This window comes from Bufo gargarizans, chromosome 5 (genome assembly GCF_014858855.1).
Source record: "Bufo gargarizans isolate SCDJY-AF-19 chromosome 5, ASM1485885v1, whole genome shotgun sequence".
Taxonomy (NCBI): Eukaryota; Metazoa; Chordata; class Amphibia; order Anura; family Bufonidae; genus Bufo; species Bufo gargarizans.
The window spans coordinates 281659885-281948242 of record NC_058084.1 but is presented as its reverse complement, the minus strand read 5'-3'; the positions used below and the strand labels follow the sequence as shown (position 1 = coordinate 281948242).

The window sequence follows — 288358 nt, the reverse complement described above, 5'->3', positions numbered from 1 at the left end:
GCAACCACAGTTCTAGCCACAAACACCCCTGCAGTGCCAGAAGCACCAAACAGTTCCAGCCACAAAGAACCCTGCAGTTCCAGAAGCACCACACAGTTCCAGCCACAAACACCCCCGCAGTGCCAGCAGTAACCACAGTTCCAGCCGCAAACACCCCCGCAGTGCCAGCAGCAACCACAGTTCCAGCCACACACGCCCCCCCCCCAGTGCCAGAAGCCCCCCATAAAGGCAGCCCACACCACCAGTGCCAGCGTCTCCCACTGTTCCAGACACACACACCCCTTCCCAAGTGCCAGCAGCCCCCCATTCTAGAAATAGAGAGATAGATAGATAGATAGATAGATAGATAGATGGATAGATAGTAAAAAAAGAAAGATAGACAAACAGACAAAACTTTATATACTTACCAGTCTCACCAAGTCGATGATCCAAAATGGCCGACGATGAGGGGGAGGGACAGGTAGTTACTGGGCATGCGCAGAAACATGAACGTTTTCTAACGGATCCGTGTCAAAGCGGAGCCAGGACAGACGGATCCGTCCCCATTGACTTCCATTGTAAGTATGAACGGATCCGCACACCTCCGCACGGCCAGGCGGACACCAAAACGCTGCAAGCTGCGTTCGGGTGTCCGCCTGCTGAGCGGAACGGAGGCCAAACGCTGCCAGACTGATGCATTCTGAGCGGATCCTTATCCATTCAGAATGCATTGGGGCAGTACGGATCCGTTCGGGGCCGCTTGTGAGAGCCTTTGAACGGAGCTCACAAGCGGAGCCCCGAACGCAAGTGTGAAAGTAGCCTTATTAAGCCTTGAATCTCCTTCACTGTGGACTTGGACCTACGAAAAATTAGCACAAATGCTTCAATTACTCTTTCAATTTTCCCGAAAGCAACCTGAATTCACTAGCTACAGTATCTATTACTATTCCCAAATACTCCAAACTAGTATATGGGAGAACCGTCTTATCCTACACTAGAGGAATACCAAATTCTTCACAAACAGACATAAAACACTAAAGCACTAGAGCCAATAAATAAGACGTCATCAAGGCAATGAGTAACTGATCCTCTAGGCCAGGGCTGGCCAACCTGCGGCTCTCCAGCTGTAATAAAACTACAACTCCCACCATGCCCTGCTGTAGGCTGATACCTGTAGGGAGACTGGGCATGCTGGGAGTTGTAGTTTTACAACAGCTGGAGAGCCGCAGGTTGGCCATCCCTGCTCTAGGCATATGTACCGCCACTATCCGCTCTAAGAAGGAAGAAGAGGCCTCAAAATAAAAGCACGATAGAGAACAACCCATAGGTAAGCATTTACCAAGTGGACTGGTAATAAATGAAATGTTAACTTAATATCTGCCTTGGCCAACATGGCTCCCAAACCAAAATCCTTCACTAAGCTGATGGCATAATCAAATAAAGCATGAAGATGGCATAATCAAATGAAGCAAATGAAGAAACTGACGCTAAATCCTTATCAATCTCATCATTCAAGGAAGCACCCAGAGGGAAAGATAAATGGTGAATAAGCCTAAACGAGTTGGGTTATTTTTTGGAGACAATGTGGCAGGCGCAGAACTATGAAGTGCCTTTTGCGCTGTGGCATTAGAAGAATTCTGACTTTTTAGTCTAACCAGACTGTTTACTCTGTAATTCCTCTAACGCCATTCTATGGAAACAGTAGGTTTAAAGAGCACACCAAATGCTTCAAATAACTTCTTTATTAACTTCAACTTTTCTTCATATATAACACTGCTGCCTACGCAGCAGATAGTCCATGTACATAACGCGTTGAAAAAAAATCACAAAATGGCAGTATGCATAAGATGGCGATTCAACTGTTCAATCTTGTTATTCAAGATAAAATGGTGGATATATTTCTCTCTTCAGTATCTGTACTCTCACTTTAAGTTATTTAAGCACTTTATGATCTCTCTGAGAGGTATATCTGAGGTCTAACTAATAGTTCACTTGCTGAATTTGGTCGCAATTTGCAGTATGTAGTTAGCAGTAACTATTTGCAGATTGGCTGAGTATGATCTGGTATGGTTGTATGCAATTTGGATTGCAATATGGAATTTGGATTTGGATTGTGAACATTGTACTTTGCAATTGGTGGAACTGTAAGTAAACATATAACTGGTTCAGTATACAGTTCTAATCACTACATTAACAGTAGGAACATTATATAACTGTTTTAAATACCTATTTCTGCCTCTCTGCTTCCATAAAAGCACACAGCTTTTAGTGAAGTGAATGTCTGTTCAGCTTCTCTCCTCTGGTGTAATGATTCTAGCAGCTCCTGCTAGGGGAATTTCCCACACAGGCTCTATCTGAGGCTGGCTGTGATTGGTCAAAACTCTTGCTATGTGTGAGGCTGGCTGTGATTGGTCAAGACTCCTGCCCAGCAACAACAGTTTAACTCTGTGCTTTCTGTTGTTTCTGCTGTGTCATTGAGCTTACCTAACATTATATAATCAATCCTAAAGGCATATTTTCTTTTCTGCTTCTGTGAACACAATATATAACAGTTTTATGACATCCAAACATGAAGTCACTGTAAATAACTCTGCTTTTGTCTTTAACACACAAACATAGGAACTGTATTAAGGTTATTGGCAGGTTTAGGCTACTTTCACACCTGCGTTTAGCTGCGGACCCGTCTGGTATGTGCACAGACGGATTCGCACCTATAATGCAAACGCTTGTATCCATTCAGAACGGATCCGTTTGCATTACCATGAAAAAATAAAATAAAAAATGTATTTATTTATTTTTTGTTCATGATAATGCAAACGGATCAGTTTTGATTTACATTGAAAGTCAATAGGAGGCGGATCCATTTTCAATTGCACCATATTGTGTCAGTAAAAATGGATCCATCCCCATTGACTGGCTACTTTCACACTTGCATTAGGTGTGGATCCGTCTGGTATCTGCACAGACGGATCTGCACCTATAAATGAAAACGATGGTATCCGTTCAGTGCGGATCCGTCTGCATAACAGCTTTTTCAGATCTGAGTTTTCACGATCGTGAAAAATCAGATCCGACAGTATATTCTAACATAGAGGCATTCCCATGGTGATGGGGACGCTTCAAGTTAGAATATACTAAGAACTGTGTACATAACTGCCCCCTGCTGCCTGGCAGCACCCGATCTGTTACAGGGGGCTGTGATCCGCACAATTAACCCCTCAGGTGCCGCACCTGAGGGGTTAATTGTGCGGATCTCAGCCCCCTGATCGGGTGCTCCCAGGCAGCAGGGGCCAGACCCCCCTCCTTCCCCAGCATTAAAAGCATTGGTGGCCAGTGTGGCCCCCCCCCCTCCCTCCCCAGTATTAAAAGCATTGGTGGCCAGTTTTGGTGTCCTCCTCCAGAGCAGAATGGAGGCGGAACAGAGCCAAACTGATGCATTCTGAACGGATCCTTATCCATTCAGAATGCATTGGGGATGAACGGATCCGTTCGGGGACGCTTGTGAGAGCCCTCAAACGGATCTCACAAGCAGAACCCCAAACGCAAGTGTGAAAATAGCCTTACACTGTAAGTCAGGACGGATCTGTTTGGCTCAGTTTTGTCAGATGGACATCAAAACGCTGCAAGTAGCGTTTTGGTGTCCGCCTCCAGAGCGGAATGGAGGCTGAACGGAGGCAAACTGATGCATTCTGAACGGATCCTTATCCATTCAGAATTCATTGGGGCTGAACTGATCCGTTTGGGGCCACTTGTGAGAGCCCTGAAACGGATCTCACAGACGGACCCAGAAACAGCAGTGTGAAAGTGGCCTTTGCAGTATAAACATATAAGCTATATTAGCAACCTAGCAGAGATCTTAGCTGGCCAGCTACACTCTCACCCAGGGACAGACTGACAATTTATGGGGCCCCGGGCAATAGGAGATTATGGCGCCCCTGTGTCCCTGCCCACCCTCAAGCCACACCCACATATCCCACCGGCCACATCACCTATATCGATATGTAATTCTGAGAGAACCCTTTTACCTTATGTTATCTGTAGTGTTAAATGGGACTGCAACAATACCCAGGAGCCAAATTAAATTTTTAGTTGCCAAATTTAAAATACATAAATTAGGCTAATTTTACACTAACATTTTTGCTGGATCCGGCAGGGTTCACTAAAAACACTTCCGTTACTGATAATACAACCATCTGTATCCATTATGAACAGATCCGGTTGTATTATCTGTAACATAGCCAAGACGGATCCGTCATGAACTGCATTGAAAGTTAATGGGGGACGGAACCGTTTTCTATTGTGTCAGATCCGTCTTGCTCCACATCCCAGGACGGAAAGCAAAATACAACATGTTGTGGTTTGCTCTCCGGTATGGGAATGCAACTAAATGGAACGGAATGCATTTTGGAGGATTCCGTTCTGTTCGGTTCAGTTTTGTCCCCATTGACAATAAATGGGGAAAAAACTGAAGCGTTTTTTTCTGGTATTGAAACCGTATGACAGATCTCAATACCGGAAAACTAAAACGCTAGAGTAGCCTTATAATAAAAAAAAACACTTGGAGGAGAAGATAAGACGCAGGTCACAGTAGTGAGCCAGCTCTATATATAGGAGAATCAGCACCACATACCTCTTACATCCAGTGACATCTCCTGTCATGTAGATCTTCTCTTTCCTCTTCTCTCTTTGACCCAGACCGCCATGACAAATTATTTCAGCCGCATCTCATCTCTACAGAGTTTGTTACACAGACATGTTAGATTTCTCATAATTGGGGTCATTTATCAAACTGGTGTATAGTACAATTGGCTTAGTTGCCCATAGCAACCAATCAGATTTCACATTTCGTTCTCAAAAGGAGCTGTCTAAAATTAAAAGTGGAATCTGGTTGCAACTAAGCCAGTTCTACTTTACACCAGTTTGATAAATGACCCCCAAATTTCCCTATGGTGTCTACAACAATTATAATGTCCCCTAGAGTACCCCCCAGTAATAATAACATCCTATATTGTGCTCCAGGTAATAATACCTGTATAGTGTCCCTGAAAAATAATGTCCCCTAATATGTCCTTGTAATAGAAATGCCTCTATAGTTCCTACCCAATAGAGACATCCCCCACACTGCCATCACAGTAGTAATTGTCCCCCACACTGCCCCCACAGTAGTAATTGTCCCCACACTGCCCCCACAGTAGTAATTGTCCCCCATACTGCCCCCACAGTAGTAATTGTCCCCCACACTTCCCCCACAGTAGTAATTGTCCCTCACACTGGCCCCCACAGTAGTAATTTTCCCCCACACTGCCCCCACAGTACCAATTGTTCCCCACACTTCCCCCAGAGTACCAATTGTCCCCCACAGTACAAATTGTCCCCCACACTGCCCCCACAGTACCAATTGTCCCCCACACTGCCCCCACAGTAGCAATTGTCCCCCACACTAATCCCACAGTAGCAATTGTCCCCCACACTGCCCCCACAGTAGCAATTTCCACCACAGTATTGATTTCCCCTTAGACTGCCCCCATAGTAGTAATTTTTCCCCTACACTGCCCCCACAGTATTAATTGTCTACCACACTGCCCCCACAGTACCAATTGTCCCCCACACTAATCCCACAGTAGCAATTGTCCCCCACACTGCCCCCACAGTAGCAATTTCCACCACAGTATTGATTTCCCCTTAGACTGCCCCCATAGTAGTAATTTTTCCCCTACACTGCCCCCACAGTATTAATTGTCTACCACACTGCCCCCACAGTATTAATTGTCCCCCACACTGCCCCCACAGTAGTAATTTTTCCCTCTCACTGCCGCATAGTATTAATTTCACCTCACACTGCTCCCCACAGTATTAATTTCCCCCCACACTGCCCCCATGTAGTAGTTTGCTCCCCATGTACTAATTCCCCCCCCCCCATTGTCCCTTCAGTAATATGTAGCCTCACCTCCTGTGCCCCCAAGTAATGTCCCCCAAAGTTGGCTTGGCACACAAAAAAATAAAATAAAAGCCAATACTTACCTGTGTCCTAGACTCCTGGCTCTCATTCATAGATAGGCAGGTGCACCCCGCACGTTAATGTGCTGCATCCCGGTGCGTGATTACATTATCGCGACCGCCTGCGCCTCGAACACTATAGGTAATATCACGGTTCGCGACGCTGTGCCAGCCGCCGGGCCCCGATAGCCGGGCCCAGGTGAATAACTTTGCAGTCCGTGCACATTATATTATGTGCACGGCTGCGGTGGGCCCCCATTCCGGCCGGGTCCTTGGACCAAGTCCGAAGTGCCCGACCGGTCAGTCCGCCCCTGATCCCACCAAAATTACCTAAAATTCTAAGTTCTTAGTGGTAGGACTTGAACATGAATTTGAGGAATTTTCCATCAGGCTCTCAACTTCCAAGTGTCTTTTATCACTCTCAAGTAGAACAACTAACTTCTGTATAGGACGTTCCAACCAGAGTGGAGTAGTGAGACGTTTTCCTTTTTTGTCAAGTTTTGAGCCTCCTATTTGTAACAACACTCTTCTTACTAGTCTATCTTCATTCTATTGAACTTCTAGAAGTTTGGCCAATTTCCATTGACTTCTATGTAAATCTTCTTCTTTCAATAACACTATGGTACCAACTTGGACATTTCTTATGGGTGTTTGCCATTTACTTCTTAACATAAGATTGGCTAAGTACTCTTTCCTCCATCTATTCTAAAACTGATCTGATAGATATTGAACTCTTTGCCATCTCCTTTTAGCATATAAATCCTCTTTGGTGAACTTGCCAGGTGATGGCTGTATGTAATGAGACTTAAGGTGAAGTAGACAGTTGGGAGTTAAAGGGTCCAAACTTGTTGGATCGTTGATATTATTAACTGTAAGTGGATGACTGTTAACAATAGACATTACTTCATAGAATAGGGTCCTAAGTGAAGCATCATCTATTCTTCCAGCGTTCTTTTTCAACACTGAACTTAACACATTTGTCACAGTTCTGATTTGTCTTTCACAAACCCCTCCTGTATGGCTTGCATGTGGAGCATGAATATGAAAATCACACTGTTTCTCTAACAAATAGTCAGTTACTTTTTCTTTATCAATCTCTTTTAGAGCTTTCGTCAATTCATTCTTTGCTCTGACAAAATTAGATCCTTGGTCAGATATAAGCTCTCTGACAGTACCTCTAATGGCTTTGAAACATCTCAAGGCGTTGATGAATGCGTCAGTTGACATATCTTCTAACATTTCCAGGTGAATTGCTCTGAAGCTCAGACATGTAAATATTAGTCCATATCTTTTGTACTCCTTGCAGTTCTGTTTGGTGATGAATGGGCCAAAACAATACATTCCGCTATTAAGAAATGCCAGTAAATCTGCCATTATTTGTTCTTCGGTAGGTCTACGTGCCTTTCTGCAGACTACACATTTACTATAACTTTGCTTCCTTTCACTATCCAGTAACCACCTTCTCTTAAACAGCTTTAGGTAAAGCTTCTTCCTTGATACAAGGATTTGTTGTGGTAGTGATCAATAATCAATCTTGTGAAGGTAGAATTTTTGGGTAGAATTGCTGGATGCTTCACTCTGCTAGGTAACAATGAATTTTCCAGTCTCCCTCCCACCTTCAGTATATCATCCTGCAAAACAAGATTAAGCTTGTACAATGGGTGGTTGTTTGGAAGCCTTTTAGGTTTTTGACTAAGTCTCCAACTCTTTACTGTAGAATCTATGTTGAATGAGTCTTAAGCTTTCATTCTTTCTTCTACATTCAACAATTCATTCTTTCTGATTCCCTTTGCCAATTGTTGAATTCGAGCTACTACATTTATGACTGTATTCCATTTTGAACATCTGGATAGTCTTTCAAGTATGTCATCTTGACGCTTGGCAGCAGTGCTCAATGTTTGTACAACTTTTACTTCTGGATCACCCATAGACAATTCTGTGTAACCTTTACTGGGCATGATTTCCTTTTCCCAAAGGAACTCTGGGCCTGTGAACCAATTAGAATTTTTCAATTCTGTTACATTCAGGCTTCTTGAAGCCTGATCTGCTGGGTTACGCTTTGTGTCAATGTGATGCCAATGTTGCTAATTTGTTATTTCCTGAATTTTCTCAACTCTGTTGGTGACAAAGATACAGAATCTTCGAGCTTCATTGTTTATGTATCTTTGACAACTTGTGAGTCTGTCCAAAAATATTCTTTATTTATTTCCAATTCCAATTCTTCTCTCAGAAACTTGCTTACTGATGCTGAAACTATGGCTGATGTCAGTTCAAGTCTTGGTATTGTCTGAATACTGGTAGGTGCAACTCTGGCCCTTCCTCATAACCAGGGAACAGTGTATCTTTTCTGGCATCTGAAAAGTGATGAAGTTCTATTTTCTTGTACTTTCCGAAACCATGAATAGTGTTGAGCATGAATATTCGAAAAGCACATTTTTATTGCGGATATTGGCACTTCGAGAATTTGCGAATACTTAGAATATAGTGCTATATATTCGCAATGAAGAATATTTGTTTTAGTTTTTCTTTAACACAGGACACATCAGGTGATCATCCCTCCCTTCTTCTAGCTTGTGGGCCAATGAATAGGCTTTTTCACAGGTTAGCAACACCCCTAGCAACCAATAGAAAAGATGCCTACCCCACGCCGGTATTTCGCACGCATTACGCGAATAATACATTGCCGAATTTCGCAATCAAGAATATAATCTCAAATTTGCGAATATATGACTAATATTCTACAAAATATTTGCGAAAAATCGCCGATTTGAATATTGCCCCTGCCGCTCATCACTAATCATGAGGTACAAAACATCTGGGTATTCGAACCTCTCAAGTTTTGCAGGTCTCTTATCCAACTCTCCCACCTTGGCCTCAAATATTCAGGTATGGGCTCATCCCATCCCAACTTCTGTCTGCATAATTCTTGTAGTATTTCTTTTGCTCTGAGGATTACTGGGGCCAAGAATCCCAATGAATCGAATATAGAAGCCACTGCGGAAAGAATGGTACGTCTAGATGCAATTTTCTCTTCAATAGATACTTCAAAGAAGAACTTGTCATTCTCTACATTCCATCCCAATCCAAGTACATTCTGGACTGGAAGATGATCATAATTGAGATCTACATTCTTCATTGATGATGCATGTTCAGAGTCACTGATGGATTCCAGTACCTCTCTGTTGTTTGAGATGAATTTATGAAGGCACAGGTTTCCTCTTGCGCATAACTCTTGGCTTTTGTTTCACTAGTTTGATTGCATATTCTGTTGACTCTAGACTTATGAAACCATCATTTAAAAAAAAGTGTTTCTTCAGAAAATGTACTGCTGATGGGCAATCCTTTTCATTCTGATTGGCCAGGTACTTAATACCATAATTGGCACAACCTGGAGATGATGCTGCTCAAACAAGTGTACTTTCATTCTGTATTCTGCTGGCTCTGTATCTGTATCTCCATCCTCCCACCATAGAAATCTCAGGAAGTCTCTATCTTCATTCTTCACATGAAACTGGCGGAAAAAATTTTCAATGTCACACATGACCGCTACAGAATACTTTCTGAATCTAAAGAGTATTCCAGGCAGAGTGTTTGTAAGATCTAGTCCTTTTAGTAGATGATCATTCAATGCAACACCATTGCTGAGCAATCAAATACTACTCTAATTTTATCTGGTTTCTTTGAGTGGTAAAAACCTTGATGTGGGATGTACCACACTTCTTCTTTAGGTTGGTTATTAACTTTCTCTGCATGTCCTTCTTCGAGGATGCCTTCCATGAATTTCAAATAATAATTTTTGAGTTTGGGATCTCTTCCCATCCTTTTCTTCTAACATTTCAATCTTGCTAGGGCAAGATTTCTGTTATTTGGCAGACTAAGTCGTTCTCTAAAAGGTAAGGGAATTTCAAGATGATCTTATTGATTCTGCTGAATACTTTCTTCTAGAGTGTGTACGAACTTTACATCTTCTTGGGATACACTCGTCTTTTTAGAACTTATGTCTGCAAATTCGGATTCAAGGATCTTACAGTTGGTAACTCTTGGACAGATATTCGATGATACAATCCTGTCACCTGTCTTGAGTTTGCGATCTGCTGTTTTCCTCCAACAACACCCCATCCTAGATCAGTTTGAACAGCGTAGGGTTCACCCTCTCCTCCTGTGATTACTTTTGGTGGTACCAAGGTTTTGGGACAATCGTAACCTATCAACAGTCCAACACTAGAGTTGAGCGGACACCTGGATGTTTGGGTTCGACAGGCTCAGCCGAACTTCACAAAAAAGTTTGAGTTCGGGACCCGACCTTGACCATGAACCTGAACCCCATTGAAGTCAATGGGGAATCGAACTTTGGAGTACTAAAATGCCTCTAAAAAAGTAATGGAAAGGCAAAAGGCAGCAAAATGTGGTTAAGAGCATGGCAAGTGCTCTGCAAACAAATGTGGATCGGGAAATGACTTAAAATAACATAAAATACATTAAAAAAAATAATCTTGATCTAGGAGAAGGAGGTCCATATGGAGTAGGAGGTTGAGGAGGCATAGGATGTGGTGGTGTACGTGGAAGCGGCAGTGGAGAAGGAGGAGGTAGCCCCCACTGTTTGTTTTTTTTTGTTCAAATTTGGGTAGACCCCAAAACATTGGGAAATATAAAAAATAAAACAAAGAGAAAGTGCGCTGGAGTACAACAATGCCTGGGTGAGGCCAGTATACATGTTTATTCTGCACAAGGTACGGACAAGTCCTGTGGGATTCCTGCCTGGTTCATTTTAATGAACATGAGCTTGTCCACATTGGCTGTGGACAGATGGCTGCGCTTCTCTTTGATAAACCCCCTCCTGCCGTGCTAAACAAACATTCAGACAATGCACAGGCTGCAGTGCAGGCCAGCACCTGCAAGGCGTAAAGGGCAAGCTCAGGCCATGTGCCCAATTTGGAGACTGAGAAGTTAAAGGGGGCTGACCCATCAGTCAGTACGTGTAGGTGTGTGCACACATACTGCTCCACCATGTTGCTGAAATGCTGCCTCCTGCTAAGACGTTCCAAAACAGCTGGTGATGCTGGTTGTTGTGGCCTGCTGACAAAGCTTTTTCACATTTTGGCCATGCTAACCCTGCCTTCTGAGGTGCTGGCGGTGCTCCAGCTGCGTTGGCGACCTCTTCCTCCTCCTCTGCCTTATGCTTCCACTGTCAGTTGGGAATACCATCAGCAGCGCATCTACCAGCGTGCGCTTCGACTTACACATCTTACAATCATGCTCCAGTGACAGTATTAAGGATGGTACGTTGTCCTTGTAACGGGGATCCAGCAGCGCGGCCACCCAGTAATCAGCACAAGTTAGAATGTGGCCAACTCGGCTGTCGTTGCGGAGACACTGCAGCATGTAATTGCTCATATGTGCCAGGCTGCCCAGAGGCAATGAAAAGCTGTCCTCTGTGGGAGGTGTATCGTCTGTATCCCCCCAGCCACGCACCAGTGACGAGCATGAGCTGGTTTGGGTGCCAGCCTGCTGTGAACACGGTTCCTCCTCCTCCATCTCCTTCTTATCATCCCCCACCTCGTCATTCTCCAGAACTGAACGAGAAGGCCAAAGTTACGCTGCAGCGCTGACAGGCAAGCAGCAGCAGGGTGAGAACGCCGAAAGTGCGCACAGATGGTCTGCAATTTATGCAGCAGATCTGACATATTGGGGTCATTTTTAAGGAATTTCTGCACCACCAAATTCAGCACATGCACCAGGCAAAGGATGTGCGTCAGACCACCTAGGCCCAGAGCTGCTACGAGATATCGCGCACACCATTAGGCCGGGCTTGAGGCTCACTGGCACCAACCACTCATCGGTCTGTTGTTCAAGGCCCGTCCACAGCTCCTGAGCGGTGTGGGGTTTGTCCCCCAAACAGATAAGTTTTAAAACTGCCTGCTCTCGTTTACCCCGGCTGTGCTGAAGTTGGTGGTGAAGGTGTTAAGCTGACCGGATGAGGAGGCGGTAGAGGATGAGGAAGCGGAATAGGAGGAGGAAGCAACAGGAGGCAAAGAGAAGCGCCCTGCAATCTCCGGTGGTGGAAGGACATGTGCCAAACTGCTATCCTCTTCGGGCCCAGCCACCACTGCATTTACCCAGTGTGCAGTTAGGGAGATATAATGTCCCTGACCGTGCTTACTGGTCCACGTATCTGTAGTTAGGTGAACCTTGCCACAGATGCCGTTGCACAGTGCACACCTGATTTTGTCCCCCACTTGATTGTGCAGGGAAGGGATGGCTCACCTGGAAAAGTAGTGGCGGCTGGGAACGACATACTATGGGACAGCCACCACCATAAGGCTTTTAAAACTCTCCGTCTCCACCAGACAGAACGACAGCATTTCAAAGGCCAGGAATTTTCTGGGTCGCGGGTGGGTAGGGGGGTATATACAACAATGGCCTGCAATAGACCTTGAATCCCTGTAGGGGTCCCTAACCAATTTTATAAAAATTTTTATACTTTATTATTATTTGACAATACACACTACAAAAAAAAGAAATGAATAATTAAAATTTTCAGTGTCACAGTGTTGCATGGGATTTTGTCGGAGTAGTTTGATTGGCAGTTCTCAAGATGTAATTACGTGCACAGTAGTTTGATAGGAACCCTTAATAGGGTACACCTCATCCCACCATTAAATGTGGGATGATATTGACGCTGGCAGTTATTAGGCAGATTCCTTGGCAGTGGGTGACTACGGAACGCTGATGTGAATATCACTCCTGCCAAACTTTCTTTACTGAGTGGTCCCTATGTACAAGGTTACCAACCAGCTAACAATGTTGCTAATCTCGTGTTTGTAGCTGTTTGTATGCACCACGGAGCTTTCAAGGATTCAACAGTTTTCCTAACCACTATCTGTCCTCCTCTCTAAACTCTGCTGACACTGCACTGCGTCCTCTATTACTGACTTAGTGAGTAGCCGCTACAATCTACATTACTTTAGCCTCACACTTTCCCCTTATCTATTCAGCTGCTAACTGCAGCATATTGTTGGCAGTTTCCCTAACACTGTTCACTGTGTTAAAAGTCGCCCTATACCACCCCTCCCTGGGTAGGGGGGTACTTCCTCTTTCGCTCCAGTGTTTGGGAGATAGACAGCTGAACGCTTCCATGGGACATTGTAGAGATGCTTGGTGACCCAGGTGGTGGAATTGCTGGCACATCCTCTGTTTGTGAGGTGGCAGGTGCCACTGTCACTCCAGAGGGGGATGAAGAGACTGCAGCAGAAGAGGAAGCAGGAGGAGCCAGAGACCTTTCTTGGTTTTTGAAGTGTCTGCTACACTGCAGATCATGCTTTGCACTTAGATGCCTGGTCATGCAGGTTGTGCTCAGGTTCAGAATGTTTATGCCTTGCTTCAGGCTCTGATTGCACAGCGTGCAAACCACTCGTGTCTTGTCATCAGCACATTGTCTGAAAAACTGCCATGCCAGGGAACTCCTTGGAGCTGGCTTTGGTGTGCTCGGTCCCTTGGTGCGGTGGGCAGTAGCAGGCATATTGTCTAGGGGATGGCCACTCCGCTTTTGCACCCTGCTTCCTCTTTGGCTGTACTGGTGGCTCTGTGCGACCACCGCCTCTTCCTCCGAACTAGACAGGTCACTCGCATGACCTTGATTCCATGTGGGGTCGAGGACCTCATCGTCCTCCACATCATCTTCCACCCAGTCTTTACCCCTTGCCCTCCTTGTCATTCTGCACACTGCACAAAGCCACAGCAGTTGGCACCTGTGTTTCGTCATCATCCGAGACGTGCTGCAGTGGTCCTCCCATGTACTCCTGAAACATAAGTTGTTAGACATCAGTGCACTCAATCTCTTCCACTTCTGGGACAGGGCTATGTGGATGGCCCTGGGAAACCCTGCTAGCAGAATGATCAAAATGCAGAAGAGACTGTTGCATTACTTGGGGCTCAGACTGCTTAGCTGATTTGCAAGAGGGTGAGGTGAAATTTTGATGGCCATGTGCTGCAGGTGCGTACTCTGATCTTTCAGCAAGGGACTGGGTGGGGGACAATGTGAAGGATTTGGAGGCACTGTCAGCCACCCAATCTACTATTGCCTGTACTTGTTCTGGCCTCACCATTCGTTGAGCTGTATTCGGCACTACCAAATAACGCTGAAGGTTCTGTCGCCTACTTGCACCTGAGGAAGGTGTTTCACTTGCACGTGTAGCTGGCACAGATCGACCACGTCCTCTCCCTGCAACAGGAGCTCCACCAACACCAGCAGCACCACGACCGGGGCCACGTCCCTTATTTGACGCTCTCCTCATTCTTTGCGTTCACCCACCAAACTAACAGATGGTTTATGTCAGGCGACAATGTAACCGCTAATAGTCAACAATTAGGTTCAGTGACAGTAAGGCAGTGTCGTGGTCATAAAGAGGAAAAATTTCTTGAGGTCACACAACAGTGTGACAGGCGAATTTTATACAATTACTTCACGGTCACAACATTTTTTAATTTGTCAATCAACAATGTAACAGCAGTATTGACTGGCTTTATTGAACTTTCACAAATGCAGTATCTAGGACAAAATGGGTGTTTTAAAAAAAAAACAGAATATAACAGCAGTATTTAACGCTTGTATTGGACTGTCACAAATGCAGCAAAGGTTGCAAATATAGTATCTTGCACAAAATGGGTGTCTTTTTAAAACCACAATATAACAGCAGTATTTAACGCTTGTATTGGATTGTCACAAAAGTAGCAAAGGCCCAAATGTAGTGTCTTGCACAAATTGGGTGTTTGTTTTTTTAAACCAGAATATAACAGCAGTATTTAAAGCTTGTATTGGACCGCCAGAAATGCAGCAAAGGCTCCAAATGTAGTGTTATGCACAAATTTGTTTTTGTGGTTTTTTTTTAAAGCAGAATATAACAACAGTATTTTACCGTAACTGCAGTATTTAAAGCTTGTATTGGACTGTCACAAATGCAGCAAAGGCCCCAAATGTAGTATCTAGGACAAAATGGGTGTTTTTTTCAAACCAGAATATAAACAGCAGTATTTAACGCTTGCATTCGACTGTCACAAATGCAGAAAAGGCCCCAAATATAGTATCTAGGACAAAATGGGTGTTTTTTTTTAAACCAGAATATAACTGCAGTATTTAACGTTTGTATTGGACTGTCAGAAATGCAGCAACGGACCAAAAATTTAGTATCCAGGACAAAATGGGTGTTTTAAAAAAAACAAAAAAACAGAATATAACAACAGAATTTATTGCATGTTGTGGACTGTCACAAATGCAGCAAAGGCCCCAAACAGCGGTCCTAGATACATTTGCGGCCTTTGCTGCATTTCTGACAGTCCAATACAAGCTTTAAATACTGCAGTTACGGTATATTCTGGTTTTAAAAAAAACACCCATTTTGTGCAAGACAATTCATTTGAGGCCTCTGCTGCATTTTTGACAGTCCAATACAAGCTTAATACTGCAGTTATATTCTGGTTTAAAAAAAAACACCCATTTTGTGCAAGACAATTCATTTGAGGCCTTTGCTGCATTTGTGACAGTCCAATACAAGCTTTAAATACTGCAGTTAGATTCTGGTTTTAAAAAAACTACCATTTTGTCCTAGATACTACATTTGGGGCCTTTTCTGCATTTCTCACAGTCCAATTCAAGCGTTAAATACTGCTGTTATATTCTGGTTTTAAAAAAACACCCATTTTGTGCAATTATGTAGTATCTAGGACAAAATTTGAGTTTTTTTAAAACCAGAATATAAATGCAGTATTTAAAGCTTGTATTGGACTGTCAGAAATTGTCACGGGTGATGTTGCAGATAGCTGAAACTTATGAATAAACGTCCGAATGGCTTGATCCCAAATTAAGGAGCATATAGGTGAGCCCTATAAAACCCTAAGCGCTTTCCCTGACTGCTATTCTCATGCAAGGGTCTCAATGTTAGACGATTGCATGCCCATGTACCTAAGACTGTGTGACACCGGAAAACCCTATAATAGTGAGGGGACACGACCACCAGCTCCCTGCACTTAATACGGACAGAGTCAGGGTCACCTAGAAGCACTCCAGCAAGGAAACACAATACATGAAAAGACTTATCTGAGTAAACAGCAGCAGCCTCCAGCAGTGAACACTTCATCCAGGAAGTAGTATAAACCGCAAAGTGAGGCAGTATGGGAGGGAATATAAAGGGAGACGATTAGTCTAAATGGGTGACACCTGGGAGAAGGAAAGGAGATTACAAAATGAAAACAAAACAAAGAACATCATGCAAGAGGTAGAGAAGGACGTCTGCCAGACCTTCTGACAGAACTGGCGGTGACAGAAATGCAGCAAAGGCCCAAAATGTCTTGCACAAAATGGGTGTTTTTTTAAACCAGAATATAACAGCAGTATTTTATGCTTGTATTGGACTGCCACAAATGCAGCAAAGGCCCCAAATGTAGTATCTAGGTCAAAATGGGTGTTTTTTTTTTAAACCAGAATATAACAGCAGTATTTATCGCTTGTATTGGACTGTCAGAAATGCAGCAAAGGCATATAGCGATTCCATCTAGAAGCCACTTCTTCAGGTAGCTTGGTTAGCATCCTGAGGTTTTCTAGATAGCCGTTCAGTACTTCTAGACCTTAAAAATGTGGGATGGCATTGCTGCATGCTCTTGGAGTCTGAAGTGTTCTTTAGGACCTATTCTAGGCCAGTTATTCAATTTCTCTCTAAAAGCTCTTTGTACTAAGAAAGGATGACCATATCTTGCATTTAATTTTTCCCAAGCTTGCTTGTAGGCTTCTTCGTCTTTTCTATAGAAGTTACCTTCAAGTACTTTCTTTGCTTCCCCACCAACATATCTCTGAAGGTACAATAACTTGTCGACTGGACTGAAGCAATGATGCTCAATGATCATTTCAAAACTTGCCTTCCACTCTATGAACTTCAGTACTTCTCCTGAAAATACAGTAGGTTCCAGAATGGGAAGTCTAGCTAGGACTGTTCTCTGTGGTCTTGCTGGGACAATGGTTGTAACATTCTCCTGAGTATTGCCGTGGCATCCAGGAATAGTATCGTCTGGTTCTATTTTCTCACTTAGTTCTAAATAAGGTGAGTCCCTTTCTTCTTCTTTTCCGGTAGAGATAGAGGGTAAATCCACACACCTTTTTCCTAACACTGGACTAGGCCTCTCTTTGTCTTTCTGAACAGGGGTGGAAGGATAATAACTTATTTTCCCACGAAGTGCTTGATATTTCCTACCATTCTCCTTGGAGTATGTAGGAAAGTAGGAGTCTTCATTTAGTGCAGATTTGAACCTATGACTATTCTGATTCATATCCTCTTCGTGTACTCTGAGTGTGGCTTCTTTGATCTTAACTTCCTTTTGCCTTTCCAGACTTTTCAATTCAGTTTCCATTTGATGGTGCCGTGCCTTCATTTCAGCTTCCATTTGATGGCCCTGCACTTCCATTTGACACTGCTGTGTCTCGATGGCAGCTTCCATTTCAATTTCTGTTCTCTTGACAGCAAGTTGTTCAGCTAATTATTTTCTTTTGGCTGAAGTATTTAAGGACTCTGACTTGAGATTGTGGTCCCCCCTAAGGACCTAGCATAATCTCTCATAAAAAGCTCATTCATTCTACTTCTTGTTTTAACTTCATCATAATTAACTGCAGATGAAAGTTCTCTCATGAGCTTTACTAAATCTCTAGTGACTGCAGTACATGTGTCCATGTTCCTTTCAATATCCTGGGAAGGTTTCGTAAACGACCGCAGGTTGACATATGCTTCCATATGCTCTGATTCAGATTCTCCTATCGTCTCTACCATATCACTCAAGTTCCCTTTTATACTTTCTTGCTTTAGCTTTTTACGAATGTCTTTAATGTATAATTTTCACTTATCATATATTCTGCCAAACTTTTTCTCTTTTAATGCTGCTTCTTGCTCCAAATTTTCTAGCAGGTCAGTTTTCTGGCACATGACGAACGTCTTAGTTCATCTACTTGGGCTATATTTGTTTGAGGCAAGACTAATGCTGCATCATACTCTTCTACCTCAGACAGGTTCCCTTGCTCTTCAACTTCTACTCTATCTATCTTTGTATCCTCTAACAGTGGCATGGTAATATTAGGCTCAGACATTTTACTTTCAATGCTATCACAATCAATTAAAATAATAAGATGCCTTTCACTTTAAATACAATACTTACAAATGCAGAAATAAATGACTTTCACTTTAAATGCAATACTGACAAAATGCAGAAATAATTTACTTTAAATACTTTAGAGTCCATATACTACAAAGTGCACTTTGTTTTTACTTTCAAGTCTCTTATTTCTGAACACAAAAAATGTCTCTTTATGATAAAGTCTATTTGCAATGATAAGTAATAAAAGGAAAGCTCTGACCTTATTCTGAAGAGCAGACACAAATGTTAGTCTTAACTCCTTAAGGACACAGCCTTATTTCACCTTAATGACCAGGCCATTTTTTGCAAATCTGACCAGTGTCACTTTAAGTGGTGATAACTTTAAAATGCTTTGACATATCCAGGCCATTCTGAGATAGTTTTTTCGCCACATATTGTATTTCATGACACTGGCAAAATGAAGGAAAAAAAAATATTGTACAAACAATTTTGGAAAAATTGCTAATTTCCAAGTTTCAATTTCTCTACTTCTATAATACATAGTAATACCTCCAAAAATAGTTATAACTTTACATTCACCATATGTCTACTTCATGTTTGGATCATTTTGGGAATATTTAATTTTTTGGAGATGTTACAAGGCTTAGAAGTTTAGAAGCAAATCTTGAAATATTTCAGAAATTTTCAAAAACCCAATTTTTAGGTACCAGTGTGTCACCACCAGACATCTGAGAAGCTCTGACAGATGTTCTTCAGAACCTCCTGCTTGAGGTTCCTTTTGTTTTGCTTTCGTTTTCTCATCTCGTTAGCCTTATTTAACCAATCATTAGTAACAGGAGTCGTCCCGGAAGATTGGAAATTGGCAAATGTCGTGCCCATTCACAAGAAAGGTAGTAGGGAGGAATCGAGCAACTATAGACCAGTGAGTCTGACATCAATAGTAGGCAAATTAATGCAAACCCTATTAAAGGATAGGATTGTGGAACATCTAAAATCCCATGGATTGCAAGATGAAAAACAGCATGGGTTTACTTCAGGGAGATCATGTCAAACAAATCTTATAGATTTTTTTGACTGGGTGACTAAAATAATAGACAGTGGAGGTGCAGTAGACATCGCATATCTAGATTTTAGTAAGGCTTTTGACACTGTCCCACATAGAAGACTTATCAATAAACTGCAGTCATTGAGCATGGACTCCCATATTGTTGAGTGGATTAGGCAGTGGCTGAGTGACAGACAACAGAGGGTTGTAGTCAATGGAGAACATTCAAAACAAGGTCATGTTACCAGTGGGATTCCACAGGGATCTGTACTGGGACCAATTTTGTTTAATATCTTCATAAGTGACATTGCAAAAGGCCTCGATGGTAAGGTTTGTCTTTTTGCTGATGACACAAAGATATGTAACAGGGTTGATGTTCCTGGAGGGAAACACCAAATGGAAAAGGACTTAGGAAAACTAGAAGAATGGTCAGAACTCTGGCAACTGAAATTTAATGTGGATAAGTGCAAGATAATGCACCTGGGGCGTAAAAACCCAAGGGCAGAATATAGAATATTTGACACAGTCCTGACCTCAGTATCTGAGGAAAGGGATTTAGGAGTAATTATTTCAGAAAACTTAAAAGTGGGAAGACAATGTAATAAAGCAGCATGAAATGCAAGCAGAATGCTTGGATGTATAGGGAGAGGTATAAGCAGTAGAAAGAGTGAAGTGCTTATGCCGCTGTACAGATCACTAGTGAGACCTCACTTGGAGTATTGTGCGCAGTACTGGAGGCCATATCTCCAGAAGGATATAGATACTCTAGAGAGAGTTCAGAGAAGAGCTACTAAACTAGTACATGGATTGCAGGATAAAACTTACCAGGAAAGGTTAAAAGACCTTAATATGTATAGCTTGGAAGAAAGAAGAGACCGAGGGGATATGATAGAAACTTTTAAATACATAAAGGGAATCAACTCGGTAAAGGAGGAGAGCATATTTAAAAGAAGAAAAACTACCACAAGAGGACACAGTTTTAAATTAGAGGGGCAAAGGTTTAAAAGTAATATAAGGAAGTATTACTTTACTGAGAGGGTAGTGGATGCATGGAATAGCCTTCCTGCAGAAGTGGTAGCTGCAAATACAGTGAAGGAGTTTAAGGATGCATGGGATAGGCATAAGGCCATCCTTCATATAAGATAGGGCCGGGGCTATTCATAGGATTCAGATATATTGGGCAGACTAGATGGGCCAAATGGTTCTTATCTGCCGACACATTCTATGTTTCTCTCTCAGCTGTCATGTAGTTGCACTGATTGCATCCCTTTAAATCCCTTCCCATATTGCATCACTTTGCGGTTTATACAACTTCCTGGAGTGTGCTGATGCTAGAAGCTAGAAAAAACGAAGAAGGTCACGGCACTCCAAAGGCTATTCAGTGTTTTTATTACACCACAAAATCAGCAGCAACGTTTCGACAATAGTCTTTTTCAAGCTACAAGCATGTTCACAAATGACTCACAATATATAAGGGTACTAATTCATACCAATTATCCAGTAAATGTGCCTTAACACAAATCCCACCCCTTCTCAGGTACATACAATCATATAATTAATTAATCAACCATCGTGCATATTAATATGAGGCTTACCAAGCGTTCACATGTGTGGCTGTCACTATGTATTGCATCCATGGCGAGCGGCGTCTTCCGCATACAGATGCGGCTGCGCGAACATTTAAACGAGGTTCACATGTATCTCAACGTCATCTAGGCAGTCACATGACCCTCGACGCTGTTCTCGGTCATCTGACTGGTGACGTATCTAAGCGTCTGATCGCTGTCATAGTAACCACAGGTCCTACAAGGGAAAACTATCCTATCATGTAGACTCTTTCTTTTGATATTATTTCTGATACACACTGGGAATTATAAAGACGCCGATCACCATGGGCGCAACATCAGAGAGACAGCCTCATTTAACAACAATAGAGAATAAACAAAAACAGCGACGAGAGAACCGATCTCAGCAGGCCATCTATAAGACCTCAGTCATAGCTAAATTGTGTTTCAATACACCAACTGTGTATATGTCAGGCGGAGATACATGATCTCACACATAGATACGATCACATCAAAAAGGATCCAAAAAAGATCAACAAAAGATCCCACTGGAGAAATTTCAGAAAAGATCCTACTGAGAAAACTCAAGGCTGTGCAAACAGTGCGGTCCTCTTAATGTCCATTTGAATGGAAAAATATTATTCGGGAATGGCAAGTGTAACATATAGGTTGAAATCCCATGTTATACACGGTACAAAGTGATCAGACCCACCCGAGGGCTTATAGCCAAGGGTGTAGCGGTACAATATGCTCAAAATCATACTGTCCACTATTATTGGACAAGGAGTACTGGGGCCACAACCATCGTCCCCCTCTGTCAAAAGAGAGACCACCGATGTGTACCCCCGCCTGGTCTGGGCCCCACCGTCAGGTGGACCCCTACCATGCTTACCCCCAAGGTCTCCTATATAGATCTAAAAACTCCAATAAGAAACAACCTCTGTCACCAGCCATCCAAATTAATCTGCCTGCATAAATCAGCCCCCGAGATAGATAGTATAGGATCTAGTCAAATTGTCAGTTTAATGAATGATGTACTTCCGCCACACATAACCAGTTAGTGGAACCTGATGCACAAACCGTGCAATAATATAATAACCTGCTGGACGGCTCCCAGGTCACTGCTCCCATCTCTCGCCCACATCCCGCATGGATGCCTTATCTATTAGTGAAAAACACAAAAATACAACAAGAAGAATAAAATTTATAATCTCGATTATATATCGGGTACTGTTACTTATTACATATAAAAACCCTTACTTTTCACATCCTGTTAGACGACTCAGAAAAGGGAACCCACCTTGAACTCCCGATTGAGTCCCTTAGGCTCAATGGTGTCCAACTCAAAGATCCATCTGAGTTCCAGACGTTTTAATAGTCGTTCCCGATCACCTCCTCTCTGAGGTGCGGGAACGCCATCAATGACCCTAAACCTCAACTGTGCAACGGTGTGCTTGAATCTGTAAAAATGTTCCGGGACCGGGAGTTCACTCTCCAGATTTCCAGACGTGTTCTCCATTTTCGTAAACAGTTTCCGAATGGAATACCTTTGTTGGTTAATTCTCAATTTGCAGGCCTGTGTGGTCTCACCCACATAGATGAGACCACACGGGCACTGCAATGTATAAATCACAAATTCAGAAGAACACGTGTAGAAACCCTTTATATCATACCTCTTCCCACTATGTGGATGGAAAAAGGTTTGTCCCTTCTGTACATTGTTGCAATTGCAACAGTTGAGGCAGGGATAGCATCCCTTTCTGGAGATGCGTGACTTGTCAGGCCTCTGCAGAAAGGAATGCACCAACTGATCTCCAAGATTTTTAGACCTTCTGTAGGACATAAGCGGTGGTGTCTGAAACTCAGCAATGTCTGGGAAAGAACGTGTCAGGATCGACCAATTTCGTCTGAGCGAATCCGTTATTTGTTTGCTCAAAACCGAATGTGTGGACACAAAGGGTAATCTCTTATTCTCAGTTTTAATTCTAGTCGAGGTCAACAAATGCGTCCTTGTGTGTTGTCTGACTTTGTCAAGATGTCTCTGAACCAACTTTTTGGGATACCTTCTGGCTATGAACTTAGAGCTCATTGCCTGCAATCCCTCATCCACTTTTTTATCATCTGAGATGATACGCCTCACCCTTAGAAGTTGACTATATGGGAGAGAACTCAGCATGTTCTTAGGGTGGGCGCTGTCGAAGCGTAACATACTATTTCGATCCGTTGGTTTGACAAAAATGTCTGTTTGAAGACCACTTTCAGCCACATAGACTAATGTGTCTAGAAATTGTATAGAGTGCAACGAGTCCACCCTAGTAAACTTCAGTTGTATATGGACACTGTTGATGAAGTCATGAAACTCCCCTAACTCCACATCAGTCCCTGACCATATGAGGAAGATGTCGTCTATATACCTCATCCACCCGGACACACATTGGAACAGGGTGGATGGGTATATAAACGACTCCTCCACATATGTCATATAGATGTTGGCATATGTCGGGGCCATATTAGACCCCATGGCGGTCCCACGATTTTGGATGTAAAACCTCTCGTCAAAGCTGAAATAGTTACACGTCAACAGGATCTCCAACAGTGAGCTAACAAATTCGCATACTTCAGCGGGATGGTCAGTTTGTTGCAATGCCCACTGCACCGCTTCCAAGCCTTTTTCATGTTCAATGCAGGTGTATAGACTGGTGACGTCAAAGGACACCAGTCTATCACCCGCACCGAACGTCAACTGTTGGATCCTGTTGAGGAATTCGGTCGTGTCCCTCACATATGACTTCGCCCCCGTAGCCGCAGACCTCAACATTTTGTCGATGAACACAGCCGCAGGGGCAAAGACGGAATCTATGCCCGCCACAATGGGACGTCCTGGCGGGTTGTATAAGTCTTTGTGTATCTTTGGTAAGACATACAGGGTGGGCGTCACTGGATGTTTCTCTATCAGATAGCTATGGAGTTTTACATCTATGATGTTATTAGCATAAGCATTATCTACCAGTATTTTTATTTTTTTCATCACACCGAATTTAGGATCTTCATTGACCTGTCTGTACACTTCTATGTCTTGCAGTTGTTTTTCAATTTCAGTGACATATTGTGTAGTATTCATAACCACAATTGCCCCTCCCTTGTCGGCTGCCTTAATCGTAAGCTCTTTACGCCGACCAAGGGAGGTCAATGCAACTTTTTCATCCTTGGTCAGGTTAGAACCGGAGACACCATCACTCTGTTGTCTCAATCTAGTGACATCCGACCGGACCAAGGATATAAAAGTGTCTATTGCTTTGTGGTATATCGGGGGTTGGAAATCACTCTTAATGTGCAGCCCCAAATCAGTCAATGTTAAAATACTGTGTTCAGTGTCATCAGAGGCCCCGGGAGGTAATCCTTCCCTGGGTCTCTGAGTCTGACCATTGAAAAAAACCTTTAGCTTAATCCGCCTAAAGAAATGTAACAAATCAATTTCATTTTGAAACCAGTCAACCGTGGATGTAGGGCAAAAAGACAATCCCTTATTCAATACTCTTAGTTCCACATCAGTGAGGTCATAAGAGGAAATATTTACCACCAATTGAGTCCCATTCATTGTGCCGACTTCTGTGCACCTCTTCTCCCCTGTTGTGACACAGGTGTTTTGGTTCCCACTGGTGGTTTGGCTGACCGTGTTGAGCGGACATTCCTGGTTGTTCCTTCTATGTTGGTGATGTTTGCGTCCTCCCCTGCGTCCTCCCCTGTGTCCCTTAAAAGTCCCGATCCTAAAAAATCAGTCCCATTGCCACCTTCAGTGGAGGAGTCCGTATCCGTGAAGTCTGTACGCCGTCCCCTTGGTCTCTGGAATCTGCGCTTTTTCTGTGACCTGAATTTATTGACCTCAGGTTGTATTCTTTTATAGATGTTCCCCTTGGTGTAATCCTCCTCATCTCTAGACCACTTCTGCCTTTTAGTTTCCTCAATATTAAGGCGGTATTTATACAGATCTCCTTTGATTTGGTCAAGGAATTTGTCATATTCCTGTGCGCTGGTAATTAATTTTAGTCGCTCCTCGTGCTCCTGGACCCTTGTATTAATCTTTATTGTGTCCTTCTGTAGGAACTCCATGTTCAATAACATAATGTCCATGGAGAACCGATTCGCTATTTCCATAAATTTATTAAGGAATTCTTGATTCTCAGGAAACAAAATTGGTCTGAGGTGAGTCCTCAGACCCCGAGGTATGCGACTCACCCTGTAATATTCTCTTAGGGTTAGGAGATGTAGTTCCGAATTGATGAGTTGTTTTCTCTCATTCACCAACCTGCGCTTGATGGAATCAGCAGTCGGTTTGTTCAGGAAGGCTCAATTTAGCTATGACTGAGGTCTTATAGATGGCCTGCTGAGATCGGTTCTCTCGTCGCTGTTTTTGTTTATTCTCTATTGTTGTTAAATGAGGCTGTCTCTCTGATGTTGCGCCCATGGTGATCGGCGTCTTTATAATTCCCAGTGTGTATCAGAAATAATATCAAAAGAAAGAGTCTACATGATAGGATAGTTTTCCCTTGTAGGACCTGTGGTTACTATGACAGCGATCAGACGCTTAGATACGTCACCAGTCAGATGACCGAGAACAGCGTCGAGGGTCATGTGACTGCCTAGATGACGTTGAGATACATGTGAACCTCGTTTGAATGTTCGCGCAGCCGCATCTGTATGCGGAAGACGCCGCTCGCCATGGATGCAATACATAGTGACAGCCACACATGTGAACGCTTGGTAAGCCTCATATTAATATGCACGATGGTTGATTAATTAATTATATGATTGTATGTACCTGAGAAGGGGTGGGATTTGTGTTAAGGCACATTCACTGGATAATTGGTATGAATTAGTACCCTTATATATTGTGAGTCATTTGTGAACATGCTTGTAGCTTGAAAAAGACTATTGTCGAAACGTTGCTGCTGATTTTGTGGTGTAATAAAAACACTGAATAGCCTTTGGAGTGCCGTGACCTTCTTCGTTTTTTCTGGTATCTGTGGGGTCTATGAGGCCGGGACCTGACGTCACGAGCACCGCCGCAAAGCCTTTTGAATGAATTCAAGTAAGTGGTGCTGTCCTACCACTCTTTTTTGTTTGATCCGTTTGGGCCTGAGGACTTGCACACTGTCCATGGATTGAAAACAACTAGTTTTGTTGTGTTTTTTCATGGATTTAAGCGGCATAAGCACAATGGCTACACCACACAGCTCTGTTTATTCAAGTGATCAAATCAATCACATCCTGAGCGGCGACGAGGGGGAGGGAGCCTTCCTGAACAAACCGACTGCTGATTCCATCAAGCGCAGGTTGGTGAATGAGAGAAAACAACTCATCAATTCGGAACTACATCTCCTAACCCTAAGAGAATATTACAGGGTGAGTCGCATACCTCGGGGTCTGAGGACTCACCTCAGACCAATTTTGTTTCCTGAGAATCAAGAATTCCTTAATAAATTTATGGAAATAGCGAATCGGTTCTCCATGGACATTATGTTATTGAACATGGAGTTCCTACAGAAGGACACAATAAAGATTAATACAAGGGTCCAGGAGCACGAGGAGCGACTAAAATTAATTACCAGCGCACAGGAATATGACAAATTCCTTGACCAAATCAAAGGAGATCTGTATAAATACCGCCTTAATATTGAGGAAACTAAAAGGCAGAAGTGGTCTAGAGATGAGGAGGATTACACCAAGGGGAACATCTATAAAAGAATACAACCTGAGGTCAATAAATTCAGGTCACAGAAAAAGCGCAGATTCCAGAGACCAAGGGGACGGCGTACAGACTTCACGGATACGGACTCCTCCACTGAAGGTGGCAATGGGACTGATTTTTTAGGATCGGGACTTTTAAGGGACACAGGGGAGGACGCAGGGGAGGACGCAAACATCACCAACATAGAAGGAACAACCAGGAATGTCCGCTCAACACGGTCAGCCAAACCACCAGTGGGAACCAAAACACCTGTGTCACAACAGGGGAGAAGAGGTGCACAGAAGTCGGCACAATGAATGGGACTCAATTGGTGGTAAATATTTCCTCTTATGACCTCACTGATGTGGAACTAAGAGTATTGAATAAGGGATTGTCTTTTTGCCCTACATCCACGGTTGACTGGTTTCAAAATGAAATTGATTTGTTACATTTCTTTAGGCGGATTAAGCTAAAGGTTTTTTTCAATGGTCAGACTCAGAGACCCAGGGAAGGATTACCTCCCGGGGCCTCTGATGAAACTGAACACAGTATTTTAACATTGACTGATTTGGGGTTGCACATTAAGAGTGATTTCCAACCCCCGATATACCACAAAGCAATAGACACTTTTATATCCTTGGTCCGGTCGGATGTCACTAGATTGAGACAACAGAGTGATGGTGTCTCCGGTTCTAACCTGACCAAGGATGAAAAAGTTGCATTGACCTCCCTTGGTCGGCGTAAAGAGCTTACGATTAAGGCAGCCGACAAGAGAGGGGCAATTGTGGTTATGAATACTACACAATATGTCACTGAAATTGAAAAACAACTGCAAGACATAGAAGTGTACAGACAGGTCAATGAAGATCCTAAATAAGGTGTGATGAAAAAAATGAAAAAAAAAAAAATACTGGTAGATAATGCTTATGCTAATAACATCATAGATGTAAAACTCCATAGCTATCTGATAGAGAAACATCCAGTGACGCCCACCCTGTATGTCTTACCAAAGATACACAAAGACTTATACAACCCGCCAGGACGTCCCATTGTGGCGGGCATAGATTCCGTCTTTGCCCCTGCGGCTGTGTTCATCGACAAAATGTTGAGGTCTGCGGCTACGGGGGCGAAGTCATATGTGAGGGACACGACCGAATTCCTCAACAGGATCCAACAGTTGACGTTCGGTGCGGGTGATAGACTGGTGTCCTTTGACGTCACCAGTCTATACACCTGCATTGAACATGAAAAAGGCTTGGAAGCGGTGCAGTGGGCATTGCAACAAACTGACCATCCCGCTGAAGTATGCAAATTTGTTAGCTCACTGTTGGAGATCCTGTTGACGTGTAACTATTTCAGCTTTGACGAGAGGTTTTACATCCAAAATCGTGGGACCGCCATGGGGTCTAATATGGCCCCGACATATGCCAACATCTATATGACATATGTGGAGGAGTCGTTTATATACCCATCCACCCTGTTCCAGTGTGTGTCCGGGTGGATGAGGTATATAGACGACATCTTCCTCATATGGTCAGGGACTGATGTGGAGTTAGGGGAGTTTCATGACTTCATCAACAGTGTCCATATACAACTGAAGTTTACTAGGGTGGACTCGTTGCACTCTATACAATTTCTAGACACATTAGTCTATGTGGCTGAAAGTGGTCTTCAAACAGACATTTTTGTCAAACCAACGGATCGAAATAGTATGTTACGCTTCGACAGCGCCCACCCTAAGAACATGCTGAGTTCTCTCCCATATAGTCAACTTCTAAGGGTGAGGCGTATCATCTCAGATGATAAAAAAGTGGATGAGGGATTGCAGGCAATGAGCTCTAAGTTCATAGCCAGAAGGTATCCCAAAAAGTTGGTTCAGAGACATCTTGACAAAGTCAGACAACACACAAGGACGCATTTGTTGACCTCGACTAGAATTAAAACTGAGAATAAGAGATTACCCTTTGTGTCCACACATTCGGTTTTGAGCAAACAAATAACGGATTCGCTCAGACGAAATTGGTCGATCCTGACACGTTCTTTCCCAGACATTGCTGAGTTTCAGACACCACCGCTTATGTCCTACAGAAGGTCTAAAAATCTTGGAGATCAGTTGGTGCATTCCTTTCTGCAGAGGCCTGACAAGTCACGCATCTCCAGAAAGGGATGCTATCCCTGCCTCAACTGTTGCAATTGCAACAATGTACAGAAGGGACAAACCTTTTTCCATCCACATAGTGGGAAGAGGTATGATATAAAGGGTTTCTACACGTGTTCTTCTGAATTTGTGATTTATACATTGCAGTGCCCGTGTGGTCTCATCTATGTGGGTGAGACCACACAGGCCTGCAAATTGAGAATTAACCAACACAGGTATTCCATTCGGAAACTGTTTACGAAAATGGAGAACACGTCTGGAAATCTGGAGAGTGAACTCCCGGTCCCGGAACATTTTTACAGATTCAAGCACACCGTTGCACAGTTGAGGTTTAGGGTCATTGATGGCGTTCCCGCACCTCAGAGAGGAGGTGATCGGGAACGACTATTAAAACGTCTGGAACTCAGATGGATCTTTGAGTTGGACACCATTGAGCCTAAGGGACTCAATCGGGAGTTCAAGGTGGGTTCCCTTTTCTGAGTCGTCTAACAGGATGTGAAAAGTAAGGGTTTTTATATGTAATAAGTAACAGTACCCGATATATAATCGAGATTATAAATTTTATTCTTCTTGTTGTATTTTTGTGTTTTTCACTAATAGATAAGGCATCCATGCGGGATGTGGGCGAGAGATGGGAGCAGTGACCTGGGAGCCGTCCAGCAGGTTATTATATTATTGCACGGTTTGTGCATCAGGTTCCACTAACTGGTTATGTGTGGCGGAAGTACATCATTCATTAAACTGACAATTTGACTAGATCCTATACTATCTATCTCGGGGGCTGATTTATGCAGGCAGATTAATTTGGATGGCTGGTGACAGAGGTTGTTTCTTATTGGAGTTTTTAGATCTATATAGGAGACCTTGGGGGTAAGCATGGTAGGGGTCCACCTGACGGTGGGGCCCAGACCAGGCGGGGGTACACATCGGTGGTCTCTCTTTTGACAGAGGGGGACGATGGTTGTGGCCCCAGTACTCCTTGTCCAATAATAGTGGACAGTATGATTTTGAGCATATTGTACCGCTACACCCTTGGCTATAAGCCCTCGGGTGGGTCTGATCACTTTGTACCGTGTATAACACGGGATTTCAACCTATATGTTACACTTGCCATTCCCGAATAATATTTTTCCATTCAAATGGACATTAAGAGGACCGCACTGTTTGCACAGCCTTGAGTTTTCTCAGTAGGATCTTTTCTGAAATTTCTCCAGTGGGATCTTTTGTTAATCTTTTTTGGATCCTTTTTGATGTGATCGTATCTATGTGTGAGATCATGTATCTCCGCCTGACATATACACAGTTGGTGTATTGAAACACAATTTAGCTATGACTGAGGTCTTATAGATGGCCTGCTGAGATCGGTTCTCTCGTCGCTGTTTTTGTTTATTCTCTATTGTTGTTAAATGAGGCTGTCTCTCTGATGTTGCGCCCATGGTGATCGGCGTCTTTATAATTCCCAGTGTGTATCAGAAATAATATCAAAAGAAAGAGTCTACATGATAGGATAGTTTTCCCTTGTAGGACCTGTGGTTACTATGACAGCGATCAGACGCTTAGATACGTCACCAGTCAGATGACCGAGAACAGCGTCGAGGGTCATGTGACTGCCTAGATGACGTTGAGATACATGTGAACCTCGTTTGAATGTTCGCGCAGCCGCATCTGTATGCGGAAGACGCCGCTCGCCATGGATGCAATACATAGTGACAGCCACACATGTGAACGCTTGGTAAGCCTCATATTAATATGCACGATGGTTGATTAATTAATTATATGATTGTATGTACCTGAGAAGGGGTGGGATTTGTGTTAAGGCACATTCACTGGATAATTGGTATGAATTAGTACCCTTATATATTGTGAGTCATTTGTGAACATGCTTGTAGCTTGAAAAAGACTATTGTCGAAACGTTGCTGCTGATTTTGTGGTGTAATAAAAACACTGAATAGCCTTTGGAGTGCCGTGACCTTCTTCGTTTTTTCTGGTATCTGTGGGGTCTATGAGGCCGGGACCTGACGTCACGAGCACCGCCGCAAAGCCTTTTGAATGAATTCAAGTAAGTGGTGCTGTCCTACCACTCTTTTTTGTTTGATGCTAGAAGCTGTTACTACTGCATCCACAAGATAAGTCTGTTTTCTTTATTTCTTTTTGCCTGTGGGCTTGATCCTAGGTGACCCTGACTCCCTCCGTATTAAGTGTAGGGAGCCGGTGATCGTGTCCTCTCACTATTATAGGGTGTTCAGGTGCATACAGTCGAGGAACGAGGATATGCAATTTTCTACCATTGAGATTTTTGCATAGGCTGAGCAGTAAGGGAGAGAGCTAGGGCTCTTACAGGGCTTACCCTCCTGTTCCTTAGTTTTGGATCAAGTCAGTCGGATCTTCATTTGTGTCTTCTAGTTTTCTGTACACCTTCCGTGACATTATAAACCGCCCAAAACCGTCTCAAGCATGGATCTGGTTTCACTTTTGACTGAACACATGCAGGGTCTTTCATTGGAGGTAGCAGATCTCCGTAAAACTGTTTCTCAGTTTCAGGTGACCGGTTCAGCTTGCGTTCATGGAGTTTGTTCTGAGCCTAAGATCTCGCTCCCGTATACGTTTTCCGGGGGTAGTGAGGATTTTGTTCGTTTTAGAGAGGCTTGCAAACTCCATTTTTGCCTACTTCCCCATACCTCTGGTGATGAGGAGCAGAGGGGGGGGGATCATCATCTCGCTGCTCAGGGATAATGCTCAGTCCTGGGCCTTTTCACTGCCGGTGGGGGCACGGCCCCTCCATTCAGTGGATGAATTTATTTAGCCCTGGGTCAGATATATAATGATCCGGGTCATATTGCTCTGGCTGAGTCTAGACTACGTCTTTTATGCCAGGGTAAACAGTCCACAGAGATATACTGTTCAGAATTTTGGAGATGGGCAGCTGATACTGGTTGGAATGATGCTGCACTCCGAACTCAATTTTGCCATGGTCTTTCAGATGGATTGAAAGATGCATTTGCCTTTCATGAAAGACCTACCTCCTTGGACTCTGCCATGTCTCGGGCCGTTCGTATTGACAGGCATCTTAGAGAGAGAGGAGAGATCACTCCTTCCTGTCATACTCAGTCCAAGGACAGTGAGGCGATCTCATTCAGTGCACAGGGGTCTCAGTCGCTCTCAATTCCCTCTGAGCAGGATCCCATGCAGCTGGGTTTGCTTGCCTCTGACAATAGAGGATTCAGCTCTCATAGGAAGGTTTGTTTCTGTTGTGGAGGTAAAAATCATTTGGCAAGTGTTTGTCCCTCTAGGAGATTCAGGCAGTTTTTTTAGAGTAAAAAGAAACAAAAAGAAAAAAAATCCTCTAAAAACATTCTATCTGTTACAATTGGCAAGGTTGATGCGGAAATTGAAGCTTTTCCGCTTGCTTGTAGTTCCAGTTTTGTCCTACCTGCCAGGGTGGCGCTAGAGAGCAAGAACTTTTTTTGTGAGATTTTTGTAGATAGTGGAGAAGCTGTCAATCTCATTGATAATCAATTTGCTATAACTCATGGTTTCCAGGTATGCACTTTGGGAAAGAATATACCTGTTTTTGCTATTGATTCCATTCCACTTTCTCAGAAATCGTTAAAGGGCATAGTTCACAATATCCGTTTGATTGTGAGTGATACTCATTTTGAGGATGTCTCATGTTTCGTCCTAAGCGGGTTGCCTACTCCTCTAGTGTTGGGGCTACCCTGGCTCACTAAACATAACCCCACCATTGATTGGCAAGCGAGGCAAATAAATGGTTGGAGTGACTTTTGCAGAGAGAATTGCCTCACGACATCTGTTTCTGAGGTTTCTACTAAGACTGTACCATCTTTTCTCTCTGAATTTTTGGATGTGTTTTCTGAGAGTGGTGTTAAGGACTTGCCCCCTCAGAGGGAGTGCGATTGCCCTATTAATCTCACCCCAGGCGCCAAGCTGCCTAAATCTCATTTATACAATCTCTCCCAACCTGAAAGGGTCGCTATTAGGGATGAGCGAACTCGAACTGTATAGTTCGGGTTCGTACCGAATTTTGGGGTGTCCGTGACACGGACCCGAACCCGGACATTTTCGTAAAAGTCCGGGTTCGGGTTCGGTGTTCGTCGCTTTCTTGGCGCTTTTGTGACGCTTTCTTGGCGCTTTTTGAAAGGCTGCAAAGCAGCCAATCAACAAGCGTCATACTACTTGCCCCAAGAGGCCGTCACAGCCATGCCTACTATTGGCATGGCTGTGATTGGCCAGAGCACCATGTGACCCAGCCTCTATTTAAGCTGGAGTCACATAGCGCCGCCCGTCACTCTGCTCTGATTAGCGTAGGGAGAGGTTGCGGATGCGACAGTAGGGCGAGATTAGGCAGATTAACTCCTCCAAAGGACTTCACTTGATTAATCGATCGATCTGCAGCTGTGCATCATTGAGCTGCTGAAATTCAAATGCTCACTCACTGTTTTTAGGCTGCCCAGACCGTTTGTCAGTCACTTTTTTCTGGGGTGATCGGCGGCCATTTTGTGTCTTGTGCGGTGCTGCGACCAAGTGCATCCAAGCTGCGACCAAGTGCATTTAACCCTCAATGGTGTGGTTGTTTTTTGGCTAAAGCCTACATCAGGGTGAAGCTGTCACACCAAGTGCATTTAACCAGCAATAGTCTGTTCATTTTTTGGCCATATACTAAATCAGGGGCAAGCTGCGCCTGTCACCAAGTGCATTTAACCCTCAATGGTGTGGTTGTTTTTTGGCCATATACTACATCAGGGGCAAGCTGTGCCTGTCACCAAGTGCATTTAACCCTCAATGGTGTGGTTGTTTTTTGGCTAAAGCCTACATCAGGGTGAAGCTGTCACACCAAGTGCATTTAACCAGCAATAGTCTGTTTATTTTTTGGCCATATACTACATCAGGGGCAAGCTGCGCCCGTCACCAAGTGCATTTAACCCTCAGTAGTGTGGTTGGTCAAGCTATCACACCAAGTGCATTTAACCAGCAATAGTCTGTTCATTTTTTGGCCATATACTAAATCAGGGGCAAGCTGCGCCCGTCACCAAGTGCATTTAACCAGCAATAGTCTGTTCATTTTTTGGCCATATACTACATCAGGGGCAAGCTGCGCCCGTCACCAAGTGCATTTAACCAGCAATAGTGTAGTTATTTTTTGGCCATATCCCAGTCTAATTCTGTCACTAAATCCATACCGGTCACCCAGCGCCTAAATACTAGGCCTCAAATTTATATCCCGCTAAATCTGTCGTTACCGCTGTACTGTTGTGGCTGGGCAAGTTATTTAGTGTCCGTCAAAGCACATTTTTTGTTCAGGGTTGAAATACAATTCCCAATTTAGCAATTTCATAATTTAGTGGTTTCTGCTATATCAGAGCTATTTGAAATCTATCCCTAAAAGGGTATATAATATTCAAGGTGCACATAGGGTCATTCAGAATAACTTCACACACACGCTACTGTGCATTTCCAAGTCCAATTCTGTTAGTAAATCCATACCAGTCACCCAGCGCCTAAATACTAGGCCTCAAATTTATATCCCGCTAAATCTCTCGTTACCGCTGTCCTGTTGTGGCTGGGAAAGTTATTTAGTGTCCGTCAAAGCACATTTTTTGTTCTGGGTTGAAATACAATTCCCAATTTAGCAATTTCATAATTTAGTGGTTTCTGCTATATCAGAGCTATTTGAAATCTATCCCTAAAAGGGTATATAATATTCAAGGTGCACATTGGGTCATTCAGAATAACTTCACACACACCCGCTACTGTGTATTTCCAAGTCTAATTCTGTCACTAAACCCATACCTGTCACCCAGCGCCTAAATACTAGGCCTCAAATTTATATCCTGCTAAATCTCTCGTTAACGCTGTCCTGTTGTGGCTGGGAAAGTTATTTAGTGTCCGTCAAAGCACATTTTTTGTTCTGGGTTGAAATACAATTCCCAATTTAGCAATTTCATAATTTAGTGGTTTCTGCTATATCAGAGCTATTTGAAATCTATCCCTAAAAGGGTATATAATATTCAAGGTGCACATTGGGTCATTCAGAATAACTTCACACACACCCGCTACTGTGTATTTCTAAGTCTAATTCTGTCACTAAACCCATACCTGTCACCCAGCGCCTAAATACTAGGCCTCAAATTTATATCCTGCTAAATCTCTCGTTAACGCTGTCCTGTTGTGGCTGGGAAAGTTATTTAGTGTCCGTCAAAGCACATTTTTTGTTCTGGGTTGAAATACAATTCCCTATTTAGCAATTTCATAATTTAGTGGTTTCTGCTATATCAGAGCTATTTGAAATCTATCCCTAAAAGGGTATATAATATTCAAGGTGCACATTGGGTCATTCAGAATAACTTCACACACACCCGCTACTGTGTATTTCTAAGTCTAATTCTGTCACTAAACCCATACCTGTCACCCAGCGCCTAAATACTAGGCCTCAAATTTATATCCTGCTAAATCTCTCGTTAACGCTGTCCTGTTGTGGCTGGGAAAGTTATTTAGTGTCCGTCAAAGCACATTTTTTGTTCTGGGTTTAAATACAATTCCCAATTTAACAATTTCATAATTTAGTGGTTTCTGCTATATCAGAGCTATTTGAAATCTATCCCTAAAAGGGTATATAATATTCAAGGTGCACATTGGGTCATTCAGAATAACTTCACACACACACGCTTCTGTGCATTTCCAAGTCTAATTCTGTCACTAAATCCATACCGGTCACCCAGCGCCTAAATACTAGGCCTCAAATTTATATCCCGCTGAATTTGAATACAATACATTGGGCCAAATAATATATTTGTTGTTGTGGTGAACCATAACAATGAGAAAAACATCTAGTAAGGGACGCGGACGTGGACATGGTCGTGGACATGGTCGGACATGGTGGGTGACGTGAAGCCTCATTCTCTGCTATGACATGCAGACTGATTCTCTGCTGTCATGAAGCCAGATTGTCTGTTACGGGACCTCTCTGCTCTGCCTGTGTGCTAGGCCTAAATATATGCCAATGGACTGTTGCAGTGGTGGGTGACGTGAAGCCTCATTCTCTGCTATGACATGCAGACTGATTCTCTGCTGACATGAAGCCAGATCGTCTGTTACGGGACCTCTCTGCTCTGCCTGTGTGCTAGGCCTAAATATATGCCAATGGACTGTTGCAGTGGTGGGTGACGTGAAGCCTCATTCTCTGCTATGACATGCAGACTGATTCTCTGCTGACATGAAGCCAGATTGTCTGTTACGGGACCTCTCTGCTCTGCCTGTGTGCTAGGCCTAAATATATGCCAATGGACTGTTGCAGTGGTGGGTGACGTGAAGCCTCATTCTCTGCTATGACATGCAGACTGATTCTCTGCTGACATGAAGCCAGATTGTCTGTTACGGGACCTCTCTGCTCTGCCTGTGTGCTAGGCCTAAATATATGCCAATGGACTGTTGCAGTGGTGGGTGACGTGAAGCCTCATTCTCTGCTATGACATGCAGACTGATTCTCTGCTGTCATGAAGCCAGATTGTCTGTTACGGGACCTCTCTGCTCTGCCTGTGTGCTAGGCCTAAATATATGCCAATGGACTGTTGCAGTGGTGGGTGACGTGAAGCCTCATTCTCTGCTATGACATGCAGACTGATTCTCTGCTGACATGAAGCCAGATTGTCTGTTACGGGACCTCTCTCCTCTGCCTGTGTGCTAGGCCTAAATATATGCCAATGGACTGTTGCAGTGGTGGCTGACGTGAAGCCTCATTCTCTGCTATGACATGCAGACTAATTCTCTGCTGACATGAAGCCAGATTGTCTGTTACGGGACCTCTCTCCTCTGCCTGGGTGCTGGGCCTAAATTTATGACAATGGACTGTTGCAGTGGTGGCTGACGTGAAGCCTGATTCTCTGCTATGACATGCAGACTGATTCTCTGCTGACATGAAGCCAGATCCTCTGTTACGGGACCTCTCTCCTCTGCCTGGGTGCTGGGCCTAAATTTATGAAAATGGACTCTTACAGTGGTGGGTGACGTGAAGCCTGATTCTCTGCTATGACATGAAGACTGATTCTCTGCTGACATGAAGCCAGATTGTCTGTTACGGGACCTCTCTCCTCTGCCTGGGTGCCGGGGCCTAAATATCTGAGAATGGACTGTTCCAGTGGTGGGTGACGGGAAGCCAGATTCTCTGCTATGGAACCTCTCTCCAATTGATTTTGGTTAATTTTTATTTATTTAATTTTTATTTTAATTAATTTCCCTATCCACATTTGTTTGCAGGGGATTTACCTACATGTTGCTGCCTTTTGCAGCCCTCTAGCCCTTTCCTGGGCTGTTTTACAGCCGTTTTAGTGCCGAAAAGTTCGGGTCCCCATTGACTTCAATGGGGTTCGGGTTCGGGACGAAGTTCGGATCGGGTTCGGATCCCGAACCCGAACATTTCCGGGATGTTCGGCCGAACTTCTCGAACCCGAACATCCAGGTGTTCGCTCAACTCTAGTCGCTATGCATGCTTATATCTCTGAGAGTCTGAGAAAGGGACACATACGACCCTCGAAGTCACCTGTCGCCGCTGTTTTTGTCTTTGTTAAGAAAAAAGATGGTTCTTTAAGACCATGTCTGGATTTCAGGGAGCTGAACAGTATCACAATTCGTGACCCTTATCCGCTTCCTCTGATCCCAGACCTGTTTAACCACATTGTTGGGGCTAAAGTTTTTTCCAAGTTGGATCTAAGAGGGGCATACAACCTGGTCAGGGTCAGAGAAGGAGACGAATGGAAGACGGCCTTCAATAGCATTTTTTATCATTTAATGGGGAAATTTGTATTAGTGTATCTAGATGACATTTTGATTTTTTCTCCTGATTTCAAAACTCATAAGGACCACCTACGTCAGGTCTTGCTCATCCTGCGGGAGAATAAATTGTACGCTAAACTGGAAAAATGTGTGTTTGCGGTTCCAGAAATTCAATTTCTGGGGTTTCTTCTCTCCGCTTCTGGTTTTCGCATGGACCCCGAGAAGGTCCGCGCTGTGCTTGAGTGGGAGCTTCCTGAGAATCAGAAGGCGCTGATGCGTTTTTTGGGTTTTGCCAATTATTACAGGAAGTTTATTTTGAATTATTCCTCTGTTGTTAAACCACTCACTGATATGACTAGAAAGGGGGTAGATTTTTCCTCCTGGTCGGTAAGGCCTTTTCTAGTATCAAGGAGAGTTTTGCTTCCGCTCCCATTTTGGTACAACCTGATATCTCTCTGCCTTTCATAGTTGAGGTGGACGCTTCTGAGGTGGGTGTGGGTGCGGTCTTGTCTCAGGGTCCCTCTCCTGCCAAATGGCGACCGTGTGCCTTTATCTCGAAGAAACTCTCCTCCGCAGAGAGAAATTATGATGTGGGAGATAGGGAGTTGTTGGCCATCAAGTTAGCTTTTGAGGAATGGCACCATTGGCTAGAGGGAGCCAGACACCCTATTACCGTGTTTATTGTCCATAAGAATCTGGCCTACTTGGAGTCAGCCAAGCGTCTGAACCCGAGACAGGCCAGATGGTCTTTGTTCTTTTCAAGATTTAATTTTGTTGTCACGTTCCGCCCTGGGGTTAAGAATGTGAAGGCGGATGCCCTGTCACGTTGTTTTCCAGGGTGTTCTTTTTTGTCCCTTGTTGAGTTTGCTTTAAATAACCGTCGTCAGGAGTCCTCTGATAAGTCACCATTTTTTGGTGCATATGGGTTTCATCCGCAGTTTGGGACATTGTCTGGAGAGGGGTCTTCTGGTTTACCTGATGAGGACAGATTCTCCTCGTCGTTGTCATCTATTTGGTAAGAGATTCAGGATAATCTAAAGAGCATGAGTGAGAGATATAAGCGTGTGGCGGATAAGAGACGTGTGCCTGGTCCGGACCTGAATGTTGGTGATCTGGTGTGGTTGTCTACTAAGAATATCAAATTGAAGGTTCCCTCCTGGAAGTTGGGTCCTAAGTTTATTGGGCCTTACAAAATCTTGTCCGTCATCAATCCTGTTGCCTACCGTCTTGATCTTCCTCAGACTTCATAATGTTTTTCATAAGTCCTTATTAAAACCTTATGTCCAGCCCATTGTACCCTCGTCTTTGCCTCGTCCTCCGATTGTGGTTGATGGTAATCTTGAATTTCAGGTCTCTAGGATTGTGGATTCTCGTGTTGTCCGCGGTTCTCTCTAGTACCTCGTTCATTGGGAGGGTTATGGTCCTGAGGAGAGGATGTGGGTCCCAGTGACGGACATTAAGGCCACTCGTCTCATCAGGGCTTTCCATAGGTCCCATCCTGAGAAGGTGGGCTCTGAGTGTCCGGAGTCCACTCGTAGAAGGAGGGGTACTGTCACCACCAGACATCTGAGAAGCTCTGACAGATGTTCTTCAGAACCTCCTGCTTGAGGTTCCTTTTGTTTTGCTTTCGTTTTCTCATCTCGTTAGCCTCTCTCAGCTGTCATGTAGTTGCACTGATTGCATCCCTTTAAATCCCTTCCCATACTGCATCACTTTGCAGTTTATACAACTTCCTAGAGTGTGCTGATGCTAGAAGCTGTTACTACTGCATCCACAAGATAAGTCTGTTTTCTTTATTTCTGTTTGCCTGTGGGCTTGATCCTAGGTGACCCTGACTCCCTCCGTATTAAGTGTAGGGAGCCGGTGGTCGTGTCCCCTCACTATTATAGGGTGTTCAGGTGCATAAAGTCGAGGAACGAGGATATGCAATTTTCTACCATTGAGATTTTTGCATATGCTGAGCAGTAAGGGAGAGAAGTCAGTAAGTCAGTCGGATCTTCATTTGTGTCTTCTAGTTTTCTGTACACCTTCCGTGACACAGTGTAGGTCTGGAGTCACTTTGTGAGGCTTACATAATAGAAACTGTGACGAACTGCAACCGCCACGGCCACAATACATCACAAAACTGTCACAGCGCCCCTAGTGGTCAATCCGCAAACAGGCTGAAAGCGCAGGGATTGGACCACCAATTGACCGCAAGTAAGCGTGTGAGCGACCAGACCGGAACCACACACAGGGTAGTTTAACTGCCACCACCTTGCAATTTATGGGAGCAAGGAACCCACTACCTGGATAACAGAACCGAGTAGCTTTCTCTTCGGAGAGGCTAGGGTAAGTTTTTGTAGTGTTTGAAAACAGGCATATGGCTAGAGAAATGACTTGGAGGTCATTTATTATATATATACAATACAAATTATCAAGATGTACAGTAATTATTAAAACAATAATCAAGGAAAGATAGTCCAATAAACAAAAAAGGGAGAAAAGAAAGAAAATACTTATTTTCCGCAGAAGAGATGTCTGTTGGTGAAATAGTCTGTTGCAGGGATAAAGTCCAAGAAAGCCTTTGTCCAGTGTAATAATCCAAATATGCCTACAGCCCACAGGTTCTCTGGCTGAGGCCCTCTTCAGGTGTTGTTAAAAGTGGAGAACTCGGGGGGCGGAGCCTAGCAGCAGAGCCGGATGCAGGCGCTTTAGAGAGCTCTGCCGCTAACCGGGTGGAACCGAGCCTTAAACAGCGTCTTTTTCGCTTCAAAATGGGGAAAACTGTACGAGAAAAGTCCAAGGAGACCCCAGGGAAGTCGAAACAAGCCCTAAGTCAGGGAGATTTGGACAAATTTATAAAGAAAGCCGGAGTTCGTTATGATCCCAAGATGGCCACCGCTCGGCAAGCTTCTCTCCCGGCCGGAACAGATGGAGAATCAGAAGCAGAGGAGGACAGTGAAAGATAAGATTTCATGGCACAAGCGGACTTACCTTTGTCCAGAGGCTTTATGAAGTCCCTGCTAGCTGAAGCACTGGAACCTATACGCAGCGATCTAGCGGATATCAAGAGAGACATTTGGAAACCTCGCAACAGGCCTCACTGGACTTCCATGGCCGGGTTGCAGGTAACCTAGATAATGCCCAAGCGCATGTAATTTATCTCTACTCACTGGTGGAAGACCAGGATAATAGAGCGCTGCGCAACAACATCCGCATGAAAGGGATCCCAGAAGCGGTCACGGCTGAATCGCTGGAACAAGAGGTACTACGGTTTTTCATGTTTTTACTCCCTGATTTGCCAGCCGAAAGGTTCGAAATGGACAGGGTCCACAGAGCGCTCAGACCGCTTCCAAAACCGCAAGAACCCCCTAGGGACGTTATATGCCGTCTTGCGAATTTTCAAGTGAAGGAACAGCTAATGATCGCGGCGTGAGCAAATCGATCGGCGGAGATAGAAGGTTCCCCTGTAGCCTTATTCCAGGATCTATCACCAATGACATTGGGAAAGCGGAGGCAACTAAAGCCCCTTTTGGAAGTCTTGAACCAGAAGAAAATTACATACCGGTGGTTGCACCCTTTCGGTCTTCTAATTAATATGCCCAACCGAAAGCAAGTGATCAGATCCCATGCAGACTTACCTAGGGTCTGTGAAGTCCTTGGAACACCTAAGTTGGACATTCCGGATTGGTGCACCGCTCAGAACATCGCAACGCTGTCGTCCATTCCAACGTATGACTCGTGACAAACGAGTTCTTCTAAGCGCCACAAGAGCAAGAGGCATCAATCGAATACGGCGGCCAGACCTGAGATGTCGGCTAACGGAGTACCAGACCACTGAAAGATACAAGATAGTAGAATTTGCAGTGCCTTATCGTTATCGTGTGGACTGACAGGTTTTCTTTCATATTTGTCCACCTTTCTTTAATTGTTAGCAATGTTTACTATTGCACACTGGTTCTCATCTATACCAGGAAGGGTTAAGTATGTCTGTTCATGCCGACTTTTCCCTTGTATTGACATCCTCTGGTATTATGGCGACACCTAGTGGTGATATTAGGTTATTACTTTATGTGAGATAAATGCTCATTAGGCTGATTACCCATACTTGCTGGCTCGGGTGACCACCCCCTCTTTCCTTGCTCTTCCCTCCCCCCTCCCTTTAAACATACTCAGTCTAAGATACTTGACTGGATATAAGGAAGGTAGTACGATTTACAGGAATTATGGCTAGTCTTCATGTCTGCTCGTACAATGTGAAAGGTCTTAATGTTCCCCAAAAAAGGAGCCAAATATGCAATTTCTTACATAAAAACAAGGTGCAAGTAGCATGTCTACAGCAAACACATTTTCGGGCAAACCATGTCCCTAGGCTATCACATCTGTTATACAACCAATGGTATCATAGCACTACACCTGGTGCAGCAACTAGAGGTGTGAGTATAGCTTTTCATAAAAATATACCCTTCGTCCATAAATCCACACTGACTGACACGGAAGGTAGATATATTTTTGTGAATGGAACGATTGGTCCACAAATGTATACTTTTAGTAATGTTTATGCTCCAAATGTGTCACAGGTCTCATGGCTTGTTACAGCTTTGACTGATTTGAACAGCTTTGAAGAGGGCATTGTAATCCTGACTGGAGATTTAAATCTCACATTAATCCCTAGACTAGACTCCTCCATCATCTGCTCTTTCCAGAGAATTAATGCTGCATTGTCACAAGATGGTTATGTAGATGTATGGCGCAGTATGCACCCGGATGATAAGGATTATTCCTTTTACTCGACGGCCCACAAGACTTATCAGAGGTTAGATCATATATTCCTGAAAGTCCAATATCTCCAGTTTTGCGTCTCTTCAAATATTGGATCTATTTTATTATCTGACCACGCTCCGATTTTTCTGTCATTAGTGATACCTAATATGCCAAAGTCAGAATTCTGTTGGCGACTAAATGAAACACTACTTAGTAGCTCTAATATCCCGAAACTATCTCAGATTCTGCAGGAATATTTTCAGATAAATAATACTGGTGATATTTCATTTATGTCTCTGTGGGGGGCCCATAAACCGGTTATAAGGGGTCACTTAATAGCTTTAGGTGCGTTCACAAAAAAGCAAAAACAAAAGAAAATTTAAGACTTAAATGAGAAGATTGAGCTTTTAGAGAGACGCCATAGGCAATCCCAACAAGAGAGTGTACTAGCACAGTTAAATATTCTCCGCTCAGAAATGAAAAACCTACTAAACGCCAATACGGCAAAGTTATTCCTTTCCACGAGATATACATTTTACGCCCACGGTAATAAAGCCACCAAAGTGCTGTTGTCCCAGATAAAGAAAAGGAAAGTATCCTCATATATATCTAAGATTAAATCGCCCAATTCTGAGGTTGTGCGCAAGACCGATCTGATTGCTCAACAGTTTTGTGACTTTAATAGCCAGCTATATAACCTTAGGGGCACACTTTCCCCCTCTAGGGACGAACACTTAAAATTAGCAACAAAACGATGGTTAGATAACCTAAACTTACCCGTTTTAACTAAAGAACAGTCAGCTTCTTTGGAAATCCCATTTTCATTAAAAGAACTGCAGATAGCACTGAAGGAGTCTCCTGTGCATAAAAGCCCAGGGCCAGATGGCCTACCAGTCTCATATTACTCCTCCTTCAGAGAGATTCTACACTACGAATCTGGGAACCTTGGTGCCGGCCTGTCTGAATCAAGCTAGCTTACAAGCCCCTTATGACAGCGACACCAAATGGCTCCCCCCAGGTGTAGTCTTCACACCTAGCTGTGATATCTCTGCAGAAAGGGAAGTTCTTTTGTCAACCTAAGGCCTCATGCACACGACAGTATTTTTTCACGGTCCGCAAAAGGGGGTTCCGCTGTTCAGTGATCCGTTTCCATTTTTGTTTCCGTGTGTCTTCCTTGATTTTTGGAGGATCACCAGACATGAAGGAAAGTGAAAAAAAATCTAAGTCAAGTTTGCCTTGCAAATGATAGGAAAAAAACGGACACGGATCACGGACGCGGATGACAATCTTGTGTGCATCTGTGTTTTTTCACGGACCCATTGACTTAAATGGGTCCGCGAACCGTTGTCCGTGAAAAAAATAGGACAGGTTATATTTTTCTGACGGACTGAAAACACGGATCACGGACGCGGATGACAAACGGTGCATTATCTGAGTTTTCAACGGACCCATTGAAAGTCAATCAATGGGTCCGCAGAAAATCACGGAAAACGGAACAATGGACACGGAACACAACAACGGTCGTGTGCATGAGGCCTAAGAAAACCAGCTGTAATTGCGTTATCTGCTGGGCATCTATTGACTGACTTGACAAAAGGACCATTTTGTTCTCTGGGTACACAGGAGGAGACGCTCTGAGTAATCAGATGGTAGGTTCTCGGGTCCAGGGAAATAAATACTGTTTAATAGACCTACTGATCAATAAGGGAGAGTAATATTGACAATATTGGGAGGACGGTTCAATATTCTCGCGGATCATCCGTGACACCTCCCCCCCGCGTCTGCGGTTAGACATCCGTCCACAAGACGGGTGGCGTCGCCGCTAACCTGCGCTGATCGGTCTGGATCGCCGTTGCACCAGGATAAGCCATCCGCATTTTGATGTCTGCTGCCTGCCCTGTGCTGGATGGTAAAATCGTACTGGTTCCTTGCTCCCATAAATTGCAAGGTGGTGGCAGTTAAACTACCCTGTGTGTGGTTCCGGTCTGGTCGCTCACACGCTTACTTGCAGTCAATCGGCGGTCCAATCCCTGCGCTTTCAGCCTATCGACTGTACGGACTCAAGTTAGACTGTCGGAGCTTCCCGTTGGACCCTGCAGTACAGTTCAGCCAACTGAGAGGATTATGGTCCGTAATGATTGTGAAGGAGCGGCCGTACAGATAGGATTGAAGCTTCTGTAGGGCCCACACAATCGCCAGACACTCCTTTTCTGTAGTTGAGTAGGAGACTTCTCGGGGAAGAAGTTTCCGGCTCAGGTACAGAATAGGATGCTCGTCCCCTTTTCCATCCACCTGGCTTAAGACAGCGCCGAGACCGTAATCTGATGCGTCGGTTTGCACTATGAACCGACGGCTGAAATTTGGGGCTTGAAGCACAGGGGCGCTAGGTAACGCCTGCTTCAAGGCCCGGAAGCCGTTCTCACACTCAGGGGTCCACGTAACCACTTTCGGGTGCTTCTTGCCAGTGGCATCCGTCAGGGGCTTCGCGATGGCGCAATAGGCCGGTACAAACTTCCTATAGTAGCCCGCGGTCCCCAGGAATGCCTGAACCTGTCGCTTGGTGATAGGCCGAGGCCACGCTAAGATGGCGTCAACCTTTCCCGTGTCCGGTTTCAGGGTGTTCCCTCCCACTCGGTGCCCTAAATACTGGACTTCCGTCATGCCGATCTGTCACTTACTTGGCATAACTGTCAAATTGGCTGCAGCCAGCCGTTACAGTACCCGGGACAGATGTTTGAGGTGTTCTTCCCAGGTGGGGCTAAACACCGCAATATCGTCCAAATATGCTGCAGCAAACGGTTGCATTTCCTCCAGCAGGTTGTTTATAGCCCACTGGAACGTGGCAGGCGCGTTTTTCATTCCAAAGGGCATCGTCGTAAATTCGAAGAGCCCGAAGGGAGTGATAAAGGCCGACTTCTGCCGCGCGTCCGGGGCAAGAGGGATCTGCCAGTATCCCCGGCTCAGATCCATGATTGATAGATAGCTGGCAGCCGCCAGCTTATCTAGCATCTCATCGATGCGAGGCATGGGGTAGGCGTCTGTAGTGGTTACAGCGTTCAACTTCCGGTAGTCCACGCAGAACCGCGTTGTCTTGTCTTTCTTGGGTACCAAGACGACGGGTGCCGCCCATGGACTACAGGACCGCTGAATGACCCACAGTTCTAGCATTTCCCCCACCTCTCGCTGCATGTCCACCTGCACCTCCGGAGAGACCCGATAGGCGGATTGCTTGATGGAGGGATGTGTTCCGGTATCTACCTGGTGAGCGACCAGATTGGTCCGTCCCTGGATACCTGAGAAGGTCCGGTGTTACCGACCTAACACCTCCTGTAACTGCTCTCTCTGGGACGGGGAGAGCTGCGGGTTGACATTTATGTCCCCGTCCGTCTCCCGGTTGTCAGCCAGCAAATCTACCAGAGGGTCTGTCTCGCCCTGTTCTAACCGGCTGCACACTGGGAGTACATACTGGGTTCTATCGTGTTGAGCCTTCAGCATGCTAATGTGAAAGGCCTTCTGTTTTCTACCCCCTATGTTCACCAAGTATGGCAGGGGGTTCAAACGCTTCTCTATGGTGTATGGCCCCTCCCATGCCGCCTGTAACTTATTGTGCCTTATGGGAAGAAGGGCATAGACCTTGTCTCCTGTTTCAAATGCCCGGTCTCCTGCGGTGCGGTCGTACCATAGTTTCTGTTTGGCCTGGGCCTGGGCCAGATTTTCCGTTACCATGGCAGAGAGTGACTCCATTTTGTCTCTGAACTTCAGGACGCAATCCACTACAGAGACATCCTTTGCCTTCCCACGTCTCTCGCATCAGCTGTAGTGGCCCTCGGACATTCCTGCCATACAGGAGTTCAAACGGGGAGAACCCGTAGGACTCCTGTGGTACTTCCCTGTAGGCAAACAGCAGATGAGGCAGGTACCATTCCCAGTCCCCACCCTGCGACTCAATGAACGTGGCCAGCATCTGCTTTAATGACGCGTTAAAGCGCTCGCAGAGGCCATTGGTTCGCGGGTGGTATGGACTGGAGACGAGGTGCATCATCTGGATCCTTGCCGCCAGGGCGTCCATCAGTTCAGACATAAACTGGGGTCCCTTATCTGTGAGAATCTCCGCAGGGAACCCTACACGTGAAAATATGGTAATTAGTGCATCTTCAACCTTGTCTGCCCTCAGGGAGGAGAGGGCGACCGCATCCGGGTAGCGAGTCGCGTAATCCAACAGGGTCAAGATGTATCTCTTGCCACTGCGGCTGGGAATGGGCAGAGGTCCAATTATGTCAACTGCCACTCGGCGAAATGGCTAACTTATGATTGGCAGTGGACACAAGGGAGCCTTGCATGGATTCCCAGCTCGTTTTACCTTCTGACAAACCGTACAGGAGCGACAATAATTGATGACATCTATCCTCATTCTAGGCCAGTAGAAATGCCCCTGAATTCGGTCAAGTGTCCTGCGAATTCCTAAGTATCCTGCCAAGGGGATGTCATGTGCGGATTTCAGCACATGCCCCCGGATGGCACTAGGTACCACAAGCGACTTGGTACTCACGGTCATTTCGCCTTCGGTGGGTTGTATCGCCTCACTATACAACTTCCCACCTTCCCAGTACACTTTGAACCCGGCCCCGTCCGCGAGGGGCTCAGCAGCCTGTCTTCTGAGACCCTCGAGGCTAGGATCGGTTTGAAGTTCGTGCTTGAAGGCCGCCTGATCCATTTCAGCCAGCTGGGCCGTGGCATACGAGGCCTGCGGCTGAAAGTCACCCTCCCTGGGGTCAGAGGAGTGGGAGCAGACCGGAGCCTCTTCGCCCTATTCTGAGTTCAAGTTTTGGGCGGCCCGACTCCGAGTCACAGCTAGGACAGGTATGACTTTGGAGCATTTTCAATATCACATGTAGAAATCACATTAGCAGGTACGTCATGCATATCATCAACATTAACACTGGATACATTCAACCCCCCTCCCCCAGACTTTTGCCCCCGGGTGCCAAGCACCTGGGTGGGGGCAGAGGGCGGACCCCCTTCCTGGGATCCCGAGGGGTTCGTGGCGAGTTCATAATAGGATACCAGCTTATCAGACCCCAACAAAACAGGAACTAGTAGCTGGTCTAGGATACCAACTACCTTTTCTTGAACACCCACCCCCCAGTCGATGGAAACCTGGGCTTGGGGAATGTGAGAAAGAGTGCCCCCCCACCCCAGTGAGGGTGAGATACTTGTCTGGGATGATGTCCTTTGTGGGCACAAGGTGCGGACGCACCAGGGTGACATCGGCTCCCGTGTCCCGGAAACCGGTGACTAGCTGGTCATTTACCGTAACAAGCTGGTGATTGCTGGTGATGGGGTGAATCTCCTCCCCACCGGCGAACAAAACAGTTGAAGATGATGGTTCACGCTGGGATGCGCTGGCTGGCTGTGTGTCGTGGGCGAGGTACAGGTGGTTCAGATGCTGGCTGTGGCTGTCTCCGCTCAGGACAGTTGAATTTCATATGTCCAGGCTTGTGGCAGTAGTGATAGGTGATTCCATTAGGTGCCCAAGGTCTGGAAGCAGTAGCTGCACTTGGTGGTCTCTCTGGTGGACGGCCCACAGAGGCAGGGGGGTCTGCCCTGACATTGGGCGGACCTCCTCTCCAGTTAGATGGTGCAGATTTACGCAGATCGGGCACTCGGGTTGTTACAAAAGTCTCAGCTAACTCTGCAGCAGCGGTTGCTGACGTAGGCTTCCGTTATAGCACGAATTGTCTAACATCCGCAGGGCAAATACAAAGAAGCTGGTCTAGCACCATCAAGTCCTCTAGGATGTCATAAGACCCTTTTGTTAGGCCTAAAGTCCACTGGCGGAATGTAGTGCGTAAGCTGCTGACCACATTTGGATAAGAGTCCGTACGATCCTTTTGTAAGGACCTAAACCTTTTCCGATAGACTTCAGGGGTCAGCTGGTATTTAGCAATGATAGCGTCTTTTATAGCGGAATAATCTTCATCCTGCTCCATGGATAACTCCGCAAACGCGTCCAGCGCTTTGTAGCGCAACAGGGGTGTCAGGTGTCTGGCCCATTGCTCTTGGAGCAAACGATACTGACGGCAGGCTTTCTCAAAGGATCGCAAAAACAAGTCTATGTCAGTGTCCTTTTCAATGGGAGCAAATTTAAATTTTGCACTCACGTGTGATGCTGCTCCTTCCGCAGGGAAGTTGGGTGATGAGCTTCGGCTGGGTTCATGTATTCTGGCCATGCTCAGTTAATGCCGACGTTGGTTTTCTTCACGCTCAGCCATGTACTGTAGGTACTTTACCGGGTCAGTGTCCATTAGTTTTTGGAGGGCCTGCTGCTTCATAGGGTCAGTACAATTAGATAGTCCGGTACTGTCCGGTTCTGGGCGAGTACTTAAAGAAAAATTAGGATCCGTACTGAAATACTGCGCTGGGGGGCCAACAGGGCCCGCAGGATGTTCCCCCTCTAAGTAGTCAGGATTCTCAGTCTCCGGTTCCTCAGGACCTGAGTCAGATCGGCCGGTGTCTTCCGCAGTAGACACATCCAACAGCCGCAGTTGTTGGGTATCCCATCGGAACAAGTCTTTTATCAGGTCGGTCTTCGTCTTGTGACCGACTTCAATGCTCCGTTCTTGGCACAGATTTTCTAGATCTGCCAAAGCCATTTTCTTGTATTCCCCAGACATTTTCACGCCAAAGATAGATAAAGAAAACAAGATTTCGGGGAGGGTACTGGACTACACAATCTCTCTGTACACACAAATAAATGTATTGCAGAGGTATTGGTTTGGTTCTGACAGAGGTAAATTAGTTCATCTCTGTTCAGATGTTCCAAACACAGGCAAAATGAATCCCAGTAGCTGCCTACCAATACAGTACAGACCAAAAGTTTGGACACACCTTCTCATTCAAAGAGTTTTCTTTATTTTTATGACTATAAAAATTGTAGATTCACACTGAAGGCATCAAAACTATGAATTAACACATGTGGAATTATATACATAACAAAAAAGTGTGAAACAACTGACAATATGTCATATTCTAGGTTCTTCAAAGTAGCCACCTTTTGCTTTGATTACTGCTTTGCACACTCTTGGCATTCTCTTGATGAGCTTCAAGAGGTAGTCACCTGAAATGGTCTTCCAACAGTCTTGAAGGAGTTCCCAGAGATGCTTAGCACTTGTTGGCCCTTTTGCCTTCACTCTGCGGTCCAGCTCACCCCAAACCATCTCCATTGGGTTCAGGTCCGGTGACTGTGGAGGCCAGCACCCCATCACTCTCCTTCATGGTCAAATAGCCCTTACACAGCCTGGAGGTGTGTTTGGGGTCATTGTCCTGTTGAAAAATAAATGATGGTCCAACTAAACGCAAACCGGATGGAATAGCATGCCGCTGCAAGATGCTGTGGTAGCCATGCTGGTTCAGTATGCCTTCAATTTTGAATAAATCATCAACAGTGTCACCAGCAAAGCACCCCCACACCATCACACCTCCTCCTCCATTCTTCTCAGTGGGAACCAGGCATGTAGAGTCCATCCGTTCATCTTTTCTGCGTCGTACAAAGACACGGTGGTTGGAACCAAAGATCTCAAATTTGGACTCATCAGACCAAAGCACAGATTTCCACTGGTCTAATGTCCATTCCTTGTGTTCTTTATCCCAAACAAGTCTCTTCTGCTTGTAGCCTGTCCTTAGCAGTGGTTTCCTAGCAGATATTCTGCCATGAAGGCCTGAGTCTCCTCTTAACAGTTGTTCTAGAGATGTGTCTGCTGCTAGAACTCTGTGTGGCATTGACCTGGTCTCTAATCTGAGCTGCTATTAACCTGCGATTTCTGAGGCTGGTGACTCGGATGAACTTATCCTCCGCAGCAGAGGTGACTCTTGGTCTTCCTTTCCTGGGGCGGTCCACATGTGAGCCAGTTTCTTTGTAGCGCTTGATGGTTTTTGTGACTGCACTTGGGGACACTTTCAACGTTTTCCCAATTTTTTGGACTAATTGACCTTCATTTCTTAAAGTAATGATGGCCACTTGTTTTTCTTTACTTAGCTGTTTTTTTCTTGCCATAATACAAATTCTAACAGTCTATTCAGTAGGAGTATCAGCTGTGTATCCACCTGACTTCTCCACAACGCAACTGATGGTCCCAACCCCATTTATAAGGCGAGAAATCCCACTTATTAAACCTGACAGGGCACACCTGTGAAGTGAAAACCATTTCAGGTGACTACCTCTTGAAGCTCATCAAGAGAATGCCAAGAGTGTGCAAAGCAGTAATCAAAACAAAAGGTGGCTACTTTGAAGAACCTAGAATATTACATATTTTCAGTTGTTTCACACTTTTTTGTTATGTATATAATTCCATATGTGTTAATTCATAGTTTTGATGCCTTCAGTGTGAATCTACAATTTTCATAGTCATGAAAATAATGAAAACTCTTTGAATGAGAAGGTGTGTCCAAACTTTTGGTCTGTACTGTATGTGACGAACTGCGACCGCCGCAGCCACAATACATCACGAAACCGTCACAGCGCCCCTAGTGGTCAATCCGCAAACAGGCCTCTCAGCCACTTTCAGCACACCGACAGTCTAACTTGAGTCCGTACAGTCGATAGGCTGAAAGCGCAGGGATTGGACCGCCGATTGACCGCAAGTAAGCGTGTGAGCGACAGGACCGGAACCACACACAGGGTAGTTTAACTGCCACCACCTTGCAATTTATGGGAGCAAGGAACCCACTATCTGGATAACAGAACCGAGTAGCTTTCTTTTCGGAGAGGCTAGGGTAAGTTTTTGCAGTGTTTGAAAACAGGAATATGGCTAGAGAAATGACTTGGAGGTCATGTATTTTATATATATATATATATATATATATATATATACAATACAAATTATCAAGATGTACAGTAATTATTAAAACAATAATCAAGGAAAGTATAGTCCAATAAACAAAAAAGGGAGAAAAGAAAGAAAATACTTATTTTCCGCAGAAGAGATGTCTGTGAAATAGTCCGTTGCAGGGATAAAGTCCAAGAAAGCCTTTGTCCAGTGTAATAATCCGAATATGCCTACAGACCACAGGTTCTCTGGCTGAGGCCCTCTTCAGGTGTTGTTAAAAGTGGAGAACTCTTTTAGCAGATTCTAGGTCTTTGTTATAAAGGGTCCCAGAATCAAGGCGGGGAATTGAGAGTCCGCCTGCTGGGGCCGGCTGTATTTCTGAGATGAATGCCAGTTCTGAAATATGGTATGTGCCATATCTCGGGATGTCTCCACTGTACATAAGTAATGAGCACAGATTCACATTCCCCACAAAATATGGAGTCCAGGGATACCAAATATGTCTATTATACCTGGTTCTATGATGGGGTAACACCATAACTTTACCTGGGCACCTCCTAGAGTTATGTTTGTCATATGTAAATGTCCAGTGAATTCTGAGTGACACGATGATGCAATTTTTGCGTCCGTAAGATGCATGGTCTCTCTTAAAAAGGAAAAAATCATATCTCAGATTCATGTTTCAATCTGGGAACCTTGGTGCCGGCCTGTCTGAATCAAGCTAGCTTACAAGCCCCTTATGGCAGCGACACCAAATGGCTCTCCCAGGTGTAGTCTTCACACCTAGCTGTGATATTTCTGCAGAAAGGGAAGTTCTTTTGTCAACCTAAGAAAACCAGCTGTAATTGCGTTATCTGCTGGGCATCTATTGACTGACTTGAACAAAAGGACCATTTTGTTCTCTGGGTACACAGGAGGAGACGCTCTGAGTAATCAGATGGTAGGTTCTCGGGCCTAGGGAAATAAATACTGTTTAATAGACCTACTGATCAATAAGGGAGAGTAATATTGATAATATTGGGAGGACGGTTCAATATTCTCGCGGATCATCCGTGACAAAAACCACCCAAAAATGACCCCATTCTAGAAACTACACCCCTCAAGGTATTCAAAACTGATTTCACAAACATTGCTAACCCTTTATGTGTTCCACAAGAGTTAATGGCAAATTTAATTTAGTTTTTAGCCGATTATCTTAGGTAGGGGCTCATTTTTTGCGGAATGAGAAGACGGTTTTATTGACACTAATTTGGGGGGCATAGGACTTTTTGATAGCTTGCTATTACCATTTTTGTGATGTAAGGTGACAAAAAAAACTTTCTTTGCACTTTTTTTATTTTTTTACTGTGTTCATCTGAGGGGTTAGGGGGGAGGTATTTTTATAGAGCAGATTCTTACAGACACGGTGATACCTAATATGGCAACTTTTTATTTATTTATGTTTTACACTATATTATCTTTTTATAAACAAAAAAACAAAACATTTTAGTATCTCCATAGTGTAAGAGTCATATATTTTTTTTGCTTTTAGCCGATTATCTTGGGTAGGGGCTAATTTTTTGCGGAATGAGAAGACGGTTTTATTGGCACTATTTTGGGGGGCATATGACTTTTTGATCGCTTGCTATTACAATTTTTGTGATGTAAGGTGACAAAAAAAAGGTTTTTTGCACCTTTTTTTTGTTTATTTTACGGTGTTCATCTGAGGGGTTGGGGGGGTATTTTTATAGAGCAGATTCTTACGGATGCGACAATACCTAATATGTCAACTTTTTTATTTATTTTAGTTTTTACTAAATATTTAACACATTTTTTTTTGTTTCGTTTTAGTGTCTCAAGTCTGAGAACCAGTTTTTTATCCAATTGTCAGTGGCTACATTAGGATATAAATGTAGTACTCCATTGAAGTGTGGTACTCCCTGAAGCAACCAATAATGCAGAGGCCCGAATGATCGGGCACGTGTCACACTGAGTAGTGGTGTCCTTCCATACCCCCCTCCTGTGACACACTCTGCATCTTTTTTGGGTCCGTCCCTTCTTTCCAGTATGGGGGACCACACCTGGAAAGTGTTGGCCAGGGACGATCCGGGCGCCTCCAGTTCCTGAGGTACTCAGGCCTGCTCTTTCCCGGTCAGAAAAGATCAGGTCCTTGAGGACTGCCTCATAGAACTGAAGGAATGTCCCTGTGTTGCCAGCACTCCGGGACAGCACAAAAGAGTTGTACAAGGCAACCTGCACCAAGTAGACCGCAACTTTTTTGTACCATGCCCGGGTTTTGCGCATGGCGTTATATGGCTTGAGGACTTGATTAGATAGATCAACTCCTCCCATTTACCGATTGTAGTCGACGATACAATCGGGCTTGAGGACCGTTGCCGCAGTACCTCGCACAGGGACAGGAGTGATGCTGTTACCATGAATTATGGACAGTACAAGGACATACCTCTTGTCCTTATATCTGACCAGCAACAGATTGTAAGTGCACGGGTCTCACCCCTGGGGATAGATACCTGGAGGGGGTGGGTAGGGAGGCCGCGTAGAGTTTTCCGCACGGTCCCAGAAGCAGACGTGGATCTGGCGGCGAGGGACTGGAGCAAGGGGATACTAGTATAAAAGTTATCCACGTACACGTGGTAACCCTTTTCTAGCAGTGGGTGCATAAGGTCCAACACAAGTTTCCCGCTAACACCCAGAGTGGGGGGACATTCTGGGGGTTGAATACAGGAATCTCGCCCCTCGAACACACAAAACTTGTAAGTGTACCCTGAGGTAGTCTCACGAAGTTTGTAAAGCTTCACGCCATACCTCGCCTGCTTAGAGGGAACATACTGGCGGAAAAGGAGTCTCCCCTTGAACGCAATAAGAGACTCATCAACCGCGACCTCCAAGCTGCAGCACCCCTGGGGGTTCTAGGGTCACACAGCTGTGCTGTGGACCTCAGACACCCGATTTAGGGTAATGCAATCAGTAATGTTTTTTTTTTTCTTCTCACTAACTTTCCCTAAAATATCCCTGCTAATCTAACTTGTCCCTTTCATTTCCCTAATTACCTGGGTACTGGGGCACAGATGGGGGTGCTGGGGTGTTGGCTGATGATCCTTGTGGCGATCCGACGTGCAGCTCCTCTCTCCTCGGCTCCTGGACACAAAAGGAGGCGGAGAGGAGCGCTGCTGTATTTTGAACCTCCCGCCCCTGCAGCAGGCCAATGAAAGCAATCCTGAGAGGTGATGTCACTGCAATGAGCAGGACCGTGGTACGGTTAGGCGGACGCCAAAATATGCAGTGGGTCCGGATATGAGTATAGAAGTCTATAGTTTTTGTTTGTGACGCCAATTGCAGCGTGCGCAGGGTACAGTCTCAGGGCCCTTTAAGGTGTTGCAACTCACGTACCAGGTGAGGAATGCCAGAGTGGTATAATGTCTCTGTGTAGTGGTAGGTATAGTGTCTCCTACCTGGGTATGGCTGGACTCCTGGATCCTGGCTCACTTGCAATAAAATGAGTGTTGTTAGTAGGAGTAATTGAGGGATTTGGTAGCAATGAATGAGATCCAGACTTGGAATATAATTCAACTTGTCTTTACTGGAGGCAGCATTAATCCACATGAGAAACAGAAATAGTCTTGGGTCCCAGCAGGTATTGGCAATATGTGGCAGGGATCAATATCTCTTCTGCTTCTATCATGTGCCTGGAGAATATGGTAGGAATCTGTATCTTCTACTTTGTCTATCTTCTGCTGTGTATGGGACTGACTAGCTGAGGAGGAATATGGCTTCTCCTGGTCTCTGGATGTTACTCACAGTTATGCTCACAGGGAATGGTTTGTCCTGGAGTTCTGGAAATGGCTGCTTGCTTGTCACCAGTTGAGGCTGAAGGGCTCAGACTGGGAATGAAGATCTTTGGTCTCAACAGAGACAAGATCCTGGTTTGGGATCCCTAGAACTGGGATCTCCTACCAGCACAGCCTTCCCCTTGCCAGGGTTGCTGGCACACTGACATTAACTTCCTTTCCTCCCCCTGAGGCAGGACATGGGGCCAGCCCACTTCTGCTCATAGAGGGGGAGCTAAACTGGAATTAACTATTCCAGTCTAGATAAAGTGGGATGCAAAAGTTTGGGCAACCTTATTAACCACTTCAACCCCCCTAGCTGAAACACCCTTAATGACCAGGCCACTTTTTACACTTCTGCACTACACTACTTTCACCGTTTATTGCTCGGTCATGCAACTCACCACCCAAATGAATTTTACCTCCTTTTCTTCTCACTAATAGAGCTTTCATTTGGTGGTACTTCATTGCTGCTGACACCTTTATTTTTTTTGTTATTAATCGAAATTTAATGAAATTTTAGCAAAAAAAATGTCATTTTTCACTTTCAGTTGTAATTTTTTTTTTTTAAATGACATATATATACATTTTTCCCTAAATTTATTGTTTTACATGTCTTTGATAAAAAAAATGTTTGGGTAAAAAAAAATGGTTTGGGTAAAAGTTATAGCGTTTACAAACTATGGTACAAAAATGTGAATTTCCACTTTTTGAAGCAGCTCTCAATTTCTGAGCACCTGTCATGTTTCCTGAGGTTCTACAATGCCCAGACAGTAGAAAAACCCCACAAATGACCCCATTTCGGAAAGTAGACACCCTAAGCTGATGGGCCTAGTGAGTTCATAGAACTTTTTATTTTTTGTCACAAGTTAGCGGAAAATGATGATTTTTTTTTTCCTTACAAAGTCTCATATTCCACTAACTTGTGACAAAAAATAAAAAATTCCATGAACTCACTATGCCCATCACGAAATACCCTGGGGTGTCTTCTTTCCAAAAGGGGGTCACTTGAGAGAAATATCTCGGTCAAATGCCAACTTTTATATTAAAAAAAATGGCAAAGTTGTCTTTTGCTGAGATATTTCTCTCACCCAGCATGGGTATATGTAAAATGACACCCCAAAACACATTACCCAACTTCTCCTGAGTACGGCGATACCACATGTGTAACACTTTTTTGCAGCCTAGGTGGGCAAAGGGTCCCACATTCCAAAGAGCACCTTTCGGATTTCACAGGCCATTTTTTACAGATTTTGATTTCAAACTACTTTGCACGCATTTGGGCCCCTAAAATGCCAGGGCAATATAACTACCCCACAAGTGACCCCATTTTGGAAACAAAACACCCCAAGGTATTTCATGATGGGCATAGTGAGTTCATGGAAGTTTTTATTTTTTGTCACAAGTTAGTGGAATATGAGACTTTTGTAAGAAAAAAAAATCATCATTTTCCGCTAACTTGTGACAAAAAAATAAAAAATTCTAGGAACTCTCCATGCCCCTCACGGATTACCTTGGGGTGTCTTCTTTCCAAAATGGGGTCACTTGTGGGGTAGTTATACTGCCCTGGCATTTTAGGGGCCCAAATGCGTGAGAAGTAGTTTGAAATCAAAATCTGTAAAAAATGCCCTGTGAAATCCGAAAGGTGCTCTTTGGAATGTGGGCCGCTTTACCCACCTAGGCTGCAAAAAAGTGTCACACATTTGGTATCGCCGTACTCAGGAGAAGTTGGGAAATGTGTTTTGGGGTGTATTTTTACATATACCCATGTTGGGTGAGAGAAATATCTCGGCAAAAGACAACTTTTCCCATTTTTTTATACAAAGTTGGCATTTGACCAAGATATTTATCTCACCCAGCATGGGTATATGTAAAATGACACCCCAAAACACATTCCCCAACTTCTCCTGAGTACGGCAATACCACATGTGTGACACTTTTTTGCAGCCTAGATGCGCAAAGGGGCCCAAATTCCTTTTAGGAGGGCATTTTTAGACATTTGGATCCCAGACTTCTTCTCACGCTTTCGGGCCCCTAAAATGCCAGGGTAGTATAAATACCCCACATGTGACCCCATTTTGGAAAGAAGACACCCCAAAGTATTCAATGAGGGGCATGGCGAGTTCATAGAAATTATTTTTTTGGGCACAAGTTAGCGGAAATGTTTTTTTTTTTTTTTTTTTTTTCTCACAGTCTCCCTTTCCGCTAACTTGGGACAAAAATTTCAATCTTTCATGGACTCAATATGCCCCTCATGGAATACCTTGGGGTGTCTTCTTTCCGAAATGGGGTCACATGTGGGGTATTTATACTGCCCTGGCATTTTAGGGGCCCTAAAGCATGAGAAGAAGTCTGGAATATAAATGTCTAAAAAAATGTACGCATTTGGATTAAGTGAGGGGTATGGTGAGTTCATGTGAGATTTTATTTTTTGACACAAGTTAGTGGAATATGAGACTTTGTAAGAAAAAATAATAATAATTTCCGCTAACTTGTGCAAAAAAAATGTCTGAATGGAGCCTTACAGGGGGGTGATCAATGACATGGGGGTGATCAGGGCGTCTATATGGGGTAATCACCCCCCTGTCATTGATCACACCCCTGTAAGGCTCAATTCAGACGTCCGTATAAGTTTTGCGGATCCACGGTGTCGTGTTTTGCGGATCCACGGATCCGCAAAACACATACGGACGTCTGAATGGAGCCTTACAGGTGGGTGATCAATGACAGGGGAGTGATCAGGGAGTGTATATGGGGTGATCACCCCCCTGTAAGGCTCTATTCAGACGTCCGTATGTGTTTTGCGGATCCGATCCATGGATGCGTGGATCCGTAAAACACATACGGGCATCTGAATGGAGCCTTACAGGGGGGTGATCAATGACAGGGGGGTGATAAATGACAGGGGGTGATCAGGGAGTGTATATGGGGAGATCACCCCCCTGTCATTGATCACCCCCTGTAAGGGGGGTGATCAGGGAGTCTATATGGGGTGATCAGGGGTTCATAAGGGGTTAATAAGTGACGGGGGTGTAGTGTAGTGGTTTTGATGTTGGTGTGCTGTCCTGTGCCTCTTTTTCTCCACACATAGTGTTGTGTGTTTCTTCCAAACAACTCAACTTTGGTTTCATCTGTCCACAGAATATTTTGACAGTACTGCTGTGGAACATCCAGGTGTTCTTGTGCAGCAATGTTTTTTTTGGACAGCAGTGGCTTCCTTTGTGGTATACTCCAATGAAATCCATTCTTGTTTAGTGTTTTACGTATCGTAGACTTGCTAACAGGGATGTTAGCATATGCCAGAGACTTTTGTAAGTCTTTAGCTGACACTCTAGGATTCTTCTTCACCTCATTGAGCAGTCTGCGCTGTGCTCTTGCAGTCATCTTTGCAGGACGGCCACTCCTAGGAAGAGTAGCAGCAGTGCTGAACTTTCTCCATTTATAGACAATTTGTCTTACTGTGGACTGATGATCGGCAAGGCAACAATTCTTAATCGTAGGTCTTCTGAGAGCTCTTTTGTGCGAGGCATCATTCACATCAGGCAATGCTTCTTGTGAAGAGCAAACGCAGAACTGGTGTGTGTTTTTTTTATAGGGCAGCTGTAACCAACACCTTCAATCTCATCTCATTGACTGAACTCCAGTTGGCTGACACCTCACTCCAATTAGCTCTTGGAGATGTCATTCGTCTAGGGTTTCACATACTTTTTCCACCTGCACTGTGAATGTTTACATGGTGTATTCAATAAAAACATGGTAACATTTAATTATTTGTGTGTTATTAGTTTAAGCAGACTGTGATTGTCTATTGTTGTGACTTAGATGAAGATCAGATCACATTTTATGACCAATTTGTGCAGAAATCCGTATAATTCCAAAGGGTTCACATACTATTTCTTGCAACTGTATAACACTACCGCCTCCGCAACAGATAGTCTATGTACATAACACGTGTTGAAAAGATATCACAAAATGGCGGTATGCATAAGATGGTGGTTCAACTGTTCAATCTTGTCATTCAACATAAAATGGTGGATATATTTCTCTCTTCAGTATCTGTACTCTCACTTTAAGTTATTTAAGCACTTTATGATCTATCTGAGAGGTATATCTGAGGTCTAACTAAGAGTTCACTTGCTGAATTTGGTCACAATTTGCAGTATGCAGTTAGCAGTAACTATTTGCATTTTGTATGATCTGGAATGGTTGTATGCAATTTGGATTGCAATATGGAATTTGAATTTGGATTGTGAAATTTGTAGTTTGCAATTGGTGGAACTGTAAGTAAACACACATATAACTGGTTCAGTATACAGTTCTAATCACTACATTAACAGTAGGAACATTATATAGCTGTTTTAAATGCCTAGTTTTGCCTCTCTGCTGCCATAAAACACAGCTCTTAGTGGAGTGAATGTCTGTTCATCTTTTCTCCTCTGGTGTAATGATTCTAACAGCTCCTGCTAGGGGAATTTCCCACACAGGCTGTGTGAGGCTGGATGTGATTGGTCAAAACTCTTGCTATGTGTGAGACTGACTGTGATTGGTCACTCCTGCCTAGCAACAACAGTTTAACTCTGTGCTTTCTGTTGTTTCTGCTGTGTCATTGAGCTTACCTTACATTATATAATGAATCTTAAAGGCATATTATCTTTCCTGCTTCTGTGAACACAATATATAACAGTTTTATGACATCCAAACATGAAGTCACTGTAAATAACTCTGCTTTTGTCTTTAACACACAAACATAGGAACTGTATTAAGGTTATTAGCAGGTTTAGCTGTTGTTGTGCATTTTCATATGTATACAATATTATCTAATGGCATTATAGACAAAATTAATGCTCATCTCATTGCCTTTAAGAATAAAATCAGCCTGAACCAAAGTTATATTATGTGGCTGAAGAAGCCAAGATGAGTTCATGGCAAGTTCAGTTTATATAAAAATAATTGTGAACATAAAGGGATATTGCATTTAAAAGTTATTACTAAAGATATGGAATCATCTATGGGGAGTAAACTAACTTCATGAGACATGTCTGTCTGAAGGGAACAAGGTTGTTTAATGGATAAGCCATGACATGATAAGGGTTCATATCTTTGAGGCACACGTGCTGTATGAGGTTCAATTTATATATTCATAAATATATATATATATATATATATATATCTGTATGGTATATTTAGTTTACAACATATGTTAATCAATAATTCATATAATGTGTTATCTATGTGGAACAATGTATCGATTTATATATGTTATACCATGTATTTATCATTTAGAAGGTATTGTAGGTACAGAAACATTGAAGTAAGTTTATGTTAATTGGATTTCTGAGAAGAGCAAATGTTATTTCAAAACAATAGTTATTCATGAGTGTAGATAAGTGAAATGTACAAATTCCGATGCCAAGCATCAAAGCCGTTATATAAAATTTTCATCAAGTCAAACTATATTTCAAAAAGATAGAAGACAGCCAACTCCAACAAGTCCAGGATATAGGTAATTAAAAGTGTCAGGAAAAGACCTTCCTCAATTATGTATATTAAAAAGGTCAAGGAAGTCATGTGAACATATTATTAGATATTTAGTTTTAATGCTTAAAGGTTGTGATGTTCATCTGCAGTACCACAGTGCCATCTGGAGGCAGATGGACAATATTATATTATTTCATTATTTGTTCTATGCCATATTAGGAGTTAATATAACATCATGATGTTATTAGCATGCGAATACCCCCTCCTTACCTGATTGGGAATCCCTAATCTAAAGGGGATGATTCTTAGATAAGGGGGGAATAATTACTCGTGTGCGGAGCAGCAAGGAAGATCCAGAAATCCATATAGATCCATATTGAGCCATAAATCCATCCATTCATTCAATCAAAAAGAAAACTTTACCAGAAGAAACTTGGATTATTTTTTGATTTACTAGGAAAGTTCTTCAGAACTGGTCCCATCTGAACTCTGTCTACCTTTGACCCGGTAACGTAAATTTGTGTTTACTGCTCGTGATATTAATAAGATATTTCTCTCGGTATATAGCCAAGAGTTCCCATACTGTGGGAATATATAGTGTTAGGCGCCTCCATAATGCTGATTATTCTCTTAGCAAAGATGCATATTGTTAATGGAAGATCTGACATTATTTGAAAAGAGGAATAAAACGCTTGGAAAATTATTTTCCATAGTCTGATTGCTGAGCTGAATATTTTATCATATTAATATCATATATTTTTGATTGGTCATAGGAAAACAGAGTCAAGGGATAACAGTTATTTTCCTGTATATCCGTGTTTGATTGTTATAGCCTGTTTGATAAACAGAAGATCCTAAGTTTCTCTTGGTATATGAGTCTATTTCTTAAAAGTATGACACTGGCTGTCATAAATCACTAAATCATACTGTGCTGGTGAGATAGGGGTGTGTTAACACCACCGTGTGGTACATTTTGGGTATTATCTTGTAACTTCATCATTTGTTTTGCAGTTGTATTGATTTTATATTCTTTGTTTTTATAATAAACGATTATATATTTTTGCATATACAATTGTCCCTTTGTTTCACTGCTTGCACAAATCAAATTAAGATACATGATAAAAGAACTTAGAGGCGTGTTTATGTCCGCCTGAAGGATAATATAATTATGGTCGTGGCTACGGATACTGGCGCTATAGTGGTGGACAAGGAACCTGAACGTGTCATATGTTACCTAGGCCTGGATTGTGCCCGTGACCGTGAAACGAGGGTAGCCTATAAGGGGGCATACCCTGAGGAAGCCCTTGAAAAAGGGGAGGGAGGGTGGGGCACGAGATGACGCCAGCGTCGGATGACCGTGGGAGGGGGGCTTATAAAGCCTACGCCCCTCCCACAATCACAGGCTGCAACAGCCTTGACAATTATGGTCGTGGCTACGGATACTGGCGCTATAGTGGTGGACAAGGAACCTGAACGTGTCATATGTTACCTAGGCCCCCCGTCCGGAATTGCGAGGAAGCCGAGCTGTGTGAAGGAGGGCAGAGAGAAGGGGCGTGGATGAGGAGGAGCCGGCCCCGCCCCCCCCCCCGGGACTGTGAGGAAGCCGGACTGTAGAGAGGCCGACCGCGCCGTCTGCCGGGCGGCCCCTGGAGCGCTCCGGTTGAGGTGAGAGCTGTGGAGGGGGGCCGGTGTGGAGGGGGCCGGTGGGCTTAGGACAGGAGGCGCTGGGTGAAGGAGGGTGGGAGGAGGGTGGAAACAGGGGTCGGTGCTGGACCGTTCTCCCCTGGAGACCGTGGAGCGAAATGGCAGCGAGAATGAGGGTGGAAGTAGCCGGCAGGAGGTGGCAGAAGCAGCCGGTAATGTTGTGAGGAGCGTGGGTGGCGCGAGTACGGACGGCCTACGGAATTAGCCGTGATTGCGAGTGGAGCGTGGGGGGACCAAACATACTTACCTGGCCGGAGCAGCGATCGTACAGGACTGGCAAAACCAAAGTGGGATGCAGGAGATGACGCCAGCGTCGGATGACCATGGGAGGGGGGCTTATAAAGCCTACGCCCCTCCCACAATCACAGGCTGCAACAGCCTTGACAATTGTTATGTTTTTTTGTATCCTCTCTTTTATTTGAAGATTTTCTTTTCATATAGAAGATATATGACACTGTATAAACATATAAGCTATATTAGCAACCTAGGATAGGTCTTAGCTGGCAAGCTACAGACAATACATAACGGTGAAATGCTAAAATTTACAAACGAGGGAGACAACACATTTTTAATTATTGAACAACTGTAACCTGAAAAACCCGGAATAAAAAAACTTTCTTGAAAACCATTAGACAATAATTCAGCCATCTTCTGATTTGGGTTAGGCCTTAATTAAGGCAGCATGTTCTGCAGCTTTACCAGAGTTGATGCTTTTTGCCAACAAATCTTTTGCAGATTGGGGCCCAGGGATGTTAGCTTTCTTAAAGCAGCGTGACATTGGGTGTCCCCTGCCGCAAAATGAACTGCTTATATTTACATGTAGCATGCCCACGACACTGCTGTGTCATCATAGGCAAAACAGGTACCTTTCCTCAATAAACCCACATTCTGGTTACCCAATGGTCTATACGCTGGAGGGGTACGCTGTGGCAACATTAAATTAAGCCAGAGACCCACATCTTTAATTCCGCAGTTCATAGATGGATACACCGCTAGTTCTTGTCTAAAACCCTCATCATAATAAAACCATCCTAAACCCGAAAAATTCTTATAGGTCTCTAGCACAATTTCAAGATGCTGAAATAAACCAGAACAGCATTCAGGCTTACACTCACCCAGAACACTTGAAAAAATTTCAAAATGCCTGAAACCAATTACTGAATGATCTTATGACAGGACGCCTACGATCATCCAACTGTGATTTCTCTACTTTTTTGTCAAGCTTCAAAATTAAATCTTTTGAAGCCTGCAAAAGAGACAAAATATCAATAAACTCATTTTTATAGATTATTACCTCTCTGGTGGCCCAGACCGTAGGAACTCATGTAGGCTGGTGCTTTTTCTATAATGTGCAAGTACTGCTCGTTTTCCATGGTCGTAACCATGGAAACGAGCAGTGTATAATTTGATGGAAAAATGATTAAGGGTACGTTCACACTAGTGTTTAAGTTTTCCAGTATTGAGTTCCGTCATAGGGTCTCAATACCGGAAAAAAACGCTTCAGTTTTGTCCCCATTCATTGTCAATGGGGACAAAACTGAACTGAACAGAACGGAATGCTCCAAAATCCATTCCTTTCCGTTTAGTTGCGTTCCCAGACCGGAGAGCTAACCGCAACATGTTGTATTTTGATTTCCGTCCTGGGAAACTGATCAAGACGGATAATGACCCCCAATGCAAGTTAATGGGAACGGATCAGTTTTATCTGCCACAATAGAAAATGGATCCATCCCCCGTTAACTTTCAATGGAGTTAATGACGGATCTGTCTTGGCAATCTTAAAAATATCTTAAAGATAATAAAACCAGATCTGTTCATAACGGATGCAGATGGTTTTATTATCAGTAACAGAAGCATTTTTTCTGGACCCTGCCGGATCCAGTAAAAATGCTAGTGTGAAAGTACCCTGAAGCCAGCAAAAGAAGCAATATGGACAATCACAATACATTAGTAAGTGCCTTGTATTAACCTTCTCTCTCCAAACCCACATATTTATTCCTCTGGTCACCCACAGACCACCAATGAGAATTTTTTTTACCGGGGGTAAAATCTGCCTATTCTATAAATAACTATTGGGCCATAAACTGCCCTATCAAATACTTGTCGCCATGCTGGGTCAAAACTGACCCTGGCAGTGGCCATCCAATAAGATCCCTGTTGCTGACCCACTAACATCTGCCTAGAGATGACAATTCGGCCCAAAAGCAAGAGACCAACATGGGATGACCGTAATGCCATGTGGATCCCTCACTAATGTCCGGGATCCTTCCATTTCTGTCACAATCAATTAAGTATTGATTGACTCACAATCTCTTCCTTTTCTTAGTTTATTTCTCTGGACCACATTTACTAATGTATTGTTATTGTCCATATTGCCTCCTTTGCTGGCTGGATTCATTTTTCCTTCACATTATACACTGCTTGTTTCCATGGTTACGACCACCCTGCAATCCATCAGTGGTGGCTGTGCTGGCACCGTGGCCTTCTCTAAGCTTTTCCTAGGGTAAATGATGACATGTTCATGGCCTAGAAACATCTAAGCCCCATTCAAGTGAATCACAGGAGAGCTGCTGAATTCTCAAAACACCTGATCGGTGGGAGTCCTGGGTATTGGTAGTAATCAGTAGTAAAATCCTCAAACACTTTCCCTACCATATGCTGGAATAATGGTGTCTATCCATGACAGCCCCACTGAAATGTTTACCTTAGGTTTTGGGATATCCTCATCTCTGGGGCATGAAGCTCCAGCAGATGACCTCACAAATGAGGTCTGATTATTTAATTTTAAATATTCCAGCAGAAAAGACTTCAGAAAGTAGTGCTTTACAGCCACAACCAGTATACTTGTAGGGCAGGCATCTGTGTTGGCACAAGGTACATTCACTGAAAGGCCTGCAAAGTTTTGCATTTACCTGTATCCTCGATCCTTCGCTCTCCTCATCTTCATCTCCTGAAATTAGTATTTGCCCCTTGACCCCAAGTTTACAGTGAGTGTGACATTATTAGACCTGTCTGCCACCTTTTCTAGACTCTACAACTGTGAAAACTGTGGAAACTGCAACATGTGTATGATTTGCTGGTTCATGTGTGATAAAGACATTCAAGAACAGAAATAAGCCACTTTTGTGGTTTGTATCTGGGACAGACTCTGTCACAAGCCATGTTGCGGCAGAATCTGTGATTTCTTCCCTGTTCACGCCAGGGCTAAAAAAGGGGACGTGGAGTGGGCGAGGAAGGGGACAGGCCACTACGCCCATCTCATTAATCATTAGGCGTATAAAATGGCGCCTCTACATAACTTCAGTGATCCACCACCAGCACAGGGCCTTACTAAGATGCCAGCACAGGGGTTACTAAAATGCCAGTCTTAATAAATGTGCCCCTATGCCTGCTGTATTTGAACATTGCCAGTAAAGTACTGTTATTTGTACTGTTATTTGTACCATCATTACATGCACCAACATCCGTATTGCCACAGCACTAATTTACCTTCTTCTGATCTGACAGGGACCCTGTCTTGCACTCCCAACACCCACTGACATCAATGGAACCATGTACAATACCAGGCAAAAGAACCCCAAATCAAGGGTGTCCCGCAAAGGTTGTGTCCTCTCCACTCATGTGAACGATCCAGGGAGCACCGAAGGAGGATCATCACCATGAGTACTACCAAATCCATCCCGGCCAACACTCCCACTACTCCCACCCTCTCCGCCTCAAGCCTCCTGCGTACGCTACACACTGACACTGACAGCAAGCCATTATATGTTAGTAGTGAGAAATGTCCTTAGAAGAAAACTCTATTTGTTATTTGTAAAAGTATGATTTTCATAATAACTTACTCCTGTGACCAGTTATCAACAACAGCATTTGTAGATCCATTGACAGCACTCCTTTCAGCTTGCCTTATTTTACTGCAGCACTTGCAAAACCATTAACCAAATGAGAACAGATGCCCACTGAAACCATTCAGATTTCATCTTTAGTTTTTACAATACTGGTTATAAAGTGAATACACAGATCTGATTCTAGTTGCTACAAGTATTTATCTGCAACCTACCTCTGTAAGAAGCATTTTAAGGTCCTGGAGTGGCCTAGCCAGTCTCCAGACCTGAACGCAATCGAAAATCTTTGGAGGGAGCTGAAACTCAATGTAGCCCAGCGACAGCCTGAAACCTAAAAGATCTGGAGAAAATCTGTATGGAGGAGTGGGCCAAAATCCCTGCTGCAGTATGTGCAAACTTGGTCAAGAACTACAGGAAACATTTGGCCTCTGTAATTGCAAACAAAGGTTCCTGTACCAAATATTAAGTTCTGTTTTTCTATTGTATCAAATACTTATTTCATGCAATAAAATGCTAATTAATTGGTTAAAAAACATATAACGTAATTTTCAGGATTTTTATTTTCAGATTCTATCTCTCAAAGTTGAAGTGTACCTACGATAAAAATTACAGACCTCTCCATTCTTTGTAAGTGGGAAAACCTGTAAAATTGCCAGTGTATCAAATACTTATTTCCCCCACTGTAGAGTATTTCAATGGACCCTTATAAAAAAAATTATGCACTGAGCTCCCGCTAGTGGCTGCTATTAGAGATGAGTTGCGGCCAGGGCACCATCAGTGACATCGTACCTTATGCCTTCTTTATGGAGCTCACATTGCGTCATGTCATTGATCAAGCCGTCGAGGAGGAGGAGCAGGAAGATAAGGAAGTCTCAATTCTGAATGAATTCTCAGGGGGGGGAAGCTAATCCATCTGAGACAAGTCAGCAGGAGTCTGAAGAGAAATCAAAGGAGGATGGTGGCTGGAGGGAGGAGGAGGAGCAAGAAGTGCAGGCTTTGAGGGGGACTTTAAACTTTTTGGGGATCCCTGGTGTTGTCCGTGGATGGGGAGAGGAGACCAATGACGACATTCTCCTAGGCTACAAGCAGGACTGGCCTGCAGTAAAAATTGATATCCAATGACCGTCTAATATACCTCCAGCTACCTCCAGCTGGCTTGATTTTTTCTGTCCGGTGAATGAATAATTATTCCGGCCTGTAGTCCACTGGCCTGCAGTAAAATTGACATCTATTGACCGTCTAATATACCTCCAGCCACATAATCACTTGATCTTTTATGTACGGTGAATGCCTAATTGTTGGGACCTCGGAGGAATTCAACACCTGCGACGACCACGTGTTATCGAATTTCATCTATTATCATTTAGGATTTATTCAAGAGGAGGGATTTCGCCATTTTTTTAATCCAATTTTATATATTTTGTTCTTTTAAACATATGTATTTGACATGTATTGGTACTGGCCTGCAGTAAAATTTATATCCAATGACCGTCTAATATACCTCCAGCCACATATTCACTTGTTCTTTTCTGTACGTTGAATGAATAATTTTTGAGGCCTGTAGTCCACTGGCCTGCAGTAAAATTGATATCCATTGACTGTCCAATATACCTCCAGCCACATAATCACTTGATGTTTTCTGTACGGTGAATGCATAATGTTTGGGGTCTGTAATCCATTGGCCTGCATTAAAATTGATATCCAATGACCGACTAATATACCTACAGCCACATAATCACTTGATCTTTTATGTACGGTGAATGCCTAATTGTTGGGGCCTTGGAGGAATTCAACACCTGCGACGACCACGTGTTATCGAATTTCATCTATTATCATTTAGGATTTAATCAAGAGGAGGGATTTTGCCATTTTTTAAATCCAATTTTATATATTTTGTTCTTTTAAACATATGTATTTGACATGTATTGGTACTGGCCTGCAGTAAAATTTATATCCAATGACCGTCTAATATACCTCCAGCCACATATTCACTTGTTCTTTTCTGTACGTTGAATGAATAATTTTTGAGGCCTGTAGTCCACTGGCCTGCAGTAAAATTTATATCCATTGACCGTCTAATATACCTCCAGCCACATAATCACTTGATCTTTTCTGTACGGTGAATGCATATTTTTTGGGGCCTTTAATCTAACTGTCCAACTGTAAAATTGTTATACGGTGACCACCTAATGTACCTCCAGCCAAATTATCAATAGTTCTTTTCTGTATGGTGAATGAATAGTTTTTGGGGCCTGTAGTCCACTGGCCTACAGTAAAATTGATATCCATCGACCGTCTAATATACCTCCGGCCACATAAACACTTGATGTTTTCTGTCTGGTGAATGCCTAATGTTTGGGGCCTATACTCCCATGGTCTAAAATAAAATTTTACTAGGCTCCAAGCAGGGCACATTTTTGACAGTTTCTCATTAAGACGCATAAAAATGGCCCCTGATTAAAATACATATTTGTTGTGGGAATTTTTGCCATTGATCCCCCTCTGGTATGTCACTGTCCATGTTGTGGGATGATTTGTGCACTTCTAGGAAGTATTTGGTGGCTGCAAATATGACCTGAAGTTTTTTCAGGTTCGCCTGCCATTAAAGTGAATGGGGCCCCCCGCGAACTTGCGGTTTGCGAACATTTGATTGTGTTCGCGTTTAGCTTTTATAGCGCCTACTTGGCACTACCTTTAAACCCTACGCCAGCTCTGATAACCCGGTAAATTGTGTTATATCGTATAGTTGGTTTTCTTTGTATTTATCAATGTTATCAAACTTATTGTTTTCTATAAATGACTTTTTATCACCCTATGTCCCTCTTACCTACTCCCCCCTTCCCTTTGCCTACCCTCTCTCTCCCCTTACAGCCCCTCATCCTTCTCGCCCTTAGTTCCCCACCACACCTAAAGCAATAATTTTTACCTCTTGAAGCCTTTCATTAGTCTTTAGGCTAATTTTTTGTATGCTATCACTATTAATATACTGCCTGTAATTGGGTTATATTGTGGCCTCTTTCTTGTCATTTTCTGTATTATCTTTCTTGATAAATAAAGATTTTACAAAAAAGAATGTTATGTATTTATTTCTTTATTTGGCATTAATGGCAGCCAAGCTCATCCCTGGGGGGTCCATAGAGGGGTTCACCAAGCTTTCACGCTCCCTGTCTCTTCCTTTGCAACTGTCCCTGCATCTCTCCCTTTCTCAGCCTCAGATCTCCCCCCCCCCCCACCAGCCTATCAGACCCCCAGTCTACATCAGCCTTAGATCAGACTTCCATCAGACCTTTCAGCCTCAGATCAGATGCCCATCAGAACCTCTCTAGCCTCAGATCAGTCCCCATAAGACCCCCCCAGCCTCACATCACCCCCCCCCTTTAGACCCTACAGCCACAGTTCAGACCCCCCAGACACAGATCAGACCCCACAGCTTCTCCCATCCTCAGATCAGACCCCCAGCCTCAGATCAGACCCCCATCAAAACCCTCCCCACCCTCCATTAACCTCAGAGAAGCCCTTATCAGACCCCCCCCCCCCCCAGCATCCTATCAGACCTCAGATCAGATGTTTAAAATAAAAATAAACTCCTAGTCTTTTTCCCGCCATGCTGTACTGTGATCTGATAATGCACAGCGTCAGGTCGTAGTACGCTTCTACATGCAGTACGCCTGACGTTGTACGTGTCAGGACACAGAGCGGAGCCGGAAGAAGACCAGGGAAAATGAGTACAACCAATGCTGTGCTATTCTCATCTTCCTGTGCCTCCAGCATGCTAATGACTCCTCTCCAAATATTTAGTGCGCACTCATAATACAATAAAACAATTCCCACTAAGTATACAAATATTCCTACCCTTCTTCAAGGTACTGAAGCTGAGAGAGTTTTCTACAGAACAATGTTTGTGCAGTAGACCGTGCAACTTTTTGCACGGTCAAAGAGGGACATATGGTTTATTGTGTGAAAAGACCCGTTTTTCCTGCATCTTTATACACTTTAAGGTCTCTTTCACACAAGTGGATCCCGTGCTTGGAATCCGCTGTGTGAAAGAGTGCCAAGCCGCGCTCTGGACAGCAGAGACACAGAGCATTAACATGATTAATAATGCTCTATGCCTCTCTATGATCTTTTTACTACAAAATCACAGTGAGATAAAGTTGTCACCGTGATTTTGTAGTTAAAAGATCACAGAGAGGCACGGAGCATTATCAATCATGTTAATGCTCCGTGTCTCTGCTGTCTAGAGCGGGGCTTGGCTCCGGTGGCAACTCTAGGAACAATATATAGGGGGGGGGGGGGGTACATAAGATACCACAGTAAAAAATGGGGGGCACTAATAATTTTCACCACTTAATCATACTATTGAAAAAAAATGAAATAAGTATATATAGGACATTACAGGGAGTGCAGAATTATTAGGCAAGTTGTATTTTTGAGGATTAATTTTATTATTGAACAACAACCATGTTCTCAATGAACCCCAAAAACTCATTAATATCAAAGCTGAATATTTTTGGAAGTAGTTTTTAGTTTGTTTTTAGTTTTAGCTATTTTCGGGGATATCTGTGTGTGCAGGTGACTATTACTGTACATAATTATTAGGCAACTTAACAAAAAACAAATATATACCCATTTCAATTATTTATTTTTACCAGTGAAACCAATATAACATCTCAACATTCACAAATATACATTTCTGACATTCAAAAACAAAACAAAAACAAATCAGTGACCAATATAGCCACCTTTCTTTGCAAGGACACTCAAAAGCCTGCCATCCATGGATTCTGTCAGTGTTTTGATCTGTTCACCATCAACATTGTGTGCAGCAGCAACCACAGCCTCCCAGACACTGTTCAAAGAGGTGTACTGTTTTCCCTCCTTGTAAATCTCACATTTGATGATGGACCACAGGTTCTCAATGGGGTTCAGATCAGGTGAACAAGGAGGCCATGTCATTAGATTTTCTTCTTTTATACCCTTTCTTGCCAGCCACGTTGTGGAGTACTTGGACGCGTGTGATGGAGCATTGTCCTGCATGAAAATCATGTTTTTCTTACCTTGCAGACTTCTTCCTGTACCACTGCTTGAAGAAGGTGTCTTCCAGAAACTGGCAGTAGGACTGGGAGTTGAGCTTGACTCCATCCTCAACCCAAAAAGGCCCCACAAGCTCATCTTTGATGATACCAGCCCAAACCAGTACTCCACCTCCACCTTGCTGGCGTCTGAGTCGGACTGGAGCTCTCTGCCCTTTACCAATCCAGCCATCTGGCCCATCAAGACTCACTCTCATTTCATCAGTCCATAAAACCTTAGAAAAATCAGTCTTGAGATATTTCTTGGCCCAGTCTTGACGTTTCAGCTTGTGTGTCTTGTTCAGTGGTGGTCGTCTTTCAGCCTTTCTTACCTTGGCCATGTCTCTGATTATTGCACACCTTGTGCTTTTGGGCACTCCAGTGATGTTGCAGCTCTGAAATATGGCCAAACTGGTGGCAAGTGGCATCTTGGCAGCTGCACGCTTGACTTTTCTCAGTTCATGGGCAGTTATTTTGCGCCTTGGTTTTTCCACACACTTCTTGCGACCCTGTTGACTATTTTGACAGATTTAATCATGTGCTATTTTTATAGAGCAGGTTTTTGCTGGATGAGGAGATGGTTTGATTGGTACTATTTTGGGGGGCATAAGCCTTTTTGATCGCTTGGTGTTGCAATTTTTGTTATGTAAAGTGATAAAAAAATGGCTTTTTTGGCACTGTTTTTGTATTATTTTTTTAAGGTGCTCAGTTGAGGGGTTAGATCATGTGACATTTGATCATGTGACATTTTTATAGAGCAGGTTGTTACGGATGTGGCAATACCTAATATGTCTACTTTTTATTTATTTATTTCACTTTAGCACAATAATAGCAGTTGGAAGCAAAAAAATATATTTTAGTGTCTCCATTGTCTGAGAGTGATAGCTTTTTTTTTTTCTGACCGACTGTCTTAGTTATAATCTCATTTTTTGCGGGATGAGGTTACGGTTTGATTGGTACTTTTTTGGAGGGCATATTTGATCGCTTGTCAGGAGACAAAAATGGCTTTTATACAGTTTTCAATTTTTTTTTTACGGTGTTCACCTGAGGGGTTAGGTCATGTGATATTTTTATAGAGATGGTTGTTACGGACGCGGCGATACCTAATATGTATACTTTATTTATTTATTTCACTTTAACACAAGAATAGCATATTTGACACAAAAAAATAATGTTTAGTGTCTCATGTACTGAGAGCTATAGTTTTTATATTTTTTTAGCGATTTTCTTAAATAGGGGCTAATTTTTTGCAAGATGAGGTGACGGTTTTATTGGTATAATTTTGTGGGACATACGCCTTTTTGATCGCTTGGTGTTGCACTTTTTGTGATGTAAGGTGACAAAAATAGCTTTTTTTGACACAGTTTTTATTTTATTTTTTTATGGTCTTTATCGGACGGAGTGGATAATGTGATATATTTATAGAGCCAGTCGTTACGGACGCGGCAATACCTAATATATGTGCTTGGTTTTTTTATTATTATAAAATCAGGGGAAAAGGGGCGTTTTTCTTTTTTCACTTAAAACTTTTTTTATTAAAATGTTTTGTACTTTTTTTTTAACTTTATTTCTGACTTTAACTTTTTGGGGGTCTAATCCCCTCTGCAATGCATTACAATACATCTGTATTGTAATGCATTGCATGTTAGTGGATTACACTGAGTAATACACTAACAGCCTGAGGCGGAATCTCCTGGGCACCCATAGAAGGCAGGTCCCGATGCCGTGCAAGGCCACAGCAGTGCGGGGACCCTATGGGCTCCCTCACCCGCAGCAAACCCCTTCTATGTCGCGATCAGCAGGGGTCCGGCTTAGGGGGACAGCTCCGATGAGCGCGCCGTAATAGTAAAAGTAAAAATTTAAGAAAGCACAACTTCTGACACAAATATATAGTAATTTGCAGATTTATTTTTACAATGTGCAGATAGTACTCTTACTACTAACCCCTCCATCCACCCCTACATAAAGGGTAAGGGCTGTTTCACACGAGCGGATGCCGTGCGTGACATCCGCTCCGTGAATGACAGCCAAGACCCGATGCAGACTGCAGAGGCACGGAGCATTAACATGATTGATGATGCTCCGTGCCTCTCTGTGACCTCTTTACTACGAAATCACAGTGAGATAAAGTGATGTCTCTTTGATGTAGATGTTCTCTTTCCTCATCTTCTCCTTTCAGCCCTTCAGTCCAGACCACCATTTTTCAGCCATTTCTCGTCTCTGCAGTTTGACAAACAAAATCATAGTTTACCACTTTTCCATCATCCTCCCATCTTCTGGACAAATCATCCTACAACCCCCAATACTGTGCCGCTTAATAGTGTAAACATTAAGTCCCCCAAAAATAATTTTGGTAAGCTGATACTGTGCCAAGGTGCCCCCACAGTAATAGTACTCCCAAAAGTCTCACTAATAGGAATAATTCTCTGCTAGAGCACACATGGTAGTAATAGTGCTCCTACAGTGCCCCCAACATGTCCCCATTGTGCCCCAGAAGTAATAATGCTCCCATACTGCCCATACTAGTAATCATGTTCCCCATAGACCCCCAGTAGTTATAAAGCCCATCATAATGCCCCCAGTAGTAATAATTCTCCTTACAATGTGCCAGTGAAAAAAATACCCCCTTTTAATGCCCCCAATTGTGCTGCTGTCCCCATAGTGCCCCATAATGTGCCAGTATGAAATACCCCTATATAGTGCCCCCAAAAGTGCCACCAATAATTTGCCAGTAAGAAGTGCTCCCATAGATGCCCCCACAGTGCCCCCAATCATGTGCCAGTAGCAAGTACCCCTATAGATGCCCCCAATCATGTGCCAGTAACAAGTGCCCCCATAGATGCCCCCTAATCATGTGCCAGTAACAAGTGCCCCCATAGATGCCCCCCCCAACTATGTGCCAGTAACAAGTGCCCCATAGATGCCCCCTAATCATTTTCCAGTAACAAGTGCCCCCATAGATGCCTCTAATCATGTGCCAGTAACAAGTACCCCATAGAGTCCCCCAATTATGTGCTAGTAAAAAGTACCCCCATAGATGGCCCCAATGATGTGCCAGTAACAGGTGCACCCATAGATGCCCCCCAATCATGTGCCAGTAACAGGTGCCCCCATAGATGCCCCCCAATCATGTGCCAGTAGTAGTACCATATAAAAAAAATAATAAACACTTATACTTACCTCCATCAGGCCAACAGCGATGCAGGCCTCTTCTGACCTGTGTCCCGCGCTGTGCGGATCAGGCGGCGCAATGACGCCTGCAGCCTATCAGAGGAACAGGAAGGGAGACGTCTCTCCCTCCCCTGCCCCGCCACAGCACATCTATCTGTTTTGCTGTCCTGAGGATGGCAATACGGATGATTATGGAGATGAGCGCTTCCTGTGCCCTGCCGCCGCCCCCCACATCACCAGTGGCCAGCGGGGCTCAAGAGACAGCTGCCTTGGGCCCCCAGGAGCAACCGGGCCTGGGGCAGCTGCCCCTTTTGCCTCGCGTTAAAGACGGCCCTGGCTGTACTAGCGGCGGCGGCCAGCATTTTAAAGGGGAATTAGCGGAGGGGGGGTACGTGAGGGGGCAAGGAATAACCTAGGAGGGGCAATTGCCCCCTCCTGCCTCCTGTAGGCACGCATATGCTTGGCTCTCTTTCACGCAGCGGATTCCACGCACGGGATCCCCTCGTGTGAAAGAGCCCTAACAGTTTTCTTTTACACAATCGCGCAAAAATTATCGGAATATAGAAATTTCTAAAATCAAAACAGCATCAAATAATGAAATAATATACAAGACAGGCTTAAATATACAGAGAGGAATCAGACAAATACTTTCTGGATCAATATTGCAAATGTAATGATGCGAATCTGTACCTCAGATCAAAATGAGGGGCATTTAAGGAGCAAAGAGGGACAGAGGGACTTGGGTCAATAAGAGGGACTGTCCCTCCAAAAGAGGGACACTTGGGAGGTCTGCAGTTGTCCCCTTGTACACATACAGGTGAAACTCGAAAAATTTGAATATCTTGCAAAAGTCCATTTATTTCAGTAATTCAAAGTAAAAGGAATTGCATTAATGCAGCTTAAAATTAGAATTTTGTGAAAAGGTTTAATATTCTAGGCTCAGTGTCACACTCTAGTCAGCTAATTAATCCATATCCCCTGAGAAAAGGGTACCTGAGATCGTGACTTTGGGGTTTCATGAGCTGTAAACCATAATCATCCAAATTATAACAAATAAAGGCTTGAAATATCTTGCTTTACATGTAATGAGTCTCTCATATTAGTTTCACCTTTTAAGTTGCATCACTGAAATAAATGAACTTTGCACGATATTCTAATTTTTCGAGTTTCACCTGTATATGCAGATCTCTCCAGAATAACAGTAAAATTCCTTGTCCTGTAAATGGCTATGTTCTAGCACAAGGCTTCTCTCCACATACCAGAGTACATAGCCAGTAATAGTCATGATTTTACAAGCCCTGTGATCTTTGCCAGGAACATGAACGTGCAGTTCCTAATCAGCAGAGCTTCCTGCCAGACAACTTGTTCTTTACCATATCACAAGTAAAAAGTGGACTTAATTGAGGGTGTTGCACACACAGAGGCCGCCCATAACCCTGTCATTGGCTTTCAAAACAAAACAAAAGAGGTAATGAGTGAAGAGAAAATACAAGTAGGAAGTTCGCTCCCTGCCCCCTTTATGCAGCATGTACAGTGTGCGAGAAAGCTGAGAACACAATTTCAGAACTTGGCTACTAAAATAAGTACTTCAGCCTGACTTGCTGAGAGCATTAGTGTCTACTTAGCAATCACTATCACCAGGACGTGGCGATGTCTAGTGAAGTGGACAATCATCACAGAGAGATGTCCTATCATCGCCATCACACTGCACCAGGCTCTGCAGCCCAGCACCAGTGGACACGAGAACAGCACGACCTCCACGCCCATCTGTCAAGAACATCAGCAGGTGAGCAGCTACAAATCATCTCTAGCAAATCCTTCCTTCTTAATATTTCATAGAGTTAAGTGACTTATTGTAAACCCTACAGGGTTCGTGTATACAATGTGATAAAACTGTGGTTGTTGACATATGCACATCCAGGCACCATGTTCCACACTTACAGGCACTCTACGATGTATAAAAAAGGCAAACATAGGGGATAAAATATTACGTGTTCAGACATTATAATGAACAGAAAGACTATGGCAATAAGCTGTGTGTCTAAATCTCCGTTGTCCTCTTCATAAGACTTTCCACAGGAGGAATACGACCTGTATACGCTCTGCCCAGAGCATTTATGGCTGTTTTTGCTACTGCATATTGAGTTATTGTATAAGTCATTGTTCCAAAAATGTAAGGCTACTTTCACATTAGCGTTTTTTGTGGATCCGTTATGGATCTGCAAAAACGCTTCCGTTACAATAATACAACTGCATGCATCCGTCATGAACTGATCCGGTTGTATTATGTCTTCTATAGCCATGACTCATGAACAGCATTGAAAGTCAATGGGGGACGGATCAGTTTTCTATTGTCAGATTGTGTCGGAGAAAACGGGTCTTGCTCCGCATCACATGGCGGACAGAAGAACGCTGCAGGCAGCGTTTTGGTGTCCGCCTCCAGAGCAGAATGGTTACTGATCAGAGGCAAACTGATGCATCTCGAGAAGATCATTTTCTATTCAGAATGCATTAGGGCAAAAGTGATCCGTTTTGGACCGCTTCTAAGAGCCCATGATGGATCTCAGAAACGGAAAGCCAAAACGCGAGCCTAAGTAAGGTAGCCTAAGAATGGGATTCTAATTCTTTACATTAGGAAATGGTATTTTATTTACAGAATACACTTTATAACCAGAGTAATCCAGTACTACAACAGACCACTCTATTACGACAGCATATATATGTTGCAGAAATACAACATATTAAATATTTGGTGTAAATATGATTAAGCAATATTCAATGTAGAAGGTAAACCTGAAATGTAATTTGCAAACATTTACATTTTCCTATTTCTGCACATTGCAGTGACCCAGTGGATCACTGCTAAAGGTTAGTAGTTTGCAATATGTTGACTGTTGTGATTTAATGCTAAAAAACACGTATCCGTCTATGCACTTTGTATTCCAAATAGTTGTGTATGGACATAAAACAGTCAACACTGGCAGTCTTGTTTTGCTTGATGTGGAAACCAGCTGGTATGGCCTCGTCTGGTTAGTTAAAGAGTCTTAGCTAAGCGGAGCTAGAGTCAAGATCTACATGTGTGAGCTCCTGAGAAATAGACCCAAAGTGAACAGTAATCCAGGAAAAACCATTCCTGAGACTGAAAAGCTGCCAGAAAACAACTTATCTGAGAGACTATCCCTGAGTGAAAGAGAATAGACATTGACAGAACCATCAAGGCTGTACAATGGATGCAGAAAATAAGATACTGTACGTTTAAGGCATTAACACTTTTCTCCTTGTGGAAAGGGTTAAAGGGTTTTCCAAGACTTTTTAACTGATGACCTATCCTTTGGATAGATCACCAGTATTGGATCAATGGGGGTTTGACACCTGGGACCCCTACTGATCGGCTGTTTGAGAAGGCACCAGTGCTCCTGTAAGCACCGAGGACTTCTCGCAGCTTTTCCTAGGCCAGTGATGTCACATTCATCGGTCACATGGCCTAAGTGCAGCTCAGCCCCATTCAAGTTAATGGGGCTGAGATGTGATACCAAGCACAGCCACTATACAATGTATGGCACTGTGCTTGGTAAAAGATGGAGAAGGCTGTAGCTCTTACAGGACTGCCGGAGCCTTCTCAAACACTGGATCAGTTGCGGTTCTCAGTATCAGACCCCCACCAACCAGATACTGATGATCTATCCAGAAGATAGGCCCTCAGTTAAAGAGCTTCTGTCACCCCCCTAAAGTAATTTTTCATTTTTGGGCAACTTAAAATCCTTATACTGCGATTTATCAATATATAGTGCTCATACCCTTTTTCGTTCAGTAGTTTCATCAAAAACGGCACTTTTATAATATGTAAATTACCTCTCTACCAGCAAGTAAGGCGGCTACTTGCTGGTAGCAGCCGCATCCTCCTTTCAAATAAATGCCCCCTCCTCCTGTTGATTGACAGGGCCAGCGAGCGTTCTCGTCCTCTGGCTGGCCCTGACCGGTCTTCAGTCGGCGCAGGCGCACTGAGAGGAGGACGCTCGCTCGGCTGCTCCTTCCTCGTGTGCCTGCGCCGGGTGTAGATGTGATGTCACCGGCAGCCACCATACTTTGAGAAGGACAGATCATCGGAATCTAAGATCTGCACCCCTCAGCCTGGGGAAAATTGCATGCCTATGGTTATTTGGGAAGGTTGAAAAGTGTGTTTCGTGCGAAACTCAGGGAGAGCGACTACTACTACTATAATTATTACTGCAATATACAACCATTAGGAGAACCCTACTCTGTAACGTACCTTAGAATTGTGCCTCTTGCCATCACAAAAACTACTATTCTCATTATCTACTCAGTAAAGAAAGACTTTATTTATTGCAACCAAATTGGCCTGGTCATTGACTCCACTGTTCATCATCTGCCAGTCCCTACATCTGCCCTCCTGCCTTGCACCTATCTACCTATGATCAAGGGCACCCCACCCAATCCCGGACAGGGGTCTTAAGAAAGTCCAGGGTGTGCCTTGAGGTAAAAAAGGGCGCCCTCAATTCACTGCAAGAGCTAGGGAGAGCCACAGTGAGGGCTACCACAGTGAACTGTGAGTACTACTACCACCATAGTAACATAGTATGTAAGGCCAAAAAAAGACATTTGTCCATCCTGTTCGGCCTGTTATCCTGCAAGTTGATCCAGAGGAAGGCAAAAAAAAAACCTGTGAGGTAGAAGCCAATTTTCCCCACTTTAGGTGAATAAAAAATTCCTTCCCAACTCCAATCAGGCAATCAGACTAACTCCCTGGATCAACGACCCCTCTCTAGTAGCTATAGCCTGTAATATTATTACACTCCAGAAATACAGCCAGGCCCCTCTTGGATTCCTTTATTGTACTCACCATCACCACCTCCTCAGGCAGAGAGTTCCATAGTCTCACTGCTCTTACCGTAAAGAATCCTCTTCTATGTTTGTGTACAAACCTTCTTTCCTCCAGACGCAGAGGATGTCCCCTCGTCACAGTTACACCATCATAGCCAGTATCACTTATCTCATCCTTGCCTCCCCTCTGGGTCACTGCAATACTGAGGGAGATATATCAAAACTAAGGTTCACATATGCCAGTATTGTTCCCTTGTGTACTGGAGTGAGCTGTACCTTATACATTAACAGGCAGATGCCTCTTAATAAATGAGGCACACATCTGGCCCTCCGTGCATCAGAAACTGAAACCTACGCTGGCCAGGAGCTCAGGTAGATTTCAACCATAACAGGAGCCCTAATTTGCTACTTTTTTAAGACACTTGTGTAGAGTAAAATACTTAATAATTCTCCCCCACTATGTTTTTCCTTTGTAGTCTTAAGGTGTACTTCTATAGATGTGGCTGATTCTATATTTACTGTATGTATGGAATCCCGATGGTGATGATAAAGACGTAAAGTATGTAAACACTTCCTACATAGATAGATAAAGATAAACCAGCAGGCCGATAACCATTCCCTTAGACTGAAGCACAGATCTACATTAGGAGCCTTTAACATGGGATGATTATCGGAAATCAACAAACACTTGGTTTTCAGATCATTGAATCATCATTTGCCACCAGCACATTGCCCTGTGGGAATAGGGGATGTGCTGCTGATAAATGAAAACCCTATGGTCGTTTCTCTCCATACAGTACAATGATTGCTGCATGTAATGTGTGCCGATTGACATGCTGTGCCATTGATCAGCCCTGCCTCTGTTAAAAGACCATTACTCACATGTCCACTGCAAGCATAGTGCATATTCCTGCTAATTCCCACAGTGTAATATTTACATCACTTACTTTGCCCCGACATATGCTTCCACACTGTCCACATTGTATTCAAACACATTAGTCATTTTTCTCAATCCGGTCTTCCTATCTTAGCACATAAACACATATGATCATTCGATTACTATCAGACAGTAAGGGAGGTGGAAGGACATCAAAGTACCTAGAGGAAAACCTAGTTTAGGACAGGGAGAACATAAAAGCTATACGTTGTCTGGGTAAGATTTCAATCCATCACCTGATAGATGAAAAACAACAATGCTAATCACTCATATACCATATACTAAAACTTCAATGTATGTAGATACACAAAGTAACCATACTGTTCTTTAATGCTTATTGTCCATGTTTGTTTCTGGTGTTTTGTTCATGCAATAGACCTGGCAGTTTCCTTTTTTGCAAATTCTTTTATTCTATCATCTTTTTTGGAAGGACTCACTTTAATAATTAGCTTTTGAATGGCTGTAGCCTCCTGTCTTCCAGCCATTAGTGACACTATGCACTCATGGCAACATGATCTCCAAATGAGGTTGCAGCTAACTTCCTTGTCATACAAAATACTATCTATATTTCCCACCATACGAAAGTGCCTGCCACATGTCCTCTTAAGCGTAGAATGCTCACCTCTCCATCCAACCCTTTCTCTGTCTCTTTGTGGCTGGGACTGGACCCTGAATCTGAACCAGTTCTGCTGAACCTAGGACACTTTGTGAGTGCCTGCTGCTACATGGTTATATCTATATGACATAAACTCACTACGACTTCCGGTGCCTCTAGAATATATATTATATATTGTGAAGGTCTAAGGCCCCTTTCACACGGGCCAGTATTCCGCGAGGGGGCAATGCGTGATGTGAACGCATTGCACCCGCACTGAATCCTGACCCATTCATTTCTATGGGGCTGTGCACATAAGCTGCGATTTTCACGCATCACTTGTGTGTTGCGTGAAAATCACAGAATGCTCTATATTCTGCGTTTTTCACGCAACGCAGGCCCCATAGAAGTGAATGGGGCCGCGTGAAAATCGCAAGCATCCGCAAGCAAGTGCGGATGCAGTGTGATTTTCACGCATGGTTGCTAGGAGATGATCGGGATGGGGACACGATCTGTATTATTTTCCCTTATAACATTGTTATAAGGGAAAATAATAGCATTCTGAATACATAATGCAAAGTAAAATAGTGATGGAGGGGTTAAAAATAAAAAAACATTAACTCACCGAGTCCACTTGATCGCGTAGTTGCGGATCTCTGTCTTCTTCTGTAATGTTGAGCTGCCGGCTAAGGACCTGTGGTGACATCATATCACATGATCCAATCACATGGTCCCTCACCATGGTGATGAACCATGTGATTGGACCATGTGATGAGCACAGTGACGTCATCAAAGGTCCTATTCCTGTGCACAGCAAAGAAGAAGACAGAAGAGAAGCCAGGCTGCGCGATCAAGTGGATTAAGGTGAGTTAAATAATTATTATTATTTTTTAACCCCTCCAGCCTTATTGTACTATGCATTCTGTATTAAGAATGCTATTATTAATCTACAGAACACCTAACCCAAACCCGAACTTCTGTGAAGAAGTTCGGGTTTGGGTAGCAAACATGCCGATTTTTCTCACTCGCGTGCAAAACGCACTATGATGTTTTGCACTCATGCGGAAAAATCGCGCATTTTCCCGCAACGCACCCGCATCTTATCCGGGTGAAAGAGGCCTAACTAGCAGGACCTCTACCAGTCCTGAGAATGAAGGAGCACCAGAACTGGTTAAACACTGCTGCTCCTTCACAGATTTTATTTGCACAGTGATGTGCCCATGTCCCAACCATCCATTTTGAAGGTAGTTATAAAACAGTCCTATTCGCTTGAGTAAGGCTGTTCTGCAGTTCCCTTCAAAGTAGGTTTCGGAGAACAGCAATTTCTAGGAAAAAAGCCAAGAGAGACCTTGAGACTTCTTTCTCCTAATTGGTGCCAGAGCAGAGGGGGAACCTCCATTGCTAGTAATATGGCATAACATCATTAAATGGAAAGCCCCTTTAAGTGTATACATCTTTAGCACACAGAAAATCCTAATGCAAAGGTCAATTCATTATTTTTGCCTTCTACTCTGGATCTGAGATATAAGGCTCATCGCTACTTTCTATCTGACTTGCAAATGTATGGACTGATCTGCTTTTAATTCTGTATCAACCCAGGCTGTTTACTGACCAGGCTGCTAGTTGCTACTCATGTCTCCCTACCTGCATTACTCTACCACCTGTCTTGCCACATCCATTCCTGCTGATTCTGTACGACCAACCATTGTTGTTATGGAAGGCTACAGAGGTATGCCTTAGATATTCTCTATAGGAATAACTTCTTGTAGCAGTAGCAGTGTGTACTAGCGGCATTCTATGTGGATAGCACACTGGGCCTCTACTTTCCATGGGCCATGCACACATCTGTGTTTTTTCCTGACATAAAAGATATCTGTGCATCCAGTTTAGCTTGTTATTCTGTAAAGTTGATCCAGAGAAAGGAAAAAAAAAAACGCATAAGACAGAAACCAATTTTAATCATTTTAGTGGGAAAATATTCCTTCCTGACTCAGGCATCAGAATAACTCCCTGGATCAATAATTCTATAGAAATCTAATAACTATAACCTGTACTAATATTACACTCCAGAAATACATACAGACCCCCTTTGAATTTGTTCAGTGAACTCGCCATCACCACCTCCTCAGGCAGAGAGTTCCATAGTCTCACTGCTCTTACTGTAAAGAATCATCTTCTATGTTTGTGTGTACAAATCTTCTTTCCTCTAGACCAGGGATCAGTAACCTTCGGCACTCCAGCTGTGGCGAAACTACAACTCCCAGCATGCACACTTCCTTGGCTGTTCTCAGAACTCCCAGAGAAGTGAATGGAGCATGCTGGGAGTCGTAGTTTCACCACAGCTGGAGCGCCGGAGGTTGCTGATCCCTGCTCTAGACGTAGCTGCGTGGCCTTTCCACAAGTTATTGAACATGTCTTGCTCTGTAAAGATGGCCTTGCGGTCGTTTCGTGGCGAACTTTGCTCGTTCGCTGTACGCCAAACGGGCGAACATATGGCGATATTCGCGCCCGCCATATTATTTTACATTGTGAAGAACATTGACCCATGACACATCCATCAGGTGGTACAGGACAGCCAATTGAGACGTTTCAGTACATGGACATACCCCCACCTTATAAATAAACCTGATCTGTAATATACTTATAATATACTTTCTAACATAGAAAGTATATTATAGTGCAATTGTATTGTACAGCAGTTGTGTGCGGTTCTGCTGCGATACCGCAACTATATAGAGTGCCAAATAATTTTTACTGGTGTGATTTACCAGTTGCCCCCCAAAAAACTGATTGAGGCAGAGGTGTTATATACCAATAATATACTTTTTATATTGTGCATTTAGGTAGTGCAGCATTTGTCTGCGATTTTGCTGCGTTACCGCACCTACACAGAGTGAAAAACACTATATGAAGAAATAATTTCAACTGGTGTGATTTACCAGTTGCCCTCCCAAAAAACTGATTGATGCAGGGGTGTGATATACCAATAATATACTTTCTATATAGTGCTTTTGGGTAGTACAGCATTTGTTTGCAGTCATGCTGCATTACCTCAGCTACACAGAGTGACGAACGGCATTGGAACAAATAATTTCTACTGGTGTGATATACCAGTTGCCCATTCAAAAAATTGGTTGAAGCAGGGGTGTTATTTACGCTAAAATCATTTGCAGTTATTTCTTGTGAAAGAGCATAGGCGGTATTTCAGTAATATACAAAAAATTTAAACGCACTGCACGGTTGCATTCATTTTTGGTGAAAGAGTATAGGGGCTTATTTCATAAAAAAATTTAAATACATACGCACTGCTGGTGAAAGCGCATTGTGGACAATTTCAGTCCAACAGGAAAAATACATTTTCAGTACACTTGTGCAGTTATTTCTGTTGAAAGCGTATAGGGGCGCATTTCAGTACTACAAGAAAAATATATTCTCAGTTCACTATTGCAGTGATATCTGGTAAAGCCTTTACTGGCGTATAGCAGTAGAAAAAGAAATATACATTTGCCATGCGCTGCTGCACTTATATCTTGAAAAACATTTATTGACATATATCAGTAGAAAAATAAAAATATATTCAGCTTTCACTGTTGCAGTTATATGAGGTAAAGCCTTTAGTGGCGTATTTCTGTACAAAAATCAAGATATATTCAGCGTTCAGTGCTGCAGTTATATGTGGGAAAATCCTTTTTGCGGTATGGACTGAATTACGTTGTGTTAAAATTTTGTATTTACGTTTCAAACACTGCGCACTTAAGAGCTGCGCACCAATACAGGTGAATACACTATGCACTAACCCTGCACAAAAATGCGAAATAATTCACGCCAGCACGCATCTATCTACGGTATTGCTTACTGGTCACTACTTGGACTTTTCTGTAGCACAGAAACCGCACAAGGTCCGCGTCTCGCTCTTCTAGCGTAGACATACTTCCTCTGCTACATCCCGTTTACTTTCCAAAAAATCTTGTATTCTGCGTTAAGCGCTGCACTGATATGCGCTAAAATCTTTTTTGAAATATTTTGGTTAAAAAAAAACTTGTATTCGGCGTTAAGCACTTCACTTATATGCGGTAAAATCTTTTGTTAATTATTTCGGTGGAAATAAAAAATTTCCACCTTCCTCATCTCTTCATTAACATCGGACACACTAACTTTACCCCCCCCCAGCTATATATCTAAGTGGTTCCAGCACCACCTAGGAGCGAATAAAGGTAAATGATACTGCCAGCCTGTTAAAGGGAACTACAGCATGATACCACAATACATTTCATATGACAAGAGTTTAAAGTGCCCACATATAGCACATAGTGGGACACTGCATCAAGATGAATCAGGCGTGGATCAGCCAGGATTTCAACACACCAATGCCTGATGTATCAGACTAGATCATCCATGGTGCCACACCAACATTTTGACAAAAGAGACCGTTTTCTTCTGGCTACCTGCCTCAGCTACTAATCTGATGCTATTACCCGCCTGATGCCAAACACTCTGTGGCCTCCTGGTGCTGCCATATCTACACTATGTCACCGTGCCACTCTGTTGTATCATGCTGCTGCCATGTCCACACTATGTCACATTGCCACTCTGTTGTATCATGCTACTGATGCTGCCATCTCCACACTAACTGTGATTGTGCCACTCGGTGGCCTCCTCATACTGCTGCCACCTCCACACTGTCATTGTGCCACTCTGTGGCCTTCTGATACTGCCGTCACCTCCAGACTTTGTCATTGGGCCACTGTGTAGTCTCCTCATGCTGCTTCCACCTCACCACTCTGTCATCGGGACACTCTGTGGACTTCATGCTGTTCACACCCTCCCCACTTCATGACTGGGCCACTATTTTGGCTTTCGGCCTGACTGACATTATCATTTATTTGACCTTTCTTCTGATCTGTCAGAAGGAAGGAAAAATTAGATGCACAATGGATCCTGTCTGGGTAGCAGCTGTAAGGCCTGTATGGTCCCATCAGAATTGGCTTATGATTTGGTAGACAAAAGCAGGAGTGGGTACAAAACACAGAAGACATGCAAATATTCCATTCACGTGTCATCACGTTTTAGATCCACTCCTGTTTTTATTGGCATTAGCAATACTGAGCATTTGAGCAAATGCTGACCGGGTGAAGGCGTATATGCTCCAAAGACAGGATCCATTTTTGTGGGTTATTGTTCTGACGGATCAGAGAATGGGGGAAATTAATCAGTGACGTCAACATAAACTTACTGCTGACATCCTCTCCACTCTGTCAGGGGGACTCTAATTGTATAAGTGTGTAATAGAACATGTTCTGTAAAGATCTACGTCAGGCATGTCCAAACTGCGGCCCTCCAGCTGTTGCAAAACTACAACTCCCAGCATGCCCTAATAGCTGTAAGCTATCCAGGCATGCTGGGAGTTGTAGTTTTGCAACAGCTGGAGGGCCGCAGTTTGGACATGCCTGATCTACGTGGAATCAGCTGACAAGGGTGTAAAAGGAGTGCGCTTCTTCTTAACACTAACATCGACCTATAAGGCAGAGTTCATACTTGAGTTATTAGGCCAGTTTTGGCAAATTTTGAGTATACCTTCTTATAATCTTAATCAAGTTTTGGTTTAATAAAATTAATGTTAAAATATTTTATAAATGTAATAATAAAAATTTAATGTTGCGTAAGACAGGAGAGAATCGGCCAGTCTTCTGTTTATTCAACGACGTAGTGTTGCGATGGAGAAAGCATTCCAAAAAAAAAATTACTCTCCACCTGGAGACGTATCCTGTCAAGATTGATGCAAGTGCGGTATTGGCTGCTCATCCAGCAAGATACTTCTGGGGGAACCTGCCTGCCAGGCTTAGGCCTCTACTAGCAACAGACAATGAGAAGTAGACAAAGCTTCAAGATTGCTTGGAGCCCGGAAGAGTTGCGAATTTTAACAAGATTGAAACCAACCAGGGCTCAGTCTCTTCGTCAGGGGTTCCCAGTCATCATGGAATCGAAAGGAGGGCATCCTTATTACATTTAATAAATTTAATAATAAAATGTTTAATACATTTTATAATAAAAATTACATTTTTCCTAACACAGGAGGAGGAGGACATGCTGTGGTGCACGGAGATGGAGATGGTCTTCAGATTCCCACACAGACATCTCAGAAATGAACCGCAGCTCCCAAAAGCAGCCCCTGGGAAGATCATGGAGCGGGATCATCCGTCATCTATTCGCCCCACTTTATTTTGGAAGTGTGTAGAACCCGTGTGGGAAGCCCACGCTGCAGATATATGGAATAAATTTCATAATAAAATGTTAATTTTTTTTTATAATAACTTAATTTTCTTCTTAGGAGAGAATCAGCCAGTCTTCAGTTTATTCAACGACGTGGAGGGTGTTAAGATCTATGAAAACTATTGCTCTACACCTGAAACCAAGATTGATGCAAGTGCGGTATTGGCTTCTCATCCAGCAAGATACTTCTGGGGGAACCTGCCTGCCATGCTTAGGCCTCTACTAGCAACAGACAAAGAGAAGAAGACAAAGCTTGTTCTTTTCTGTACATTGAATGAATTATTTCTGGGGCCTGTACTCCACTGGCCTGCAGTAAAATGACCGTCTAATATACCTCCAGCCACATAATCACTTGATGTTTTCTGTCTGGTGAATGCCTAATGTTTGGGGCCTGTACTCCCATGACCTAAGATAAAAAAACTTTAAGGCTCCAGCATGGCACACTTTTTAGAGTTTCAATTTAAGGCTACTTTCACACTAGCGTTCGGCTGTCCGCTTGTGAGCTCCGTTTGAAGGGGCTCACAAGCGAACCCAAGCGCTTCCGTCCAGCCCTAATGCATTCTGAGTGGACGCGGATCCGCTCAGAATGCATCAGTCTGGCGGCGTTCAGCCTCCGCTCTGCTCAGCAGGCGGACACCTGAACGCTGCTTGCAGCATTCGGGTGTCCGCCTGGCCGGGCGGAGGCGTGCGGATCCGTCCAGACTTACAATGTAAGTCAATGGGGACGGATCCGCTTGAAGATGACACACTATGGCTCAATCTTCAAACGGATCCGTCCCCCATTGACTTTCAATGTAAAAGTCTGGACGGATCCGCTCAGGCTACTTTCACACTTAGAAAATTTTATACAATATAATGCAGACGGATCCGTTCTGAATGGAGCCACCGTCTGCATTATATGAGCGGATCCGTTCAGAACGGATCCGCTCTGAATGCTAGTGTGAAAGTAGCCTAAGACACATAAAAATGGCCCCTAATTAAAATACATATTTTTTGTGGGAATTTTTGCCATTGATCCCCCTCTAGTATGTCACATGTCCATGTTGTGGGACGATTTGTGCACTTCTTGTAATTATTTGGTGGCTGCAAATATGAGCTGAAGGTTTTTTCAGGTTCGCCTGCCATTAAAGTGAATAGGGCCCGCCGCAAACTTGCGGTTCGCGAACATTGAACCGTCCCGGCCGATGTTCATCCATTACTATTGCTCTGGTCTGCTTTGTTGGCAAGAATAGTCTATTCTATTGATGGGAGTGAGAAAAATGTGGAAAGCACATGGAAGGTATCTGTATATTGTGCATTCGTTGTTTGCAGACCAGTATGTAAGCGGCTGTAGGTATGAAGCCTAAGGGTGAAAAATGTACAATCCCTTAGTTTCTACCCCTCTGACTAAAGGCTCATTGACACAACCGTTTTGCGTACCAATATTTGCGGGCTGCAACACAGGCACAGGCTGTGTAAACTCTGTGCTGCGGTTTGGACCCATTGACTTAAATGTGTCAGAGATTCACAAGATACAGCAAAAAATACATGTCCTATCCTTTGCAGTGCGGAAGCCCAAGAAAGGGCTTCTGAATGTTTCTGTTGGCTTCGGATCTGTGCCTCCACATCGCAAAAGATAGGACATGTCCTATCTTTTGTTGTATCTTGCGGATTGTGGACCCATTTAAGTCAATGGGTCTGCACTGCAGCATGGAGTTCACATGGCCGGTGCTCGTGTATTGCAGACCTGCTGTTTGTGTTCCGCAACACGAGCACGGGGACAATATGGCCGTGTGAATGTACCCTAAGACAAAATCAAATTATGTGGGTCCACACCCTGGGGCATAATCTTTACTGATAATGATATCTGTGCAAGGTATCTTGCACACGGCCGTTGCATACGGCGGGTCCGCAATACATGGGTCATCAGGCCGTGTGCATTCTGCATCATGGATGCATACTCATTCACTTGAATGGGTCCGCAAATCTGGAGTTGCGGTACGGAACGGATGCACGGAATGGCTGAAGCACTACAATGCTTCCGTGGGGTTCCGTTCCGTGCTTCCATTCCGTGAAAAAATAGAATTTGTTCTATCTTTTTGCGGAACGGACAGATTGCGGACCAATTTAAGTGAATGGGTCGCGATCTGCATGCAGCTGGCCCACGGTCGGTGCCCGTGCATTGCGGACCGCAAATTGCGGTCTGCAGCACGGGCCTGGCCAGCATGTGGTCGTTTGCAAGAGGCCTAAGGCTGTGATAAAGTATGATTCATATCAAATTTTAATTTAAGAATATATACCGGTCAGTACTAGTTTGTTGTTGCTGCCATTACGTGTCTGGCTCGCACATTTTATGTGCCTTACTCCCTCCTGGAAAACACAATTCATTTTTTATGATATTTTTACATGTGTTTACTTTCTGTGTCACTCCACTGAGATTATGCGTAGTAATGCTAATGTTTCCTGCTTTCAGACTCCGACTTGTCTTGTAAATGTTGTTTTCTAATAAAAAGAGATTTTGAAAGCAACATTGTTATCATATACACAGGAAAAATTCTGTACTAAAGTTCTGTTGCTTCTGAGGAGGGGGGTATGATAAGAGATATTTATGTCATGTGTGCATGACAATACAATCTGTATTGTTATATCTTGATACATGCATGGAAATTTAAAGAAATACATAAATTGCAATCCTGCAGAGTTTTTATTTTATTTTATTTTTTATTTGAATTTTTTAGCATTTTACTATTTAAGATAACCTACTTATTTGTTTGTTGTGTCCTTAGGATTGTTAAAAACTTAAATCTGCAATTTATTTTTTAGATATGACGTAGGTGTACAGTAAAAGGATTGACTTGTGTTCTGTAATGTTTTCATGGTTTACAGAAATATTCAGCAAGATGGTTGTGTGTTCAGTAATATGCACTGGATTCAGTATCTTCTTCTCATGTTCACATAGGGTTCCTCAAAACAAACCGGTTTAATGTGTCAATGTAAAAAAAAAAACATCCAGGGATTAATTAATTAAAATTAAAATTTGGAAAGTACATGTATTTGAAATAGGGATAATGGATTGGGGTCTATACTATTAAGAACCAGGATGAGAGCATTCAATGTGCATTGGTTTGACATACAGAATGTTGTATATACAGACGTGGACAAAATTGTTGGTACCCTTTGGTCAATGAAAGAAAAAGTCACAATGGTCACAGAAATAACTTTAATCTGACAAAAGTAATAATAAATTAAAATTCTATAAATGTTAACCAATGAAAGTCAGACATTGTTTTTCAACCATGCTTCAACAGAATTATGTAAAAAAATAAACTCATGAAACAGGCATGGACAAAAATGATGGTACCCCTAGAAAACACAGAACATAATGTGACCAAAGGGACATGTTAATTCAAGGTGTGTCCACTAATTAGCATCACAGGTGTCTACAACCTTGTAATCAGCCATTGGGCCTATATATATGGCTCCAGGTAATCACTGTGTTGTTTGGTGATATGGTGTGTACCACACTCGACATGGACCAGAGGAAGCAAAGGAAAGAGCTGTCTCAAGAGATCAGAAAGAAAATTATAGACAAGCATGTTAAAGGTAAAGGCTATAAGACCATCTCCAAGCAACTAGATGTTCCTGTGAGTACAGTTGCACATATTATTCATAAGTTTAAGATCCATGGGACTGTAGCCAACCTCCCTGGACGTGGCCGCAGGAGGAAAATTGATGACAAATCTAAGAGACGGATAATCCGAATGGTAACAAAAGAGCCTAGAAAGACTTCTAAAGAGATTCAAGGTGAACTTCATGCTCAAGGAACATCAGTGTCAGATCGCACCATCCGTCGTTGTTTGAGCCAAAGTGGACTACATGGGAGACGACCAAGGAGGACACCATTGTTGAAAACGAATCATAAAAAAGCAAGACTGGAATATGCCAAACTACATGTTGACAAGCCACAAAGCTTCTGGGAGAATGTCCTGTGGACAGATGAGACAAAAATCGAAGTTTTTGCCAAGGCACATCAGCTGTATGTTCACAGACGAAAAAATGAAGCATATCAAGAAAAGAACACTGTCCCTACTGTGAAACATGGAGGAGGCTCTGTTATGTTCTGGGGCTGCTTTGCTGTGTCTGGCACAGGGTGTCTTGAATCTGTGCAGGGTACAATGAAATCTCAAGACTATCAAGGAATTCTAGAGAGAAATGTACTAGCCAGTGTCAGAAAGCTTGGTCTCAGTCGCAGGTCATGGGTCTTGCAACAGGACAATGACCCAAAACACACCGCTAAAAACACCCAAGAATGGCTAAGAGGAAAAAATTGGACTATTCTAAAGTGGCCTTCTATGAGCCCTGACCTCAATCCTATTGAGCATCTTTGGAAGGAGCTGAAACATGCAGTCTGGAAAAGGCACCCTTCAAACCGGACACAACTGGAGCAGTTTGCTCATGAGGAGTGGGCCAAAATACCTGCTGAGAGGTGCAGATGTCTCATTGACAGTTACAGGAAGCGTTTGATTGCAGTGATTGCCTCAAAAGGTTGCGCAACAAAATATTAAGTTAGGGGTACCATCATTTTTGTCCATGCCTGTTTCATGAGTTTATTTTTTTACATAATTCTGTTGAAGCATGGTTGAAAAACAATGTCTGACTTTCATTGGTTAACATTTATAGAATTTTAATTTATTATTACTTTTGTCAGATTAAAGTTATTTCTGTGACCATTGTGACTTTTTCTTTCATTGACCAAAGGGTACCAACAATTTTGTCCACGTCTGTATAAACACGACATTTTATATGAATTTGTAATTTCCATATTTTACCATTGGCAAACTTCTATAGCTACTTGATAAATAGCTTGTTCGTGTTCGCCGCGGCGGGCGAACATATGCGATGTTCGATCCGCCCCCTATACATCATCATTGAGTAAACTTTGACCCTGTACCTCACAGTCAGCAGACACATTCCAGCCAATCAGCAGCAGACCCCCCTCCCAGACCCTCCCACCTCCTGGACAGCATCCATTTCCGATTCATTCGGAAGCTGCAGTCTTAGTGAGAGGAGGGACAGTGTAGCTGCTGCTGATTCAATAGGGAAATCGATAGCTAGGCTAGTGTATTCAGTGTCCACTACACTCCTGAAGGACTCATCTGATCTCTGCTGTAAGGACAGCACCCCAAAAAGCCCTTTTTAGGGCTAGAACATCAGTCTGCTTTTTCCTGTGTTATCTAATCGCAGTTGCCTGCCAGCGTGTGTGTCAGGCTCACAGCATATACTGTGCCCACTTGCCCAGTGCCACCACTCATATCTGGTGTCACAGTAGCTTGCATTAAAAAAAATAATAATTTTTGGACTGTAATTTAATAGCAGTCAGTTGCTGGCACGCACGTGTGTTTCATGCCCTGCAAGTGCATAGTGTCACCAGCGCAACTCATATCTGGTGTCACATTCTATTACATTTAAAGAAAAACAACAATTTTGACTGAATAACTAGCAGTCAGTTGTACACACGTGTTTGTGTGTTTAAGGCCCAGTGCCAGTGCATAGTGTCACTTCAGCGCCATTCATATCTGGTGTCACATTCGATTATATTTAAAGAAAAAGAACAATTTTGACTGTGAATAAATAGCAGTCAGTTGCACACGTGTTTGTGTGTTTAAGGCCCAGTGCTAGTGCATAGTGTCACTTCAGCGCCACTCATATCTGGTGTCAGAGGAGGAAGGTGGCTTTGAGGAGGTGGAAGACCAAACACAGCAGGCGTCCCAGGGGGCTTGTTGTCACCTTTCGGGGACCCTTGGTGTTGTACGTGGCTGGGTGGAGGAAGAGACCTTCAATGACATCAGTGAGGACAAGGAACGGGACATGGCTAACTTGGTATCCAACCTTGTGTAAATGGGGAGTTTGCGGTTGTGCAAATGGACTGTTTGCGGTTGTTTGCGGTGCGTTAAACAGGGAGTTTGATCTGTCATAGTTTTGTCTGTCACTGTGAAGCGGGCGTAGCCGTTACACTACCTGATCGATACAACATCATACCTGATGTTTTAAAGCACGTTATTCCAAACAATCTAGGAATGCTAGGAGATTTATGCCCTTTATGGATTAAAACCCGACTCTGCGTCAACTACGTAATTTTCCATGGGAGTTTTGCCATGGATCCCCCTCCGGCATGCCACAGTCCAGGTGTTAGTCCCCTTGAAACAACCTTTCCATCACTATTGTGGCCAGAAAGAGTCCCTGTGGGTTTTAAAATTCGCTTACCTATTGAAGTCTATGGCGGTTCGCCCATTCGCGAACATTTGCGGAAATTTGTGTTCGCCGTTCGCGAACAGAAAATGTTATGTTCGCGACATCTCTACTGGAGACCCAGTAATCAGAAGCCAGGGTACCCTGGTTGGGAATCTTTGATGTAGATATATAATATTTAGTATAGTAGTATAGTAATATTTAGATATATAATATTTTTTGCTAAAGCAATACTGTTAGCCTATACCTGTGTGGGTGTGCAGGTGTGGAAGCTATCACCTAACATTTTAGTTTTGCAAAGTACTATTTTTCATAAATGCACTTAGTTCTGTAAGATAATACCTGTGGTTAAATTTCAGGTGCTTTTCATAATTCATAAAAAAAAATGTATGATAGACAAGACGTGAAATGAATAATTGTCCCCACATGCTGAACAACACAGTAACACATGAGAAAGGTAACTCCTTTCTGGATGTTTTGTCTATATGGAAAGTAATGTAATCTTTTACAATAGCGAATTGGAATAACATTAGGCAATTGAAAATAGTTACGAAAACCATGAATTGAAAAAACTTGTACTGGAACAGTACACCACACCTGATTCCATTCATGTCTTACCAAAGGAGTCTGTGTAATCAATTAGCATAAGGTCCATTTACTAAAACATTTACCTCCCCATTATCCATTATCTCAGAATCCTAATAGTAGAGCAGCTGAACAAACATCAATGCTAAACCTGAACATACACTATAACTAACATGTTTATTTCATTGGAGGCGGCAGAGAATAAGCTGGTGCCAGACCTAGCAGTGGCCTATGTATTATGCGAGACAAAGGATTGGGCATGTTGAAATCCACCATGACCAATCCTTTGAGTCACTATCTTCCATAAGGAGAAAGTTGGGAGATTTCTATATACATTAGTTGGCCAATCTGACCCAACTTGATTCTGTCAATTGTTATTAAATTGCAGGTTTAGCATAAGAGCAACTTTAAAGGGGTAGCTCTTTTATAGTGATGGCATACACACAGGATAAGCCAGCTGATTGGCGGGGTCCGATATCTTGCACCCCTGCCCGTCAGCTGTTCTGCAGTGGTTTCAAAACTAGGTGCTGGAACTACACATCTCCATCCATTGTATAGGCCATCAATATAAAAGGAGTGGACAACCCCTTTAAGACTAAACTTTAGGGTAGATATCCCACAACTATTTACTAGAACACAATGTAATCATTCACCAGTAAACTATCACATAGCAGTAAGAAAACATGCCAAAAGTAGAAGACTCAGTAGACGTATGCAGGGCATAATGACCCATTTGGACAGATTATACTATAAGCCCTTTATGAACTACATATATAAGGACTGCCCTTAACATTTTCAGCCAAGAAGCCTTGACTAGTTACAACTTCAGCACTGACCAGTGACTGTTGGAGAAAGTTCTGATGTGGTTTTATGACTTCATTTTCTCCAAGTGAATGAGGTATGTCTACAAGCACTGTAACATCAAGGCAGAATTTTACAAATTAAAGCTGTACTGACTGGTCCCATTGAATTCTTATTTAGTTACATGTTTAAAAGTTGTGGTAATGAAAGCAGTGGAGGACTTTATCACCATTAAAACCAAGAAAATGCTTGGGTTCCTAGAGATTAGGGTCTGGTCACAGTTGTACGTATGAAAAAACAAACAAAAACTAAACACTGGACAAACTTACCTCCTCTGCAGCCAGCTCAGCTGAACAGGGTCCCGGCAGGGGAATTTCCAGTTGTAGGAGATGTGCCCAGGCTGCACTGCTAACATGAGTGAGGCTTAGCAGGCCAATGAGGACAGGGTTTATTGGGCTGACGGAAGAAGAGTTTAGAGGTGTGATGGAGGTCTCCAAACATAACTTTGCTTTGGGCCTCAGAAATGCCAAATCTATCCCTGGGTAGAAGGCAGTGGTATATTTATCCTTACACTTGCAGAAGGCAGTACCAAAGTGCCCCTATTTTAGCCATGGTGTCCTTGTACCAGTACCAGCAACCAGCGCCATGTCAATACAATACTGCCAGCTGCAGCAAAGAAAAGAACCTATGACGGCTGTCAGCTGTTTGCAGTAAACATTACAGTGATTACACCTGTAATCCCTACTTGTACCCATGTTTTCCTGCAGATCATATAAACTGTATGCTGTTGGATAAATAAGTGTATATCAACAATTTATATATGAGCTCTTTGAGCTTGTAGCTTTGTAATATTCTGTAATAGTTTGTAGTATTGCTGTAGTATTGCTGTACAGTTCAGAACTCAGATGTCGAAAACACATATTGGTGAGTCGCATTGCCCTACAGTACATAAAGACATCAAAATAACTCTGGGTGATGTTCCTATAGAAGTCTTTTTTTTCCCCACTAGATTTGAGTACAAATTAGTTTTTCTCAGGCAGTGTTCCTTGAAAACAATATGGCTAGGGTCTATGGCAGCTGCGGGCTTTGGGTTCATAGAGTGTCTCATGGCCCTGCTAAACCTTCTGAGAATTAGCATTACTTTATTGGGTATGCATATAAATCAAATATATCTAGGAATGTTGAGAAACCAGTTTATTGACTACCCAATTTGTTCAGCCAGTTTTATTTTCCAATATCTTTGGTCATTTTGAGGGAATTTCCAATTTAAATATGTTCAGTGGCATGCAAAAGTTTGGACACCCCTTGTCAAAATTACTTTTACAGTGAACAGTTAAGCAGGCTGAAGATGAAATAATCTCCAAAAAACATAAAGTTAAAGATGAAACACATTTTTCAACATTTTAAGCAATATCAGCGTATTATTTTGATTTGATTTTAGAGTGAAAAAGGAAAGTGATATCTTGCAAAAGTATAGGAACCCAAGGAGATTTGAGTGCTCAGATAACTTTGACCACAGTATCAGACCTTAAATAAACTGTTAGAAGTAAGACTTGTTCACAACAATCATTAGGAAAGGCCTAGACTCCTCTAACCTTGTCCCAAAAAAGGCAGCTAAGGGTTCTTCTAATCAGCTGCATGAGAAGGCTATGAGAAATTAACTTTTTTGCTACAATGAACAAAGGTATGTTTGGAGAAAAAAAGGGCACAGAATTTCATGAAAAGAACACCTCTCCAACCATTAAACATGGGTTTCACTTAAATCAATCGTGATTTGGAGTTGTGTTGCAGCCAATGACACAGGGAACATTTCACAGGTAGAGGGAAGAATGTATTCAATGAAACTCCAGCAAATTGTGGAAGCAAACATAACACCGACTGTAAAGAGCTGAAGTTAAAAAGAGGATGGCTTCTACAAATGGATAATGAGCCTAAACACACCTCAAAATCCTCAATAGACTACCTCAAAAGGCGTAAGCTGAAGGTTTTACCATGGCCCTCTCAGTCTCCTGATCTGAACATCATTGAAAATCTGCAGATATTCCTCAAAAGATCAGTGCATGCAAGACGGTCCAGGAATTTCACAGAACTGGAAGACTTTTACAAGGAACAATGGATAAAAATCCCTCAAACAATTGAAAGACTCTTGGCTGGCTACAAAAAGCATTTGCAAGCTGTGATACTTGCCAAAGGGGGAGCTACTAGGTATTAACTTTGCAAGGTGCCCAAAGTTTGGCTTGGGCACTTCTTCTTTTTTGTTATAAAAAATTGCTTTTTTTTTGCATTTTTGTTTTGCGCTCCCTGCCTTCCCAGAGCATCAATTTTTTATTTGTCTGTTCACATAGCCATATGAGGGCTTGATTTCTGCTGTGCAAGTTGTACTTTCCAACGTCACCATTTAATATTGCATATGATGTAGTGGAAAGCGGTAAAAAAATTCAAAATGGGGTGAAATAAAAAAAAGCTATTCCACCACAGTTTTACGGATTTTTTATTTACGAAGTTAGATGTACGATAAAACTGACCAGTTACTTTTATTCTACAGGTCAGTACGAATCTTGATAGTAAATAAAAACTTTAAAACGTGGGAAAAACTCACTTTTATCTTTTTGTTGCCATATTTTGACCCCTATAACTTTTTTGTAATTATGTGTACAGAGATGTATGGGGGGCAATTTTTTTTGCAGGGCAATCTGAACTTTTCATTGATACCATTCTGGTGTGTATATGACTTTTTGATCGCTTTTTACTTATTTTTTGTAAAATATTAAGCAACCAAAAAACAGCGATTTGGATGCTTTTTTTCATTTTGCTGTTTGCTGTATGGGGAATATATTATACTATGGGTGTTTTCACACATCGCGACACCCATGATGTGTATTTTTTTTTAGTTCATTTTTTATTTTGGGAAAAAGAGGGTGATTTGAATTTTTATGTTTTTAAATTTTTTTATTTTAAAAACTTTTTTTTTTTACAGTTTTTTTTTATAGTTCCCATAGGGAACTATAGCATGCAATCATTAGATTGCTATTCTCATAGACTCCAATGCAATAGCAGTGGAGTTTATGAGAAAATTGCTTGTTTCCTATGAAGCCCTATTACAGGCTAGGGCTTCATAGGAAATACTATGCAGCAGCCTCCTGTCATTCACAAAGACAGGGGCTGCTCCACACAAGCTCTGGCTCCTCTAATCGCCGCACGGGGGAGCCGGAGCACCACCAGAAGCACGCTTTCGGTTTTCGGCGAGCTCAGATGTCGTCGTCAGGATTGACCACATCATCTGAGGGGTTAAATGTCAGCGATCAGCATTACTGCCAGTTGCGCACATGAGTCGCGGGTGTTTGCTATAAGGAGCAGACGGCCACCCGCGGCTATGGAGCCCGCAGAAGCGGGCGCCATGTTTAAGGACCCAGCCAGCGCTGTACTATTACGGTAATGGTAGGGAATGGGTTAAAATACAAGGAGAATGTGTTATCTTTAGCTTTGTGCCTTTTAGAGAGAGTTTCATCTTTAACTTTTTCAACTGTTCACAGTAACAGTAATGTTGATCAAGGGTGCCCAAAATTTGGCATGCCACTGTATGGCATATCCTGTTTGCAATGTACACTGGAGGTATACATAAGGAAGTATTACCAAAGCATTCCTCCAGTGAAAGCCGCCAACAAATGTACTGTATAGCTATGCAGTAGCTTATGTAGAACATCGATAACTGTTATGAAAAAAATACATATTTTTTGCAGGATGCATTGGTTAGAAACATCAACTATGATATCCATCAGTTAAAAAAAGGGTTTTCGAGGACACTGTTTTGGCATACATCAAGTCAAGGGGCGCTTATGGATACAATAAGCCTACAATTAGGGATGAGCGAACTTCATATTTTAAAGTTCGAGTTCGGGTTGGGGTTTTTGCTGAATTTCGTTATGGATTCCGTTACCACGGACCATAACTAGAGTTGAGCGAACACCTGGATGTTCGGGTTCGAGAAGTTCGGCCGAACATCCCGGAAATGTTCGGGTTCGGGATCCGAACCCGATCCGAACTTCGTCCCGAACCCGAACCCCATTGAAGTCAATGGGGACCCGAACTTTTCGGCACTAAAACGGCTGTAAAACAGCCCAGGAAAGGGCTAGAGGGCTGCAAAAGGCAGCAACATGTAGGTAAATCCCCTGCAAACAAATGTGGATAGGGAAATTAATTAAAATAAAAATTAAATAAATAAAAATTAACCAAAATCAATTGGAGAGAGGTTCCATAGCAGAGAATCTGGCTTCCCGTCACCCACCACTGGAACAGTCCATTCTCAGATATTTAGGCCCCGGCACCCAGGCAGAGGAGAGAGGTCCCGTAACAGACAATCTGGCTTCATGTCAGCAGAGAATCAGTCTTCATGTCATAGCAGAGAATCAGGCTTCACGTCACCCACCACTGTAAGAGTCCATTTTCATTAATTTAGGCCCAGCACCCAGGCAGAGGAGAGAGGTCCCGTAACAGAGGATCTGGCTTCATGTCAGCAGAGAATCAGTCTGCATGTCATAGCAGAGAATCAGGCTTCACGTCAGCCACCACTGCAACAGTCCATTGTCATAAATTTAGGCCCAGCACCCAGGCAGAGGAGAGAGGTCCCGTAACAGAGGATCTGGCTTCATGTCAGCAGAGAATCAGTCTGCATGTCATAGCAGAGAATCAGGCTTCACGTCAGCCACCACTGCAACAGTCCATTGTCATATATTTAGGCCCAGCACACAGTCAGAGGAGAGAGGTCCCGTAACAGACAATCTGGCTTCATGTCAGCAGAGAATTAGTCTGCATGTCATAGCAGAGAATGAGGCTTCACGTCAGCCACCACTGCAACAGTCCATTGGCATATATTTAGGCCTAGCACACAGGCAGAGGAGAGAGGTCCCGTAACAGACAATCTGGCTTCATGTCAGCAGAGAATCAGTCTGCATGTCATAGCAGAGAATGAGGCTTCACGTCACCCACCACTGCAACAGTCCATTGGCATATATTTAGGCCTAGCACACAGGCAGAGCAGAGAGGTCCCGTAACAGACAATCTGGCTTCATGACAGCAGAGAATCAGTCTGCATGTCATAGCAGAGAATGAGGCTTCACGTCACCCACCACTGCAACAGTCCATTGGCATATATTTAGGCCTAGCACACAGGCAGAGCAGAGAGGTCCCGTAACAGACGATCTGGCTTCATGTCAGCAGAGAATCAGTCTGCATGTCATAGCAGAGAATGAGGCTTCACGTCAGCCACCACTGCAACAGTCCATTGGCATATATTTAGGCCTAGCACACAGGCAGAGGAGAGAGGTCCCGTAACAGACAATCTGGCTTCATGTCAGCAGAGAATCAGTCTGCATGTCATAGCAGAGAATCAGGCTTCACGTCAGCCACCACTGCAACAGTCCATTGTCATAAATTTAGGCCCAGCACCCAGGCAGAGGAGAGAGGTCCCGTAACAGACAATCTGGCTTCATGTCAGCAGAGAATTAGTCTGCATGTCATAGCAGAGAATCAGGCTTCATGTCAGCCACCACTGCAACAGTCCATTGGCATATATTTAGGCCTAGCACACAGGCAGAGGAGAGGTTCATTCAACTTTGGGTAGCCTCGCAATATAATGGTAAAATGAAAATAAAAATAGGATTGAATGAGGAAGTGCCCTGGAGTCCAATAATATATGGTTATGGGGAGGTAGTTAATGTCTAATCTGGACAAGGGACGGACAGGTCCTGTGGGATCCATGCCTGGTTCATTTTTATGAACGTCAGCTTGTCCACATTGGCTGTAGACAGGCGGCTGCGTTTGTCTGTAATGACGCCCCCTGCCGTGCTGAATACACGTTCAGACAAAACGCTGGCTGCCGGGCAGGCCAGCACCTCCAAGGCATAAAAGGCTAGCTCTGGCCACGTGGACAATTTAGAGACCCAGAAGTTGAATGGGGCCGAACCATCAGTCAGTACGTGGAGGGGTGTGCACACGTACTGTTCCACCATGTTAGTGAAATGTTGCCTCCTGCTAACACGTTGCGTATCAGGTGGTGGTGCAGTTAGCTGTGGCGTGTTGACAAAAGTTTTCCACATCTCTGCCATGCTAACCCTGCCCTCAGAGGAGCTGGCCGTGACACAGCTGCCTTGGCGACCTCTTGCTCCTCCTCTGCCTTGGCCTTGGGCTTCCACTTGTTCCCCTGTGACATTTGGGAATGCTCTCAGTAGCGCGTCTACCAACGTGCGCTTGTACTCGCGCATCTTCCTATCACGCTCCAGTGCAGGAAGTAAGGTGGGCACATTGTCTTTGTAGCGTGGATCCAGCAGGGTGGCAACCCAGTAGTCCGCACAGGTTAAAATGTGGGCAACTCTGCTGTCGTTGCGCAGGCACTGCAGCATGTAGTCGCTCATGTGTGCCAGGCTGCCCAGGGGTAAGGACAAGCTGTCCTCTGTGGGAGGCGTATCGTCATCGTCCTGCCTTTCCCCCCAGCCACGCACCAGTGATGGACCCGAGCTGCGTTGGGTGCCACCCCGCTGTGACCATGCTTCATCCTCATCCTCCTCCACCTCCTCCTCATCCTCGTCCTCCTCGTCCTCCAGTAGTGGGCCCTGGCTGGCCACATTTGTACCTGGCCTCTGCTGTTGCCAAAAACCTCCCTCTGAGTCACTTCGAAGAGACTGGCCTGAAAGTGCTAAAAATGACCCCTCTTCCTCCTCCTCCTCCTCCTCCTGGGCCACCTCCTCTTGCATCATCGCCCTAAGTGTTTTCTCAAGGAGACATAGAAGTGGTATTGTAACGCTGATAACGGCGTCATCGCCACTGGCCATGTTGGTGGAGTACTCGAAACAGCGCAACAGGGCACACAGGTCTCGCATGGAGGCCCAGTCATTGGTGGTGAAGTGGTGCTGTTCTGTAGTGCGACTGACCCGTGCGTGCTGCAGCTGAAACTCCACTATGGCCTGCTGCTGCTCGCACAGTCTGTCCAGCATGTGCAAGGTGGAGTTCCACCTGGTGGGCACGTCGCATATGAGGCGGTGAGCGGGAAGGCCGAAGTTACGCTGTAGCGCAGACAGGCGAGCAGCAGCAGGATGTGAACGCCGGAAGCGCGAACAGACGGCCCGCACTTTATGCAGCAGCTCTGACATGTCGGGGTAGTTGTGAATGAACTTCTGCACCACCAAATTCAGCACATGCGCCAAGCAAGGGATGTGCGTCAAATTGGCTAGTCCCAGAGCTGCAACGAGATTTCGCCCATTATCACACACCACCAGGCCGGGCTTGAGGCTCACCGGCAGCAACCACTCGTCGGTCTGTTGTTCAATACCCCGCCACAACTCCTGTGCGGTGTGGGGCCTGTCCCCCACACATATGAGTTTCAGAATGGCCTGCTGACGTTTACCCCGGGCTGTGCTGAAGTTGGTGGTGAAGGTGTGTGGCTGACTGGATGAGCAGGTGGAAGAAGAGGAGGAGGAAGCCGAGAAGGAGGAGGTGGCAACAGGAGGCAAAGAATGTTGCCCTGCGATCCTTGGCGGCGGAAGGACGTGCGCCAAACAGCTCTCCGCCTGGGGCCCAGCTGCCACTACATTTACCCAGTGTGCAGTTAGGGAGATATAGCGTCCCTGGCCGTGCTTACTGGTCCACGTATCTGTGGTTAGGTGGACCTTGCTACAGATGGCGTTGCGCAGTGCACACTTGATTTTATCGGATACTTGGTTGTGCAGGGAAGGCACGGCTCTCTTGGAGAAGTAGTGCCGGCTGGGAACAACATACTGTGGGACAGCAAGCGACATGAGCTGTTTGAAGCTGTCTGTGTCCACCAGCCTAAATGACAGCATTTCATAGGCCAGTAGTTTAGAAATGCTGGCATTCAGGGCCAGGGATCGAGGGTGGCTAGGTGGGAATTTACGCTTTCTATCAAATGTTTGTGAGATGGAGAGCTGAACGCTGGCGTGTGACATGGTTGAGACGCTTGGTGACGGAGGTGGTGGTGGTGGTGTTGGTGGTACATCCCCTGTTTGCTGGGCGGCAGGTGCCAACGTTCCTCCAGAGGCGGAGGAAGAGGCCGAGGCGGCAGCAGCAGAATAGGCCGAGGCGGCAGCAGCAGAAGAGGTAGCAGGGGGAGCCTGAGTGACTTCCTTGGTTTTAAGGTGTTTACTCCACTGCAGTTCATGCTTTGCATGCAGGTGCCTGGTCATGCAGGTTGTGCTCAGGTTCAGAACGTTAATGCCTCGCTTCAGGCTCTGATGGCACAGCGTGCAAACCACTCGGGTCTTGTCGTCAGCACATTGTTTGAAGAAGTGCCATGCCAGGGAACTCCTTGAAGCTGCCTTTGGGGTGCTCGGTCCCAGATGGCGGCGGTCAGTAGCAGGCGGAGTCTCTTGGCGGCGGGTGTTCTGCTTTTGCCCACTGCTCCCTCTTTTGCTACGCTGTTGGCTCGGTCTCACCACTGCCTCTTCCTCCAAACTGTGAAAGTCAGTGGCACGACCTTCATTCCATGTGGGGTCTAGGACCTCATCGTCCCCTGCATCGTCTTCCACCCAGTCTTGATCCCTGACCTCCTGTTCAGTCTGCACACTGCAGAAAGACGCAGCAGTTGGCACCTGTGTTTCGTCATCATCAGAGACATGCTGAGGTGGTATTCCCATGTCCTCATCATCAGGAAACATAAGTGGTTGTGCGTCAGTGCATTCTATGTCTTTCACCGCTGGGGAAGGGCTAGGTGGATGCCCTTGGGAAACCCTGCCAGCGGAGTCTTCAAACAGCATAAGAGACTGCTGCATAACTTGAGGCTGAGACAGTTTCCCTGGTATGCATGGGGGTGATGTGACAGACTGATGGGGTTGGTTTTCAGGCGCCATCTGTGCACTTTCTGCAGAAGACTGGGTGGGAGATAATGTGAACGTGCTGGATCCACTGTCGGCCACCCAATTGACTAATGCCTGTACCTGCTCAGGCCTTACCATCCTTAGAACGGCATTGGGCCCCACCATATATCGCTGTAAATTCTGGCGGCTACTGGGACCTAAGGTAGTTGGTACACTAGGACGTGTGGATGTGGCAGAACGGCCACGTCCTCTCCCAGCACCAGAGGGTCCACTAACACCACCACGACCATGTCCACGTCCGCGTCCCTTACTAGATGTTTTTCTTATTGTTATGGTTCACCACAACAACAAATATATTATTTGGCCCAATGTATTGTATTCAAATTCAGCGGGATATAAATTTGAGGCCTAGTATTTAGGCGCTGGGTGACCGGTATGGATTTAGTGACAGAATTAGACTTGGAAATGCACAGAAGCGTGTGTGTGTGAAGTTATTCTGAATGACCCAATGTGCACCTTGAATATTATATACCCTTTTAGGGATAGATTTCAAATAGCTCTGATATAGCAGAAACCACTAAATTATGAAATTGTTAAATTGGGAATTGTATTTAAACCCAGAACAAAAAATGTGCTTTGACGGACACTAAATAACTTTCCCAGCCACAACAGGACAGCGTTAACGAGAGATTTAGCAGGATATAAATTTGAGGCCTAGTATTTAGGCGCTGGGTGACAGGTATGGGTTTAGTGACAGAATTAGACTTGGAAATACACAGTAGCGGGTGTGTGTGAAGTTATTCTGAATGACCCAATGTGCACCTTGAATATTATATACCCTTTTAGGGATAGATTTCAAATAGCTCTGATATAGCAGAAACCACTAAATTATGAAATTGCTAAATTGGGAATTGTATTTCAACCCAGAACAAAAAATGTGCTTTGACGGACACTAAATAACTTTCCCAGCCACAACAGGACAGCGTTAACGAGAGATTTAGCAGGATATAAATTTGAGGCCTAGTATTTAGGCGCTGGGTGACAGGTATGGGTTTAGTGACAGAATTAGACTTGGAAATACACAGTAGCGGGTGTGTGTGAAGTTATTCTGAATGACCCAATGTGCACCTTGAATATTATATACCCTTTTAGGGATAGATTTCAAATAGCTCTGATATAGCAGAAACCACTAAATTATGAAATTGCTAAATTGGGAATTGTATTTCAACCCAGAACAAAAAATGTGCTTTGACGGACACTAAATAACTTTCCCAGCCACAACAGGACAGCGTTAACGAGAGATTTAGCAGGATATAAATTTGAGGCCTAGTATTTAGGCGCTGGGTGACAGGTATGGGTTTAGTGACAGAATTAGACTTGGAAATACACAGTAGCGGGTGTGTGTGAAGTTATTCTGAATGACCCAATGTGCACCTTGAATATTATATACCCTTTTAGGGATAGATTTCAAATAGCTCTGATATAGCAGAAACCACTAAATTATGAAATTGTTAAATTGGGAATTGTATTTAAACCCAGAACAAAAAATGTGCTTTGACGGACACTAAATAACTTTCCCAGCCACAACAGGACAGCGTTAACGAGAGATTTAGCAGGATATAAATTTGAGGCCTAGTATTTAGGCGCTGGGTGACAGGTATGGGTTTAGTGACAGAATTAGACTTAGAAATACACAGTAGCGGGTGTGTGTGAAGTTATTCTGAATGACCCAATGTGCACCTTGAATATTATATACCCTTTTAGGGATAGATTTCAAATAGCTCTGATATAGCAGAAACCACTAAATTATGAAATTGTTAAATTGGGAATTGTATTTAAACCCAGAACAAAAAATGTGCTTTGACGGACACTAAATAACTTTCCCAGCCACAACAGGACAGCGTTAACGAGAGATTTAGCAGGATATAAATTTGAGGCCTAGTATTTAGGCGCTGGGTGACAGGTATGGGTTTAGTGACAGAATTAGACTTAGAAATACACAGTAGCGGGTGTGTGTGAAGTTATTCTGAATGACCCAATGTGCACCTTGAATATTATATACCCTTTTAGGGATAGATTTCAAATAGCTCTGATATAGCAGAAACCACTAAATTATGAAATTGTTAAATTGGGAATTGTATTTAAACCCAGAACAAAAAATGTGCTTTGACGGACACTAAATAACTTTCCCAGCCACAACAGGACAGCGTTAACGAGAGATTTAGCAGGATATAAATTTGAGGCCTAGTATTTAGGCGCTGGGTGACAGGTATGGGTTTAGTGACAGAATTAGACTTAGAAATACACAGTAGCGGGTGTGTGTGAAGTTATTCTGAATGACCCAATGTGCACCTTGAATATTATATACCCTTTTAGGGATAGATTTCAAATAGCTCTGATATAGCAGAAACCACTAAATTATGAAATTGTTAAATTGGGAATTGTATTTAAACCCAGAACAAAAAATGTGCTTTGACGGACACTAAATAACTTTCCCAGCCACAACAGGACAGCGTTAACGAGAGATTTAGCAGGATATAAATTTGAGGCCTAGTATTTAGGCGCTGGGTGACAGGTATGGGTTTAGTGACAGAATTAGACTTAGAAATACACAGTAGCGGGTGTGTGTGAAGTTATTCTGAATGACCCAATGTGCACCTTGAATATTATATACCCTTTTAGGGATAGATTTCAAATAGCTCTGATATAGCAGAAACCACTAAATTATGAAATTGCTAAATTGGGAATTGTATTTCAACCCAGAACAAAAAATGTGCTTTGACGGACACTAAATAACTTTCCCAGCCACAACAGGACAGCGGTAACGAGAGATTTAGCAGGATATAAATTTGAGGCCTAGTATTTAGGCGCTGGGTGACAGGTATGGGTTTAGTGACAGAATTAGACTTGGAAATACACAGTAGCGGGTGTGTGTGAAGTTATTCTGAATGACCCAATGTGCACCTTGAATATTATATACCCTTTTAGGGATAGATTTCAAATAGCTCTGATATAGCAGGAACCACTAAATTATGAAATTGCTAAATTGGGAATTGTATTTCAACCCAGAACAAAAAATGTGCTTTGACGGACACTAAATAACTTTCCCAGCCACAACAGGACAGCGGTAACGAGAGATTTAGCAGGATATAAATTTGAGGCCTAGTATTTAGGCGCTGGGTGACAGGTATGGGTTTAGTGACAGAATTAGACTTGGAAATACACAGTAGCGGGTGTGTGTGAAGTTATTCTGAATGACCCAATGTGCACCTTGAATATTATATACCCTTTTAGGGATAGATTTCAAATAGCTCTGATATAGCAGGAACCACTAAATTATGAAATTGCTAAATTGGGAATTGTACTTCAACCCAGAACAAAAAATGTGCTTTGACGGACACTAAATAACTTTCCCAGCCACAACAGGACAGCGGTAACGAGAGATTTAGCGGGATATAAATTTGAGGCCTAGTATTTAGGCGCTGGGTGACCGGTATGGATTTAGTGACAGAATTAGACTGGGATATGGCCAAAAAATAACCACACTATTGCTGGTTAAATGCACTTGGTGACGGGCGCAGCTTGCCCCTGATTTAGTATATGGCCAAAAAATGAACAGACTATTGCTGGTTAAATGCACTTGGTGTCACAGCTTGACGCACCACACTACTGAGGGTTAAATGCACTTGGTGACGGGCGCAGCTTGCCCCTGATGTAGTATATGGCCAAAAAATGAACAGACTATTGCTGGTTAAATGCACTTGGTGTGACAGCTTCACCCTGATGTAGGCTTTAGCCAAAAAACAACCACACCATTGAGGGTTAAATGCACTTGGTGACAGGCGCAGCTTGCCCCTGATTTAGTATATGGCCAAAAAAATGAACAGACTATTGCTGGTTAAATGCACTTGGTGTGACAGCTTCACCCTGATGTAGGCTTTAGCCAAAAAACAACCACACCATTGAGGGTTAAATGCACTTGGTCGCAGCTTGGATGCACTTGGTCGCAGCACCGCACAAGACACAAAATGGCCGCCGATCACCCCAGAAAAAAGTGACTGACAAACGGTCTGGGCAGCCTAAAAACAGTGAGTGAGCATTTGAATTTCAGCAGCTCAATGATGCACAGCTGCAGATCGATCGATTAATCAAGTGAAGTCCTTTGGAGGAGTTAATCTGCCTAATCTCGCCCTACTGTCGCATCCGCAACCTCTCCCTACGCTAATCAGAGCAGAGTGACGGGCGGCGCTATGTGACTCCAGCTTAAATAGAGGCTGGGTCACATGGTGCTCTGGCCAATCACAGCCATGCCAATAGTAGGCATGGCTGTGACGGCCTCTTGGGGCAAGTAGTATGACGCTTGTTGATTGGCTGCTTTGCAGCCTTTCAAAAAGCGCCAAGAAAGCGTCACAAAAGCGCCAAGAAAGCGACGAACACCGAACCCGAACCCGGACTTTTACGAAAATGTCCGGGTTCGGGTCCGTGTCACGGACACCCCAAAATTCGGTACGAACCCGAACTATACAGTTCGAGTTCGCTCATCCCTAATTATATACCCTTTTAGGGATAGATTTCAAATAGCTCTGATATAGCAGAAACCACTAAATTATGAAATTGTTAAATTGGGAATTGTATTTAAACCCAGAACAAAAAATGTGCTTTGACGGACACTAAATAACTTTCCCAGCCACAACAGGACAGCGTTAACGAGAGATTTAGCAGGATATAAATTTGAGGCCTAGTATTTAGGCGCTGGGTGACAGGTATGGGTTTAGTGACAGAATTAGACTTAGAAATACACAGTAGCGGGTGTGTGTGAAGTTATTCTGAATGACCCAATGTGCACCTTGAATATTATATACCCTTTTAGGGATAGATTTCAAATAGCTCTGATATAGCAGAAACCACTAAATTATGAAATTGTTAAATTGGGAATTGTATTTAAACCCAGAACAAAAAATGTGCTTTGACGGACACTAAATAACTTTCCCAGCCACAACAGGACAGCGTTAACGAGAGATTTAGCAGGATATAAATTTGAGGCCTAGTATTTAGGCGCTGGGTGACAGGTATGGGTTTAGTGACAGAATTAGACTTGGAAATACACAGTAGCGGGTGTGTGTGAAGTTATTCTGAATGACCCAATGTGCACCTTGAATATTATATACCCTTTTAGGGATAGATTTCAAATAGCTCTGATATAGCAGGAACCACTAAATTATGAAATTGCTAAATTGGGAATTGTATTTCAACCCAGAACAAAAAATGTGCTTTGACGGACACTAAATAACTTTCCCAGCCACAACAGGACAGCGGTAACGAGAGATTTAGCAGGATATAAATTTGAGGCCTAGTATTTAGGCGCTGGGTGACAGGTATGGGTTTAGTGACAGAATTAGACTTGGAAATACACAGTAGCGGGTGTGTGTGAAGTTATTCTGAATGACCCAATGTGCACCTTGAATATTATATACCCTTTTAGGGATAGATTTCAAATAGCTCTGATATAGCAGGAACCACTAAATTATGAAATTGCTAAATTGGGAATTGTACCTCAACCCAGAACAAAAAATGTGCTTTGACGGACACTAAATAACTTTCCCAGCCACAACAGGACAGCGGTAACGAGAGATTTAGCGGGATATAAATTTGAGGCCTAGTATTTAGGCGCTGGGTGACCGGTATGGATTTAGTGACAGAATTAGACTGGGATATGGCCAAAAAATAACCACACTATTGCTGGTTAAATGCACTTGGTGACGGGCGCAGCTTGCCCCTGATTTAGTATATGGCCAAAAAATGAACAGACTATTGCTGGTTAAATGCACTTGGTGTCACAGCTTGACGCACCACACTACTGAGGGTTAAATGCACTTGGTGACGGGCGCAGCTTGCCCCTGATGTAGTATATGGCCAAAAAATGAACAGACTATTGCTGGTTAAATGCACTTGGTGTGACAGCTTCACCCTGATGTAGGCTTTAGCCAAAAAACAACCACACCATTGAGGGTTAAATGCACTTGGTGACAGGCGCAGCTTGCCCCTGATTTAGTATATGGCCAAAAAAATGAACAGACTATTGCTGGTTAAATGCACTTGGTGTGACAGCTTCACCCTGATGTAGGCTTTAGCCAAAAAACAACCACACCATTGAGGGTTAAATGCACTTGGTCGCAGCTTGGATGCACTTGGTCGCAGCACCGCACAAGACACAAAATGGCCGCCGATCACCCCAGAAAAAAGTGACTGACAAACGGTCTGGGCAGCCTAAAAACAGTGAGTGAGCATTTGAATTTCAGCAGCTCAATGATGCACAGCTGCAGATCGATCGATTAATCAAGTGAAGTCCTTTGGAGGAGTTAATCTGCCTAATCTCGCCCTACTGTCGCATCCGCAACCTCTCCCTACGCTAATCAGAGCAGAGTGACGGGCGGCGCTATGTGACTCCAGCTTAAATAGAGGCTGGGTCACATGGTGCTCTGGCCAATCACAGCCATGCCAATAGTAGGCATGGCTGTGACGGCCTCTTGGGGCAAGTAGTATGACGCTTGTTGATTGGCTGCTTTGCAGCCTTTCAAAAAGCGCCAAGAAAGCGTCACAAAAGCGCCAAGAAAGCGACGAACACCGAACCCGAACCCGGACTTTTACGAAAATGTCCGGGTTCGGGTCCGTGTCACGGACACCCCAAAATTCGGTACGAACCCGAACTATACAGTTCGAGTTCGCTCATCCCTAATTATATACCCTTTTAGGGATAGATTTCAAATAGCTCTGATATAGCAGAAACCACTAAATTATGAAATTGTTAAATTGGGAATTGTATTTAAACCCAGAACAAAAAATGTGCTTTGACGGACACTAAATAACTTTCCCAGCCACAACAGGACAGCGTTAACGAGAGATTTAGCAGGATATAAATTTGAGGCCTAGTATTTAGGCGCTGGGTGACAGGTATGGGTTTAGTGACAGAATTAGACTTAGAAATACACAGTAGCGGGTGTGTGTGAAGTTATTCTGAATGACCCAATGTGCACCTTGAATATTATATACCCTTTTAGGGATAGATTTCAAATAGCTCTGATATAGCAGAAACCACTAAATTATGAAATTGTTAAATTGGGAATTGTATTTAAACCCAGAACAAAAAATGTGCTTTGACGGACACTAAATAACTTTCCCAGCCACAACAGGACAGCGTTAACGAGAGATTTAGCAGGATATAAATTTGAGGCCTAGTATTTAGGCGCTGGGTGACAGGTATGGGTTTAGTGACAGAATTAGACTTGGAAATACACAGTAGCGGGTGTGTGTGAAGTTATTCTGAATGACCCAATGTGCACCTTGAATATTATATACCCTTTTAGGGATAGATTTCAAATAGCTCTGATATAGCAGGAACCACTAAATTATGAAATTGCTAAATTGGGAATTGTATTTCAACCCAGAACAAAAAATGTGCTTTGACGGACACTAAATAACTTTCCCAGCCACAACAGGACAGCGGTAACGAGAGATTTAGCAGGATATAAATTTGAGGCCTAGTATTTAGGCGCTGGGTGACAGGTATGGGTTTAGTGACAGAATTAGACTTGGAAATACACAGTAGCGGGTGTGTGTGAAGTTATTCTGAATGACCCAATGTGCACCTTGAATATTATATACCCTTTTAGGGATAGATTTCAAATAGCTCTGATATAGCAGGAACCACTAAATTATGAAATTGCTAAATTGGGAATTGTACCTCAACCCAGAACAAAAAATGTGCTTTGACGGACACTAAATAACTTTCCCAGCCACAACAGGACAGCGGTAACGAGAGATTTAGCGGGATATAAATTTGAGGCCTAGTATTTAGGCGCTGGGTGACCGGTATGGATTTAGTGACAGAATTAGACTGGGATATGGCCAAAAAATAACCACACTATTGCTGGTTAAATGCACTTGGTGACGGGCGCAGCTTGCCCCTGATTTAGTATATGGCCAAAAAATGAACAGACTATTGCTGGTTAAATGCACTTGGTGTCACAGCTTGACGCACCACACTACTGAGGGTTAAATGCACTTGGTGACGGGCGCAGCTTGCCCCTGATGTAGTATATGGCCAAAAAATGAACAGACTATTGCTGGTTAAATGCACTTGGTGTGACAGCTTCACCCTGATGTAGGCTTTAGCCAAAAAACAACCACACCATTGAGGGTTAAATGCACTTGGTGACAGGCGCAGCTTGCCCCTGATTTAGTATATGGCCAAAAAAATGAACAGACTATTGCTGGTTAAATGCACTTGGTGTGACAGCTTCACCCTGATGTAGGCTTTAGCCAAAAAACAACCACACCATTGAGGGTTAAATGCACTTGGTCGCAGCTTGGATGCACTTGGTCGCAGCACCGCACAAGACACAAAATGGCCGCCGATCACCCCAGAAAAAAGTGACTGACAAACGGTCTGGGCAGCCTAAAAACAGTGAGTGAGCATTTGAATTTCAGCAGCTCAATGATGCACAGCTGCAGATCGATCGATTAATCAAGTGAAGTCCTTTGGAGGAGTTAATCTGCCTAATCTCGCCCTACTGTCGCATCCGCAACCTCTCCCTACGCTAATCAGAGCAGAGTGACGGGCGGCGCTATGTGACTCCAGCTTAAATAGAGGCTGGGTCACATGGTGCTCTGGCCAATCACAGCCATGCCAATAGTAGGCATGGCTGTGACGGCCTCTTGGGGCAAGTAGTATGACGCTTGTTGATTGGCTGCTTTGCAGCCTTTCAAAAAGCGCCAAGAAAGCGTCACAAAAGCGCCAAGAAAGCGACGAACACCGAACCCGAACCCAGACTTTTACGAAAATGTCCGGGTTCGGGTCCGTGTCACGGACACCCCAAAATTCGGTACGAACCCGAACTATACAGTTCGAGTTCGCTCATCCCTAACCATAACGCAATCCATGATGGAATGTATAATGGAATGCCTCTCCTGCATAACGTAAACCGGACGGATCCGTTATGCTGGCCATAGACTTCTATTATGACGGACTGAATAGCGGAAAGCTTCGAAAGGCATTCTGTTATGCATTCCGTGATGGAATTGTGTTATGGTTCATGGTAACGGAATACATAACACAATTCAGCATATACCCCAACCAGAACACGAACTCGAACTTCAAAATATGAAGTTCGCTCATCCCTACTTACAACCATTGTTGCATATAATTCAATTAAATAAAATTAAGTGCTTATTACTTTACCAAAATACTTGTATTCCTCATTTCACTGGGAGAAAAAAAGGAAAATTACTAGGTTATGGAAACTGTTTTTCTTGCCTGTTTTCCTTACCAAATTATGATCTGTATTCAAATGGTACGAGCTGATACCATATACCTCTGATCAGTTTACTTTGTGATTAGGTTGAATATCGTGTGTATTTGTATAATGCAGTAGTTATTAACATGCTGATATTTGCATGCTAGAGTTTTTCAGGTTTGCATGTGGTTCTTCACTATCCATTGGGATATAAATTTGCATTGAAAAACAGGTATGCTAAAACATTATGATACAATGCTCATTTCACCTCTAGGCAATTTTTTTTTCTTTGATAGTGGTAATAAATTTGTAGTGTCAAGGATTTTGCGTTATACTTTTCAGAACTGCTGCAAGGGCTGATTTATGATACCAAAATTTTGATTCAGTTTCGATACCATAAAAAAGTATTGCGATACTCGATACCATTCGATACAAAGCAAAAAAAATAAAACACCAAAAAAGCCACATAAAAAAATGGCGAATCGTGCAGTTTTTATGTATTTATTTTTTTATGTTCCGGCGTTCACCGCAAAGGAGATTTTTTATATATTTTAATAGTTTGGACTTTTTGGACATGGCAATATGTGATGTTTATTTATTTATTGCTTATATATTTTATATGTAAAATTGGGAAACTGATCGGAGCCCCATAATTACACTGCTGGGGCTCCGATCAGAACCTGCCACTGCCACCAATGTTTTTAATACCGGAGGTGTTGGGGGGGGGCACACTGCGCCACCAATGATTTTAATACTGGGGAAGGGGGGCGGGCGCACTGCGCCACAAATGATAATTAACCTTTAATACAGGACGCAGTTGGCAGCAGCAGATCAGCGGCAGTTAACCCCTCAGGTGCGGCACCTGAGGGGTTAACTGCCTCTAATCGCAGCTCCCTGTTAGAGGCAGGGTGCTGGCTATGTGATTCTGCTGCCGGCACCAGCGTCCTGTTAAAGTTATGGTTAAAAATATGTAGAGCTGCGCCCAGGGATCTCACTGCGCTTACTATTATTCCTGAGCACCGATCCATTCGCCTGCTGTGGCCCCCGGTATATTCTCCCGCTCTGTATGCTGATTGCAGAGCGTTACAGCCAGGGAGAGAAAAAACGTACCTTCTCCCTGGCTGTGAGCTCAGCGCTTTGATTGGACACCGCTACTGCCATTGAGAAAAAGGGCAGTCTCCTTCCCTTTGCTCAGATGCTAGCAATTAGCATACAGAGAGGGAGAATATACCGGGGGCCACAGCGGGGGAACGGAGCGGCACCCAGGAATAATAGTAAGTGCAGTGAGATCCCTGGGCGCCACGCTACATACCCTGATAGTTAGTTTACAATGTTTGGACCCATGAAAGGTCGTCTACTATCATTGGTGGCGCAGTGCGCCCCCGTCTCTCTTCTTATTGGCAGCAGCTGCAGCACAGGGGGGATGGAGAGAGTGACTTCTTCTTCACTGTGCTGCTGAGGGAACATGAGTGCGCTGACAGCAGTGCGCTCCTTTTTTTCTGATGCTAGGCTGTGCAATAGGGCAGCCAATTTATCGATAAATGTCAAATCCCTGTATCGTATCGATAGCGGGACAAAAGTATCAATTGGGTATCGATATTTCAATACCCCCAACAACCCTAGATGCATAAGGTCACATTCAAGGGTGTAAGGACCAGAGAGAGTGCTATAAGCCCCTGGAGACAGGTGGTCAGTTCTATGTTGGTCTTGTCCACATTTTAAAGGGTGGTAAGGACCTGTACAGGGGTGTAGTCTCCATAGCTTCTGCAATATTAACCAATGATGTAAAAAAAATAACTCAGGTCGTAAACCCTGGATAGGTTTATCAGGGTTACCTGTTGTTGGTAGTTGGTAAAATTACCCCCTTATGCTTCACATTTTTGTGTCTGTTTGACGTCTGTGAAAAAAACTAGTATGTACAGGTGAAACTCGAAAAATTAGAATATCGTGCAAAAGTCCATTTAGTTCAGTAATTCAAATTAAAAGGAATTGCATTAATGCAGCTTAAAATTAGAATTTTGTAAAAAGGTTCAATATTCTAGGCTCAGTGTCACACTCTAGTCAGCTAATTAATCCCTATCCCCTGAGCAAAGGGGACCTCAAGACTTTGGGGTTTTATAAGCTGTAAGCCATAATCATCCAAATTATAACAAAGGCTTGAAATATCTCGCTTTGCATGTAATGAGTCTATCTTATATGTTAGTTTCACCTTTTAGGTTGCATTACGGAAATAAATGAACTTTGCACGATATTCAAATTTTTCGAGTTTCACCTGTATTTCATCTCATGGACACTGCTCAGCTGAACGTTAGTTTCCAGAGCATCTCCTATTAGTGGTCAGTAAAAACCGGGTGGCATCCATGCTGCATCAGTGTTTTTTCACAGACCCATAGACAGGGCCGGCTCCAGGTTCATGTGGGCCTTTGGGCGATAAAGCCTCAGTGGGAAAATTGCATGTATTATATATGGTGCCAAATACAATAGACAGAAAACACTCTACAGCGTGGATATATGTGAATCAATCCTTATGTCCCAACTTTTTTTTTATCTACCCAGTGTTTTAATCCCTCACAGTATTCCGTTTTTACTGTACACACTCTAAAGAGAAACAGACAAAGATTGAATATGAAAATATTTTATTTGGACATACTATAAAGACATAAAACATTTGAAAATACATGGTCTGGGGGTCTGAATTTAGAAGACTGGGGTAAGAATTAATTTAGGGGTTCTGGTCTAAGTTCTGAATTTAGGAGTCTAGTCTGGGGCTCTGATTTTATTTAGGATCTAGTCTGGGGCATAAACTCATTTAGGGGTCTAATCTGGGGTCGGAATATAAGGGTCTGAATTTAGGGGTCTAATTTGGTGTTTCCATTTATTAAGGTAGTCTGCAGGCAGAAATTATTTTCTGTAGAGGGTGGGTGCAACTACAGAATATAGATACATTATTAGGACCCTAGATCAGACTCATACAGGAGTTTACATGGCGTGTGTGTGCTACCAAATGCCACGTACTAATGCTACATGGTGTGGTGTTTTTGGGGATGGATCCCCGAGCCTCAACTAATAGGAGAATAATGATCAACAAGCCTCTTTGTGGGGGAATTCCTTAGACCCCCACCTCCCCACAGTATACCTCAGGCTACCACATACTATGTACATACATGTATATAGATGAGAAAAAGAAATGCACAGCAAGCAGTAAAGCAAATATTCCTAAAGGCTGTCAGCAGCATTTTGTCCAGCCTCAGTCAGCAGTGAGTGATAAGTTATCAGTAATGACAGACTCACTCACTGCTGACTGAGGCTGGACATGATGCTGAGTCTTTAGGAATATTTGCTTTACTGCTTGCTGTGCATTTCTCATCCATATAAACATTATATTGTATGTGGTGCCCTGAGGTATGGAGGGTCTAAGGAATTCCCCCACAAAGAGGTTTGTTGCTGAGATCCCTTCTCAAAAACACCACACCATGCTGCATTAGCCCCGCGTCCGCCCCCTCATGTTACTGGTCACACGTCACAGACTCACATCTCACACTGTCCTACAACTCGTATCTGTCATGGTCTTACCTTCTCACTGTTCTCCTTCGTTTGACATGTGCTGGCGGCCATCTTGGTTTCTGGGTTTCTTGTAGCCTCCCACCCTGCGGCTCCTCCTTCCCACTGGGAGGAGCTGGATGCCTAGCTCATATATATAGAAGGTCTGTGGCTTCAGTTCCTTGCTTGGTCCTCCTGTGTGCACATGCTTCAAAGACTGCTGCTGCTTCTGGTTCCTGATCCTGGCCTCGTCTGACTACCCCGTTGGTTCCCGATCCTGGCCTCGTCTGACTACCCCGTTGGTTCCCGATCCTGGCTTCGTCTGACTACCCCGTTGGTTCCTGATCCTGGCTACGTCTGACTACCCTCCTGGTTCCTGACCTCCGTCTACGCAAGACCCTGCTTCAGTTTAGCCATCCGTTTGGACTTTAGCTACGGCTTGATTTTCAATAAAGCCTTCTTATTCCACCTATCTCTGTTGTACGTCTGGTTCATGGTTCCATGACATTAGGACCAAGCCATGAATTCTGACGGTACAGGGCCATCCTCGCTACCTACGCTGGTTGCCAGACTTGATCAGCAGGATCACCTGTTGGGTCGGTTCGCTGTGGCGTTACAAACCCTGCTTGAACGCACGGCTCATTTAGCTTCCGTTGCCGATGGGTCGGTTGTCGCTCCTGGGCCCGCTCCTACTGCCGCTCCGGTTGTTGCGCCAGAGTCTACCCCGACACCTGTTGCTGCACCTGCGGTGTTTCGGGGTATGACCGGTTCTGCCCCCCTTCCACAGCGCTTTGGGGGAGAGCCAACTCAGTGCCGAGGTTTCCTTAACCAGGTGGCCATTTATTTCGAGTTGCTGCCACATGCCTTTCCTACTGAGAGATCAAAGGTGGGCTTCTTGATCTCGCTGCTCTCGGACAAGGCCTTGGCCTGGGCCAGCCCTTTATGGGAGAACAACAATCCGGTGGTTGCCGAGTTTTCCGGTTTTGTTGCTTCTCTTCGGAAGGTATTCGATGTGCCGGCTCGTGCTGCCTCTGCTGCGAAGCTCCTTATGTCCATCAGACAGGGTTCACGATCCGTAGCTGAATACGCCATTGAGTTTCGTACCCTGGCAGCAGAGGTGGGCTGGAATAATGAGGCTCTGGTCGCTGCTTTCTCTCATGGTCTCTCGGATGCCTTGAAGGATGAGATTGCAGCCAAGGACCTACCAGTGGAGCTCGAGTCCCTTATTTCTTTCCTGATTTTGATTGACACCAGACTCAGGGAGAGACCTTCCTTTAAGGAGAGCCTGCGGAGGCCTTCTAACAGATTGGCGCCTACGTTTGCTGTCCCACCCGTGCCTCCCTCTCCTCCCACGCCTCCTGGGGATGACTGGTCTGGGGGTCAACCCATGCAGCTGGGGGTTGCTCGCCTGTCCGAGGGGGAGAGGGTACTCCGGAGACGCGAGGGCCGATGCATGTACTGTGGTCTCGGTGGGCATTTTCGGTTGGCATGCCCGAACCGTCCGGGAAACGCTCGCACCTGAGATCCTGTCGGGGGCAGATCTTGGGTGGAGTCTCCTCGTCCCCGGTTTCCCGTGTTGACAAACCACTGATTACTGTTGTCCTCTCCTGGGTCGGGGGCTCGGTGACGACCCAGGCGTTGGTGGACTCTGGTGCTGGTGGCTTGTTCATTGATAGTGTGTTCGCCGCCGCCAATTCCATTCCTCTGCAGCCTCGAGGTTCCCCACTGGCTCTTGAGGCGATAGACGGCAGACCCCTTCTGCCGCCACACGTGACTCATGAGACCCTTCCAGTGGGGATGGCCATTGGTGCCGTTCACAGAGAGTCGGTCTGTCTCCAGGTTATTTCGTCTCCACACTACTCGGTGGTCTTGGGGTACCCCTGGCTCCAGAAGCATAATCCGACTTTCGATTGGAGATCGGCCGAGATCCTCTCGTGGTCACCGCAGTGTGGGGCTAGTTGCATCCATGGGCCTGTCAAGTTGCTGTGTACTTCCTCGGACTCTCTGTTGCCTCCTGAATACGAGGAGTACCGGGATGTATTCGATAAGGTGCGTGCGGTTGCCCTACCTCCGCACCGCCCATACGATTGTGCCATAGAGTTACAATCTGGTGCCGTTCCTCCTCGTGGCAAAGTCTATCCACTGTCGGTAGCGGAGAATGAGGCCATGGAGGAGTACGTGAGGGAGGCGCTTTCACGCGGACACATTCGCAAATCCTCGTCCCCGGCAGGGGCTGGATTTTTCTTTGTGAAAAAGAAGGGCGGTGAGTTGAGGCCTTGCATCGACTACAGGGGTCTCAATCGCATCACGATCAAGAACGCTTACCCGATACCCTTGATTTCCGAGCTGTTCGATCGCCTCAAAGGGGCCACGGTCTTTACCAAACTCGACCTGAGGGCGGCATATAACCTGGTAAGGATCAAGGCGGGCGATGAGTGGAAGACCGCGTTTAACACCAGGACCGGTCATTATGAATCCTTGGTTATGCCCTTTGGGTTGTGCAATGCGCCCGCAGTCTTCCAGGAATTCATCAACGATGTTTTCCGTGACCTGTTGCAGCAGTGTGTGGTGGTCTATTTGGATGACATCTTGGTATATTCTGCATCCATGGAGGCCCACATTCTGGATGTCAGACGAGTGTTGCAACGCTTACGAGAGAACAAGCTGTTCGGTAAGCTTGAGAAATGCGAATTTCACCGATCCCAGGTAACCTTCTTAGGTTACATCATTTCCGCTGAGGGGTTCTCCATGGATCCTGAGAAGGTTTCGGCTGTCTTACAGTGGCCCCAGCCCAGTGGGCTTCGTGCCCTGCAGCGCTTTTTGGGCTTCGCCAATTATTATCGGAGGTTCATCAGGGACTTTTCCATGCTAGCCAAGCCTCTCACGGATCTGACCAGGAAGGGCAGTAATCCTCAGGTCTGGCCGCTCGAGGCCATCCGAGCTTTTGAGGCTCTAAAGTCCGCCTTTGTGTCGGCTCCGATTCTGTCGCATCCCAACCCTGGGTTGCCTTTTGTCCTCGAGGTGGACGCGTCTGAGACGGGAGTAGGCGCCCTCCTGTCTCAGCGTAGAACACCAGAGGGTCCTCTGCTTCCTTGTGGGTTTTACTCCCGGAAACTGTCTTCCGCGGAGTGCAACTATCAGATTGGTGACAGGGAGTTATTGGCCATCGTGCAGGCCCTTAAAGAATGGAGGCACTTGCTCGAGGGCTCGGTGGTTCCGGTTCTCATCCTGACGGACCACAAGAATCTGACCTACCTCTCTGAGGCCAAGAGATTGACACCACGTCAGGCCAGATGGGCTCTGTTCTTGTCACGTTTTAATTACGTGGTCTCCTACCTACCCGGCTCCAAGAACATCAGAGCGGATGCCTTATCACGGCAGTACTCCGAGCTGTCCGGGGAGGAGTCGATTCCGACTACGGTCATACCCCCGAATCAGATCCTGGCTGCTATTCGCACCAGCCTGACCTCTCCTCTGGGTGAGCAGATTTTGGCGGCTCAATCTGGTGCTCCCTCTGGGAGACCCAACGGCAGATGTTTTGTGCCTGAGGAGTTGCGCACTCGGTTGTTGCGAACCTACCATAACTCCAAGGCCGCGGGGCACCCTGGAAAGAATCAGCTGTCCTGGGCGGTTTCACGTCTGTTCTGGTGGCCTTCTCTACGTTCCGACATCGCCGCATATGTAGCGGCATGCTCCGTTTGTGCCCAGAGTAAGTCCCCTCGGCACCTTCCGTTGGGCCTTTTGCAACCCATAGCCACCGGGGAGCGTCCATGGTCACACCTGGGGATGGATTTCATTGTGGACCTTCCTGCATCCCGAGGCCATACGGTCATTCTCATGATTGTGGATCGGTTTTCCAAAATGTGCCACTGTGTTCCTCTCAAGAAGTTACCCTCTGCACAAGAGTTGGCCTCGATTTTTGCCAGGGAGGTCTTCCGGTTGCACGGTTTGCCCAAGGAGATTGTGTCGGATCGGGGGAGTCAGTTTGTGTCCAGGTTCTGGCGCGCCTTTTGCTCCCAGTTGGGGATTCATCTCTCTTTCTCCTCGGCCTACCACCCTCAGTCCAATGGGGCCGCAGAACGATCCAATCAGGCCTTGGAGCAATTCCTTCGTTGCTATGTCTCCGATCACCAAGACAATTGGGTTGACCTCCTGCCTTGGGCTGAGTTTGCCAGGAACACGGCGGTGAACTCTTCCTCTGGGACGTCTCCCTTCATGGCCAATTATGGGTTCCAACCTGCCGTGTTACCGGAGGTATTCTCTCCCCAGGATACTCCGGCTGTGGAGGATCACCTTTCCGTCCTACGTACTTCTTGGGTACAGATCCAGAGGTCCCTTGAGGTCTCTGCGCAACGCCAGAGACTCCAGGCTAATCGCAGACGAGCGCCCGCTCCTTCCTACCAGGTCGGAGACCGTGTATGGTTGTCCACCCGCAACCTCAACCTTCGAGTGCCCACTCCCAAGCTGGCGCCTCGCTTTGTTGGTCCCTTCCGAGTGCTTCACAGGGTAAACCCGGTAGCCTATGCCCTTGCGCTTCCTCCTGGCATGCGGATCTCCAACGTGTTTCATGTCTCCCTGTTGAAGCCATTGGTGTGTAATCGTTTCACTTCCTCGGTTCCTCGGCCCCGTCCGGTCCAAGTGGGCAATCGTGAGGAATATGAGGTGAGCAATATCCTGGACTCACGCCTGGTCCGCGGTCGGTTGCAGTTTTTGGTCCATTGGCGTGGTTATGGTCCAGAGGAGCGTTCCTGGGTTCCCTCCACAGATGTCCATGCTCCTGCGTTGCTCCGAGCCTTCCACGCACGCTTCCCTCTGAAACCGTTCCTTACTCCGCGGAGGAGGGGCCCTTGAGGGGGAGGTACTGTCATGGTCTTACCTTCTCACTGTTCTCCTTCGTTTGACATGTGCTGGCGGCCATCTTGGTTTCTGGGTTTCTTGTAGCCTCCCACCCTGCGGCTCCTCCTTCCCACTGGGAGGAGCTGGATGCCTAGCTCATATATATAGAAGGTCTGTGGCTTCAGTTCCTTGCTTGGTCCTCCTGTGTGCACATGCTTCAAAGACTGCTGCTGCTTCTGGTTCCTGATCCTGGCCTCGTCTGACTACCCCGTTGGTTCCCGATCCTGGCCTCGTCTGACTACCCCGTTGGTTCCCGATCCTGGCTTCGTCTGACTACCCCGTTGGTTCCTGATCCTGGCTACGTCTGACTACCCTCCTGGTTCCTGACCTCCGTCTACGCAAGACCCTGCTTCAGTTTAGCCATCCGTTTGGACTTTAGCTACGGCTTGATTTTCAATAAAGCCTTCTTATTCCACCTATCTCTGTTGTACGTCTGGTTCATGGTTCCATGACAGTATCCTGCTCCTGGTTACTTCAGCGCTCGGCTGCTATGCTGTCTTCAGCTGCGCTGCCGCTGCTGATCAGCTCTGCCTCTGTTCCTTTAAACATTGTTGACTAATACATGACATCTTCTCATTGGACTATTTAACTTTTCCCGTCTTTTCCATCTGGTCGAGACTATCTTGGCTTCTTGTTCCAGCCACCACTCACCTCTGAAGAGTTTTGTGCCTGAGCATCTTTGGCGTTTAATTATCATTGCAAGTATCAAGTGTCACGGCTGTAAGTGAGCAACAAGAGCCTACACAGTGAAAAGCAACTGACCGAACCCAAACTAGGGAGGATAAAGGGTGACCCCTGTCAGACCCTAAAAGCTCTCCCTAAGCTGCTCAGCCTATGCGAACACCCCAATGGTGGATGATCGCATATCCTCGTACCTCGACTATATAACACCTGCACACCCTACAATAGTGAGGGGACACGACCACCGGCTCCCTACACTAGACACGGAGGGAGTCAGGGTCACCTGGGATCCAGCAAACAGAAAATCACAAATGAATGTACACTTAACTGAAGGAGCTGCGGCTGCGGTGAAAACAGATCCAAAGTCAGCAGACAATATCCGAAGTACTTGCTTCAGCAGAACACAGATCCAGTGAAAAGATATCACACAGGTGAAGATACTCAAGCGAGAGATACAGCTCAAATGAAAAGTATAATCCGCACCTCTACAAAGGAGGAGGGATGATTTAAAGGCAATGAAATCAAACACAGGAGGGACAGCTGGGAGGAAGGAAACAGAAAGTAAAGACCTCATCACAGGGGCGGAGAAACAGGGCAGAGGGAACTCCTCCAAGCTCTAGTAGTGACATCATCACAGGGGTGGAGAAACAGAGCTGTGAGAACGTCTCAAAGCTCTGGTAGTGACATCAAGTCCCATTTAGGGACGACAAATCTTATTATCCCTGAGGGGACCACATACAAGGGGCTTTCTGACTTCTGCAAATGGCATTTATCATGTATACAAAGTTAATACAAGGCATTTACTAATGTTTTGTGACTGTCCATATTACTTCCTTTGCTGGAACGTCCGTAGGCACATATGTGCAATACACCAGATAGGGTATGTATAATTATTATAAATTGTAATGGTATATTATGTTTTCGATATCTGCCTTATGCTTCAGCAATGTTAAGGTATGGTTGGAATTAGGAATGTAACTTACCATTCCACTGTTCCCATCTTGGTGGGAGTGGGCAGGTCCTACATTTTGCCAGGAGGGGGAGTTATAGAGAGTTCCAGAGTTAGCTTGGCAAGTGTGGACTGAAGAAGCACGACCACTTGCTTCCCCTCCAAGGGCCTTGGGACTCAGGATACTGCTTGTTTGTGACGACCACTACTCCAGGGGGACTGCAGGGTCCCAGCGTACCAGAAGATCTGCAAGCTACATTATACCAAGACATCAGAGTGATGAGCACTACAGAAATACAGATTCTGTTGCAGGTCAGTGGATAACAAATTAAGACACCCATCATTATTGTTCAGGACAGGCACATAAAAAACCTGCATTTTACAAGTGGACATCTATAGCCGACTTATTGCTGTTAGCGAAGGGAGATCAGGAGGGAGAGAAGGACTACCCTAGAGTGCTACTGTCTGCCATCTTGACTGCCACCATACCTATTCATCTGGGGATAAAGGCATTGCACCTTGTACAGACGACAGTTAGATGCACTGTAACTCACTCAAAAAAAGTTTGTTGTACCTCTACATCTGCTTGATCCTTTCACACCACCTTTTCAATCCAGGAAGTAAAAGCCTGAGGGAGTACACCGTGACACATCTCATCAGGGCCACTACCACTCCTATCCTCTGCACCAGCTCCTTAGGGGCTCACTGCACATGCGCAGCAGCTACCATCCTGGTCACCTCGTATCTGCTCTGGAGTGGTGGATGTAACCACTGGAAACGAGCTGTGTATAATACAATGGAAAAATGAATCAAGCCACCAAAGGAAACAATATGGACAATCATAATACATTAAAGTACATTGTATTAACTGTGTCTACATGATAAATGCCATTTCCTGAAGTGAGACAACCCATTTAACTTTTCTATGTACGTAGAGTATACCTCAGGGACACCACACCTATCATACTGTAGGATATCTCAGGGGTCACAGTCTGTGCATATATATACTGCAGGGGCCACAGCAACAGTCATACTAGGCCACAGCAACAGTCATATTAGAGTCACCGCAAGGACTAAAGCTTTGGGATATTCACACCTCAAGACCACAACTGTTATCATAATGGAGACTACATACTGTACTGTACATATCCAGTCATAATATGAATACATCAGGGGCCACACATACTCCATCATACTGTAGTCAAGGACCACAGAGTGAGGGGTCAACACCTTAATGGGCACCACTTTCACTGCCCTCTTACTATGCCAATCTAGCTCCACCAGTACCAGACAAACTTAGTACTTAGAAGTAGCTTGGGGCTTATTTCCCCAGAATCAGGGGCGGACTGGCCATGGACCCAACAGAGAAATTTCCAAGAGGGCCGCCCAAGCCCCCTTACTGTTGCTGGCCAAGTATGTAATAAGCTGATGTGATCAGCGGTAAGTAATTCTGGGAGCATCAGGTACTCTTGCACCTGGCCAGCAGCTACAGATTCCCTCCTGAATTCAATTGTATGTCTGTCCTCAGGACGGTGATACCATGGAATACTGCAGCAGGGCATGGGAGCCAAACAGAACTTTCAGCTATTGATGGCCAGAACACAGGGACAGCTTCTGGGGCCAGATCTAGCGCTCCACTGTAGTATTTAGTTCTGTTGGGGCAGTATTTTTTGCTGCACTATGGTATTGCTGACCCCACTTACTTGTGTTGGCCCCATCTACTTGTGTTGTCCCGGCCTCAATCAATCTGGACCCACCCACCACATGGGGGCCCCTTTTAGTTTTTTTTTCCAGGGCTGCTTTAAATTCCCAATCCTCCCCTGCCCACAATGATGGCAGAATTTATGCTCATGCATTGTTTTCTCTTGTTTATCTGCTCTGGCTTCTCCAATAAGGAGTTGCTCCTTGGTAGAACTAGTCACTCCCAATGTAGCCACACAGGTTCACACAAGGGATTTATTAACATAATCAGGAGTAGTGTTGATCACGAATATTCGAATTTCAAATTTTTATCGCAAATATAGGTACTTTGAAAATTCGCGAATATTTCGAATATAGTTATATATATTCGAAATGTCGAATATTAAAAAATTTTTCCCTTTTTTTTTTTTAAATCAGTACACATGATCCCTTCCTGCTTCTAGCTTGTGGGCCAATAAGAAGGCTGCAATATACTTGACTTTAGGCGTAGTAGTGTTTGCGAATTTTGCTCTATATTTGTTTTTTCGAATATTCCCTATATTTATATATATTCTTGTTTTAGAATATTACGAATATTCGAAAAAACGAAGTTAAAGCAATATAGCGAATATTAAAAAAAAAACTAATATAGAGCAATTTAGCTAATATAGTGCTATAATCTTTTTTTTTTTATAGTTGTAATTTTTTTCCAATCTGAACTTCAGATGACAAAAAAATTACAACTATTAGAGAAAGAAGATTACAGCACTATATTAGCTAAATTGCTCTATATTCGTTTTTTTTCGAATATTCGCTATATTGCTATATATTCTTGTTTTAGAGTATTACAAATATTAGAAAAAACTAAGTTATAGCAATATAGCGAATATTCGAAAAAAAACTAATATAGAGCAATTTAGCTAATATAGTGCTATAATCTTCTTTGTCTAATAGTTGTAAATTTTTTCTCATCTGAAGTTCAATTTGGAAAAAAATTACAACTATAAAAAAAAAGATTATAGCACTATATTAGCTAAATTGCTCTATATTAGTTTTTTTCGAATATTCGCTATATTGCTATATATTCTTGTTTTAGAATATTACGAATATTCAAAAAAACAAAGTTATAGCAATATAGCGAATATTCCCCAAAAAATCGAATATTGAGCAATTTAGCTAATATAGTGCTATAATCTTCTTTGTCTAATAGTTGTAAGTTGAAAAATTCGAATTACGAAAATTTGCATATTACACAATCATCACCTGGCCGATTTTTCGAGTTAAAAAAATCGCGAATTTTCGAATATTCGACGAATATTCTAAAAAATATTCGCAAAATATTGCGAATTTGAATATGACCACTGCCGCTCATCACTAATCAGGAGCTGCCAGTGGTTGCATGCTTGCAGGTCAGTGCCAGAGTTTAAAGTACAGTGATCTTCAACTCTAGGGGGCCCCTCCCTCAGGGATGGGCAATTGCTAAGTTTGTCCCTGCCAATGCTGACTTTGCCCTTGTTGTGGAATCTCCATGGAGAAGTTACCACTGTGGATTTTGCTGCATTTCCATATCAAAATCTACAGTAGAATCCACATTTATTACCTTTTTATTATTTAATGACTCTGTAATAGCAGAGTCTGTTCCACTGATTGGCGCTTAGTAAATATGGTGGCAATAATAAATAAAGGGTCAAAAAGAGCCCAGAAAATATTTACCAGTAAGTCTATCATCTATTGTGGGTCACAGATTTATAAAAGGATTAGTCCTGTAAAACTAATCTAATTAGTTTCTATGAGGAGATAAGTTGTAGACTGGATCAGGGTGAGCCATTGGATGTCATATACGTTATATTGACTTCTCGAAAGCATTTGAGCCACATAAAAGGTTAGTATATAAAATGAGAATGCTCGGACTGGGGGAAAATGTCTGTAAGTGGGTAAGTAACTGGCTCAGTGATAGAAAACAGAGGGTGGTTATTAATGGCACATACTCAGATTGGGTCACTGTCACTAGTGGAGTACCTCAGGGGTCAGTATTGGGCCCTATTCTCTTCAATATATTTATTAATGATCTTGTAGAATAGCAAAATATACATTTTTGTGGACAATACAAAACTGTGTAATTAACAGGTCAGATTAAAAATATGATAACGTGGAGTAAGTCACACAGCTGTAAGAGTATGATAGTGGGGGTTAACAAAAACTTGGAAAATTGTAGTATTTTTCAACTACTAGAAGCAGGTATTTTTTCACAGCAACAAGTTAATAAATTACCCTTATTGGAGCTGTGGAGTAGATCCTGGAATAGGGTAAAGGAATTGTGGTCCCAGAAGGGCCTATATTCAGATATGCTGCTATGGTATAATATTCATCTAAGGGAATTTAAGTCAATAGAACAAAAAGTCTGGTGGAAAAATTGCATTTTTAAATTGGGCCAGATATGGAAAGATGGAGATATAATTACCTATCAAGATCTAAAAAATTAATATTTACCTGGAAACAAAGACTTGAGTTTCTTTTATAATCAACTAAAACAAGCGGCACGAGCAGAGATAGGAAAGGGAATGCAAATCGCCCACCTCCCAATAACCTTAGCAAACATCACTAAGTTAGTTGCAGGGAAGAAATTGATTTTTAGGATATACGGATGCCTACTTCATCAGAAGACAAAAAAAATGAGCCGTTATTACTTTAAAGCATAGATGGCAAGAGGTACTTAACCTACAACAGGAAGAATTTTGGGGAAAATGCTATATGGTCAAAAAACTGTGTGTCAGGCAACTTCTCTTATGGAATTATGCAATTTAATATACTATATCGCCTATACAACTCCCCTGAGATATTAATGAAATGTTGCAAAACTAAACAATTTTATTGTAAAAAATGTGGAGAAGAGGGAGTAGATGATGTCCATATACTTTGGACATGTATAAAAATCCATCAATTTTGGAGGGTGGTGAATGAAAAAATAGAAAGGTACCACGCATTTAAAATCCCGAAATTGTTTTGAGGTTTGTGTTCTGGGAGTGTCGGATAAATTAGACGTCGCTCAAGATCGAGAAGTAGCAGCCAGACTCTTATTTTTTGCAAGAAAAACCATTGTAGCACACTGGGGAGCCAGGACAACACCAACAGTTAATGAATGGGAGAATCTGACTAGACTCTCGTTGGCTAGAGAGGAATTTCACCTAGTATCAATAAAAAAATAATATATATTTGCCCAAAGATGGAAGAAATGGCTGGGACAGTAGGTTAATAGGTGGTGGGCTTGGGGGTGGGAGGAAAGGGGAAGAATACCCTTTTTTTTGTTTTTGTTTTTTTTGTTTTGCTTTTGCCCCCACCACTACAAGACAAAGCAACAGGAAGGTACAAGGGGTCACGCAAATATATATGGCTGTTTATTACTATATTGTTAACGTATATGAATACATGGGAAAGTTTTTTATTCTTGATATACTTGTATCTATTAAAAATGTAATAAAGATTTATATAAATAAAAAATAAAAAAAAGTTATTAACATGGAAGAGGACAGTATAGTGCTACAGAGGGATCTGGATAGATTGGAGGCAGAGAAGTAGATGATGAGGTTTAACACTGACAAATGTAAGGTTATGCACATGGTAAGAAAAATTACATATCACCACCTCATACTAAATGGTAAACACTGGGTAACACTGACATGCAAAAGGACTTAAGGACAATAACATTATAGGTTACATCTAAAGGAGCATAGATGCATGAGCAGAGAACATATTCCTGTCACATTACAAATCAATAGTCAGACCACACATAGAGTATTGGGTACAAGACAGACATAGCAGAGCTGGAGCTCCCTAGAGTTTAGGAGTGGCCTGGGTGTATTTCTGGAGTGTAATAATATTACATGTTATAGTTACTAGAATTCTGAAGAAAGGTCAATCCAGGGAGTTATTTTGATTGCCTGATTAGAGCCATGAAGGAAATTTTTCCTCTAAAATGAGGTAAATAGGCTTCAATCTCATGAACCTTTTTTTCCTTTCTCTGGATCAACTTTGCAGGATAAACTATTGGTGTAATTTATTAAGAGCAGCTTCTAAAACGTAATAACCCTGTGCGGGCGCTTGATGTGCCTAAATTATGTAAAAGAGCATAAATTAATAGAGATTTCAAATCTCCACCACGGGATAATTAAGGCTACATATTTTATTTTGCAGTTTGAAGATGAAGTTTGTTAAACTGCGCTGAGATGGTACTGTAAAAAACTGCTGTACTGGTACTGTAAATTGTCTCATAAAAAAGGGTGCTGGCAAATCTGCAGCTTCAGTTTTGTGTGGACACATCAATCACATAATTTTACATCTGGTGGCATTAGCGGCAGAGCTTGTTAAGAGCTCATTTGCATCCCTGTCTTCCCAAAATTCCAGAGGAGCATGTATCGCCTACAAGTCTCCTCGCTCTGATTAAGGCGCTGTCTCCCCAAGGAGAGATAGCACCCCCCAAATCCTGACTTTGGCCTCTCACCCAGTTAAGCCAATACTCTCTGCTCTGCACTTATGAGGGGCAATCACCCTGAAACAGCTGTCTGCAGATGAGGTGCTGGCTTATTTAATATCCGAGTCATGTCTCGAGGCTTATTTAAAGAGCTGAAAATTGACTTATAGGATAGCTGCCTTACATCTGGTGGCATTAGAGGCAGAGCTTGTTAAGAGCTCAATTGCATCCCTTTCTTCCCAGAATTCCAGATGAGTATGAGTGGGCTATAAGACTCGTCATGCTGATTAAGACATTCTCTCCTAAAGGAGAGATAGCACCCCCTAAATCCTGACTTTGGCTTCTTACCCAGTTAAGCCAGTACTCTCTGCTCTGTACTGATGAGGTGCAATCACCCCGAAACAGCTGTCTGCAGATGAGGTGCTGGCTTATTTAATATCCGAGTCATATAGCTGACTTATATGATAGCTGCCTTACATCTGGTGGCATTAGAGGCAGAGCTTGTTAAGAGCTCATTTGCATCCCTTTCTTCACATAATTTACAACATTATCAGAAAAATCTGTGAAGGTTCTGCTCATATTTTTACCTGTAAAAAGTTAATGTTTAGTACTTCCCAACTATTCACTCAAAACAGTTTTTACACTCATTATTAGGCTACAAGCACACAACCGTATGTGTTTTGCGGTCCGCAAAATCCGTATGCCATCCATATTATCTGTGTGGATCCATTGTTACAATGCCTAAAACGGACAAGAATAGGACATGTTCAATTTTTTTTTGCGGGGCTACGGAACGGACATACTTATGCGGAAGGCACATGGTGTGCTGTCTGCATTTTTTGCGGACACATTGAAATGAATGGGTCTGTTACGATCCTCTCGGCAGGAGAGAGTGAAACCGCCGTTTAGAAGAACTTCCCCCCCCCAAAAAAAATGAGACCAAGCTCTGTGTTGAGAGTAAATCAGATTCACCTTTACTGAAGGCTATCCGCTCGTATTTATGCAGGTCCCCATCTGGTGGACACTCCCCTAGGGGACCAGATGGAAGACTGTGACACAGGACAGATATGCAGCATTTCAGGATACACAGACACAATACATCCCCACAATGCATCATGGTTTCCTCCTCTCTGCCCTGGAGACAACCTATGAGCAATTCAATTATCTCTAAGGACAAAGGGAAATCGCCAATACACACGTGGGGACAACAGGACAGAAATCACCATTTAAACATACAATGTCACAACCTTCACACATTTAACATATCCTCAGATAGCTCAAGTCTGAGTGCATATTATTAGGTGAATGGCACTCAGACTACACGAATACAATAAAATTGACATGGAGCCAAAGTCTTTAATTTCACGAACAGGCTCCATGGCATAGCTATCTGGGTACCCTCACATAACATATAATACAATTCCAAAGAAATATGGTTCTGTCACATGGCTCCCTCCTTGTGGGACACTCCGGTAGACCCGGCTTGACCCTTTTCGGGTCAACTTGGGGATAACCGGAACTAAGAAGCCGGAGTGAGGTCTGTTTGTCGGGACAACCCATCGGCATTGCCATTGTACTTACCGGGTCTGTAACTGATGGTAAAGTTGTATGGTTGCAGGGCTAAGCTCCAGCGTAGCAACCTGCCATTATCCCCAGAGACCCGGTTAAGCCAGACCAATGGGTTGTGGTCAGTTACAAGGGAAAATTTGTGCCCGTACAGATAGGGACTCAACTTCTTTAGGGCCCAGACCAGGGCCAAGCATTCTTTCTCCACTGCCGCATAGCTCACTTCCCGAGGTATGCGACAGGGTGCTCTCCTCCATCCTCCCCGACTTGGCTCAGCACAGCCCCCAGTCCATACATGAAAGCATCTGTATGAACAAGAAAGCGTTTGTTAGGGATGGGGGCAGCCAAGACAGGAGCATTCACAAGAGCTTGCTTTAGTGCCTGAAACGCGGCTTCACACGCCTGAGACCACAGGACCTGCTTAGGAAGATTCTTTTTAGTCAGGTCAGTCAGTGGCTTAGCGATAGCGCTGTAGTCAGGGACAAAGCGTCGGTAGTACCCTGCTGTCCCCAAGAACGCTAACACCTGAGTCTTAGTGGTAGGTGTGGGCCAGTTAGCCACTGCCTCTACCATGGCTGGCTCTGGTCTCTGGTTCGCACACCCCACTCTGCGACCCAGGTATTGCACTTCTGCCATACCTAGATGGCACTTCTCTGGCTTTAATGTCAGACCAGTGGCCCAAAATGTATCCACCACCACCCCTACATGGACCAGGTGTTCCTCCCAGGACTCACTGTAGATCGCAATGTCGTCCAGGTATGCACATGCAAATTCCTGGAAGCCATCGAGGCGTCTATCCACCATATGCTGGAAGGTAGCCGGGGAATTTTTCATCCCGAATGGCATGACCTTAACCACTTCAACCCCGCTAGCTGAAACCCCCTTAATGACCAGGCCACTTTTTACACTTCTGCACTACACTACTTTCACCGTTTATTGCTCGGTCATGCAACTTACCACCCAAATGAATTTTACCTCCTTTTCTTCTCACTAATAGAGATTTCATTTGGTGGTATTTCATTGCTGCTGACATTTTTACTTTTTTTGTTATTAATCGAAATTTAAAGATTTTTGCAAAAAAATGACATTTTTCACTTTCAGCTGTAAAATTTAGCAAAAAAAACGACATCCATATATACATTTTTCGCTAAATTTATTGTTCTACATGTCTTTGATAAAAAAAAATGTTTGGGAAAAAAAAAAAATGGTTTGGGTAAAAGTTATAGCGTTTACAAACTATGGTACAAAAATGTGAATTTCAGCTTTTTGAAGCAGCTCTGACTTTCTGAGCACCTGTCATGTTTCCTGAGGTTCTACAATGCTCAGACAATAGAAAACCCCCACAAATGACCCCATTTCGGAAAGTAGACACCCTAAGGTATTCGCTGATGGGCATAGTGAGTTCATAGAACTTTTTATTTTTTGTCACAAGTTAGCGGAAAATGATGATTCTTTTTTTTTTTTTTCTTACAAAGTCTCATATTCCACTAACTTGCGACAAAAAATAAAAAATTCTAGGAACTCGCCATGCCCCTCACGGAATACCTTGGGGTGTCTTCTTTCCAAAATGGGGTCACTTGTGGCATAGTTATACTGCCCTGGCAATTTAGGGGCCCATATGTGTGAGAAGTAGTTTGCAATCAAAATCAGTAAAAAATGACCAGTGAAATCCAAAAGGTGCACTTTGGAATGTGGGTCCCTTTGCCCACATAGGCTGCAAAAAAGTGTCACACATCTGGTATCGCCGTACTCGGGAGAAGTTGGGGAATGTGTTTTGGGGTGTCATTTTACATATACCCATGCTGGGTGAGAGAAATATCTTGGCAAAAGACAACTTTTCTCATTTTTTTATACAAAGTTGGCATTTGACCAAGATATTTATCTCACCCAGCATGGGTATATGTAAAATGACACCCCAAAACACATTCCCCAACTTCTCCTGAGTACGGCGATACCACATGTGTGACACTTTTTTGCAGCCTAGATGCGCAAAGGTGCCCAAATTCCTTTTAGATGGGCATTTTTAGACATTTGGATCCCAGACTTCTTCTCACGCTTTAGGGCCCCTAAAAAGCCAGGGCAGTATAAATACCCCACATCTGACCCCACTTTGGAAAGAAGACACCCCAAGGTATTCAATGAGGGGCCTGGCGAGTTCATCGAAATACTTTTTTTTGGGCATAAGTTAGCGGAAATTGATTTTTATTTTTGTTTTTTCTTACAAAGTCTCACTTTCCGCTAACTTGGGACAAAAATTTAAATCTTTCATGGACTCAATATGCCCCTCAGCGAATACCTTGGGGTGTCTTCTTTCCAAAATGGGGTCAGTTGTGGGGTGTTTGTACTGCCCTGGCATTTGAGGGTCTCCGCAATCATTACATGTATGGCCAGCATTAGGAGTTTCTGCTATTCTCCTTATATTGAGCATACAGGTAATGAGATTTTTTTTTCCGTTCAGCCTCTGGGCTGAAAGAAAAAAATGAACGGCACAGATTTCTTCATTCGCATCGATCAATGTGGATGAAAAAATCTCTGCCCAAAAAAAAAAAGGAGGGGAAAGGCGTCTGCCAGGACATAGGAGCTCCTCCGCCCAACATCCATACCCACTTAGCTCGTATGCCCTGGCAAACCAGATTTCTCCATTCACATTAATCGATGTGGATGAATAAATCATTGCCTGGATTTATTTATTTTTTCTTTTTTATATACAAAGTGTTTGCCAAAGCATAGGAACACCGCCTCCTCCTCAGCTCGTATGCCTTGGCAAACATATCTTTTACTGCAGAGGAGAAATCTCGTCTTGCAGCGCCGCATACAACGACTTGCGTGTAATCTGACAGCAGCGCAATGCTTCTGTCAGAATGCACATCAGTGCTGCAGCTAGTTGATCGGTTGGTCCACCTGGAAGGTAAAAAAAAAAAAAGAAAAAACCAGGCCGCAACGCAATAATTTTATTAACTTTGGAACAGAACATGGAACTTTAACTTTTTGAACTGAACATTAACCTTTTTGCTTACTGGTGTTTTTTTTTTTTTTTACCTTTATAGAACAAACCTCTCCTTCCCCATGGGTCAATGTGCAAAGCGCAAATCGCCCAAAGATGTGGCGAAGTGCGTTATGCACTTTGTCCCAGGTGAAAGGAGACGTATGCAGCAGCTGTATGTGAATGGGCCCTAATAGCCCTGTGTGCTTGTCCTGGTGAGATGTGATCCCTATGCTAGGTGTACCTGTGTGTGGTACTTCCGGAAACACTCCCCTAAGCATAGGGCAGGGTGGTCAGAGCAGTCAGGACAGAAATAGCGGGTGTCACACCTTATTCCACTCCTGCTACAGACACGACATCTTTTTCGGGGTGACGGTTGGGTTGAGGTACCGGCAACGACATTGGGGAAATGTCGCTCGTGTAGACGACTAACTACACTGGTGGATGGGGCCACGGAACCTCCTGGGTACAGGAAGTTCTCGATGATCTCTTCCTGAAATTTGAGGAAGGATCGTGTTCTCCCAGCCTTACTGTAGAGAACAAAACTATTATACAGAGCCAATTGAATTAAATATACAGACACCTTCTTATACCAGCGTCTGGTTCTGCGGGAAACTAAATACGGAGACAACATCTCGTCATTGAAGTCCACCCCTCCCATGTGAAGGTTATAGTCGTGGACTGTGAGGGGCTTTTCAATGATACGGGTTGCTCGCTCAATTGGTATTGTCGTGTCTGCGTGAATGGAGGAGAGCATGTAAACGTCACGCTTGTCTCTCCATTTCACCGCGAGCAGTTCTTCGTTACACAAGGCAGCCCTCTCCCCCCTTGCAAGACGGGTGGTAACGAGCCGTTGGGGAAAGCCCGCGCGACTAGTTCGCGCGGTGCCACAGGCGCCAATCTGTTCTAGAAACAAATGCCTAAAGAGGGCCACACTTGTGTAGAAATTGTCCACATAAAGATGTTACCCCTTGCCGAATAAGGGTGACACCAAGTCCCAGACTGTCTTCCCACTGCTCCCCAGGTAGTCAGGGCAACCGACCGACTCCAGGGTCTGATCTTTTCCCTCATAGATCCGAAATTTGTGGACATAGCCTGTGGCCCTTTCACAGAGCTTATACAATTTGACCCCATACCGGGCGCGCTTGCTTGGGATGTATTGTTTGAAGCCAAGGCGCCCGGTAAAATGTATTAGGGACTCGTCTACGCAGATGAGGGGCCGAATTTTGTGGAGCCGGTCAAAAGCTGGGTGGCCTCTGGGACGGGAGGCGGTGTTGTCGCTAAAGTGCAGGAAACGCAGGATGGCCTCAAAACGTGCCCTGGACATAGCAGCAGAGAACATGGGCATGTGATGAATTGGGTTCGTGGACCAATATGACCGCAATTCATGCTTTTTAGTTAGACCCATGTTAAGGAGAAGGCCCAGAAAAATTTTAATTTCGGAAACTTGGACTGGTTTCCACCGGAAAGGCTGGGCATAATAGCTTCCTGGGTTGGCGGTTATAAATTGTGTGGCATACCTGTTTGTTTCGGCCACGACTATGTCTAAGAGCTCCGCAGTCAAGAACAGCTCAAAGAATCCCAGGGCTGAACCGATCTGAGCTGTCTCAACCCGAACTCCAGACTGGGCGGTGAAAGGGGGAACTACAGGTGCGGCTGAAGTTGGGGACTGCCAATCAGGGTTTGCCAGCACCTCAGGGATTCTAGGGGGTCTACGGGCCCGTCTTTGCGGTGGCTGCGACGGGGTAACTACTGCTCGTGCCACCGTACCAGCTTCAACTGCCCTCCTGGTGCTCGCCACTTCACCAGGTTGTACGGCAGTGCTGGTACTAGGTCCAGGGAGGGCTGCGCTGCTGGTGTATGCCTCACCACGTAATCCGACAGCGCCAGCCCCACTCTGCTGCCCTTGAAGCGGATCCTGCGAAACCTGTGGTCTAGCGACACGGGGCCGGGTACGCCTGGTGCTATCAGGGACCTCAGCCTCCTCGTCCGAACTTTGGGTCAGAGTGCCACTGCTTTCTACAGGTTCATATTCTGACCCGCTAGATTCGTCAGATGAGGGTTCCCATTCCTCATCCGACTGGGTCAGAAGCCTGTAGGCCTCTTCAGAAGAATACCCCCTGTTTGACATTTGGGCAACTAAATTTAGGGGTATTCCCTGAGACTACCCAAGAAAAAAAGCAAGCCTGTCTTACAAATGGGAGGCTAGCGAAGTACCGGAGGCCGCTGCGGTTGCTAAAAAATATCAAAACTGATTTTTTTTTATCGCCGCAGCGCGTGTAAAGTGAATGTGCAGTGATCAAAAAATATATATTTTTTGTCACTGCGGTGGGGCGCGTGTGGGCGAACGCACGTGTGGGCGACCGATCAGGCCTGATCGAGCAAACACTGCGTTTTGGGTGGAGGGCGAACTAAGGTGACACTAATACTATTATAGATCTGACCGTGATCAGTTTTGATCACTTCCAGATACTATAAAAGTACAAATGCTGATTAGCGATACGCTAATCAGCGAATCAGTGACCGCGGTGCGGTGGGCTGGGCGCTAACTGATCCCTAAACTACCTAACCAAGGGGCCTAAACTATCCCTAAAACCTAACAGTCAATACCAGTGGAAAAAAAAAGTGACAGTTTACACTGATCACTTTTTTCCTTTCACTAGTGATTGACAGAGGCGATCAAAGGGTTAATTGGGGTGCAGGGGGTGATCTGGGGCTAAAGTGTGGTGTTGGTGCTACTCACTGTGAAGCCTGCTCCTCTGCTGGATCCAACCGACCAAAAGGACCAGCAGAGGAGCAGGGCAGCCATATAACACATCATATTTACTAATACAGGTCCTTCTAAAAAAAAATTGCATATTGTGATAAAGTTCATTATTTTCTGTAATGTACTGATAAACATTAGACTTTCACATATTTTAGATTCATTACACACAACTGAAGTAGTTCAAGCCCTTTATTGTTTTAATATTGATGATTTGGGCATACAGCTCATGAAAACCCAAAATTCCTATCTCAAAAAATTTGCATATTTCATCCGACCAATAAAAGACAAGTGTTTTTAATACAAAAAAAGTCAACCTTCAAATAATTATGTTAAGTTATGCACTCAATACTTGGTCGGGAATCCTTTTGCAGAAATGACTGCTTCAATGCGGCGTGGCATGGAGGCAATCAGCCTGTGGCACTGCTGAGGTGTTATGGAGGCCCAGGATGCTTCGATAGCGTCCTTAAGCTCATCCAGAGTGTTGGGTCTTGCGTCTCTCAACTTTCTCTTCCCAATATCCCACAGATTCTCTATGGGGTTCAGGTCAGGAGAGTTGGCAGGCCAATTGAGCACAGTAATACCATGGTCAGTAAACCATTTACCAGTGGTTTTGGCACTGTGAGCAGGTGCCAGATTGTGCTGAAAAATGAAATCTTCATCTCCATAAAGCTTTTCAGCAGATGGAAGCATGAAGTGTTCCAAAATAGCTAGCTGCATTGACCCTGCCCTTGATAAAACACAGTGGACCAACACCAGCAGCTGACATGGCACCCCAGACCATCACAGACTGTGGGTACTTGACACTGGACTTCAGGCATTTTGGCATTTCCCTCTCCCCAGTCTTCCTCCAGACTCTGGCACCTTGATTTCCGAATGACATGCAAAATTTGCTTTCATCCGAAAAAAGTACTTTGGACCACTGAGCAACAGTCCAGTGCTGCTTCTCTGTAGCCCAGGTCAGGCGCTTCTGTCGCTGTTTCTGGTTCAAAAGTGGCTTAACCTGGGGAATGCGGCACCTGTAGCCCATTTCCTGCACACGCCTGTACACGGTGGCTCTGGATGTTTCTACTCCAGACTCAGTCCACTGCTTCCGCAGGTCCCCCAAGGTCTGGAATCGGTCCTTTTCCACAATCTTCCTCAGGGTCCGGTCACCTCTTCTCGTTGTGCAGCGTTTTCTGCCACACTTTTTCCTTCCCACAGACTTCCCACTGAGGTGCCTTGATACAGCACTCTGGGAACAGCCTATTCGTTCAGAAATTTCTTTCTGTGTCTTACCCTCTTGCTTGAGGGTGTCAATGATGGCCTTCTGGACAGCAATCAGGTCGGCAGTCTTACCCATGATTGCGGTTTTGAGTAATGAACCAGGCTGGGAGTTTTTAAAAGCCTCAGGAATCTTTTGCAGGTGTTTAGAGTTAATTACTTGATTCAGATGATTAGGTTAATAGCTCGTTTAGAGAACCTTTTCATGATATGCTAATTTTTGTAGATAGGAATTTTGGGTTTTCATGAGCTGTATGCCAAAATCATCAATATTAAAACAATAAAAGGCTTGAACTACTTCAGTTGTGTGTAATGAATCTAAAATATATGAAAGTCTAATGTTTATCAGTACATTACAGAAAATAATGAACTTTATCACAATATGCAAATTTTTTTAGAAGGACCTGTATGATGTGTTATCTGGCACTTGATTGTTTTTTTTAAAAATCATCAGCTTGCCAGCCGCGATCATTGGCTGGCAAGCTGATGACGTGACCCCCCTTGACGAAATGCCGGCCCGCATTGCGCATGCGCGGGCCAGCTAAGCGCGTCATCTCGCGTCTCGCGAGATGCCGCGTATATGCGTCAGTCTGCGCAGCGATGCCGCCTCCGGACCGCGAATCTGCGTTAGGCGGTCCGGAGGCGGTTAAACTGGTACAGACCAAACGGGGTGACAAATGGCGACTTGGGGATAGCATCCTCGGCCAGGGGAATCTGCCAATAGCCCTTACACAGGTCTATGGTGGTGAGATAACGTGGTGAGATAATAGGCATAGACATAAGCCTAGCTTTTGGATGGTCCCCCCGCTTTCCTACCCGTTGACATGTGTCACAAGTACTACAATACATCCGCACAGCCTGATTAAAATTCGGCCAAAAGAAATTCTGAGTGATCCTATGGGCTGTGCGGCGGGACCCTAGATGTCCAGCTAATGGCACATCATGCTCTATCCGCAGAATCTCCTGCCGGTACAACCAGTTGGCGATTCTGTGGAGAAGCCACATTTTTCTGTGAAGGTTTAGGGGTTCTATATAACCTGTCCCCCACCCACTCATACCGTTCCCCATCTACTCCTTCCTCCCTAGTATCTGCCTTAGCCCTATATTTCTGAAGGGTCGGATCCGCCCGGGTCTCCCTCCCAAACTCCTCTGGGGTATCCGAACCTACGGGGGCCTGGTCTAGGGTACAAGTCGGGGAAGAAGGTCTTACCTGGGTCTCAGCAGCAAGTGGGCCAGTTCCGGCAGCACGAGTCTGGGCACGCGTAGTCACAAGGTTAACTTCTGTGGGACCCATCGGCGCGTAGGCAGAAACAAGGGGGGCCAAGTCCTTCCCAAGGAGGACATCAGCGGGTAAATCCTTCATGACCCCCACATCAACGTATCTAGCCCCCACTCCCCAATCCAAGTGTACCCGAGAAACAGGCAGGCGGAACACAGTACCCCCTGCTACCCTTATGGCCACAGTGTCTACGGTGTGTTGCTGCTCAGACACCAAGTTCTTTTGGAGCAAATTCATAGTGGCACCCGTATCTTGCATACTGCTGACTTCTCTCCCATTCAGTTTAACTGTTTGTCGGTGCTGCTGACGATTGTCCTGGTGGGCAGCTTGAATGGGGTCTGCCTCGTGTAGGATGCCCCAAAATTCCTCCTGCTCAATACAGTGAGCAGCAGGCTGAGGGCTGCGTTGATTTCCGCCGGCTGGTCTTCTCCATGACTGTGCCTGGTTAGCGGTGTTCAGCGGGCACTCCGGTCTCTTGTGCCCCAGCTGCTTACACCCAAAGCACCGGATAGGTTGCGAATAATCCCGGGACTTGAACCGGGATTGCTGGGGATAATTATTTGCTGCAGGCAGAGCTGGAGTGCGGTGCGCCGGAGCTTGGTAGGCGGTAGTGGCTGTGGGTGCTGCTGGTCTGTACTCCATTCTGGCAGGGGCTCTAGACATAGTATTGTCCAGTTTACGAGCATCCGTATACTCGTCTGCCAGGCGAGCAGCTTCTGGCAGGGTTGAGGGTTGACGGTCCCGGACCCATTCTCTGACTCCTGCAGGCAACTTGTCAAAGCAGTGTTCTAGCAAGAACACCTGTAATATCTCCTCCCCAGATATGGCGTGGCACCCTGCCATCCAGTGGGCTGCTGTGCGGTGCACCCGGCATGCCCACTCCATATAGGAGTCACCTGCTTGCTTGGTGGTTTCCCTGAACCTCCGCTGGTATACTTCTGGGGTCACCGCATACCTGGCCAAAAGGGCATCCTTTACTGCCTGGTAACTAGTAATTTCCTCTTCTGGGATGGCACAAAAGGCTTCACTGGCCCGGCCGGATAGTTTCCCAAAGAGGATGGTGACCCATTCGTCCATGGGCACCCTGTGCAAGGCACACTGCCTTTCAAAATCAGCCAGGAACCCATCAATCTCTCCCTCGGCTTCAATAAAAAATTTAAATGCAGCGAAGGGTACCTTCTTCCTTCCAATATTGTTATTGGGTACCCCCGCTGCTGCAGCTCCTCTTCCTTGGAGTGCCTAGTGTGCTTGCACACGTTCCACAATGTCTGCTGTAGGGTTGGGGCCAAAATGTGCCAGCCTTATCTGGACTGCCCGATTGAATTGTATTTCCTCAGGTGTTAAGTCCAGGATGCTGGGTACATTAGCTCTCTCCATTCCTTGCGCTGCATCCATTTCCACTAGTTGAGCAATAATCTCCCTTTTCTTGAGATTACCTGTTGGCCGTCCTCGGGGTTGTAATATTTTTTTTAAGGGTAATCCGATTTAGTTCCTAATATTTCATTTGTAGCTGTCCTTCTGGGCGGTGGGACTCATCCCGTCGCTCGCCACCAATTGTTACGATCCTCTCAGCAGGAGCGGGTGAAACCGCCATTTAGAAGAACTCCCCCCCCCCCCCCCCCCCCCCAAAAAAAAACGAGACCCAGCTCTGTGTTGAGGGTAAATCAGAATCACCTTTACTGAGGGCTACCCGCCCGTATTTATGCAGGTCCCCATCTGGTGGACACTCCCCTAGGGGACCAGATGGAAGACTGTGACACAGGACAGATATGCAGCAATTCAGGATACACAGAGACAATACATCCCCACAATGCATCATGATTTCCTCCTCTCTGCCCTGGAGACAACCGAGGGGCAATTCAATTATCTCTCAAAACAAAGGGAAATCGCCAATACACACGTGGGGACAACAGAACAGAAATCACCATTTAAACATACAATGTCACAACCTTTACAGTAAACACATTTAACATATCCCCAGATAGCTCAAGTATGAGTGCATATTATTAGGTGAATGGCACTCAGACTACACAAATACAATAAAATCGACATGGAGCCAAAGTCTTTAATTTCACAAACAGGCTCCATGGCATAGCTATCTGGGTACCCTCACATAACATACAATACAACTCCAAAGACAGATGGTTCTGTCACAGGGTCCGCATCCTATCCGCAAAAAAAAAAAAAACAGAATGGACACGGAAACAAACAATGTTCATGTGCATGTAGCCAAGCAGACAACCACATTTGGAGTAGTTTAGAACCCACCACTTGCCACTAGAGTCTATGTCTGATGATTCATATTAGCCTATAATATTAAAAGTAGATGTTCATATGTTCTGTATACATGGAAATGGGTTATAAGAACCATGTCCTTTGGTGGGCTCACAGAAACCCCATCTGACACTTCGTCCAGCTATGCACCAAGCAGTTTCCTCTCTCATGGATCAGCGTCTTACATCATGTGTTTTCCTGACTGTTTGAGAAGCACTGTACAGCAATATGATGTTATTTTTTGGTAACATGTTTAAAGTTCACAGGATCTGATTCAGCTTTTTCCATCATGATGGGTGAGTCAAGCAATGTTGTGTTCTGTAGCTGTAAACTGCCTTGAATTTATATTTGTGGATATGAACTTCTTTTCATGTTTAAAGCACCTGGGGTGGTGCTGGGTTGTGCTGCACTAATGTATTGCTGGTTCTACCTACTTTTGTTGTCCCCACTTACTTGTGTTACCCACTTTCTGTCAATTTCAAACTTCCTACAACATGAGGACTCTTCTAGTTTTTTTTCCATGGACACTTTAAACTCCCAGTCTGCCCCTGTTCAGGGCTCTATTTATAGCTTGTGCCACACCAGGCACCAAATCGGAATACTTTCCTATCAGGGCCAAATTGACAGAAGGTGGGGCAAACACGAGTAGGTGGGGTTACCTCAATAAAGTGGGGCTAACACCTAGATGGTGACAGAAATATATATATATATATATATATATATATATATATTTATATAAAATATAGTATATTGTACCACACTTTAGTATTTTATTCTGCAGCAGAACCGAAATACTAAAGTGCAGCACAATCCAGCCTCAGCTGCTCTACCAGTATCCCTGAATGTAAACTTTGGTTTGATGCCACATCAGCCAATTGATAGCCACAATGGTGGTGACCTGCTCCCCTTGTGTCATATGACCATTTGATATGATGCAAGGGGAGCAGGTGACCGCTGTGGCCAGAGATTGGATGCAGCAGCATCAGACTGGAAGTTTACATCCAGGCACCCGAGCGGAGTAGCAGATGCCGGAGGGTGTAGGTGCCGGAAGCCAGTTTCAGGAAGTATGACAGCGGAGCGAGGCGCAGACGTAGCGCAGTGGAAATTGACTGGAAGGGGGAAGTGTCCAGGCAGGTTAGGGTTAATATGGATTAGGAAAGGGGGAGTGTTTCTGGGGAGGGTCTGTGGGGGTGGCAGGGAATTCGCGCGCAGTATATTAGGCTAGGGTTAGGGGCGGGAACGGCACCAGTGTCCGTTGCGCTCAGGCGAGTTGCCCACCCACCCGCCCTGTTTTAGGTTGTTTCGGGGGACTTTTTTCATGTCATAGCAGGGGGCAGGTTAACGGGGGTCCTGGAAGGCAATTCTACGTTTTATTAGGTGCATGACACGTTGGAGCGTGCATCTTATGTGGTTTGGTAAGCTGAAAGCTGGGGGGCTCCTGTTGGGCTAAAAGGCCTACAGGGGTAGAGGAAGATATGGATTCTGGAGGATTCGGTGCCCTTGGGTCGGAGAGTGCGGCCGAGGGTAAAAGGATAAGATGTGAGGAGTGAAGATAGCAGCTTCCTTGGGTTGCCTTCTAGGATCCTTCCGCAAAGGGATTGTTGGGACATTGTACTGTTGATGTTTGCATATATGTATATCTCATGTTTGCATTATAATAATGTTGGATAAAATATTGTTATTTAATAAACGGCTGCTATGGCCTTTCCACCAAGAATTCAGGTTTTGCGTGCTTACTGGGGGTAGGGGGGAGTGGTTGGTGGGAAGAGTCTGGAAATGATCTTACCTCCTTAAGTCAGTAGATAAGTACGCTTCACTTCACAGGTCTGGCCAAACCCCTGACCCCAAACATTCACAACCCCTTTAAAGCTGACAATATAACATGTAAAACAAGTTAGAGCTAGAATTTTCACAAACCAGGTTTGAAATGAGATCTGCAAGAATCACTTTCAGATCTATCTGCCGACCCAATTTTTAAAGACTTTGGCCCTGATTTATCAAAACCAGCATTTTCTATGCTAGTCTTGATAAGGCCTGCACTGTCGGAGGAGGCATGTCATTTATGATGAGGTGCAGGCCTTGTCATAAACTACATGCTTCCTTCAGCTGTGTGTGCTTCAAACTGAAATTTATTTACATAGTGTACCAATTTTTTAAAGCTATTAGGCTACTTGCACACTTGCGTTCAGAGCGGATCCGTCTGAGACGGATCCGCTCATATAATGCAGACGGTGGATCCGTTCAGAACGGATCCGTCTGCATTATATTGCAAAAAAAATTCTAAGTGTGAAAGTAGCTTCAGACGGATCCGTCCAGACTTTACATTGAAAGTCAATGGGGGACGGATCCGTTTGAAAATTGAGCCATAGTGTGTCATATTCAAACGGATCCGTCCCCATTGACTTACATTGTAAGTCTGGACGGAATCTGCTTGCCTCCGCACGGCCAGGCGGACACCCGAACGCTGCAAGCAGCGTTCAGGTGTCCGCTTGCTGAGCGGAGCAGAGGCTGAACGCTGCCAGACTGATGCATTCTGAGCGGATCCGCATCCACTCAGAATGCATTAGGGCTGGACGGATGCGTTCGGGGCCGCTTGTGAGCCCCTTCAAATAGAGCTCACAAGCGGACACCCGAACGCTAGTGTGAAAGTAGCCTTAGATGGGTGCACTTCTATCGAAACATATTTCAAAAAGGAGCCACTGATTTCAATGAAGTTTGTCTGCTCATCAAAATAGCAAAAATAAGACATTTTATTAATTGACGATTGCTATGCGCTTAAAGGGCCATGTGAATGGCCCCATTGACTGCAATGGTTCAGCACATCCTGCAAGGTAAAGTAAATACACAGGTGCACTCTATAAACTAAAAATATATGATCTATATATAACCTAATACCATATTTACTATGCATATAAACATAAGTGGGGTCATTTATCAAACTGAAGTAAAGTAGAACTGGCTTAGTTGCTCATAGCAACCAATCAAAGTCCACCTTTTATTTTCCAAAGAAGCTGTAAAAAATGATATGTGGAATCTGATTGGTTGCTGTGGGCAATAAGCCAGTTCTGCTTTACACCTGTTTGATAAATGACCCCAAAGGTGTTTAGGAAACATATTTTGCCCAAAATATCTTTGCCCATACACCACAGCAAGGTGACCTCAGTTTGAATGAGAAACTATCCTATTTATTATGTATCACTATGCCATATAGGCATCTAAATTCAAGGCGAGCAGAACCCACATATATACCATGTCTGCTACAATTGTTACCTTCCTGGACCTGCACGCCACAACTTGTTACTTTGCTTGATGCCAGCAGACCTCCAATTAGTAGGGAACGCAGACTCAGCTATATATCACACTAATTAAAAACAGCCTGTGGGAAGGATGGGTCAGCAACTGTACAACCAACATGGAGGCAGCCACATCTCCAAGTGTGTACTGCAAAATCAAAAAACACAAACACAGAATTAGACAGCACATCCTGCAAGATAAAGTAAAACTGCAAGTGCAGATGGCCATATGTAAAAAGAAAACTGAATATATGAGCACTCCATAAACATAAAGTACCGTATATAAACTAATGCCACATTTGCTATGATAGTTCTGCCTTTTATATTTCTGCTTCTGTGCTTAGAATAGAAATGTGAGGATTTTTTTCACCAAGAGCACATATGACATTGGATTTTTTGTTCTAGAGACCCATGATGAGCATTCAAGGATGTCCTCTATCCATGAGCTGATAACTAAGGTGTGGAGTCAAGTACGCCAGTGCCTTCTTCTAGCTGTAGCCGTGCTGTTTATGATGTGGCAACACTTCAAAGCCTTCACTTCATTGTGGTATGTTATTCCTTCCTGCATCTGGGCAATTTCCACATGTTCCTGTTTCACAATCCTTTCCAATAATTTGTCCGCTTAATTTCAGGAGTAGCATTTCATTCCAAGGACATTCTAGAAATACAAGTAAGTATCCAATTTCTTTTTGGATTAATGTAGGTGAAATGTGTGTTGTTGGAAATCTTATTGTTCTTGTTTATATCTGTATTCAGGAAACCTGAGTGTGAATGCAGAAGTCGACACGCTCTCTTATTGTTCTAAAAAATGGAAAAGGGAGGCCCTTAATGCTAAGCAAATAAGGAGGGTAAATATACATGATTACTTTCTTCTTTTGTTCTTCTTGTATAATAGGAGGGAATGAAACATTTAATGTGGAATAACTGCCTGTCACACGAAGTTCCAGGACTGGGCACATTACTGGCACACAATTCTTTGCACACTAAACTTTTCTTAAAGGGGTTATCCCATGTAGAAAAAAGAAAGAAAATCCAACATCATATAGAAGGTGACAATCAAAGCTTGAAACAGCCATGCACCTTACGTGGCCCAGAGATGTCCCCATTCATTGCCCCAATTGCTCAACTACATTTTCTTCAGGCTGGTAGCTGAGGTGTTGTCCTTTCTTTGAGGGCATATCTTGTCTGCTTCAACTGTCTCCCTGTAACTATCACAGCTTCTGAAAGAACATCCGGCTGGTGGCAGTTGCACGATAGAACTGACCAGCAACTGTAAAGTTCGGGTTTGTACCGAACTTTAGGTTTTTCGGCACCTGGACCCAGACCCGAACATTTATGTAAAAAAAGTTTGGGTTCGGTGTTCGGCGCTTTCTTGACGCTTTTTGAAAGGCTGCACAGCAGCCAATCAACAAGGGTCATACTAAATGCCCCAAAAGGCCATCCCAGCCATGCCTACTATTGGCATGGCTGTGATTGGCCAACTGCAGCATGGGACCCAGCCTCTATTTAAGCTGGAGTCACGTAGCGCCGCCTGTCACTCTGCTCTGATTAGTGTAGGGAGAGGCTGTAGCTGCTGTGAGGGAGAGATCAGGGAGGATTCTTATCAAGAACTGCTGTTTTTACTCAGCGATCTACAGCAAATGTGTTTTGTGGGTGCACAATTTTTTTAAGCCTGCCCTGAGCCAACTATTGCTGAAAACAATTTTTTTTAACTTCAGTTTGTGAACCGAGAACAAGGCAGGTGATTTGACTCCGCCACCAGAAAAGAGTGCGTACGCAGAAGTCAAGATTAAGGAAATTGCATTTACTATAAATTAATAAAAGCAGGTTAACAGTGAAGTTACAGAGGCAAAGACAAGCAAATATTCAAAACAGTACAAACAATACAAGTTAAACACCGCAACAATTTTCACCTTTGCTGTGTCCATATTCGCAGTGCGGACACTAAGAAATAATAGTCCCAGAAACTGTCCCTAACTGACCCTAACTTTCAAGCGGGTGCGCACCCCTCTTATCCCAGTGGTCCCAGTGGACCTCTTTCAGTTTGTGGAAGTGCACGGTGGGGTCCGATGTCGTCCTTTTCCTTTAACCAGCGCAGGATCCGCAACAAAGAAGTCCTCTTCAGCAGACCGGAAAACCAGTTGAATATAATCCTGAATTTTACAGTTACTGTCTGGTACCTCGACAGCACTGTGAGTCTCTTTACTGTTTGGGGCAATCCACTCAGCCCAATGTCGGCTCCACGGGTTAGTTGCTGCACACAGTCCTTTTTAACTTGGCTTCACTAAATGCACAGTTTCTTTGTACTCCATCCATCTCTAGACTGAAGTTCACACAGCTTGGCTGCACAGGGAAGTCCTTTAGTATCTCCACACACGTCTTACACAGCACAGAACTTGTTTTCTATCTTGCCAATATGGCGGCAGCTGCAGTCCCTCTTCCTCCTTTCTGCTCACACTGAAGCAGACTGACATCATAAGGGGCGTGTCACTTCAACACTTAGCTTCTGCCTTAAAGAGCCAGTATCACAGTAATACACTCTCTCTATGGTAAACTCCAATGCAAATTGGTCCTATGCTGCCATCTACTGACCAACCGAATACTGCAGACATTTTACATAAGATTTTAACAAAGTTTACCAGGATAATGAAACTTAGAGACATTGCATGACTGTTTCTTACATTTTTGTCAATATCAATACATAATCGGCAGCCATTTTATGCAACGATAGTGCACCAGCACAGGCTATGTGCATGTCTGCAAGTCCAGAAATACATATTTTTGCTTACTGGGGTGAAAAACCCCTCTAATATACTGCACATCTGGGATAAGACATGCATAAGTGACTGTCACATTTAGGCCAGAAATACATCTTTTTGGTTACTGGGGTGAAAAAACCCTCTAATATATACTGCACATCTGGGATTAGACATGCATAACTGACTGTTACATTTAGGCCAGAAATATGGCTTTTTGGTTACTGGGGTGAAAAAAACCTCTGATATACTGCACATCTGGGATAAGACGTTCATAAGTGAGTGTCACATTTAGGCCAGAAATACATCTTTTTGCTTACTGAAGTGAAAAACCCCTCTAATATACTGCAGATCTGGGATAAGACGTGCATAAGTGACTGTCACATTTGGACCAGAAATATATCTTTTTTCTTACTGGGATGAAAAAACCCTCTAATATACAGAAAAAGCTGGGATAAGACATGCATAAGTGACTGTCACATTTAGGCCAGAAATACATCTTTTTGGTTACTGGGGTGAAAAAACCCTCTAATATATACTGCACATCTGGGATTAGACATGCATAAGTGAGTGTCACATTTAGGCCAGAAATGTGGCTTTGTGGTTACTGGGGTGAAAAAACCCTCTGATATACTGCACATCTGGGATTAGACATGCATAAGTGACTGTCACATTTAGGCCAGAAATAGGGCTTTTTAGTTACTAAGGTGAAAAAACCCTCTGATATACTGCACATCTGGTATAAGACATGCATAAGTGACTGTCACATTTAGGCCAGAAATAAGGCTTTTTGGTTACTGGGGTGAAAAAAACCCTCTAATATACTGCACATCTGGGATAATACGTGCATAAGTAAGTGTCACATTTAGGCCAGAAATACGGCTTTTTGGTTACTGGGGTGAAAAAACCCTCTGATATACTGCATATCTGGGGTAAGACTTGTATAAGTGAGTGTCACATTTAGGCCAGAAATACATCTTTTTGCTTACTGGGGTGAAAAAACCCTCTAATATAATGCACATCTGGGATAAGACGTGCATAAGTGACTGTCTTTTTTAGGCAAGAGATACAGCTTTTTGCTTACTAGGGTGAAAAAAACTCTAATATATACTGCACATCTGGGATTAGACTTGCATAAGTGACTGTCACATTTAGGCCAGAAATACGGCTTTTTGGTTACTGGGGTTAAAAAAAACTCTGATATACTGCACATCTGGGATTAGACATGCATAAGTTACTATGAAATTTAGACCGCTGTCATATAGAGTTAAAAAAATAATAATTGAGTGCAATACCCTACATAAGGGTTTTTATTGGCGGTTAATTATTTTTAACAGACTTAGCCACTTTTTACTTTGCTTGGTGAACGCTAACTATGAGGCAAACATCTAATAATGGACGCGGTCATGGTCGTGGTGGTGGTGTTGGTGGAGCCTCTGGTGCAGGGAGAGGACGTGGCCGTTCTGCTACACGTCCTACTGAATCTACTACCTCAGGTCCCAGTAGCCGCCAGAATCTACAGCGATGTTTGGTCGGGCCTAATGCCATTCTAAGAATGGTAAGGCCTGAGCAAGTACAGGCGCTAGTCAATTGGGTGGCCGACAGTGGATCCAGCACATTCACATTATCACCCACCCAGTCTTCTGCAGAAAGTGCACGGGTGGCGCCTGAAACCCATGCCCATCAGTCTGTCACATCACCCCCTTGCATAATGGGGAACCTGTCTGAGCCTCAAGTCATGCAGCAGTCTCCTATGCTGTTTGAAGACTCTGCTGGCAGGGTTTCCCAAGGGCATCCACCTAGCCCTTCCCCAGGGGTGGAAGACATAGAATGCACTGACGCACAACCACTTATGTTTCCTGATGAGGACATGGGAATACCTCCTCAGCACGTCTCTGATGATGATGAAACACAGGTGCCAACTGCTGCGTCTTTCTGCAGTGTGCAGAACAAAAAGGAGGTCAGGGAGGAAGACTGGGTGGAAGACGATGCAGGGGACGATGAGGTCCTAGACCCCACATGGAATGAGGGTCGTGCCACTGACTTTCAAAGTTCGGAGGAAGAGGCAGTGGTGAGACCGAGCCAACAGCGTAGCAAAAGCGGGAGCAGGGTTTAAAAGCAGAGCCGCCGTCGCCAAAACAGTTTGCCTGCTACTGGCCACCGTCACCAGGGACCGAGCACACCAAAGGCAGCTTCAAGGAGTTCACTGGCATTGCACTTCTTCACACAATGTGCTGACGACTAGGGATGAGCGAACCCGAACTGTATATATACATTTTTGTAAAAGTCCGGGTTCGGGTTCGGTGTTCGTCGTTTTCTTGGCGCTTTTTGAAAGTCTGCAAAGCAGCCAATCAACAAGCGTCATACTACTTGCCCCAAGAGGCCGTCACAGCCATGCCTACTATTGGCATAGCTGTGATTGGCTAGTGCAGCATGTGACCCAGCCTCTATTTAAGCTGGAGTCACGTAGCGCTGCACGTCACTCTGCTCTGAACAGTGTAGGGAGAGGTTTCAGCTGCGACTGTTAGGGCGAGATTAGGCAGTGATTAACTCCTCCAAAACACTTAAGTCAGTGATCGATCTACAGCTGTGGATCATTGAACTGCTGCTATTCAATTGCTCACTGTTTTTAGGCTGCCCAGAGCGTTTTTCAGTCATTTTTTTCTGGGGTGATCGGCGGCCATTTTGTGTCTTGTGGTGCGCCAGCACAAGCTGCCACCAAGTTAATTTAACCATCAATAGTGTGGTTATTTTATGGCTATATCCTACATCAGGGGCAAGCTGTCACCAAGTCCATTTAACCATCAATAGTGTGGTTATTTTTTGGCTATATCCTACATTAGGGGCAAGCTGTCACCAAGTCCATTTAACCATCAATAGTGTGGTTATTTTTTGTCTATATCCTACATCAGGGGCAAGCTGTCACCAAGTCAATTTAACCATCAATAGTGTGGTTATTTTTTGGCTATATCCTACATCAGGGGCAAGCTGTCACCAAGTCCATTTAACTATCAATAGTGTGGTTATTTTTTGGCTATATCCTACATCAGGGGCAAGCTGTCACCAAGTCCATTTAACCATCAATAGTGTGGTTATTTTTTGGCTATATCCTACATCAGGGGCAAGCTGTCACCAAGTCCATTTAACCATCAATAGTGTGGTTATTTTTTGGCTATATCCTACATCAGGGGCAAGCTGTCACCAAGTCCATTTAACCATCAATAGTGTGGTTATTTTTTGTCTATATCCTACATCAGGGGCAAGCTGTCACCAAGTCAATTTAACCATCAATAGTGTGGTTATTTTTGGGCTATATCCTACATCAGGGGCAAGCTGTCACCAAGTCCATTTAACTATCAATAGTGTGGTTATTTTTTGGCTATATCCTACATCAGGGGCAAGCTGTCACCAAGTCCATTTAACCATCAATAGTGTGGTTATTTTTTGGCTATATCCTACATCAGGGGCAAGCTGTCACCAAGTCCATTTAACCATCAATAGTGTTGTCATTTTTTGGCTATATCCTACATCAGGGGCAAGCTGTCACCAAGTCCATTTAACCATCAATAGCGTGGTTATTTTTTGGCTATATCCTACATCAGGGGCTTGGCTGTGCTTGCTATTTTATTGAGGGGTGAAACACAATTGCCAAAATAGCAGTACCCTAAATCTGGTGTTTCAGCTGTGGCCAGCCAATTGTAATACTGTCTGCTGTCTGGCAAAGGATATATTTTTGTTCTGGGTTGAAATACAATTTCCAACTTAGCAATTGCCTAAATTAGTGGTTTCTGCTGTATCAGGGCTACTTTAAATCTATTTATTAAAAGGGTATATTAGATTCAAGGTGCTGATAGGGTCATTCTCAATAACTTCACACACACGCTACTGTGCATTTCCAAGTCTAATTCTGTCTGTAAACGTATACCTGTCACCCAGCGCCTAAATAATAGGCCTCAAATTTATATTCAGCTAAATCTGTGGTTATTGCTGAGGCTGGTCAAGTTATTTTGTGTCTGTCAAAGCACAGTTTTTGTTCTGGGTTGAAATACAATTCCCAACTTAGCAATTCTCTAAATTAGTGGTTTCTGCTGTATCAGGCCTACTTTAAATCTATCCCTAAAAGGGTATATTAGATTCAAGGTGCTGATAGGGTCATTCTCATTAACTTCACACACACACTACTATGCAATTCCAAGTCTAATTCTGTCTGTAAGCGTATACCTGTCACCCAGCGCCTAAATAATAGGCCTCAAATTTATATTCAGCTAAATCTGTGGTTATTGCTGAGGCTGGTCAAGTTATTTTGGGTCCGTCAAAGCACAGTTTTTGTTCTGGGTTGAAATACAATTCCCAATTTAGCAATTCTCTAAATTAGTGGTTTCTGCTGTATCAGGTCTACTTTAAATCTATCCCTAAAAGGGTATATTAGATTCAAGGTGCTGATAGGGTCATTCTCAATAACTTCACACACATGCTACTGTGCAACTCCAAGTCTAATTCTGTCTGTAAACGTATACCTGTCACCCAGCGCCTAAATAATAGGCCTCAAATTTATATTCAGCTAAATCTGTCATTACTGCTGTGCCTGTATTAGTGTAATACGGTACCTAAATAGATAGCCAGATAGTGTTAGGTGTCTGTAAAAAAAGGCCTGAATTTGAATTCAATACATTGGGCCAAATAATATTTTTCTTATTGTGGTGAACGGTAACAATGAGGAAAACATCTAGTAAGGGACATGGTCGTGGTGGTGTTAGTGGACCCTCTGGTGCTGGGAGAGGACGTGGCCGTTCTGCCACAGCCACACATCCTAGTGTACCAACTACCTCAGGTCCCAGTAGCCGCCAGAATTTACAGCAATATTTGGTGGGGCCCAATGCCGTTCTAAGGATGGTAAGGCCTGAGCAGGTACAGGCATTAGTCAATTGGGTGGCCGACAGTGGATCCAGCACGTTCACATTATCTCCCACCCAGTCTTCTGCAGAAAGCGCACAGATGGCGCCTGAAAACCAAGCCCATCAGTCTGTCACATCACCCCCATGCATACCAGGGAAACTGTCTGAGCCTCAAGTTATACAGCAGTCTCTTATGCTGTTTGAAGACTCTGCTGGCAGGGTTTCCCAAGGGCATCCACCTAGCCCTTCCCCAGCGGTGGAAGACATAGAATGCACTGATGCACAACCACTTATGTTTCCTGATGATGAGGACATGGGAATACCACCTCAGCACGTCTCTGATGATGACGAAACACAGGTGCCAACTGCTGCGTCTTTCTGCAGTGTGCAGACTGAACAGGAGGTCAGGGATCAAGACTGGGTGGAAGACGATGCAGGGGACGATGAGGTCCTAGACTACACATGGAATGAAGGTCGTGCCACTGACTTTCACAGTTCGGAGGAAGAGGCAGTGGTGAGACCGAGCCAACAGCGTAGCAAAAGAGGGAGCAGTGGGCAAAAGCAGAACACCCGCCGCCAAGAGACTCCGCCTGCTACTGACCGCCGCCATCTGGGACCGAGCACCCCAAAGGCAGCTTCAAGGAGTTCCCTGGCATGGCACTTCTTCAAATAATGTGACGACAAGACCCGAGTGGTTTGCACGCTGTGCTATCAGAGCCTGAAGCGAGGCATTAACGTTCTAAACCTTAGCACAACCTGCATGACCAGGCATCTACATGCGAGACACGGACTGCAGTGGAGTAAGCACCTTCAAAACCAAGAAAGGGCTAGGGCCCCTCCTGCTCCCTCTTCTGCTGCTGCCTCGGCCTCTTCCTCCGCCTCTGGAGGAACATTGGCACCTGCCGCCCAGCAAACAGAGGATGTGCCACCAACACCACCTCCGTCACCAAGCATCTCCACCATGTCACATGGAAGCGTTCAGCTCTCCATCTCACAAACCTAAATTCCCACCTAGACACCCTCGATCCCTGGCCATGAATCCCAGCATTTCTAAACTACTGGCCTTTGCTGTCATTCAGGCTGGTGGAGACGGACAGCTTCAAACAGCTCATGTCGCTTGCTGTCCCACAGTAGATCATTCCCAGCCGCCACTACTTCTCCAGGAGAGCCGTGCCCTCCCTGCACAACCAAGTGTCGGATAAAATCAAGTGTGCACTGCGCAACGCCATCTGTGGCAAGGTCCACCTAACCACAGACACGTGGACCAGTAAGCACGGCCAGGGACGCTATATCTCCCTAACTGCACACTGGGTAAATGTAGTAGGGGCTGGGCCCCAGGCAGAGAGCTGTTTGGCTCACGTCCTTCCGCTGCCAAGGATCACAGGGCATCATTTGTTTCCTACTCGGCTTCCTCCTCCTCTTCTACCACCTCCTCACCCAGGCAGCGACAGACCTTCACCACTAACTTCAGCACAGCCAGGGGTAAACGTCATCAGGCCGTTCTGAAACTGATGTGTTTGGGGGACAGGCCCCACACCGCGCAGGAGTTATGGCGGGGTATAGAACAACAGACCGACGAGTGGTTGCTGCCAGTGAGCCTCAAGCCCTGCCTGGTGGTGTGCAATAATGGCCGAAATCTCGTTGCAGCTCTGGGACTAGCCGGTTTGACGCACATCCCTTGCCTGGCGCATGTGCTGAATTTGGTGGTGCAGAAATTCATTCACAACTACCCCGACATGTCAGAGCTGCTGTGTAAAGTGCGGGCCGTCTGTGCGCGCTTCTGGCGTTCTCATCCTGCTGCTTGGCTGTCTGCTCTACAGCGTAACTTCGGCCTTCCCGCTCACTGCCTCATATGCGACGTGCCCACCAGGTGGAACTCCACCTTGCACATGCTGGAGAGACTGTGCGAGCAGCAGCAGGCCATAGTGGAGTTTCAGCTGCAGCACGCATGGGTGAGTCGCACTGCGGAAGAGCACCACTTCACCACCAATGACTGGGCCTCCATGTGAGACCTGTGTGCCCTGTTGCGCTGTTTCGAGTACTCCACCAACATGGCCAGTTGTGATGACGCCATTATCAGCGTTACAATACCACTTCTATGTCTCCTTGAGAAAACACTTAGGGCGATAATGGAAGAGGATGTGGCCCATGACGAGGATGAGGAAGAGGGGTCATCTGTAACACTTTCAGGCCAGTCTTTTAGTGTCAATGTGGACAAGCTCACGTTCATTAAAATGAACCAGGCTTGGATCCCTCAGGACTTGTCTGTACCTTGTGCAGAATAGACAGTTCTAACAGCCTCAACCATCCATCCTTGTACACAAGTACACTTATTCCTTTTTTTATTTTTATATGTCCCAATATTTTGAGGGATACCCCTATGTAAAAATGCAAAATTACACACATCTATTTTGGCTACCTTTTCCTCCTTCACCGCCGCTTCTACCTAGACTGCCACATGAACCTACACGGCCACATCTACCCATTCACCGCCTCCTCAACCTCTTCCTCCTACATCATTCCTAATTTTTATTTTATTTAAGGTCTTTTATGTTTTTTAATTCATTTCCCTATCCACATTTGTTTGCAGAGCATTTGCTATGCTCTTAAGCACACTTTGCTGCCTTTTACAGCCCTCTAGCTCTTTCCATTACATTTTTACTGCAATTTTAGTGCTCAAAAGTTCGGGTCACCGTTGACTTCAAAGGGGTTGGGGTTCGGGTTCGGGGTCAAGTTCGGGTCCTGAACCCGATTTTTTTTTTCAAGTTCAGCTGAACCTGCCAAACCCGCACATCCAGGTGTCCGCTCAACTCTACTGACCAGGTGTGTCCACCTAAGTGATGTAACTGAGGTAGAGAAAGGAAAAGAACAAACAGCAGGTGGCGCAATAAAGATAGATTTTTATGGAATAACTAAGTGGCTATACTAAATTTATACTTATATACATACAATTAAAAAAAGTATTCAGTTCCAGCTTTGTAAAAATATTTTCCGTGAGACAACCCCTTTAATGCATCTTCACATTCTGTAAGTTTAATTTTATGTTTTCTCGAATACACATCAGGAATATAGTTCACATATCTTGAACTGCTTTTGTTCATACTATTATTGGATACAATAGTTTTAATGCAGAAACATGGTCTAGATGTTATTGGTCTTGATTAGGGATGAGCGAACTCGAACTGTATAGTTCGGGTTCGTACCGAATTTTGGGGTGTCCGTGACACGGACCCGAACCCGGACATTTTCGTAAAAGTCCGGGTTCGGGTTCGGTGTTCGTCGCTTTCTTCGCGCTTTTGTGACGCTTTCTTGGCGCTTTTTGAAAGGCTGCAAAGCAGCCAATCAACAAGCGTCATACTACTTGCCCCAAGAGGCCATCACAGCCATGCCTACTATTGGCATGGCTGTGATTGGCCAGAGCACCATGTGACCCAGCCTCTATTTAAGCTGGAGTCACATAGCGCCGCCCGTCACTCTGCTCTGATTAGCGTAGGGAGAGGTTGCGGCTGCGACAGTAGGGCGAGATTAGGCAGATTAACTCCTCCAAAGGACTTGATTAACTGATCGATCTGCAGCTGTGGATCATTGAGCTGCTGATCCTCAATTGCTCACTGTTTTTAGGCTGCACAGACCGTTTGTCAGTCTCATTTTTCTGGGGTGATCGGCGGCCATTTTGTGTCTTGTGGTGCGCCAGCACAAGCTGCGACCAAGTGCATTTAACCCTCAATGGTGTGGTTGTTTTTTGGCTAAAGCCTACATCAGGGTGAAGCTGTCACACCAAGTGCATTTAACCAGCAATAGTCTGTTCATTTTTTGGCCATATACAAAATCAGGGGCAAGCTGCGCCTGTCACCAAGTGCATTTAACCCTCAATGGTGTGGTTGTTTTTTGGCTAAAGCCTACATCAGGGTGAAGCTGTCACACCAAGTGCATTTAACCAGCAATAGTCTGTTCATTTTTTGGCCATATACAAAATCAGGGGCAAGCTGCGCCTGTCACCAAGTGCATTTAACCCTCAATGGTGTGGTTGTTTTTTGGCTAAAGCCTACATCAGGGTGAAGCTGTCACACCAAGTGCATTTAACCAGCAATAGTCTGTTCATTTTTTGGCCATATACAAAATCAGGGGCAAGCTGCGCCTGTCACCAAGTGCATTTAACCCTCAATGGTGTGGTTGTTTTTTGGCTAAAGCCTACATCAGGGTGAAGCTGTCACACCAAGTGCATTTAACCAGCAATAGTCTGTTCATTTTTTGGCCATATCCCAGTCTAATTCTGTCACTAAATCCATACCGGTCACCCAGCGCCTAAATACTAGGCCTCAAATTTATATCCAGCTAAATCTGTCCCTAGTGCTGTAGCTGGGCGAGTTATTTAGTGTCCGTTCAAGCACATTTCTTGTTCTGGGTTGAAATACAATTCTCAATTTAGCAATTTCATAATTTAGTGGTTCATCAGAGCTCTTTGAAATCTATCCCAAAAAGGGTATATAATATTGAAGGTGCACATAGGGTCATTCAGAGTAACTTCACACACACCCGCTACTGTGTATTTCCAAGTCTAATTCTGTCACTAAATCCATACCGGTGACCCAGCGCCTAAATACTAGGCCTCAAATTTAATTCCCTCTAAATCTCTCGTTACCCACCGCTGTACTGTTGTTGCTGGGCAAGATATTTAGTGTCCGTCAAAGCACATTTTTTGTTCTGGGTTGAAGTACAATTCCCAATTTAGCAATTTCATAATTTAGTGGTTTCTGCTATATCAGAGCTATTTGAAATCTATCCCAAAAAGGGTATATAATATTGAAGGTGCACATAGGGTCATTCAGAATAACTTCACACACACCCGCTACTGTGTATTTCCAAGTCTAATTCTGTCACTAAACCCATACCTGTCACCCAGCGCCTAAATACTAGGCCTCAAATTTAAATCCCTCTAAATCTCTCGTTACCGTTGTCCTGTTGTAGCTGGGAAAGTTATTTAGTGCCCGTCAAAGCACATTTTTTGTTCTGGGTTGAAGTACAATTCCCAATTTAGCAATTTCATAATTTAGTGGTTCCTGCTATATCAGAGCTATTTGAAATCTATCCCAAAAAGGGTATATAATATTGAAGGTGCACATAGGGTCATTCAGAATAACTTCACACACACCCGCTACTGTGTATTTCCAAGTCTAATTCTGTCACTAAATCCATACCGGTGACCCAGCGCCTAAATACTAGGCCTCAAATTTAATTCCCTCTAAATCTCTCGTTACCCACCGCTGTACTGTTGTTGCTGGGCAAGATATTTAGTGTCCGTCAAAGCACATTTTTTGTTCTGGGTTGAAGTACAATTCCCAATTTAGCAATTTCATAATTTAGTGGTTTCTGCTATATCAGAGCTATTTGAAATCTATCCCTAAAAGGGTATATAATATTGAAGGTGCACATAGGGTCATTCAGAATAACTTCACACACACCCGCTACTGTGTATTTCCAAGTCTAATTCTGTCACTAAATCCATACCGGTGACCCAGCGCCTAAATACTAGGCCTCAAATTTAATTCCCTCTAAATCTCTCGTTACCCACCGGTGTACTGTTGTTGCTGGGCAAGATATTTAGTGTCCGTCAAAGCACATTTTTTGTTCTGGGTTGAAGTACAATTCCCAATTTAGCAATTTCATAATTTAGTGGTTTCTGCTATATCAGAGCTATTTGAAATCTATCCCTAAAAGGGTATATAATATTGAAGGTGCACATAGGGTCATTCAGAATAACTTCACACACACGCTTCTGTGCATTTCCAAGTCTAATTCTGTCACTAAATCCATACCGGTGACCCAGCGCCTAAATACTAGGCCTCAAATTTAATTCCCTCTAAATCTCTCGTTACCCACCGCTGTACTGTTGTTGCTGGGCAAGATATTTAGTGTCCGTCAAAGCACATTTTTTGTTCTGGGTTGAAGTACAATTCCCAATTTAGCAATTTCATAATTTAGTGGTTTCTGCTATATCAGAGCTATTTGAAATCTATCCCTAAAAGGGTATATAATATTGAAGGTGCACATAGGGTCATTCAGAATAACTTCACACACACGCTTCTGTGCATTTCCAAGTCTAATTCTGTCACTAAATCCATACCGGTGACCCAGCGCCTAAATACTAGGCCTCAAATTTAAATCCCTCTAAATCTCTCGTTACCCACCACTGTACTGTTGTTGCTGGGCAAGATATTTAGTGTCCGTCAAAGCACATTTTTTGTTCTGGGTTGAAGTACAATTCCCAATTTAGCAATTTCATAATTTAGTGGTTTCTGCTATATCAGAGCTATTTGAAATCTATCCCTAAAAGGGTATATAATATTGAAGGTGCACATAGGGTCATTCAGAATAACTTCACACACACGCTTCTGTGCATTTCCAAGTCTAATTCTGTCACTAAATCCATACCGGTGACCCAGCGCCTAAATACTAGGCCTCAAATTTAAATCCCTCTAAATCTCTCGTTACCCACCGCTGTACTGTTGTTGCTGGGCAAGATATTTAGTGTCCGTCAAAGCACATTTTTTGTTCTGGGTTGAAGTACAATTCCCAATTTAGCAATTTCATAATTTAGTGGTTTCTGCTATATCAGAGCTATTTGAAATCTATCCCTAAAAGGGTATATAATATTGAAGGTGCACATAGGGTCATTCAGAATAACTTCACACACACGCTTCTGTGCATTTCCAAGTCTAATTCTGTCACTAAATCCATACCGGTGACCCAGCGCCTAAATACTAGGCCTCAAATTTAATTCCCTCTAAATCTCTCGTTACCCACCGCTGTACTGTTGTTGCTGGGCAAGATATTTAGTGTCCGTCAAAGCACATTTTTTGTTCTGGGTTGAAGTACAATTCCCAATTTAGCAATTTCATAATTTAGTGGTTTCTGCTATATCAGAGCTATTTGAAATCTATCCCTAAAAGGGTATATAATATTGAAGGTGCACATAGGGTCATTCAGAATAACTTCACACACACGCTTCTGTGCATTTCCAAGTCTAATTCTGTCACTAAATCCATACCGGTCACCCAGCGCCTAAATACTAGGCCTCAAATTTATATCCCGCTGAATTTGAATACAATACATTGGGCCAAATAATATATTTGTTGTTGTGGTGAACCATAACAATGAGAAAAACATCTAGTAAGGGACGCGGACGTGGACATGGTCGTGGTGGTGTTAGTGGACCCTCTGGTGCTGGGAGAGGACGTGGCCGTTCTGCCACATCCACACGTCCTAGTGTACCAACTACCTCAGGTCCCAGTAGCCGCCAGAATTTACAGCGATATATGGTGGGGCCCAATGCCGTTCTAAGGATGGTAAGGCCTGAGCAGGTACAGGCATTAGTCAATTGGGTGGCCGACAGTGGATCCAGCACGTTCACATTATCTCCCACCCAGTCTTCTGCAGAAAGCGCACAGATGGCGCCTGAAAACCAACCCCATCAGTCTGTCACATCACCCCCATGCATACCAGGGAAACTGTCTCAGCCTCAAGTTATGCAGCAGTCTCTTATGCTGTTTGAAGACTCCGCTGGCAGGGTTTCCCAAGGGCATCCACCTAGCCCTTCCCCAGCGGTGAAAGACATAGAATGCACTGACGCACAACCACTTATGTTTCCTGATGATGAGGACATGGGAATACCACCTCAGCATGTCTCTGATGATGACGAAACACAGGTGCCAACTGCTGCGTCTTTCTGCAGTGTGCAGACTGAACAGGAGGTCAGGGATCAAGACTGGGTGGAAGACGATGCAGGGGACGATGAGGTCCTAGACCCCACATGGAATGAAGGTCGTGCCACTGACTTTCACAGTTCGGAGGAAGAGGCAGTGGTGAGACCGAGCCAACAGCGTAGCAAAAGAGGGAGCAGTGGGCAAAAGCAGAACACCCGCCGCCAAGAGACTCCGCCTGCTACTGACCGCCGCCATCTGGGACCGAGCACCCCAAAGGCAGCTTCAAGGAGTTCCCTGGCATGGCACTTCTTCAAACAATGTGCTGACGACAAGACCCGAGTGGTTTGCACGCTGTGCCATCAGAGCCTGAAGCGAGGCATTAACGTTCTGAACCTGAGCACAACCTGCATGACCAGGCACCTGCATGCAAAGCATGAACTGCAGTGGAGTAAACACCTTAAAACCAAGGAAGTCACTCAGGCTCCCCCTGCTACCTCTTCTGCTGCTGCCGCCTCGGCCTATTCTGCTGCTGCCGCCTCGGCCTCTTCCTCCGCCTCTGGAGGAACGTTGGCACCTGCCGCCCAGCAAACAGGGGATGTACCACCAACACCACCACCACCACCTCCGTCACCAAGCGTCTCAACCATGTCACACGCCAGCGTTCAGCTCTCCATCTCACAAACATTTGATAGAAAGCGTAAATTCCCACCTAGCCACCCTCGATCCCTGGCCCTGAATGCCAGCATTTCTAAACTACTGGCCTATGAAATGCTGTCATTTAGGCTGGTGGACACAGACAGCTTCAAACAGCTCATGTCGCTTGCTGTCCCACAGTATGTTGTTCCCAGCCGGCACTACTTCTCCAAGAGAGCCGTGCCTTCCCTGCACAACCAAGTATCCGATAAAATCAAGTGTGCACTGCGCAACGCCATCTGTAGCAAGGTCCACCTAACCACAGATACGTGGACCAGTAAGCACGGCCAGGGACGCTATATCTCCCTAACTGCACACTGGGTAAATGTAGTGGCAGCTGGGCCCCAGGCGGAGAGCTGTTTGGCGCACGTCCTGCCGCCGCCAAGGATCGCAGGGCAACATTCTTTGCCTCCTGTTGCCACCTCCTCCTTCTCGGCTTCCTCCTCCTCTTCTTCCACCTGCTCATCCAGTCAGCCACACACCTTCACCACCAACTTCAGCACAGCCCGGGGTAAACGTCAGCAGGCCATTCTGAAACTCATATGTTTGGGGGACAGGCCCCACACCGCACAGGAGTTGTGGCGGGGTATTGAACAACAGACCGACGAGTGGTTGCTGCCGGTGAGCCTCAAGCCCGGCCTGGTGGTGTGTGATAATGGGCGAAATCTCGTTGCAGCTCTGGGACTAGCCAATTTGACGCACATCCCTTGCTTGGCGCATGTGCTGAATTTGGTGGTGCAGAAGTTCATTCACAACTACCCCGACATGTCAGAGCTGCTGCATAAAGTGCGGGCCGTCTGTTCGCGCTTCCGGCGTTCACATCCTGCCGCTGCTCGCCTGTCTGCGCTACAGCGTAACTTCGGCCTTCCCGCTCACCGCCTCATATGCGACGTGCCCACCAGGTGGAACTCCACCTTGCACATGCTGGACAGACTGTGCGAGCAGCAGCAGGCCATAGTGGAGTTTCAGCTGCAGCACGCACGGGTCAGTCGCACTACAGAACAGCACCACTTCACCACCAATGACTGGGCCTCCATGCGAGACCTGTGTGCCCTGTTGCGCTGTTTCGAGTACTCCACCAACATGGCCAGTGGCGATGACACCGTTATCAGCGTTACAATACCACTTCTATGTCTCCTTGAGAAAACACTTAGGGCGATGATGGAACAGGAGGTGGCCCAGGAGGAGGAGGAGGAGGATGAGGAAGAGGGGTCATTTTTAGCACTTTCAGGCCAGTCTCTTCGAAGTGACTCAGAGGGAGGTTTTTTGCAACAGCAGAGGCCAGGTACAAATGTGGCCAGCCAGGGCCCACTACTGGAGGACGAGGAGGACGAGGATGAGGAGGAGGTGGAGGAGGATGAGGATGAAGCATGGTCACAGCGGGGTGGCACCCAACGCAGCTCGGGTCCATCACTGGTGCGTGGCTGGGGGGAAAGGCAGGACGATGACGATACGCCTCCCACAGAGGACAGCTTGTCCTTACCCCTGGGCAGCCTGGCACACATGAGCGACTACATGCTGCAGTGCCTGCGCAACGACAGCAGAGTTGCCCACATTTTAACCTGTGCGGACTACTGGGTTGCCACCCTGCTGGATCCACGCTACAAAGACAATGTGCCCACCTTACTTCCTGCACTGGAGCGTGATAGGAAGATGCGCGAGTACAAGCGCACGTTGGTAGACGCGCTACTGAGAGCATTCCCAAATGTCACAGGGGAACAAGTGGAAGCCCAAGGCCAAGGCAGAGGAGGAGCAAGAGGTCGCCAAGGCAGCTGTGTCACGGCCAGCTCCTCTGAGGGCAGGGTTAGCATGGCAGAGATGTGGAAAACTTTTGTCAACACGCCACAGCTAACTGCACCACCACCTGATACGCAACGTGTTAGCAGGAGGCAACATTTCACTAACATGGTGGAACAGTACGTGTGCACACCCCTCCACGTACTGACTGATGGTTCGGCCCCATTCAACTTCTGGGTCTCTAAATTGTCCACGTGGCCAGAGCTAGCCTTTTATGCCTTGGAGGTGCTGGCCTGCCCGGCAGCCAGCGTTTTGTCTGAACGTGTATTCAGCACGGCAGGGGGCGTCATTACAGACAAACGCAGCCGCCTGTCTACAGCCAATGTGGACAAGCTGACGTTCATAAAAATGAACCAGGCATGGATCCCACAGGACCTGTCCGTCCCTTGTCCAGATTAGACATTAACTACCTCCCCATAACCATATATTATTGGACTCCAGGGCACTTCCTCATTCAATCCTATTTTTATTTTCATTTTACCATTATATTGCGATGCTACCCAAAGTTGAATGAACCTCTCCTCTGCCTGTGTGCTAGGCCTAAATATATGCCAATGGACTGTTGCAGTGGTGGCTGACATGAAGCCTGATTCTCTGCTATGACATGCAGACTAATTCTCTGCTGACATGAAGCCAGATTGTCTGTTACGGGACCTCTCTCCTCTGCCTGGGTGCTGGGCCTAAATTTATGACCATGGACTGTTGCAGTGGTGGCTGACGTGAAGCCTGATTCTCTGCTATGACATGCAGACTGATTCTCTGCTGACATGAAGCCAGATCGTCTGTTACGGGACCTCTCTGCTCTGCCTGTGTGCTAGGCCTAAATATATGCCAATGGACTGTTGCAGTGGTGGGTGACGTGAAGCCTCATTCTCTGCTATGACATGCAGACTGATTCTCTGCTGACATGAAGCCAGATTGTCTGTTACGGGACCTCTCTGCTCTGCCTGTGTGCTAGGCCTAAATATATGCCAATGGACTGTTGCAGTGGTGGGTGACGTGAAGCCTCATTCTCTGCTATGACATGCAGACTGATTCTCTGCTGACATGAAGCCAGATTGTCTGTTACGGGACCTCTCTGCTCTGCCTGTGTGCTAGGCCTAAATATATGCCAATGGACTGTTGCAGTGGTGGGTGACGTGAAGCCTCATTCTCTGCTATGACATGCAGACTGATTCTCTGCTGACATGAAGCCAGATTGTCTGTTACGGGACCTCTCTGCTCTGCCTGTGTGCTAGGCCTAAATATATGCCAATGGACTGTTGCAGTGGTGGGTGACGTGAAGCCTCATTCTCTGCTATGACATGCAGACTGATTCTCTGCTGACATGAAGCCAGATCCTCTGTTACGGGAGCTCTCTCCTCTGCCTGGGTGCTGGGCCTAAATTTATGACAATTGACTGTTGCAGTGGTGGGTGACGTGAAGCCTGATTCTCTGCTATGATATGAAGACTGATTCTCTGCTGACATGAAGCCAGATTGTCTGTTACGGGACCTTTCTCCTCTGCCTGGGTTCTGGGCCTAAATTTATGAAAATTGACTCTTACAGTGGTGGGTGACGTGAAGCCTGATTCTCTGCTATGATATGAAGACTGATTCTCTGCTGACATGAAGCCAGATTCTCTGTTACGGGACCTCTCTCCTCTGCCTGGGTGCTGGGTAGTGTTGAGCGCGAATATTCGAAAAGCAAATTTTTTTCGCGAATATCGCAACTTCGCGATTTCGCGAATATTTCGAATATAGTGCTATATATTCGTAAAAACGAATATTCGTTTTTTGTTTCCCCCCCCCCCCCCACAAAATTACAGTACACATATAATTGATTGTTTCCCAAAGGTCCAACAGCTCAGATCTTACTCACATTGCCTAGAAAGTGATTGAGGCGCGAATCTTCGTAAGGCGATTTTATTAGCGCACATGCGAATATCGGCACGTCCCAGAACAGAGGCAAAGGGCTTTGCATTCATACATTAGTGAATTGAGTTGCGAATCTTCGTAAGGCGATTTTATTAGCGCACATGCGAATATCTACACTTGTCCCAGAACAGAGGCAAAGGGCTTTGCATTCATACATTAGTGATTGAATTGAGCTGCGAATCTTCGTAAGGCGATTTTATTAACGCAAATGCAAATATCTACACTTGTCCCCAGAACAGAGAGGCAAAGGCCTGTGCATTCATATAGTATAGCACCATATTCGCGAATACGTAGAACTTCGTAAAAGTCGATTTACGAATATTCGTATTTTTTATTTTACTTTCCACCTTACAGATTACATTGATCTGTACTCTGTCAACTACTGTCATCACCCCCCACTGTATCTCGATTGATTCCCAAAAGTCTCACATTCCCTAGAAAGTGATTGAGGTGCGAATCTTCGTAAGGCGATTTTATTAGCGCACATGCGAATATCTACACTTGTCCCAGAACAGAGGCAAAGGGCATTGCATTCATACATTAGTGATTGAATTGAGTTGCGAATCTTCGTAAGGCGATTTCATTAGCGCACATGTGAATTTTGCATAGCATATGTATTATGCGATAATTCGAATTATCGCATATGCGAAATAATAACGAATTTGAATAATCGCGAATATTTTACGAATATTCTTTCGAATATTCACAAAATTTCGCGAATTCGAATATGGGACATGCCGCTCAACACTAGTGCTGGGCCTAAATTTATGACAATGGACTGTTGCAGTGGTGGGTGACGTGAAGCCTGATTCTCTGCTATGACATGCAGACTGATTCTCTGCTGACATGAAGCCAGATTGTCTGTTACGGGACCTCTCTCCTCTGCCTGGGTGCTGGGCCTAAATATATGCCAATGGACTGTTGCAGTGGTGGCTGACGTGAAGCCTCATTCTCTGCTATGACATGCAGACTAATTCTCTGCTGACATGAAGACAGATTCTCTGTTACGGGACCTCTCTCCTCTGCCTGGGTGCCGGGGCCTAAATATCTGAGAATGGACTGTTCCAGTGGTGGCTGACGTGAAGCCTCATTCTCTGCTATGACATGCAGACTAATTCTCTGCTGACATGAAGACAGATTCTCTGTTACGGGACCTCCCTCCTCTGCCTGGGTGCTGGGCCTAAATATATGCCAATGGACTGTTGCAGTGGTGGCTGACGTGAAGCCTCATTCTCTGCTATGACATGCAGACTAATTCTCTGCTGACATGAAGACAGATTCTCTGTTACGGGACCTCCCTCCTCTGCCTGGGTGCTGGGCCTAAATATATGCCAATGGACTGTTGCAGTGGTGGCTGACGTGAAGCCTCATTCTCTGCTATGACATGCAGACTGATTCTCTGCTGACATGAAGCCAGATTCTCTGTTACGGGACCTCTCTCCTCTGCCTGTGTGTGTGCTGGGCCTAAATATATGCCAATGGACTGTTGCAGTGGTGGCTGACGTGAAGCCTCATTCTCTGCTATGACATGCAGACTGATTCTCTGCTGACATGAAGCCAGATTCTCTGTTACGGGACCTCTCTCCTCTGCCTGTGTGTGTGCTGGGCCTAAATATATGCCAATGGACTGTTGCAGTGGTGGCTGACGTGAAGCCTCATTCTCTGCTATGACATGCAGACTAATTCTCTGCTGACATGAAGACAGATTCTCTGTTACGGGACCTCCCTCCTCTGCCTGGGTGCTGGGCCTAAATATATGCCAATGGACTGTTGCAGTGGTGGCTGACGTGAAGCCTCATTCTCTGCTATGACATGCAGACTGATTCTCTGCTGACATGAAGCCAGATTCTCTGTTACGGGACCTCTCTCCTCTGCCTGTGTGTGTGCTGGGCCTAAATATATGCCAATGGACTGTTGCAGTGGTGGCTGACGTGAAGCCTCATTCTCTGCTATGACATGCAGACTGATTCTCTGCTGACATGAAGCCAGATTCTCTGTTACGGGACCTCTCTCCTCTGCCTGTGTGTGTGCTGGGCCTAAATATATGCCAATGGACTGTTGCAGTGGTGGCTGACGTGAAGCCTCATTCTCTGCTATGACATGCAGACTAATTCTCTGCTGACATGAAGACAGATTCTCTGTTACGGGACCTCCCTCCTCTGCCTGGGTGCTGGGCCTAAATATATGCCAATGGACTGTTGCAGTGGTGGCTGACGTGAAGCCTCATTCTCTGCTATGACATGCAGACTAATTCTCTGCTGACATGAAGACAGATTCTCTGTTACGGGACCTCTCTCCTCTGCCTGGGTGCCGGGGCCTAAATATCTGAGAATGGACTGTTCCAGTGGTGGGTGACGGGAAGCCAGATTCTCTGCTATGGAACCTCTCTCCAATTGATTTTGGTTAATTTTTATTTATTTAATTTTTATTTTAATTCATTTCCCTATCCACATTTGTTTGCAGGGGATTTACCTACATGTTGCTGCCTTTTGCAGCCCTCTAGCTCTTTCCTGGGCTGTTTTACAGCCTTTTTAGTGCCGAAAAGTTCGGGTCCCCATTGACTTCAATGGGGTTCGGGTTCGGGACGAAGTTCGGATCGGGTTCGGATCCCGAACCCGAACATTTCCGGGATGTTCGGCCGAACTTCTCGAACCCGAACATCCAGGTGTTCGCTCAACTCTAGTCTTGATAATAGATGCACTTCCATATTGTCTCATAGTGCAGTCCCTGATCAATTGGACACAATGATCTTTTTTACTCAGTTCTTCTGTCCACTTGTCCACATATCTTTAAGCCTGGCTGGTCATATCCAGGTCTCCAAAACTACACTTATCTACTTGTAGCTCATCACAACACTAAGGTTAGCACCTTAACTCTTTTAACTAAATTCTACGAAAGGCCTGTATAGTCAAAGCATTCACTACACCCCTCAATTAATTCCTAGAGGAGTGTAGTTTCCAAAATGGGGTCACTTTTTGGGGGGTCTCCACTGTAGGGTTACCATAAGGTACCTTCAAATGCGACATAGCTCCCAAAAAAACTTCCAGCAAAATCTGCCCTCCAAAAGCCATATGCTGCTCTTTTCCTTCTAAACCGTACTGTGTGCCCCTACAGCACTTTTTGACCACATATAGGCTTTTTGGGGGGTTTCCAATGTAGGGGTATCTTAGGGTGTCTTCAAATGGGACATGGTGCTCAAAAACCATTCACGCAAAATATGTCCTCCAAAAACCATATGGCACTCCTTCCCTTTTGTGCCCATAAAATACTTTATAACCACATATAGCATGTTTATGTAAACTGCAGAATTAGGGTAATCGATATTGAAGTTTGTTTGGCTGTTAACCCTTGCTGTGTTACTGGAAAAATAGATTAAAAGGGAAAATCTGCAAAAAATAGTGACATTTTGAAATTTCACCTCCATTTTACTTTATTTCTTGTGGAACACGTAAAGGCTTAACAAAGTTTGTGAAATTAGTTTTGCATAATGTTAGGAGGTGTAGTTTCTAAAATGGGGTCATGTATAGGTCATTTTTATTATGTAAGCCCCTCAAAGTGACTTCAGAATTAAATTGGTCCTCAAAAAAGTGGATTTTGGAAATTTTCTTAAAAATGTGAAAAATTGCTTCAAAAATTTTAAGCCTTCTAATGTCCTAAACAAATAAAACAACATTTACAAAATGATTGCAGCATAAAGTAGACATATGGTGTGTTCTGCCACCCTTACACATTCACAGGAATGAGTTGACAGGCAGCTAAACTGTTCCTAACAATTCACTGAGGTAGACGCTGGGGGTCCTTTACAGCTTTTATTGAAAGGATCAGTGTAAAACTAGAACAAGAAATATAACATTGCTTACTATGAGGCAAATATATACATGATACAGTATAATAAGAGCACATGTAAACACAAACATATAAATACATATGGCATGAATAAGACAGATGTAGGCAAGATGGCTGACTAAACATGAGGGATGCTGACTGCATAGTACTAACATGGGTACAGCAAAGAGCACAGCAATACAAAGATAACCAGTGTGGGATGAGTAGAAAGGTAGCAAGACTCACCGACGGTGCTATGGTAGGGTTAAACATCAGGATGAGGCCAATGGTGGAGAGAGACAGACAACATGTCTGGCTTCCATGAGGACAAGTTGGCTTCTGCAAGAAGAAGGGGCAGGGCCCAAGGGGCTGATGGGAAAACTAAGGTAGCTGGAATAGCCAAACTTAAGAGAGATCAGCAGAAGCTAATTACTAGTATAGGAAATGGTATAAAACCGAGCTGCATCAAGACAGTAGATGGCGGTGTTGGCAAAGTAATTAGCAAGGGCAATACATTACAATAGGGAATATGAAAAACATACAATAAAACAGATATTAATGCTTGTGAAGGCATGACACTCCCCATCTTGTATCTCGGGATACCATATATAAAACTTGAACTAAGAGATCAACAAGATTAGTTCAGAAATGGGTCTGAGAAACAGATTTCCTCCTTGCCTGGGAATCTTGACGTTTACTTTTCTGACTTTCACATCTTGGCTTGAGAACACTTTAGTCACCAATCCTGACGGCCACTCATTCCTCTTTGACTGAGCTGCAGAAAGATAGAATTGAGAATTCTGCGGACAATGCCGATCCTGCACTCCCAAGCACCTCCCATGTGAAATGAGTGAGGTGGATTAAATGTCCAGGTGCAACCTTATACAGGAAGGTGTCTCTCTACCTGGTTGACATCAAGGTTTGAGAGAATGTCCAGTTCTTTACAAGCTCCAACAAAGTTGGTTTCCCTATCGGAGCAAATGTTCTTTACATGTCCTCTGATAGAAATGAAACATCTGAGGGCATTTTTTAAACGGAATATGTCTAATGACTCTATAACTTCTATATTTATGGCTGGAATGCACATGCATGTGAATATTACAGTCCAACCCTTGCTGTTAGTGTGACCTCCTCTTGTGTGTCGCGTGGTAACAGACCAGGGATCAAACACATCAAGACACACATTAGTGAAGGGAGGTTCTGTACTGAGATGGTCCGCAGTGTTGTGCATTTGCATACGTATACTATATTATCTAATGACATTATGATCAAACTGTATGCTCATCTCATTGCCTTTAAGAATAAAATCAGCCTGAACCAAAGTTCTATGATGTGGCTGAGGAAGCCAAGATAAGTTCATGGCAAGTTCAATTTATAAAAAATGTATTGTGAACATAAACGGACATTGTGTTTAAAAGTTATTGCTAAAGATATGGGACCATCTGTAAGGAGTAAGTCAACTCCCTAGGACATATATGTCTGGAGGGAACAAGGTTACTTGATAAGGTTTTATGTCCTTGAGGCACACCTGCTATATGAAGTTCAATTTATATATTCATAATTATATTATATATATCCTCTGCATGGTATATTTAGTTTACAACATATGTTAATCAATAATTCATATAATGTATTATCTAAGTGTAACAATGTATTGATTTATATATATATATATATGTTATACCATGTATTTATCATTTAGTAGGTATTGTAGAAGGTATAGAAACAAGTAAGTTTATGTTAATTGGATTTTCTGAGAAGAGAAAATTTTATTTCAAAACAATAGTTATTCATGGATATAGATAAGTGAAATGTACAAGTTCTGATGCCAAGCATCAAAGCCGCTATATAAAATTTTCATCAAGTCAAGCTATATTTCAAAAAAGATAGGAGAAGACAGTCAACTCCAACAAGTCCAGGATATAGGTAATTAAAAGTGTCAGGGAAAGACCTTCCTCAATGATTTATTAAGAAAGGTCAAGGTCCTGAAAACATATTATTAGATATTTAATTTTAATGCTTAAAAGTTGTGATGTTCATCTGCAATACCGCAGAGCCATCCGGAGGCAGATGGACAATATTATATTATTTCATTATTTGTTCTTTATCATATTAGGAGTTGATATGACATCATGGTATTATTAGCATGCAAGTACACCCACCTTACCTGATTGGGAATCCCTATTCTAAAGGGGATGATTCTTAGATAAGGGGGGGAATAATTACTTGTGTGCGGGGTATCAAGAAAAAAACTAGAGAGAGAGGAAAAAAGATCCAGATATCCGTTGATCCATTCATTCAATCAAAAAGAAAAACTTTATCAGAAGAAACTTGGATTATTCTTTTTGGATTACTAGGAAAGTTCTTCAGAACTGGTCCCATCTGAACTCTGTCTACCTTTGACCCGGTAACGTATATTTTGTTTACTATTCATGATATTAATAAGATATTTCTCTCGGTATATAGCCAAGAGTTCCCATACTGTGGGAATATATAGTCTTAGGTGCCTCCATGATGCTGATTATTCTCTTAGCAAAGATGCATATTGTTAATGGAAGATCTGACATTATTTGAAAAGAGGACTAAACCCCAGGAAAGTTATTTTCCTTAGTCTAATTGCCGAGCTGAATATTTTATCATATTAATATCATATATTTTTGATTGGTCATAGGAAAACAGAGTCAAGGGATAACAGTTATTTTCCTGTAAATCCGTGTTTTATTGTTATAGCCTGATAAACAGAAGATTCTAAGTTTATCTTGGTATACGAGTCCATTTGTTACAAGTATGACACTGGTTGTCATAAATCATTAAATCATACTGTGCTGATCAGATAGGGGTGTGTTAACACCACCGTGTGGTACACTTTGGGTGTTACTTTGTAACTTCATCATTTGTTTTGCAGTTGTATTGTTTTATATCCTTGCTTTTTATAATAAACGATTATATATTTTTGCACATACAATTGTCCCTTTGTCTCACTGCTTGCACAAATCAAATTAAGATACTTAATAAAAAGAACTTAGAGGCGTTTTTTATGTCTGCCTGGAGGATAATATAATTTTTATATTTTTTTTAATCCTCTCTTTTATATGAAGATTCTTTCATATAGAAGATATATGACAGCAGGAAGTTCAGAGACATTTTTTGTGATTGGTATATACCGCAGAGTTTCTGGCAGGTGATACAGTTATAAATGACTTTACTTACAAGTCTCTTGGCTCCTATTATACAGAATCCGGCTGCACATAGAACTCCTTAAGTTATCAAGCGTAGGTCTAGTTCAAATGTAATCAGAAATGTAATCAGAACAGCAGCACAGAGTTCCAATCTAGGTATGGTGGGTTCTGGACACAGTGCCAGCTTAGCTTTAGCCATCACAATCCCAATGTAGACGTGACCTGTAACGTCTATGGTTTTCAAGTAAGCAACTGCGGCTATAGCTTTAACTGAGGCATCACAAAATACACACACCCTTCTAGAGTGAACTTCTGCATGGGTGATGTGTGTGTATGGCCTATGAATGTGTAGGTCAGATAATGCCTTATGAGAGTCTCTCCATGTTACCCACAATGCTTCTTTCCTAGGGGAAAGAGGGTTGTCCCAATCACATGAGTCTACAGTTAGTTCTCGGAGCAAGGTCTTACCTTGGATGGTCACAGGTGCAGCAAATCCAAGGGGATCGTATAGACTGTTGATAGTGGACAAGACACCTCGTCGTGTGAAGGGTCTTTTGTCTGAGTCGACTTGAAAAGTGAATGTGTCAGACTTGAGGTCCCAATTAAGCCCTAGGCTGCACTGTATGGGTAGAGAGTCTGTGGCTAGGTCCAGGTCTTTCAAATCGCTAGCGTAGTCTTGAGTGGGGAAGGCCTACATAACAATCTTGCTGTTAGAGGCTATCTTGTGCAGTCTGAGATTAGAAACTGCTAGCATGCTCTGGGTCTTTTTGAGCCGGCTTATTGCAGCTTCAGGAGATGGGAGTGATTTAGACCATCATCTACATAGAAGTCTCCATCAACAAACTGCGCCACATACTCATCTGAGTCTTTCCCACTTTCTTGAGCAGACCGTCTTAGTCCATATATAGCTACTGCGGGAGACAGGCTTTTGCCAAAAACATGTACTTTCATATGGTATTCTGTAATGTCCTTGGTAGGGTTGTTATCTCTGAACCAGAAGAAAAGCAGACAATTCCTATGCTCTTCTTTAACAAGAAAGCAGTGAATGTTGTATATTAACAATTATGGCAATTGATTATTTCTGGAATCTGATGAGAACACCAATAAGGTGTTGTTGAGGTCAGGTCCTGTTAAAAGAACATTAAGGGAGACTCCTTAATACTGGGAGCTGGAGTCAAACACCACATGTATCTGTCCTGGCTTCTTAGGGTGGTAGACACCAAATATTGGTAGATACCAGCATTCTTCCCTCTCTTTCAGGGGTGGAGTTACCTCTGCATGGCCATTTTCAAATATTTTGCCCATGAATGAAAAGAAGTGTTCTCCCATTTCCGGTTTCTTTTGGAAATTGTGCTTTAAAAAACAAGGCGTTTTAATGGTTGCTCTCTGTTGTTGGGAAGAGAGGGTTTCTGTGTTTTGAAAGGTAAGGGTGCTACCCAGCTATTTGTCTCATCTTTGTAAAATCCTTGTTCCATTATCTTTAGGAAGGTTTTATCTTCAATAGAGTGAGTTATTTTATGATCTTCCTTTGTCCTTTGGAAGACAGTGCACCCTAGGTGATCACTGTCACTGTCACAATAGCAGTCTCTGGTGTAACTACCTTCCATGATGTTTGGATGTAGAGAGTTGACAAGTTTCTCCTTTACTAGAAATTTGTTAGGACAAGGTTGGAAAACAGATGGACGTCTGCTCTCCGGTGTGTTTGTATAGAAAGAGTTCATAGTGTTTGGCTTGTGAATGTTTCCTAGGCAAATGTCTCCTACAATGACGCACCCTAAGTTTAGCTTCTGAGCATATGGGGAATTCCGAGGGCCATTTATTTGTTTTCTCACCTTGTGGACACTGATGATATCTCTCCCAAGCAGAAGGACTATCTTGGCTTGGGGATCAAGTGTAGGGATGAGATGTGCTATGATTTTCAAGTGTCCATGGCAGAATGCTGCCTCTGGTGTGGGAATTTCCTCCCTGTTGTTTGGGATATGATTGCATTCAAATACTTTAGGGAGAGACAGGGATGTTTGACCATCTAGAGATTCAATTTGATAGCCGGTGGCCCTTCTCCCTGTTTCTTCACTCATGCCAGTATATGTTTTAAGTGAATAGGAAGAGCTGTGTCTCTTGATCTTAAAGATGTCAAAGAAAACTGAGCTAGCGAATGATCTATTACTTTGATCGTCAAGGATGGCATACCGTCTTTACAGCATGTTCTTTGTGGCCTATGGGGTAAACTGTAACGAGACAAATCTTGGAGCAGGATTGCTCCCCACAGATCTGAGTACATTGGGGTGTCACTTCAGGAGGTGCAACATCTTTCTCCTCCCCGTCGCGCTCTGTGGTGTAGTTTGAAGGTGTAAGGGTCGATGGTGCTGGGCCTGGGTGTAGAGCTGTATTGTGCTCTTGGCTGTTGCACTCCGAGCAGGTAATGCTAGTTTTGTAGTCTTTAGCTAGGTGAATCATAGATACACAACACCTGTAGCAAATGTTGCTTTCCTTGAGAAAGGATCTACGGTCCTTAAGGGATTTTTCTCTGAAACTTCTGCACTTTTGCAGTGGGTGAGGTTTTTAGTGTAGAGGGCACTCCCTGCTTGGGTCTTTTGTGAGGGCCATTTCAGTCTCCACAGTACTGCAAGTTTTATGTGAAGAGTCTGTAGGAGATACATTAGTTTTGTGTACGGTGATAGGTGTGCCTTTGAGATTACGGACTAAAGCAGGCTTACCTGACTTCAGATAAGCAGAATCAAACACAGAGAAGTCAAAGCTAGGATCATTTCTGGTCTTTGCCTGCTGGTGTACAAAGTCTACAAAGAAAGAAAATGGAGGAAACAAGACATTGTGTCATTGTTTGTAGTTAGAGCTACTTCTCTTGCAGGCTGTATGGTTGCTTCTGTACTATGGATTTAATACCACTGGCTGTGTCTAGGGATGTGAGGCCTAGCAGGTCTCCTTCTACCTTGACAACTTGGAGTTCCATCAGAAGGTCACTTAACTCTCTTAACTTGTGGAAACCTTTGTTAGGAATTTTAGGAAAGTCCTCTAAATTTTTAAAGAGTGATTCCTCTATCATTTCTGAGGTGCCATTACACTCGTCGAGCCTCTCCCATATCATATCCAAGCCTCTGCTTGGGTAGTTGATGTTAATATCTCTGATGCGCCTTGCATGTTCTGCTGACTAGTTTCCTAGCCACTTGAATAACAGATCGGTCTCTTCACTTTCGGAAGGTCTAGGCCGGCAGTTGCATTTCTGAATGAAGCTCTCCATTCCCTGTAGCTTTCAGGATGGTCATTAAACTTCGAGAGTCCTTTGATGAGTAGCTCGTGGTGTGCAAAGAACTTGAGGGAATCTGACAGTTCTTGGTCTCTGCGTGAGTGATCTGGAGAGTTGTGCCGCCACCCGATCCTTTCATCTTGAAGGCAGTCACTGTGTTGCAGGAACTTGCTGGTTTGGGTTCAGGTTGCACTGAGGATGGGATGCAGACGGAATTACTCTCTTGCTTAAGGTAGAGTGTTTGATCAGCAGAGGTAGCCGGCTGTGTGACAATTTCTTGTTGTGGCTTACCAGCAGGGGGTGACTCCACTCCTGGTGCTGAATGCAGGTAGTCGTCTGACTTGGAGTGCAGTAGTACATAGTCTGAGGTATGTAGCGAGATGTCACGATGACTAGGTTCAGCCCCAAGTATGTTTCTGAGTCTTTCACTAGTGGGATATGCTGCTTCCTATAAAGCCTGTGCTTCGGCTTCTGCCGCTGCCGCTTCTTTCTTGAACAGCGAGTTCAAGGTTAGCTTCAAAGAGGGATCTTTGTAGTTCTCTTTCAGCTTCTAAACATGCCTTTTTCATTTCCAACTCTTTTTCAGCAAAGGCAGCTCTCACTTTTGCTGCTTCTGCCTTTGCCCTGGAAGTGGCAATTGCGGTGCTGCTCACTGACCTCCTTGAGGCTCCTGAGCCTATATGTGAACGTGTTGCATATTTCTCAGATCTTTTGTCTGACATGATGTCAGTTTGCGGGCTTGACTGCTGCAATTGTTACTTGTGGCTGTGTTGCTGAACGGTGGAACCGCGTGGGGATAGTGTACCGCTGTTCAACCTGTGAGGTGCTATACTTCTGCATAGCGATCTGACGGCAGCAGGGAAGAGTGCGCAGGAGGCATCTGTAGGTAGTCTAGCTGACCGGGGATCAATGACTTGCTATCCAGCCTGGGTGCGGTAGCTTACTTTTACTGATCGGGGATCAGTGTCCTGTGCTTCAACCCTGTCTAATAGTAGTCATTTTACTGTTCTGCCACCCTAACACGAATGATTCGAAAAGCAGCTAAACTCTTTCCTAACAAATCAATGAGGTAGACGCTGGGGGTCCTTTACAGCTTTTATTGAAAGGATCAGTGTAAAACTACAAGAAATATAACATTGCTTACTATGAGGCAAATATATACATGACACAGTATAATAAGAGCACATGTAAACACAAACATAGATATACAAATGCCATGAATAAGACAGATGTAGGCAAGGTGGCTGACTAACCATAAGGGAGGCTGACTGCATAGTACTAACATGGGTACAGCAAAGAGCACAGCAATACAAAGATAACCAGTGTGGGATGAGTAGAAAGGTAGTAAGACTCACCGACTGTGCTACGGTAGGGTTAAACATCAGGATGAGACTAATGGTCTAGAGTATAGAGTGCAGCAGAAGCTAATTGCTAGTATAGGAAATGGTATAAAACCGAGCTGCATCAAGACAGTAGATGGCGCTGTTGGCAAAGTAATTAGCAAGGGCAATACATTACAATAGGGAATATGAAATGCAGACAATAAAACAAATATTAACCGCTTTAAGTCCGCCCATAGGATATAAACATCCTATGGGTGGACCTCTATTTCCTTTCAGAAATAGCAGCTGCACGCTAATCGTGCAGCTGCTGATCGGGTTGCCCGCTGTCAGTGACAGCAGGGCAACCCAGAGAGAAGGCAGGGACAGTGCCCAGGTGTCCCTGCCTTCCGGATCGCTGCAGACACAGCGCTCACCGAGCGCTGTGTCTGCAGAGCAGGAAGCGCTGTGCGCTTCCTGTTCATGACCGCCGGGACCGGAGCGTGCAGGAGCTGTGTGAGGTCTTACAGAGACCTCGATCAGCCCTGCATTGAGGCTGTACAGCGCAGAATCATGCTGTACAGCCTCTCTGGGGGGTGCATTTCTTCTGTAACTGGGGCTACTATGTCAGCCCCAGTTACAGGAGAAATCAACAGTGGAAAAAAAAATGAAAAAGTGAAGCAAATGTCCCCCAGAGGTCTTGTATGACCTTATGGGGGACGAAAAGTGTAAAAAAAAAATAAAAAAAAATAAAGGGTTGAAAAAAATAAAATAAAAAAAAGTTTCACATGTAAAAAAAAAAGGTCCCCAAGTAAGGAATAAAAAAAAAATTAAAAATAGAAAAAATAAAATAAAATAGACATATTTGGTATTGCCACGTCCGTAAAAACCAGCTCTATAAAAATATCACATGAGCTAACCCCTCAGGTGAACACCGTAAAAAAAAAAAAAAAAAAACTGTGTCAAAACAAGCAATTTTTGTCACCTTGCATCACAAAAGGTGCAACACCAAGTGATCAAAAATGCGTATGTCACAAAAAATGGTACCAATAAAACAGTCACCTCATCCCGCAAAAAATGAGCCCCTACATAAGAAAATCTCTCAAAAAATAAAAAAACTATAGCTATCAGAACATGGACACATTAAAACATAATTTTTTTGTTTCAAAAATGCTATTATTGTGTAAAACTTTAATAAATGAGAAAAAGTATACATATTAGGTATTGCCACGTCCGTAACAATCTGCTCTATAAAAATGTCACTTGACTGAACCCCTCAGGTGAACGCTGTAAAAATAAATAAATAGAAACTGTGCTAAAACAACCAATTTTTTGGTCACCTTGCCCCATAAAGTGTTATAATGAATGATCAAAAAATCATATGTACCCAAAAATAGTACTAATAAAACTGGCACCTTATCCCCTAATTTCCAAAATGGGGTCACTTCTTGGGAGTTTCTACTGTAAGGGTGCATCAGGGGGCTTCAAATGGGACATGGCATCTAAAAACCATGTGGAGTTCCTTTTCTTCTGCGCCCTGCCGTGTGCCCATACAGCAGTTTATGACCACATGTGGGGTGTTTCTGTTAACCGCAGAATCTGGGTAATAAATATTGAGTTTTGTTTGGCTGTTAACCATCGATGTGTTAAAGAAAAAATTGGATTAAAATGGAAAATCTGCCCAAAAAGTTAAATTTAAAAATTTGATCTCCATTTTCCTTTAATTCTTGTGGAACGCATAAAAGGTTAACAAAGTTTGTAAAATCAGTTTTGAGTAACTTGAGGGGTGTAGTTTCTACAATGGGGTCATTTATGGGGGTATCCACTATGTAGGCCCCACAAAGTGACTTCAGACCTGAACTGGTCCTTATAAAGTGGGTTTTGGCAATTTTCTTAAAAATTTTAAGAATTTCTTCTAAACTTCTAAGCCTTCTAACGTCCTAAAAAAATAAAATGACATTTCCAAAATGATGCCAACATAAAGTAGACATATGGGGAATGTTAAATAATAAATATTTTATGAGGTATCGCTTTCTGTTTTAAAAGCAGAGAAATTGAAATTTAGAAAATTGCGAATTTTTAAAATTTTTGGGTAAATTTGGGATGTTTTCATAAATAAAGGTGAAATATTTTGACTCAAATTTATGACTATCATGAAGTACAATGTGTCACGAGAAAACAATCTCTGAATGACTTGGATAAATAAAGGCGTTCCAAAGTTATTACCACATGAAGTGAGATATGTCAGTTTTGCAAAATTAGGCCTGGTCAGGAAGGGGGCAAATGGCCCAGATGGGAAGTGGTTAATGCTTGCGAAGGCATGACATGGTGAATGTTAAAGGGGTTGTCTCACTGGCAATTATCATGTAGAGAAAGTTAATACAAGGCACTTACTAATGTATTGTGATTGTCCATATTGTCTTTTTTGCTGGCTGGATTCATTATTTATCACATTATACACTGCTTCCATGTTTCCATGGTTACAACCAGCCTGCAATCCATCAACGAATGTTGCCAATGTCACGTCCTCTTCCTCAGGGGAAGTTGAGACGAAACAAGTGTCGGGGTCTCTCAGAGGTGCCAAATTGTATAAATATTGTGAATCATGTTTTTTTTAGCTAGGTGGGGGAGCCACATGGTTTAATTTTGGAGTTATTTATACTTGTTTTTCCATCCCACCTTTTCCACTACTTGCAATGCTATAACTTGATGTCCCGATGTGTTTTGTGCACTCTCCATATGGTTGTGTTTGTCTTTGCCATTTATGCATTTATTTGTCAAGGAGGCGGTCCTATCAGTGATTGACAGCTATCTCTGTATTTTCAGTCATAGAGGGAAGGCTGTCAAGCACTGATAAGACAACCTCCTTGACTTCAAAGCCCAGAATTTAGAGGCATTTATATGTATAATTTGCAATCTTTTCAGAATTTTTTTTCCCACAAAACTACACATTAATCTGTTCAGATGCTCCTGCTCCATAACATGTTGCCTGTAACTCAAACACCATGTTCAACCTTACAGGTTCCCTTTAATTCACTGCAGGCCACATGTATATAAAATATACTGGTGCTACATGATTTTCTTGAGTAGATTGCCATATTGATATATTAAAGGGTAACTAAACTTTAATAAAACATTGTTTAAAAGATGTCTAAATAGCCCAGTCCAGGATTTAGCTGAGCGGAGTGGGCTCCTGTCTGTGCTGGCTCCAATCAGCTGAAATCTCTGCACAGCACATTGAAGACCCTGTACCGAAGTGCTATGCAGAGCTTTCACCTGAGCTTAGTGGGCACAGGCAGTAGCCCACTCCGCTCAGCTTAACCCTGTCATAGCACATCGGTACAGGGTACCGATGTGCTATGCAAGAATGTAGCCTAGCTGAGATGGGCACAGGCAAGAGCAGCGATGTGATATGTGATCCTACCTGTGCGGCCCCAGTGAAATCCATACTCCAATACAGCGCTGACATGTCAGCGTTGTACTAGAATACTGATTCTAAAGCACGATAGGCACCCAGGACTTTGGGTGCTCATTTGGGTAGGAAAACTGCAAAATGTATATTATCTATACTAATAAAGTATATGAGAAAAATTATTTTTAGGCTTTTTAGAAAATTTTTAAGAAAGTTTTATAAAATTTTAGTTAGACTACTTTCACACTTGCGTTTTGGCTTTCCGTTTGTGAGATCCGTTCAGGGCTCTCACAAGCGGTCCAAAACGGATCAGATTTGCCCTAATGCATTCTGAATGGAAAAGGATCCGCTCAGAATGCATCAGTTTCCCTCCGATCAGTCTCCATTCTGCTCTGGAGGTGGACACCAAAACGCTGCCTGCAGTGTTTTTCTGCGCGCTTGACGAAACTGAGCACACAATGTAAGTCAATGGGGACGGATCCGTTTTCTCTGACACAATCTGGCACAATAGAAAACGGATCCGTCTCCCATTGACTTTCAATGGAGTTTATGACGGATCAGTCTTGGCTATGTTACAGATAATACAAACGGATCTGTTCATGACGGATGCATGCGGTTGTATTATTGTAATCCGCCCAAAACACGAGTGTGAAAGTACCCTTACTCTTTAAAGACTAAAAGTATACCTGTGTATAATGTTATAGGCCTATGAAGATTTGTACTGGAAACATAACATCAAGACCTTACAACCAGTAAAAGAGGATAACTACTGTTTACTTAGGGCTGTCATGTTCCAAGTTTTCAGTCAAACAATTCCTTTTCCTGGATGGATGAAGGAGAAAGATATCATAAAGGTACTGTACTTCTATAACATGCATACAATTCTTTTATTAAAAGGGAAAACTGTTTAAAGGGTCCCATACACATTAGTGACCAGCAGGTTCGGCTGACAGTCTAATGTGGGTGGGGAGCTCCCAACTCTCTCCTGGGGATTGGAGAAAGTGAATATTTTCATCCAGTCCTTTTGTTCTCCCGGGAGATAAGCTGCCACCAGAAGTGTCTGCCAGTGGATTTCCCCCCTCTCTCTATTGAATACACACACATATTCCTCTGAGCCAAAAGTGTATGTTTATGGGGGAGCCAAGAGGGAGTTGGGAGAGATAGCTGTCATCCAAACAATCATTCGACCGACAGCTGTTGAATATGTATGGTCACTCTAAGACAAAGAAAGAACTCTTACCTTTTGAAAGTTCCTCCATTCTAGTACTGAGGCTCCTGTTTCCATTGGATCAAATGTTATAATGTCACCTCCTGGTCACTTGACCAATGCAGCCATTCACTGACCTCAGCTTTGATACATGCCTGAACCTCTGAGCTCATGTGTCACTTGGAGACACGTTACTGCTGAGGCTAGTGATTGGTAACAGCAGTTACATCTCCACAGACAGGGTTTCCATGTGCTGGGACTCACATTTCCATGTCGTGGACCAAAAATCAAACGGTAGGGATGGTGGGGCTGTGAAGTATTATTGCTTTTAACCTTTTGAAAGCGGTTTTTAAACTTTTCTTTTTAAACTTTTTTTTTTATTACTGTGTGGACAACACTTTAAGCAGTTTTAGGCTACTTTCACACTAGCGTTCGGGCGGATCCGTTCTGAACGGATCCGCTCATAATAATGCAGACGGAGGCTCCGTTCAGAACGGATCCGTCTGCATTAAAATGGCAAAAAAAAAGCTAAGTGTGAAAATAGCCTCGGACGGATCCGTCCAGACTTTCAATGTAAAGTCAATGGGGGACGGATCCGCTTGAAGATTGAGCCACATTGTGGCATCTTCAAACGGATCCGTCCCCATTGACTTACATTGTAAGTCTGGACGGATCCGCACGGATCCGCACGCCTCCGCACGGCCAGGCGGACACCCGAACGCTGCAAGCAGCGTTCAGCTGTCCGCCTGTCCGTGCGGAGGCGAGCGGAGCGGAGGCTGAACGCCGCCAGACTGATGCAGTCTGAGCGGATCCGCTCCATTCAGACTGCATCAGGGCTGGACGGCTGCGTTCGGGTCCGCTCGTGAGCCCCTTCAAACGGAGCTCACGAGCGGACCGACGAACGCTAGTGTGAAAGTAGCCTTATGATGCATTTTCTCTATTTTTCTATAGGTGTGAAGTTTTAGATTTCTTTAGAAGTGTGATCAGATTTTGTAATATTTACTGCTGTGAGTTATTTAACTGTTTCTGATTCCAAATATTCTTCAATTCACATACAGTGGGGCATAGATACAGTGCGCTCAGAATCTTTCCCTTTTTTTTATGTTGCGGCCTTGGGCTAAAATAAAAAACTAAGTTTTGCCCCATCAATCTGCATCTTATAACCCATAATGAGAAAGGGAAAACAGAATTCACATACTAACCATTACATCCCCTTCATTAAACTTGATGGACTTGTGTCTTTTTTCAACCATATTAACTATGTGCCCTATGAATTTTATAAATGTTAGCAAATATTTAAAAAATTAAAAACTTAAATTGCATCTGGACAAAAGTATTCAGACCCTTGACTATGACATTTAAAATTAAGCTCTGGGTGCCTCCCATTTCTCTTGATCATCTTTGAAGGTCAACTATCACTGCAGCATTCCTCGAATTTGGGCTTTATGGCAAAGTGGACAGAAACAAGCCTCTTCTTAGTAAAAGACACATGAAAGTTTGAAAAATAAATAAATAATACAACGCACCTAAAGGACTCTTCCACTATGAGAAACAAGGTTATCTCATCTGATAAAGCCAAAATTAAACTTTTTGTCCTCAATTCTAAGCGTCATATTTGGAAGAAACCAGGGACTGCCCAATTCCATCTCTAAAGTAAAGCATGGTGGTGGCAGCATCATGCTGTGTGGGCTATTTTTCAACAGCTGGGACAGGGAGATTAGTCAGAGTTGAGGGAAAGCTGAATGTACAGAGATATTCTGTAGATTGAGAACCTGATCCAGAGTGCTCTGGAGCTCAGACTGGGACAAAAGTTTACCTTCCAAAAAGACAATTGCACAAATGGGCAAAACAACTGTCACAGTCCCACCTGTTACAGGAACTAGAAGATCGAGGAGACTGGCTGCATGTGATTGACAGCCTTTTTGGTTGCATCTTTCTGTGTTGTTGCTGGGGATGACCACACCTCTTGTCTCAAGTGTATCTTAAGTGGTCATTCCTTCTCCTCTATTTAATCCGGCCTCACCCATCATGCTATGCAGTTGATAGCTCCTTGTTTGTGGAAGTCCTGGTGTTGGTTGTCTCTGCGTTCCTGCTCGTCTGCATACTTCTGGGAGTTAATTTTATCTTCTTTGCTATTTGTTGTTTTCCCCTACCTGCTGATATTAGGCCTGAGGGGGTCTCCTATTTCATCTGGAATAGGCCATCCATGTCCTGACACTATCTGCAGGGCCCTGTTAGGGTTTGCTATGGCTTAGCTTCCTGTGAATGAACATTCCTACCATCTAGGTCTGTTCATACTGATAGCAGTCAGGGCTCGGCATAGGGACTCACTAGATGTGACCCTTTCCCTAGGTTCAGGGCCTAATACCTTTCAACTTCCCTTCTGTGTTCCGTGTCGAGTGTATTTACCACACTGCACCGTGACAACAACATAGTGTTGTTAGGAGTGGTTAGGAACAATACTGTGAATGTCTTTGAGTGGCCTAACCAGAGCCCTGACTTGAACCCTATCAAACTTCTCTGGAACCCTGAAAATGCACAAACCACTGCAAAAAATGCACCAAAATGATATGCAACTGACAATACTTGTTAATTCCTCAAGCCGATGTTAAAAGCTGAGAACTTTGCCAATACCTTACAGTCAGGAACATATCAGAGCCCCTCATGCACCACGTCACGGTGTCTCAGCATGCACGGGGTCGTACCACTCAACTGCCTGTGGTGTGTGAACAGGGTCTGAATCAGTGCTAGAAACCAACTCACAGCCAAACTCTGACATGCCTCCATAGCCAATGCACTGTGAGGTAGGATAAAGCTGTGAGCTGCACCTACAACAGACCATGTGACACAGAAGCTACCAGGTGCAAAAGAATGTTACGAACAAAATAAAGTGGCACATTCCATACACATAAAGACAAAAACTCACTGAAAAAAGTGGCCTAAACGGGTGAAAATGCTCCAAACCCAGACACTGTAGCGTGTCTATAACCGGGGGGGCAATTCCACCACAGGCGGTCCGCAGATAACGGCAATCCCCAGCAAAAAATGCGTACAATAGGGGATGCCGGGGCGGACCGCATGTACCACAAGGACATCTTACACAAATATGATACATTGTGCAGATGAAAAAATATACATACACAAATCACTGCAAAAAATGCACCAAAATGATATGCAACTGACAATACTAGTTAATTCCTCAAGCCGATGTTAAAAGCTGAGAACTTTTCCAATATTTTCCAGTCAGGAACATATCGGAGCACCTCATGCACCACGTCATGGTGTCTCAGCACGCATGGGGTCCTACCACTCAACTGCCCGTGGCGTGTGAACAGGGTCTGAACAGTGCTAGAAACCAACTCACAGCCAAACTCTCACATGCCTCCATAGTGGTATCACCAATGCACTGTGAGGTAGGATAAAGCTGTGAGCCACACCCACAACAGACCATGTGACACAGAAGCTACCAGGTGCAAAAGAATGTTACCAGCAAAATAAAGTGGCACATTCCATACACATAAAGACAAAAACTCACTGAAAAAAGTGGCCTCAACGGGTGTAAATGCTCCAAACCCAGACATTGTATCGTGTCTATAACTGGGGGAGCAATTTCCTGAAAATGGCTTTACACTGATGGTCCTTATACAAACAGACAAAGCTTGAGAGGATCTAGAGAGAAGAATAGCAGAAAATCCACAAATCCAGGTGTGCAAACCTTGTGGCATCATACTCAAGAAGACTAGAGACTGTATTTGTTGCCAAAGGGGCTTCAACTAAGTTCTGAGTAAAGGGTCGGAAAATACATGGGATGCGAAAGTTTGGGCAACCTTGTTAATCGTCATGACTTTCCTGTATAAATCGTTGGTTGTTACTATAAAAAATGTCAGTTAAATATATCATATAGGAAACACACACAGTGATATTTGAGAAGTGAAATGAAGTTTATTGGATTTACAGAAAGTGTGCTATAATTGTTTAAACAAAATTAGGCAGGTGCATAAATTTGGGCACCACAGAAAAGAAATGAAATCAATATTTAGTAGATCCACCTTTTGCAGAAATGTCAGCCTCTAAACGCTTCCTATAGGTTCCAATGAGAGTCTGGATTCTGGTTGAAGGTATTTTGGACCATTCCTCTTTACAAAACATCTTTAGTTCATTCAGGTTTGATGGCTTCCGAGCATGGACAGCTCTATTTAAGTCACACCACAGATTTTCAATTATATTCAGGTCTGGGGACTGAGATGGCCATTCCAGAACATTGTACTTGTTCCTCTGCATAAATGCCTTAGTGGTTTTTGAGCAGTGTTTAGGGTTGTTGTCTTGTTGAAAGATCCAGCCCCAGCACAGCTTCAGCTTTGTCACTGATTCCTGGACAGTGGTCTCCAGAATCTGCTGATACTGAGTGGAATCCATGCGTCCCTCAACTTTGACAAGATTCCCAGTCCCTGCACTGGCCACACAGCCCCACAGCATGATGGAACCACCACCATAGTTTACTGTAGGTAGCAGGTGTTTTTCTTGGAATGCTGTGTTCTTTTTCCTCCATGAATAACGCCCCTTGTTATGGCCAAATAACTCAATTTTAGTTTCATCAGTCCACAGCACCTTATTCCAAAATGAAGCTGGCTTGTCCAAATGTGCTTTAGCCCACCTCAAGCGGCACTTTTTGTGCTGTGGGTGGAGAAAAGGCTTCCTCTGCATCACTCTCGCATACAGCATCTCCTTGTGTAAAGTGTGCCGAATGGTTGAACGATGCACAGTGACTCCATCTGCAGCAAGATGATGTTGTAGGTCTTTGGTGCTGGTCTGTGGGTTGACTCTGACTGTTCTCACCATTCGTCGCTTCTGTCTATCTGAGATTTTTCTTGGTCTGCCACTTCAAGCCTTAACTTGAACTGAGCCTGTGGTCTTCCATTTCCTCAATATGTTCCTAACTGTGGAAACAGATGGCTGAAATCTCTGAGACAGCTTTCTGTATCCTTCCCCTAAACCATGATGGTGAACAATCTTTGTCTTCAGGTCATTTGAGAGTTGTTTTGAGACCCCCATGTTGCTACTCTTCAGAGAAAATTCAAAGAGGAGGGAAACTTACAATTGACCCCCTTAAATACTCTCTCATAATTGGATTCACCTGTGTATGTAGGTCAGGGGTCACTGAGCTTACCAAGACAATTTGAGTTCCAATAATTAGTTCTAAAGGTTTTGGAATCAATAAAATGACAACAGTGCCCACATTTATGCACCTGCCTAATTTTGTTTAACCAATTATAGCACACTTTCTGTAAATCCAATAAACTTCATTTCACTTCTCAAATATCACTGTGTGCGTCTCCTATATGATATATTTAACTGACATTTTTTATCTTAACAATTAACGATTTATACAGGAAAACCATGACGATTAACAAGGTTGCTCAAACTTTTGCATCCCACTGTACTTACCACAATGCAATATTTAGATTTTTCCTGTTCAATAAATTAGAGAAGATTTTCAACATTTTGTTTTCAATTTGGCATTATGGGGCATTGAGTGAAGAATGATATTTTACCCCAAGGCCACTTAAAAAGGTTGCGCCACAAACTACTTTTCATTGTAAAGTTTATTTTAATCACACCAAATTTGCGGTTAGTTTGTCATGTGCCTGCTGTCCCTTCAGGACAGGGCAGTGACATATGTCCTGACATCAGCAGATCATGTGATACTAACCACGCCCCTTGTTCTTACCAATGACACTTCCTAAGGCCCTAATGCACACAAACGTATTTTCTTTCTATGTCCGTTCCTTTTTTTTTTTTGCGTACTGTATACAGAACAATTCATTTCAACGGGTCCGCAAAAAAATTGGAAGGTACTCTGTGTGCATTCCTTTTCCGTATGTCCGTATTTCTATTTGTTCTATTAGGCACCAGCTGTTCCGTTCCGCAAAATACGGAATGCATACGGATGTCATCTGTATTTTTTGCAGATCCGTTTTTTAAGGACCACAAAATACACGCGGTCATGTGCATGAGGCCTAAGTCCTACATTACAAGGCTCCAATGCAGGCTGTAACATACAGCAACTAAATATTAAAACAGATTTGCCACAAGGGCAAGTATAGGCTAATAACTTCAGAATAAGGCCGAATGCACACGGCCCTGGAACACGGCCTGGCATCCTGCTGACAGCAGAAACGCACAGTGTCATTGGTTGCTATGACGCCGTGCGCTTCACGCCGCCGCTGCACTATAGTAATACACTCATGTGATCTATGCGAGTGTATTGCTGTAGTGCAGCGGCGGCATGAAGCGCACGGCGTCATAGCAACTAATGATGCTGTGCGCTCCTGCTGTCAGCAGGATGCCTGACCAGGATACCACGGACCGCTCACGTCCGTGTTCCACAGCCGTGTGCATTCGGCATAAGGTAGTTTTGGGGATATGGTGGGGCAAATGGTGGTATTTGGGGAACGGGATATAACTGCAATATCTGTTGAATAGGATACTTTTATATTAGTTGCACAACCCCTTTAATGTCTGTTTTGTTCTTACAGCTTCCTGAAAAGCTCCTATATTCTCAAGGATGTAACTGGATACAGCAATTCAGCTTTGGTACAGAAAAATACGCTGGTCCAAAAGTCTATGGGAAGTTGCGCAGCTGTTTAGAACTTTTTAAAAATGAGGTAATTAAATAGGAGAAAGAAACATATCACAATTTAATAGACTCTGGCCATTTTTACCATATAATCACAGACTGACTTGCATATGACCAGTGTCGGGCTGGGGTACCTAGGGCCCACCAGTAAAATTTATTTTGGGGGCCCACCATACGGATACATTCAAATATAATACATAAAAAGTTTTTTATATGAACATAGGCTGGTTGAGGTGCTGTACATTGAATATATGTATGTAGTGCAGTAAATCTAATGTGTTATGTGCCACTTGTGCAGGGGGTGAGAGACTAGGGGCCCACCTTGCCCAGGGGCCCACCAGGGAATTCACCTGTACCCCTGTAGGCCAGTCCGAGCCTGCATATGACCATCTGAAAGTGATATTAATCCCTGGAGCTATTATGGTTGACAGGATGTACTGATAGGAACCCACAAAATGCTGCTCAGCTTATGACCATTTTTGACATTTCTGTTGGAACATTTGTGTGATTGGTCAAACTACAGTATATTTGGTAAAACTAAAAATATCCATCTAAACATGCAGACATGTGAGAAGAATTTTTTACAAAATATCTCCTGTAAATTACACCAAAGCAGGCAGGTTAATATATGTAGAGGTTTTATATATAGAGAGAGGTAAACTATTGTTATGCCCTCAGATGTCCTCGAACATGAAGAAGACAGAACACTCATGTATTACTGACATTGTGTGTGATTTTACTGATCTAACCATACCGTGTTTCAGCTGTGTAAGCCTTTTTATAGGGTTAAGTACTAATTGAGGAGCTGAGACAGGCAGGCCCTCCGGATGCAGATGTTCAAGCACACACCTGTGTATTTGTACATACAGTGAGGTCCATAAATACTGGGACATCAACACAATTCTAACATTTTTGGCTCTATACACCACCACAATGGATTTGAAATGAAACAAACAAGATGTCCTTTAACTGCAGACTGTCAACTTTAATTTGAGGGTATTTACATCTGAATCAGGTGAACGGTGTAGGAATTAAAACAGTTTGTGTATGTGCCTCCCAGTTGTTAAGGGACCAAAAGTAATATGACAATTCGGTTCTCTGCTGTTCCATGGCCAGGCGTGAGTTATTCCCTCATTATCCCAATTACAATGAGCAGATAAAAGGTCCAGAGTTAATTTCAAGTGTGCTATTTGCATTTGGAATCTGTTGCTGTCAACTCTCAAGATGAGATCCAAAGAGCTCATCAACAAAGCAAGCCATCATTAGGCTGAAAAAAAATCAAAAAAAAATCAGAGAGATAGCAAAAACATTAGGCGTGGCCAAAACAACTGTTTGGAACATTCTGGAAAAAAAAGGAACACACCAGTGAGGTTAGCAACACCAAAAGACCCGGAAGACCACGGAAAACAACTGTGGTGGATGACCGAAGAATTATTTCCCTGGTGAAGAAAACACCCTTCACAACAGTTGGCCAGATCAAGAACACTCTCCAGGAGGTAGGTGTATGTCTGTCAAAGTCAACAATCAAGAGAAGACTTCACCGGAGTGAATACAGAGGGTTCACCACAAGATGTAAACCATTGGTGAGCCTCAAAAACAGGAAGGCCAGATTAGAGTTTCCCTAATGACTTCTAAAAAAGCCTTCACAGTTCTGGAACAACATCCTACGGACAGATGAGACCAATATCAACTTGTACCAGAGTGATGAGAAGAGAAGAGTATAGAGAAGGAAAGGAACTGCTCATGATCCTAATCATACCACCTCATCAGTGAAGCACTGTGGTGGTGGTAGTGTCATGGCGTGGGCATGTATGGCTGCCAATGGAACTAGTTCTCTTGTATTTATTGATGATGTGACTGCTGACAAAAGCAGCGGGGTGAATTCTGAAGTGTTTCGGGCAATATTATCTGCTCATATTCAGCCAAATGCTTCAGAACTCATTGGACGGCGCTTCACAATGCAGATGGACAATGGCCCAAAGCATACTGCAAAAGCAACCAAATAGTTTTTTAAGGGAAAGAAGTGGAATGTTATGCAATGGCCAAGTCAATCACCTGACCTGAATCCGATTGAGCATGCATTTCACTTCCTGAAGACAAAAATGCCCCAAGAACAAGTAGGAACTGAAGACAGTTGCAGTAGAGGCCTGGCAGAGCATCACCAGTGATAAAACCCAGCGTCTGGTAATGTCTATGCATTCCAGTCGTCAGGCTGTAATTGACTGCAAAGGATTTGCAACCAAGTATTAAAAAGTGAAAGTTTAATTTATGATGATTATTATGACCCATTACTTTTGGTCCCTTAGCAAGTGGAAGGCAGCTATGCAAATTATTTTAATTCCTACACTGTTCACCTGATTTGGATGTAAATACCCTCAAATTGAAGCTGACAGTCTGCAGTTAAAGCACATCTTGTTCATTTTATGTCAAATCCATTGTGGTGGTGTATAGAGCCAAACATGTTAGAATTGTGTCGATGTCCCAATATTTATGGACCTGACTGTATTTGGAAACTGCTTGGCATGCTACTACATGTGTGGCTTGAGCCATGTGTACTGCACTGCAGTTAGTACTAATTGCCCAGTCACACATGAACTGCTCATTTGTTTGTAGTGGCAAGTCTAGGTGAGGTCTGGCAAATAGTAGTGACCATGATGTGGTACCCATGGCTTTAGCTACACACATTATAGCACCCTTTTAATTGGGCCAATTTCCTTTATTCAGTCTCCTTTCCCATAGTTTACTTTTGTCATTGCAAAAATAAGTCTTGACATATACTAGCAGAACCTTACCTGGACATCTTAGGCTTGGGCTACACCTAGACTTTGAGTAGCACTGATTGATGTTATAGAGTGACAGCTGCAAAAAGAAGTAGATTTCATACAAGTCAGTTTACTGCTTTGGACTACAGCTGTAGCTCAACGGATGAAATCAGTTAAAAGTGCTACACGCATAATTTTGTAGCAAGACTTTCCCAGTTTTCACCATTGAGCTGTAGCTGTTGTCCAATGTAACACATGGAGTTGCATGCAACTAATGGTCCTTTTGCAGACCATATGCAGAACCATTAATTTTAATGAGTCCGGAAAAAACTGAAGATATCCGGGGCATTCCGTTTGTGTATGTCTGTTCCACAAATACAGGGAGTGCAGAATTATTAGGCAAATGAGTATTTTGACCACATCATCCTCTTTATGCATGTTGTCTTACGCCAAGCTGTATAGGCTCGAAAGCCTACTACCAATTAAGCATATTAGGTGATGTGCATCTCTGTAATGAGAAGGGGTGTGGTCTAATGACATCAACACCCTATATCAGGTGTGCATAATTATTAGGCAACTTCCTTTCCTTTGGCAAAATGGGTCAAAAGAAGGACTTGACAGGCTCAGAAAAGTCAAAAATAGTGAGATATCTTGCAGAGGGATGCAGCACTCTTAAAATTGCAAAGCTTCTGAAGCGTGATCATCGAACAATCAAGCGTTTCATTCAAAATAGTCAGCAGGGTCGCAAGAAGCGTGTGGAAAAACCAAGGCGCAAAATAACTGCCCATGAACTGAGAAAAGTCAAGCGTGCAGCTGCTAAGATGCCACTTGCCACCAGTTTGGCCATATTTCAGAGCTGCAACATCACTGGAGTGCCCAAAAGCACAAGGTGTGCAATACTCAGAGACATGGCCAAGGTAAGAAAGGCTGAAAGACGACCACCACTGAACAAGACACACAAGCTGAAACGTCAAGACTGGGCCAAGAAATATCTCAAGACTGATTTTTCTAAGGTTTTATGGACTGATGAAATGAGAGTGAGTCTTGATGGGCCAGATGGATGGGCCCGTGGCTGGATTGGTAAAGGGCAGAGAGCTCCAGTCCGACTCAGACGCCAGCAAGGTGGAGGTGGAGTACTGTTTTGGGCTGGTATCATCAAAGATGAGCAGGTGGGGCCTTTTCGGGTTGAGGATGGAGTCAAGTCAACTCCCAGTCCTACTGCCAGTTTCTGGAAGACACCTTCTTCAAGCAGTGGTACAGGAAGAAGTCTGCATCCTTCAAGAAAAACATGATTTTCATGCAGGACAATGCTCCATCACACGTGTCCAAGTACTCCACAGCGTGGCTGGCAAGAAAGGGTATAAAAGAAGAAAATCTAATGACATGGCCTCCTTGTTCACCTGATCTGAACCCCATTGAGAACCTGTGGTCCATCATCAAATGTGAGATTTACAAGGAGGGAAAACAGTACACCTCTCTGAACAGTGTCTGGGAGGCTGTGCTTGCTGCTGCACGCAATGTTGATGGTGAACAGATCAAAACACTGACAGAATCCATGGATGGCAGGCTTTTGAGTGTCCTTGCAAAGAAAGGTGGCTATATTGGTCACTGATTTGTTTTTGAATGTCAGAAATGTATATTTGTGAATGTTGAGATGTTATATTGGTTTCACTGGTAAAAATAAATAATTGAAAAGGGTATATATTTGTTTTTTGTTAAGTTGCCTAATAATTATGCACAGTAATAGTCACCTGCACACACAGATATCCCCCTAAAATAGCTAAAACTAAAAACAAACTAAAAACTACTTCCAAAAAATATTCAGCTTTGATATTAATGAGTTTTTTGGGTTCATTGAGAACATGGTTGTTGTTCAATAATAAAATTAATCCTCAAAAATACAACTTGCCTAATAATTCTGCACTCCCTGTAAATAGAACATGACCTATCAGGTTACAGTCACACGACCATATGTGTTTTGTGGTCCGCTAAACACTGATCCACAAAAAATACGGATAATGTCCTTTTGGCATCCGTATTGCATCAGTTTTTTTTTGCAGATCCATTGTAACAATGCCTATCCTTGTCCGCAAAACAGACAAGAATAGGACATGCTCTATATTTTTTGAGGGGCTACGGAACAGACATACGTTGCTGACCCATTGAAATGAAAGGGTCCTCATCCAATCCGCTAAAAAAATTTACGGACACGGAAGAAAAATGCGTTTGTGTGCATGTAGTCCACATTATTGTCCACATTATGCACAAGGATAGGACTGTTCTATTAGGGGCCAGCTGTTCCGCAAAAACAGAATGCGCACGGATGTCATCCATATTTTTTGCGGATCCGTGTTTTGCGGACCGTAAAATACATACAGTCGTATGCATGAGCCCTTAGGGCTCATGCACACGACCGTTGTTGTTTTGCGGATCCGCAAAACATAGATAACGGGTTAGGGTGTTTCATTTTTCAAAGATGTGATTTTCATATTACTTTGCTTACGCTTACGAGTCTCAGTGATGTAAAAGATATATATGCTAAATTTCAAGAAGATTGGATAATATTTAGGGGTTGCACACATTGATCACTTTTATTACTACTCTCACTCCTGTACCTAGGGGGTTGGTCTAAAAACGACTTCAGTTTCAGGATCCCAGGGGCTCTGCATCAAACAAGGTGGATGGTAAAGGCAATATATGCACTTAAAATTGTCCTCTTCACTAAACAGGTGAATATTCCTCAATGAGAATTGAAAGGAATGAAATAGGTTGCACATTTTGTCAGTATCATATATGTTCGCTATTTGCACAAGGCAATTGTAAGTTGATGGGCTCCAAAGAATGATTTGGATATGCTACAGCTTCTGAGTAGTGATGAGCGGCAGGGGTTATATTCGAATTCACGATATTTTGCAAATATTTTGTAGAATATTCAGCGAATATTCACGAATTTGAATATTTGTTATATTCTAAGATTTTTTTTACTTGAAAAATCAACAAGGTAATGATCGCGTATTATGCGAATTTTCGCAATGCAAATTTTTATCGCAAATTTTTCAATTGCCGAGCAAAAACACGATTCCTCCCTGCTTCTTGCTTGTGGGCCAATGAGTCATAGCACTATATCGAATATATTAGTTTTTTCGAACATTCGTAATATTCTAAAACAAGAATGTATAGCAGTACAGCGAATATAAAAAAAAAAACGAATGTAGAGCAATTTAGCTAATATAGTGCTATAATCTTTTTTCTGAACTTCAGATGAGAAAAACATTACAACTATTAGACAAAGAAGATTATATCGTTATTTTTTTTTCGAATATTCGCTATATTGCTATATATTCTTGTTTTAGAATATTACGAATATTTGAAAAAACGAATATATTCGATATAGTGCTATATACTAGTTTTTTAGAATATTCATCATTTTTCCCATTTAAAGTCATGATTCCTCCCTGCTTCTTGCTTCTGGGCCAATGAGTCATTGGCCCAGAAACAAGAAGCAGGGGAGGAATCATGCTTTTACTCGGCAATTGAAAAATTTGCGATAAAAATTCACAATAAAAAAATCTTGAATATTAGAAATTACAAATATATATCACTATATTCTAAATATTCGCACATTTTTGAAATACCTATATTCGCAATTCGAATATTCGTGATCAACACTACTTCTAAACACTTACCCAGATGCAGACATAAAAAAAGTGCTCTCACAGTTGCTAAGAGTATCTGTCAGAAACAAACGTAGGATTGGCTTTTTTGGACGAATGTATTACTCAGGCCGTTAAGGAAAATATGACTAAAAATTTAGAAACCAAATTTAGAAACCTGCAAAGAAAAAGGAAATGAAACGATTAGAGGTTAAAAACCTAGTTTTTGAAGGAAAAACCTGAACCATTTCGTTACTAATAAAACAAAGACGTTCTTTGAATTGTTTGGGATCCACAACGTGACAGAATACTGCAGTGATTCTCTAAGAAGCCATGTGAACGCTCTTAAGGTGGTCAATGATACCGCAGAAAGAGGAATTGCTCTGATAAAAAAGTTTAATGAATCGGTCAGGGACGAACAACAAAAAACTATTCTTGTTGCGGGTAGTTGAGCATCACAGAAAAGTCACCACCAAGCTAACAAAAGGATTGCATCATTCAAAGTTTATTAATATAACACATGTTTTGCCTATCATACTACCTATTAATCTTAGTGTCTAGTTTTAATATTATTTTAAGCTTGTGATTTCTAGTTTTCCCAATAAAAGTAATTGAAAAATCATATTTTTAGCCTACTTTTACAAAACTGATCAACGTGTGCAACCTCTAAATATTATCGAATGTTCTTGAAATTCGGCATACATATTCTTTACATCACTGAAACTCGGGACGTAAGCAAAGTCTGCAAAAATGTTGCATTGAATTTTTTTCCATTACAAAATGAGACACCCTAGCCCATGTGCATTCCGTATTTTGTGGAATGGAGCAGCTGGCCCCTAATAGAACAGTCCTATCCTTGTCTGCAATGCAGACAATAATAGGACATGTTCTATTTTTTTGCAGAATGAACAGGGAAACGGAATTCACACAGAATAACTTCCGTTTTTTACAGACCCATTGACATGAATGGTTCCACATACTTTCTGCAAAAAAACGGGATGTAAAGAAAATGCGGATGCACGAGGGCTAATGTAAATTACCGTATGTACTTTGCGGTCCGCAAAACACTGATCCGCACAAAATACGAATGACGTCCGTGTGCATTATATATTTTGTGTAGCGGAACATCTGGATCCTAATAGAACAGTCTTATTCTTGTCCGTAATGTGGACAATAATAGGACATGTTCTATTGTTTTGCAGAATGGACATGTACACGGAGTAACTTTTGCAGACCCATTATACGGTCCGCGAAAAAAGGAACGGACTCGGAAAGAAAATACATTTTGTCTGCATGAGTCCTTAGGCTAAATGCACGTGATCAGGATTACATGCGGATTCTCTGCGCGGATTTGCGTGTGGAAAATCTCCACCGTAGGTCATATACATTGTATCCTATTAGAATTTGAAATTCTCATGCACGCGATATGAATTTATTTTATTTTTCCTGAAGGATTTTCTCTATTCACTTTAATGGGGAGAGTAAAATCCACATGCGGAAAATTCGGATAAAATCTGCATGCAAATCTGCACGTAAATCCGCACCAATTGATGCGGATTGACCACACAGATTTACTCTTATAAGGATTCTAGTGTGACCTCTTAATGACCAGGAATTTTAAATTTTTGTTTTTTCTCCCAGTCTTCCTAAAGCCATAACTTTTTTAAATTTTTTTCATTCACATAGCTGTATGAGAGCTTGTTTTTTACAGACAAGATGCACTCTGTGATGGCACCATTTATGGTAGCATAAAATGTGGTGGGAAGCAGGAAAAAAGCGTGGAATTTTTTTTTTAAATACCATTCCGCCACAATTTTATGTTTTTTTTACACCATTTCCTACGCGGTAAAAGTGACCAATTAGGTTTATTCCCCACGTCAGCACGAATACGGTGATACCACATCTGTATACATTTTCTTGCATTTTATTACTGAAAAAAAAAATTCTTTTCATTGCCATATTCTGACTACTATAACTTTTTTGTAGTTTTTACATTCATTGCTGAACGCTTAATAGATAATTTTTTTTGCTACCAAAATACGTCACTAAAGGTTTTACCACAAATATTACTGGAGCGCTGAATATATTTTGTTTTTCGACCGAAATATGTCACTAAAGGTTTTGCCACATATAACTGCAACAGTGAACGCTGAATATATTTTGTTTTTCTACCGAAATACATCACTAAAGGTTTAACCACATATAACTGCAAAACGGAAGGCTGAATATATTTAGTTTTTGTACTGAAATAATAATAACTGAATTGAAATGCATATATATTTTTTCCTTTTTGTACTGAAATAGGCCACTAATCTCTTTCACCACAAATAAATGCAACAGTGAAGTGCGTATATTTTTTCCTTTTTATACTGAAATAGGACACTGAACGCTGTAACCACATAGAACTTCAGAAGTGAAATGCGTATATATTTTTTCCTTTTTGTACTGAAATAGGCCACTAAACTCTTTCTATTAACATGAACGCCTTCCCATAATTCTAAAATATACCTTTTATTAAACGATTGTATCAAAATTGGCCTTTGGCCGAACTATATTCCAAGGATCAGGATACTCATACATATACAGAAAATACTCACTATGTAATTGCCCTCAGTATCACAGATACTCAATGATTACTCACGGTTAGCTGAAATCACATTAGGTAGGGTGATTTTCGACCAAACTGAGAGATACAGATGATGTAGAGGAGATAGTCCTGGGATAACGATGATAAACAGGTACTTTTAAATTGTGTCAAAAGTTGAAAATCACCAACATTGTATCTGGTAAATCAAAAACGATGAAAGACCTAAGATATTCCCTGTAAATCCCTAGCTGAGCTAAGCCCAGGGACACCCCTTGAAGGTAGGGGCTCCCTGTCCTCGTTCCTAGTCTAGTATCCCCTAGAAATCCCTATCCTAAGGAAGCAAGGCTGAGCACAAAAACAAAAAGGACATGCTGAATAACAAACAACAAAAACTAATCCCAACGTTACGTTTCCCCAGTCGTTATAGATAACCACTGGTTCGTCAGGGGAGGAAGAGGGTGATACTCCAACCAAAAGGTCTCACAACGGAGATTTACATTCAGTGTCCCACAATTGAGACCCTCTAGGAAAGAAGCCCCAGGATGTAGGCTCAAGATGACCGGTGTCCCAATGTCTGTTCAAAAACTGGCGCCTTATAACAAGTCCTCCCATAATTAGTCTCTCCCCCTCATATCGTCTCATCATCAGTTCCTCCAATGTTCATCCCACCCAGACCAATTCACACAGAGGGCCCACTCATCCAATATACATATTATGTACAGATAGTCAACTCAGAGTCAGAATCAGGGGGTTCTTTCAAAGAAATATCACATCATAGCCCAAACAGGACACCGCTTTGGAATGCATATACGTTCCACCAATCGGAAGTGACATACAAAGCCAGTGTCCAAAACGGAAATGACGTCAGTCGCTACAGCCCTACTATCAAGAAAGAGCTCTGGAACGCAAATGCGTTTCACTGAGCGGATGTAGGAGCGACGTCAGGCTCAGAGACTGGAAATGATAATATCTCCATGCGTTCCACAGTCCGCAAAATACATTTGATTATTAATTCTTGATGCGTTTAATCAGGGACATTCCTATATAGCCATACAGTGCGAAAATATGTTATTGCGCCCTATACGGCCAGAATACTATTTGTATAAGGTACTCCCATTAATAAATGTCTTTTTAATTCCTTAATTGTACAGACTTAGGAAGAGACTCCAGGTTATCATAGTACTTCAAGTTACCAATTTAAATAAAACATGACAAGACGGAGGAACTAAAGAGACCAACGGGGGGGACAGGGGAGGACAGATAGTAAATATATCAAAGAGGAGAGACCAGTATATCCAATTCACCATTTACTTTAATTGCCCACATATACCAAACCACAGAAAGGACAACCACATATGATAAGGGTGACCCAGTTGTAGCTTTAAGATACATTTTTTTAGATTTCTTGCGATCCGATAATAAGTAAAATGGCATGGATAACAATACATATAGGATTCCCATTGGAATCTGGGGACAAATAAGAAAGAAAAAGGGGAGGAGGGGGGAAGGAAAAGGGGAAAGGAGCAGGGGAGGAAGGGTAAGGGGACAAAAGGGAAAAGAAAACAGGAGAGGTATACAGTATATAGTAGAAAGAACAGGGTACGAGGAAGACAAAGAGAGCATCCAGGTATTATAAGAAACAGCCAAATGATAGCTGTTCAAGCCATCCGGACTAGATTATTTTAATCTATAGATCCATTGGCATTCTTTCTGTAAAATCCTTTTATCCCAATCGCCCTTACATGGAGAAGATGGGATAAGCTCAATGATCTGCATTCCCCCCATGAAATTAATGGACATGGTTTGCCACAGGTTTGTCTCGTCCATGCTTGATATCTCCAAGGTGCTCCCCCACTCTCCTCCTCAATTCCCTCTTAGGCCTCTTTCACACTTGCGTTGTCCGGATCCGGCGTGTACTCCACTTGCCGGAATTACACGCCGGATCCGGAAAAACGCAAGTGTACTGAAAGCATTTGAAGACGGATCCGTCTTCAAAATGCTTTCAGTGTTACTATGGCACCCAGGACGCTATTAAAGTCCTGGTTGCCATAGTAGGAGCGGGGAGCGGGGGAGCGGTATACTTACCATCTGCGCGGCTCCCGGGGCGTTCCAGAATGACATCAGAGCGCCCCATGCGCATGGATGAAGTGTCATGCGATCACGTCATCCATGCGCCTGGGGCGCCCTGACGTCACTCTGGAGCGCCCCGGGAGCCGCACGGATGGTAAGTATGCTCCCCCGCTCCCCGCTCCACTTTACCATGGCTGCCAGGCATTTAAGCGTCCCGGCAGCCATGGTAACCACTCTAAAAAAGCTAAACGTCGTATCCGGCAATGCGCCGAAACAACGTTTAGCTTAAGGCCGGATCCGGATCAATGCCTTTCAATGGGCATTTATTCCGGATCCGGCCTTGCGGCAAGTCTTCAGTTTTTTTGGCCAGAGCAAAAAGCGCAGCATGCTGCGATATTTTCTCCGGCCAAAACATCCTGATGCATCCTGAACGGATATCACTCCATTCAGAATGCATTAGGATAATCCTGATCAGGATTCTTCCGGCATAGAGCCCCGACAACGGAACTTTATGCCGGAAGACAATAACGCAGGTGTGAAAGAGCCCTTAGTCTTCCCCACATAATTCATGGGGCATTGACATGTAAACAAATAAACCACTCCACAACTTCTACAATTGCCTAAATCCCTAATTTGAAAGACTCTCCCCGTTGAGACACTTCTAAATGTTTTGGATACAGTAATGTATGGACACCCTATACACCCACTGCACTTAAACATTCCTATGGTCTTCTTTCTAGCCATATTCCTTCAGTTCTTGGTGTGGTATAGAGACTGTGAACTAGATGATCCCTGATGGATCTCCCCCTTCTGAAGGTAATCCCTGGTCTCTGCAGGAGTACCGCAATGAGGTCCCTATCAGTGCGTAGGATACCCCAGTGTCTTCTAAGGATTTCAAAGATCATCTCATGGGAGTTATCAAATGTCCCGATCACTCTTATGACTTTATCCTGCAATTTATCCTTTTTCTGTGGGTCCAGGAAACAGTCTCTACCTGTGGCCAGGGAATGTTTAACCCCATAGGGACACAGCCTTATATCACCTTAAGGACCATGTCATTTTTTGCAAACCTGACCAGTGTCATTTAAGTGCTGATAACTTTAAAACGCTTTGACTTAACCAGGCCATTCTGAGATTGTTTTTTCGTCACATATTGTACTTCATGACACTGGTAAAATGAAGTAAAAAAAAATATTTTTTTTTGTACCAAAAAATACCTAATTTACCAAACATTTGCAAATTTCAAAGGTTCAGTTTCTCTACTTCTGTAATACATAGTAATACACCCAAAAATTGTGATGACTTTACATACCCCATATGTCTACTTCATGTTTGAATTATTTTGGGATTTATATTTAATTTTTTGGGGATGTTACAAGGCTTAGAAGTTTAGAAGCAAATCTTGAAATCTTTCAGAAATTTACAAAAACCCAATTTTTAGGGACCAGTTCAGGTCTGAAGTCACTTTGCGAGGCTTACATAATAGAAACCACCCAAAAATGACCCCATCTAAGAAACTACACCCCTCAAGGTATTCAAAACTGATTTTACATACATTGTTAACCCTTTAGGTGTTGCACAAGAGTTATTGGCAAATGGGGATGAAATTTGAGAATTTCATTTTTTTGTAAAACTTTCCATTTTAACCCATTTTTTCCACTAACAAAGCAAAGGTTAACAGCCAAACAAGACTGTATCTTTATTGCCCTGACTCTGCCGTTTACAGAAACACCCAATATGTGGCCGTAAACTACTGTACGGCCACACAGCGGGGCGTAGAGTGAAAGGTGCACCGTTTTGTTTTTGGAAGGCTGATTTTTCTGGACTGGTTTTCTTTACACCATGTCCCATTTGAAGCCCCCCTTATGCACCCCTAGAGTAGAAACTCCACAAAAGTGACCCCATCTAAGAAACTACACCCCTCAAGGTATTCAAAACTGAGTTTACATACGTAGTTAACCCTTTAGGTGTTTTTTTTTTTTTAATTTTCTATTTTAACCCATTTTTTCCACTAACAAAGCAAGGGTTAACAGCCAAACAAGACTGTATCTTTATTGCCCTGACTCTGCCGTTTACAGAAAAACCCAATATGTGGCCGTAAGCTACTGTACGGCCACACAGCGGGGCGTAGAGTGAAAGGTGCGCCGTTTGGTTTTTGGAAGGCTGATTTTGCTGGACTGGTTTATTTACACCATGTCACATTTGAAGCCCCCCTTAAGCACCCCTAGAGTAGAAACTCCACAAAAGTGACCCCATCTAAGAAACTACACCCCTCAAGGTATTCAAAACTGAGTTTACATACATCGTTAACCCTTTAGGTGTTGCACAAGAGTTATTGGCAAATGGGGATGAAATTTGAAAACTTCATTTTTTTGTAAACTTTTCAATTTTAACCCATTTTTTCCACTAACAAAGCAAGGGTTAACAGCCAAACAAGACTGTATCTTTATTGCCCTGACTCTGCCGTTTTCAGAAACACCCAATATGTGGCCGTAAACTACTGTACGCCACACAGCGGGGCGTAGAGTGAAAGGTGCGCCGTTTGGTTTTTGGAAGGCTGATTTTGCTGGACTGGTTTATTTACACCATGTCCCATTTGAAACTCCCCTGATGCACCCCTAGAGTAGAAACTCCATAAAAATTACCCCATCTAGGAAACTACACCCCTCAAGGTATTCAAAACTGAATTTACATACATCGTTAACCCTTTAGGTGTTGCACAAGAGTTATTGGCAAATTGGGATGAAATTTGAAAATTTAATTTTTTTGCCTAATTTTCTATTTTAACCCATTTTTTCCACTAACAAAGCAATGGTTAACAGCCAAACTAGACTGTATCTTTATTGCCCTGACTCTGCTGTTTACAGAAACACCCAATATGTGGCCGTAAACTACTGTACGGACACATATCGGGGCATAGAGTGAAAGGTGCGCCGTTTGGTTTTTGGAGGGCTGATTTTTATGGACCGGTTTATTTACACTGTGTCCTGTTTCAACCCCCCTGATGCACCCCTGGAAACTCCCTAAAAGTGACTCCATTTTGGAAACTACGGGATAAGGTGGCCTATTTTTGGGGACTATTTTTAGGGTACATATGATTTTTGGTTGCTCTACATTACATTTTTGTGAGGCAAGGTTACCAAATATTGAAATTCTGAAATTGAATCTCCATTTGCCATTAACTTAAGTTTAAGTTTAAGTTTTGAATACCTTGAGGGGTGTAGTTTCTTAGATGGGGTCACTTTTATGGAGTTTCTACTCTAGGGGGGCACCAGGGGGGCTTCAAAAGGGACATGGTGTCAATAAAAAAGGCCATCAAAATCAGCCTTCCAGAAACCATGTCAGTCCTTTCCTTTTGCGGCCTCCCTTTTACTGATACAGCAGTTTACGACCACAAATGTGGCATTTCTGTAAACTGCAGTATCAGAGTAATAAATATTAACTTTTGTTTGGTTGTTAACCCTTGTTTTGTTACTTGAAAAAACGGATTGAAATGGAAAAGTGCCAAAAATAGCGGTTTTGTCACAATTTTTTTTATTTATTTTTTACCGTGTTAATCTGGGGGGTTAGGTCATGGGATATTTTTATAGAGGAGATTCTTACGGATGCGGCGATAACTAATTGCCGCATCCGTTCCTTCTTTCCAGTATGGGGGACCACACCTGGAAAGTGTTGGCCAGGGACGATCCGGGCGCCTACAGTTCCCGAGGTACTCCGGCCTGCTCTTTCGAAAAGATCAGGTCCTTGAGGACTGCCTCTTAGAATTGGAGGAATGTCCCTGTGTTGCCAGCGCTCCGGGACAGTACAACAGAGTTGTACATGGCAACCTGTACCAAGTAGACTGCAACTTTTTTGTACCATGCCTGGGTTTTGCGCATGGCGTTATATGGCTTGAGGACTTGATCAGAGAGATCAACTCCTCCCATATACCAATTGTAGTCGACGATACATCGGGCTTGAGGACCGTTGCCACAGTACCTCGCACAGGGACAGGGGTGATGCCGTTACCATGTATTGTGGACAGCATAAGGACATCCCTCTTGTCCTTATACCTGACCAGCAACAGGTTTCCAGTGGTAAGGGCACGGGTCTCACCCCTGGGGATAGGTACCTGGAGGGGGACGGCAGGGAGGCCGCGTTGAATTTTCCGCACGGTCCCACACGCGGACGTGGATCTGGCGGCAAGGGACTGGAACAAGGGGATACTGGTATAAAAGTTATCCACGTACAGGTGGTAACCCTTATCCAGCAGTGGGTGCATAAGGTCCCACACAAGTTTCCCGGTAACACCCAGAGTGGGGGGACATTCTGGGGGTTGAATCGGGAAATCTCACGCCTCGTATATACGAAATTTGTAAGTGTACCCTGAGGTACTCTCATAAATTTTGGATAGCTTCACGCCATACCTCGCCCGCTTGGAGGGCACATACTGGCGGAAAATGAGTCTCCCCTTGAACGCAATGAGAGACTCATCAACCGCGACCTCCCTTCCAGGTACATAGGCCTCCATGAATTTGGCCCCAAAGTGATCGATGACCGGCCGTATCTTATACAGACGGTCATGGGCAGGATTACCTCGGGGGGGGACATGCTGCATTATCGGAAAAATGCAGACATTTCCGGGTGGCCCGGGAGCGTTTCATGGCCGTACTGTAAAGTGGGGTCTGGTATAGGACGTCCCCACTCCAGTACAGCCCGACACTGGGTTTCTTGACCAGGCCCATATGCAGCACGAGGCCCTAAAATGTCCTCATTTCGGCTGCACTGACCGGCGTCCAGCCACCAGGCCTGGCCAAAAAGGAGCCCGGGTGTTGAGCAACAAACTGTTGGGCGTACAGGTTCGTCTGCTCCACCATCAGATCTACCAGTGGGTCACTGAAAAAATGACAAAAAAAGTCATATTCAATGTAGCCCACTGTGGAACTCTGGATTCCTGATTGGCCTACAAAATCAGGAATCACGGGCTGGTCTCGCTCTGGGCTACACCAGACTAGTTCACCAGCAGGGTGCTCCGGTGAATTTAAGCTGCTCGTACTAGGCTGGGCCACAGGGTCCCTAACATGGCGGTCCCCTTGCTCCGCCTGGCGCTAGATGATGAGGAGGACGCGGATGACAACAGGAATGTGGGGTCATCCTCGTCCTAACTGGGACTCTCAGAGTCAGAGGCAAGCTGGGTGTATGCCTCCTCGGCCGAGAACGTCCGGCGGGCCATAGGGGAGTGTGTGTCTGCGTGTGTATGTGCGTGTGTGGAAATCTTTATTTGGTGTGCGTGGAGGCACGGGTGTTCGCGGACTTAACCCTAAAACTAACAGAAAAAAAAAAAAAAAAACTTTTTTCAAAACCGCTGATCAACCGTCTGAAGTTGATCAGCGGTGGGGTGTGCGATTCGCTAACAGTGGCCGGACGCTAAGAGTGCCGGCCACAGTCAGTGCACACAAAAAAAAAATCATCCTGCACCCAAAAAAAGTGTGGGGGGGGGAGCAGGGGGGGGCAAGCTGTGGACCCCAGACACCCTAACTTAGGGTGATGCAATCAAAGCTAACTTTCCCTTTTTTTCCCCTGCCTAACCCAAACTTTCCCTATTACTTTCCCTATGTACCTGAAGTTCAGATGGGGGGTGCTGGGGCACAGATCGGGTCCTGGGGGGCACAGGGGTGATGCTGGCACCGACGGACGACACGTGCAGGCAGCTCCTCTCTCCTCCGGCTCCGGAACACAAAAGGAGGAGGAGCGCCTGCCTCTTTTGAATCTGCCGCCGGCCCGCCCACAGACCAATCAGAAGCGATCCTGAGTGGTGATGTCACCATCACCACTCAGGATCGCTGGATGGTGATTGGTGGGGTGAAATCACACCACCATCACCATCCTGTTCCGGGTTATCGGGTCTTCAGAGACCCGAATAACCCGGAAACGCAGAAAACCGCAGGTCTGAATTGACCTGCGGTTTTCTGCGATCGCCGACATGGGGGGGGTCACAGGACCCCCAGTGCATTTAGCTTAGGTGCCTGCTCAATTATTTGAGCAGGCACCGGGTTCTGGTCACCGCCCGCCGTGCGGCGGTGATCGGAACCATACATGACGTACCGGTACGTCATGTGTCCTTAAGTACCAGGACATCATGACGTACCGGTACGTCATGTGTCCTTAAGAGGTTAAAAGCTTTTTTCAGTGTCTCATCCGGGTAGCCTCTACTCAAAAACCTGTCTCTTAGGTCCCTTGATTGCATCACAAATGTTGATGTACTAGTGCAATTCCTTCTAATTCGAATGTATTGGCCCTTTGGGATGCCTTTCTTGACTGGGTTTGGATGGAAACTTTCCCAGTGCAAGAGGCTATTAGTAGCTGTTGGTTTCATGAAAGTCTCAGTACATAACACACCGTCCCTATTTGAGATCTTTATATCCAGGAATGAGATTGCCTTATTGCTGATCTCACAGGTAAATCTCAATCCAATTGGATTGTGATTTAGTGACGTGACAAATGACCTAAATGCAACCTCTGGAACATCCCACAATAGAAATATATCATCAATATACCTTCCCCAGAAGGTGATGTGGGTGGTACAGAGTTCCTCCACGTCACTAAACACAAGTTGGTCATCTCACCAGCCCAGAAGCAAATTTGCGTAAGCTGGTGCACAGGGGCTACCCATCGCGGTGCCCCTGATCTGGTGGTAAAAAACATATTTTTTAAGGAGAAAGTTATGGGTAAGTACAAATCTCAGGATAGATAGAATAAAGGAATTATGGGCTCTATACTGAATGCCCCTAGTTGCCAAGAAGGAGGAATGTGCTGCCTTTATTCCACATTCATGAGCTATACTGCTGTAGAGGGCCTCAACATCAATAGAGGCCAGAAACGTGTTCTCCTCTACAGCAGTATCCTGAATGCGCAATAGCAAATCAGTTGTATCCCTGATGTGAGAGGGTAATGCAGAGACAAAAGGTCTCAGAACTCTATCAATATAGATGCTAGTATTTTGAGAAAATGAGTCAACCCCAGATACTGTACTATCGGTCTTCCTTTCAGCAGGTCTACTCCCTTATGGATTTTCAGGAGTGTGTAGAAAGTTGGAATTTGTGGGTTTCTTGGAGTCATGAATTTCAACTCCTCCGATTAAATAAATATTTCCTTGAAGGCTGTCAAGAGAATCTGATTCAGTTTGTCAATTAATTTATTAGAGGGATCGCCCTGAAGACGACCATAGCACCGAATATCATTTAGAAGGGAACCACACATCCCATTATAGAGGATATGGTCCATAATTACAATATTTCCCCCTTGTCGTCGGGTTTCACAATGATATTGTTGTCCCTCTGTAGTCCAATCAAGGCGTCCCTCTCTTGTTTGGTGAGATTAAATTTACAATCTTTCTGTGGTCGTATTTTCTCTTTTTACTCTTAGGATGCAAATCCGTGAAGGGACCCAAACCATCTTGTTGGGTTATACCTTCATTTAGGGAAAGGAGGAGTCTCGTATCCGTTAGACAATCCATTGGGATACCTAGCACATTCCTCCCTGTCATTATTTTTATAGAATTTATGCTATCTTAATTTTCGTGTAAAGAGGCTGAGCTCTTTAAACCACGAGAATGTATCAAAATTCACAGTTGGCACAAAATAAAGACCTTTAGAAAGGATCTCAAGCTCACATGATGTTAAAACTTTATCCGTGAGATTAATTATACATTTTTCATTTATTTGGGTCTTTCATCCTTCTGTGTGGGATACCTGTCCCTCAGCTGATAGGGAGGACCTGCTTGATCCTCTCCTCCTTTCCCTAAAAAAAACATAGATGTCCCCCCCCACCAGCAACAACAGTATCCGAAGAGGATGAGGTATCCCCTGCCACTTTTTTGCCATCCTCTTCCTCCTCTCGGTCGAAAACCACCCCTGCTCCGTCCTCTATTGGGTACTCTTACCCTAGTAAGCCTCTCTGTATCAGAGGAATCTATATCCGTACTAGAGTCCTCTTTTCTCTCTGAAGGTAGTCAGGTCAGTAATGAACTGTCTATGTTTTCTTTCTTTTAATTGCGTTTGGAAGTGTTCGACCGAGATTTGAAGAGTGGCCTCCCTTCTATTAAAGTCAGGGTCACCCTTAAGTGTTAGAGCTAATTCTATTTGTTTGTTTAATTTATTACAAGTGTTGTTGAGAATCTCTCTTTCTTCTTCCAGAAGGATTTTCATAAATCTTATGGAACTTTCAATTGATTCTTTCTCCCACTTCTCTAATAAACAAGGGGAACTAGACCTCAGGGCTGGGACTATACGAATTATCAAACCCTTCGGTATAATTCTATTTTTTATGTAATTTTCCAAAGTACGTGTTTCCCACCAAGACTTTAGATTCTCCTTATAATCAATAACTAGATCTTTGAAGACAGACTTCAATGATAAATGTCCACTCTTATCATATACACCTTCCTGTTCTGAAAAAACCTCCTCTCCTCCTCCAACCAGCTATCCGTATTTATGGGTCCTTTAAGGAAACCTGCCATACTAATTCGCCGTAAGTTCTACCACACAAAAAAAACGCTACAGCAGCAAATATCAACCAGGGAAGAATAAAGCACTAATAACATGAACACCTTCCCATATTTCTAAAATATACCTTTTATTAAACAATCATATAAAAATTGGCCTTAGGCAGGACTAAATTCCAAGGATCAGGATACACATACATATACAGAAAATACTCACTATGTAATTGCCCTCAGTATCACAGATACTCAATGATTACTCACGGTTAGCTGAAATCACATTAGGTAGGGTGATTTTCGACCGAACGGAGGGATACAGATGATGTAGAGGAGATAGACCAGGGATAGCGATGATAAAAAGGTCCTTTTAAATGGTGTCAAAAGTTGAAAATCACCAACATTGTATCTGGTAACTCAAACACGATGAAAGACCTAAGATATTCCCTGTAAATTCCTAGCTGAGCTAAGCCCAGGGACACCCCTTGAAGGTAGGGGCTCCTGTCCTCGTTCCTAGTCTAGTATCCCCTAGACATCCCTATCCTAAGGAAGCAAGACTGAGCACAAAAACATATACAAAAAGGACATACTGAATAACAAACAACAAAAACTAATCCCAACGTTACGTTATCCCAGCCGTTATAGATCACGACTGGTTCGTTAGGGGAGGAGGAGGATGATACTCCAACCAAAAGGTCTCACAATGGAGATTTACATTCAGTGTCCCACAATTGAGACCCTCTAGGAAAAGAAGCCCCAGGATGTAGGCTCAAGATTACCGGTGTCCCCATGTCTGTTCAGTTTTTGTACTGAAATAATAATAACTGCAGAAGTGAACTGCTTATATATTTTTTCCCTTTTGTACTGAAATAGGACACTGAACGCTTTCACCACATAGAACTGCAGAAGTAAAATGCATATATATTTGACCTTTTTGTACTGAAATAGGCCACTAAACTCTTTCACCACAAATAAATGCAACAGTGAAGTGCGTATATTTTTTCCTTTTTATACTGAAATAGGACACTGAACACTGTCACCACATAGAACTGCAGAAGTGAAATGCGCATATATTTTTCCTTTTTGTACTGAAATAGGCCACTAAACTCTTTCACAAAAATAAATACAACGGTAAAGTGCGTATATTTCTTTCCTTTTTGTACTGAAATAGGCCACTAAACTCTTTCACACAAATGTGTATATATCTTTCATTTTCCACAAATATAAGCCACTAAAGCCTTTTCAACATAGCACTTGCACCCCAATAACAAGAACAAATTGTTGGAATGCCAGCGCTGTATAATGGCTATTTGGATCCCCAAATAATGTTTCCCTGCACTTGTAAATCGCTTTTTTTTCACAATGAGGTTTTTCTAGCACTGTCCCAAGTGACTTCAGACGTCTCTCCATGCACTAAGATGCTGTGAAATGATTTCTCCCTATCCTATTCCTGCACTTGTAAATCACTTTTCTGGCACTGTCCCTAGTGCCTTCTGACATCTCTCCCTGCACTAAGATGCTGTGAAATGATTCCTCCCTATCCTTTCCCTGCACTTATAAATGTTTTTTTCAGTTTTTTTTTCACAATTAGGTTTTTCCTATTGCTGTCCCTAGCGCCTTCTCATGTCTGTCCCTGCATTCAGAACGCTGGAAAATGTCTGACTCTAAGATGGCCGGCGTATTTATAGGGCTGTGACATCACAGGGCTGTCTGGCTGCTGATTGGCTGCATGCATTGCATTATGGGTCAGTCTGCCTTCCCAGAGTTCCTTGCCCCATGTCCTCACACGTATAGCCGCCATTTTAGGAAAAATTGCGATTTGTTACCACGAAGCGCGAGGTAATTTGCATTTAAGGGGGTGGGCGGGGCTGACCGATTCACGCGCATAACAACACACAAGGTGCATATTAAAATATATAACACTATATAACGACTATATAAACTAACTATGGTCTCTGCTGCATTGGTCTCTGCTGCACTGGTCTCTGCTGCACTGGTCTCTGCTGCACAGGTCTCTGCTGCACTGGTCTCTGCTGCACTGGTCTCTGCTGCACTGTACCATATTTTTCGCCCTATAAGATGCACCTAGTTTTAGAGGAGAACAATAAGAAAAACATTTTTTTCATTACACCTCAGGTCAGACCAGCAATCAGACCCCCAATGTTAATCAGACCTCAGATCAGACCCCCAAACCTTTAGCCATCTATTAGCCCCCAATGTCAGCCATAAACCCCCCCATGTCAGCCATAAACCTCCCCAATGTCAGCCATAAATCCCCCCCAATGTCAGCCATAAACCCCCCCAATGTCAGCCATAAACCCCCCATTAGCCCCTCATGTCAGCCATAAGCCCCCATTAGCCCCTCATGTAAGCCATAAGCCCCGATTAGCCCCTCATGTCAGCCATAAGCCCCCCATTAGCCCCTCATGTCAGCCATAAGCCCCCATTAGCCCCTCATGTCAGCCATAAGCCCCCATTAGCCCCTCATGTCAGCCATAAGCCCCCCATTAGCCCCTCATGTCAGCCATAAGCCCCCCATTAGCCCCTCATGTGAGCCATAAGCCCCCCATTAGCCCCTTATGTCTGCCCAATGTCCCCCATTAGCCTCTCATGTCTGCCCAATGTCCCTCATTAGCCCCTCATGTCTGCCCAATGTCCCCCATTAGCCCCTCATGTCTGCCCAATGTCCCCCATTAGCCCCTCATGTCTGCCCAATGTCCCCCAGGTCAGCCATCAGCCCCCAGTGCAAATAATAAAAAAAAAACACTTACCTCTACTGCTCCTAGTCACCATCGCGATCCTTTTCATTCATTCTGCTGTCGGCTGTGTATCGCGGCGCACGGTGTGAGGTCACAGAGAGACCTCGTGCTGTGCGCAGCCCTGCACAGCCGATAGCCGAGCCGAGGACCAGGAAGTGGTGAGTACAGATCCTTCACCACTTCCTGGTCCTTCTGTACTAATGATGCGCTTCCATAATGAAAGCGCTTCATTAGCACAGCGTTAAAGACTGCCCTGATCGCCGCGGCCCGGCAAACCATCCTGCAGGGCCCGGTCCTGGGCCGCGGCCCGGCGGTTGGGGACCGCTGCACTACAGCAATGGATGGCAACAACTTTCAGAGCTACTGTAGCTGCTGCAGAACAGATCCCTGACAGTCAGATACTGATGGCCTATCCTGAGAATAAGCAATCAATATTAAAGTACCAGCAAAAATTCCTTCATAGAAACATGGGTGTACATGGGGACTAATACGATTTATGACCACCATTTAATAGGTTTTGAAGTAATTGAGTATTTGTGTCCAAAGGCAGCCTTACTGCATCTTTCAGGTACATAATGATATTGTCACTGTCCCTCCTGTGAGAGAGGTGAGAAGATCGGATAGACTTGCTGCACATGAGGCTATCTGACAGGTCTTTCTGTTTTCCTCTATGTATGTACAGATGTACCATGGTTAGCACTCCCACTGTTAACTCAAATTTCTTAACTCATTTCATTATCTTGAGACAAAAGCCATTGAAAAGCAATTGAAGGTGTTTGCTTAGATTAGATAACCAAACTCAGAAATCTCAGAAAAAAGGAGTGTTAACCATGTGGAAATTGTAGGTTGTTTGGCAGGATCTCACTTCAGGTGCCGCTCGTTATCAGTGATCAGGCTCTATTTATATCCGCCTCACAGTGCAGACTATGCGGTTGATAGTTTCTGCTTGGAGTTGCTAGTGCTGGTTTGTCTTGAATCTCCTGCTTCTCCATACATCTCTAAGCTAAGCACTTGTTGCCTTCGCTGTTTCTTATTATCTGGTGTGTGTTGTTTCTAGGCCTCAGCAGGATCCTTCATTCTGGAAGGAACCAGCTGTCTCATCCCCTGCTACCTATCCTAGGGCTCGTCAGTTTTAGCAGGGCTTTAGGTATCCAGTGTATTTCCACCATCAGGATCTGCTCATACTGGCAGGCGTTAGGGAAAGGCCTAGGGATTACTAGGAGGTCACCATCCCTCTTCCTTAGCTTTTGAGGCCTAGATTGTTTTCTATCCATTGTGGTGTGTATTTGGTGTTTTCCCTTCCCATTAACCTGTTACAGATATCTAATTCTGGGCCCACCAGAGGATCCTCTGGTACTCTGGTTGACCAGTCCAACTCTGTCTCTATTCCTGATGTTTATAGGGTGCATGTGGTCAGACATCTGGCAATCTAATGAATTGCATGATTAAAGAATCTAGTGAATAATTACAATGGGGAAAAAAATAATTATAATCAGGATTTCTGTGTATACCATTTTCTTAGTCTGATGCACAGGTCGAGTGCCTCATGCAGCACTGTATATGTACAGTGTATCCACAGTAGAGATAAACTTGAGATTCAATTCGGGTTAGGTTTGCTGAATTCTTTAAAAAATTCTTTGAAAAGGGGTCTTGCTGCCTCACATAGGCTCTGATTTCTGACTTCACTATGTGTTCCAACCTCTAATATCCACAGAAGGGTCGTTCTGTGGGGAGAACTCTCTTCTGGTGGAACTCAGGTGTTCGGTTGCATTGAAAAGAACTGCCATATCCCCATCATCACTCAGAAGTCACAGCCTATGTGAGGCAGCACGACCCCTTTTTCGAAATAATTGCTGTTTGATGTGAATTGAACCCATTTCATACGACCCTGCAAGAAGATGTGAAACGTAGTGGTGAACTATTTATTTACTTTTATTATTTAATATTTTTTGCAGTGGTTTTTGTTTTTGTTCTTTGAACTCTGCACTTTACTATTTTGGGACTTTTTTGTTTTCTTTTACTATTTTTATTTCTGTATATTTCTTTGTTGGTATTTTAGATTTTTTTTTAAAGTTCGGTTCAGACCCAAATCGATTCGGACCAGACCAAATTGTCTGCAAGTGCCCTGAAAATGGGTATATACAGTGGGATGCAAAAGTTTGGGCAACCTTGTTAATCATCATGATTTTCCTGTATAAATCGTTGGTTGTTACGATAAAAAATGTCAGTTAAATATATCATATAGGAGACACACACAGTGATATTTGAGAAGTGAAATGAAGTTTATTGGATTTACAGAAAGTGTGCTATAATTGTTTAAACACAATTAGGCAGGTGCATACATTTGGGCACCACAAAAAAGAAATTAAATCAATATTTAGTAGATCCTCCTTTTGCAGAAATTTCAGCCTCTAAACGCTTCCTGTAGGTTCAAATGAGAGTCTGGATTCTGGTTGAAGGAATTTTGGACCATTCCTCTTTACAAAACATCTTTAGTTCATTTAGGTTTGATGGCTTCGGAGCATAGACAGCTCTATTTAAGTCACACCACAGATTTTCAATTATATTCAGGTCTGGGGACTGAGATGGCCATTCCAGAATGTTGCACTTGTTCCTCTGCATAAATGAATGGATTTTGAGCAGTGTTTAGGGTCGTTGTCTTGTTGAAAGATTCAGCCTCGGCGCAGCTTCAGCTTTGTCACCGATTCCTGGACATTGGTCCCCAGAATCTGCTGATACTGAGTGGAATCCATGCGTCCCTCAACTTTGACAAGATTCCCAGTCCCTGCACTGGCCACACAGTCCCACAGCATGATGGAACCACCACCATATTTTACTGTAGGTAGCAGGTGTTTTTCTTGGAATGCTGTGTTCTTTTTCCTCCATGCATAACGCCCCTTGTTATGGCCAAATAACTCAATTTTAGTTTCATCAGTCCACAGCACCTTATTCCAAAATGAAGCTGGCTTGTCCAAATGTGCTTTAGCCCACCTCAAGCGGCACTTTTTGTGCTGTGGGCAGAGAAAAGGCTTCCTCTGCATCACTCTCGCATACAGCATCTCCTTGTGTAAAGTGCGCCGAATGGTTGAACGATGCACAGTGACTCCATCTGCAGCAAGATGATGTTGTAGGTCTTTGGTGCTGGTCTGTGGGTTGACTCTGACTTCTCACCATTCGTCGCTTCTGTCTATCCGAGATTTTTCTTGGTCTGCCACTTCGAGCCTTAACTTGAACTGAGCCTGTGGTCTTCCATTTCCTCAATATGTTCCTAACTGTGGAAACAGATGGCTGAAATCTCTGAGACAGCTTTCTGTATCCTTCCCCTAAACCATGATGGTGAACAATCAACGATTTATACAGGAAAATCATGACTATTAACAAGGTTGCCCAAACTTTTGCATCCCACTGTAACACCCTCCAGTCTCCTGGAATACAGAATGTATAGGAAAACATTTTATCTGTTTTTGTTTATTTTTTATGAATTTTTAATTTTTCCCTCCCCAAGCTATCGAATGCAATAACAGCAATAGTAGAACATGGGAAAACACATTTGGCAGCATTAACTTACAGACAAATACACCACTTTGGCACATGTGTTATATTTTTTTACATTCCAAAGCTTCCAAAAATGTAAAAAAAAAGTGATTCCCTTTTAATTGGGAGCAGCAACAGTGCAGTGTGGACTTGTGGCCGCATATGTCAATGCTTTGATGCTGTGTCATGATCCCTACCCCTCCTGCTCTGGGACACAGGCACATTTCGCAAGAAAATTCATTCAGTTTTGTTTGCGATTGCGTTCAGTTTTTATCACTCGTGTGAAATGCACTTTTTTTGTTGTTTGTTTTTTATAATTTCATATTTATTGGGGTTTTTTAACATACAATTTCATTTTTACAGACAATTTATTTAATATCATATAATAATACTTACAACCCATCATCCCGCCCACCCCCTTTTTTTCATTGGCCAAAAAAAAAGGAAAAAAAATATAATTTGTGAAATGCACATTGATGCATTTTTCACGCGCGTGATAGAAAACAGAATGTTTAAAAACATCTCTTAGCACTTGCTTGTGGATGTGATGCGTTTTTCACACAGCCCCATTCACTTCTATGAGGCCAGGGCTGTGTGAAAAACTTAGAATATAGAACATGCTGCGAATTTCACACAACAAAATGAATGGGTCCGGATTCAGTGCGGGTGCAATGCGTTCGCATCACGCATTGCACCCGTGCGGAAAACTCGCTCTTCTGAAAGGGGCCTAAGTCTGTTTTTGAAAGTTCTTCATTGCATTTTCTCCCAACATTCTAATAGCCATAACTTTTTTAATTTTCCATTCATATAGCCATATGAGGGCTTAATTTTGAGGGAATAAATGGTACTATTTAAGAGCACCATTCAATTCATTATGTCTGTTACTGGAAAATATGAAAAATGAATATAATTTTAAAATTTTTATTAATAAATATGATTTTTTTTAGTAATGTTTTAATAGTTCAAACATTTTCGTTCCAAGCGATACCTAGCATGCTTTTTTTCTGTTCATATATTTTTATATATAAAATAGGAATGTTTTTTTTTACTTTTACAGTGATAACTTTTCACCCTTTTGATCCCTTGTCCTTTTCACCCTAATGGAAATCTATTAGGGTGAATAGGATTCTGACGTGTTCCATGCTAATGCGTGCCATATGGAAGCTTCAAAAGCGACCAGGCTGCCTTGCTGACCGATCAAAGCTCCAATCGGAAGGCAGAGGGAGTGGCATCCCTCGGCCTTACCTCACATATTCTGCAATCAGTGTTGATTGTGGCATCTGAGGGGTTAGATTATGGGTTTCGGTGGGATCGCCATTTCCTGTTGTTGTGGTGGGTTGTCTGCTGTATGGTACAGCCGGCATCCGCCGCATATGGAGCAGGCTCACTGCAGAAACCTGCTCCATGTATTCCCTAAGCCTCCGTGATGTATGGGTATACTTCAATTATTGCAATTTGTGACAAATTTTTTGTTGAAGTTCAGCAAATCGGCTAAATCGAATTTTTAAAAACTTCGCTTATCTCTAGTAGGCACTACATGGACATTACAGGGGCACTATAGGGACATTACTTGGGACAAAGGGGGATTACAATGGACACTATAGGGACATTACTGGGGCAAGGGGAATTACAGTGGGCACTATAGAGACATTACTGGGGCAGAGGGGGCATTTGTCACGATCAGGGGGGGGGGGGGGACTCCACACTGAACACAGGCGATAAGAGGAACAGTAACTGGGCCTGGAAACTAGAGAAATAACAGGTCACCTTCTTAACAACCCTAATCCAGGCCCTAACTACCTATCAATATGAATATACCTCTATAAGGCCCTGGAATGAGGTTAGGACCAGAGACAACCCATTCCTCCCCAGATGGACGAATGGAAGTTTCTGTCTCAAGCCCAGATACAAACAACAGGGAATATAACAAACACAATACAATAAGAAAAGACAAGCTAGTAATAAGAAAGGAAGAAAATCTATAAACTGCACCTCCAAGAGTGAGAAGCAGCTATTTTTGGGAAAGGTAAAGTAACAACAAGTAACACCTGAAGCAAGGGGTGTGGCATTCACCAAAACACAGATACAATAAGATCCACGGGGAATTTGTCAATTTAACCCACAAGTTGCTAGTCTCTCCGATCTCCTGGTACCTGCCACCGGAACGTCCGTGACAGCATTACTGTTGGCAATATAGGGACATTATTGGGGCAGGGAGGTATTAATATGGGCACTATAGGGCCATTACTGGGGGCATTACTGTGGGTACTATAGGGACATTACAGGGGTCAGGGGGCATTACTGTGGGTTTACTGGGGGCAAGGATGCATTACTGTGGGCACTATAGGGACATTACTGGGGCATAGGGGAAGGACATTACTGGGAACACTGTGAGACATCATTATTAATGGAGGCACAATATAGGGGATTGTTTTTAATATTAATATTACTAGGAGCATTATTATTGCTTGAGGCACTATTATTGGATGTATTATTATTACTGGGGGCACTTTGGGGACATTATTATTTCTAGGGGCACTGTAGGGGGCATTATTAATCCTGGGGGAACTATAGGGACACTGTAGGGTGCATTATTATTACTGAAAGGAAAATACATTATACAATAAATACTGGGGGAATTGTGGGGGCATTATTATTTCTTGAGGCACTATTAGTGGGGTCATTATTGTTACTGGGGGCATGAAGGTGGCATTTTTAATACTGTGGCATTATTAAAATGGGGGGCACTGTGGGGGCATTATATATTCCTGGATGAATTATAGGGGCATTATTATTGTTGGGGGAATTATAGGGGTACTGTAGGGGCATTACTATTGCTGGAGCACTGTCAGGGACATTATTAATACTGGAAGCACAACAGGGGTATTGTCATTGCTGGGGGTGGGCATTATTGTTACTGGGGCACTAAAAGAGGCATTATTATTACTGAGGGACTTTTTTCTACAGTATATTATTCAGGGGCATTGGGGAACATAGCGGGCACAGTATTAAAGGTAGCAGCAGGATGACACTATTGGAGGACCATGGTTGGGAGGATGATGGAAATTTGAAGACTAAGTTTGTGTGTCAAACTCTGCAGAGCCGGAATACGGCTAAAAGATGTCCTCATGTGTTGTCTGGTCCTAATTGAAAAAGATGAGGAAAGAGAACTTTTACAGGATACGTCACTGGATATAAGAGGTATGTGGTGCTGTATTACCCTGTATGTAAGGTAATGCTGACAGACCAGGTAGGATGCTGAAGGTAGTGCTGGCTCTGTGCTGCGGCCTGCTTTTTAACTCCTCTTCCTCTTTCTGGTCACCACAGAGAGAAAGCTTCTAGGAAGGTTTGTGTTGCTGTACTGTGGTATTTGGTTCCTCTGGAGCAGTATATTGTGCTGCACTAAGCCAAATAAAAAATTGCAGCACAATATATTTCTCCCTCTATGGTATTTCTGGCCCGCCTACTTGAGTTGACCCTGTCTACTCATGTTGGCCGCACCTTCTGTCAATCTGAGCCTGCCTACAAAATAGGGCCACTTTAACTAACTAGAACTCCTCCCTTTCTAGAGAGGACTAGAATGGAAACCCAAGTTCCACTCTATATAAACTAGCTCTGCCGTAGATGCCGCCATCTGCTGGTAAACCAGGCACATTACACTTTAAAGTGTAACTGCCATTTCACTACCAAAAATTAAATTCCTAATATATGTGATGCTGAAAGGAAGATATTCATGAAGCTGCATTTTTTAGCTAATTTTACCTTTCTGATGTCTGTATTCAGCCCTTAGCAACCATATTTATCTGTGCCTCTATTTCAGCTAACTTCCTAAGATGGCCTATGCTGCTCTTCCTATGATGATCTTTGCCCTTCCTTGAGGCCATCCTGCATTTCCCTCACTTCCCATAAGCCCTTGCTCTTCTCACATGAACTAGCAGGACCAATCAGAACGCAGATAACTTCCCACAGTACCCAGAGTAGTGCGTATCCTCACTTACAGCTAACCAAAGACAAGCCCTGCAATTACATTAAATCAGTAAGCATTTCTTTTAACCTTTTAATAACCAGCTGTCCCTCATTCTCTTCCAGACTGACAAGGAGGGGGGCTACTTTAGCTGCTTATATCTCTGGTTTGGTACCAGCTAGAAATATGGGCTTTGTATTATCTGAAAGATGACTTTCCAAGCTTTCAGAAAAAAGCAGAATGACAGTACAGGGGAAGATATCAATAATAGAAATCTGGATGCTGTGAATGAAGCTGAAAGTATAAGCAGATTTTACCCACAATTATTCCTCTATTTCTAACAGTGATTTCTCCTCTGTTGCTTGGACTGTCATTCTTGTCTTGTATGAAAGCCTGGACTGTCAGCTTTCAAACAAGACCAGTTGAGCTGCTACCATTGAGAAGATAGCACCATCTAAAGCAGCCCACCCCCCTCCACTCTGTCTCAGCGCAGCTCCAGGCTGTCAGGGCTGAGCTCCTCCTCTCTTGTTATATGTAATGCAAGGCACCAACAAACAGACCAGTGATGAAAGCAAAAAGGTGTTTATTCACCAGAAACATAAACGTCCAGGACACTTGCTGGTAACAAGGAATAATAACAAAAAAACAGGCAAGGAGATTCCAGGAATAGTCCCAACCAGTGCTGAATGATGCTGTGCACTTGGCAGTCGAGTCACTCCAGATCTTGGGTCCGCTGTAAGGACAAAGTTCCTGGCAGTCTTCAGTCACTAGGAGTTGTGACCTATACCTGGTTGAGGGAAAATAACAGTGGGCACTGATCACCCTGAGAGACCTCCTTTTAAATGCCTGCTGACCAATCCCAGGGTGCCAAGTGTCCACTACCATAGGTGAACAAATTGCCCTGCACCTGAGTACAAGGCCTAAGGCAATCACAAGTTGATTAACCCATGGCTGGCTCCCTAATCCACTTTGCTCTTGTGAGTCAGTATAATATGCGCCACTGGTCGACGAAGTGCATAAGAAGCGCATACTCGCGACCGTGTATCCCTTTGCGAACCTGCCCTCGTGCGTACGCACGGACGCATGATTGACTCAGCGCGAGTATGCGAGCGCGTGGACCCAGATGCGGAAACGGAAGTCGCAGGAGACACCGGAGACAACCCTGGCCGCGGCGTCTTGTCACTCGCCTGGCCACTCTGTCCCCGGGACTCCGACGGTCCTCCCCTCCGATGTCCACGCGAACGCATCTCCGCACTGGCTCGCAAAGAGGTCAGCGCTGGTGCATCAGAGACACGCATAACCTGTCCCGCAACTCCACGAGGACCCCTCTTGGTTCCCCTGGAGTGCAAAGCAGGTGAGGATCTTACATTATAATAGTGAGAAGACAGACTGCACCTGTGAGATGAGAGCTACTCAATAGAAAAGTATAATTAAGGAAGATATGGAACTCATATATCCGGAGGACTGCTCAAACATTTATTTTTATTAATATCAAATATTCTGCAGGTCACAACTGAATAAAAATCATACATCTAAAATCAAGATATGTAAATTGTACTAGAAATACACAATAAAACCATTAAAACGTCACTAAAATGACGATTATAATGTTAAAGGTAGTGATGAGCGGCAGGGGTCATATTCGAATCCTGGTGGTCTGTAGCGTACGCAGAAATAGTGGTTTTAGAGAGTCCAAATTTCTCCCACTGAGGAAGAAGTCAGAACCCATAAGACTTCGAAATGCATCTGGGAGAAATTTGGACCCTCTAAAACCACCATTTCTGCGTACGCTACAGACCACCAGGATCTGCACCTCTCTCCTATCTGCTGGCTGAGATAAGATTGTCCCGTGCCTACTAAAGAAGCCACACTGTTCCACTCAAACCTTAATTGGAGCAACTCAGGATTTTTAGCACAAGGGACGCTGAAACAGAGACCAGAGGAAAGGCATTATTGCGCTTTGGAGGTATGGGAGTAGTACAGCTCATAAAGAGGTGGGACGCCACCAGAGAGCTGGAATCCCAAATTATTCTCTGTGAAATTGATACAGTGTTTCTATAATGGAATATTGACTTTGTGAGCCGACCAAATATCTAGTGTTGGATCGATACAACACCTGTAACTCACAGCCAATAATCAAACTGGAACCACGTCCTGTTATCTGGGAAAATTATACAAATGCATTACAACATGTTTAATGGCGATTATAATGCCGAATAATTGTTGATCACCCAATCGAGATTCTGGTTAGAATGACTATTATATTTGTTAACCAGAGCGTATTATGAATTGCGGTTATTGAATTTTTGTGGTTATCGAATATATGGTGATGGTCTGATCGACACCCAGCCTGAATGGTCACCTTTATTCGATGACCTGACTACATTTGCTGTTGGGCACATAGGTTCAACGAATACCCCATTTCTCAGCCTATAACATTATAATCGTCATTTTAGTGACATTTTAATGTTTTATTGTGTATTTCTAGTACAATTTACGTATCTTGTATGTTGATTTTAGATGTATGATGTTTATTCAGTTGTGACCTGCAGAATATTTGATATTAATAAAAATAAATGTTTGAGCAGTCCTTCTGGATATATGAGTGCCATATCTTCCTTAATTATCCTTTTGTATTAATTTTTGGGTGTGTGGAGTTCACACTGAGATATAGAGCACCATCCCATCCCCATTTGATTAGTAGAGCCACCCCATTCTGCCAATTGAATAGAAAAGTAGCATGCATTTGTGGGAGTTATTAGCAGGTAAAATTATCAAATTTTAAATCACAAAAGCACTTATACAGCAGGATGCACTATAACATTAGGGAATAAAAAATGAAACGCCAGTTACACTTTAACATAACATTACAAGGAAATATAAATATGCGTTGTACAGGACATGGGAGTAAATATGTAAGATGACACAGGATCACCCATAGGAGATAGTATGGGCGCAAAAAGGTGGTAATGCCAGTGTGGTTCATTACAGCTGCTGCTGCTACAGCTCTGCAGCTTCCGCTGCTTGTGGCAGCGGGAGGGGGTGACTCTGTAAGGGGTGGAGAGGGACCTCCCTTTCAGACACACTGGCAGCAGTAACCTGTGTATACCGTTTTTCTGGTAATAATGTAATTTGACCTCCTTTTCTGCGATAGGGAAACCATCCCCAATTTTGCTTTGATAGCATGGTTTTAAAAGCATGGCTATCCAATAATCATCAGACTGCTTGATGTCAATGGTACCCCTGTAACTGCATAAGCATAGAAGATTCCCTTTGTGGGTCTCCAACAGCTACAGGGCAGACAGCAAGTTGTGTTAGCTGTTCTTCCGCTGTCATCCCTTGCTGCAGCGTCTGTTCTAAGATAGATATGAGGGGGATGACATTGTTCATACCACAGTTGTCCCTGCTGACAAACTTTGTGGCCTCTTCAAAGAGCTTCAGCACCCGACAAGCATCTGGTATGAGCTGCTACTGCCTGAACCTCAAACCAACACATGGTCCATGCTGCTGAAGTAGGCAAAATCGCTGACGGCTTTGCGCTGCTCATACAGAAGCTCAAGCAATTCTACCGAGTTGACACATAGTGGATTAAGTGGTGTAGCCGCAAGTCATTTTGTTGCAGCAAGTCCAGAAGAGCGTTCCTCACCACGTAATATTGGCTGGAATGCTTGGATAGTCTACTGGACATTTACAGCACCTTTCGCAAGTCAGTGTCCTTATTTTGAAAGTGTTGAATGACTAGGTTGATGAAGTGTGCCAAGCAGGGAGTATGTGTCACGGCCTCTGTTGTGTTTGCCGTGACATGGTTGCTGTGCATGCTGTTGCCAGCGGCAACGTGTGTTTGTTGCAGCATGTAGGTGCCTGGCCCTTTTATCCTGCTTCCCTTCCCTGTTTGGTGCTGGAGAGGTTAAATATCTGGCTGGTGGGGATCTAGGTGTATCCTAGGTGTGGCTTCTTGGTTCTTTATATCCTGGCGTTGTGAGCGTGAGGTCAGTTGCCTTCAGCCTTTGTGTGAGCTAGAGTGCTGCTGCCTGCATATACCACCTGTCCAGTGGGAGGGCCTCCTATCTAGACATACTGTCACGGTGGGGAGTGGGGGGAAACTTCCCACCGCAAAGCGTAGGAAAGCGGGGAAGGCACCATGTGGAGATAGAAGTAAAGGGAAACAGATTTAAGACTATATTTGTTATAACTCACAGATAATATTGTGCACTAACCTGTGTATTGGTGAAGTAGTCATGTTTATACTGGTTTTAATAAATTCAACAACCTGCAAAGAAAATTGGAACCGTAAAGAGAAAGAAATAAATGGAAACGGGTTTAGGCCTGCTAAGCTCCATTTTACTGAATAAGTTCGAAACGAACCTAAAAAGGGGCTCAGATCATTCATCTTTAACCCACAAAAATGTATCCAAATGGTAATCTATTTCTTTCTTAGCACTCAGTGTTATATTAAAGAGAAAGTTCACCAGTAAGGTCTAGTTTACACTACAACTTTTTGCAGCCCTTTTTCCTCAAAAAAGTGCCAGTCTGATGTGCCCTGATTGTTAAAAGAACAAGTGAAAAAAGCTAATGTATGAATACTTACCTTTTCTACTTATTCTGTGAGCTTTGCCTTTATGATATCTGAAGACCTGTCATAAATCTGAACTCTGTCCAACTGGTAATATTTGTTGCAGTGTGTGGATTCTATAATACATAGATTAATTAATACAAGATCACTATGTTTTTCTCTGTTCTAGTGGGTAGATTTTTATGCCTCAAAAGACCGAGTAGAAAGGAACAAAATGATCCGGTCATTCTTTTCCGATGAAACCAAAGAGTATAAAATATATGAGGCTTTAAAATTCATCATGTTGTACTTAGTGATTGAAGCTCATGAGAATCTGAAGACTGAAGAACAAATTCCCAGCTTCTTCCACTTTCTCTTTTCACAAGACACCTCTGCTGATCCTCTAAGCTACATGATGAACCATTTAAACATGGTTGGTGATACCATAGGTCTGGAGCAGGTAAATTTATTACATATATATATCTATATTTATTTATTTTTTAATTTCCAACATATTTAAATACATTCGTACAAGCATTTATTTATTTTTATAGGGGGGTATCATACAAGATAGGATTAGATACACACACCACCAGACAATAGAGTACAAGATGTGATTGGATACACAGCTCAGCAGGCAGAATAGTACAAGATAGGGAGAGATACACAGTTTAAAGGCTACATTGTGCATGATAGGATTAGATACACATATAATTTTATGTGCTTCCTGATTCAAGCTGTTTATTGCACTCTGGAGGTAGTGAGAGAAGAGCCTGTTGACTGTCAGTGATGGAATTTAGACACTGAGAAACAGATTATCAGGATTCATGTATGGCTGTAGTAACATGGCCACATGTAGTGGGAGTAGATCCTGCAGACTAAACACCGAGGACCGGGGCCAGCCTGTGACTCATCACTCTCCAAAGTAGCCAGGCTTGATGAGTCACAGGCTGGCCCCGACCCTCACTGTTCAGTGGCCGTGTTTCTACAGCCATACATGAATCCTGCTAGTCTATTTCAGTGTCTTGAGGTTTATTCCTATATTTTTCGGTCCTGCCTGATGAAGGGAAGAGTTTATCTTGGCCTATCATGTGTGATACAAGCACGATTAGCCCAGGAAATATGGTCCGTGTGCCGGCCGCAATCTCCCAGACCGACCGCACTATCCTGACCAAACTGACAATATGACAGTAATGTATGATACAGTCTTATCTGATTGCAGTGTATGTACACATGAGGAGGTAACAACAATCACCCTGTGGTCAGATCAGATAAAGACTGGTTGTATTATGCATTATTACCATACAGGCAGATCGGGGCAGAGAAGACGCGATCGGCCTGGAAAATTTGGCCGATACATGGACCGGGGCATGGATTCCTGGGCAGATAATGGTCATTATCATGAGCCCTATCACTCATACAGAAAACCCATAACAGTGTCATCCACTGCACCCCTGTAACACTGACATCCACAGTGCCCCCATAACAGCTACGTCCACAGTGACCCCATATCAGTGACATCTACAGTGCTCCCATAACAGTGACATCCACAGTACCCTATAAAAGTGACATCCAGTGCCACCATAACACTAACATCTACAGCGCCACTATAACAGTGTTATCGATAGTGCCCCCCATGACAGTAACATCCACAGTGCCTGCATAACAGTGACATCCACAGTGTCCCCATAACAGTGACATCCAGTGCCCCCATAACAGTGACATCTATAGCGCCCCCATAACAGTGACATTAACAGTGCCCCCATGACAGTGACATCCACAGTGCCCCAATAACAGTGACATCCACAGTGCCCCAATAACAGTGACATCCACTGAGTCCCAATAACAGTGACATCCACAGTGCCCCCATAACAGTGACATCCACAGTGCCCCCATAACAGTGACATCCACAATGCCCCCATAACAGTGACATCCACAATGCCCCCATAACAGTGACATCCACAATGCCCCCATAACAGTGACATCCACAGTGCCCCCATAACAGTGACATCCACAGTGCCCCCATAACAGTGACATCCACTGAGACCCCATGACAGTGACATCCACAGTACCCCATAACAGTGACATCCAGTGCTCCCATAACAGTGACATCCACCGTGCCCCCATAGCAGTGACATCCACAGTGCCTCCATAACAGTGACATTCACAGTGCCTCCATAACAGTGACATCCTCAGTGCTCCCATAACAGGTGAGATCCACTGCGCCCCCATAACAGTGACATCCACAGTGTCCCCATAACAGTGACATCCACAGTGTGCCCAAAACAGTGACATCCATAGTGCCCCCTATAAAAGTGATATCAAAAGTGCCCCATAACAGTATAATCCATAGTGCCCCCATAACTTTGTGTCATCCACAACGTCCTCCATAACGGTGACATCCACAGTGCCTCCAAAATAAATAACATCCACAGTGCCCCTATAACATTGACGTCCACAGTGCCCCCATAACAGTGAACTCAGCAGATCCTTCATAACAGTGAAATTCACATCACCCCCATACCAGTGACCTCCATATTGACCCTATTATTATTTGATGATCCAAAGTGACACCAAATTTCATCCACACTGTCCCCATTGCCATCGACAGTGCTCCTAGTGCCATCCACAGTGCCCCCAAATTCCGTTCACAGTGCCCCCAAATGTCATTCAGTGCCCCCAGTGCCATCCACAGTGCCCTAAAATGCCATTAACAGTGCCCCAAAATGCCATCCACAATGCCCCCATTGTCTTCCAGTACCCCTAGTGCCATCCACTTAGCCCCTATTGCCATCCACAGTGCCCCCAAGTGCCATCCAGAGTGCTCCTATTGCCATCCACAGTGCCCCCATTGTCCTTCAGTGCCCCTTGTGCCATCCACATTGTCCCCATTGCCATCCACAGTGCCCTAATTGCCATCCATATTGCCCCCCAAGTGCCATCCAGAGTGCTCCCATTGCAATCGACAGTTCCCCTATTGCCATCCACAGTGCCCCCATTGCCATATAATGCCCCTAATGCCATCCACAGTGCCCCATTAATATCCACAGTCCTCCAATTCCTATCCATAGTGCCCCCATTGCCATCCACAGTGCCTTCATTGCCATCCACAGTACCCCCCAAGTGTCATCCAGAGTGCCCCCATTGCTATCCACAGTTCCCTTATTTAGTGTGACTTTGGATCATCAAATAATAATAGGGTCAATGTGGAGGTCACTGTTAAGGGGGTGCTGTGGATTTCACTGTTATCAAGGATCTGCTGATTTTACTGTTATTGGGGCACTGTGAACGTCAATGTTATAGGGGCACTGTGGATGTTATTTGTTTTGGAGGCACTGTGGATGTTACCTTTATGGAGGACATTGTGGATGACACACAGTTATGAGGGCAATTTGGATATCTCTTTTATAGGGGGCACTATGGATGCCATTGTTTTGGGCACACTGTGAATGTCACTGTTATGGGGGCGCAGTGGATCTCACTGTTATGGGGGCACTGAGGATGTCACTGTTATGGAGGCACTGTGAATGTCACTGTCATGGGAGCACTGTAGATGCCAGTGTTATGGGAACACTGGATATCACTATTATGGTGTCACTGCGGATGTCACTATCATGGGGGCACTGTGGATGACAGTTAAGGGGGCACTGTGGATGTCACTGTTATTGGGACTCAGTGGATGTCACTGTTATGGGGACACAGTGATCCCATTGCCATCTTCTGCCCCAAGTGCCATCCACAGTGTCCCCATTGCCATCCACAGTGCTCCAATTGCTATGCACAGTACAATCATTGCCATCCACAGTGCCCCCCAAATGCCATCCACAGTGCCCCCATTGACATTCAGTGCCCTTAGTGCCATCCACAGTACCCTCATTGCCATACACAGTGCCCCATTGCCATCTAGTGCCCCTAGTGCCATCTATAGCTCCCCTATTATGATTCACAGTGCCCTCAATGTTATCCACATTGTCCCCAAAGTGCCACCCACAATACCCCCATTACCATCCAGTGCCCTCATTGCTAACTACAGGTAATTCCGATAGAATACATTTCAAGTAGGGGCCAGAGAACCCCTTTAAGTGTTTCTAAGAGTGGATTTATTAAGACTGGTGTTTCACACACTAGCCTTAATAAAAATGTACTGGAGTAAGAGGTGTCTTTTTTTTTTTTTTTTTTTGAGGCCCAGGTCTCTTAATTAATTTGGTGCATTTTTCTTGCAGTCTGTGCCAGTGGCGGATTATAATTGGGGCGTTTGGGTCGGTAGCCCCGGGCCCGGCATCGCTGGGGGGCCCAACGACCCAAACGCCCACAAACTACGGCGGGGCACGGGAGCGCATAGTTCCCTGCCCCGCCGCCGATCACCGCCATAGCCTTCAGGCCTAGCAGGCCTGAAGCCTATGCGGTAGTAAAATCCCGGTGCAGGCGGGCGTGATGACGTCATCGCGCCGCGCCTGTGCCCGGACGCAGCACTCTGACGTGTGTGCGCACGCCTGCACCATCTACGAGTGAGCGCCGGCTGGGACACAGGTAAGTATTAGCTTTTATTTTTGTTATTTTTTTGTGTGCCAGCTGCCGACTTTGGGGGACATTACTGAAGGAACAGGGGGGGCAAACTACTACGTGGGGGCAAATTACTAGTATGGGGGAAATTAATACTGTGGGGGTAGTGTGGGAGACAATTAATACTGTAGGGGCAAATTACTACCATGGGGGGAATTAATACTGTGAGGGCAGTGTGGAGAAATGAATACTGTGGGGGCAGTGTGGGGGGCTATTTACTTAATGGATGGCAGTGTGGGGGCAAATTATCTAATGGGGGGCAGTGTGGGGGGCAAATTACTTAATGATGGGGCAGTGTGGAGGCAAATTACTTAGTGGATGGCAGTGTCGGGGCAAATCACTTAATGGATGGCAGTGTGGGAGCAAATAACTTAATGGATTGCAGTGTGGGGGGCAAATTACTTAATGGATGTCAGTGTGGGGGCAAATTACTTAATGGATGGCAGTGTCAGGTAAAATGATCTAATGGGGGGCAGTGTGTGGGGTTATTACTTGATGGGGGCAGTGTGGGCAGCAAATTACTTTGTGGGTGAAATTACTACATGGGAGGCAGTGTGGGGGAAATTACTGTATGGAGCAGTGTGGGGGAACTTACTATATGGGGGAAATTACTATATGGGGCAGTGTGGGGGAAATTACTATATGGGGCAGTGTGGGGGAAATTACTATTTGGGGGCAGTGTGAGGGAAATTACTATTTGGGGGCAGTGTGGAAGAAATTATTATATGGGGCAGTGTGGGGGAAATTACTATTTGGGGCAGTGTGGAAGAAATTACTGTATGGAGCAGTGTGGGGGAAATTACTATTTGAGGGCAATGTGGTGGAAATTACTATTTGGGGGCAGTGTGGGGGGAATTACTTTATGGGGCAGTGTGAGGGAAATTACTTTATGGGGGCAGTGTGGGGGAAATTACTATATGGAGCAGTGTGGAGGAAATTACTATATGGGAGGCAGTGTGGAAGAAACTACTATATGGGGGCAGTGTGGGGGAAATTACTATTTGGGAGCAGTGTGGGGGGAAATTACTATATGGGGCAGTGTGGGGGAAATTACTATTTGGGGCATTGTGGGGGAAATTACTATTTGGGGGCAGTGTGGGGGAAATTACTATATGGGGCAGTGTGGAGGAAATTACTATATGGGAGGCAGTGTGGAAGAAACTACTATATGGGGGCAGTGTGGGGGAAATTACTATTTGGGGGCAGTGTGGGGGGAAATAACTATATGGGGCAGTGTGGGGGAAATTACTATTTGGGGGCAGTGTGGGGGGAAATTACTATATGGGGCAGTGTGGGGGAAATTACTATTTGGGGGCAGTGTGGAGGAAATTACTATTTGAGGGCAGTGTGGGGGAAATTACTATTTGGGGGCAGTGTGGGGGAAATTACTATTTGGGGGCAGTGTGGAGGAAATTACTATTTGGGGGCAGTGTGGGGGAAATTACTATTTGGGGGCAGTGTGGAGGAAATTACTATTTGGGGGCAGTGTGGGGGAAATTACTATTTGGGGGCAGTGTGGGGGAAATTATTATATGGGGCAGTGTGGGGGAAATTACTATATGGATCAGTGTGGGGGAATTACTGTGTGGGGGCAGTGTGGGGGAATTACTGTGTGGGGGCAGTGTGGGGGAATTACTGTGTGGGGGCAGTGTGGGGGAATTACTGTGTGGGGGCAGTGTGGGGGAATTACTGTGTGGGGGCAGTGTGGGGGAAATTACTATATGGGGCAGTGTGGGGAAACTACTATATGGGAGCAGTGTGGGGGAAATTACTATATGGGGCAGTGTGGGGGAAATTACTATATGGGGGTAGTGTGGGGGCCTTTCTATTAGGGGACATTATTTTTGGGGACACTATACAGGTATTATTACCTGGAACACAATATAGGGTGTTACTATTACTGGGGACACTCTAGGGGACATTATAATTGCTGTAGACACTATAGGGACCTTTGGGGTAATGTATCAAACTGGTGTAAAGTATAACTGGGTTAGTTACCCATAGCAGCCAATCAGATTCCAGCTTTCATTTTTCACAGTTCCTTTGGAAAATTAAAGGTGGAATCTGATTGGTTGCTGTGGGCACCTAAGCCAGTTGTAATTTACACCAGTTTGATAAATGACCCCAATTATGAGAAATCTAACGTGTCTGTGTAACAAACTCTGTAGAGACGAGATGTGGCTGAAAGAATTTGTCATGGCGGTCTTGGTCAAACGGAGGAGAAGATGAAAGAGAGGATCTACATGACAGGAGATGTCACTGGATGTAACAAGTATGTGGTGCTGTATTCTCCTATATATAGAGCTAACTCACTACTGTGACCTGCGTCTCATCTTCTCCTCCAAGTCTTTTTTTATCATAATCGTATGTGTTTTAAATTTGGCAACTAAAATTTGTATTTGTCACCTGCAGTCCTATGTAACAGCCTAGATAACAGTGATTACTTTCTGTGTACAGATAATGTAGTAGATGTTCCATGCAGTCCTATGTAACACCCCACATAACACAATAGTTCACTGTGTTATGTGGGTTGTTACATAGGACTGCAGGTAACCTCTATGACATCTGTACACAGAGAGTTATGAGAATGTGGGGGTCTGACTCCTGGCACCCCCACCAATCAGCTGTTTGAGGAGACCGCGATGTCCCAGTGAGCGTTGCAGCCTCTTTGCTCGTTACCAAGCACAGCTCTGTCCATTTGATAGCCCTGCGCTCGGTATTACAGCTCAGCCGCAATCACTCAGATGAGACAGAGCTGCACCTAGACCATGTGGACGATGTCATATTGCCTAGGAAGAGACGTTGGCGCTGACGAAGCACCGCAGCCTCTTCATATAGAAAAAAAACCTAAAACTAAAATGGAGGGGGGTGGAGAGGGGGGCCCGAATTGGATAGACAGCCCCGGCCCTATCATGCACTTAATCCGCCCCTGGTCTGTGCACAAGAAATTCAAAACTACGCCAGCTATCACACTATTTGAATTCAATGATGACAAATTACTAAGTACTAAAATTAACCAATTTGAAGAAAACAAAAGTATTGAGCAGCTCTCACCTGGCTCAGTCTTCGGCCGGATCCGTCTCCCATTGACTCAGCGTTGGGAGTCTGGGCGGATCCGCTCAGGCATCTTGCGCGCTTAGAAATGTTTCTAAGTTATTAATGCAGACGGATCCGTACTGAATGGAGCCTCCGTCTGCATTGATATGATCGGATCCGATCAGAACGGATCCGATCAAGCGCAAGTGTGAAAGTGGCCTTATATGTATTATTTTATGGACCATATGAATTGTCTTTTTGTCATGTTTTTACCTATGTACACATTTGTAGAAGGGAGGGGTTGAATTTTCAGCTGAATTTTCAGCCTGATTATCTCAGGTGAGAGACCCTCCCCCTCCTCTCTACAAAAGTAACTCACAGTGTATCTGAAACAGTCATGAGTAAGGGCTAAAATTGCATTGTGCCCGAAACATGTAGACTTTGCTTTCTGTACCTGGATTTTATACTGAATTTTCAATAAAGAAGCCTTGGATTACTACAAGTACAAGCTGGACAAAATCTCTTTTCCTCTAAAATTAACCAATGCAATAGAAACTTACAGTTGTTCAGATGTTACCCCATATTTCTTTGTGATGTAATATAAAATGATAGCCCTTGCTCTTGGAGGAATTTGCTAGTATTAGAGAGATTTACTAGTTATATAGTTATATGGAATTAATGAATAGTGATGAGCGGCAGGTGCCATATTCGATTTCGACGAAATTCACGAATATTCGATAGAATATTCGTTTTATATTCGTCGAAATCGAATATTCGCCATTATTCTTGTTATCGCGATTAATATGCGATTTAAATAATCGAATTTCGATTTTAACTTAAAGGGAACCTGTCACCGGGATTTTGTGTATAGAGCTGAGGACATGGGTTGCTAGATGGCCGCTAGCACATCCGCAATACCCAGTCCCCATAGCTTTCTGTGCTTTTATTATGTAAAAAAAAACGATTTGATACATATGCAAATTAACTTGAGATGAGTCCTGTCCCTGACTCATCTCAGGGACAGGACTCATCTCAGGTTAATTTGCATATGTATCAAATCGTTTTTTTTACACAATAAAAGCACACAGAGCTATGGGGACTGGGTATTGCGAATGTGCTAGCGGCCATCTAGCAACCCATGTCCTCAGCTCTATACACAAAATCCCGGTGACAGGTTCCCTTTAAAGGCTACTCTCCTATTGAAATAGCAATGCGATTAATTCAAGTTATAATAATCGAATTTCGATTTTAACTTAGTAATGCTATATTCCATATTCGTTAATTCTAGCCTAATATGGAATATAGCAGTGCTAAGTTAAAATCGAAATTTGATTATTATAACTTGAATTAATCGCATTGCTATTTCAATAGGAGAGTAGCATTTAAGTTAAAATCGAAATTCGATTATTATAACTTGAAATAATCGAATTGCGATTTCAACTTGGACCTGTTTTACTATGGTTGGCTTGGTAGAATTAGCGAATATGACGAATATATTCGTTATATTCCACAAAACGAAGATAACGAAGTATTCTGCATCTTCGTTTTAGCTACCTATTCGTCAACTTCGCTAATTCTAGCAATCATATAGGAAAGCTTACTATAGAGACAGCTAAGTTTAATTCGCTATGCGATTATATGACTGCTTTTAAAAAAATAAATAAATAGAATAATTATAATACCTGATAATTATTATAATTATTTTATATTATAAAAAAAGCAAAGTAATATAATCGCATAGCGAATTAAACTTAGCTGTCTCTATAGTAAACCTTCCTATATGATTGCTAGAATTAGCTCAGTTGATGAATAGGTAGCTAAAACGAAGATGCAGAATACTTTGTTATCTTCGTTTTGTGGAATATGACGAATACATTCGTTATATTCGTTTTGTGGAATATGACGAATACATTCGTCATATTCGCTAATTCTACCAAGCCAACCATAGTAAACCAGGTCCAAGTTGAAATCGCAATTCGATTAATTTAAGTTATAATAATCGAATTTAGATTTTAACTTAGCACTGCTATATTCCATATTAGGCTAGAATTAACGAATATGGAATATAGCAGTGCTAAGTTAAAATCGAAATTCGATGATTATAACTTGAATTAATCGCATTGCTATTTAAATAGGAGAGTAGACTTTAAGTTAAAATCGAAATTCGATTATTATAACTTGAAAAAATCGAAGTGCGATTTCAACGTAATTCTCAAATCTGACAGTACATTCTAGTATATGGAGACGTTCCCATGGTGATGGGGACGCTCCATGAGCACGGAAGTCGGCAGAAGCGGCAACGGGCACTGACTGGAGCAGCCAGCAAGCCAGGAATCCTAAGGACAGGTAAGAACAACTTTAGGGAAGTGGGAAAAAAAAAAAAATTAAAAAAAAATAACGAATATTCTAAATATCGAATTTATATCACTATATTCGAAATATTTGCGAATTAGCGAAGTGCCGATATTCACGAAAAAAATTCGATATTCGAATATTTGCGCTCAACACTATTAATGAACACTTTTGTGGAACTTTTCAGAATTCTGTTTGATGAAAGCATGTTCACAAATCTATATGGTGAAGAAATATTAGGCTGGGCCATTTTAAAGGGGTTGTCCAAGTTATGAAAAATAAAATATATATAGCACTGTAAATCTGATGGTCAGCAATATATAACTAAACTAAGCGAGTTTTAGGCAAAAAAAAAGATATTTTTCCTTATTTTCCTGGTTCCCTTCTGGCCCTTTATACCTGCAATAACAACAATCTCTGAGGTTTGCCTCGTGAATATTTGTGCCCCTCCTCCTGCTCTACATAGGGAGTGAATAACAGTGCTGCTCTGCTAGGATACTCAGCAGCATGTTGTATGTGTAGGACTACAAGTCCCAGCTGTACAATGACACTGCTGATACACACAGGATCTTCCCCCTACCTGTTCATGTGCAATGCTCTGCAGAATTCCTCCAGTCTGTCAGCTGTGTGTCTACAGGATGAGGATCCTGTGTCTCTTCATTACCTGCAACTTCTCACCAAAGCCTTCAGCCCTCTCTGCTGCTGCTGAAGGGGTTAATCTTTCCTGAAGTATCCAGTGCGAGGGAGACACAGGGCAGAGAGCAGCAGCTCAGCCAGTGCAGGGGGGCGTGGCCAGCACAGTGACGTCTCCTGTACAGATACGTATCTGCTCTCTCAGGCTTGTGCACGAAACATCATCAGAGCAGGGAAAGTAGCTGACATCACAGGTGATGTGACCTTCTGAGAAAGGAGCCACTACAGATGAAGTAAGTGCATAGTAAAGCCCTTACATTTGCCTAGTTAGAAACATACAAAGAACAAATAAATTACTCAGACAATCCCTTTAACTCGCATCAATTTGTTTCTTCTACCCCAAACACAATGAACAAAAATATGTGCAAACATGAATGATACAGTTACAAAAAGACTGGATATCATGACGTAAAATCACATAAAACATGATAAAAAAAATAAGCACAAACGGTGATGGTCAGGCTTCAGTGTTTACATCTATAGTTGTATGGGAATGTTACAAAGTGGATTTCAACATGTCCCATGTGAATGCTGCAAAATCTCCCAAGAAAGTCACAAAAACCAAATGAAACAGTCCAAAATAACCAAAGTTGGAGACACTATAAGTAATCATTTGTTGGTAACAATAATCATTAGAAAATGTTAGCTGGCAAGAAGTCCTAAAGCAATCCGAAGCAGGGTAAAAGCATTCAATATCAAAAACATAAACAGAACAAAAGTGACCACCATCAGCTTTCTCAAAGGGTTCTGAAGAGCTGAAAATGGCAGGATGGTGGTGGTGGTTGGGCTTCTAACTGCTAAACTTACCTGCCGCACATTTTTCTCTGATAACATATTTTACACAGTTTCATATACATTTGCCTATACTATTGATTTATGCAAAATTGTCTAAAAGTACATTTAACTTTTTCTACCATACACCTGTCTCTAACTGTATTTTTATTAATTTATTGTTTTAGTCTTATTAACATTTTCAACATTTTTATATACTTGTTCACAACATGAGTTTTATCTCGCTAAGGCTTGTCTATCTATATCTTGTCTTCCCCTACCTTCAATCCAATCCTCTCCTCTACCCTGGTTAAACTTGATTTAAGTCTTTTTTTAATTTTATTATAGTAACTGTCACGTACATAACTATATCCTCTTTTTATTTTAGGCAGAGCTGTGTTTGGTAGGCTATGCTCTTGAAGTTAAGATAAAACTGTTGCGGTTGACTAAATTTAATAAAGAAGACTTTGAAATGGTTTATCCTGCAGATCACAAACGAAACTGGCATGAGATTACATTAATGACTGACGACGATCGACACTTTAACATACCAGTGATTGCCAAATGAACCATCTACCATTATTGCCTGTGAGCAATATACCAGTTGTGGTTTCTTGTAGACCATCAAACAAATGACAAACATTTTATATTTTCTATTGGGGAAAACTACTGTCCTGGAGTAAGTTTTTCCTATTATCCCATCAGGTGAATTTTGTCTTTATGGCTGGTTGGAATAAGGACACTGGAAATGTACAGTACTATGAAATTTGTAAATGTTTGCTTGTACATGGATGTGATTTAACTTGTTAATGCAAATGTTGTAAATAAATGGTTGAGGTTTAATTTACAGTAGTGTCGTAGTACATGTTTGAAAGGTGATATACAATTAGTGCAAATAAACAGAGACAATACTAGTAGAAATGGAAAATAGAAAAAATACCCTTACCTTAGATCAAATTCAGTTAAGGACTTCAGTTCCCCATTAAACAAATTCAATACTATACCTCAAAATGCTAGCAAAACCCTTCACAGACTGCAATGCACAACAAGACCACTGGATGGCCGTACACTGGCAACTCATGACACAATATTGTGAAATTGAGTTGTTTTTTTTATTAAGCTGGTCATCTTGCACCATACATCTAGGAATATGTTGAGCTAAGAAGAAAGGTAAGGAAGGACACATCTCTAGGTAACGCGCTGCTATTTGGAAATGGGAAAATGCATAGCTATAGAAGATTACAATGCAGATTTTGACTATGGCTGTGGGTGTACCTTGTAAACAGTTAGTTCAGGCAGTGTGTTCAGTACACTAGAAAATAACTATGCAGATTGTCCTCTTGCCATACCTTATAAGCAGGTTAAATGTAACTTATTCTCTTGTTCCTGACAAGCATGGTTCCTGTGATGGATAATTCTGTCCCTTCACATTGAGCCCTGTAGCACCTCTTGTTGCATAGTTTCTTCTAACCATATTTTGGAATAATATTCATTGTTGATGCTCATAAATCCATGGTAGTGGACCCCTGACTCCAGTGTATCCAATAGAAGAGACAATGGTAGCTGGCTAGGTTGGTCAAGCAACAGCTAACAAAAAGTATACCCCAGAGTTATATGCACCATATAGTCAACTCAGTCACATAGTTTGTTACCTTGCAGTTAGTATGATGTTGTTCAACATTTATTGATTCCATGAGGTGCATGCAACTCCTGCATAAGCTCTAATCCAAATTTGAACTCTGGGTAACATCCATCGAGAAAGCCTTCACTGTTGTCTAGGCTGGTTGGTCCTTTGTACGGATGACCACAGCACATTTCAAGAAATTATGCATGCACAATAATCTATATCTGTGGCCAGAGAAACTTTTGAACCATTATAAAATTGACAGCAAGCAGATCCAGTGGTACATTCATTTTAATGACCAGATGACCAGTGGTTCTTCCAACTGCTATGACTAAACATGCCTCACCACTTATGCTAATACTGGAGAACAGAAATGGTTGAGGACTAACTTTAATTGACTCCCCCCAAAAATGATAGCCACCTTTTTTCATTAAGAGGTTGTCCATTTTAGAAAACCCATTTTTTATACACTTGTTATGGAAATTCTATTTAATAGAAAGGAGTCCCATGTTCATAATTCTCACACCTTGGTCTGATTTCAGAACACTTATGGTACAAGAGAATCTCTCTGGAGAACCTGTCCTGTTTTGCACAGACAAACCATTGATTTGAATGAGCAGTGTGCAATGCCTGTTTTCCCCTGTGCTGGTGCTGCAGAGAAACTAAACACTTAATGTCAAGTTTCCAACAGGATGTACTGTAGCTGGTCCCAGCAAACATAAACATTATGTATAAACATTAGTCAGATTTTATGGTGTATATCCCAACATTGTACCAATTAAAACTACAATAAAAAAAAACAAGCCCTCATACAGGTACCTTGATGGAAAAATCTAAAAGTTACAACTTTTGGCACACAAAAATAACATTTTTCCAAAGTAACAACAAACTACCGATGTGAAATAATACTGGTGAAAAGCCAGAATTCAGAGATCACATGCATTTTTACCCATGTCAACTTGAGTGATATTTTTATGAGGAACTATGGCAACCTTAGATATAGTGCATCCATAACAAAGTGTTAAAGGGGATATTAATTATTGAAATGTATGCAAATCGCACTAATTAATATTCATAAATAGGCGTGAGTCGTCTAGTGATGCCTCCGCCTATTTATACCAATTAAACAATCACTACTGATTACCTTACCTTACCTACGTCTATTGCTGCGGCGCCTATTACAATAAGAGACCACACACGGTCATTAAATAAAAGGTATTTATTAAAACACTATACGTTATAGTCTGATATCTGCTTATAATTATATATATCTATATCAATGGAATAGATATATATATTAACAGCAGTACACAACAATATACTATAACAACACACTAATACGGTATTAACTACATTAGACACAATCCCACTATAATACTCCCCTCAAAATCTAACTATATCTAACACTTACATACACGTTAACAGCAGCCCACCCAATCCTGTCAATATACTATCCCTACGGGGAATATCAAGGGGTTAATATAGACTCAGCTGCAGCTGGGGTAGGCAAGGCAGCAGTGAAGGGGTATCAAGGGGTACCAGGGGATCAGGGGTAGATGATGGAGCAGGGGATGCCAGGAGAGGTATTACAGGGGTGAATCCAGTGGAGCAGGGGTTAACTGTGCAGGGGTAGAGGGGTTGATTCCCTGCAGGGGTATTAGAGGAGTTATAGGACAGGGGAAAGATTTATGTATAGGGCAGGGGGGTAATAGTTGGTGGTATAAGGGGAGTAAGGGTTAATGAGGGGGAATTCGTTGGTGGTATAGGGAGGGTTAATAGAGGGAAGGTAAGGGTATTGTTGGTGGTATAGGGAGGGTTAAATGCAGGGGAATAAGGGTACGTTGGTGGTATAGAGGGAAGGTAAGGGTAAATATCGTTGGTGGTATAGGGGTTGCAGGGGTTAATGATACTCAGCGCTCGTTGTCCAGGGGGTGCTCGTTCGTCCAGGGGGTGATCCTCTCTTCCGTTGGTGGGCTCCAAGAACTCACGAGCGTAGCGCCGCCGGGCTATTTAAGCTCGGCGGCGCTCGCTTCCGTCTCCCCCGCAGTGCCGCGGCGCTAATGCGCGCCGCCAGCCTGAACACATGGGCCGGCGTGGTGATATGACGTCACCACGCTGGCCCGCGCATCCCAAAGCGCACTTCCAGGCAGGGGGATCCTTTGATCCTCCCGCCTGTGGAGCGGATGCACACCTCCGGCGCTGTAATTACAGCGCCGGAGGTCAGCCACCCACATGTGCATGGGAACTCTTTGTTCCCATGTCCCTGTTAGGCACACCATTTGGAGGGGGGGGCAGGGGAGATTGTCCGTAATTCCTTTGGCCATATATGCTTATAGATACTTGGGGGACATCTATAAACATATATGAGCGGACATGATATATATACATATAGGGGGGATGCACAATAAGCCCACCTATACCATATTTATATATATTATATACAGTCGTGGCCAAATGTTTTGAGAATTACATAAATATTGGAAATTGGAAAAGTTGCTGCTTAAGTTTTTATAATAGCAATTTACATATACTCCAGAATGTTATGAAGAGTGATCAGATGAATTGCATAGTCCTTCTTTGCCATGAAAATTAACTTAATCCCCCAAAAAACTTTCCACTGCATTTCATTGCTGTCATTGAAGGACCTGCTGAGATCATTTCAGTAATCGTCTTGTTAACTCAGGTGAGAATGTTGACGAGCACAAGGCTGGAGATCATTATGTTAGGCTGATTGGGTTAAAATGGCAGACTTGACCTGTTAAAAGGAGGGTGATGCTTGAAATCATTGTTCTTCCATTGTTAACCATGGTGACCTGCAAAGAAACACGGCAAGGATATTGCAAAGAAAACGCTTCACAGGCAAGGATATTGTGGCTACTAAGATTGCACCTCAATCAACAATTTATAGGATCATCAAGAACTTCAAGGAAAGAGGTTAAATTCTTGTTAAGAAGGCTTCAGGGCGTCCAAGAAAGTCCAGCAAGCGCAAGGATCGTCCCCTAAAGAGGATTCAGCTGCGGGATCAGAGTGCCACCAGTGCAGAGCTTGCTCAGGAATGGCAGCAGGCAGGTGTGAGCGCATCTGCACGCACAGTGAGGCGAAGACTTTTGGAAGATGGCCTGGTGTCAAGAAGGGCAGCAAAGAAGCCACTTCTCTGCAAAAAAAACATCAGGGACAGATTGATCTTCTGCAGAAAATATAGCTGAGGACTGGGGCAAAGTCATATTCTCCGATGAAGCCTCTTTCCGATTGTTTGGGGCATCAGGAAAAAGGCTTGTCCAGAGAAGAAAAAGTGAGCGCTACCATCAGTCCTGTGTCATGCCAACAGTAAAGCATCCTGAAACCATTCATGTGTGGGGTTGCTTCTCATCCAAGGGAGTGGGCTCACTCACAATTTTGCCCAAAATCACAGCCATGAATAAAGAATGGTACCAAAACACCCTCCATTAGCAACTTCTTCCAATAATCCAACAACAGTTTGGTGAAGAACAATGCATTTTCCAGCACGATGGAGCACTGTGCCATAAGGCAAAAGTGATAACTAAGTGGCTTGGGGACCAGAACGTTGACATTTTGGGTCCATAGCCTGGAAACTCCCCAGATCTTAATCCCATTGAGAACTTGTGGTCAAGTTCTCAATGGGATTAACAAACAAAAACCCACTAATTCTGACAAACTCCAAGAAGTGAGTATGAAAGAATGGGTTGCTATCAGTCAGGAATTGGCCCAGAAGTTGATTGAGAGCATGCCCAGTGGAATTGCAGAGGTCCTGAAAAAGAAGGGCCAACACTGCAAATACTGACTCTTTGCATAAATGTCATGTAATTGTCGATAAAAGCCTTTGAAACGTATGAAGTGCGTGTAATTATATTTCACTACATCACAGAAACAACTAAAACAAAGATCTAAAAAGCAGTTTAGCAGCAAACTTTGTGAAAACTAATATTTGTGTCATTCTCAAAACTTTTGGCCACGACTGTACATAGAGGTACATATATATCCATAGATGTTTGGGACACATCCATAGACATATATGTACCCATACCAATAAAACCCACCCATATAATATACTATATACATAGAGATGCATGCTGCCAAGGGGTCATACATACATCTCCATGTATACATACACATCCTACCTGGATGGGCCCATAAAAAGGGCCCATATATATGCATATATGTCAGGGCATATATACATATATATTTAAATATGAAACTTCCTTCAACAATCCCCCTGTTGTCGGGAACACGACAATAAACTATTTGGGGGAAGGGTTGGGATGTATTTGTCCCCTCAATCGCACTCTTGGTGACAGTTCAGGAAGGACTGAAGTACTATGGCCCTTAGGTACCTAGACATCACACATTGCAACTAACATCTCCGACCTGTCTTTCACCAAACGTCTCCATCCACCGAATACATCGTCTTCTTCTCGTTGGATAACTTTCTTGGCATCTTTCATTATGATCTTCAGGTATCAGCCACTCCCAATGTAGTCTATTCCAGTCTCCGAAATGGCTTCACCCTCGCCGTCTTTAGGTCACTCCACTCAGCGACTGTGTACTGTCCTTCTTTCTTTCTCTTTGCCAGTGTTGCTCTTCTGGCATCAGTCACCCCCAATGTCAGTGCCAGTCTTTCGGTGTCAGTCACTCCCGATGATTCCGGAATAACTTTACCCTTAATCTTTGTAGCACCTCCTTCTGGGGTACGGATGGCCGTAGGCTGGCCTTTTAACACAAGTACGACTTTCATCTTGATTGAAGACTCAGTTGTCCAGTTCTCCCATGGACAGATACGTAGGTTTTTACAAGGCAAGTCAGGATTTCTGGTAAGAGGTGATGTCATAGTACCTAAATTCTAACTGCTGGAAAGAACCCCACACTACCACCATTCAGTCCAATCCTTACAAAAGTCACCATTGTCGATGTTAAAGTTGCAAATACCTTAGTAAATGAGGGGCCTGTCCCTAGGGAATCTACTCTTCCCCACTCACACAAACAGGTCACATCCCTCCCAATACAGCCCAATTCAATTTAGTGTTTACCCATATAGACTCATGCAACCTGGCCTATCTCTCTACACCTCCAAAGACGCCTGTAGGTAACAGACCCCCGTGTCAATGGGAAATGACTATAGGATGCAAGTGTGTGTCCAGCCATATAGTAGTATGGCTGTCACACACTTGCACCTAGAGTGTCCATGGGTACACAAGGAACTCATATGCAAATAATCAATATATATCTATACACAATATTATGAGGTCACAGGGTGGCCTAGGAGTACATCCCGAACCCTCATACGAAAATCTACTACAATATAATATATACATACACACAATACTATGAGGTCATAGGATGGCTTTGGATTTTCATCCTGAACCCTCATAGGAAACAGTATGTCCATGTGTGAAGATTGGTGCTTATCTTATTAAACAATACCACAATGGCCCAGTTGACCCAACATCTGGTATTAGCATAATTGAATTGGATCAAAAAATAGATGTTCCTATCACCACACAGCCTCCCAGATTCAGCGGAGCCGAAAGTCATCCTTTATCAAATACAGAAGGATCTGAACAATATGGGATACAACTCACACAATAAGATATATAATACACGCTACAAGATAGGCCGTCTATCTATAGCAGGTCCGATTCTACCTAACTGGTCAGAAAATTCCATTCTGGATGGATAAACTCAACCCAAATTCAAAGTCCTCCAACTGTCCTGAAAATTCTTAGATGACACTTAACCAGTTCTGTTTCAAAATGAAAGTCATAGCTTACTTCAGTGTAAGTGGTCATAGGGGAAAACAGCAGGATACTTTTATTTGGGCTCCTTATCACATAGAGAAATAAACATAAGACACGGCTATCCATTTCAAAATCATTTATTAAAAGAAAATCCCTGCAGAGAAAAATTGTGATCCAGAAGAAGGCAAAAACCTGGACACATTTTGCCAGTTTGTGTTACAGGGAAAAAAGACGAAGACTGTTGTGATCTCTGTTGACTCTTGGTTTCTCCATCTGGGACGCTGGTCTGGGGCTTGTTTCCTGAAAGCTTTTTGACTTAACTATCAGCCTGGCGTCCACCGGCATGCCACGCAGATAGGAAGACTGTTGTAACCGTCTCTGTGTGGTTGGTGATTGAACCTGCTTGGTCGCTGCATCATAAAGTTTGGTGATGCTATGACTGCTGTGTGTTTAATCCATAAAGTGAGAGGAGAGAGCAGCACAACGTCGGCCACTTCCCCCTTTCCTGGCCGTGTGTGACAGGGTCCCTTTCTTGAGACAGCAGCAGGTGTCACTACCAGTTCTGGCTGCTATGGCATGGCCACATGGGGAAGATTGCCCAACATGGAAATTTTACTGCAGATTTTGCTGACATTCCACAGTGGATTTCGGTGCGGATTTACCAAAGATCTAACCCTACGCATTGCAAACAGTGAAATATACAGTGGAAATCTGTAGCATAAATTAAACCAATAAGATTCTATCTTTTATTTTGGACAGCTCCTTTGGAAAATGAAATGAGGAATCTGATTGGCTGCTATGGGCAACTAAGCCAGTTCTACTTTACAGCAGTTTGATAAATGACCCCCTAATTCTTCTCTGTACCAATCCTGATTCCTGTTCGTTTTGAATGTGTACTCTTTGTGGAAGCTTCCATGCTAATTTTTTTTAGATGAGGTATTGGTCATTTCAAAGACAATGTATAAGAAACTGGTCATACTAAAATCTTGTTACTGTGACAGTTTGGTAGATCGCTATTATTGGCACCAAAAGAAAAGTCCACCGGAATCTGTGTAAATTCAGATGTAGCAAATGGACTTGAGGGCATGGGTGGGCATATTACACCTCAAATCTGTCATTACACTCCCTAACTTACTATTGTTAGGGCAGCTTTTAATGCCATAGTGATTAGGGGCCTTTCTAGTGACAAGTATATTGTAGTCTCCAGTCAGTCAAGAAAGGGTTAATACTTGGGACCACTGTGGCTGACTTCACAGTTAAAGTGCATGAGGTAGGTATCGATAATAAGCCCCTGTAGTAAGTATGGCAACTATGTGCTGCTGATGTCATAGATGCATAAGTCATAAAGAGCCCACAGATGAAGGTTCCATGTCAGAAGGACAAACGGCCATTTGCAGAGCAATGCTTGGTGTCAGTGGCGTACACAAAATTCATGGGGCCCCGGTGCGAAACTGATCCATGGGGCCCCCTCCCTGTCGCGCCCCCCCCCCCCCCCCCCCAACCTGCCGCAAGAATTTACTTGGGCCCCCTGGATTGGGATTAATAATGCTCCGTGCCTCTCTGTGACCTTTTTACTACAAAATCACAGTGAGACAAAGTTGTCACTGTGATTTTGTAGCAAATAGATCACAGAGAGGCAAAGAGCATTATTAATCATGTTAATGCTCCGTGTCTTGGCTGTCCAGTACAGGGCTTGGCGGTCTTTCACGCAGCAGATTACCCGCACAGGATCCACTCATGTGAAAGAGCCCTAAGCCCAATGCATGGCTACAATCACCCAGTCCTAACTAATAAAATCTGGTCCTACCTCATCCAGGGTGTCGCTGGCGTCGGCGTGATGTCCACTGGATCCAGAACAAGGTCCCTGTGGTGATAGAGAAAAAAGAATAATCACATAAGGAAGGGATGGTGGCTGCCCCTGTCAAATCACCAGCAGGGGGCGATGTGCTGGCCTGTAACACTGAGCCATGCCAATGTATGGCATACATTTCCCCTAAGTGCTACTACACAGTACTAATGCCCACCTTGTGGCCCCTTACAGTAATTAAGCCCACTCTGTGGTCCCTTCAAAATAGTTATGTCCTCCTTGTGGCCCCTCACAGTAGTTATGGCCAGATATATGCCCCCCTCACAGTAGTAGTTATGTCCAGATATGTGTCCCACTCACAGTAGTTATGGTCAGATATGTGCCCCCTCACAGTAGTTATGGTCAGATATGTGCCCCCTCACAGTAGTTATGGCCAGATATGTGTCCCCCTCACAGTAGTTATGTCCAGATATGTGCCCCCTTACTGTAGTTATGGACAGATATGTGCCCCCTCACAGTAGTAGTTATGGCCAGATATGTCCCCTCACTGTAGTTATGGCCAGATATGTGTCCTGCTTACAGTAGTTATGTCCAGGTATGTTCCCCCTCACAGTAGTTATGGCCAGATATGTGTCCCCCTCACAGTAGTTATGTCCAGATATGTGCCCCCTTACTGTAGTTATGGACAGATATGTGCCCCCTCACAGTAGTAGTTATGGCCAGATATGTCCCCTCACTGTAGTTATGTCCAGATATGTGTCCCGCTTACAGTAGTTATGTCCAGATATGTGTCCCGCTTACAGTAGTTATGGCCAGATATGTGTCCCGCTTACAGTAGTTATGGCCAGATATGTGTCCCGCTTACAGTAGTCGTTATGGCCAGATATTTGTCCCCCTCACAGTAGTTATGGCCAGATATGTGTCCCGCTTACAGTAGTTATGTCCAGATATGTTCCCCCTCACAGTAGTTATGTCCAGATATGTGTCCCGCTTACAGTAGTTATGTCCAGATATGTGTCCCGCTTACAGTAGTTATGGCCAGATATGTGTCCCGCTTACAGTAGTTATGGCCAGATATTTGTCCCCCTCACAGTAGTTAAGGCCAGATATGTGTCCCCTCACTGTAGTTATGGCCAGATATGTGTCCCTCTCACAGTTACAGGGGGGAAATGAAATATATATACAGTGGAGGCACGAGAGAGAGAGAGAGAGAGAGAGAGAGAGAGAGATTTTGTCCCCTGTGTATGTATTCCATTTTTGCAATTTTTTGCATTTTGACAAAGATTTAATTACATTTGCCCCCGGGGTCGGGCCCCTATGAAGGATTTGCTGCGATTCCCACTGTGCCAGATGCTCCCTGTGTTATAAAAAATAAATAAAAAATTACCTACTCTGAACCTGCTCTGCTCCCGCCGTCTTGTTCTTCTGGCGTGCGTCGGCTGCGTCATCCCGTCAAGCAGCGTGATCCCGCGAGACCTGGTGCGAGGGTCACGGGTCTCGAGCGAGGCACTGGCAGCAGCCCTGGATGGAGGAGGGGCCGCCGCGTAAGTTACTTACTGCGAGTGTGCAGTGCTGCATCACCGGCCAGGCACAGAGGCCGGGGCCCGACGGTCGCCGGCCATATACTATTAAAACTTTTAAAATCTGCGGGCCCCAGCTGCCTTCTTGGGTACAGTACTACTGCAGGGGCCAGGGGTCCACAGGCCAACTGCGACTGCTGCGACCCCTGTATGTACGCGCCTGCTTGGTGTGTCTGGAGACCTGGAGCTTCACCATCTGTAGAGGGAGGAAGGGGACGCCCGCCTAGCGTGCATGCAGCATCCTCCCTGTTTTGTGGTCAGCCAGGGAAATACAGAGAAAAAACTATACTATTAGACTATTAGAATTGTATACTATTTTGTTGCAACGTGCTGACATAGGAAGCCCCTTTAGTCTCTTAAACTCCTTAGATGCTACGGTTGCTATTGTTTGCAGCATCCAAGGCATTAAACAGCCAGGCCTGGAGCCTGGTTTTCAGTCAAAACTGGCCTCCCACAGCGTCCACACAGGAACAACTTCTGCTATTATGTCAATTGGCTGGAACTACATACGGTAGTTCCCATGATGTAATAAAATGTCTCAGGGTGAGAAGGGGTTAACAAGTTATGGGAAGGCTGTATTCACACCTGTGTTGTGTTTTCTGTCTGAATATCTGGCAATATCAGCAGTCATATGAAAAGGTAACCAGTACATTGCTGCCACCTAGTGGAAGTGTGAAATACATTTTACTTACAAAGGAAAGAACAGCCCCATTTCCACCCTGGAGAAAGGCATCTACTGGAGCTACTAATGAGTGGAAATGACACAAGGCTATTGAGCCTTTCAGTACTATCTTCTCAGGGAGCTGATCCCGAACATGCTGAACCGACATGTCTGAATTCTGTTACCGTACAATCCTAAACGCTCTGAGCTCTATAAAGCCTCATTCACACGTCAGTGTTCCACGCATGTGCGGTGTACATGTTCTCCACGGACAGCTCACGTCCTCATTCATTTTAATGTGTGTTTTAGCACGGTCCGTGGGTCTGTGTTTTCAGCACGGATAAGTGCTCTACTTTGTCCGTGTTGACGGATCCATCATGCCCATTATAGTCTATGTATCCGTGAAAACCACGAATGCAACACGGATCCATTAGGAAGAGATGCTTTGAAAATTATTTTTCAGCTGTGCAGTGTCAGTGAAACACGGGTGACACACGGACCACACATGGATCCTTCACAGATATCTCCATGGAGGCATCACTGACCTCCTTTTCACAGATTTAAGCACGGATGTGTCAATGAGGCTTAAGGCACACTGTCAGTTTTTCGTGGCCATTTTTCAACCATTTGTGCATCCATTTTTTGTCTGTCTGCCCGTTTTGCATCTGTCATTCACAGCTGTTAAAAATGGCTTTTTTTTTTCAAACAAAGATCCCAACCCCTGCAGTGCCCTCAGTGTACATAATACCCCCCCCCCCAGCAGTAATAATGTCCCCCATAGTACCTCCCAGCAGTAATAATATCCCCCATAGTACCCCCCGGCAGTAATAATGTCTCCCATACTGACCATTAGCAGTACTAATGTTCCCCATGGTGGCCCCATGGTGGCCCATAATGTTCGCCATAGTGACCCCTGCAGTAATAATGCCCCATAGTGGCTCCCTGCTGTAATGTTTCATTTCAGCAGAAAAAAAAGAAAAGAAGAAAAAAAATATATACTCACCTCATCCTCTTGCTCCTCTATTGAATAAAAAGGACCTGCCGAAGGACTGGCGCCAGTGGCGTAACTACCGGGGAAGCAGGGGAAGCAGCTGCTTCGGGGCCCGGGCTGCCAAGGGGGCCCGGCACCCCGGCAGCGTGTGTGACAGACTCAGTTTATTTTCAAGTTACTTAAATATCGTCTCTGCTACATCTATACACATGACAGCTGCCCCCAACACACCCAGCACTGCTATATCTCTATATGACAGCTGTCCCTGCACACTCAGCTCTGCTATATCTCTATATATGACAGCTGCCCCAACAAACCCAGCTCTACTACATCTATACACATGACAGCTACCGAAACACAGCCAGCTCTGCTACATCTATACACATGACAGCTGCCCCCAACACACTCAGCTCTGCTATATCTCTATATATGACAGCTGCCCCAGCAAACCCAGCTCTACTACATCTATACACATGACAGCTGCCCCCAACACACTCAGCTCTGCTATATCTCTATATATGACAGCTGCCCCAGCAAACCCAGCTCTACTACATCTATACACATGACAGCTGCCGAAACACAGTCAGGTCTGCTACATCTATACACATGACAGCTGCCCCAACACACCCAGCACTGCTATATCTCTATATGACAGCTGTCCCTGCACACTCAGCTCTGCTATATCTCTATATATGGTAGCTGCCCCAACAAACCCAGCTCTACTACATCTATACACATGACAGCTACCGAAACACAGCCAGCTCTGCTACATCTATACACATGACAGCTGCCCCCAACACACTCAGCTCTGCTATATCTCTATATATGACAGCTGCCCCAGCAAACCCAGCTCTACCACATCTATACACATGACAGCTGCCGAAACACAGTCAGCTCTGCTACATCTATACACATGACAGCTGCCCCCAACACACCCAGCACTGCTATATCTCTATATGACAGCTGTCCCAGCACAATCAGCTCTGCTATATCTCTATATATGACAGCTGCCCCAGCAAACCCAGCTCTACTACATCTATACACATGACAGCTGCCGAAACACAGCCAGCTCTGCTACATCTATACACATGACAGCTGCCCCCAACACACCCAGCACTGCTATATCTCTATATGACAGCTGTCCCAGCACAATCAGCTCTGCTATATCTCTATATATGACCGCTGCCCCAGCAAACCCAGCTCTACTACATCTATACACATGACAGATGCCCAAACACACCCAGCTCTGCTACATCTATACACATGACAGCTGCACCAGCACACTCAGCTCTGCTATATCTCTATATATGACAGCTGCCCCAGCAAACCCAGCTCTACTACATCTATACACATGACAGCTGCCGAAACACAGCCAGCTCTGCTACATCTATACACATGACAGCTGCCCCAGCACACTCAGCTCTGCTATATCTCTATATATCTATCTACTGTATAGCAATACTTAGAGATATATAGATGTAGCAGAGCTGGGTGTGCTGGAGCAGCTATCATATATAGAGATATAGTAGAGCTGAGTGTGCTGGGGCAGCTGTCATATAGAGATATAGCAGTGGTGGGTGTGTTTGGGCAGCTGTCATGTGTATAGATGTAGCAGAGCTGGGTTTGCTGGGGCAGCTGTCATATATAGAGATATAGCAGAGCTGAGTGTGCTGGGACAGCTGTCATATAGAGATATAGCAATGCTTGGTGTGTTTGGGCAGCTGTCATATGCATAGATGTAGCAGAGCTGGGTTTGCTGGGGCAGCTATCATATATAGAGATATAGCAGAGCTGAGTGTGCTGGAACAGCTGTCATATAGAGATATATCTGAGATACTGCTATATCAGTATATCACAGCTGTCTCAGCACATTCAGCTCTGCTATATCTCTATATATGAGCAGCTGTCATGTGTATAGATCTACACTTAGCCAGCTATAACAGTAGAAGTCTCATGTTTTTTCAGTCAGCAGCAAGGCAGCTGGTATGGTCTAGTGGTTAGCTGCTTTGCCTCTGAAACAGAAGGTCGTGGGTTCGATTCCCAGCAGAATCTTTTCTGAAATACAAGCACTGACTCCATATATGGGCATACAAGGCGGGACACAGGAAGAGGCTGCATCGCATCGCTGACATGGCGGTAAGTAGAAGTCTTTATTATTTTTTCTTTAATACCCGACTGTTACTGCCATGGGGGAGCGGGAGGCACCTGATACTGGCAGTGGCACCTGATACTGGCACATGGGGGGAGGGGGGTTGGCACCTGATACTGGCACCTGGGGGGAGGGGGGTTGGCACCTGATACTGGCACATGGGGGGGGAAGAGGCACCTGATACTGGCACATGGGGGGAGAGGGGTTGGCACCTGATACTGGCATATGGGGGGGAGAGAGAGAGTGGCACCTGATACTGGCATATGGGGGGGGAGGGAGAGTGGCACCTGATACTGGCACCTGGGGGGGAGGGGGGGTTGGCACCTGATACTGGCACATGAGGGGGAAGAGGCACCTGATACTGGCACATGGGGGGGAGAGGGGTTGGCACCTGATACTGGCATATGGGGTGGGGGGGGGGAGAGGCACTTGATACTGGCACTTTTTTTGTGGGGGGGGGGTGGCACTATGATACTGGGACATGGGGGGGAGGCACCTGATACTGGCACCTGGAGGGGAGAGGGGGGGTTGGCACTTGATACTGGCACATGGGGGGGAGAAAGGAACCTGATACTGGCATATGGGGGGGAGGGAGAGTGGCACCTGATACTGGCACCTGGGGGGGAGGGGGGGTTGGCACCTGATACTGGCACATGAGGGGGAAGAGGCACCTGATACTGGCACATGGGGGGGAGAGGGGTTGGCACCTGATACTGGCATAAGGGGTGGGGGGGGGGAGAGGCACTTGATACTGGCACTTTTTTTGTGGGGGGGGGGGGGTGGCACTATGATACTGGGACATGGGGGGGAGGCACCTGATACTGGCACCTGGAGGGGAGAGGGGGGGTTGGCACTATGATACTGGGACATGGGGGGGAGGAGAGAGGCACTTGATACTGGCATGTGGGGGGGGGGTTGGCACTATGATACTGGCACATGGGGGGGAGAGGCACTTAATACTGGCACTTTTGGGGGGGGAGATGGCACTATGATAATGGGACATGGGGGGAAGAGAGAGGCACTTGATACTGGCACATGGGGGGGTGGCACTATGATACTGGCACATGGGGGGTGGGAAGGAGAGATGCACTTGATACTGGCACATGGGGGGAGATGGCACTATGATACTGGGACATGTGGGGGGGGAGGCACTTGATACTGGCACATTATGGGGGGGCATCTATGGGGACACTTACTGGCACATTATTGGGGGGCATTATGGGGGACACTAGGCTGGCAGCCTATCAGAGGCCGGACACTGAGGGGCATCTACTGGGGCACTATATATGGGGCATTTTATACTGGTACATTATGGGGGGCACTAGCAGGAAGGGGGAGAGGAGCACTATGGGGGAATTTACTGGGGGCACTATATAGGGGTATTTTATACTGGCACATTATGGGGGCACTATGGGGACATTAGCTCAACTGGGGGCATTACAAGGGGGTATTTTTGCACTGTCACATTATAAGGAGAATTATTACTACTGGGTGGGCATTATGGTGGGCTTTATTACTCCCCCATGGTATGACCCCCTAGTAGCAGCACCGGCCTCTCTCTGCTCTGCTATCCCTCTGCCCCTTCTCCAAATCCTTATTATGAAATCTTTCTCATTAGGATAAAACACCTCATCAGCTCCGCCGAGCCCCCGGCCAAGTGTGGAAGTGTCCGAGACCCCCAAGGGTCAAGTAACTGTAAGTGTTCATGTGAAATATGTTTATGTTATACACATATAGCCTACACTGTGCCCCACAATGTACAGTATACCTCTATATTGTGCACCACAATGTACAGTATACTGCTACACTGTGCCCCACAATATACAGTATACCTCTACACTGTGCTACACAATATACAGTATACCTCTACACTGTGCCTCACAATATACCTCTACACTGTGCCACACAATATACAGTATACCGCTACACTGTGCCACACAATATACAGTATACCGCTACACTGTGCCACACAATATACAGTATACCTCTACACTGTGCCTCACAATATACCTCTACACTGTGCCACACAATATACAGTATACTGCTACACTGTGCCAGACAATATACAGTATACCGCTACACTGTGCCAAAGGAGTGGGGTTTACACAGGAGGAGGGAGATTCGAAGCGCGCTGAGGGGGGCCCTTACAAATATTTGCTGTGGGGCCCAGTCACTTCTAGTTACGCCCCTGACTGGCGCTCAGCGTGATGACGCTCCCAGCGCGACAGATCCTCTTCAATCAAAAGAGGAGTTACTGTCTCTTTGTGTGCAAGTGGATGAGGTGAGTATCACAATATATGCAATGGGCGGCCGCGCCACCGGGCCCTCTATGTCGCGTCCCAGGTGTAGGAACAGCCGAGTGGTATAGGGTGGCCTAAAATGTCCCTTTATATGAAGTGTGAGTGTCACGGTGCTCCTACCTGGATACGGCTGGACCCCAGGCGTTGGCTCCGAAGCAAACAAATAGGGGGAATACTTGAGGGATAAAAGAATAACTTGAGTCCAGATCTTGAGATGCAGTTCCAACTTTGCCTTGGTCCCAGCAGGCTTTAGCATTAAGACTCTGGCAGGCAAACTCATCACTACTGCATTTGTTGCTCTCTGGCCCTGCTGTACTATCAGGCTGGCTGTATAACTTTGCTTCTTCTTTATGCTGCACAACACTTAGTAGTCTGACTCTATGTTTGGCAAGGAAATATTCCTCCTAGCTCCTGAGGCTTCAAGCTTTGGCCTCCATGTCCAGCAGAGCTGAGGGTGCTCTGGATGGCTTGGCTTGGGCATGTCCCGGAGAGACGTGCCCAGCACACCCTCCCTTGGCAGGGGGTAAGCTGGAACTGACTCTCAGTAATCCCCACCCTTCCTGCAGGAAGTGGGACTGGCCCACTCCTCCACCGAGGGGGTTTAGAATGGAATGAAAAGCTCCATTCTACCTAACTATAGCTCTGTCGTATTTTGCTGCCACCTGCTGGTAAACCAGGCAAATTACATATAAACACATATAAACAAACATTAGAAATCAAATGAAATAAATACACAAGATGACATGATATTAGCACATTAGAGATAGTAGCGGGGTGAAGAAGTGGTAATACCACTCTGGGGAGTTACATATACACTGCTCATTACCATGGTTATGACCACCCTGTAATCCTCTCAGGTGACCAGGACTGTGGAAACTCACATAGGCTGGTGCTTTCTCCTATAGTGTGCAAGCAGGGCCACCACTGATGGTTTACAGGGTGGTCGTAACCATGGGAAAAAGCAGTGTATAATGTGATGGAAAAATGAATCCAGCCAGCAGAGGAGGCAATATGGACAAACACAATACATTAGTAAGTGCCTTGTATTAACTTTCTCTACATGATAAATACTATTTACTGAAGTGACACAATCCCTTTAAGGCCTCAGGCACAGAGCTGTTGCCCGGCTGTGGCCATATTGCGGCCAGCAATCCAGAGCTGCGGGTTCATACATGTTCTGTTTTTTTTGTGGTGCGGACAAATCACAGATCCCTTCAAGTTGAATAGGTCTCAATTCGTCATGCCCATGCATTAGGGACGGCAAATTGCAGTCCCCAATGCACGGAACGACCACACAACGGCCGTGTGCATGAGGCCTAAAGCTGAGTTCACATGTATTTTAAGCATCTGTTATGCACATGTTGCCTTCGTTTTAGCCATTTCTGTCTACGATCCGTTATTTTAGACTGCAAAAAAAAATATTATGTAGGAATTTTTTCCCTCTAAAATAACGGATCCCAGACGGAAATGGCTAAAAAGGATGCAACACGTGCATAACTCAGCATAACGGATGCTTAAAATACAGAAGAACGGAAAGCTAAACGGTGATGTGAACCTGGCCTAACAGGCGCTCCAGCACTAAGGTCCCGTTGGAGATTGCCACTGCTTACAAAAATCAGGATTTCTGTCACCTTTATATACTGCCCTCAGATAAGGCAGCACAAATAGGTGACAAACCCCCTTTAATTTCTACCTCTCCATGGCATAACATGTAAAGATTATTTGGATTTCATTCACACTTGACATAAGTGCAGGAATTCATCAAGATTAGTATTTGAAAAGAAAAAGTGATCAGGAAGGTAATGTCCCCTTTAACTCTGATGTTGACATCCCTATGGCAACTGCAGTAAACAGACAGCGATTGGTCGGCTTGAATCTAAAAATCATCAGTTGGCTCCTTGGGAGATGAAACAGATTTTATGGTTAGTGATGAATTTTGGAGACACCCGGAGGAGCTGCTTTTGCGTCCACTGCTCACGGTGGGTTTCTGGGGTAAGATACTGAGATATATCTAACCGTTATATTCAGGTGCGGGATATCTCCGTATAAAACTGGTGTGTTTTTAGTAAGCTACAATAAATACAATAAAACAGGAAAAGATGTTTAGCGTTTTCCCTAAATTTGAACGGTTTATTACGTGTCTAGGGAAAATAGGACTTTTGGTCAGGTCTACAACACTTGTGGTGAAGTTACCGAAAGAAAGGTGAAGTATAAAGAATGGCAGACACTGCAGATGATTGCATTAGGGTCTTATTCGCACAGTCAGTGTTTGGTCAGTGATTTTCATCAGTGATTTTGAGCCAAAACACAGAACAGGTGCAGATCTTTCCCTTCTACCTTATGTCTGTGTAGGATCCACTGGTTTTGGCTCACAATCACTGATGGAAATCACTGACCAAACACTGACTGTGTGAATGAAGCCTTAGGCCTCATGCACACGACCGTTGTGTGCATCCGTGGCCGTTGTGCCGTTTTCCGTCTTTTTTCGCGGACCCATTGACTTTCAATGGGTCCGTGGAAATATCGGAAAATGCACCGTTTTGCAGCCGAGACCGTGATCCGTGTATCCTGTCCGTCAAAAAAATATGACCAATGTATTAAAACAATAGAGGGAGGAAGGGGGGGGGGGCGCACACTGCCACCAATGTATTAAAACAATAGAGGGAGGAAGGGGGGGCCGGGGGGGGGTGGAGCACACTGCCACCAATGTATTAAAACAATAGAGAGAGGAAGGGGGGGAGCACACTGCCACCAATGTTAATGCAATAGAGGGAGGGAGGGGGTGCCGCACACTGTGCCACCAATGCTATTATTACAATGGAGGGAGGGAGGGGGGGGCCGCACTGGCCACCAATAATATTCAAACTGGGGAGGGGGGATCTGCCCCCTGCTGCCTGGCAGCCCTGATCTCTTACAGGGGGCTATGATACGCACAATTAACCCCTTCAGGAGCGGCACCTGAGGGGTTAATTGTGCTGCTCACGGCCCCCTGTAAGAGATCGGGTGCTGCCAGGCAGCAGGGGGCAGTCATGTACACAGTTTGTAGTATATTCTAACTAGAAGCGTCCCCATCACCATGGGAACGCCTCTGTGTTAGAATATAGTGTCGGATATGAGTTTTCACGATGTAACTCATATCCAACAGTATATTCTAACATAGAGGCGTTCCCATGGTGATGGGGACGCTTCAGGTTAAAATATACCATCGGATTGGAGAAAACTCTGATCCGATGGTATAAAAGGGACTCCAGACTTTACATTGAAAGTCAATGGGGACGGATCCGTTTGCAATTGCACCATATTGTGTCAACGTCAAACGTATCCGTCCCCATTGACTTGCATTGTAATTCAGGACGGATCCGTTTGGCTCCGCACGGCCAGGCGGACACCTTTTTTTTCATGTCCGTGGATCCTCCAAAAATCAAGGAAGACCCACGGACGAAAAAACGGTCAGGGATCACGGACCAACGGAACCCTGTTTTGTGGACAGTGAAAAAATACTGTTGTGTGCATGAGGCCTTAAAATGTGAAAATTCTTGGCGTCATTAAACTCATCTCATGTAGTTGCCTGTAAGTGAGGTTCTTCATATGCATTGCTGCTTTAGGCCTCATGCATTCACTTGAATGAGGCCGCAAAAGATGCGGACAGCACTCCGTGTGCTGTCCGCATCCATGGCTCCGTTCCGCGGCCCCGCTAAAAAAATATAACATGTCCTATTCTTGTCCGCACTTTGCGGACAAGAATAGGCATTTATATTGCCGGCGAAAATTGTGTAAGGCAACGCGGGCGGCTTGCGTTTTTTGCGGATCCGCGGTTTGCGGACCGCAAAAAAACGGCACGGTCGTGTGCATGAGGCCTTAGCTTGTGAAACCAGCTTTTATGGATTGAACCCTTAAATGCAAATCTTGCTCTATTACTACAGACACAGTCATATAAATATCTGAAAAAGACTCCCAAAAAGGGTAATTTTTAATTCAGATAGTTGGTTGGGCTGGTATGAGTTAATTTGCATACTCCCCTCCAAGCCTTAGGGTGCCTGTACACAGGTGTAGGGTAAGGTGCAGAAAGTCAGCACAAATTTCTGTACGGATTTCTGTGCGCTTCTGTAACAAAAACCGCATGAGCAGAGCGGGCGCGATATCCGCCAGGTGCCATCTGTTTTAAACTGCAGGCACCTGGGACTAATGTAATCGTAATGACCAAGAATAAAAATAATAGGTCAGTTTTAATGCATAGGAAACGGTGTTAAAAAAAACACTAATATAAAACTGTTGCAGAATTGTTTATTTTTTTATAATTCCACCCCATTTGATATTTGTTTCCGCTTCCCATTCACATTGTATGCAACTGTAAATGGCGCCATTGGAAAGTACATCTTGTACTGCAAAAGACAAGCCCTGATACGGCTATGTGAATAAAAAATAAAAATATGCTTGATTCTTTTATTACCCAAATTGCTGTTTTATGCTAAATAGGGTCTCAGTGCACGATTTGGGAATACTTTTTATACTTCTTTTTGCAACCCTTTAAGAATCTCCATTGGGCTGAGACTCCATGTACATTTTTTATGTGACGACATCAACAAAATCACAGAAAATAACAGAATGTTGGAAATTAGTGAGTATCAGAAGTTGCAGTTGTCCAGTTCACTTAGCAAATGAAAGGTGAGGTGTGACAAGTTACAATGACCATCGGGGTCACTCGTTGTTTGATACTAGATTGAGACACGGCGTCCATCCTGATAGACAGTATGTGTTAAAGAGTCCAACAACTGCTGGAATATTTATGTCTTGTTTTCTTTTTAATTCAGACACAATCTTCAGTCTCCGCAGTCTTCACAGAGAACCTTCTCATGGACCACATGAGAAAAAATTAACAGGCATTGCATATATTCTCAGTGTAAAGTATATTCTTAAAGAGCGTCTGTCAGCATGATCAACCCTATTAACCCCTTAGCGCAGAACGCCGTACAGGTATGGCGGGGGATGCATTGCCAGAATGCATTCCGCCGTACATGCACGGCAGGATGATGGGCGGGCACCGGAGCGGTGTGCGCCCGATCACTGCAGGGGTCCGGCAGTCTCTGGTAGACGGGCCCCTGCTGTATCCACCAGCATTGCTGTTTACCCCTTCTATGCCGCGGTCCGCGCTGACCACGACATAGAAGTTGTTTGCGGCAGGTGAGTGATCGCATCGAGTCCCCGCGCTGCTGTGGCGGGGACCCGATGCGTGATTAGGCAGCCAGATGCCGTGCAGAGGCTGCCCAATGCCCTGCACGGCATCAGGAACTGCCTTCTACGGGAGCTGAGGAGATCCAGCCAAACAGGCAATGCATTACAATACAGATGTATTGTAATGCATTGCAGAGGGGATCAGACCCCTAAAAGAGTGGGACAGAAATAAAGTTTTAAAAAAAATAAGTTAAAAAAAGTGTTTTGAATAAAAAAATAAAGTTTCAAGTAAAAAACAAACAAACACGCCCCATTCCCCTGATTTTCTAATAGAAATATTTTCTATAAATATATCACCTGATCCACCCCTTCCGATAGACACCATAAAAAATAAAAACTGTGTATAAAAAAGCCATTTTTGTCAACTTACATCACTAAAAGTGCAACACCAAGCGATCAAAAAGGCATATGAGCCCCTACATAGGACAGTCGCCCAAAAACTGAAAAAACTATGGCTCTCAGACTACTGAGACACTAAAACATTTTATTTTTGTTTCAAAAATGAAATCATTGTGTAAAACTTAAAAAAATAAAAAAAATATGTATATATTGGGTATTGCCGCGTCCGTATTAACCTTCTTTATAAAAATATCACATGACCTAATCCCTCAGGTGAAAACCGTAAAAATAAAAAATAAAAAACGGTGTAAAAAAAGCAATTTTTTGTCACTTTACATCACAAAAAGTGTAATAGCAAGCGATCAAAGTCATACGCACCCCAAAATAGTGCCAATCAAACCGTCATCTCATCCCGCAAAAAATGAGACCCTTCCTAAGAAAATCTTCCAAAAACTGAAAAAACTAGGGCTCTCAGTCTATGGAGACACTAAAACATGATTTTTTTTTGTTTCAAAAATGAAATAATTGTGTAAAACTTACATAAATGCAAAAAAAGTATATATATTAGGTATCGCCATGTCCATAAAACCCTCCTCTATAAAAATATCACATGACTCAACCCCTAAGGTGAATACTGTAAAAAATAAAAACGATGTAAAATGAGACCCTACCTAAGATAATCGCCCAAAAACTGAAAAAACTATGGCTCTCAGACTATGGAGACACTAAAACATGATTTTTTTGTTTCAAAAACTAAATTATTGTGTAAAACTTAGATAAATAAAAAAAAGTATATATATTAGGTATCACCGCGTCCGTAATAACCTGTTATATAAAAATATCACATGACCTTACCCCTCAGGTGAATACCGTAAAAAATAAAAACGATGTAAAAAAAGCCGTTTTTGTCACCTTAGATCACAAAAAGTGTAATAGCAAGCGATCAAAAAGTCATACGCACCCCAAAATAGTGCCAATCAAATCGTCATCTCATCCCGCAAAAAATGAGACCCTACCTAAGATAATCGCCCAAAAACTGAAAAAACTATGGCTCTCAGTCTATGGAGACACTAAAACATGTTTTTTTTTGTTTCAAAAATGAAATCATTGTGTAAAACTTGCATAAATAAAAAAAGAGTATATATATTAGGTATCACCGCGTCCGTAATAACCTGCTCTATAAAAATATCACATTACCTAACCCCTCAGGTGAATACTGTAAAAAATAAGAAATAAAAACGATGTACACAGGGTAAGTGTAGTGAATAGGGTGCATTTGTAATGTAAGTGTAGTCTACACACTGTACATAGGATAGGGGTAAGTGTTGTCAATATTTAGTGTATAAGGTATGTGTACAGTATATAGTGTATGTATAAGGCAAGTATAATGTATATAGTGTATATTTAGGGTACATGTACTCTATGTAATGTATATATAGAGTGAGAATAGTCTAGTGCAGTGATGGCGAACCTATGGCACGGGTGCCAGAGGCGGCACCCAGAGCCCTCTCTGTGGGCACCTGCACTCTGGAAAAAGTCTATGGTGTACAATATGCCTTAGACTTTTTCTGCCATTCATCAGCGCAGGCGCACTATGAACAGCACAGGCAGCGCACTGAATGTAGGCAGGCTATTATAGCTAAATAATAAAGTACATAGAGGATATACTATATTGGACTGCAGTATTCAGGTTAAATTGCTTTGTTGGCACTTTGCAATAAATAAGTGGGTTTTGGGTTGCAGTTTGGGCACTCGGCCTTTAAAAGGTTCGCCATCACTGGTCTAGTGTATATTTACGGTAAGTGTAGTCTATACAGTATGTATATCAGGTCAGTGTAATGTAGTATATATATATATGTACTGTGCATACACAGGGTAAGTGTAGTCTGTATAGTGTTTGTGAAAGGTAAGTGTAGTCTATGTATAGGGTAAATGTATGCAGTGTGTATATAGGATTAGTGTCATTTATATAGTGTCTGTATATAGGATAAGTGTAGTGTATATAGTGTATGATATCACTTCCTATGTGATATCCATAAAATGTTACATAGTAATAGGAGAAAAGTTCTGTTCTAAATTTTACATTTTAGAAAAATCAAAGCTTGGCCTCCGCCACATAATGCACCAAAAACAAAAAAGCTTTTCCTCTACAGTGACTGACTATACAAACATTGCATGGTGTACCAGTTGCAATCAATATTGTTATAACATTACATGGCTTGAATTCTATTTCATATATTAAATTTACATCTGTTTTGTTAGCCCTTTTGCAGTGCTTAATCCCTCCTTGTTTAGGTGGGTCCCTACACTAATACGTTATACATATAAAAAGGATATATTGAGTGTAACTGGTGTTATCACTTGCAGTGTGCTTTTAAATTATTTTATATAAAGTAGTCAGTTGTTATAGAGAAACGCCAATATACTGCTTATCAGTTTGGCTTTTCAAATAAATAGTGCAAATCAGTGTAAATCATGTTATAAAAAAAAAAAACGAGTCTTAGTGTAGGGACCTATCTGAATGAGGTCGCCTTGACGTGGCAGATGGGCTCACACAATGTCATCAGATTGTGTGCTAAGAACTTCATATTTTTAAAAGTTTGGGTGACAAGAGTCTTCTGAGAGTTTTTGAGCTTCCATATGTTAAGTAATTAATCAGTTGTCCCTCTTCCTCCAGGTACTCCAGTTTCCTCCTACACTCCAAAGACATACTGATAGGGAACTTAAATTGTGAGCCCTATTAGGGACAGTTGGATGCTAATGTCTGTAAAGAGCTGCGGTATATAGCAGCGCTATATAAGTGCATAAAATAAATAAAAAAAATTGGTCTGGACACCTTGGGATACTTTTTGAAGAGTATGGGTTTCTACTGTAAAACACCAGAAATGCATTTTCCTTCAGACATAAGGTGCAGCAAATAATGACTGTTGGGCTCCACGTTTACGCCTAACTTATATACAGGGTGGCCCACGAAAAAGTAGCCCACCTCCAGCGATAGTATGACAAGATGAATGAGCAAGTGTATATCTGATCATTCCAGTCTGGCTCAAAATCTTCCTCCTTGAGTCAGCCTCCACACATTAAAGTGGTTTTCTGGGAGTTTTATACTGATGTCCTATCCTCTGGATAGGTCATCAATATCTGATCAGTGGTGGTCTGACATCCGGGACCCTCGCTGATCCGCTGTTTGAGAATGCAACAGACCTTCTCACAGTTTACCAATCAGAGCGCTGTACATTGTATAGAGCTGCGCCTAGGCCATGTGACCAATGAATGTGATGTCACATGGCCTAGGGAAAGCTGAGAGAAAGCTGTAGCACTACTGCCTTCTCAAACAGCTGATCGGCGGGGGTCCCGGGTGTAGTGATGGACGAACATCGGCTAGGATGGTTCGCGAACCGCAAGTTCGCGGCGGGCCCCATTCACTTTAAAGACAGGCGAAGCTGAAATACCTCACAACATGGACAGTGACATACCAGATGTATTATTTAAATTTGCAATCTCCATTACAGAGGAAAAAAAAAATTCTCCCCACGGCATTTAAAGGGGTTGTCCCACAGAAAATATTCTACAGTTTTCAAACCAGCACCTGGGTCTGAATACTTTTGTATTCATAAGTAAATAAAAAGTTAGCATAGCCACAGAGTTATTCAATAAAATGTATCAGTGTAGCGCCACCTGCTGTTTGCTTTTTTCTTATTTCTTTGACCTGCTCACTGAGATGGCCGCACATGCTCAGTTTCATCCTTCAACTGGCTCCTGAGCTGGGATAGGGAGAGCATGGACCATGCCCCCTTAGCTGCAGCAGAAAAGACACTTCCTTTGAGCTGCCTTCTTGATATCAATCTAGTAGAGCATTGAATGGGGAGATCTCTGGATCCATGTGAGGTACAGGGCCGGTTCTAGCTTTGTTAGAAAGAGGTTGGCATGTACTATATGATGTCTGATTTTTTTTTTTTTTTACATTAGTCATGGGATAACCCCTTTATGGATAAAACAGGGTCAGTGTCTACCTGCTTCCACCTCAGAGGATCACACACATGTATTTACAGTCACTCCAATAACTGTAGAATGGTAGACCATGTCCTATTCTTGTCCGTTTTGTGGACAAGGATTGGACATTTCTACAGAAGTTAAAACATAAACGGTGGCATAGTGCATGGATACGGCTTTTAGCATATCACCCATTTACAGACAATAAAACACAACCGTGTACATGAGCCCTAATATGTATATTTACTCATATTCCTAAGTAGACCTACAGCCTGTCCACCTCATGCTGTGAGTAGAGACTGTATCTCTAGACCTCCATACATTTCCATGGGATTAAGTGATTTGCTTGTGTGAAGATTGAATAGCCCCCGGACCATTAGGAGGGGGACCCATGGCAGAATTGGCATTAAGCCAGATTTGAACTTTATTTGACCCTAGGTGGTGTTGTTAGGGTAGGAGGGCAGAGAAACGTAGATTTGGGCGGGAGAGTTTCCCGCTGTTATGGTTAAGGTTTCTGGGCTGATGTGTTTTGCCCAGCAACCTAGTTTGATTGGTTCTCAGGTGGGCCTGTGAATGATCTCGGGCTAGGGCAGTGTTTTGGGGGGCCCCCGGAGATAGGGCTCTGATTGGTTGTAAGAGTCCTCTGGAAGTGAATAAGAGGGTGAGAGACACAGGCTGTGGTGCCTTTTTTAAGTGACCTGCGGCTGTCAAGCGGACCGTTTGTGCCTGTCATGGTCTTACCTTCCTGCTGTTCTCCTTCGTTTGACATGTGCTGGCGGCCATCTTGGTTTCTGGGTTTCTTGTAGCCTCCCACCCTGCGGCTTCTCCTTCCCACTGGGAGGAGCTGGATGCCTAGCTCATATATATAGGAGGTCTGTGGCTTCAGTTCCTTGCTTGGTCCTCCTGTGTTCACATGCTTCTAAGACTGCTGCTGCTTCTGGTTCCTGATCCTGGCTTCGTCTGACTACCCTGCTGGTTCCTGATCCAGGCTTCGTCTGACTACCCTGCTGGTTCCTGATCCAGGCTTCGTCTGACTACCCTGCTGGTTCCTGATCCAGGCTTCGTCTGACTACCCTTCTGGTTCCTGATCTCTGGCTTCGCAAGACCCTGCTTCGGTTTAGCCATCCGTTTGGACTTTTGCCTTACTGCTTGATTTTCAATAAAGCCTTCTTATTTCCACTCATCTCTTGTTGTACGTCTGGTTCATGGTTCCTTGACATTAGGACCAAGCCATGAATTCTGACGGTACAGGGCCATCCTCGCTACCTACGCTGGTTGCCAGACTTGATCAGCAGGATCACCTGTGGGGTCGGTTCGCTGTGGTGTTGCAAACCCTGCTTGAACGCACGGCTCATTTAGCTTCCGTTGCCGATGGGTCGGTTGTCGCTCCTGGGCCCGCTCCTACTGCCGCTCCGGTTGTTGCGCCAGAGTCTACCCCGACACCTGTTGCTGCGCCTGCGGTGTTTCGGGGTATGACCGGTTCTGCCCCCCTTCCACAGCGCTTTGGGGGAGAGCCAACTCAGTGCCGAGGTTTCCTTAACCAGGTGGGCATTTATTTCGAGTTGCTGCCACATGCCTTTCCTACTGAGAGATCAAAGGTGGGCTTCTTGATCTCGCTGCTCTCGGACAAGGCCTTGGCCTGGGCCAGCCCTTTATGGGAGAACAACAATCCGGTGGTTGCCGAGTTTTCCGGTTTTGTTGCTTCTCTTCGGAAGGTATTCGATGTGCCGGCTCGTGCTGCCTCTGCTGCGAAGCTCCTTATGTCCATCAGACAGGGTTCACGATCCGTAGCTGAATACGCCATTGAGTTTCGTACCCTGGCAGCAGAGGTGGGCTGGAATAATGAGGCTCTGGTCGCTGCTTTCTCTCATGGTCTCTCGGATGCCTTGAAGGATGAGGTTGCAGCTAAGGACCTACCAGTGGAGCTCTAATCTCTTATTTCTTTCCTGATTTTGATTGACACCAGACTCAGGGAGAGACCTTCCTTTAAGGAGAGCCTGCGGAGGTCTTCTAACAGATTGGCGCCTACGTTTGCTGTCCCACCCGTGCCTCCCTCTCCTCCCACTCCTCCTGGGGATGACTTGTCTGGGGGTGAACCCATGCAGCTGGGGTTTGCTCGCCTGTCCGAGGGGGAGAGGGTACTCCGGAGACGCGAGGGCCGATGCATGTACTGTGGTCTCGGTGGGCATTTTCGGTTGGCATGCCCGAACCGTCCGGGAAACGCTCGCACCTGAGATCCTGTCGGGGGCAGATCTTGGGTGGAGTCTCCTCGTCCCCGGTTTTCCGTGTTGACAAACCACTGATTACTGTTGTCCTCTCCTGGGTCGGGGGCTCGGTGACGACCCAGGCGTTGGTGGACTCTGGTGCTGGTGGTTTGTTCATTGATAGTGTGTTCGCTGCCGCCAATTCCATTCCTCTGCAGCCTCGAGGTTCCCCACTGGCTCTTGAGGCGATAGACGGCAGACCCCTTCTGCCGCCACACGTGACTCAGGAGACCCTTCCAGTGGGGATGGCCATTGGTGCCGTTCACAGAGAGTCGGTCTGTCTCCAGGTTATTTCGTCTCCACACTACTCTGTGGTCTTGGGGTACCCCTGGCTCCAGAAGCATAATCCGACTTTCGATTGGAGATCGGCCGAGATCCTCTCGTGGTCACCGCAGTGTGGGGCTAGTTGCATCCATGGGCCTGTCAAGTTGCTGTGTACTTCCTCGGACTCTCTGTTGCCTCCTGAATACGAGGAGTACCGGGATGTATTCGATAAGGTGCGTGCGGTTGCCCTACCTCCGCACCGCCCATACGATTGTGCCATAGAGTTACAATCTGGTGCCGTTCCTCCTCGTGGCAAAGTCTATCCACTGTCGGTAGCGGAGAATGAGGCCATGGAGGAGTACGTGAGGGAGGCGCTTTCACGCGGACACATTCGCAAATCCTCGTCCCCGGCAGGGGCTGGATTTTTCTTTGTGAAAAAGAAGGGCGGTGAGTTGAGGCCTTGCATCGATTATAGTCGCATCACGATCAAGAACGCTTACCCGATACCCTTGATTTCCGAGCTGTTCGATCGCCTCAAAGGGGCCACGGTCTTTACCAAACTCGACCTGAGGGCGGCATATAACCTGGTAAGGATCAAGGCGGGCGATGAGTGGAAGACCGCGTTTAACACCAGGACCGGTCATTATGAATCCTTGGTTATGCCCTTTGGGTTGTGCAATGCGCCCGCAGTCTTCCAGGAATTCATCAACGATGTTTTCCGTGACCTGTTGCAGCAGTGTGTGGTGGTCTATTTGGATGACATCTTGGTATATTCTGAATCCAGGGAGGCCCACATTCTGGATGTCAGACGAGTGTTGCAACGGTTACGAGAGAACAAGCTGTTCGGTAAGCTTGAGAAATGCGAATTTCACCAATCCCAGGTAACCTTCTTAGGTTACATCATTTCCGCTGAGGGGTTCTCCATGGATCCTGAGAAGGTTTTGGCTGTCTTACAGTGGCCCCAGCCCAGTGGTCTTCGTGCCCTGCAGCGCTTTTTGGGCTTCGCCAATTATTATCGGAAGTTCATCAGGGACTTTTCCATGCTAGCCAAGCCTCTCACGGATCTGACCAGGAAGGGCAGTAATCCCCAGGTCTGGCCGCTCGAGGCCATCCGAGCTTTTGAGGCTCTAAAGTCCGCCTTTGTGTCGGCTCCGATTCTGTCACATCCCAACCCTGGGTTGCCTTTTGTCCTCGAGGTGGACGGGAGTAGGCACCCTTCTGTCTCAGCGTAGAACACCAGAGGGTCCTCTGCTTCCTTGTGGGTTTTACTCCCGGAAACTGTCTTCCACGGAGTGCAACTATCAGATTGGTGACAGGGAGTTATTGGCCATCGTGCAGGCCCTTAAAGAATGGAGGCACTTGCTCGAGGGCTCGGTGGTTCCGGTTCTCATCCTGACGGACCACAAGAATCTGACCTACCTCTCTGAGGCCAAGAGATTGACACCACGTCAGGCCAGATGGGCTCTGTTCTTGTCACGTTTTAATTACGTGGTCTCCTACCTACCCGGTTCCAAGAACATCAGAGCGGATGCCTTATCACGGCAGTACTCCGAGCTGTCCGGGGAGGTGTCGATTCCGACTTCGGTCATACCTCCGAATCAGATCCTGGCCGCCATTCGCACCAGCCTGACCTCTCCCCTGGGTGAGCAGATTTTGGCGGCTCAATCTGGTGCTCCCTCTGGGAGACCCAACGGCAGATGTTTTGTGCCTGAGGAGTTGCGCACTCGGTTGTTGCGAACCTACCATAACTCCAAGGCCGCGGGGCATCCTGGAAAGAATCAGCTGTCCTGGGCTGTTTCACGTCTGTTCTGGTGGCCTTCTCTACGTTCCGACATCGCCGCATATGTAGCGGCATGCTCCGTTTGTGCCCAGAGTAAGTCCCCTCGGCACCTTCCGTTGGGCCTTTTGCAACCCATAGCCACCGGGGAGCGTCCATGGTCACACCTGGGGATGGATTTAATTGTGGACCTCCCTGCATCCCGAGGCCATACGGTCATTCTCATGATTGTGGATCGGTTTTCCAAAATGTGCCACTGTGTTCCTCTCAAGAAGTTACCCTCTGCACAAGAGTTGGCCTCGATTTTTGCCAGGGAGGTCTTCCGGTTGCACGGTTTGCCCAAGGAGATTGTGTCGGATCGGGGGAGTCAGTTTGTGTCCAGGTTCTGGCGCGCCTTTTGCTCCCAGTTGGGGATTCATCTCTCTTTCTCCTCGGCCTACCACCCTCAGTCCAATGGAGCCACAGAACGATCCAATCAGGCCTTGGAGCAATTCCTTCGTTGCTATGTCTCCGATCACCAAGACAATTGGGTTGACCTCCTGCCTTGGGCTGAGTTTGCCAGGAACACGGCGGTGAACTCTTCCTCTGGGACGTCTCCCTTCATGGCCAATTATGGGTTCCAACCTGCCGTGTTACCGGAGGTATTCTCTCCCCAGGATATTCCGGCTGTGGAGGATCACCTTTCCGTCCTACGTGCTTCTTGGGTACAGATCCAGAGGTCCCTTGAGGTCTCTGCGCAGCGCCAGAGACTCCAGGCTGATCGCAGACGAGCGCCCGCTCCTTCCTACCAGGTCGGAGACCGCGTATGGTTGTCCACCCGCAACCTCAACCTTCGAGTGCCCACTCCCAAGCTGGCGCCTCGCTTTGTTGGTCCCTTCCGAGTGCTTCGCAGGGTAAACCCGGTAGCCTATGCCCTTGCGCTTCCTCCTGGCATGCGGATCTCCAACGTGTTTCATGTCTCCCTGTTGAAGCCACTGGTGTGTAATCGTTTCACTTCCTCGGTTCCTCGGCCTCGTCCGGTCCAAGTGGGCAATCGTGAGGAGTATGAGGTGAGCAATATCCTGGACTCACGCCTGGTCCGCGGCCGGGTGCAGTTTTTGGTCCATTGGCGTGGTTATGGTCCAGAGGAGCGTTCCTGGGTTCCCTCCGCAGATGTCCATGCTCCTGCCTTGCTCCGAGCCTTCCACGCACGCTTCCCTCAGAAACCGTTCCTTACTCCGCGGAGGAGGGGCCCTTGAGGGGGAGGTACTGTCATGGTCTTACCTTCCTGCTGTTCTCCTTCGTTTGACATGTGCTGGCGGCCATCTTGGTTTCTGGGTTTCTTGTAGCCTCCCACCCTGCGGCTTCTCCTTCCCACTGGGAGGAGCTGGATGCCTAGCTCATATATATAGGAGGTCTGTGGCTTCAGTTCCTTGCTTGGTCCTCCTGTGTTCACATGCTTCTAAGACTGCTGCTGCTTCTGGTTCCTGATCCTGGCTTCGTCTGACTACCCTGCTGGTTCCTGATCCAGGCTTCGTCTGACTACCCTGCTGGTTCCTGATCCAGGCTTCGTCTGACTACCCTGCTGGTTCCTGATCCAGGCTTCGTCTGACTACCCTTCTGGTTCCTGATCTCTGGCTTCGCAAGACCCTGCTTCGGTTTAGCCATCCGTTTGGACTTTTGCCTTACTGCTTGATTTTCAATAAAGCCTTCTTATTTCCACTCATCTCTTGTTGTACGTCTGGTTCATGGTTCCTTGACAGTGCCCAGCTGTTCCTGCTTACCTTATGGAGTCCCTGATTGAAGAATTGGCGAGCCGTGCTGTGGAGGATGGAGCTCCTGCCTGGATTGGGGAGTGTCTTCTTCGCCTGAGACATCCGGAGCCGGTTCCGTCCGGGACGTCTGCTGCCTTTCCATCTTCTCTGCTGTCACCGGTTCCTGATGGTGTTTCAGCTGTGGACGGGATGTAGCTTCAGGAGCCGGCGTGCGAACAGAAGATTTTCTCCCTCTCCGTCTGTGCAGTCGCGGGCAAGATCTCTCGGGACCGGGAGTTCGGTGGATGGCATTGCGAGGGGACGCCGCGATTTGACGTCATCAAGTATGCGCCTTCCGGTTGTGTCCGGAAATGGTTCGGCACCGCAGGCTTTTAACTCCCCCCTGGGGGCTCGCAGCATTGAGTCCCAGGGTGTGGAGGGGCCTGGGACGGGAGTCGCGGATAGCCAACCATCCTTTGGCTGGGCTGGTGGTGCGGCTGGAGGAACCCTGGAACCAGCGCGCAGATGGCGGCATCATCCCTACCTGGACCGGGTCAGCAGTTGGGTGAGTGGCCGGGGCAACTTGCTCCAGTTATTTCATCTTTATCACTAGTGTTATCTTCTTTACAGGGGTTGGTAGCTAGACCCCCTCAGCTTCAACCCCCTCTCTCCCCTGCTGCAGCTGGTGGTTTCTTAGGTAATGTTTCTTCTGCCTGGCTACCGGCTGACAACTTGGGACTGGGAGAGGGGGATAGCTTAATAGAGTCTCTGTCTGTGCCTGTGCTGTCACGTGCCAAAGGTATAGCAGAGGGATGTTTTAGGGAAGTTATGCCTTGTTCTATTTCTCCATTAGGTTTTCATCTATCTTCAGTGATTAGGGAGAAGATCTGGAATGGCGACTTTATTGATATTTTGTCCCTCCTCCCTGCCTCTAAGGATTTTATTGTTAGAATGGAGCGCAGAGATGAAAAATCTGAGGAGGAGAGGAAGCGTCCCATTCATAGATCTTTCCACAATTGGCTTCAAGCATTCTGTATTTTTGCCAGTGTTTTAGGTGAAAAACAGCCGGAGAAATGCTCAGGTCTTTTTCAGCATGTAGACATAGTGCTGGAAGCATATAAAACTTTTGGTGGTCTGGGATGGTTCCATTACGATGAGAATTTTAGGCAGAAAATGGTGGTCTATCCTCAGTTGCGTTGGGGTACTAAAGATGTAGGCTTATGGCTTAATTTATTGATACCGCAGAGGGCGGTGGCTATTCCAAAGACGCCTCCTTCTGTGGGTGTAATGAAGCGGGTGGGTATGTTTTGCGTACAACGAGTCACATTGCAAATGGCCCGCCACGTGCAAGTACAAGCATGAGTGTGCTTTTTGTGGGGCGGGCCATCCAATGTCCAGATGTTTTAAGAAGGCTAGTTTGCCGTCACAGCCGACGGCAAAGGAGTTTCTTCAGAAAAGCGTCGACTCCAGTAAAGTTGGAGAGCATGCTCCCTTGGTTAGGTCGGTATCCAAACCGACAGATAGCTAATTTGTTGATTTCGGGTTTTTCAGAGGGTTTCATTATACCGCCATTTTCTGGGCAGGGCTGTGTGATCGTGAAGAACCTGCCATCAGTTGAGAAATACCTGCATGTTGTGGAGGTTAAAGTGAATGCTGAAATTTTAGCAGGTAGAGTGGCTGGTCCTTTTGTGGAGCCACCCTTTGGGGATTTGAGGTTGTCTCCTCTGGGGGTGGTTCCAAAGAAGGAACCTAATTCATTTAGGATGATTCACCATTTGTCTTACCCATTTGGTAGTTCATTGAATGACGAGATTGATAGCTCTTTATCTAGAGTGTGCTATTCTACGTTTGATGCTGCAGTGTCGTTGGTAAAGTCATTTGGTGTGGGGGCTCTTTTGGCCAAGGCGGATGTTAAATCTGCCTTTAGGCTGTTGCCAATACACCCAGCGGCTTTCAATTCTTTGGGCTTTTATTTCAAAGATAGGTTTTATTTTTATAAATGTTTGCCGATGGGCTGTTCTATTTCCTGTTTTTACTTTGAGGCATTTTCGACTTTTTTAGAGTGGGTTGTCTCGGTCCGGGTAATGAAGGGAGGTGTGGTTCATTACTTAGATGATTTTTAATTTGTTGGGCCTCCAGGGGATTCGGCATGTTCTGAGGTTTTAGGTGAATTTTTTAATGTCTGTTCTGAGTTTGGGGTTCCATTAGCTATTGAGAAAACTGTCTATCCATCTTGTTGTATTGAATATTTGGGTATCGTTATAGATTCAGGGATTGGGGAAGTGAGGTTGCCAATGGAAAAGGTGCGGAAAGTGGCTGTTTTGATTAAAGGATTTTTGTTTCGTCGTTCGGTTACTGTGAAGGAAGTGCAGTCTTTGTTAGGTTTGCTGACATTTTGTTGTAGGGTAATGCCCATGGGTCGGGTTTTTTGTAGGCAGCTGTCTCAGAGGATTGCAGGTATTAAGAATCCTAGTTTTCATGTAGCATTGGATAATGATGCTAAGGATGATCTTAAGTTATGGTTGGAGTTTTTAGAAAGTTTTAATGGTCGCTCTATGTGGCAGGAGGAGTTTGTAGATGCCCCTCAGATGAATTTGTTTACTGACGCAGCAGGGAGTGTAGGTTTTGGGGCATTTTGGGAAGGGCATTGGTGTTCAGAGGTTTGGCATGAGTCCTGGGTGCGGAATGGTGTTTTGAAGAATTTAGTTTTACTTGAACTTTTTCCAGTTGTGGTTGCGTTGGTGTTATGGGGTAGTTTCTTTAGGAATAAGCGCATTAGGCTGCATACGGATAATAAAGGTGTGATGTTTGCGATTAATTGTCTATCATCTAAGAATCCGTTAGTAGTTAAGCTTTTGAGACATTTAGTGCTTATCTGTTTGCGTTGGACTATTTGGATAAAAGCTGTGCATATCCCTGGCATTAATAATGAAATTGCTGATGCGTTATCCCATTCACAGATGCAGCGGTTCTTCAGCTTGGTTCCGTTGGCAGATGCTTTAGGGAGTCCCTGTCCGGAGCACCTATGGGGGCTGATTTGGCGGTAGTTATGGAGCTGTTAAGCCGTTTGGTGGCAGGAACGACTTGGAGAAGTTATTTGTCATCATGGCTGAGGTGGGAGCGTTTCATGAATGGTAGGTCATGGTCGCCGTTGGGGGTTAATGATGCTGTAGCTGTGTCTTTTTGCCTGAGCCTATTCGAAGAGTTTCTCCATCTGGGACGCTGGTCTGGGGCTTGTATCCTGAAAGCTTCTTGACTTAACTATCAGCCTGGCGTCCACCGGCATGCCACGCAGATAGGAAGACTGTTGTAACCGTCTCCGTGTGGTTGGTGATTGAACCTGCTTGGTCGCTGCATCATAAGGTTTGGTGATGCTATGACTGCTGTGTGTTTAATCCATAAAGTGAAAGGAGAGAGCAGCACAACGTCGGCCACTTCCCCCTTTCCTGGCCGTGTGTGACAGGGTCCCTTTCTTGAGACAGCAGCAGGTGTCACTACCAGTTCTGGCTGCTATGGCATTGCCACATGGGGAAGATTGCCCAACATGGAAATTTTACTGCAGATTTTGCTGACATTCCACTGTGGATTTCAGTGCGGATTTACCAAAGATCTAACCCTACGCATTGCAAACAGTGAAATATACAGTGGAAATATGTAGCATAAATTAAACCAATCAGATTCTATATTTTATTTTGGACAGCTCCTTTGGAAAATGAAATAAGGAATCTGATTGGTTGCTATGGGCAACTAAGCCAGTTCTACTTTACACCAGTTTGATAAATGACCCCCTTAATTCTTCTCTGTACCAATCCTGATTCCTATTCGTTTTGAATGTGTACTCTTTGCGGAAGCTTCCTTGCTAGTTTTTTTTTGGATGAGTTATTGGTCATTTCAAAGACAATGTATAAGAAACTGGTTATACTAAAATCTTGTTACTGTGACAGTTTGGTAGATCGCTACTTTTTGCCACCAAAAGAAAAGTCCACTGGAATCTGTGTAAATTCTGAAGTAGCAAATGGACTTGAGGGCATGGGTGGGCATATTACACCTCAAATCTGTCATTACACTCCCTAACTTACTATTGTTAGGGCAGCTTTTAAATGCCATAGTGATTAGGGGCCTTTCTTGTGACAAGTATATTGTAGTCTCCAGTCAGTCAAGAAAGGGTTAATACTTGGGACCACTGTGGCTGACTTCAAAGTTAAAGTGCATGAGGTAGGTATCGATAATAAGCCCCTGTAGTAAGTATGGCAACTGTGCTGCTGATGTCATAGATGCATAAGTCATAAAGAGCCCACAGATGAAGGTTCCATAACAGAAGGACAAACGGCCATTTGCAGAGCAATGCTTGATGTGTCTGGAGACCTGGAGCTTCACCATCTGTAGAGGGAGGAAGGGGACGCCCGCCTAGCGTGCATGCAGCATCCTCCCTGTTTTTTAAAGGGGAAGGATTTTGAAAGGTGGGTACATTGCTTCAAAATACTGGGATGGTAGGGAAGACAAATAATTTGAGCCATAATTTCGGAGCGACAGCTTCTACTTTGCTACTGCGGCAGGTGCTGTGGTATTCTAACATGACCTCTCCACTGTGGTGAAGTAAATAGGAGGCTGCTCAGATGCAGCTTGTTACCTAAAACTGCCCAAAACCAAACCAGCCCATTGGAGTCTACGGGTCCGTGAAAACCACTTCGTTCTGTCAGTGATATTCACTGACCATTGGTAGGAGCTGTGATTGAAACTTAATTTTCAGCCTAGCAGTGTATATGGAATACAGATGACACCTGGAGGGCAAAAAACAGACACACGGATCCTTCACAGACATTTTCACGGATGAAAGACTGACCAGCTTGTCACAGATGTCATCACGGACGTGTGAAAGAGATCTTATTGTTATTGGGGCATTTATATATCACGGGGCGGCCACCAGCTCTCATTTCTCTTCACCACTGTGATACTGCGCAGTGTTAGGCCTCATTCACACATCAGTGTTTGGTCAGTGATTTCCATCAGTGATGGTGAGCCAAAACCAGCAGTGGAGCCTCCACAGAGATAAGGTATAAGGGAAAGATCTGCTCCTGTTCTGTGGTTAGACCCGCACCTGGTTTTGGCTCAAAATCACTGAGTATTAGAGTGGCAAATGCAATGTGCCGCGAGGTCTACCTTATCTTGCGTGTCCATGCTGTGCTCTCACTGCACTCTCTCACTGAGTTCATTTCATTGGTGCAGAAAACCTGGCTGAATCTGCGCTGAAACCGCCTCCCATTGTATTCAATGGGAGGCCAAGCGGCAGTTCAGGCAGCCGAGGGTTATTGCCCCCCACAAAGCCGTACCCGGAGCCTGCTAGTGGTTTAGCTCCATTCAGCGGCAGAAAACACAGCGCAGCGGTTTCTGACGTGGGATACGCAGAGGATTTTGGAGCTGACAAAACCTACCTTTAAAGGGATTGTGTCATTTCAGCAAGTGGCATTTGTCATGTAGAGAAAGTTAATACAAGGCACTTACTAATGTATTGTGATTGTTCATATTGCCTCCTTTGCTGGCTGGATTCATTTTTTTTACCACATTATACACTGCTCGTTTCCATGGTTACGACCACCCTGCAATCCATCAGTGGTGGCCGTACTTGCACACTGTAGAAAAAAACACCAGCCTCTCTGGTGGCTGGTACTGTGGGAGCTTATATAGGCTGGTGCTTTTTCCTATAGAGTGCAAGCACAGCCAACGCTGATGGATTGCAGGGTGGTCGTAGCCATGGAAACGAGCAGTGTATAATGTGATGGAAAAATGAATCCAGTCAAAGGAAGCAATATGGATAATACCACTACACTAGTAAGTGCCTCGTATTAACGTTCTCTACATGATAAATGCTATTTCTGTAGTGAGACAACCCCTTTAAGGCCCTATTACACCTGAAGATAATTGTTCAGATCATCGCTAACAAGTGTTCATATGAATGCTCATTAGCGATGATCTGGCAGTGTAATACTGCCACCAATTACCCGATGAGCGAGAAAATGCTCGTTCATCGGGTAATCAGAATCTTTTAGGAGGTTTAAAAATCCTTGTTTGTGGGCAGCAGATTGTGCCATACTGATTCAGTATGGAGGCGAGTGATAGCATTAGCTAGATTGCTGCATGAAATAGCCACTGTCTCCTCTTCTTTCCCGAAAACCGCCTGCTTCCTCTGCAGGTGTAATAGGACCCTTAGCCTGTCAGCAAAGCTACTTTAAGGGCTCATGCACACAAACGTATTTTCTTTCCGTGTCCATTCTGTTGCTTTTTATTTGCGGACCGTATGCGGAACCATTCCCTTCAATGGGTCCGCGAAAAAAACGGAAGTTACTCCGCGTAAATTCCGTTTCCATATAGAATATGTCCTATTAATAGAACATGTCCTATTATTGTCCGCATTACGGACAAGGAAGGTACAGTTCTATGTAAGGCCAGCTGTTCCGTTCCGCAAAATACGTAATGCACACGGATTTCATCAGTATTTTGCGATCCTTTTTTTTGCAGACCACAAAATACATACGGTCGTGTGCATAAGCCCTAGGGGGTCTCTCAATATATTCAGATTTTTTTTTTTGCTATTGTGTAAAATAAAACTATTAAAGTATATATATATATATATATTAATGTGTGTTTTAGCACGGTCCGTGAGTCTGTGTTTTCAGCACGGATAAATGCTGTACTTTGTCCGTGTTCATGGATCCATCATACCCATTATAGTCTATGTATCCGTGAAAACCACAAATGCAACACGGATCCATTAGGAAGAGATGCTTTGAAAACTAGTGCTTAGCAGTACTAATGTTCCTCATGGTGGCCCATAATGTTCGCCATAGTGACCACTGCAGTAATAATGCCTCATAGTGGCTCCCTGCTGTAATGTTTCATTTCAGCCCCAAAAAAAATGAAAATATATACTCACCTCCTCCTCTATTGAATGAAAAGGACCAGCGCTCAGCGTGATGACGTCATCGCACGCTCCCAGCGCGACAGATCCTTTGTGTGCAAGTGGATGATGTGAGTATCAGAATATATGCAATGGGCGGCCACGTCAATGGGCCCTCTATGTCGCGTCCCAGGTGTAGGAACGGCCGAGTGGTATAGGGTGGCCTAAAATGTCCTTTTATATGAGGTGTGAGTGTTACGGTGCTCCTACCTGGATACGGCTGGACCCCAGGCGCTGGCTCCGAAGCAAACAAATAGGGGGAATAGTTGAGGGATAAAAGAATAACTTGAGTCCAGATCTTGAGATGCAGTTCCAGCTTTGCCTTGGTCCCAGCAGGCTTTAGCATTAAGACTCTGGCAGGCCAACTCATCACTACTACATTTGTTGCTCTCTGGCCCTGCTGTACTATCAGACTGGCTGTAAAACTTTGCTTCTTCTTTATGCTGCACAACACTTAGTAGTCTGACTATGTTTGGCAAGGAAATACTCCTCCTGGCTCCTGAGGCTTCAAGATTTGGCCTACATGTCCAGCAGAGCTGAGGGTGCTCTGGATGGCTTGGCTTGGGCATGTCCAGGAGAGACGTGCCCAGCACACCCTCCCTTGGCAGGGGGTAAGCTGGAACTGACTCTCACTAATCCCCACCCTTCCTGCAGGAAGAGGGACTGGCCCACTCCTCCACCGAGGGGGTTTAGAATGGAATGGAATGGAAAGCTCCATTCTATCTAACTATAGCTCTGCCGTATTTGCTGCCACCCGCTGGTAAACCAGGCAAATTACATTTAAACACAACAGTTGCAAACATTAGAAATGCACAGTATAGTGGACCTGAAATAAATACACAAGATGACATGATATTAGCACATTAGAGATAGTAGCGGGGTGAAGAAGTGGTAATGCCACTCTGGGGCGTTACATATACACTGCTCGTTACCATGGTTATGACCACCCTGTAATCCTCTCTGTGACCAGGACTGTGGAAACTCACATAGGCTGGTGCTTTCTCCTATAGTGTGCAAGCAGGGCCACCACTGATGGTTTACAGGGTGGTCGTAACCATGGGAAAAAGCAGTGTATAATGTGATGGAAAAATGAATCCAGCCTGCACAGGAGGCAATATAGACAATCACAATACATTAGTAAGTGCCTTGTATTAACTTTCTCTACATGATAAATACTATTTACTGAAGTGACACAATCCCTTCAAGGCCTCAGGCACACAGCCGTTGCCTGGCAGTGGCCATATTGCGGCCCGCAATCCAGAGCTGCGGGTTCATACATGTTCTGTTTTTTTGCGGTGCGGACAAATCGCAGATCCCTTCAAGTTGAATAGGTCTCGATTCGTCATGCCCATGCATTAGGGACGGCAAATTGCAGTCCCCTATGCACGGAACGACCACACAACAGCCGTGTGCATGAGGCCTAAGGCTGAGTTCACATGTATTTTAAGCATCTGTTATGCACATGTTGCCTTCGTTTTAGCCATTTCTGTTTACGATCCGTTATTTTAGACTGCAAAAAAAAATATTATGTAGGAATTTTTTCCCTCTAAATTAACGGTTCCCAGACGGAAATGGCTAAAAAGGATGCAACACGTGCATAACTCAGCATAACGGATGCTTAAAATACAGAAGAACGGAAAGCTAAACGGTGATGTGAACCTGGCCTAACAGGCGCTCCAGAACTAAGGTCCCGTTGGAGATTGCCACAACTTAAAAAAAATCTGGATTTCTGTCACCTTTATATACTGCCCTCAGATAAGGCAGTACAAATAGGTGACAAACCCCCTTTAATTTCTACCTCTCCATGGCATAACATGTAAAGATTATTTGGATTTCATTCACACTTGACATAAGTGCAGGAATTCATCAAGATTAGTATTCGAAAAGAAAAAGTGATCAGGAAGGTAATGTCCCCTTTAACTCTGATATTGACATCACGATGGCAACTGCAGTAAACAGACAGCGATTGATCGGCTTGAATCTAAAAATCATCAGTTGGCTCCTTGGGAGATGAAACTGATTTTATGGTTAGTGATGAATTTTGGAGACACCCGGAGGAGCTGCTTTTGCGTCCACTGCTCAATTTTGCGTCCACTGCTCACGGTGGGATTTCTGGGGTAAGATACTGAGATATATCTAACTGTTATATTCAGATGCGGGATATCTCCGTATAAAACTGGTGTGTTTTTAGTAAGCTACTATAAATACAATAAAACAGGAAAAGATGTTTAGTGTTTTCCCTAAATTTGAACGGTTTATTATGTGTCTAGGGAAAATAGTACTTTTGGTCAGGTCTACAACACTTGTGGTGACGTTAGCTAAAGAAAGGTGAAGTATAAAGAATGGCAGACACTGCAGATGATTGCATGAGGGCCTTATTCGCACAGTCAGTGTTTGGTCAGTGATTTCCATCAGTGATTTTGAGCCAAAAGCAAGTGCGGCTCCAAAACACAGAACAGGTGCAGATCTTTCCCTTCTACCTTATGTCTGTGTAGGATCCACTCCTGGTTTTGGCTCACAATCACTGATGGAAATCACAGACCAAACACTGACTGTGTGAATAAAGCCTTAAAATGTGAAAATTCTTGGCGTCATTAAACTCATCTCATGTAGTTGCCTGTAAGTGAGGTTCTTCATATGCATTGCGGCTTTAGGCCCTCATGCATTCACTTCAATGGGGCCGCAAAAGATACGGACAGCACTCCGGCGCAAATTGCGGAAGGCAACACGGGCAACTTCTGATTTTTGCTGATCCGCAATTTGCGGACCGCAAAAAAAACTGCACGGTCGCGTGCATGAGGCCTTAGCTTGTGAAACCAGCTTTTTGGACTGAACCTTTAAATGAAAATCTTGCTCTATTACTACAGGCACAGTCATATAAATATCGGAAAAACCCTCCCAAAAAGGGTAATTTTTTATTCAGACAGTTGGTTGGCCCGGTATGAGTTAATTTGCATCCTCCCCTCCAAGCCTTAGGGCGCCGGTACACAGGTGTAGGGTACGGAGCAGAAAGTCAGCACAAATTTCTGTACGGATTTATGTGCGCTTCTGTAACAAAAACCGCATAGAGCAGAGCGGGCGCGATATCCGCCAGGTGCCTTCTGTTTTAAACTGCAGGCACCTGGGACTAATGTAATCGTAATGACCAAGAATACAAATAATAGGTCAGTTTTAATGCATAGGAAATGGTGTTAAAAAAATATAATATAAAACTGTTGCAGAATTGTTTAGTTTTTTTATAATTCCACCCCATTTGAAATTTGTTTCCGCTTCCCATTCACATTGTATGCAACTGTAAATGGCGCCATTAGAAAGGACATCTTGTTCTGCAAAAGACAAGCCCTGATACGGCTATGTGAATAAAAAATAAAAGTATGCTTGATTCTTTTATTACCCCCATTGCTGTTTTATGCTAAATAGGGTCTGAGTGCACGATTTGGGAATACTTTTTATCCTTTTTTTTGCAACCCTTTAAGAATCTCCATTGGGCTGAGACTCCATGTACATTTTTTATGTGGCGACATCAACAAAATCACAGAAAATGACAGAATGCTGGAAATTAGTGAGTATCAGAAGTTGCAGTTGTCCAGTTCACTTAGCAAATGAAAGGTGAGGTGTGACAAGTTACAATGGACATCGGGGTCACTCGTTGTTTGATACAATATTGAGACACGGGGTCCATCCTGATAGACAGTATGTGTTAAAGAGTCCAACAACTGCTGGAATATTTATGTCATGTTTTCTTTTTAATTCAGACACAATCTTCAGTCTCCGCAGTCTTCACAGAGAACCTTCTCACGGACCACAGGAGAAAACATCAACAGGCATTACATACAGTCATGTGAAAAAATTAGGACACCCTTTGAAAGCATGTGGTTTTTTTGTAACATTTTTAATAAAAGGTTATTTCATCTCCGTTTCAACAATACAGAGAGATTAAAGTAATCCAACTAAACAAAGAAAACTGAAGAAAAGTCTTTTCAAGATCTTCTGTAAATGTCATTCTACAAAAATGCCTATTCTAACTGAGGAAAAAGATAGGACACCCTTGCCCCTAATAGCGAGTGTTACCTCCTTTGGCTGAAATAACTGCAGTGAGACGGTTCTTGTAGCCATCTACCAGTCTTCGACATCGGTCTGAGGAAATTTTACCCCACTCCTCAATGCAGAACTTTTTCAGCTGTGAGATGTTTGAGGGGTTTCTTGCACGTACAGCCCTTTTCAAGTCACCCCACAGCATCTCAATGGGATTCAAATCTGGACTTTGACTTGGCCATTCCAGGACTCTCCATTTCTTCTTTTTCAGCCAATCTTTGGTTGATTTACTAGTATGTTTTGGGTCATTGTCATGTTGCATGGTCCAGTTCCGCTTCAGCTTTAATTTTCTAACTGATGGTCTCACATGTTCTTCAAGCACCTTCTGATACACAGTAGAATTCATCGTGGATTCTATGATGGTGAGCTGACCAGGTCCTGCTGCAGCAAAGCAGCCCCAAACCATGACACTTCCACCTCCATGCTTCACAGTTGGTATGAGGTTCTTTTCTTGGAATGCTGTGTTTGGTTTACGCCAAACATGTCCTCTGCTGTTGTGTCCAAATAATTCAATTTTGGACTCATCTGTCCAAAGAACATTATTCCAGAAGTCCTGGTCTTTGTCAACTTTATCTCTGGCAAATGTCAGTCTGGCCTCGATGTTTCTCTTGGAAAGCAAAGGTTTCCTCCTTGCACACCTCCCATGCAAGTTAAACTTGTACAGTCTCTTTCTGATTGTAGAGGCATGTACTTCTACATCAACAGTAGCCAGAGCCTGCTGTAGTTCTCGAGATGACACTTTAGGGTTTTTGGAGACCTCTTTTAGCATCTTGCGGTCTGCTCTTGGGGTGAACTTGCTGGGGCGACCAGTCCTGGGCATGTTGGCAGTTGTTTTGAAAGCCCTCCACTTGTAGACTATCTTCCGGACAGTGGAATGGCTGATTTCAAAATCTTTTGAGATCTTTTTAAATCCCTTCCCAGACTCATAGGCTGCTACAATCTTTTTTCTGAAGTCCTCTGACAGCTCTTTTGCTCTCACCATGGTGCTCACTCTCACTTCAACAGTCAGGAGCACACCAAACTAAATGTCTGAGGTTTAAATAGGGCAAGCCTCATTCAACATGCAGAGTAACGATCTACTAATTATGTGCACCTGGTGTGATATACCTGTGTGAGATCTGAGCCAATTTAAGAGGGAATACATGTGAGGGTGTCCTATCTTTTTCCTCAGTTAGAATAGGCATTTTTGTGGAATGACATTTACAGAAGATCTTGAAAAGACTTTTCTTCAGTTTTCTTTGTTTAGTTGGATTACTTTAATCTCTCTGTATTGTTGAAACGGAGATGAAATAACCTTTTATTAAAAATGTTACAAAAAACCACATGCTTTCAAAGGGTGTCCTAATTTTTTCACATGACTGTATATTCTCAGTGTATAGTATATTCTTAAATAGCGTCTGTCAGCATGCTCAACCCTATTAAACCAGGCATGTTGCCTGATAGGGTTGATCATGCCATTAAAATGATACCGTAGTATCTTTGTATATAGCAGCATTCCTTAAATTTCTGTTTTTTTTTATTATTATGCAAGTTCGCTCTTTCGACCAGAAGAGGGTGGCCAGAAGCCTTGGAGCTCCGCTTTTGAAATGCCCATCTCCTCTCTGATTGACAGGGCCTGACATCTTGCCTAGCCCAGGATTTTCGTGCCTGTGCTGTGACTCAGTTCTTGTGGACCTGATCTTCTGCTTCCTGAGCAGATTCCGACTGCACATGCACCGAGACACGTCCGTCCACCCTGAGGTGAAGGAGCCAGGTTCGGTGCCTTCACTTCCAGGTGTAGTCTTGCATCATTGGAGCATGCACTTTCTGAATCTGCACTGTTTGAGAAGTGGCAGCAGATCGATGTGCACAAGTGCCGAGTCACCGATTCACAGTCCACATCCCTGCCACAGCTCTGTTTACTTTGTTTTTATTGCAACGTGTCCTCAACATGTCCTCAATATTGGAAAATAGCTGCTGCCGTAAGTAATGTCACTGTCATGTGACTTAGGGCTCATGTGTGACGGCCTTGCCCCTGTTGCGGTCCGCATGCACTACTTTTTTGCTGTGTAGAGGCACGGACAGAAAACCCGCGGAAGCACTCTGTAGTGCTTTCATGGGTACCCAATCTGTCCCTCTGTCCTGCACCGCACCATATTTTCCGGCGTGTACATACAGTAAGTGTAATCTATATTGTCTATATATAGGGTAAGTGTAGTCTATATAGTGGATGCATAGGGTAAGTGTAGTTTATATAGTGGCTGTATAGGGTAAGTGTAGTCTATATAGTATGCATACAGGTTAAGTATAGTCTACATAGTGTTAGTGTACTCTATATAGTGTATACATAGGATAAGTGTAATCTATATTGTGTCTGTATATCAGGTAAGTGTGATTTATATTGTGTCTGTATATTGGGTAAGTGTAGTGTATTTCGTGTATGTATAAGGTAAATGTAGTGTATATAGATAATGTATAGGGTAAGCGTAGTCTATGTAGTATGTATTAGTGTATAAACAGTAAGTGTACTCTATGTGTTGTGTTTATAGAATATGTCAGCTTTATAGTTAGTCTGTATATAGGGTAAGTGTATATAGTGTATGAGTAAGGTATAGTGTAATAGTGTGTATATAGGATAGCCGTAGTGTGTGTAGGATAAGTATAATCTATATAGTGTCTGTATAAAGAGTAAGTGTATATAGTGTATGTATATGGTAACTTTAATATATGTAGTGTATATATAGGGTAAATATTGTCTATAAAGTTTCTAGATATGGTAAATGTAGTCTATACAGTATGTACATAGGGGAAGTGTAGTCTACATAGTGTGTGTGTGTGTATATAAGGTAAGTGTAGTCTACATAGTGTGTGTATATAAGGTAAATGTAGTCTACATAGTGTGTATGCAGGATAAGTAAATCTTTATAGTGTTTGTGCATAGGGTAAGTGTAGTGTATATATTGTATTATACGGTAAGTGCAATGATTAAAGTGTATGTGTAGGGTAAGTGTAGTCTATGTACTGTGTATATAGGATTGGTGTAATCTATAAAGTGTCTGTATAATGGATAAGGCTAGTGTATATACTGTATGTATAGGGAATGTGTAGTTAATATAATGTGAGCATACAGTAAGTGTTGTACATATAATGTGTATATATGATAATTAATCTACATAGTGTCTCTATATATGGTAAGTGTAGTGTATTTAGTGTATGTATAATGTATATAGTGTTATATAGGGTAAGTGTAGTGTATATAGTGTATGTGTAGGGTAAGTGTAGTCTACATAGAGTGTACATAGGTATAATCTATATAGTGTGCTTATAGGATAAGTGTAATCTATGTAATGTCTGTATATAAGGTAAGTGTAGTATATATAGTGTTTATATAGGGGTAAGCAATTTATATAGTGTCTGCATATAGTATAAATGTAGTGTATATAGCTTATGTATAGGTTAAGTCTATGTAGTATGTATCTACTGTAGGATAAATGAAGTATTTATGTTTTGTATATATGATAAGTGTAATCTTTATAACTAGTTTGTATATTAGGTATGTGTAGAGTATATAGTAAATGTATAGTGTGTATAGTGTTTGTACAGGGTGAGTGTTGTCTAATTTATATATTATCTGTATATTGGGTATGTGTAGTGTGTGTGTATATATATATATATATATATTTATATATTATGTGGGGTAAGTGTCATGTATATATTGTATGTATATGATAAGTGTAATTTATATAGTTTCTGTATATGGGGTAAGTTTAGTGTATATAGTATATGTATATGACATGTGTGGTCATTATAGTGTTACATACGGTATGTGTAGTGTATATAGTGTGTGTGTGTGTATATAGGATAATTAATGTATAAAGTGCCTGTATATAAGGTAAGTGTATAGGGTAAGTGTAGTGTATATAGTTTATGTGTAAGGTAAGTGTAGTCTACATAGTGTTTACATAGGATAGGTGTAATCTATATAGTGTGCTTTTAGGATAAGTGTAATTTATTTAATGTCTGTAAAAAAGGTAAGTGTAGCGTATATAGTGTGTATATAGGATAAGTAATCTATATAGTGTCAGCATATAGGATTTATGTAGTGTATATAGTATATGTATAGTGTAGTCTCTGTAGTCTGTATATAGGTGTAATCTTTATACTTAGTCTGTATATTGAGTGTGTGTAGAGTATATAGTGGATATATTGTGTATATAGTGCTTGTATAGGGTAAGTGTCGTCAATATTTAGTGTATAAGGTATGTGTACAGTATATAGTGTATGTATAAGGCAAGTATAATGTATATAGTGTATAGTTAGGGTACATGTACTTTATGTAATGTATATATAGAGTAAGAATAGTCTAGTGTATATTTACGGTAAGTGTAGTCTATATAGTATGTATATCAGGTAAGTGTAATGTAGTATATATATATATACTGTGCATATACAGGGTAAGTGTAGTCTATATAGTGTATGTGAAAGGTAAGTGTAGTCTATGTAAGCAGTGTGTATATAGGATCAGTGTAATTTATATAGTGTCTGTATATAGGTTAAGTGTAGTGTATATAGTGTATGATATAACTTCCTGCGTGATATCCATAAAATGTTACACAGTAATAGGAGAAAAGTTCTGTTCTAAATTTTACATTTTAGAGAAATCAAAGCTTGGCCTCCGCCACATAATGCACCAAAAACAAAAAAGCTTTTCCTCTGCAGTGACTGACTATACAAACATTGCATGGTGTACCAGTTGCAATCAATATCGTTATAACATTACATGGGTTGAATTCTATTTCATATATTAAATTTGCATCTGTTTTGTTAGCCCTTTTGCAGTGCTTAATCCCTCCTTGTTTAGGTGGGTCCCTACTCTAACACGTTATACATATAACAGGATATATTGAGTGTAACTGGTGTTATCACTTGCAGTGTGCTTTTACATTATTTTATATACAGTAGTCAGTTGTTATAGAGAAACGCCAATATACTGCTTATCAGTTTGGCTTTTCAAATTAATAGTGCAAATCAGTGTAAATCATGTTATTAAAAAAAAGTTTTAGTCTTAGTGTAGGGACCTATCTGAATGAGGTCGCCGTGACTAAGAACCTCATATTTTTAAAAATGTGGGTGACAAGATTCTTCTGAGAGTTTTTGAGCTTCCATATGTTAAGGAATTAATCAGTTCTCCCTCTTGAAGCATAGATACGTTCATAGAGATAGATGGCATCATTTATTTTTATTAAGGCTATGCCATGAGTGGGCAGCACGTTGGCTCACTGGTTGGCACTGGTGCCTTGCAGTGCTGGGGGAAGTGGAAATGTGTGCAAATTGAAAATTAGAAAAAAAAATGACATTCTCAAATTTCATCCCCATTTGCCAATAACTCTTGTGCAACACCTAAAGGGTTAACGACGTATGTAAAATCAGTTTTAATACCTTGAGGGGTGTAGTTTCTTAGATGGGGTCATTTTTGGGGGGCTTCTATTATCTAAGCCTCACAATATGACTTCAAACCTGAACTGGTCCATAAAAAGTGGGATTTTGAAGATTTCTGAAAATTTTCAAAATTTGCTTCTAAACTTCTAAGCCTTGTAACATCCCCAAAAAATAAAATATCATTCCCAAAATGCTACAAACATGAAGTAGACATATGGGGAATGTAAAGTCATCACAATTCTTGGGGGTATTACTATGTATTACAGAAGTAGAAAAACTGAAACTTTGAAATTTGCTAATTTTTGCAATTTTTTGGTAAATTAGGTATTATTTTGTGCAAAAAAAATATTTTTTTTGGCTTCCTTTTACCAGTGTCATGAAGTAGAATATGTGACGAAAAAAAAAAATCTCAGAACGGCCTGGATAAGTCAAAGCGTTTTAAAGTTATCAGCACTTAAAGCGACAGTGGTCAGATTTGCAAAAAAATGGCCTGGTCCTTAAGGTGAAATAAGGCTGTGTCCCTATGGGGTTAAAAGTGTGGGTGACAAGATTCTTCTGAGAGTTTTTGAGCTTCCATATGTTAAGGAATTAATCAGTTGTCCCTCTTGAAGCATAGATACGTTCATAGAGATAGATGGCATCATTTATTTTTATTAAGGCTACGCCATGATTGGGCAGCACGTTGGCTCACTGGTTGGCACTGGTGCCTTGCAGTGCTGGGGTCCTAGGTTCAAATCTGACCAATAACAACATCTGCATGGAGTTTGTATGTTCTCCCTGTGCTTGTGTGGGTTCCTTCAGGTACTCCAGTTTCCTCCTACACTCCTCCTACACTCCAAAGACATACTGATAGGGAACTTAGATTGTGAGCCCCATTAAGGACAGTTGGATGCTAATGTCCGTAAAGAGCTGCGGTATATAGCAGCGCTATATACGTGCATAAAATAGCCCACCTCCAGCGATAAAGTAGCCCACCTCCAGCGATAGTATGACAAGATGAATGAGCAAGTGGATTGTTATTTTTTACCCACAAGTCACAAAAGATGCTGAAAGTGGTCCCTGTTCCAGGCTATGCATCTTTGGGCACATCGGATTATGTTGGCCGATACTGCTTGCAGCTCTACAGCAGTGATGCTGCAGAAACAAAAATGTCCTGTTCTTTCCAACAAGATGGGACAACATGCCACACCTCACTGGCACGGATTCATGAACTGTTGATGTAGGAGCAAACTGTGAGCAAGGGGTTATGGCCACCACGTTCCTCAGACTTGTCCTCGTGCAATTTTTATCTGTTGGGAACTTCAAAACAGAAAATGTCCGCTAACAATCCACATCCCTGGATGAACTGAAGGAAAATATCACAAACACTATCCGCAACATTACGAGTAGTATCAGCCGACATAATCCGACGTGCCCAAAAATGCATAGATATGAATAGGGACCACTTTCTGCATCGTGTGGCATGTGGGTTATTAAAAAAACAATCCACTTGCTCATTCATTTTGTCATACTATTGCTGGAGACTGTCTACTTTTTCGTGGGCCACCCCGTATTACCCCTTCTCAACATAGAGAAGGGATACAGGATGACCTTTCTATGTGTGTCATTCCTATGCAATGACCTATTTGCGTATATTCTCCTACTAGTGACATCACTGTGTGCATTATTGCTATTTTGTGACATAACTGTGCAAATTATCTACTGTAACGGACCGTTTCAGCAGACAAGGGGTTGAAATCCGTTTAGGCGATATGCCCCTTTCTGAGAGACAGACACAGCTACTGCAGAACACCAAACTCCCGAACTGGATACAAAATAGCACTCCAAACTGGAACCTCGCGAATAGCTGCTAGCAGACGAACAGGAAAAGCATACAATCCACTTACACGCCTGGCAATCAGCCTCTAACAGCATATAGGGAATCCCCCCAATAACGAGACAAGGCTCCGTGTTGAGGGTCAAGCAGTGGTCTGACTGTACTTCAGGTACAGCCTCTTTTATTCATAAAAAACAAACATAGTACTGCCCACAGGGTTTTGAAATCCAACCAATCAATATCTTACAACACACACAATGCAAGTACAGCAACCAATCGTTCACGCCCCCTAGAGGACCAGAAGGGAGACTGCGACACAGAACAGATACAACACATCCCCACAATGCATCATGGTTTCCTCCTCTCTGTCCCGGAGACAACCGAGGGCAATCCAATTATCTCTCAGGACAAAGGGGAGATCGCCAATACACATGTGGAGACAACAGGACAGACATCACCATTTAAACACACAATGGGACAATAGAAACACACCCAGAATATTCCTCCCCAGCTGACAAGTTACACTTATTATAAATTGTCACAACTTTGTGAGGTTACATTGTCCATACATATAACTTACATCAATTTAAACAGTATAACTTGGGGACAAACCTATCCAAAATTCACTTGAATAGGTTCAGGGGTTTAAAAGTTAGCAAAAGTATCTCAAAGGGCCGTAATCCTAGGGCAGGAGGCTGGCAAACAGCCCCCTCCAAAACACTGTGGCGAGGTTGGTTTCGCCACACATCTCTTCCCCCCAGGGAAGACTAACCAGATACCTGACCTTACGCCGGTCGGTACCTGAGTTAGTCTGGCAGCCCACCCACAACCCAATACTGGACCAGTTAAATTTTGGGGCCTGACTCTGTTCTGTAGGTCCCCAGCTGTTGAGTGTGCATCTGCTACTCCTTTCTTTGTGGTTCTCCAGCTTGGAACTGTAGGTACTTGGTGGGCAGAGGCCGACTGCGCTCTGCCCAGATGCCAGCTCTTCCGCTAGGGTGAGGGGGGTACAAGCCAGTCCTGTAACAAGGGGGTCGGTGGAGCAGAGGCTAGCGGCTCTCTGCCCTGATGCCAGCTCTTCCGCTGGGAAGGGGTCAGTGGGTATTGCAGGCTCATCCCCTGCCCCCAGAACTCGGTTGGGAAGTAGCTAGGAAGGGGAGGGCTCGCTTACCTCCTCCTCCTAGTATCCCTGCGGAGATGGATGGAGATCTGGTTGTTTGAGGGGGAGACCGACTGTCTCCTCTTTGGCTAAACAGCCCTGTTGCTGGGGGACAGGACAGACTGTCCCTACCCCATGTGCTGTGAGTGCAGAGACCACGGTCCCATCTGCACAGTTGTGGGGCTTACGGTCTCCCCCCTGGTGCGTTAAGCTGCCGCTGGGGAATGGAGACTAGGCTCCCAGTTCCCAACAAATCCTTCTGTTGCTGGGGGACAGGACCGACTGTCTCTGCCCCCTGTAACTCAGCCTGCCGCTGGGGAGGGAGGACGCTGCTCTCCATTCCCTGCATTTCACACTGCCTTCCTGGCATATCACTCTGCTGCTGGGGGGCAGGAACAACTACCTCTGCCCCCTGTAAATCAGCCTGCCGGTGGGGAGGGAGGACGCTGCTCTCCTCTCCCTGCATTTCACACTGCCGCTGGGGAATGGAGACTGGGATCCCTCTGTCCCACAACTGTAACTTCCGATGGAGGTCCACCCAACGTGGCAGCTGACCATCACCTTCTGCCCGGTATAGTAGGGTCTTGAACACTAGACTCCTCACGAACTTCACGTATTTCTCAGCTGGATTGGTCCAAAGAAGTTCAGCCGCAACCACATCATACAGTCAAATTCCTCAACAGAGTATCTGTACTCCACTGCTGGTTCCATCCTGGTGCTTTTAGGGTCGCTGTACTGAGACATGCGTTGCCCTTAAGTTGTAAAATCCAAAGAAATGGTGTCTCCTGTAGCTGTCCTTCTGGCTGTAGGAACGATCCCGCTGCTGCCACCAATTGTAACGGACCGTTTCAGCAGACAAGGGGTTAAAATCCGTTTAGGCGATATGCCCCTTTCTGAGAGACAGGCACAGCTACTGCAGAACACCAAACTCCCGAACTGGATACAAAATAGCACTCCAAACTGGAACCTCGCGAATAGCTGCTAGCAGACGAACAGGAAAAGCATACAATCCGCTTACACTCCTGGCAATAAGTCTATAACAGCATACAGGGAATTCCCCCAATAACAAGACAAGGCTCCGTCTTGAGGGTCAAGCAGTGGTCTGACTGTACTTCAGGTACAGCCTCTTTTATTCATAAAAAACAAACATAGTACTGCCCACAGGGTTTTGAAATCCAACCAATCAATATCTTACAACACACACAATGCAAGTACAGCAACCAATCGTTCACGCCCCCTAGAGGACCAGAAGGGAGACTGCGACACAGAACAGATACAACACATCCCCACAATGCATCATGGTTTCCTCCTCTCTGTCCCGGAGACAACCGAGGGCAATCCAATTATCTCTCAGGACAAAGGGGAGATCGCCAATACACATGTGGAGACAACAGTACAGACATCACCATTTAAACACACAATGGGACAATAGAAACACACCCAGAATATTCCTCCCCAGCTAACAAGTTACACTTATTATAAATTGTTACAACTTTGTGAGGTTACATTGTCCATACATATAACTTACATCAATTTAAACAGTATAACTTGGGGGACAAATCTATCCAAAATTCACTTGAATAGGTTCAGGGGTTTAAAAGTTAGCAAAAGTATCTCAAAGGGCCGTAATCCTGGGGCAGGAGGCTCGCAAACAGCCCCCTCCAAAACACCGTGGCGAGGTTGGTTTCGCCACATCTACAATATGTACAATAAAGTCACTTCAACTTTTACATTATCCTTGTGCATCAGGGAGACCATAATAATCATAAAATTTACTGGAATTGCTGCAGAAGGTGGTCATGATAGAGTGGGGCCCAAGTCAATTTTGCTATGAAGCCCCACGGTTACTTGCTATGCCCCTGGAATGTACATTATATATAGATTCTGCAAGTAGCTACATTCGGTCAGGGAGCTGTCAGAATGGCTAGAGCTGCTGCACAGATTTAGGGGGTCATTTACTATACTGAAATAGCCGCCTCTTCATAACTTCGGCGGATACCCCGCTAGCGACAGGCATTTATTATGACCGGCGTCTAAAACGCCGGTCCTAATAAATGTGCCCCTTAATTTTAACAGAACTTAAAGAGAACCTGTCACCTCACCACCTGGTGGCCAGGGCTGTGGGAGTGCACATAGGCCAGTGCCTTTTCCTATATTGTGTAAGCACGACCACCGCTGCTGGATTACAGGGTGGTCGTAACCATGGAAATGAGCAGTGTATAATGTGACTGAAAAATGAATCAAGCCAGCAAAGGAGGCAATATGGACAATAACAATACATTAGTATTGTGTTTTTGTGCTTCAGGGTATTAAACATTGATATTTTTAATTTAACATACGGTATATATATATTGCTATATCACATTTGTAATAAAAGGAATTAATGAAATTGCTGGACCAATTGATGGGAGGATCATGAAACCAGTCATGGAATGCCCAGTGTATAGGAGTCGAAGACACTCCTTTGTGAGTCCAGAAGACTGGAAAGCAACAAAATAGTCTCCCGTTTGAAAGGCTGACCTTTCTCCCCTGGCAACTAGAGATGAGTGAATTTTTCAAAAATTCGATTTGCCGTTTCGCCAATTTTTTAGAAAAAATTTGGTTCGATCCAAATAAATTCCCAGTGAATTACGTTAAAAAACTGCTATTTCCTGGCTGCAGTGAGCCTTTATAGTGGTGTCGAACACTGTGCCTTGCAGTTACATGCATAGGGAGTCTGCTTTGGTAGTGAAATAATACTGTGAGTTCGTATGACATGCAGATGACAGGCGTCACTCTTAGAATCACTGCACACTTCACGTATTTGGGCAGTTACGGGGCCAAAACTGACCAAATAACTCAAGTATGAACTCAGCTGTCCGCCTCCGTTGCCCTGTTCCGTAGACCTGCAAAAATTATATATTATGTCCTATTCTTGTCCGGCATTTCTATAAAGGACAATCCGTGTTTTGTGGATCTGCAATTTGAGGACCGCAAAACACGGTACGTTTGTGTGAACAAGCCCTTAATCTGAAGATATGCTAACAAATCAGAGGCCTTTGGCTAAAACTTCTCAAAGGGGTATTCTGGTACGTGAAAGTCATCCTGCTCTATCCATTTCCCACCGGTAGTAACCCCACCAACCTGATGTAATAACTTTTTCCTACTGCAATACCCTTTTAAAGGTATATAACTAAATTAGTACATACTGTATATCAACTAATGATTTAATACCTTGTGCAATCCATCTCTAAAAGGAGATGTTAGGATTAATATGCCTAATGGAGTTGTATATCTGATCATTCCAGTCTGGCTCAACATCTTCCTCCTTGAGTCAGCCTCCACACATTAAAGTGGTTTTCTGGGAGTTTTATACTGATGTCCTATGCTCTGGATAGGTCATCAATATCTGATCAGTGGTGGTCTGACATCCGGGACCCTCGCTGATCCGCTGTTTGAGAATGCAACAGACCTTCTCACAGTTTACCAATCAGAGCGCTGTACATTGTATAGAGCTGCGCCTAGGCCATGTGACCAATGAATGTGATGTCACATGGCCTAGGGAAAGCTGAGAGAAAGCTGTAGCACTACTGCCTTCTCAAACAGCTGATCGGCGGGGGTCCCGGGTGTAGAGATGGACGAACATCGGCCAGGGCGGTTCGCGAACCGCAAGTTCGCGGCGGGCCCCATTCACTTTAAAGACAGGCGAAGCTGAAATACCTCACAACATGGACAGTGACATACCAGATGTATTATTTGAATTTGCAATCTCCATTACAGAGGGAAACATTTTTTCTCCCCACGGCATTTAAAGGAGTTGTCCCACAGAAAATATTCTACAGTTTTCAAACCAGCACCTGGGTCTGAATACTTTTGTATTCATAAGTAAATAAAAAGTTAGCATAGCCACAGAGTTATTCAATAAAATGTATCAGTGTAGCGCCACCTGCTGTTCTTATTTCTTTGACCTGCTCACTGAGATGGCCGCACATGCTCAGTTTCATCCTTCAACTGGCTCCTG

The 288358-nt window shown here is 44.0% G+C and overlaps 1 protein-coding gene across 3 annotated transcripts; it reads left to right on the top strand.

Moving 5' to 3' along the window:
• The first annotated feature begins 75539 nt into the window (after nt 1-75539).
• OTULINL (OTU deubiquitinase with linear linkage specificity like) lies at nt 75540-233295 on the top strand. 3 transcript variants are annotated; one of them, XM_044295083.1, is made up of 8 exons: nt 75540-75846; nt 144478-144619; nt 144705-144742; nt 144829-144920; nt 179537-179686; nt 186576-186704; nt 221224-221493; nt 232937-233295. In XM_044295083.1, exons 1-8 carry the CDS (start codon nt 75711-75713, stop codon nt 232967-232969), a joined length of 990 nt encoding a protein of 329 aa, XP_044151018.1. In that variant the 5' UTR covers nt 75540-75710; the 3' UTR covers nt 232970-233295. The 3 variants fall into 3 exon arrangements, with proteins under 3 accessions (XP_044151018.1, XP_044151017.1, XP_044151019.1); XM_044295082.1 differs by having other exon boundaries at nt 232837-233295; XM_044295084.1 differs by lacking the exon at nt 179537-179686 and having other exon boundaries at nt 232837-233295.
• Nucleotides 233296-288358: the final 55063 nt, after the last annotated feature.

Bases quoted from the DNA above. Each gene is read 5' to 3' on its own strand.
- OTULINL (XM_044295082.1), top strand. From the start codon at position 75,711: ATGTCTAGTGAAGTGGACAATCATCACAGAGAGATGTCCTATCATCGC. The intron at 75,847-144,477 runs GTGAGCAGCTAC...TTTTTGTTCTAG, and splicing joins TCTGTCAAGAACATCAGCAG to AGACCCATGATGAGCATTCA. The intron at 186,705-221,223 runs GTAATTAAATAG...TCTCTGTTCTAG, and splicing joins TAGAACTTTTTAAAAATGAG to TGGGTAGATTTTTATGCCTC.